This window comes from Chiloscyllium plagiosum, unplaced genomic scaffold (genome assembly GCF_037043375.1).
Source record: "Chiloscyllium plagiosum isolate Xiang-an unplaced genomic scaffold, Cpla_swu_hap1 HiC_scaffold_11, whole genome shotgun sequence".
NCBI classification, from domain to species: domain Eukaryota; kingdom Metazoa; phylum Chordata; class Chondrichthyes; order Orectolobiformes; family Hemiscylliidae; genus Chiloscyllium; species Chiloscyllium plagiosum.
The window spans coordinates 83601207-83889564 of NW_028270149.1; the positions used below are offsets into that span (position 1 = coordinate 83601207).

At 43.1% G+C, this 288358-nt stretch overlaps 6 protein-coding genes and 6 pseudogenes across 14 annotated transcripts; 8 read left to right on the forward strand and 4 right to left on the reverse strand.

Moving 5' to 3' along the window:
* Positions 1 to 34952: 34952 nt before the first annotated feature.
* Positions 34953 to 44218, reverse strand: LOC122547267 (T-cell-specific guanine nucleotide triphosphate-binding protein 2-like). The gene is made up of 3 exons (XM_087992254.1): positions 43655 to 44218; positions 37703 to 37866; positions 34953 to 35644 (listed from the first exon to the last, which is right to left on the reverse strand). The coding sequence occupies exons 2-3, from the start codon at positions 37720 to 37722 to the stop codon at positions 34966 to 34968; spliced, it is 699 nt and encodes a 232-aa protein (XP_087848380.1). The 5' UTR covers positions 37723 to 37866; positions 43655 to 44218; the 3' UTR covers positions 34953 to 34965.
* Positions 44219 to 44365: 147 nt separating this feature from the next.
* On the forward strand, positions 44366 to 70738 carry LOC122547505 (interferon-inducible GTPase 5-like). Of its 4 annotated transcripts, XR_015758700.1 has the most exons (5): positions 44366 to 44480; positions 48948 to 49111; positions 53128 to 54384; positions 65107 to 65224; positions 70607 to 70738. XR_015758700.1 is itself a non-coding variant. In XM_087992245.1 (4 exons), exons 2-4 carry the CDS (start codon positions 49092 to 49094, stop codon positions 56431 to 56433), a joined length of 1305 nt encoding a protein of 434 aa, XP_087848371.1. In that variant the 5' UTR covers positions 44366 to 44480; positions 48948 to 49091; the 3' UTR covers positions 56434 to 58016. The 4 variants fall into 4 exon arrangements, 3 of the variants coding, with proteins under 3 accessions (XP_087848371.1, XP_087848372.1, XP_087848373.1); XM_087992245.1 differs by lacking the exons at positions 65107 to 65224; positions 70607 to 70738 and adding an exon at positions 56406 to 58016; XM_087992246.1 differs by lacking the exons at positions 65107 to 65224; positions 70607 to 70738 and having other exon boundaries at positions 53128 to 56300.
* On the forward strand, positions 70628 to 80959 carry LOC122546209 (interferon-inducible GTPase 5-like). 2 transcript variants are annotated; one of them, XM_087992249.1, is made up of 3 exons: positions 70635 to 70770; positions 74474 to 74574; positions 77510 to 80959. In XM_087992249.1, the coding sequence occupies exon 3, from the start codon at positions 77619 to 77621 to the stop codon at positions 78771 to 78773; it is 1155 nt and encodes a 384-aa protein (XP_087848375.1). In that variant the 5' UTR covers positions 70635 to 70770; positions 74474 to 74574; positions 77510 to 77618; the 3' UTR covers positions 78774 to 80959. The 2 variants fall into 2 exon arrangements, with proteins under 2 accessions (XP_087848374.1, XP_087848375.1); XM_087992248.1 differs by lacking the exon at positions 74474 to 74574 and having other exon boundaries at positions 70628 to 70770.
* A 10426-nt stretch (positions 80960 to 91385) lies between these two features.
* On the forward strand, positions 91386 to 108390 carry LOC122557070 (interferon-inducible GTPase 5-like). Of its 3 annotated transcripts, none has more exons than XM_087992251.1 (3): positions 91386 to 91562; positions 98379 to 98562; positions 104590 to 108390. In XM_087992251.1, the coding sequence occupies exons 2-3, from the start codon at positions 98543 to 98545 to the stop codon at positions 105851 to 105853; spliced, it is 1284 nt and encodes a 427-aa protein (XP_087848377.1). In that variant the 5' UTR covers positions 91386 to 91562; positions 98379 to 98542; the 3' UTR covers positions 105854 to 108390. The 3 variants fall into 3 exon arrangements, with proteins under 3 accessions (XP_087848377.1, XP_087848376.1, XP_087848379.1); XM_087992250.1 differs by lacking the exon at positions 91386 to 91562 and adding an exon at positions 91763 to 92340; XM_087992253.1 differs by lacking the exon at positions 91386 to 91562 and adding an exon at positions 91763 to 92086.
* A 3860-nt stretch (positions 108391 to 112250) lies between these two features.
* Positions 112251 to 144885, reverse strand: LOC148148858 (T-cell-specific guanine nucleotide triphosphate-binding protein 2-like; annotated as a pseudogene).
* An 808-nt stretch (positions 144886 to 145693) lies between these two features.
* LOC122557536 (interferon-gamma-inducible GTPase 10-like) lies at positions 145694 to 159445 on the reverse strand (annotated as a pseudogene). Its single transcript, XR_015758701.1, has 3 exons — positions 159361 to 159445; positions 147435 to 147597; positions 145694 to 146711 (listed from the first exon to the last, which is right to left on the reverse strand). The product of XR_015758701.1 is annotated as an interferon-gamma-inducible GTPase 10-like (transcript).
* A 13573-nt stretch (positions 159446 to 173018) lies between these two features.
* LOC122557535 (interferon-inducible GTPase 5-like) lies at positions 173019 to 174220 on the forward strand (annotated as a pseudogene).
* Positions 174221 to 174803: 583 nt separating this feature from the next.
* On the forward strand, positions 174804 to 181470 carry LOC148148859 (interferon-inducible GTPase 5-like; annotated as a pseudogene).
* A 3190-nt stretch (positions 181471 to 184660) lies between these two features.
* On the forward strand, positions 184661 to 185845 carry LOC148148860 (interferon-inducible GTPase 5-like). The gene has a single exon (XM_087991811.1). It carries the CDS (start codon positions 184661 to 184663, stop codon positions 185843 to 185845), a length of 1185 nt encoding a protein of 394 aa, XP_087847937.1.
* A 5173-nt stretch (positions 185846 to 191018) lies between these two features.
* Positions 191019 to 208686, forward strand: LOC148148861 (interferon-inducible GTPase 5-like; annotated as a pseudogene).
* Positions 208687 to 215753: 7067 nt separating this feature from the next.
* On the forward strand, positions 215754 to 216436 carry LOC148148862 (interferon-inducible GTPase 5-like; annotated as a pseudogene).
* A 46148-nt stretch (positions 216437 to 262584) lies between these two features.
* LOC122557069 (regulator of cell cycle RGCC-like) lies at positions 262585 to 280177 on the reverse strand. Of its 2 annotated transcripts, none has more exons than XM_043704346.2 (5): positions 280100 to 280177; positions 275253 to 275417; positions 269349 to 269426; positions 265402 to 265464; positions 262585 to 263006 (listed from the first exon to the last, which is right to left on the reverse strand). In XM_043704346.2, exons 1-5 carry the CDS (start codon positions 280125 to 280127, stop codon positions 262996 to 262998), a joined length of 345 nt encoding a protein of 114 aa, XP_043560281.2. In that variant the 5' UTR covers positions 280128 to 280177; the 3' UTR covers positions 262585 to 262995. The 2 variants fall into 2 exon arrangements, with proteins under 2 accessions (XP_043560281.2, XP_087848381.1); XM_087992255.1 differs by having other exon boundaries at positions 280060 to 280118.
* Between the last annotated feature and the right edge of the window lie 8181 nt (positions 280178 to 288358).

Below are 288358 nucleotides of genomic sequence, written 5' to 3' on the forward strand. Positions count from 1 at the left end.
ACAAGACTTCTTGCCCGTATATTCCACGTCCCATTTAATGAAAGCAAGCATTGCATTTGCCTTCTTTACTAACCTGTCTACTTGTGTTGGCAACTTCAGGGATCTGTGTACTTGGATGGTAAGGTCCCTTTGTTTCTCAGTACTCCCTACGAGGTATTCACTGTGTATATCCTTCCCTTACTGGTCCTCCCAAAATGCATCACTTCATACTTATCAGGATTAAATTCCATTTGCCTAATTTGCTGATCGTTATCAAGATGTACCCTGAGACCGTTCTCCACACTATCAACAATACCACCAATTTTCATGTCATCTTCAAACTTATTAATTATACCTTCTACATTCACATCCAGATCGTTAAAAGAACATAACAAACAGCAAGGGTTCCAGCACAGAATTCTGTGATGTACCTCTGGTCACAGATTTCCAATCACAAAAACATCCCTCCATCATCACCCCTTGCCTTCTGTTTGCCTTGAATCCCATAGGCTCTTACCTTTTGGACCAGCCTTTCATGTGGGAACTGAGCAAAGCCCTTACCAAAGTCCATGAAAACCACATCAACTGCATTACCGTCATCAATATATTTTGTCAGCTTTTTCAAAACATAAACTCAAGTTAAATTGGTCAGACAGGAGCTCCCTCTATCAAATCTGTGCTGACTATCCCCAATCAATCCCTAACTTTCCAAGTGTTGATTATTCCTATCCTTCAGAAGTTTTTCCAATAATTTCCCTTTCACTGATGTCAGATTAACTGGTCTATAATTACCTGGTTCACTTCTTGAACAAAGGAGCCATATGAGTTTTCCTCCAGTCATCCAGCACTTCACCTGTGCTGGCGAGGTACTAAATATCTCAGTCAGGGGCGTCCCAGCAATCTCCTCTCTCATCTCCCATAGCAGCCTGAGGGATTTATGCACCTGACATAATTGTGGGTATGTTTGCCGAGCTGGGAAGTTGATTTGCAGATATTTCATCCCCTGTCAGGGTGACACCTTCAGTGCTTTGGAGCCTCTTGTAAATTGCTGCTGTACTTTATCTTCTGGAATTTATCTGGTTCCGTTCCTGCTGGTTTCAGTTGTTCATTGTAGTAGCCAGTATATTGGGTCTAGGTTTATGTGTTTGTTGATGGAGTCCAAGGATGAGTGCCATGCTTCTAGAAATTCTCTGGCTGTCCTCTGTTTAGATTGTCCTATGATCATTGTGTTGTTCCCAGTTAAATTTGTGGCCCTTTTCATCGGTGTATATGGCTACTACTGACAGCTGTTGTGGCATTTAGTGGCTCGTTGGTATTTGTGATGCGGATTGCTAGTTGTCTGCCTGTTTGTCCTTTGTAGTGTTTTATGCAGTCTTTACATGGAATCTTGTAAATTACATATGATGGTTATATGGTCTTTTCTTCTGGTGAGTGGTTATCTGAGGATGGTTGATGATATTACATAGTCATGGTGACAAAACATCTGAAAACAAACCTTGCAGCTCAGCGAGCTAACTTATATAAATATTTCCACTTTCCAAATGTAGAGCTACCTGCAAGTAGCTACTCCCAGTCTCTGCAGATCCTCTCTTTAATTTTGACACAACTTCTGCACGATCCTTATCCTTTCTAATAATGCTTTTCAAAGTTACAGGGTTTTAGTCACTATCCCCATAATGCTCACTCACTGAAACTTCAACCACTCAACCAGCTCACTCCCTAGGGTTAGGTCTAGCACTGCCCCACTTCTGTTGGAAATATCCATGTACTGGCACAAAAAGCTCTCCGAGGTGCACCTCAAATATCTCAACCCATCTAATCTAAGGCAATCCCAGTTGTTAGGAAAATTTGAAGTCCCTTGAAACTGTAACTCTCTCTCTCTCATACATCTTTTTGTTTTTTTGCCTATATATCTGCTCCTCTAGCTCTCTCTGACTGTTCAGAAGCCTATAGAATAATCCCGGCAAAGTAATCACCCCTTTGTTTTTATTTCTAAGCTCTCATTTGAGGACTCTTCTGTGACATCCTCCCGCATTGCTGTAGTGATGGTTTCCTTTATCGATAACGCCCAGCTCTCACTCCCCTCCGCTCTCTGACACCACCCTGCCATTGCACCCGAAACTTCAATACCCTGGAATGTTGAGCTGCCAGTCTTATCCTGCCTTCAACCATGTCTCAGTGATTTCAACATCATCATGTTCCCACGTGCTGACCAATACTCTGAATTCACCCATCTTATACAGAAACAAAGAAAATAGGTGCTGGACCAGGCCATTCAGCTCTTCAAGCCTGAACCACCATTCAATAGAATCGTGGCTGATCATGCAATTTCAGTATCCCTTTCCCATTTTCTCCCCATGTCCCTTGATCCCCTTTAGCTGCAAGGGCCACGCCAGCTCCCTGTTGAATATATCTAACAAACTGACCCCAACAGCTTCCTGTGAGAGAGAATTCCACAGGTTCACAACCCACTGAGTGAAGAAATCCTTCCTCATCTCAGCCCTGAATGGCTTTCCCCTTATTCTTAGACTGTGACCCCTGATTCTGGACTTCCCCAGCATCAGGAACATTCTTCCTGCATTTAGCCAGTCCAGTCCCATCAGAATTTTCTTTTTTTTTCCCCCTTTTGCCACCCCGGAGTCAGTCCCTAGGCTGAGGAGACCTTCTGACACTCCAGTATATGTTTTTTTCTCTCTCATTTTTGGTATCCCCATGTTACTGCTGCGCAACAGTAGTGCTTATTCCCATCAAGATTTTATACGTTTCCAGTCAAGCTTTCTGGACATCACATTCCCCTTACACTTGCCATGTTTTCCCCAACCACTGCACTGTCTCAGTATTCCTTCTTGATTTGATTGGATATTGCTCCTGACTTTACTAATCTGTGCTCCATCCCCCCTCAAATGTGTTTAAAAGTCGCCCGCAGCAGGAGGAAAGTGCGTGGCAAGGACTCATTCCAATTGTTCAATTCTACATGCCTGACACTGAAACCCAGCTCCAGTAGCTACGAGCTCGAAGCAGCAGGCCATCATGGACTTGTACTATCATCATTGGACATCATGCCAGCATTATGTTTGCACTGTGGGGCTGAACTGCAGCCTCTGCTCATTTTGTTTGTGTCCGCTTTTGCTGACTGCAAATAAAAGATCATCTTTGGTACTGTCCGATTGCTTACCTGTCTCTGATACTTTCTTAAGGGATTGGTGGGGGGAGGGGGGAGGAATAGCAGAGTGGACAGGATGGCTCGAGACAGGATCTAGGGTAGGGGCAGGTAAACTGTGTGTAAATTTGGAAAGTTAAACAGTGGATAAGATGAGAGAATGGTGTAAGCTGAGAGACTGTCAGAGTTGTCTTTCAGGGGATATCCGGTAAATGGTGAGTTATTCCAGGAAACACAGGTAGTAGGATATGGCTAGAAATGGGTAAGGGAGGTACTAGAGAGGTGGAGGTATGCTATTAATGAGGCGAGATTGGTCAGACAGGAGTGAGAAAACCCTGATGCCTCGACGAGAACAGCCTTTGGTGAAACTCGACAAAACCGACACTCTGCCAAAAATGGTAATATTCAGGCCTGTTTGTTTATTCATTCATAGAATGTGGGTATCCCTGACTATTCATTATTTAAGGAGCCGTAAGTGGAGATGAAAACCTTGAAACCTGACAAACAGTCCCTGACCTCCATTTGACAGAGGTGCAGTCAATAATAGAGTAAGTGAAGATGATGATTCTTCCCTGAGGAAGATCTGCAGTGGTGTCTTAGAATCAAAGTATCTAGAGTTCATTAACAAAGGTGTGGAGTATCGAGTAGAATAGTTATTTATTGACACCTTCACATTGACAAAAAAATACAGTGAAAACTGTTTAAGTCACTGTACTCTGGTATCTATATTCATAATAGAAATCATATATAATAAAATTAAGACAAGGTCCATCTTTGTTTAATTCATGGCTCGTGGGTTACCAAGATCAAGGAAAAGACAGAAGCCACATTCTCCACAGCTGCAGAAAGCCAACATCAAAGCCACTGAATTCCGGGCCATTGGAATCCCAGGCCAGATCCACCATGCCACCAAAGATGATGAAACAGATCACCGCCCCTCAGAGCCCATCAGGACGTGGCTGCAATGGCCACAAGGAACAGGCCATCCTACCTTCACCACTGTAGCAGCCTCCCGAAACGTTCATCGGTGAAAAGTAAACCGAAACAAATGCAGATGCTGTAAATCAGAAACAAAAACAGAAATTGCTGGAAAAGCTCATCAGGACTGGCAGCATCTGTGAAGAGAAATCCGAGTTAATGTTCCGGGTCCAGTGACGCTTCTTCAGAACTTCAGTACAAGAGCAGGGAGGTTAATTTGAACTTGTATAGGACACTGGTTAGACCTCAGCTGGAGTATTGTCTTCAGCTCTGGGTACCACACTTTCGGAAGCAGGCGAGTACAATAGAAAGAAGACATTTGAAGGAATAGATCCAGGAATGAGGCGCTTGACTAATGGGGATACATGAAAGAAGTTGGGACTGCTTTCCTTGAGGAGGAAATGGCTGAGGGATATTTAATTTAAGTTTTCAAAATCATGAGATGTTTGGATAGAGTAGATAGGGAGAAACTGTTTCCAGTCCTAAAAGGATTAAGAATCATAGGACACAGAAGAAAATGGGATTTCAGAAAAAAAATAATGTTTTCATCCAATGAAGAATTGACATCTAATAAGAACTACCTGGAAGTGTGGTGGAGGCAGGTTCAATTGACACATTCAGGAGGGCTTTAGATGCATATCTAAATATAATGATGTGGAGATGCCAGTGTAGGACTGGGGTGGACAGAGTTAAAAATCACACAACACCAGATTATAGTCCAACAGATTTATTTGGCAACACTAGCTTTTGGAGCGCTGCTTCTTCATCAGGTAGCTAGTGGGGCAGGATCATAGCACACAGAATTTATAGTAAAAAAATCAAAGTCTCACTGTAAATTCTGTGTCGTATGATCCTGCCCCAGAGCTTCCTGACAAAGGAGCAGCGCTCCAAAAGCTAGTGTTTCCAAATAAATCTGTTGGACTATAGTCTAACATTGCGTGATTTTTAACTTTGTTTATATTTTGACAATGTGAGGGATTACAGTGAAAAGACAGGAGGTTTGCACAAAGTGAAAATGCTCAGAGCCAGGGCAGATATGACCAGCGTCTGCAGATGTAATAATTCTGTGGTCGCTGACCACCACCATCAGTCTCTGGATTGAGAATAACTAACCATTGTGGTCTTTCCCTCTGATTTTGACTGCCTTCAGCTTGCAGCGGCCATTTGGGGTGACAATTGGGTTGAATGCTCCTTGATACCAAGAACAAATTTATTCAAGTCTCCAATGTGAGAGAGGAGAAAGTGAGGTCTGCAGATGCTGGAGATCAGAGCTGGAAATGTGTTGCTGGAAAAGCGCAGCAGATCAGGCAGCATCCAGGGAACAGGAGAATCGATGTTTCGGGCATTCCTGAAGAAGGGCTTATGCCCGAAACGTCGATTCTCCCGTTCCCTGGATGCTGCCTGACCTGCTGCGCTTTTCCAGCAACACATTTCCAGCTCCAATGTGAGAGATAAAGGAGGGTGTGAACGTTTTGGAAAGAAAAATAAATTTGTCCTTTGCAAATGAATACAATCAATAGTCTAACAGTCCCCAATGGGGTCATTTAAGATATAAATCATTTGCTGCATGTCACAACAATGCTAAAACTCAGCAATGTTCAGGCATTGTTTGTTTATATTTGCCATGGCAGTAATGGTGGAAATGATGATGTCTGACATCTCTTTGAATAGGTTCACCCACTTTCACATTTCTTCTCACTTCCTTTGAAAAAAAGAAACAACTGCTTGACTCATTCCAACAAGTACTTTATTCGGAGAAGTATTGGAATAAAAAAGAAACTATCCCAGAGGAGAAAAGGCTACTTTGACGGTTGCTTTACAAACCCCTGAGCACTTCAGGTTGGAAGGGTTTGGGTAGCAGATCGCCAACAAATTTATGCACACAACTGAGGAACACATCAACCTGACCCGGATAAACATACACATATCACCACTCTATTATCATTGCTAGGTCAAAATTCAGGAACTCCTTCCAAACAACACAGGGAGTACTTCACCATGCAGACAGCTGCAGAACACTGCCACGGGCAATAAATACTCCTCTTGCCTGACAGACAAGCTCTGAGGATACACAAAACAAATTTGGAGTTATTCCAGTTTTCTGATATCACCAGCAGACAATAAAGTTTCCAATAGTCTACTAAACAACTTGTTCCTGGAGGGTTTGGGGTCAAACTCTTATCTAACCTCTCAAAGAAAATTTGTCGGAGTTTATAGAAATTTCTGGAAGATCTCTTCAGTTACAGCTTGATGTTTACACACATTCTGTTAACACTGTTCCAATCTGCTCTATCTTTTTAATTGTATGACCCTGAAATACATTACCATTATTTCAATGTTAGTCCCATTACTCTAATGACCTTATCAGCATAATGAGTTCAAGAATATTTAAATTCAAAATCATTTTGTTTAGAGAACTATGACAGAAGAGTAAATTGTCATAAAGTATTACAAAAGGATATGACTTGCATTCTGACTGTCCCAGACCCAATATCCTGCTACTGAACTAATGGGACAAAATGTCTTTCTTGAACGCTACCTCTGGAGTTTTGACTTCACTGCCCCATTGCTAGGTCCATGGAGCATTGGATCAGGAGAGGTGAGCACACTTTGCTAATCCAGTGAGACGTTCAAAGAGGAGAGCAGCATCTCTGTATCATGGAGAAGGATGCTGCACTGTTTTGACTTCAGTCAACCATGTCAGCACCTAGTACGGAAGAAAGATAAATGTTCAAACTGGACAAGTGGGTATCCATTTAGAGCTGTTCCATGTCATCAAGGTGCCCTGAAAAGAATGCCTTCTTCCTATGCACCATACTCAGCTGGGGCAGAACGAGTCTGGTGGCTTTGACATTGTCAGTGGAGACTTTGACAGGCCTCCTCCCATGGTTTCGGACCTATGAGGCTTCAGTCTGCTGAGAGTGACCTGCACACATGCAGACATAGTCTCTTTGGCTTGACCTGCTGCAAGCAAGGAGGTCACTTGCAGGGTAGAGATGGAAGAGACAGGCACTGCTAGAGTGTCCTGCGATGTAGCTGACGGGGTGTCTAACTGATTCTCTTTCACCTCCCTGCTGGCACCACACTGACTTCAGGCAGCTTGAGTAAGGCTGAAGTGCCTCTTTCCCATCTCACCTTTCTACTGATGTTGAGCACACAGGGCTAGTGTAGTGAAGGGCAGCTCCAAGCGTATCTTTCACAGATACTGAATCTTCTGTTGCATTTTGGTCTTCCAAGGTGGCTGTCTATCTTAAAATGGAGACAGGTGAGCCCTCGCCTATAGGAGTCACTATTGCAGACAGAAGGCAAATGAACTCCTCCACCTTCTGCTCCAGTAAGTGCCTCCTGCATCCTCACCTGATGCTACTCTGCCTTTCCCTCTCTCTTAATGTTCCCTTCCAAAGTACTCACCATCCTGAATTGGAAATATATTGCCACTCCTTCACTGTCACCAGGTTAAACTCCTGGGATTCCCTCCCTACCTGCAGCACATAGACTGCAACGGTTCAAGAAGGCAGGCGAAAGTGAGGACTGCAGATGCTGGAGATCAGAGTCAAGATTAGATTGGCGCTGGAAAAGCACAGCAGGTCAGGCAGCATCCGAGGAGCAGGAAAATTGACGTTTCGGGCAAAAGTCCTTCATCGGTTCAAGAAGGCAGCTTATCACTACATCCTCAAGGGGCAACTAGGGACTGGCAATAAATGGTAGCTTAGCCAGCGATGCTTATGTCCCATGAATGAATAGAAATAACTTATAATAATGTTGAATTAACGCAGCGTGGCTGATATAGCAGCTCAACTGAATCATTGTTCACTTCTTCATATCTGCTTGGGAGCGCTTGATGTGCACAAATTGATTTCTTGTTTCATATATCACAAAGCTATCGACATGTCAAAGGTACTTCATTGTTGCAAAGTGCTTTGGAATGCCTTGTGGTTATGACAACAGCTGGAAAACATGTCATTCTTTCTGTTTTGTTTTGTCTATTTTTAATGGTCCACAACATTAGTTAAGCTACTAATCTTTGGTCAGGGGCCATACCAAACGTGAAACAGCAGAAACTTGATTTTGCACACTTATTCATCAGTTCCATTAGTCTTTCAGCACACGAATTCATTTGTGACTGGTTTTCTACTCTGGCTCCCTATGTAGCCAAACCTTACCTTTGACGTATACATGTTGTCCCAACCAATGAAGGGCTGATGTGTAGAACTTGAGCCTGAACGTCATAATCTGTTCAGAAACATACATGACAAAGATGCAATTTAAAACTAACACAGTTTCACTCTGCGGCTCCATCTTGGACTACACATATTTTCTAACCAACCTATTCAGAGATATGAAACAAATGGGACTTGAACTTGGGTTTCCTGACTGAGAGGCAGGGACATTACCACAAGGGCCCACATCTTCGAGTACAAGTGAGTTCCCACTCATTGGACCCAATGAAACAGATAGTACACTATTAAAAGGCACTGATGGATTTCTGGAAGTCTAAGAAATGCAATGAACATGTACTCGGCTGAAAACTGTATTCCTTTCCTGGAGGTGAGATAAATCAATGTAACCATCAATTTGTCTCTTCCAAAGGGTTCCTTAGTGAGCTAGAGTGACACTGCAAAGTCAGCGTATTTGAGATGGCTTCCTGTTAAATAAACATCCTCCCAGATTCACACATTCATGCGTGGTAAAACAACTGATTGAGTATTTTCCATTTACCCACCTCTTACCACGCACGTGTGTTCACATACACAGACATGTGCACACGTATACCTTCATACCCATCAGATCCTGAGGACTCTTTACAGGATAGATTTGGAAAGATGGTCCCTCTTGTGTGAGAACCTAGAACGAGAGGTCACTGCTTAAAAATAGGATTCACCCATTTCGGACAGAGATGAGGAGATTTTATTTTTCTCATACAGGGTCTTTGGAAATCTTTTCTTTAAAAGGTGGCGACAGCAGAGTCTGAATATTTTCGAAAGAAGAGCTAGATAGATTCTTGATAAGCAAGAGAGGTAGACTGGAGTGCGAAGTAATCAGATCCACCGTGATCTTATTGAAGCGCAGAATAGGTTTGAGGGGCCAAATGGCCTACTTTTGCTCCCAATTCTAAGATGCACCATGTTCTCACATGTCATTGTGTATATTTTCACCACATTCACATGTTCCTTTTCTGGCCACTGGCAGGCCCCTGGCCAATGGGTCTGTCTGTAATGAATTCTAATCATTGTATAGGTTCAAAATAGCGAACAGACAATTACCATGCTCCTGGACGTATGCCATTGCTGATACTTAGTACAGGCTTTAGCTCTGCCCTTATTGTCCCCTCCCTTATATCTCCACCTATTTCCCACAGAAAGCCAGCACAGAAAGGCTTGATATAACTCACTGCATAAGAACCTCAGGCAAAATTCACTCTGAAACTGACAATGTAGCTGCCATATCAGTTCCATAACAACATGCTCTATGCAGTTGCAGCTGCCAATGACTGAAAACATAGCATAAAACATAAGGCCCAATAAGCCATCCAGCACTTGCACTCGTCCACTTTCTAGCAACTGGTAGTGGTTTGAGTAGCTGTTCTTTTTTATTTCAGTCAGTGGTTACTGCACAGCGTGGGTGTGATGTCAAGAGGCAGCAACTAATAGCATGAAAAATATGGAGGGTTCAAAACAACTGAATTCAAGTTACAAGTGCACCCAAGATAAGTGAAAGAAAGGAAGTTGCACTTCCTATATTTATCTGTCTTTTTCTATATTAAGGACAAGCCACATCCTCTATTAGTACAGAGAAATAAAGCAAGTATGGCAGTTTCTGGAGCTCGAGCGTCAATATTAAACCACATGCCTGACAATAGAGCAGAAAACCACTGGACAGCCTACCAAAGTGGGTGGGATGAAACACTTGGAACAAAACACACACCCATAGGACAGGTACTGTACTGTAGTCCATCATAGTTTACTTACTTGGCAAGGTGAATGTTTGGGTTTCAGTCTATGAGTTAAATGGCCATCAAACGGAGTCAAATCTGCCTTAGTTAAAAATAAAATGCTGCAGTGCCAAAACTCACACAATGCGTTTTTAGCGGCGAAAGTGTTGAGAAGTTTATATCGAGTTGCTAGGGCTGGCCTGTTTACATCAGTTGTTCTGAACAGGCAGCAAGATAAAAATGCGTTCAAATGGTCCCTTTCACTATCGTGCAATTCTCAAAAGCACCTCATGAGCGTTGAAATGTTTTTGAGTGTGGGGTAACAAATAAGGCAGCCATGTAAGCTTGTAAAATGTATCATTCAGGCAATTTTCATGTACTATTGGATATTGTTTGTCATGAATCCTTTCACTCATCCCCTCGGGTTATCATTAGCTGCCATCCACATCCCACAGGTAAAGCTTTGAAATGTTTCCAAACACTTTCATTACAACTGAACTGGCCTATCTTGGAGTGGGATGCCTGCCCACAACTTGAATGACGATCAAATACCAAAGGGAAGATTTCTTCATGATGCCTGCATTGGATGTTCGTCAGCTCCAGAATTATTGCCATCTAGTTAGTCTCTCATACGGTTCTTTTAGCTCAGATAAAATATAATTTCCCCAACACTTATTTCTCCCATCACAGCCCTTTAATACCCCAACAACTAAAAATGTCTGTTTTATACCCTATCATTCACATGGACATCTGTCCCTTTAGCTCTCTCCTCAAAGACTTGAAGCCCATTTGTCTATGCAAGCACTCCCATCAAAGCACCTCCATTCAGCACCCTATCCTTTTCATTAAATCCCATCTCAACAATAATAATCTATACATATGTACAACCCTTAATGTTATGAAATGTCCCAAACCATTTCACAGAAGCATTATTAATGAAAATATGACTCCGGGCCATATTAGGATGCACAAAGCTTGGTCAAAGAGATAGCTTTGTAGGATTATCTGAAAGGTATGGTATAGAGACAGAGAGATTTAGTGAGGAAATTGCAGATGGATTTGGGCTAGATAGCAGGAGGTACAGATACATGAGTGGAGCAATTAAAATTGAGAATACTCAAAAGGTGAGACTTAGAGAAGTGCAGATATCTTGGAGGACTGCATTTGTCTGCAGGAGATAGGGATGGGTGAGACAATGAATGGATTGGAAGAATTTTTTAAAAAATTGAGTTGTTCCTTCGCTGTGGAGGACAGATGGGGCAGCAGGATTACATACAGATTATGACAGAGTTTTGGATGGCCTTAATCTCACAATGAGATAAACCTGGGCGTCTTCAGCATCAATATGGAAACAGATGCTTTGTTTACAGAAGATGACACTGTGGACAGCATTCAAATGAGAAATAGGAAGAAACTAGGGATAGATCCTTGGGGGAATCTCTGTGGTAACCATGTGGAAGGGTGTAGAGATGCATGTGATGTCATGTGTGACGCTGCTAAAAACTGCTTTGGTTCATTGACTCAAGCAAATTGATTGTTGAATTCAAACACGAAGTTCTGGAAAAGTTAGACTCTCATTTGTGAAGTGACACACATTCATAGACTTTGAAGAGGAAAGGCAGTAATTTTCAGCCATGCTGGTTCACCTTTTGAGAGAAGTGATAGTGGCAGATTTGGAGGGAACTGTTAACAATGTTAGTGAGCATCAGCAGCCACATGTGGAAGAATGGTAGCTTACAGGAGAGTGATGTTCCAGGAAAAGAACTTTTCAAACAGGAGGAAAGCTATAGGAAATCATCTCATAGGTTCATTTTCCCTGTCATATTGCTTGTTGCTGACACAGGCATAAGGACTAACAAAATTGGTATCATATTTGTAAATAAGACACTTCAGATTGTCAATGTGCAAAATCCTGTTGAAAAATTGGTGAGAGTTTCAAATGTGCAGAAAATGACGAGAAGTGGGAAACTGATAAAACTTCAGGAGCAAAAGAGGTAGATACAGCCTGAAGATTCTCAAACAGAGATAAGATGGAGAGCTTATGGCAATTTTGAAAGTGATCATTGTCATGGTCAGACAGCATGAAAAGAAACCCCAAATACATTCTATATTCTGCACTGTATTTTTGTTTTAAGTTCTGTATAGTTTTAAAATGGGCATTATAAAATAGCTGAGGCTCATCATATGGTCATTATTTTTTCAGAAGATTTTGAACTCATTGTATTATATAGACATTCCACCTAAATTTGTCATAAAAGTGGGTCAAATATTTTTGTGGCTAGTTGATGTCCATGTATCCTGGTGGCTAGCTTTCTGGCTGTTTGTCCAATGTAGTATTTGTTACAGTTTCTGGCCACATAAAGTCATGAGGATGAGGAAGGACACCACTTCGACTGGGACAACACATCCATCCTAGGATAAGCCAAACAGAGACACACACGAGAATTCCTAGAAGCATGGCATTCCAACTGGAACTCAATCAACAAACACATTGACTTGGATCCCATTTACCACCCCCTGAGAAAAAGAACAGGAAATGATATCACCAGAGAAAATGACATCACCAACCCAAGGAAACCCAAGCATATAAATAGAAAGCGGGCTATACCACCAGTGCTTTATCCGGAGGTTCACTGAAGATGTTACCTAGTATGGTGATGAAACATCCAAAAACACACCTTCCAGCTCAGTGAGCAAACCCTCATCCAGAATTTTGCCATTTATTGCAAAAGGAATAGAATGAAAAGGTAAGGAAATGTTGTTGCAATTGCACAAGACATTTGTGAGACTGCATCAGGGTCATTAGGTATCTTCAAGACTGAGTATTAGACAGATTATTAATCAGTAAAGGAATCAAGGATTATGGGGAGAAGGGAAGTTGAGGATTATCAGATCAGCTATCAGCTAAATAGTGGAGCAGTTCAATAGGCCAACAGTCTATTTCTGTCCATGGACTATTTCTGTCCATATGGTCTGATGAAAAGGCACACACAAGGGAAAGCATCCTTTTCAAATTGACCTTGTTACAGCCACCAAGAGAGGAAGTTAATACTAAAAGGGAGACAGTTCACTCCTCCTCACCCAGAAACTTGACAATTTTCAGTAAACTGGTGAACTTTGCCCAGCAACTAACCACAAGCATAACAGAGCAAATCTATTAATAGGAATCGTGGGGAGGCAGGAAACACTCCACTGGTTGGAGTTATACTTGGCACCTGGGAAGATAGTTGTGGTTTTTGGAGGTTATTTATTTCAGCTCCAGGACATTGTGCAGGAACTCCTGAGGGTAGTGTCCTAGGCCCAACCATCTTCAGCTGCTTCATCAGGGACCTTCCCTCCATCATAAGGTCAGAGGTGGGAATGCTCGTTGATGATTGCACAATGTTCAGCACCATTCATGATTCCTTAGATACGGAAGCCAAACATGTCCATATGCAGCATGGCCTGGACGACATCCAGGTTTGAGTTTATAAGTGCCAAGTAACTTTCATGCAACACAAGTGCTATGCAATCTCCAACAAGAGAGATTCAACCCCTGCCATTCAATGGTATCGCCATCACTGAATTTTCCCACTAAGACTGGTGGTATAGTAGACAGTGAAGCAAGTTACCTGGGTATGCAATGAGATCTTGATCAACTGGACCAGTGGGCTGAGGAATGGGCAAATGGAGTTTAATTTAGATAAATGCAAGGTCTTGCATTTTGGTAAATCAATCCAGGACAGGCTTACATATTGAAAGGCAGCGCCCTAGGGAGCATTATAGAACAAAGAGATCCAGGGGTACAGGTTTGAGCTCCTTGAAAAGGGAGTCACAGGTAGACAGAGCGGTGAAGAAGGCTTTTAGCATGCTAGCTTTCATCAGTTCTGCTGAGTAGAAGATTGGATGTCTTGTTGCAGTTGCACAAGACAATAGTGAGGGCACATTTTGCGTGCAATTCTGGCCACCCTACTACAGAAAGGATCTTATTAAACTAGAAAGAGTACAGAAAGGATTTACTGGGCTGCTACCTGGACTGGAAGGTTTGTGTTATAGGGAGAGGTTGGATAGGCTGGAACTCTTTTGCCTGGAGTGTAGAGCTCTGAGGGCTGACCTCATAGAGGTGTACAAAATCATTAGGGGCAGAGATAAGATAGATAGCAGACAGCTTTTCCCCATGGTAGGAGAGTCTAAACCGAAAGGGCAGAGGTTGAAGGTGATAGGGGAGAGATACTAAAGGTTGAAACTTTATTGCTGGAACAGCACAGCAGGTCAGGCAGCATCCAGGGAACAGGAGATTCGACGTTTCGGGCACAGGCCCTTCAGGGCACAGGGAGGACAGTTTTTTTTCACATAAAGAGTGGTGAGTGTCCAGAGCAAGCTGCCAGAGGTGCTAGTGGTGAAAAGCAAGTACAATGTTGTCATTTAAGAAACATTTAGTCAGAGACACGGATGGAATAGGTATGGAGGGATGTGGATCAACACAAGCAAATGGGACTAGTTTAAATTGTGAAAACTGGGCAGCTTGGACAAGTTGGGCTGAAGGGCCTGTTTTCTTGCTGTAGACCTGTATGACTCTACCACTGAGCAGAAACTGAACTGACTGGATTCGCCATATAATCACAGCGGCTTAAAGAGGCAGTCAGAGGCTGGGAATTCTTCAGTGAGTAACTTACCTCCTGCATCCCTAAAGCCTGTCCACCATCCAAAGTCAGGAGTGTGATGGAATACTCCCCACTTGCCTGGATGGGTGCTGCTCCAACAGCACTCAAGAAGCTTGACACCATCCAGGACAAAGCAGCCTGTTTAATTGGCACCACATCCACCCCCCTTCAACATTCACTCCCTTCACCACTGACAGGAGCAGTGTGCACCATCTACTAAATGCGCTTCAGTGACTCCTCAAGCCTAACGCATATTCATGTAAGAGAATTTCATAGTTCTCAAGAAAGGACTGGAAGGTATCAGTTGTGTCAAACTTAAAGATTTGACACAGAGGGGTACTTTCTCTGGATTTGAATCGCCGCACCGTGACAATGGGATCATAGATTCATAGAGTCCTACAGCACGGAGACAGGCCCTTTGATCCAAACTGGTCCATGCCAACAAAAATATCCAGCCACGCTCACCCCATTTCCCTGCACTTCACCCACACACTTCTAATCATTTTCTATCCATGTATTTGTCCAACTGCCTTTTAAATGTTGTTAATATACCCGCCTCAATCACTTCCTCTGGCAGTTCATTCCATATGCATACCACCCTCTATGTAAAAAAGTTGCCCCTCAGGTTATCTTTTCTTCTTTCCCCTCCAATTTTAAACTGATGCCCTCTAGCCCTCAATACCCCAATCCTAGCAAACAGACTGAGTGCATTCACTCTCACCAGGCCTTTCATGTTCTTATACACGTCTATAAGATCCCCCTTCAGTCTCCTACGCTCTAAAGAAAAAAGTCTTTGTTTTTCCAACCTCTCTCTATAACTCAGACCCTTGAATCCTGGCAACATCCTTGTAAATTTCTTCTGAACTCTTTCCAGTTTAATAACACACTTCCTATAGCAAAGTGACCAAAACTGAACACAATACATTAAGTACGGCCTCGCCAACATCCTGTATAACTGCAACATAATCTTGGGGTGTAGTTTCAAACTTTGTTTTTCTAACTGTGTTCCATATATGGGTTTTTCTTGTATAATGACTTTCTGTCCTGTTGTAAGAGGAACTCTGCTGCCTCATGTGACTGAATGTCAGTGAATAACCACCACTTTAGCTAACCTAAAATAAAAACTGGCCTATCAGGACAAATTTCACTCTGAGATCTTACATGTAGGGACATCAGATAGGAGTCTAAACCTGCTTAGGCCAATGTACTGAGGCCCCTTAGCAGTGCCCTTACCAGTGACATTGCTGAATATTAGGGTGGCATCGTGGCTCAGTGGTTAGCACTGCTGCCTCACAGCACCAGGGTCCCAGGTTCAATTCTGGCCTCCGGCGACTGTCTGTGTGGAGTTTGCACATTCTCCCTGTGTCTGCGTGGGTTTCCTCCGGGTGCTCCAGTTTTCTCCCACAGTCTAAAGATGTGCAGGTCAGGTGAATTGGCCATGCTAAATTGCCCATAGTGTTAGGTGCGTTAGTCAGAGGGAAGTGGAACTGGTTGGGTTACTCTTCGGAGGGTCGGTGTGGACTTGTTGGGCCGAAGGGCCTGTTTCCACACTGTAGGGAATCTAATCATCTTCAAACGTTGCACAAGAACAGTTAAGCTGCAAAGTTCCTGCTTCATCAAGTGAGGTTAGCCATGATCAAGTGATGGAACGTTGCAAACTCCAGACTGACATTTCAGTGGAGCGCTGAGGAAATGCTGCACTGTCAGAACTGCTATCTTCTGTGCATGTTAAACCTAATTCCTGTCTGCCCTTACAAATGGATCTAAAACTTCCCAAGGGACTACACCAGACAACCGTGGGCAGCCCTTCCCTAAAACTCATTATTGTTCTGCTGCTTGTGGGAGCCTTCTGTACACAAACTGGCTGCTTCATTTCTAAGAACGGTAACCCCAATCTTTTGGGTACAAAGCTCATTGGGATATACCATAGAGGCATAGAATCATAGACCCATACAGCATAGCTATAGGCCCTTCAGCCAATCGTGTCTATCCTGACCAACAAGCACTAATTATACTAATCCCATTTACCTGCACTTGGCCCATAGCCTACTGTGCCCTGATATTTTAATGCTCATTCTTAAATGTTGTGAGAGTACCAGCCTCCACCAGCCTCTCAGGCATCATGTTCCATATTTCTACCACTCTCTAGGTGAAAATAATTTTTCTCAGATCTCCTCTAAACCACTTACTCTTCACCTTAAATTTACTCCCTCTGGTCTTAGGCATGACTGCAATGAGGAAGTGATTCTCACAGTCCCCTCTGTCTCTGCCTCTCATAATTTTGCAGACAGGTAGTTCTTCTATAACACAATGGTTGCGTTATTGTGCAACCCCACATTATAGAAAAATCGCACTTTAGAAACAGTGCTTAAAGTGCTGGCTATGTGATTGTGTTCGGGCTTTAGAAACAGTGTCGCCAATAGGTCAATCGCGTTACAGTGAATTTGCACTAACGAATGCATGTTATAGCAAAACGGCCTGTACCTGCTGAGCCACTTCTGCTCCAAGGAAAACAAACCTAGCCTTTGCCAGTCTCTCCTCATAACTGAGATTTTTCATCCCAGGCAACACACTGGTAAATCTCCTCTGCATCCTCTCCAGCGCAATCACAGCCTTCTGAAAATATGGTGACCAGAACTGCACACAATATTCCATCTATGGTCTAACCAATGGTTTATAAAGTGGTAACAAGATTGTCTTGTTCCTATATCCTATGCCCCGGCTAATGAAGGCCAGCATCCCAGATGCTTTCTTCACACCTGCCTACCTGTGCTGACACCTTCAAGGATTTATGTAGTGGTACACCAAGGTCCCTTTGTTCCTCAGTACTCGCTAGGAAGCCATCATTCATTGAGTATATCCTTCCCTTATTGCTTCCTAAAATGCACCACCTCACACTCATCAGGATTAAACACCGTCTGTCATTGCTCTGTCCAATTTACCAGCTGATCATAATCAGACCATGGACTGAGACCGTCCTGCTCACTATCAACAGCACCAACAATTTTCGTGTCATCTGCGAACATGCGACTTATACCTTCCACATTTGCAACCAAATGAGTTGTTAAGGTGCATAACAACCAGGTGCACTGCTGGTCACAGGTTTCCAATCACAAAGCCGCGTCTCCACTATCATCGTTTGCCTTTATTTGTAAGACAACTTGGATCCAGTTTGCTCTAACCTTTTGGACCAGCCTTCCATGTGGGACTTTGTCAAAGGCCTTATTGAAGTCCATGTAACTGACATAAACTGCACTACCCTCATCAATATATTTAGTCAAAAATCTCAATTAAATTAGACAGAGTTGAGTTCATGGGACACACTATAAATTCATAGAGTCATAGAGTCATACTAGCCCTTTGCCCCAAACTGGTCCATGCTGACCAAAATGTCCGTCCACACTAATTCAAACTCCTTTTCTTTTCATAGATGTTAATTGCACAGATGGAGACTACTCAATCCATATTTCCATGCTGTTGGCCATAGTTCTGAAGGCTAAGGCATGACAAGTGAATCCTTAAATACAACACGGGCAACATGGTGGCTCAGTGGTTAGCACTGCTGCCTCACAGTGCCAGAGACCTGGGTTCAATTCCACCCTCAGGCAGCTGTCTGTGTGGAGTTTGTACATTCACCCTATGTCTGCGTGGGTTTCCTCCGGGTGCTCCGGTTTCCTCCCACAGTCCAAAGATGTGCAGGTTAGGTGAACTGGCCATGCTAAATTGTCCATAGTGATCAGGGATGTGTAGGTTAGGTGTGTTAGTCAGGGGCAATGTAAGTAGTAGGGGAATTGGTCTGGGTCGAGGGTTGTTGTGAACTTGCTGGGCCTAGTGCCCTGTTTTCACACTGTAGGGATTCTAGGTATTGTAATGGAAGTTTTTGTCTCAACCACTCAGTGAGTTCTGCACTCCCACCACCCTCTCTGTGACAAGAAATTCTCCTCAACTCTCATCCATCTATTACTTAAATCTGTGCCCCTTGTTACTGAGCATCTCTCACTGGAAAAGGTGCCTTCCCACCCCTTCTGTGCTCCTCCATAATCTTATACCCCTCTACCCTTCTCAATCTTCACTGCTGCAAGGAAAACATGCTGAATTTATCCAATCTTTTATTGCGTTTCAGACCCTCCAGTCCATGCAGTATTCCTGTAAACCTCCTCTATACCCTCTCGAGTGCAGTCACACCCGCTTATAATGTAGTGAGCAGAACTGTATGCAATACCTCTAACTGTTGCTGAACCAGTGTTCCATACAGATCGAGCATAACGTCCCTATTCCTGCACTCAATGCCTCAACTAATAAAGACAAGTGTCTTCTTAACCACCTTATCTGCCAGTCCTGCTATATTCAGGATCTGTAGATCTGCACACCGAGGTCTTCATTCAGAGTGTAATCCCTTTCCTGTTAGCCCGCCCTACATGCTTTACCAGGTAAATTCTTCATTTCTATTTGTCCCTATTCTGCACAGCTGACCAATCCATTGATATCCTCCTGTGCATGATGTTTTCCTCATCACTATTTAGCCCCGACCAAACCTTGGGTCATTCCTGAACTCTTGTCCCTTATAATTCTAATAACTTCCTGACTTGATTGACTGTCTGAGCAGTAATGTCCTGGCCTATCCCTGCTTCCCGTATTAAATAATGGAACAACGTTAACAGTCTTCCAGTTCTCTGGCACCTCATCTGTGTTTGGGAGAAGATTTGTAGCTCGGGTGCTCGTTGTTGTGGTTCTGTTCGCCGAGCTGGGAATTTGTGTTGCAGACGTTTCGTCCCCTGTCTAGATGACATCCTCAGTGCTTGGGAGCCTCCTGTGAAGCGCTTCTGTGATGTTTCCTCCGGCATCTATAGTGGTTTGTATCTGCCGCTTCCGGTTGTCAGTTCCAGCTGTCCGCTGCAGTGGCCGGTATATTGTGTCCAGAGCTGAAAATGTGTTGCTGGAAAAGCACAGCAGGTCAGGCAGCATCCAGGGAACAGGAGAATCGACGTTTCGGGCATAAGCCCTTCTTCAGGAATGCCCGAAACGTCGATTCTCCTGTTCCCTGGATGCTGCCTGACCTGCTGCGCTTTTCCAGCAACACATTTTCAGCTCTGATCTCCAGCATCTGCAGACCTCACTTTCTCCTCAGTATATTGGGTCCAGGTTGATGTGCTTATTAATAGAATCTGTAGATGAGTGCCATGCCTCTGGGAATTCCCTGGGTGTTCTCTGTTTGGCTTGTCCTATAATAGTAGTGTTGTCCCAGTCGAATTCATGTTGCTTGTCATCTGAGTGTGTGGCTACTAAGGATAGCTGGTCATGTCGTTTTGTGGCTAGTTGGTGTTTATGGATGTGGATCGTTAGCTGTCTTCCTGTTTGTCCTGTGTAGTGTTTTGTGCAGTCCTTGCATGGGATTTTGTACACTACATTGGTTGTGCTCATGCTGGGTATCGGTCCTCCGTTCTGGTGAGTTGTTGTCTGAGAGTGGCTGTTGGTTTGTGTGCTGTTATGAGTCCTAGTGGTCGCAGTAGTCTGGCTGTCAGTTCGGAAATGCTCTTTATGTATGTTAGTGTGGCTAGTCCTTTGGGTTGTGGCATGTCCTCGGTCCGTTGTCTTTCCCTCAGGCATCTGTTGATGAAATCGTGGGGGTATCCGTTTTTGGCGAATACATTGTTCATGTTCTTCTTCCTCTTTTTGCAGTTCTGGTGTACTGCAGTGTGTTGTGGCCCTTTTGAACAGTGTCTTGATGCAACTTCTTTTGTATGTATTGGGGTGGTTGCTTTTGTAGTTTAGGACTTGGTCTGTGTGTGTGGCTTTCCTGTATACCTTTGTGGTGAATTCTCCATTCGGTGTTCTCTGTCTAGGAATGGGAGTTGGTTGTCCTTTTCTTCCTCTCTAGTGAATCGGATTCCTGTGAATGTGGCGTTGATGACCCGGTGTGTGTTCTCTATTTCTGTGTCTTTAATGATTACAAAGGTGTCATCCACATATCTGACCCAGAGTTTGGGTTGAATTTGCAGTAAGACTGATTGTTCTAATCTTTGCATTACCGCTTCTGCTATGAGTCCAGAGATGGGTGAGCCCATGGGTGTGCCGTTGATTTGTTCATATATTTGGTTGTTTAATGTGAAGTGTGTTGTGAGGCACAAGTCCAGTAGTTTAAGTATGCCGTCTTTGATGATAGGTTCAACGTCCTGTTGTCTGTTCTGTATGTCCAGCAGATTGGCTATTGTTTCTCTGGCTAGGGTTTTGTCGATAGAGGTGAACAGTGCCGTTACATCGAATGAGACCATGGTTTCTTCCTTGTCTATGTGTATATTTCTGATGATGTCCAAGAATTCCTGTGTTGATTGTATACAGTGTCTGGATCCGCTGATCAGGTGTTTCAGTTTCTGCCGTAGCTCTTTAGCCAGTTTGTGTGATGGTGTCCCTGGTAGTGATACTATGGGTCTGAGTGGGATGTCTGGTTTGTGCACTTTAGGTAGTCCATAGAATCTGGGGGTGTTGTTGCTTTCAGGTTTCATTCTCTGTAGGTCAAACCTGGTTATCTGTCCGTATTTTTGTAGGTTCCTCAGTGTGTTGTTTATCCTATTGGTGAGCTGTGGGGTGGGGTCAAACTCCCTCTTTTGGTGTGTGTTGGTATCTGCAAGTAGTTGTTGCGCTTTTTGGATGTACTCTGCTTTGTCCAGGATGACCGTCATTCTGCCTTTGTCTGCTGGTAGTATGATTATGTTCTTATCGTTTCTTAGTGCTTTTAGTGCTTCCCTCTCCTTGGTGTTGAGGTTATGTGTTTGTCTTTTCCTTGTTATCAGAGGTACGACAGTTTGTCTCACTGTTTGTTGCGTCTCTTCTGTCAGTCCATTGTTCCTGAGTGTGCATTCTAGTGCTGCTAGGAAGTCTGCTGTCTTGGCATCCCTGTGGTTGTAGTTGAGTCCCTTGGCCAGTATTGTTCTTTCTGTGTCTGTGAGCTGTCTGTAGGAGAGGTTCCTAACCCACGAGTGTGTTGTGTTTGCATGAGCAAAACCAATGTAGTGTACAAAATCCCACGCAAGGACTGCACAAAACACTACATAGGACAAACAGGAAGACAGCTAATGATCCGCATGAATGAACACCAACTAGCCACGCAACAACATGACCAGCTATCCTTAGTAGCCACACACTCAGATGACAAGCAACATGAGTTCGACTGGGACAACACTACTAATATAGGACAAGCCAAACAGAGAACAGCCAGGGAATTCCTAGAGGCATGGCACTCATCCACTGATTCAATCAACAAGCACATCGACCAGGACCAGGACCTAATATACCGGCCACTGCAGCGGACAGCTGGAACTGACAACCGGAAGCGGCAGATACAAATCACTATAAATGCCGGAGGAAACATCACAGAAGTGCTTCACAGGAGGCTCCCAAGCACTGAGGATGTCACCTAGGAAGGGGACAAAACGTCTGCAACACAAATTCCCAGCTCGGCGAACAGAACCACAACAACCTCATCTATGGCCACACAGTATTTGAAAAATCCCTTGGTTTCTCCTTTCTCAGATCCCTCAACCGTCTGGAGTCTACAACTCATCCAGACCAGTGGATTTAAGGCTGTTAAACCCACTTGTGCCTCTTCTGTCTCTATATTCATTTCTTTTAATATTTCACAGTGCTGCATTGTGATGTCTATAACTGTGCCACCTTTTCCATTGTGAAAACATGTACAAAATATTCATTGAGGACTGTGCCCATGACTTCCAAGTTCACACGCAGATTACCTCTATAGTTACTCTCTTGTTCTTAGAATCAAAGAGGTAAAAACAATGATTGCAGATGCTGGAACCCAGATTCTGGATTAGAGCAGTGCTGGAAAAGCACAGCAGTTAAGGCAGCATCCGAGGAGCTTCTGAGTGAAAATTTTCTTCCTCATCTCCTTCTACCCCTTACTTGATTCCTCCCTGAAGTTTATTCCTGTCTACCGTATCTATGTCCCCCATAATTTTATATCTTTCACGCATGTTCCCTCTCAATTTCCTCTGCTCTAGTGAAAACAAACCCAATCTGTCCAATCTCGCTTTGTAACTGGCAACATCCTGGCAAATCTCCTCAGCACTCTCTCCACCCTTGTCATATCACTCTTACAATGTTGGTTCCAGAACTGCACTGAAAGCTGGAGCTGTGGCTCAGCCAACCTTTTATACAGTTATGTCTATACCTGCATTGTCCTTTTCCATCGTGAAGCCAGTCTTAATAAAGTTTTAAAAAGCCTGTTTACAATGAAGACTACAGGACAGGAACAGGCCCTTCGGCCCACCGGGATTGTGCCAACACATGATGCCTGTCTCGACTGAAAACCTTCATTCCACCCACCAATGATTTCTCATGTACTCTTTTGGCTTTCCCGATTTCCTTTTTAAGTTCCATCCTGCACATTATGCGCTGTCAAGTGTCCACCAAGACTCTCCAACTGGAGCTTTTGTTATCTGCCATGAGCTTGTCCTTTTCTCTTTACCCTAAACTTTATGGCCCTTGACATCCAAGGTTCATGTGGTCTTGGTCCAACCCTTAGACTTCACGGGAACACATTTGTCCTGCACTCTCATTATTTCCTCCCGCTGCTCTGATTATTTCCAAATATCTTCTCCCGGTTCATTTGGAACAAATCATATCTTCATAATATTAGCTTTTCCCCAGCTTAGAGCTTTTACTATCAAATAGAGACTTTACTTGCGACAACGCAATGTCATTGCTTCTGCTTTTGCCTACTCTGATCTGGAACAGCCAACAACTAACAGCAAAAACTAATATCACTACCTTCTATTCACAAGCTACACTCAGTGCAGACTCGATTTCATACTATGAGCGCCGCCTGCTGGTCTGACCGACATACAGCAATACAGCCCAGCTCCTCACGCAAAGCAACAGCAAATAAAAACAGATCTAAATTTCAGATTTAACAGCGCCAATGAAGAATCCCCACCTGAAATCTCTCCACTCAGATTATTCATCGTATTTTTTCAGTTTCGATATGTCGAGCGGGCACATCACCCCTTGCATTGTTCACAGTTTGTCTGGATCCAACGCACTGCAGCAATTGACCCAAGTGCTAATATCCCTCAGTTTGCAAACGATTCACACATTTAAATGACACATACACACACATCGCTTTGAAGAGCTCATTTGAACTCAAGCGAGGAAACATTTGTTTCACTCAGAGGCATGTGATTATTTGGAGTTCCCTTCCTCAAAGGACAATGGTTACAAAATCATCAAATATCTTTAAGGCAGAATTCGATAGGTTCTTGATTACCAGGTCAAAAAATCACACGACACCGGGTTGTAGGCCAACAAATAAACTCGTTATAGTCTCTGTCCTCCTGCTGCCCCCTCGACCACGACCTCATCTCCCATCACCAAACCATCATCTCCCAGACCGTACACAACCTCATCACCTCCGGGGTTCTCCCATCCACAACCTCCAACCTCATAACCCTGTAAACCGCACTGCCCAGTTCTACCTCTTATCCTAAATTCACAAAGCTGACTGGCCCGTTCCACCCATTGTAGTCCCCTGCTCCTGGCACACCGAACTTATCTCCTCATACCTTGACACCGTCCTGTCCCCCTTGGTTCAGGAAGTCCCCACCACCCACACCCTCCACCTCCTCCATGGACTTTTGGTTCCCTGGCCCCAATGCCTCATCTTCACCATGGACATCCAGTCCCTATACATGTCCATCCATCATGGTGAAGGCCTCCAAGCCTGTGTTTCTTCCTCTCCCACTGACCCAACCAGTACCCCTCCACCAAAACACTCATTCCATTGGTGGAAATGGTCCTTACACTCAACACCTTTTCCTTCGAATCCTCCCAGTTCCTTCAGACCAAAGGGGTAGCCATGAACACCTGCATTGGCTCCAGCTATGCCTGTCTCCTCATTGGGTATGTGAATCAATCCATCTTCCACAGTTACACCAGCACCACCTTTTCCTCTACTACATCGATGACTGCATCAGCGCCACCTCGTGCTCTCACAAGGAGGTTGAACAGTTCATTCACTTCACTAACACCTTCCACCCTGACCTCAAATTCACCCGGATCATCTCAGACACTGCCCTCCCCTTCCTGAACCTCTCCATCTCCAATTCCGGTGACCAACTCAACACGGACATCTACTTCAAACTCACCTACCCCCACAGCTACCTGGATTACACTTCCTCCCAACCCCTCCTGTAAAAACGTTATCCCTTACTCCCAATTCCTCCGCCTCCACTGCATCTGCTCCCATGAGGATCAATTCCATTCCTAAACATCCCAGATGGCCCCAAGGACCGCAATTTCCCCCCAAAAGTCGGCAACAATGCCATCCAGTGCATCTCCTCCACTGCCCACACTTCTGCCCTTAAAGCCCACCCCTCCAACAGCAACAAGGATAGAACCCACTATCTCTCCCCCCACCACCGCCACCCCCCCCCCACCCCACTCTTCACCTTCCATCCTACAAATCTCTGGATATGACGCATCATCCACCGCCATTTCTGCCACCTACAGTCAGACTCCACCACCAGAAATATATTTTGCTCCTAATCCCTTTCAACATTCCATAAATACCATTCCCCCTACACCACCCACTCCCGCCCCTTCCCCCCCACCAACCTCCTGGCACCTTCCCCTGCCACTGCAAAAGGGGTAAAACCTGCACCCACACCTCCCCCCCAGCTCTGTGCAAGGCCCCAAAGGATCCTTCCATATCTGGCAGAAGTCTTCCTGCATCTCCAAATAGCTCACCTACTGTGTCCGTTGTTCTCAATGTGGTCTCCTCTACATTGGGTAGACAGGACGCCAACTTGCAGAACATTTCAGGGAACATCTCTGGGACACCCACACTAAATAAGCCTACTGCCCTGTGGGCAATCACTTAAACTTCCCCTCCCACTCTGCCAAGGACATGCAAATCCTGGGACTCCAACACCATCAAATCCTAGCCACCTGATGACTGGAGGAAGAACACCTCATCTTCCACCTTGAGACCTTTCAACCACATGGGATCAATGTTGATTTCAACAGCTTCCTCATCTCCCCTCCCCCCCACCTTATCCCAGATCCACTCCTCCAACTCGGCACTGCTCTTTTGAACTGTCCTACTGTCATCTTCCTTCTCATCTATCTTCTCCACCCTCTACTCTGACCTATCACCATCACTCCCTATCTGTGTCCAACTATCGTCTTCCCAGCTACCTTCACCCACCCCCATCCCCCTCCCATTTATTAAATCTCACCCCCCTTAAGCCACCCCCACATTCCTGATGAAGAGTCTATGATCAAAACGTCAACTCTTTGGCTCCTCAGATGCTGCATGACTGGCTGTGCTTCTCTAGCACCACACGATTTGACTGTAACCTGATGATTTTTTACTTTGCCCAACACCGGTACCTCCAAATCTTGAGATCGGGAGAGAAAAGAAACGGACAGCATTAGACCAATACAGCAACCAACTCTGTCACTGGTTAATTCTTAAATTCAAGTATGTTTCCTCTTCAGAAAGATGTAAAACAACTTAAAATGATATCTAATTTAATATACAAAGTCAGCAGTTAAATGCTCCACTAAGAGATTAGCTGGACACATTGGAATTGGCACAATGTCAACAAACCATCCAGGCTAATTAAGGCTCATCTGGAGACAGATTAACCAACAGATGCTCAGCCTATTTTTCTAATCAGCCTGTTCAGTGATGTTATTACGCACTTAGAGTCATAGAGTTTGACAGCATGGAAACAGACCCATCATTCCAACTCATCCATACCAACAAGATATCCTAAATTATTTTAGCTTCATTTGCCAGCTTTTGGCCCATATCCCTCTAAACCCTTCGTATTCATATACACATCCAGATGCCCTTTAAATGCTGTAATTGTACCAGCCTCAACCACTTCCTATTCCACACACACACCACCCTCTGCATGAAAAGGTCACCCCTTAGGTCCCTTTTAAATCTTTCCCCTCTCACTTTACTGTCATGTAAACAATAGCTAATTTGTTCTGGTTGAGGTGAAACAAGTTTTCTCATCATGATGACACTCTCACCAGCTCTCCCAGATACAATCCGGCCAAAATGTTCTTCAGGATTTGGTCAGTTCAGTTATTAACGTACTACTGGGCTCTTCATTGGTGATAGGCATGGAAATCCTCCACCCAGAACTCAGTCTAACTCCTTACTGAGCCATTGCCTTTGGTGGGTCTCTCATATTGCTGGGAAGAAATCAAGCCAGGGATTCTGATAGAGGAACACTGTTGATACAACCCACTGGATGTTTCACCCAGTCACACAGCAGTGTGCCTTGTGTAGTTTGATAATGATAGTAGAGTGTGACTGTGGGCAGGTTTGTATACAGCAGACCTGGAGGGGCTGTTTGAGCTGTATATGGAGTGCGATCTGATATAACCTAGCTGTGCAGGTCTGTAATGTAGGAATGCCTGACAAACTGTTGGAATTGTGACTGTAAGAATATCTGAGGCATGCATACAATGAGATGACTGGAGCATTCTTGAGGAGTGTGGAGTGCGACTTTGGGAATGGTGTGAAATGGGACCCGGATGGGTGTGGGGTTAGGCTATAGGAGTAGCTGGGACATGAGTGGAGTAAGAGTGTTGCTTTTGCATTAGTGGACTGTGGTGCCCCCTGCTGCCATCATGTTATATTGGTTCGTTATGCCTACCACCAGATAATGGTGCCTCAGATGGATATGCTGCCACCATTCTTTCTTGCTGTTGTTAGCCTGAACTGCTAATACCGTGTGGGGAAGGTTACCCAGACAACATCTTAGACAGACGATGGGCTCAATTTTGATGAAGAGTAAATAGATTTGATATAAATTACTTCTAGAAAGTTGTACTAATCTGAGATTGCCTCAAGAGGCAATCAGGCTCAATTTCAGAGTCAGTTCACTTTACTCCATCAGCTATGTGCTGGCAACATTAAGAAAAATCACTGAACACAACTCTGGTGTGACCGTAGTGACTCAGAGAGTACATTGAGCAAACCTTGCACAGTCAAAGTCAAGATTCTGGTTAGCTCCTCCCAGGACCAGTCCTTCATATCGTGATCGACTGAGCTTGTGTGGTGATGCTAGTTCACCCTTACAGGTAGAAACTATCTTACACTTGAGCTATAGCTGCGAGAGTTAGGAGTGGATCTATAGGAATAGCCAGAGCTGCCTGCAGCAGGGGAGTGGAAGAGTTGCTGAGAGCTGTAGCACAGGAATATATGAGGACCAGAGGGAATGGAGTTGGAGGCAGAAGTATCTAAGGAGTACAAGAGAAGCACTTGGACTTGAATATAAAAGCAGGAATGTACTTCTGAGGCTCTATAAGGCTCTGGTCAGACCACATTTAGAGTATTGTGTGCAGTTTTGGGCCCCATGTCTCAGGAAGGATGTACTGGCCCTGGAGCAGATTCACAAGAATGGTCCCAGGAATGAAAAGCTTAACATATGAGGAACGTTTGAGGACTCTGAAACGATACTCTATTCAGTTTAGAAGGGCGAGGAGATAGCAAATTGAAACTTACAGTGTACTGAATGGCTTGGACAGAGTGGATGTTGGGAAGATGTTTCCATTGGTAAGAGAGACTGGGAACCAAGGGCACAGCCTTAGAATGAAGGGAAAGCTTTTTAGAATGGAGATAAGGAGAAAGGTCTTCAGCCAGAGACTGGTGAATCTATGGAATTCACTGCCACAGAAGGCTGTGGAGGTCAGCTGATTGAGGACTTTTAAGGTGGAGATAGGTTCTTGATTGTCAACAGAATCATGGGTTATGAGGAAAATGGTGTTGAGAAACTTATCAGACATCATTGAGTGGTGGAGCAGACTTGATGGGCTGAACGGCCTAATTTCTGCTCCTCCATCTTATGGTCTTATGGAAACTGCGTTGGGGTGAGGGGAGAGTTATGGTGCATGTGTGATCCACACAGAGACCACGGATATGAAGGAAACAAACTTCCCAAGCAATCCCCACAGAAAAACCCAACGAACAAGATTTTACTTTTTAAAACTTTAGTGGTAATCATGAAACCAAAATCAACAGAACTCAAACATAAATAATGAGCAAAGTAAGAGCAAAATACTGCAGATGCTGAAAATCTGAACCAAGCATGGAGAATGCTGGAGGAACTCAGCAGATCTGGCAGCATCTGAGCAGAGAGAGTAACAGAGGTAATATTGCAATTCCAGTTATGATTCTTCTTCATTAGTTTCTCCTGCATTTTCTGTGCTCGTTACAGGCAAAGGATATTCAGTGGAAATGAAAAACTGCACTTAAAATAACAGATATGACCAAGATAATTCTCACTGAACTATCATAGTCCCCTTCACTCTAAAGGGCATTAATCACAGCCAAAAATCCCACAAAACTGTCCTGACCAGATAGACTTTCAGTATCTTGATTCTCCCAAGATTCAGTTACTGTACTGAGTTGCATCTGACAGGCAGCTATACCACAGATACACTGTCCATCAAAAGGCACACCTTTCTGGATACTGTAAGCTCTGCTACCAGAATCAGTCTTTTGGTTTTTCTTTTCCACTGCTTGGCTTCTCTCCTTCACTGTGTCTCACTCACAGCATGACATGTGCTCCTCTCCTTCTCCTGACAGTCTGAACTATTCAAGAGCTCTTCCTATTCTGAATCCCATTGCCCCCTTCTGAAATGCAACTGCTCAACTTTGTTTATTCTGTCCCAATCATCTGTCTCCCCAGCAACCTGAACCGTGTTCATTTCGCAGATATGATGTTGCAGCCAGAAATTCCCTTGAACACCTCCACTTCTTGGAAAACAATTGCCTAGTTTTACTTTTGTGTGGAAAGTCTCAAATATCATGACTTCAAACTCCGATCAGGGCTGTTCGCTATCTGAGAACATCATCAGTGAGTTGACAGCCTGTGTCTCGGAAGTGGGGTCCTGTGCATATGCTTCACTGAGTCAGTGTGGTGTAAGACTGTAGCAGAACCTGAGTACAATGTCAAGTAAGACTGTAACAGTGACTGAGTGTGGTGTGTAGTCAACCGGTAGCAAGGACTCAGTGTAGTGTGGAGTAAGACTGTAGCAGAGACTGAGTGCAGTTTGAAGGAAAACTGTGGCAAGATCTAAATTGAATGTTGAGTAAGTCTGGCGATCTCTCGTGGGTACATGAGTTGGCTAGGTCTGATTGTTCCAATACACGTGTGGCCGGTCTGCCATATTCTTGGTAAACTTCAGGCTGTCTAAACTCTCTTGCCCATGTCCTAACATGCAGCAAATCCTTTCCATCTATCACTTCTCCACTCTCTGGCCAAAACACTGAATCCACGTCAAGCAATGTCCTACAGGAGAGACTCAGCAGAGATGGCATCCAGTTGAGTGTATTAGCTTCCAGTTGACTGAATGTTGTGCTTAACTTGAAGGGAGACCTGAGGAGGGTACTCAGAGTGAGGGACTCAATGTTGATCACTAAAAGTGGCTCAGCAGCATGTCAAATCCAAAAAGGCATAGAGAGGAACCTCGATTATCCGAATGAGATGGGCGGACACTATTTCGTTCGGCTAATCGATTACTTGGTTAATTGATTTCCTCTGGGGCTCGGAGTTTTCGGTGAAGTCTGTTCCCCATTCAAGGGACTAGGCAAAAGCACACTGTGCACAAGACTCTGCCCCACCCCCCGCCCACCCCCCAACCTCGTCTGCTCCCACACTGCCCCCGCCCACCCCCCAACCTCGTCTGCTCCCACACTGCCCCCGCCCACCCCCAACCTCGTCTGCTCCCACACTGCCCCCGCCCACCCCCAACCTCGTCTGCTCCCACACTGCCCCCGCCCACCCCCAACCTCGTCTGCTCCCACACTGCCCCCGCCCACCCCCAACCTCGTCTGCTCCCACACTGCCCCCGCCCACCCCCCAACCTCGTCTAGCACTTCCCTCCCGTCTGCTCCCCTCACCTGCCTCCAACCCTGCCCATGATCCGATCCCCGTCTGCAACCCCCTAGCCGACCCGCCCCTCCGTCCGCCCCCACTCCGGGGCAACTGGACTGTAAACCATTAGTAAGACCGCAACTGCCTTTGTGGGGTAAGTCTCTAAATACCACACACACAACTTGTGACAGGTTCCACCTTTGCCCTGTAGGACAATGTTGAAGAAATTATCTGGGGAGGGGGGTTTCGGTTACACCCCTGTGTAGAACTCCAGGGAAAATGTCGGACGAGAGAGAGAGGGCAGGAGGTCAGTCATTTGGAGGCGGTGCCTGGACTGTCCAGGACTGTTCTCGGCAGCATATCAGTGAGCCAAGTTCATTTTTAATCAATGTACCTGTAAACAAAAGAGGCAATCAGGGTTGAAACAGCTCTTTGACGTAACATTTCTATCAGGACCTTGACACCCCCTTCGGATAATCTGATATTCAGATAATCTAGGTTCCTCTGTAGCTGTTAGACTGGGTCTGTAGTAGTTGGTGAGGGAACCAACATGAGAGAAAAACACATACTTGACCTCATCCTCAATCTGTTGGTCGTAGATGCATCTGTCCATGATAGTATCGGTAAGACTGACTACTGCACAGTCCTTATGGAGACAAGTCCTACCTTCACATTGGAACAACTCTCCATTATGTTGTGTGGCACTACACAGGTGCTAAACAGGTAATGAGCAGATGTAGCATCCAAAACTGTGCATCCACGAGTCCCTGTAAACCATCAGTGGTTTAGTTGTGCAACAGTTCAATTGCAACCTCCGAAATGGGACCTCTGAAATGTCCACCTGCTTCCTCAACTGGAGATTCCCCAGCACAGGGTCCTCAGCCTGGTCTGACCCATCTCCCAGACTCCGCTTCGGACCTCACCCCTCTCTTCTCTCCCACAACGGCAATATGGTCCCCCTTGTCCTCATCTATCATCCCACCAGTATCCACATTAGCTGCCACTTCTGCCACCTCCAGCAGGTTGCCACCAACAGTCACATATTCCTCTCTCCACACTTTGTCAGCCTTCCCCAGGGACCGTTCCACCCGGGGCATCCAAGTCGATTCCTCCTTCATTCCCAACACCACCCCCCTCCCCCACCAACCCCCTCTCTCCCCCACCCCACAGCCCCATGGCATCTTCCCCTGCAACCGCTGAAGATGTAATACATGCCCATTTACCGCCTCCCTCCTCAGCATCCATGGGCCCAAACACACCTTCCAGGTGAATTAGCGCTTTACCTGTACTTCACTCAATCTAGTCTACTGCATCACAATGTGGTCTCCTCCACACTGCGGAGATAAAGCATAGAAAGGGTGACCACTTCGCAGAATACCTAGGTTCTGCTCACAAAAAAGCTGCTGGCCACTTTAACACATCACCGGGTTCCCTGGCCAACATCTCTGTCTCAGGTTTGCTGCAGTGTTCCAGTGAAGCTCAGCGCAAGCTGGATAAACAGCACCTCATTTTCCACTTGAGAGCTCTAAGGGCTTCTGGACTCAATCTCGAGTTCAACAACTTTAGGGCTTGAGCTTCTCCTGTGTCCTTACTAGAACCCCCACGCCTTGTTATCACATGGTCACCTATCACAGGGGCAGCACGGTAGCTCAGTGGTTAACACTACAGTCTCATAGCACCAGGGACCCGGGTTCAATTCCAACCTCGGGTGACTGTGTAGAGTTTGCACGTTCTTCCTGTGTCTGCGTGGGCTTCCTCAAGATCTCCGGGTTCCTGTGCAGATCAGATGGATTGGCCAGGCTAAATTCCCCATAGTGTCAGGTGCATTAGTCAGAGGGGAATGGGTCTGGGGGTGGGTTACTCTTTGGAGGGTCAGTGTGAACTGTTTGGGCCAAAGGGTCTAATTCCAAACTGTAGGGAATCTGATCTATTACGCACAACTCATTGTTAGCCACTAATTGTCCACATTAGTAGCTATTCACTCTCCCAGCCTAATCTCTATCCACTCCTTTGTCTGTCCAACTGCTCTTCTCTCTCTTTGGGCTCTGTCTCCACTTGTTGTTTACACCTTATCCCCTTCCTCCACCCTATCTTCTGTACAAAAATTAACATTTTCCTAGCTACTATCAGTTCTGAGGAAGGGTTACTGGACCCAAAGCGTTAACGCTGATTTCTTTCCACAGATGCTGACAGACCTGCTGAGCTTTTCCAGCAATTTCTGTTTGTGATATCCAGCATCCACAGTTCTTTCGGTTTTTGCAGTCTGCAATCTCATGGCCCAGCATATACCCCACTGAACCATGACCTTCAATCTGGGAGACCAACCCTGGTTAGATGGGGAGTGCTGGATGGTATGCCAGGAGCAACATCAAGCACAGATGGATCATGTATTACAGTCTTACTTTTCACCCGTCTGACTTTGGAAGGATGTGGCAGTAAAGAAGCATGGGAAATTGGGTTGAATAAATAACAGATGAAATTAGGAATGGTCAACAAAACCGGCACATGGAGTTCAACATGAGAATGTTTTGAGATTGAAGGATGATATCAGAATATTCTTTACATGGTGAGAGGTGAAGATACAATTGAATGGATAGCTTTTGGAGTTCAGTTACAAAATTCACTGAAAGTTAACGGACAGAGACAAAAACAAAATTGAATAGACAAATCGAATGTGTGACTTTATCTCAGCAGGGTTTTAGGTCAGACTTCAATTGTACAGATCAGACCGGAGCAGGATAACCTGCCGACAGTTCTATATCTTATACCTCAGGAGTCAGTTGGTGGTCAATGGAAAGATACCATGGTAGAAAAGCATTGAGTTCTGAGGACAATATAACACAGGCCCGTGTTTCCTCGAATATAACAAAAAACTGAGGGATGATCTAGTTGACATTGAATGGTTATGACACAGGAACAGGCCATTCAGCTGGTGAGTCTGTGATGGCCCTCTGCAAGAACAATGCATTCAGTACCATTCCCCTAGGTCAGTATCTAGGGCAGGACTTATACACTTAATGGTAAGGTCCTGGGGAGTGTTGCTGAACAAAGAGACCTTGGAGTGCAGGTTCATAGCACCTTGAAAGTGGAGTCACAGGTAGATAGGATAGTGAAGGTGGTGTTTGGTATGCTTTCCTTTATTGGTCAGAGTATTGAGTACAGGAGTTGGGAGGTCATGTTGCGGCTGTACAGGACATTGGTTAGGCCACTGTTGGAATATTGTGTACAATTCTGGTCTCCTTCCTATCGGAAAGACGTTGTGAAACTTGAAAGAGTTCAGAAAAGATTTACAAGGATGTTGCCAGGATTGGAGGATTTGAGCTACGGGGAGAGGTTGAATAGGTTGGGGCTGTTTTCCCTGGAGCGTCAGAGGCTGAGGAGTGACCTTATAGAGGTTTATAAAATCATGAGGGGCATGAATGGGGTAAGTAAACAAGATCTTTTCCCTGGGGTGGGGGTCCAGAACTAGAGAGCATAGATTTAGGGTGAAAAGGCACCAAAGGGGCAACTTCTTCACACAGAGTGTGTGATGCAATGCAATGAGCTGCCAGAGGAAGTGGTGAAGACTGGTACAATTACAGCATTTAAAAAGGATCCGGAAGGGTATATGAATAGGAAAGGATTAGAGGGCTATGGGTCAAGTGCTGGCAAATGGGACTAGATTAGGTTAGGATATCTGGTCAGCATGGACAAGTTGGACCGAAGGGTCTGTTTCCGTGTTGTACATCTCTATGACTCTATGACTTTATTTACCCATCTCTAACTTGCCTAGTGGGCAGTTTACTGCCAAGTTGCTGTGCATCCAGAGTCTCCTTTGGGCCAGATCAGGTAAGGATACTCGTGAGCCAGATGTGTTTTCCCAACAATCAACACAGTCACTGTTAGGCTACCTTTAAAATTCATTTTGCATTCAAAATTCGCCACCTGCCATCATGGATTTAGACCCAGGGCCCCAACAATTAACATGAGGCTTTGGATTATTCATCTAGTGTTATTACTACAAGACCCCCATCTCCCCATCTAGATGCAGGATGCATCAAGGACTTGCAAGGCTGGATTAAAGGAAATTACAGATCTGGTGCGAGAGTCTAATGAGAGGTGCATCAACATAAAATGAGTCTTTGTCCGACAGGGTTGAGATCAAGAAGCATTTAGTTAGACAAAAGATAGTAGAAATCTGTAACTCCAGCCACTCCCCCTTCCCCACCCCATGTTACCTCCACCCTGAACAATGAAAACTGAAATTAAGTTTTGTTTACTTAGAGGTGTGAAGGGTTACAGAACAAAGAGGAATGGATAAAAATAAATGCAGATCAGCCATGATCAAATTAAATGGGAAAACAGAATCCAAGGGATAAATTATGTTATAATGTTACTTTGTAACAGTTTAAAATCATACAGGTTCTGATCAAAGTTTGATATCAGGAAAACATTGGGTGATGGGATGCCTGCAAGTTGTAAATTTTTGATACAGTCATTCCTGATCTTTGCTAGTTCCTCCTTTTCATTAAATATCCTGCAATGATTTCCCATTGATTTGAGATCATTATCAATTTTAGATCGCACAAAGTAGAATTTCTTCCCAAGCCGTGTAATTTCTTTGGCAAGTTTTGCATCGTTTTCTTTGAACCGGCAGTGTGAGATAATGATGAAGAAATCATAGCTATTAAAGTTCATTTCCCTCAGGTATTTATCTGCTGGGAATTTCGTTGTTCCAATTCCTGGCAGATCCCAGAAACGGACATTTGGCATTTTGAGATCTTTGTACCCAGTAGGCTCCATTGTGGTTTCAATGTTCCCAGTTTCAGCTGCTCCCTCATCATCACTCTGCAGGCTCCTCATTGCATTGATGAAGGTGGATTTCCCAGAGCCTGTTTCTCCTGTCACTGCAATGTTCAGCTCTGTAGAATCCAGATCATCTAACTTTGTGTGTAATGGTGTAACCTTTACTACCCACGAAGTTTCACCATCAGACTTCAGTTTGTTGAGCTCTTCCCGAGTGAAGGAGAAGGTGTTTGGAGATGGAGCCATCTGATCACTGAAAACAAAAATGTTGCACATGATGTTTTGCATCAGACTATTTGAAATAATTTGCAGTAACACAATACAACAAATTGAATTTTGAAGACATTAGTGAACAAATGGCATTCGTCATTCATTACTATGGGTTTTTGTGACACGGTCAGAAATGCAAAATCACAGTAATCCTCAATGAGGGATCTGGGATCTGTATGACCCAGGGCAATCAGTTCTGAGCTGAATTTTCGCCATGGAGATGGAAGACAAGGGTTAGGTTTGACTGTAGGTCATGAACCTGCCTCTTTTGGGAAATTGATAAAAGCCACAATTTTCAATCTTTAATCTTTAACTGATATGGAGATTGGTGTCAAATTGCTATTCATCCACTTCTGAGGTAGTAGTCAGTCTGCTTCTCCAACTACAAATTTGCATTTAATAGTTCAATATAAACACCAGCCTGCTTTCATCACTTTCTAAACAACTCCCCTTACTGGTGCAAACCAAACCTTAAATACATGCCCAATGAATATCGGCTGTTTTCTATTATTTATTGAGCATGTCCGGCTTCAATGTAGAAGGTTTACATCATTTCCAACATTGTCAGCGATCTCGTAGACTATTTTGAAGGAGAGGAACCAGATGGCAAGAAGGGTGAGCACTAAACAAGGGAGATGAGCAGTGATTAAGTGGGTGATGGTGGGTTGGACATTGTTGGGGGATTTAAGGAGGGCTTGAGTAATGTTGGGGGGATGAGAGGGATGGACTTTGTCAGTATCGGAGCAGTGTTGCGATGGGAGGCTCTGCTGTATCAAGGGTAGACATGTCCATTGAAGAACTCTGTCAAAGAACAGGAGATAGACCCCCAAACGAGTGCACCGTCAGTTTCTGATGAAAAGGGGATGTGGCTTTATTTTCCCTGCAATCGGCTATCCCCTCCTCCTCCCCAACTCCTCCTCTTTACCCCCTCCCCCCACATCTCTGCCCAATTCTGCTCATCATTGGAGACAACCTGGAGCTGGGATTGGGAGCATAAAACCAAGTGGATGGTTTCAATTGCAGTCAGAGGGCTGTGCTCCCATTCCATTGCTAACTGGAAGATCTGGACCAGTGGTGCACTGAACAGTGAAAAGATTCATTTGCTTCTCTCTCTCTCTCTCACTCACCTTCTCTCTCTCTCACACACACACACACAATTACAGATAGAGATGAAGCTCCTGAGGGATTGGGCAGGCCAACAATAATAACAGGATGTGTGCAGGAACATTAAACAATAAAAAAAAACTGATTCTCCTTTGCTATACATGTTCACTTTCCATTTTCAAAAAGAGATTTATTGAATTACACTGACCACCACTCACTGAAACATTTGCAGTCTTTCTATTGAAAGATGAGGATATATAAGGCCCTGTGTGAAAGGCTGGGCTTCTGCAATGACCCCCTGGATTTGTAATGATTGTCTGGTCAGACATTGGTAAAAACTCACCTATTGTACTCCATGTTACTTTCTCCCCACCCCCACCCCCACCCCCACCCCCACCCTCCTCTACCTTATCTCTCCACGCTTCAGGCTCTCTGCCTTTATTCCTGATGAAGGGCTTTTGCCCGAAACATCGATTTTGCTGCTCCTTGGATGCTGCCTGAACTTGGTGCTCTTCCAGCACCACTAATCCAAAATCTGGTCAGACATTGGGCTGATCACTGGCATGGTCCGGAGACACCACTGTTCCACACTCGGATTGGGAACATTGTGTACAATCAGAGCGAGACCAGGTTACAAAGTTCCAATCGGATATTGGGGAATCCGTGGATTTGTTCTGCCCCCCTTTTGGCCAAGTTCCCCAGGCCACAACTGACCAATTGAGGAACTTTGACAGATGAATCCACAGTTCATAGTGTGACTGAACACAGCCAATGCGCTGTTGGGTGTGAAGAAGTTGGGAGGTTAACTGGAGGTAGTGGAGCTGGAGAATTGTCAGTACACACTCATTAAAAGTGATGCCACTGAGCAAGGGGCATGTGTTACAATGACAGGCTGTGCTGGAACAGGAGACACAATATGAGGAGTTCCTTGACTAACCTGGAGCTGGCTCCTCCCATCCTCCTTCTGTGCCTCTCACTGCTTTCCCCGTCTGACTGCCCAGTGATTCCAGAGAACCCTCCTCAGAAAGGGGGGAGGGGCCAGAGGATCGTAGCTCCTCCCACGATGTCACTTCCTTGTCTTTGGTTGTGTTCGGTTTTCTCCTGTTAGAGGGAGAGTAGAGAGAGAGAGAGTGAGTGGCAGCACTTTATTCACCATCAGATAAAGTACGAGACAGGTGTGAGGAACTACAGCCGAGACATGGCTAAGAGAGAGATGTTCACAGTTTTAGAATGCACACAACCTGAAACACTAAGTTTAAAGCCAGGGAGTGGGACAATGTGCACGGTAGCTCTCTCCATTGGGATGTGTGTCCGCCTCGAAGCTCAGCAAGTGGCCCGGACACCTGGAAAGCTACAGATCATTTTAAAAGATTTTGTTTTTACCCCTGCTACTCGCAGCCGGGGTTTCAGTCGAGAGTGGTCATTTCGCTGGCTTTCTGAAGACCTACCGTCACTAAACAACACCGCCATGTCCCACTTCATGTCCCCAAACATTTCAGGAACTGGCACTTCCTAATTTCAGCGCTCCTGAGTTTTCAGAGCTGGTGTTTTGAATAATCTCTTCTTGAAGAGATCGAAAAACAGTATAGGGAATCACTCGTTACAGTGTTTAAAGTTGAGCTGTAATTTGGTTTAAACCTATTGATTGTGATTCACCCTCATTATTTCACTGACTCCCCTCCCCTCCAGTCTGTTGTTTGATCCTTGATCCTTACCTGTGCTGCTTCCTTGAAGGAGGAGAGTCTAATCAGTGAAGTTCTCCCGCTGTCAGCACCTTAATGCAGAGCTGCTGTTATTCCCTCTCTCTAGCACTCACGCAATGTTGAATGAAACAGCCTGACAGTGTGGAACAGCCCCCTGTATAATCAGTGGGGCAGACTGCTGTGTGGTCCTCCAATCAGAATCACAGTTGGTGCTCATGTGTTGCTGGGAGTATTTTGTTTTAACAAACATGAATACTAGAAGATATTTCAGACATGTTTGAAAACATTGTGGATGGGTGAAAGTCTGTATTGTGGAGAAATGAGTCCAGGCACAAGCAGAGTTTTAAACTTTTCAGGAGAGGATTTGGATTTCTTTTCAACAAAGTCAGCTGCAGCTCAGTCAGGAGGACGTTTGCCTAAGTCACAGCTTTCTCAGTCTAAAGTCCCACTTCAGGACAGGAGCACAATAATCAAAGGTGAAATTCCGGTCCAGTACTGAGAGAACATGGATAAAAGATTGAACTGAGCTCCTATCTGCCTCATTCGGGTTGATGTAGGAGATCCTATATCGAAGTGGTAGATTTGTCCCTGGTTAATATATAATCCTTAATCAACATCAGAAAAACAGATTACCTCACTACTATAATTCTTTTTTTGGGTGTGGGAGCTTGTTGTGCACACATTGTCCGCTTTCTTTCCATGATGTGGAGGTGTCAGTGTTGGGGTGGGGTGGACGAAGTTGAAAATCGCAAAACACCAGGTTCAACCGGTGGACTATAATCTGTTGTCGTGTGCTTTATTTCCTACATTACAACCGTGGCAATAATTGCTTCATTGTCTATAAATCACTTTGAGTTGTAGCTGGCCATGAAAGGTGCTACATAAATGAAAGTCTCGCTTTAGTTTTCACCTTTTCAGCAACAGTTACATAACATTTTACACTATAGGAATAGGTCATTCAGTATGTGTATGTTCCACAAATGCTATCTCCAACCTCACTTAATTTAACACTCTCTCATCAAATCTTCTTTTTTCCTCATGCATTTTATTAGCTTCCCATTTATGTGTCTGTGCTATCTTCCTCAAGTTCTCTATCACAGGGAATTCCACATTTTCTGTTCTCAAGTATCAGTTCATGGGAATTACAGAAATGTTCCTGCGCAGATGGAGAGTCCATTTGTCCTACTGTGTCTGCATCAGCTGTCAGTGCATTCTAACTTGGTGAAAATTTCCAGCCTTTGCCCCATAACCCAACAATAATGACATTGGACACTCTCTGGAAAGATCTGCAGTTGATGTGCATAAGTTTTCACTTTTTAGTGCTAATCAAACACAAGATACAAAGAGTCAGCACCACACCAGGTCTGCCTGCAGAGTGATCCATGAATTGTGAATTTGTATAGCTCATTGAAAAACCTCTTACTTTTTCCAGTATTTTACTTAAAACAATACCAATAACAAAACTTTGATTTCAAACCAGTTAAAGATCAGCTTAGTCCCAACTATTGATGAAAGCTATTGATTGTTAAAAATAGTAATTGGCTAAAATAGAGATACAAAGATTGAAAGTAGGCACAGATAAGATACTTACAAATATGAGAACAGAGGCATTTGGATGGGTATATGAATAGGAAGGGTTTGGTGGGATATGGGCCAGGTGCTGGCAGGTGGGACTAGATTGGGTTGGGATATCTGGTCAGCATGGACAGGTTGGACCGAAGGATCTGTTTCCATGCTGTACATCTCTATGACTCTAAGATCTGGAGAAAGAGAGGATTGCAGATGCTGGAGATCAGTGTCAAAAAGCATGGTGCTGGAAAAGCACAACAGATTAGGAAGCATCCGAGGAGCATGATGTCCTGATGAAGAGCTTATTCTCAAAACATCAACTCTCTTGCTCCTCAGATGCTGCCTGACTGGCTGTGCTTTTCCAGTACCACACTTTTCGACTGATAACAGTTGGATATCATTGCAGATATGTTACTTGCTTGAAGGTCTCCCTTCAGACCTGACGAGATTGACAATTGAAGTGAGATTCAGCAGCCGCACTGGATTCTGTAGTTACCTGGAGGTTACTTGTACATTAGTTCTGCAATTATAGCACTTGCAGCTTGCCCAGAATTTTTCAGCAGAACTGTGGTTGATTTCTTCCTCCTATTAATTGTCCACTGCCAATCATGAGTTGATATAGTAGGACTCCAAAGCATAGAGGAGAAAGTGAGGACTGCAGATGATGGAGATCAGAGTCAAGTGTGTGTTGCTGGAAAAGCACAGCAGGTCAGGCAGAATCCGAGGAGCAGAAGAATCAACGTTTCGAGCATTAGCCCTTCATCAGGAATGATGTGGAGCTGGCAGAAGTGGCAGAGGACGATGCGATGCATGCGGAGGTTGGTGGGGTGGATGGTGATCTTCTCAGCACTGGCATCACTCCCACCTTTTCCTCCGCTACATTGATTACTGTACTGGCATTGCCTTATGCTCCCACGAGGAGGTTGAACAGTTCATCAACTTCAGTTACCTTCCACCCCAGCCTCAAATTTACCTGTACCATATCGGACACCTCCCTCCCCTTCCTGGACCACTCCATCACCATCTCTGGTGACTGACTAACCACCGACATCGACTACAAGCCCACCGACTCCCACAGCTACTTAGTCTACACCTCCTCCCACCCTACCTCCTGTAAAAACACCATTCCTTATTCCCAATTCCTCCGCCTCCGCCACATCTGTTCCCAGGATGACCCATTCCACCTCAGAAAGCCCCAGATGGCCTCCTTCTTCCACAATCGCAATTTCTCTTCCCATGTGGTTAACAACCCCCTCCAGCGCTTCTCCTCCTCTTCACGCATCATCGCGCTTGAACCCTACCCCTCCCAATGGAATGAGGGCAGAACCCCTGGTCCTCATCTTTCACTCCACCAACCTCCGCATACATCGCATCATCCTCCGCCACTTCCACCACCTACAAACAGACCCCACCACCAAAGATATATTTCCCTCTCTACCCCTATCAGCGTTCCGGAAAGACTATTCTCTCTGCCGCTCCCTCGTCAGGTGCACCCCTCCCACCAGCCCACACCCCACCCCTGTCACCTTTCCCTGCCACCATAGGAAATGAAAAACCTGCACCCACACCACTCCCCTCACCTCCGTCGATGGCCCCAAAGGATCCTTCCACATCCATCAGAAATTTCCCTGTACCTCTACCAATGTTGCACCCAGTGTGGTCTCCTCTACATCGGGGAGACAGGACGTCTCCTTGTGGATCATTTCAGAGAACATCTCTGGGACACCCGCACCCACCAACCCCATCGCCCCGTAGCTGAACACTAGAACTCCTTCTCCCACTCCGTCAATGACATGCAGGTCCTGGGCCTCCTCCATCACCAAACTGTTACCACCTGATGCCTGGAGGAAGAACACCTCATCTTCTGCCTTGGGACCCTGCAACCACACAGGATAAACTTGGATTTCAACAGCTTCTTCATTTCCTTTTCCCCTACATTATCCCAGTCCCAAGCCTCCAACTCAGAAGCACCCTCCAGACCCGTCCATCACTGCCCCCTCTGACCTATCACTTTCTCCCTCACCTTCATCCACCTATTGCTTTCCCAGCTACCTTCCCCCAAACCCCACCCCCTCCCATTTATCTCTCAAGCCCGAACCACAAGCCTCATTACTAATGAAGTGTTTATGCCCAAAACGTCGATTCTCCTGCTCCTCGGATGCTGCCTGACCTGCTGTGCTTTTCTAGCACCACACTCTCAACTCAAAATCATAGATCTGAGCTTTTGACTAGGGAATTAGTTAGCTGTATCACATACATGTGGCCCTGTGAAGGGTACCTCATTCTTATGTATCTCTGGTGCAACTCCAGATGCAGATCCTGCTCTCTTCATTGAATAGAGCCCATTGATTTTTCATTCTTGTTGGTTTCCTCACCAGCGACTGAAAGACCAAATCTTGCAATTTTATCCCTGAGGACTCTGTCAGCAACGGGACCACCAAGCTACTGTTGGTGATGAAAGTTGAATTCGCCCACCTGGAATATCTACTATCATCCTAAGTGCCTCTTCCAAGTGTGATCAACATGTTTGGTTAGCTGAGGAAAGGGTGAGGAAATAATCAGCAGATTTCCATGGCCAAGTTTAACCTGGTGTATACGGAAGTGAAGGCTGAGTGGTGGATAATGTAGATTCTCACCAATATCTTTGACAATCAGAAGTTACTTAATCTTTTTTCCACAGTCTGAGTAGTTCCTGGATTGGTGCAGATCACACTGTCTGCATGCATACCTCACCATCCTCTTCTGCAGGTTTCAGTTCTCAGTGATTGGCAGTCTGCGTTTATATCCGTGAACAAGCGGCGGAAATTCTAAAGATCCTTCTGACCTTATTGCTGCTGACCCTTACCCCTGCCGAATGGGAGTGAGCTTTCTGCATCCATCTCAGATTTTACTGCAGTTTTCTTTCCTGCTGTTCAGGAACTGATGCTGCTCATTAACTGCCTACAAAGATGAAGCACTATTTCTTGATGCTGTAGCAATCAGAAATACTGTTCCGTAGTCACTCTATAGATTCTAGCGTGGGTTAGGATGGTTGGTGACATTTCATATCTATTGTTAAGAGTGTGGAGAATATTCATTTATTTTATGAGCACAGTAAGGATTATTGACACTGTGTGGGGCTGGAGTCATAGGTCCAGCAGATCCAAGGATTAAGGATCATTTGAAGAGACAGCAATAAGGGATAGCTAGCCCAGACAGGTTGTCTCTCCCACATGCAAGACATCGAGGGTTATTTACAATTCATTCACAAGATGTACCTCACTGGCCAACCAGTATTTACTGCTATCCCTAATTGCCCAGAGGGCAGTTCAGAGACAACCACATTGCACAACCCCATGTTGGCCAGACTGGATAACATCTCCCCAACCATCCCTCTCCAGCTTCGCATCATCCCTTCCATTCCTCCTATTCACCCTTCCTTATATCTACCAAACAGATTCATTTCTCCCACAAACCAAACAGGTCGTGTCCACCACCTGTATTCCCCTATCACTACTTCACCATTCTGACCCTCTCCCCAGCTATAAACCACCACCACCACCACTCCCTGCCCCCCACCCCGCCATTTATCTGCTGTATCCACTACTCCCACCTCGATTCCTGAAGAAGGGTTATACCTGAAACATTGACTTCTCCACATCCTGATGTTGCCTGGCTTGCTGTGTTCCTCCAGCCTCCAGCTTGTCTACTCTCGACCGAATAAGGACAGTAGTTTCTTTTCCTCAAGGACATGAGTGAACTAGATGGGTTATTTTTCCCAACAATTTGCAATGGTTTCTAGGTCACCATTAGACTCTTCATTCCAGATTTCTTATTGAACCCACATTTCACCATCTATCCTGGCGCATTTCCTGGTGCATTACCTGGGCCCCGATCTTTATAATCAGAGATTGAGGGGTTTCCTTTGAGGAGCCGTTTGTTCTTTAACCGGTTCAGTGTTGGCTGGTGTTTGATCTTCTTTGTTTGTTGGTGAAACTGCTGACGTGTTCCTGAGCTGAGTGATGTTCAGATTCTTATCAGGAACTGAATTCCCGGAAAGTGAAACTTCATGGAGCTAAAGGGCTACTTTTAAACAGAGCAAAGCCATTTCGTCAAATAGGAATTGTTTGAACCCATCCATCTCCAACTATCCAGCCCAGTGACTGCATCTGAAATTCAAGCAGATCCCAGGTCCCAACTTCTTGTCTGGGTTGAGTTTTGTTTCGATTCTCATTTTTGTGTAAACTGTAAAAGCAAAATCTCCCCAGTAACAAGTGACATTGCTTGGCCTTTGATTTTCATTGGTCAGATTTGCTGCGCATTGACCCTCAAAGTTTGTATTTAAATCTCGAGCTTCCTTGTTCACTGACAAAGTGAGTGCGACACCGAGATCACAGATACCATCGGTGTGCATTCAGTGTGAACTACACGGAGAAATTCGCCCCCTCCACGGAAACAGGGCAGGTAAGGACCAGGAAATGAAAACAAAACAGTGCAGGTGTCACATTCAGAGAGAATTGCATTTAAATTTAAACAGGATTACAGCACAACTTGGGAGAGTCTGGCTCTGTCGATCTGCTTCACCCCTCCAACTCTGAAGTTGAGTGCGCATATCCCGTTGGCTTAAAATACTTTCAGTGGTTTAAAATGTGGTCATATATGTTTTTAAAAATCATTCATGATGTACACAGCCCTAGTTGTCCTTGAGAATGTGGTGGTGAGCAGCCTCCTTGAACCATGTTCAAACATGCTCAAAGAAATAAATCCCGGAAGGGAGGTGAGAGTGTTCGGCCTTGACATCAAGGCTGCATTTGACTGAACCTTCCATATGACCGTCAAGAAGGATAGGGACAGCAGATACATGGGAACACCACGCCTGCAAATTTCCCTCTAAGTCACACTCCATCCTGACTTGGAAATATATTACTATTCCTTCACATTCTCTGGAATTCCCTCCCTGAGGGCATTGTGGGTCTATTGACAGAACATGGACTGCAGCAGTTCAAAAAAGCAACTCCCTACCACCTTCACAAGGGTAGCGAGAGACTGGAAATAAATGCTGGCCAGCCACTGACACCATATCCCCATGATTCAATAAAAAAAATCCTTTGAGTTAGCCTTCAACACAGCTAATCCTGCTGATTCTTCATTACACAATGAATTCTCACTCCTTATTAGAGGTTTACTTGGTAGAATTACAGCAAAGGAGGTAAAACGTCGTGATGGCGATCAGGAGTCACTTGAAAATCATGGTCCTGTCAATGGATGAGCCCTTGACTGTGAAAAAGCTCCGGTACAGCAGTAGAAATTCCAGAACAGGAGCCCAAGAAAGAAATGAAATAAGACGTGTTGATTAGTGTGTGCCGGATTTTGCTGGTGTGAGGTATTTCTCAATATATCCCTCTCGTTATACTTGCTGATATATGTTTAGCTTTTGAACAATTTTCATCCAGTGTTGCTGAAATTAATTGTTAATACCAGCTGCAACCCAACCTTAGTGAATAACAGCACTGAGTAATCCTTAACCTGTCAGATTTAAAGATGGTAAATACATGAAGATGAATGAAGACTTGTGGTAAACTAATTAAGACCAAATCAGTTCCAGAAAGAAGAAAGTAGATCAAGTTAATTGGAGCTATGTACAGTTATAGAATAACATCCACTGCTATCAGTTTCAGACCTGAGGAAAGACCAACCTACTCTGCAGCAGCTCTATACACTTTTTGTAATATAGGGTCATAGATGTGTACATCACGGACCAACCCATCCATGCTGACCAGATATCCTAAATTAATCAAGTCCTATTTGCCAACATTTGGCCCATAACCCTCTAAACCCTTCCTCTTCATGTACCCATCCAGATGCCATTTAAATGCTGTAATTGTACCAGTATCCACCGCTTCCTCTGGCAGCTCATTCCATACACGCACCACCCTTCTGTGGGAAAAGACCACCCCATAGGTCCCTTTTAAATCTTTCCACTCTGGCCTTAAACTTCTGCCCTCTAGTTTTGGACACTCCTGCTTTGAGGAAAATACCCTATTCATGCCCCTCATGACTTTATAAACCTCTATTAGGTCACCCTTCAGCCTCTGACGCTCCAGGGCACGTAGCCCCAGCCTATTCAATCTCTATTATAGCTCAAACCCTCCAACTCTGGCTGCATTGTTGTAAACATTTTCTGAACACTTTCATGTTTGACAAATGGAGATCAAATTGACTGTTTTCTGACCAAACTTCGATAAGTTTAAGTTCTATAAGTCCTACAACTTCTGTAGTTCTACAAGTTTCTTTATTTTTTCATTGATACCCTAATGTTCCAAAAGCAGATTATCTGGGCATTGTCATGTTGTTCATGGGAGTTTCCTGAGTAAACTTGCTTTAGAACAGAGATTACATTTCAAATATCTTTGGTTGAAAAGCACTTTTATTTATCTGATCAAATTTTCTCTTACAAATGTATTCTAAAATGTCTCTTGAAAATGCAAATGCACTACATCCACTGATTTCCATTTACCTTCTCTGGCATTTACAGTCAACATTAGTAAATTTGCAGATGATACCAAAATTGATACCATGCAGACTACATCGATCCATCTGATCAAGAGCCCAATGGGCTGAGGAGTGGCAGAAGGAGTTTAATTTAGATAAACAATGAGATGCTGCATTTTTTGAAAGGCATGTCAGGGTTGGGCTTATACACTTAATGGTAAGGTCCTGAGGAGTGTTGATGAACAGAGACTTTGGAGTGCATGTTCATAGTTCGTGAAAGTGGAGTTGTATGTAGATAGGATAGTGAAGAAGGCATTTGGTATGCTTGCCTTTATTGGTCAGTCAATTGAGTATAGGAGTTGGGAGGTCATATTGCAGTTGTACAGGACATTGGTGAGGTCACTATTGGAATACTGTGTTCAATTCTGGTCTCCCTGCTATAGGAACTGTGTTGTGAAAGTTGACAGGGCTCAGAAAAGATGTCCAAGGATGTTGCCAGGGTTGGAGGGTTTGAGCTATAGGGAATAAACTGGAGCTTTTTTCCCTGGAATGTCAGAGGCTGAAGGGTGACCTTATAGAAGTTTATAAAATCATGAGGAGCATGGATAGGGTGAATAGACAAGGTCTTTTCCCTGGGGTGGGGAAGTCCAAAACTAGAGGTGTGGGGAAAGATTTAAAAGGGACCTAAGGGGCAACATTTTCACGCAAAGGGTGGTGTATGAATGGAATGTGTTACCAGAAGAAGTGGTGGAGGCTGGTACAATTACAACATTGAAAAGGCATCCGGATGGGTACATGAAAAGGAAAGGTTTAGAGAGGCATGGGCCAAATGCTGGTAATTGGGGCTAGATTAATTTAGAATCTTTGGTCGACATAGACGAATAGGACCGAAGGGTCTGTTTCCATGCTGTACAACTCTATGACTCTGTAATAACATTCTTCCCTGACTGGACATTGACTTGATCCCAAGTCAAGAAGGTTTAACTAAAAAAGAGTGAACAACTCAGTCATGTGACCCAGAAATCTGGCTGATGGGTATTGGCTGGTGTACTGGGGACAAGTTCCCAGCTCTTGCTTGAAGTAGTGCCTGGAGGTAGTGATTTGTCATCAGATATGCCAGGTGTAATTTCTGAGTTCAGGTACTAAAGGTGGAATTGAATGCATAGCCTTGTGAATCAGAGACAGTGTGAAACCTACTCAGTCAGAGCTGACCCCATTCCCAGTCCCTTGTATTCACAAGTTTGAAATTCAATCACTGATCATAGACTCTCTTCATCTGTTTAAAATTGCCATTCATTGACCTTTTAATTATATCCCAATGTAATCCCCATTGATGACGAACACGTTCCCTCAATTCATTTATTATCTAACATCAGATACAAATGCAAGGCAAGCATTATTGGCAAGGCAGAGATAAATGCAAAATACAATTGCCATTGCAATGGATATGTGAGATGTAAATGTTAATGGTTAAGTGTATAAAGTTGGCACTAACTTGTGCTCTCCTTGGTCACAGATTTTAGCTGGAAACTTTCTCTCCATAACTCTTTGCTGTAGTCTCATAATTTAGATAATCTGAGTGGGTAGGGGATCCCAGCTGACAGAACATAACCAGAACATAACCCTACAGCCCACCAGGTCTGCACCATGATGCCATTCTGAACTAATCCTGTCTGCCTGCTCATGGCCCATATCCTTCTCTTCCCTGCCTGTTTGTGTCTGCCCACACGACTGTTCACCATTGTTATTGTTTCTGAATCTACCACCTCCCCAGGCTGCGTTGCTATAACATTGTCCATTTTTAGATGCATTATATTGCCTTTACCATTTCAAACTTGGCTAAAGATCTTCCCTTGCCCTGCCTTTAATTTTCAGCCTAGCTCAGGTAATTCATTCTCTGTTATGAAGACAAGTAGTCATGTAACAAATCAGCCATTTTGTGATTTTCAGTAATAATTTGATTCATGGCCAGTTCATATGTAAATGGAGCAACATCATGAAAACCTTGGGTGAAATGAAGCATAAAATGCCATGTTCATGAGGCTAAAACTGGAATGGGGCAAATCATGAGGAACTTTGTAGCAATTTGCCACGCAGTGTCTGCACATCACCACCAGATACCAGCCAATTTACACATTAATCAAAGGGAGGGTCATTCAGACAACATTATTTGTACAGTAAAACCTGCACTCACAATATTTTTCTATTTTCCACTCAGCCTGCCCTCTCTGTTTCCCCAAAGAGAGCAATAACCTGAAAGTATTCGGGATGAAACACAACTCACTCCTTCCCTCACACATTGACTGGGTGAAGATGTAAAATGTTCTGGGATGAAGTTCATGTTCCTGATTAAGGACGGGGTTCCTCACACCTGTCTCGTACTTTATCTGATGGTGAATAAAGTGCTGCCACTCTCTCTCTCTACTCTCCCTCTAACAGGAGAAAACCGAACACAACCAAACACAAAGAAGTGACATCGTGGGAGGAGCTATGACCCTCTGGCCCCTCCCCCCTTTCTGAGGAGAGTTCTCTGGAATCACTGGGCAGTCAGACGGGGAAAGCAGTGAGACACACAGAAGGAGGATGGGAGGAGCCAGCTCCAGGTTGGTCAAAAAACTCCTCAGATTCTGTCATAGGCTCAAAGGAACATAGAAACAGGAAAAGGCCATTCAGCCCACGGAGCCTCCTCTCCCAGTAAATTAGATCAGAACTGCAGAACTCAATTGAGTCATGAATATGATCAATAGTTGAATTTCCACATTCCTCTGGGACAGCAAATTACAACAACCTAATACCATCTAAGTGAAGGAAGTCTCCAGTTAAGATTAGATTAATTACAGTGTGGAAACTTACAGTTTCGGCCCAACAAGTCCACATCAGCCAGACCCGTTCCCCTACATTTACCCCTGCCCCTAACACTACGGGCAATTTAGCGTGGTCAATTCACCTAACCTGCACATCTTTGGACTGTGGAAGGAAACTGGAGCATCCGAGGAAATCCATGCAGACATGGGGAGAATGTGCAAACTCCACACAGTCAGTCTGATTGTGGTGGGAATTGAACCCAGGTCTCTGGCGCTGTGAGGCAGCAGTGCTAACCACTGTGCCACCATGCCGCCCACAGGGCCATTTAAGATGAGCAGGAATATGTACCAGGTTTTCTACTCAAAATCCATCTTATATATACAAATATCTGTCATGCATGATCAGTTTTTTAAATGAGGTAAATGCAGTCAACCCTTCTGCAAAATGTAGTTTCTTCAATTGCTTCTCATATGACAACCCTACCATCGCAACATTAATCTGGTGAAGTTCTATTGCACTCCTCTACGATTGCAGATCCCTCCTTTAACGGGGACTAAAACTAGACACAATATGCCAATGGGCTCTCAGTAAGGCGTTATAGAAGTGCATCTTTATACCTGGTCTCAAATCCCTGTGCAATTCCAGTTTAACAACTGTCATTGGGTAAATATTGACTCTAAGTAATCAAGCAAAGACAGCAATGCTTTCGAAAAGGGAAATCCTGCCTGACGACACGTTTTATTAGAATTGTTTCAGGAGGCATTCAGCAGATGGATAAACAGGAAGAAGAAGATATAATGTATTTGAATTTTCAAAAAAGTGTTCAATAAGGAATTGCCCATAGGCCCATTTATTAAGACAAGTGCCCATGGCACTGGTGGTGGTATATGAGCGTGCATGGAGGATTGGCTAATGAGTAGAGAATATAGAAAGCTAGGATAATGAGGGAGTTCTCACTAATGAATGGACTGTCAGAGGGATCAATGCTGGGGCCATGATTATATACAATACAAACTAATGACTTTGGATGAAGGAGGAGTTGAAAATACCATAATGAAGTGTAAGGTAACACAATAGAATGGGGCAAGCAGGGAGCAGGATAGAAAGAATCCACCTTAGACAGATTATGTGAGCAGGCAACACATTTGGTAAGTGGACTATAATTTGTGAAAGTGTGAGATTATACACTTTAGTAGAAAGTACAGAAGAGCTGAATATCATCTAAATGGGGAAAGACTGCAGAATTTTGCATAACAGAAGAAATTTGCATCCCTGTACAGGAATCACAGGAAGCTAAAATACAAGGTCATTGGGTAACAGGGAAGGGAAGTAGACTTAGCTTTTATTTCAAAGGAAACAGTGTATAAAATATGGAGGTTTTGCTGAAATGATACAAAGCATGAGTCAGATCATAGCTGTAATACTGGGAAGGATTATATTCCCCTTGCCTTAAGGGAAGAGGTACTGACATTGAAGGCAGCTCAGGGAAGGTTCACCAAGTCGATTATGGGAATGGGGTGATTTTTTTTGAGAGGTTGAACAGGCTGTGCCTGTAATTGGAGTTTAGGAGAATGTAGGGAGACGTTACTGAAACATGGGATTCTGAAGGGGCTTAATAGGATGGATGTAGAGAACCTAGAACCTGAGAGCATAATGTCAAAATCAGAGCTCTTGTATGTCAAACTGAGATTGGAGGGAATTTCACTTTCTCGGAAGGTAGTATATTTGAGGAATTCTTCATGCAGAGGTCTGTTGAGGATGGACTATTAGGATGGATTGTTCAAGACTGAGATCAACAGCTTTTTGAGCATTAAAGGATTTCAGATTATTTGGATACGACAGGAAAGGAGTTGAAAATTATTAGATCAGCCGTGATGTCATTGCATAGTAGAGCAGACTCAATGGGCTGAATGGCCTAATCTGCTCCATATCCTCTGCTGTTATTGTCTGTCATACTTTAACCCATTCACTGAGCCTGTCCAAGACCTGTTGAGGCCTCCTTGTATCCTCTTCATAACTTATTTCAGTTTGGTATCTTCAGCAACTTTGGAAATCTGACATTTTATGCATCTTGTGAACAGCAGTGGATCAAGTGGTGATCCTTACCAAATCCCACTGGTAAACAGTCTGACTTTTGACAATAATCTATTTACAGAATAACTTTGGTTTATCCGAACGAGACGGGTGGGGAGTATTTTGTTTGGATAACTGTTCAGATAACTCACCTGATCGTAAATAAAGGACTGAACACAAAATGTTCATAGTTTGCAGAGTTTTTATTTCATTAAATCAATTTAAAATGTATATAAACACTGAATATTGCTTAAACATTTTCGATATTTTACAAAAAAAACACTTATTATGTAAATAATATTCATTGAGGTGGAGGCCAAATCCTCAAATATTCCTTCAGCACTCTATATATTTCACTCACTTTGTTTCACTCAAATCGGAGTTTCTCAGCTTCCCTTTCCCTTTCCAAACCACATTAAAGCCCCAGCAGCACGAGCGAACTTCCCTGCAAAGATGCTCGACTTCTCCATGCCCTCCCTCCCTCCACAAGATTCTCCAGCCACAAGCTCCATTTTCCTAATTCTGTGCTGACTCTCAGATGAGACGGAAGGAATTCTGAAGTTACTAATCAAGGGCCCCTGCTTTTCAATCTCGTTTCCAGCTCCCTGACATTTGCTGTTCCTACCCAAGTCACATGCATCACGACCTCCACCAGTTCAGCTTCTCCCAGAAGAATGTCCTGCAATCACTAGTGACATTGTTGGCCCTGGTACCAGGGAGTAACACTGAAATGCCAGTTCCCTTAACTAATGAATCCTCTATCATTCTCCCCTGTTGTCTAGCTGAACCATCCATAGTGCCATGAACTTGCCTCTGACTGCACCCATACAAGGAACCAATGCCTTCACCAATGTCCAAACTGGAAAATTGATCAGGGTTCTCTTCCTGGTTCTCTGGGACTGTTTGACAGTCGCCCATGTCCTTCTGTCTACAAGATCCTAGCCTGCAGTTTGACTACCTCTGTGAACATGCTATCCACCTTGATCTCAGTCCTGCAGATGCACACAGTGACTCTAGCTGCCAATCCAAACTGCAAAGCCCAGAGCTCAGGTTTCTGTGGCTGGTTACATTACCTGCATTTGTGGTTGGTCATGTCACTGGTAGCGTCCATGACTTCTCACATATAACAGGACACACATACCATGTGATCGCGCTGCCTTACCATCCCCAAACTAGACTGCTTCTCCGTCTTCCTCCTCTAGAATACAACCAATCAGTGCAACACATTACACTTGCTCAATGTTGCTTGTAAAGAAAGTATACTGGCAGGCATACAGCTCCTGTACCCTATTAAACTCTCCTCTTCTTCAGTCCTTCAACACAAAAGGAGTGTCTCCAACAGCAAAGCCCTGGGTTTGGGCTTTAACCAAGCCTCAGTTCACTTGATCCATCACGCCACTTGAGCCTCACAAACAGCAGTTTGGAACCACCCCTTTGGGAGAGCTTAGATGGAATGAAGGAAGGTGATTCACAGACTGGTGAAGAGGAACGTGGGGTGAGGAGGTAGACGTTTGGTTGCAACTGTGTCGAGAGAGAATGAGAGACTATGAACCTAAACATAAGGGATCCAACAGGAAGCAGGATGATGGTCATTCATCTCATGTTAAATCTTTTGTATAAATTGGGCATTGCAATCAGCTATATTTAAAACAGTGATTTTCTTTTAACAGTCAATGTAAAATTAGGTGTATTAAGAGGCTCTGAACATTTCTAAAGATTATTTAAACTTATTTTCTTTCAGACATCAACAAGATGCAACTTCAAACTGTTCAGAAAATGCAACAAATTCTTCAAATTCTTCATTGTTCAGTTCTGAAGAACTCACCAAACTCAAGGCTGATTATGACACGGGTGGAGTGGAAAAGGTTAAAACAGTGGTACAGCAGAAAGTAAGTGAACTAAGCTATACATATCTTAATGTTGCAGTAACAGGACAATCAGGTGCAGGGAAATCTTCCTTCATCAATGCGATGAGAGGACTTCAGTTCGATGATGAGGGAGCAGCTGAAGTTGATTGCAAGGAACCTACATTGGAGCTAACGGGATACAAACATCCCAACCTGCCAAATGTTTGTTTCTGGGACCTGCCAGGAATTGGAACCGTAAAGTTCCCAGCAAATAAATACCTGAAGGAAATGAATTTTAAAAGGTATGATTTTTTCATCGTCATCTCTGCTGGTCGATTTACAGAAAATGACACAAAACTTGCCGGAGAGATCAAACGGCTCGGGAAGAATTTCTATTTTGTTCGATCTAAAATTGATAGTGATCTTTATTCAAAGAGAAAGAGAGGGAGACAATTTAATGAAGAGGAAGAACTGAAGAAGATCAGGAATGACTGTGTCAGCAAGCTGCAAGAGGCAGGGATCCCATCACCCAAAGTGTTCCTGATATCAAATTTTGACCTGAATCTGTACGATTTTAGTCTGTTAAATAAAGCTCTGGAAGATGGCCTTCCGAATATAAAGAAAAGTGCGTACATAGTGGCCCTTCCAAATTTAAACTCACGGATAGTGGAGAAGAAAAGGAAAGAGCTAAGGAAACAAGTCTGGATGTTGGCGACACTTTCTGGGGGAATTGGGGCGGTGCCAGTTCCCGGAGTCTCCCTGGGCTGTGACATTGGGATAGTAATTGGAGGAATAGTACATTTCCGTCAATGTCTGGGTCTGAATGATTCGTCTCTTCAAAGTCTGGCCAAGAGGGCAGGGAAACCTGTGGAGGATCTGAAAGCAGTGGTGACAACTCCCCTGGTCGGGGGGGAGATAACCCCCGATGTCATAAACAGATTGGCATGGGGTGCTGCTGCTGTCACCATTTCAGCAATCGAGCTCGCCCTTGACACCATCCCAGTGATTGGTTCCATCTTCGGAGCAGGCTCTTCGTTCCTTATGACCTACAAACTACTGAGTGGTGCACTGGATGATCTTACAGAGAGTGCACAGAAAGTGGTGGCAGCTGCATTTGGGACCGAAAATGATCCAAACCAAACATCAGTGCGGTGAGTGAATACTGCAGCTGATGGATAACTGGGATCTAGCCCTAAATACTGATGAAGTTTTACTCAAATATTCCCTTGTGACTGAACTCATTTGTGAAAATATTCCTCCCTGATACCAGGGAAATGTTATTGCAGAACAGCATCTTTTTCGAGGTGTATTATAAGGAGAATTTTAAGTCTCCAATTAATTTCACATGTTCCCTGAACACATGAAATACAAATAAAATAAGTGTTCCCTGTTGCTGGAATTATCCAGCACAGGATGTATCCATTCAGCCCACCATTCCTCTGGTAAGAAATATCTGTGTGTCCACTTTGACAGTGATGGACAGCTCCTTCTAACGTTCAGCTCCTTCTCTGTAATGGTGTCTTCTAAAATATGACAACAGCATTACGACTGAAATGGACTCCTACAGAAAGAAAACTCACTGGGATTGTGTTTTATTTTTGATTATGGGTAATTACCACATTGGTCTCTTTTTGCACCCTCATGGCTATCATTCACATGACATTTTAAACCTGTGTTAAGGTTAACGGTATAGTCTTCCTCCCAGTATATAACAATCCCAACATAAAGCCTTATCAAGAGGAAGCTTATTTTCCAATACTGTTAAACCCATCAGCACATTCAGTGTACAGCCCACTCACCTGGTGTTAGAATGTCAGAAAAAGTTTAACTTCTCTGCAGATCTCAATTTACATGATGAAGGATGAAGGCTCAATCAGCTCCTGGCTTCATAGCACCTTAGATCCAAACACGGTCCAAAGAGATGGATTGCACAGGTGATGTGAGAGAGACTGCACTTGGCATCAAGGGCCCACCCCTCAGTACCAGTGAGACAGGACTTGGAACAACCCTGTTGCAGCAAGGACAGCGGGTTACACTTGGTTCCAGAACATGAACAGAAATGGAACACATTACACTCGAATGGACAAAGAATGCCTGGCCACTGTCTTTGCTTGTGAACATTTTCATCAATGCCTACTTCCAAGAGACAAAATCACATTTGGGGCTGACCACAAACCACTTCAAAGTAATTTTCCACAGCTGCCACTGTCTGCTCCAAAAGCTATGACTCACAATATAGAGGTAGCATTTGCAAATGCGAGGCAGGCGACTGAAGCAGATGTAAATTGCAGACATGCTGTTGACAGCAGCTTCCCAGTGAAGACAGTACAGGATACTGGAATCATAAAGCTGCTGCTATCCATAAACTGCAACATCTACAGAAACAGTTTCTTTGGTCCAAGTCATCCACACTGACCAGACATTCCAAACTGACCTCGTCCCATTTGCCAGCATTTGGCATATCCCTCTAAACCCTTCCTGCTCATATACCCACCCATATGCCTTTTAAATGTTGTAATTGTACCAGCCTCCACCACCTCCTTTGGCATCTCATTCCAGACACACTCCACCCTTAGCGTGAAAAAGTTACCCGTCAGGGCATTTTTAAGTCTTTTCCCCTCACCTTAAACCATATTGACATAAACTGTAATCTATTGTCACTGATGGACACAATTCTTAAAAGAAACCCTTCCACTTACAATTTTATATTTTCAAGGTTCATGTTGTGCTAAAGCTGACACACTCATCTCTACGACCATATTACTCACTCACCCTCTGCCAGTTCCCCCATGGGTCCCAGCTGCTGAGGTACTATAAAACAGGAAAACCAGTGATTGCAAGGATGACTATAACAACATATGCTCAAGGTCCAAGATTCCTTTGTTCTGAATCAAGCTGCGCTTTTTACAACACATTTTAAAAAAAGCAAGTTTATTTTCAGTCAAGCTCATGTTTTGAATCTCTTTTATGGCATTACCATATCATTGGAGTTCAGCTTGTGTTAACATCTGTATCTGAAATTATTCTGATTAAATGCTGTATTATCAATAAATAATTGATTACCATTTTGGAAACTGTTAACAAAGTTATTGTTTAAAGCATTCAAATCATTTTGGAAATCTCCCTTCCTTACCACATTTTAAAGTTTGGTTTCCTTCCATAATATGATCAGAACCTTCCGAAGGCAGGAGAGCGAGTGAGAGACGAACACTGCCTCTTCCAGGGAAGGCCCACTGCATCACAATTCAATGAGACAGTGGCAAGGCCACAAGTGGACATCCCCGGGAATCAAATGCACGAGGATGCAGCCCCATTTGGAGGGAGCTGCTGACTAAACACAGGCCAATGGGTCTTATGTTGGTATGTCATAGAGGAGGCCATGGCTCCTGCTGGAGATATACCCATTCAGAGTCCAAGGATTGCAGGGTGAACTAGGAGTAAGGGAAGTGATGGGGTGGCAGGGGAGTAGGTTTTGCGGTTGGGGCTCCATGCAACTACAAACAAGCACCCACCTGTGAGACGCCTAATCCCTTGATCAGATACTGATTGGCTTTGGATCAAGAGATCCTTGTCCATTTGTCCTGAAATGACAAGCTGTCAGCAGGAGAACATCTATAGTGCATGCTGCATAGTAACATGCCAGCTCATCACTGGGTTAACCCCAGCAGCGGTCAGCTAAGACCCTTGAATAGCCATTACTTGGTCATAAGGATCTCGATTGGCTGGACAGGATTGGCTGAATGGGAGAGTTGACCGTGGGCCTTCCTGCACTTAATTCTCCATCTAATGATGTGCCCTTCCTGCCTCCAAAATCGACGACATCAACAGCGGAGGATTTGCCCCACATGTTCGAAATGAAGAGAATCCTCCAATTGCCAGACACTTTTAACTTAGATCATTACCTGTTCAATCCCTAAAAACTAAAGAACTTACTTGCAAACAATCAAAGTCCCTTTTCTCTCCAAAGTCATTGAAAATGTTATCACCTCCCAAATCCATTCCCATTTATTCTGGAATTTTCTTAAAACACATAACAGTCAATAAATTACCAGGATCTGATCAAGTGTATCCCAAGAAATTGTGTGAATCTAACAAAGAAACTGTGGGGTCCCTCACTGACATATTTGTATCATTAGCAGAAATGGGGAAGGTACCAGAAGACTGGAGGGTGGCTAATGTTGTGCAATTATTTAAGAAGGGCTGTAAGCAAAGACCTGGGAAATACAGAGCGGTGTGCCTAACATCTGTGGTGCGTAGGTTGATTGAGGGGATTCTGCGAGACAGATCTACATGCATTTTGAAAGGCAAGGACAGATTAGGGATAGTCAGCAGGACATTGTCAGTGGGAAATCATGTCTCAGAAATTTTATTGAGTTTCTTTTGAATAGTATCCGAGAAGCTAGATGAAAGTAAAGTTGCAGACATTGAGAAAGGTGTTGAATCACTGTAATCCTCCTGGTATTTTTCCTTCTAAGTTACATTTGTGCCTAATCATCAATGGCTGACTGTAGAGAAATGCAGTGTATTCCATTGAAAAACAAAACCTCAGCAAAGAAGATCCATTGGGACTCACCTCAGGAAGGTAAGATAATGTAGAGACTGGAACGAGGTCAGCCGGGTGGACCTCATAGATTATGAGTTTTCTGATTGGGGGATCCAATCAGGGAGTCCTGGCTGACATATAAACAGAGGTGCTGTTCACTCAGAGAAGCTGGCTCTGAGGAAGCAGAACAAGTGTCAAGATCTATGCACATGTAAGTAAAGGGTGATTTTGGTGACAGGATACCGGCCTCTGTGGAGTTGCTTCATTGGCAATGAGTTTGGGATTAATGATGTAACCATGCAAAAGCACCTACTAGCTGAAGCCCAACTTCAAACAGGGAGTACAACTGGCTTTATCATTGGAAAATGCAGCCAGTGGAGCACAAGTCACAGGTATGCCGATGGATGTGGACTCCCTGACCAAGCTGACTGAGCTTGGGGGACACCACCTGAGTGAAGGCAATTGCATAGCCTCACTCGTGACATACTCTGAACAGAGGGACCCTTGGTCAGCCCACAGCAAAACCCCAAAACAAAGCCAGCATTGGTCAAACGGTTAAAGTTTTCTTCAGGAACTGGGCCGGCAAGCCATTGTACTTGCTACTGGTATGTGGATCCTAGAAGGAAAAGAGTCACACTCATCCTGAATTGAGTAAGAGAACTCATTGGGTAGTGTCCAGGAGAATGCACACCCTGGAAAGCCCTCCTAAATCTGCTTTGGAACAGTTAAATTGCTTGGCAACATTCAAATCAGAACCAATCAAAATAGGCATCTGGTTAAATGGTCTTCCGGTTCCAATGGAGGTTAGTAGCATTGTGGCTGTATCAGTGATTACAGAATCAGTCTTTAATAAGATTCATTCTAGACTCCAACCCTCGTGCTTGCATAAGACCTTGGTTAGACGGAGAACCTGTACCAGGGAAACTTGGCAGACTTTGGTTCTGAGGAGCAGCAGTTACCACTGATTGTAGTAAAAGGCTTGGGCCAAAGCCTGATGGGGTGAAATTGGTTGAGAAAGATCCAACTTGATTGGCTCCACATTTTTCAGTTTGAAAATTGCTGCCTGAGTGCAGCCTTAATTAAATAAGTTTGTCAGGAAAGTCTAGGGATTATCAAAGCAAGCAAGACCACCTCCCATGTTGACCAGCAAGCACTTCCAGGCATCTGCAATTCCCACCCAGTTTCAATTGCCTTATGGACAAAAGTAGAGGCAGAAACCATGAGGCTCGAAAGTGAGGGAATCATCAAACCAGTCCAGTTCGCAGAATGGGCAGCCCCTGATCGTACCAATTGTGAAGCCCCACAGGTTGGTTCATCTTTGTGGAGATTTCAAAAAAATGGTAAACCACTTGCTGCAGCCGGATAAATACCCAAACTCCCACATAGAGGATTTATATACAAAGCTGGCAGGGGGGCTTTGTCCTTCACAAAGCTGAACATGAGACATGTGTACTTGCAATTGTGGTTAAATGAGGATTTCCAAAAGTATGCTACAATTAATTCCCATAAGGGCTTGTACCAATATATGAGACTGCCATTTGAGATATCATCAGCCTGTACTATTTTTCAGTGGATGATGGAGAACATTTTATAATGTTCTACCCCGGTGGTCAACCCGAGGTCGCTATTTATTTAGATGACGTACTAATAACAGAGAAGGCCAATGGAGAGCACTTCGAGAACTTGGACATAGTCCTTAGCTGTTTCTTGCAGATGAACATATGCATTTGAAGTTAAAAATGTGTGTTCCAGGTACATTGGGCTACAGAATGGCCAAGAAACATTGGAAGATAACGTGAGGATGAACATAAGTGCTGGGCTTCCATGTCAATACTGGAGGTTAGGTCTTTCCTTGGATTGGTAAGTTATTATGGAAAGTTCATACATTACTCTGGCCTCAATCCTGGCACCTTTACATCTGCCATTGAAAAAGGGTCAGCCTTGGAAATGGTCTTGTAGCCAAGATATGGGCGTTAGGGAAATGAGGAAGTAGCTTTCATCATTAAAGGTGTAAGCACCCTATTGCTGCAAGTGAGATCTGGTGCTGACATGTGATGCCTCCACAGAGATTTGGGTCGTGGTGGCTACTAGTGGCTCAATGGAACGCAATGCCCAATGATGTCGGCTTCCTGGACTTTGGCTGAAGCCGATGCTATTGGTTAAGTTACACCAATACCTTTACAGACGTAAATTTGTAATAATAACAGACCACAACTCCTGCTAAGGCTATTCAAAGAGAACGAGCCTGTGCCACCCAGGCTAGCAGGGTGGCTCAGGGGTTACCATTGCTGGCTCACAGCACTAGGGACCTGTGTTTGATTCCAACCTCAGGTGACAGTCTGTGTGGAGTTTGCACATTCTCCCTGTGTCTGCATGAGTTTCTTCTGGGTGCTGTGGCTTCCTCCCACATCAAAAGGTTAGGTGAATTGGCCATGCTAAATTGCCTATAGTGTTCAGGGTGTGGAGGTTAGGTGCGTTAGTTCGGGGTAAAATGGTGAGTACAAGAGTGCATACAATTACATAGTCCAGGAGGCCAAGTAGCAAATGTAGATACATTGCAACATCATCTGGGAGGCCAAATAACAAAGGTAGATGCCCTGAACGGCCTCCCACTGGCAGATACACCCCCGGGGCTGCCACCACTGGAAGAATCCATTTTCAATTTTCTGGGCAGCCTTCTAATCACTGCTAACAATATCTCGTGGACGCAAGAAGATGTGCTCCGAGCAAAATTGAAACAACTGGTAGTGATGGAGTAAATAAAAGGATCATCACAACCAGAATTGCAATCTTTCTGAGACCAGACCACTGGAGAGGATGCCATTTTAATATGGGGAGCGAGAGTAATTGTCCCGAGCAAAGGCTGCCACCAGATACTGGCTGAACTGCATCAAAGTTATCCAGGGCTTGTCCAAATGAAGATTTTGACGAGAAGTTATATCTGGTGGTCAGGTCTGAATATAAATATGTCACATTGGTGGGGGATTACCCAGAGTTCCAACAAGGACAAAAACGTACTGCCAGCAACTCCCCAACATCCAACGGAATGGCCGGGTAAACCCAGGATTGGATTACAGTGGGAATATTCCGGCCCTCTTGTGGTCTCAATGTTCTTCGTTATTGTGGATGCCTACTCAAATTAGTTGGACATACATGAGGTTTATTCATCAACGACAGGGACGACCATAGAAAAGATTTGAGCAAATTTTCCAATACACGGACTCCTGGAAGTGTTGGTCACTGACAATAGATCATCCGTTACCAGCAGGGACATCAAGTGTTTCCTAAATTGAATAGCATTTGCCGTATAATGACAGCTCCATATCATCCCTCATCCAATGGTCGAGCAGAAAGAGCCATCCAAACTTTGAAGGCAGGCTTAAAGGTTGACTCGATACCAAACTGACCTGGTTCTTGTTTGATAATAGGACCACCCCACATGCAACTACTGGAATTGCTCCAGCAGAGTCGCATATGGGGAGAAGGCTTCACACTAGATTAAATCTGATCTTCCCAGACGTGTTGAGGGAGGGGATAGAGTGAAAAGGCATCAGGAATGCTAATGTCGAACACAAGACTCCTCTAAGCAAGAGAGACCATTTACTTCAGGGGATGGCGTTTGGTGCCAAAACCATGGAAATGGCCATGTGTGGGTTAGAGGCATGGTTGACGCAAGGTCAGGTTCCATGGCGTGCAAAGTCTGGGTCGGTGAGGCGGTCCTGAACAACCATGTGGACCACATGAAAGCTGCAAACTCGCAAACAGGGCAAGAGCAAATCATAGCTGGCCCCTCAGAACAGCTGGCAAGGCTGTGGAAAACTGGAATTTTTCCCTCCATCTATTGTCAAAGAAACCTTGGCGTCTGAGATGGACACGGCACATATTGCAGTCTTGATGTTTTTACCGCCTGAAGAAGAGTATGAATTTCTTCTGAGACACTCCCTGTGCAGGCGCTGACCTCCTGTCCGCTATATGTCACCTATATCCAATGCAGAGTCAGAGATACTGGCCCCATTTGTAAATATCCCAGGAGAGGCTACAAGATAAACAATAGGCCTATGTCACTGGGTGTAGTGATTATAATGGGGTCAGCCTGGGGACTTCATGGAATGAGTCCCCGATTGGACCAGCTTAACAGCCCCAATCAGGGAGCCCTGGCTGACAGATAAAAACTGGAGCAAGGAGCAATTCTTTTGTGGAATTGTTTGCGGAATTGTTGAGTTGGGGGAGCAACATTGTAGAATGCATAGAGGACTTGTTAGTAAACTAGAAGCAGCGAGTAGACATCAATGGAGCAGTTTACATTTAGGAACTCACTGAATAGGAGCATCCCACAAGGATCAATACTGGGCCACAGCTGTTACCAACCTAAACTCCTGATTGCCAATGAAGAGACATAGACTAATGTTTGTACATTTGCTGATGATATAACACATGGAGTGGAAAGGTAAGCTGTGAGGAGGACACACAGAATGTGAAGAGAGATAGACAGGTCAAGAGAGGTGGAAAACAAGATGGCAGTTGGAGTACAGTGTAGATACGTGGAAGATTATTCATATTGGTTGCAAGAATGTGGAACTACCAAATGTTGATGTTCAGAGAGATCGGGATGTGCTCAGACAAGGAGAACAGAATGTCAGCAGGCAGCTGCAGCAAGCAATTAGGAAAACAAATGGCAAAGTGTCAGTTATCGAGGGAGGGATTGAAGTTAGGAGTAAAGAAGTCTTTCTAAAATTGGACAGGTTTTGGTAAGGTTACAGCAGCAGCACTGTGTGTAGGCCCGGCCTCTGTATTTAAGGAATGAAATCATTGCATCAGTAAAGTTTCATTATATTGCTCCCTGGGATGTGGGGATTGTATTGTGCTGAGAGACTGAGTAAATCTGGCCAAATCCTCTGGAGTTCAGATGATGAGATTAAGATTAGATTAGATTAGATTAGATTAGAAAAGAAGATATTTCATTAAGACATATAACATTCTGAAGCATTTGACAGGATAATTGCTGAGAGATTGTTTCCATTGGTGAGAGATTCTAAAATCAGTCTTCGCATAAGGTGACAATCATTCTGGATTGAGAGGAGGAGAAATTACTTCATCAAAGGATTCTGGTTTGGTAGAGTCCTGTATACCTGGTGGATTATGTATATTCCATTATTCCAGACACTAATTCCTGTCATTACAGTGGGTGAAACTCAGTGTCAGAATGATGTCAGGTCCAGCTGCTCAGAACAGGAAAAGTGATTGGGAAGAAATCACAACAGCAAATCAGATATTGCAGAGGGAAAAGATGAGGGACTGAGTTAGGTCCACTCAATGCAAATCTTATGATGAGGAATTACTGATCTAAACAATGGATTAATGTTACTGCAGCAGGCTTTGAGAGGACTTGTAGCTCAGGCTGAGGTTCTGAATGTAGGTTTGCTCGCTGAGCTGGAAGGTTCATTTTCAGAGGTTTCGACACCATGCAAGGTAACATCATCAGTGAGCATCCACACAAAGCACTGCTGGTGATTCCTGCTTTCTATTTATATGTTTGGATTTCCTTAGGCTGGTAATTCATTTCCTGGAATCATCTCGGAAATGACTGCCAGACTACTCAGAGCCCACAAATCCACCAACACACTAAAACAGCAGCTAATGAACAGCTATACAGACAACAAGCAAAACTAATATCATTTACAAAATACCATGCAAGCACTGTAATAAACACTACATTGGACAAACAGGCAGAAAACTAGCCACCTGGATACATGAACATCAACTAGCCACAAAAAGACATGAGCCACTCTTACTATTATCCTTACATCCAGAAAAGGAAAGGACACCACTTCAATTGGGACAATGCATCCATTCTAGGACAAGCCAAACAGAGACACACACGCAAATTCCTAGAGGCATGGCATTCCAACCAGAATTCTATCAACAAACACGTTGGCTTGGACCCCATTTACCACTCCGTGAGAAAAAGAACAGAAAATGACATCACCATAAGAAATGAGGTTGCCAGAGGAAATGACATAATCGACCCAAGGAAACCTAAACACACAAATATAAAGCCGGAAACACCAACAGTGCTTCGTCGGGAGGATCACTTGAAGGTGTTACCTAGTAGGGTGACGAAACATCTGAAAATGAACCTTCCAGTTCAGTGAGCAAACCTACATCCAGAATGTTACTGCTGTAACATTATCAGTGCTGTATCTGTAACTGCTGTCAAATATCATACTGTTACTTTTTGCTTCACTGAAATTCTTTTAGATCAATTGAGCTTCAATAACATACATCCATACACATCAATTCTTGTTGACAATATTTCTCCTAACCAAAATCTCACTCTTATTGCAATGTTTGCAAACTTTTGTTCATCTTAAATTAACAAGACTGATGGTAATCTGACCAAGTGAAACTGATGAACAAAATAATTATCCCACCACATATTCTGAACTGGAATACAATGTGACCTGCTGAGGTGAAATGTATGATATGTCATTGCTTTGCAAACCAAGTGTCAGTTTCTCTAGCATGAGCTTTGCTGTCAAACAACACTGTACCTTCATGAGCAGGGAGTAACCACTCACAGCACAATGTCTCCTGTTCCTTGGATGCTGATTGACCTGCTGTACCTTTCCAGTGCCACACTTTTCAACTCTGACTCTCCAGCATATGCAGTCCTCACTTCCTCCCTGAATACATGACGAGCCCATCATCTTGAAGCCAGTGCCAACGATTTATGTGTTCGGAGTAACTGTCATGCTCACACAATCTGACCTTATGGGGGATAAGTATGAAATAGATAGTGGTTCCTTGGTTAGCACTAATGCCAGTATTTTCGAGTGTTTCAGCCTGCTGCCTGCAGAGAAATGCCTCATCTGCCCTGAGAGGTTCAGATGACCCCCAAAGCAACAGAACTGGGGAGAAGGCAGGGGAGTAGGTTTAAGCGACATTTCAGCCAAGATTGAAAGACAGAGCAGGCTCAATGGGCTGAATGGCCTAATTCTGCTCCTCTCTCTTATTCTCAGACAGAATTGATATCTTAGTGGATGTACAAAGCGATGGGAAACTGTACCTGTGCAATGAAAAGCTTCTGTTATTTTAAATGAAGTGTCCTTCAGAATAAACTCTTGTCCTTTGCTTGGCAAAGGGACTTCCCAGTGCAGTGAAGAATGAGCGTGATGCTCAGAACAAAGGAGAAATAAGTTCAGGAATCACAAACTATTAAAATATAATTACCCGGTAGCAAATAAGCATTCATTGTGTGTGATTCTCATTGGACAGTGCACAGTAGTCGGTATAATCTGACAGAATGTAACAGTCCCTGTTCTGTACCCAGCTGCTCAGTGTCCCTGGTGTGAGAGAGACAGTGAAGCAGCAGGAGCAGTCACTCTGCATTGAGGTGCTGACAGCGGGAGAACTTCACTGATAAACCCTCCTTCAAGGAAGCAGCACAGGTAAGGAGCAAGGATCAAACAACAAACTGGGGGAGTTAGTGAAATGACGAGGGAGGTTCATATTGAACAAGTTTAACCTAACTTACAGCTCAGTTTTGACAGCTGTTCCAAGTGCCTTCCCTTCTTTCAATCTTCACTGTACTTCACGTTCTGGATGGGTTCAAGGCATTAATTGCTCAATGTGATTAGTTAGCTTTAATAGGTGTGATTTAAAATGATACTTGTACAGGCAAAACTAACTGCAGGAAAGGTGTTTGGATGAAATGTTGAGAGCCATGTGTGTACTGGAACAGGGTTTACCACTGAACGAGAGGTAGGGGATACTGAATACTCTCTGCAGAGGGTGATCTGTGCCTTCAGTTCAGAGACAGCAGTATATGAGGATAGAATAGAGGCAGTTACACTGTCCAGGCTCCTTGGCTCCAGGTGGCTGCTTCCTCCTTTCTTTCCCAACCTTTTCTATCTTCTTTATTTCTCATTTTCATTTTCTTTATCCTCTCGCGGGAGGGTGTGACATTGCGGGGGGCAATGGTCCCTCATTCAAAATCCCTGAGTGAACGATCCAACATCAGGAAGGCAGTGGTGTCACATAGTAATACCCCATCCCTGTGGCTGACCCCTGTTACCCCGAGCACTGCTGGAGCACTAAAAAGAGATTTCCTAACCTAAGGACGCTTACCTGTAGGCACTGGTTGGTTGGCACTGCCATTATGTTTCCTTCATTGTCGAGCCAAAACCTTACTCTCTGCATGCTCTATCCAGTGAGTGAAACCTGCTTGAACAGTCCTTTTATTTCTTAAATACAGAGACTTAGACTCAGCAAAACATGCTCACACTATCAATGATTAAAAACAGAGTTAAATAGAAGCGAAGGAAGGAACATACAGAGACAAAACAGTGAAACAAGAAAGTAACAAATAAGTCACTATATATAAATTTTAGAATGCCAAGGACTATCAAAAAGAAAAAGAAGACAAGTATTTTCTTCTGGGATTCATTAGTGAGCTACACCCTCAATGAATTACAACTGGTTAAACAGCACAGGCAACTTTTCTTTAGATCAATAAATGATCCCAAGCGGAGATCCCTTGCTATCAGCATGTAGGATCTTTACCGAATAAACACATTCAGCTTTTCTGAGGATAAGAAAAAGCATCATATCACAATATATGAAGATCAAAGCAATGTAGTTATCTGCAATATTTCCCTAAAACTGGCAGTCTCTGCTGATCACAGTCTGATGGGTGAGGTACAGGGACCCCAATACAACCACCTCGTCAATGAACCTGTCTGTTAACATAATCACAGCCAATCACAGAGCTCCCCCACCTCTCAGGTCTCATATCCAGCCGTCAATGAATCACCAACTGCAGACTAATCCTGTTCCATTCTGAGGAAGTGTCACTGGATCTGAAACATTAACTCTAATTTCACTCGACAGTTGATGTCAGACCCACTGAGCTTTTCCAGCAATTTGTTTTTGTTCCAAACTTATTTATTTTATGAGCACAGTAAGAATCATTGACACTGTGTGGGGCTGGAGTCATAGGTCCAGCAGATCCAAGGTTGAAGGATCATTCGAAGAGACAGCAATAAGGGATAGCTAGCCCAGACAGGATGTCTCCCACACACAAGACATCGAGGGTTATTTACAATTCATTCACAAGATGTACCTCACTGGCCAACCAGTATTTATTGCTATCTCTAATTGCCCAGAGGGTAAACCACATTGCAGTACCACACGTTGGCCAGACTGGATAACAACCTTCCCAACCATCCTCCAACTCCCTCTCCAGCTTCGCTTCCATTCCATTCCATTCCTCCTATTCACCCTTCCTTGCATCTACCAACGAGATTCATTTCTCCAATCAACCAAATAAATCATATCCACTATCTGTATTCCCCTATCACTACTTCGCCACCCTTACCCTCTCCCCACCTATAACACCCCTCCCCCCCCCCATTTATCCGCAGTATCCACTACTCCCATCTTGATTCCTGAAGAAGGGTTATACCTGAAACATTGACTTCTTCACCTCCTGATGTTGCCTGGCTTGCTGTGTTCCTCCAGCCTCCTGCTTGTCTACTTTCGACCGAATAAGGACAGCAGTTTCCTTTCCTCAAGGACATGAGTGAACTAGATGGGTTATTTTTCCCAACAATTTGCAATGGTTTCTCGGTCACCATTAGACTCTTCATTCCAGATTTCTTATTGAACCCACATTTCACCATCTATCCTGGCAGTATTCGAAACCATTACCTGGTGCATTATCTGGGTCCCGATCTCGGAAAGCCATTGCCCCCACCCCAACTCAGTTACCAGACCCTGAAACCAATCTGCATCACAAAGGCTGTGCATTCATTAACTGCTGGCCCACCAGACTTCAGATGGATCATTCTCTGGCCCAGCTAAGGAACATTTCAGCTCCCTGTTCAAATCTCTGGGTTACACACTCCCCATACAATCCAGCAGTACATTCCACAGATCATCCTCTTGCCTGAAGGGCACTGGTCAATCACATTGGTGGCTTGCACCATTTTTGCTATTGAATTCCATTGGTCAACTGGACACGATGGATTTGGACACATGACCCCAATGTCACCGCCAACCAGAGCAATATGTCAACTCAGCACCCAATGTGCCAGGACATCAGTCCCACCATCTTGCTGCCCCATTCTGTTTTGCTGCATGAACCACAGGTCAGTCAGCAATATTTTTTGTTTCTGATGGGGATACCAGAGCAGACTCTGCTCATGTTTACAGTTATGCAACGGGTAAATATTTAATCAGAGTCTCAGAGTGCGGTGGTGGTGACCCCTACTGTGGGCAAGAAAGTCTCGCTTCGGCTCCCAGTTTTTGTAGAGATATGTTATATAATGTCTGAACAGATGGATTAAAATGTCTTTATAATCAGAGATTGAGGGGTTTCCTTTGAGGAGCCGTTTGTTCTTGAACCGGTTCAGTGTTGGCTGGTGTTTGATCTTCTTTGTTTGTTGGTGAAACTGCTGACGTGTTCCTGAGCTGAGTGATGTACAGATTCTTATCAGGAACTGAATTCCCGGAAAGTGAAACTTCATGGAGCTAAAGGGCTACTTTTAAACAGAGCAAAGCCATTTCGTCAAATAGGAACTGTTTGAACCCAACCATCTCCAACTATCCAGCCCAGTGACTGCATCTGAAATTCAAGCAGATCCCAGGTCCCAACTTCTTGTCTGATGTAAAGTTGAGTTTTGTTTCGATTCTCATTTTTGTGTAAACTGTAAAAGCAAAATCTCCCCAGTAACAAGTGACATTGCTTGGCCTTTGATTTTCATTGGTCAGATTTGCTGCGCCTTGACCATTAAAGTTTGTATTTAAAACTCGAGCTTCCTTGTTCACTGACAAAGTGAGTGCGACACCGAGATCACAGATACCATCGGTGTGCATTCAGTGTGAACTACACGGAGAAATTCGCCCCCTCCACGGAAACAGGGCAGGTAAGGACCAGGAAATGAAAACAAAACAGTGCAGGTGTCACATTCAGAGAGAATTGCATTTAAATTTAAACAGGATTACAGCACAACTTGGGAGAGTCTGGCTCTGTCGATCTGCTTCACCCCTCCAACTCTGAAGTTTTACATAAAGAATTCTGCAGGAGGCCAAGTCTAAGTGAAACTGTTCCAGGAGCAAACTGCAGGGAATGTCTACGAGGTAAAAACAATGACTGCAGATGCTGGAAACCAGATTCTGGATCAGTGGTGCTGGAAGAGCACAGCAGTTCATGCAGCATCCGTTGAGCAGTAAAATTGATTTTTCGGGCAAACGCCCTTCATCAGGAATAAAGGCAGTAACCCTACTGCAAATCCTCTTGCAAGGATGCCTGCCTTGAAGAAGTTTTCCTCCTCTCTCTACAAGAATCTCAGGGAGTCCCTCTCCCACTGCAACTTCCAGGTCATTTCCTCTGCCCTGAAGCACTTCCGGACTTGTCCTACCTGCCCATCTCCTTTTCCATCTATCCACTCCACCCTCTCCTCCCTGACCTATCACTTTCATCCCCTCCCCCACTCACCCATTGTACTCTATGCTACTTTCTCCCCACCCCCACCCTCCTCTAGCTTATCTCTCCACGCTCAGGCTCACTGCCTTTATTCCTGAAGGGCTTTTGCCCGAAACGTCGATTTCGAAGCTCCTTGGATGCTGCCTGAACTGCTGTGCTCTTCCAGCGCCACTAATCCATGCAGGGAATGTCGAGTGGTGCTTTTGAGAAGGGAGTGAGTTGTATTCAAGTGACAGGATGTAGAGACTGTACTCAGCAGAAAGTTAACATTGAGAAACTGCTTCGGTGTCTTTGGCAATATGGACAAACTATCTTGTTTCTCCTTATCCGCAGGGTTTAAAACAAATGCATGAAATTAATTTAAACTTTTTTGGGTGCAAATGCTGAGTGTGTATATCTCATTGGCTTAAAAATACTTTCATGTCATGAAACAGACTCGCAATGTGGATTTCACCAGTTTCCTCATTTCCCCTTCCCCTCCACCTGACCCCAGCTCCAACCTTCCAGCACAGCACCGTCTCCATGACCTGTACTACCTGCCTATCTTCCTTTCCACCTATCCATTCCACCCTCCTCTCTGACCTATCAGCTCCATCCCCTCCCCCATTCACCTATTGTACTCTATGCTACTTTCATCCCACCCCCATCCCCCTCTCATTTATCTCTCCAACTTGCAGGCACGCTGCCTCTATTACTGATGAAGGGCTCTTGCCCGAAATGTCGATTTTCCTGCTCCTGGGATGTTGCCTGACCTGCTGTGCTTTTCCAGCACCACTCTAATTTAGACTCTGGTTTCCAGCATCTGCAGTCCTTGTTTTTACCTATTTGACAAATCAGTCATTTTGTGATTTTCAGTAACAAATAGATTTGTGGCCAGTTCATATGTAAATGGAACAACATCATGAAAACCTTGGGTGAAATGAAGCATAAAATGCCATGTTCATGAGGCTAAAGCTGGAATGGGGCAAATCATGAGGAACTTTGTAGCAATTTGCCACGCAGTGTCTGCACATCACCACCAGATACCAGCCAATTTGCACATTAATCAAAGGGAGGGTCATTCAGACAACATTATTTGTACAGTAAAACCTGCACTCACAATATTTTTCTATTTTCCACTCAGCCTGCCCTCTCTGTTTCCCCAAGGAGAGCAATTTCCTGAAAGTATTCGGGATGAAACACAACTCACTCCTTCCCTCACACACTGACTGGGTGAAGATGTAAAATGTTCTGGGATGAAGTTCATGTTCCTGATTAAGGACGGGGGTTCCTCACACCTGTCTCGTACTTTATCTGATGGTGAATAAAGTGCTGCCACTCTCTCTCTCTACTCTCCCTCTAACAGGAGAAAACCGAACACAACCAAAGACAAAGAAGTGACATTGTGGGAGGAGCTACGACCCTCTGGCCCCTCCCCCCTTTCTGAGGAGGGTTCTCTGGAATCACTGGGCAGTCAGACGGGGAAAGCAGTGAGAGGCACAGAAGGAGGATGGGAGGAGCCCGCTCCAGGTTGGTCAAGAAACTCCTCGTATTCTGTCATAGGCTCAAAGAAACATAGAAATGGGAAAAGGCCTCCTCTTCCAGCAAATTTGATCATGGTTAGATCCTCATGATCTCCATGTGATGGTTCTGCAGAACTGAATTGATTTCTGTCATGAATATGCTCCATGATTGAGCTTCCACATCCCACTGGGACAGCAATTTACAACAACCTAACACCATCTAAGTGAAGGAATTCCTCCTCTTAAATGGCCTCCCTCTTAATTGGAGACTATGTTCCAGATTTTAGACTCAAAAGCCATCATATATATAAATACCTGTCATGTGTGATCAGATTTTATTATTAGAGACAATGCAGTCAACCCTTCTGCAAAATGTAGTTTCTTCAATTCCTCCTCATATGACAATCCTACCATTGCAAGATTAATGTGATGAACTTCCATTGCACTCCCTCCACGAATGTATATCCCTCCTTTAACGGAGACTAAAACTAGACGCAATACGCCAACTGAGCTCTCAGGAATTATAGAAGTGGATCTTTATACCTGGTCTCAAATCCCTGTGCAATTCCATTTTAACACCTGTCATGGGGAAAATGTTGACTCTAAGCAATCAAACAAAGACAGCAATGCTTTGCAAAAGAGAAATCCTGCCAGACACCTTTTTATTAGAATTGTTTCAGGAGACATTCAGCCATGTGGGTAAACAGGAAGCACAAGATGCTTTTTGAATTTTCAAAAAGGTGTTCTATAAGGTATTGCCCAGAGGTCCACTTATTAAGACAAGAACCCATGGCACTGGTGGTGTATATGAAGGTGCACAGAGGATTGGCTAGCAAATCAAGAATATAGAAAGATAGGATAATGAGGGAATTCTCACTGTAACCAGTGGAGTGCCAGAGCGATCAATGCTGGGGCCACGATTATATACATTATAAACTAATGACTGTGGATACAGGAGTTGAATACAGAGGAACCTCGATTATCCAAACGAGATGGGCGGGCACAATTTCGCTCGGCTAATCGATTTTAAATGCCTTTCCTCTGGGGCTCAGAGTTTTTAAAGTCTGCTCCCCATTCAGGAGACTGCAGCAGCTCACAGCACACGAGACCCCACCCCCAACCCCGCCTCCTTCCCATCCAACACCTCCCCCTCGCCCCTGACATCATGCAACTCCTCCCCCTGCCCCCCGACAATGCCTGCCTCCCCAACCCCATCCGCACCCCGCCTTCCAACACTGCCCCCACCCCCTTTCTGGGGCAGCTGGACTGGACACCAACATCAAGACGGCTGTTGCTGTCTGTGTGGGGTAAGTCTCGAAATAGGACACACACCACTTTTTACTGCACCTTTTTGACAGGTTCCACCTCTGCCCTATACAGGACAGCGTTGCTCAGATTATCTGGGGAAGAAGGGGGTGGGGTTTAGGGTACATCCCCCTGTAGAATCCCAGGGAAAGTGTGGGGAGAGAGGACAGGGGGTCAGTCATTTGGAGTTAGTGCCTGTTTAATCACTGTAAACAAAAGACGTCTTTGATGTAATGTTTCTATCGGGACCTCGAGACCACCTTCGAGTAATCCGATTTTTGGATAATTGGTATTCGGATAATCAAGGTTCCCCAATATACTATAGTGAAGTGTAAGGTAACACAATAGAATGGGGGCAAGCAATAAGCAGGATAGAAATAATCCGCAGAAGGATTTAGACAGATTATGTGAGCAGGCAAAACATTTGGTAGGTGGATTATAATCTGGGAAAATGTGAGATTATACATTTTAGAAGAAAGTACAGAAGAGCTGAATATCATGTAAATGGGGAAAGACTGCAGAATTTTGTATAACAGAAGGAATTTGCATCCTTGTACAGGAATCACAGGAAGCTAAAACACAAGGTTAGTGGGTAACAGGGAAGGGAAGTAGACTTAGCTTTTATTTCCAAGGAAACGGTGAATAAAAATATGAAGGCCTTGCTGAAACGATACAAAGCATGAGTTAGATCATAGCTGTAATACTGTGAAGGGTTTTATTCCCCTTGCCCTTAGGAAAGAGGTACTGACATTGAAGGCAGCTCAGGGGTGATTTTTTTTTGTGAAGTTGAACAGGCTGTGCCTGTAATTGGAGTTTGGGAGAATGTAGGGAAACGGTACTGAAACATGGGATTCTGAAGGGGCTTAATAGGATGGATGTAGAGAACCTAGAACCTGAGAGCATAATGTCAAAATCAGAGCTCTTGTATTTCAAACTGAGATTAGAGGGAATTTCACTTTCTCGGAAGGTAGTATATTTGTGGAATTCTTCATGCAGAGGTCTGTTGAAGATGGACTGTTAGGATGGATTGTTCAACACTGAGATTGACAGCTTTTTAAGCATTAAGGGGATTTCAGATTATTTGGATACGATAGGAAAGGAGTTGAAGTGTATTAGATCAGCCGTGATATCATTGCATAGTAGAGCAGACTCAATGGGCTGAATGGCCTAATCTGCTCCATATCCTCTGCTGTTATTGTCCATCATACTTTAACCCATTCACTGAGCCTGTCCAAGACCTGTTGAAGCCTCCTTGTATCCTCTTCATAACTTATTTCAGTTTGGTATCTTCAGCAACTTTGGAAATCTGACAATTGGTCTCCAAATCCGTATCATTCATACATCTTGTGAACAGCAGTGGATCAAGTGGTGATCCTTACCAAATCCCACTAGTAAACAGTCTGACTTTTGACAATAATCTATTTACAGAACAACCTTGGTTATCCAAACGAGACGGGTGGGGAGTATTTTGTTTGGATAACTGTTCAGATAACTCACCTGATCGTAAATAAAAGAAGCCATCCTGAACACAAAATGTAAAATAGCATGGTTTGCAGAGTTTTGATTTCATTAAATCGATTTAAAATGTATACAAACACTGGATATTTCTTAAATGGAGACCAAATCCTGAAATATTCCTTAAGCACTCTATGTATTTACGGAGGAGGGTAAAGAATGTAACGTTGTGCTCTACTGGAGAGTTCGTTTAAATCTATAATTTTGTTGAGTCTGTTATTTAAACTAACTAATGTTTGCATTCTGCAAATTGCAGAATTTTTAAAATGTTTTGTTCGGAAGTATCTTGTGATTATAGCGACAGGAAATAACACCAGAGCAAGATTCCAGGCTGTGAGGAGCATGTTGAATAAGTCTGGTTAAACTGAGAAGGATGAAACCCTGACCGTCACATAAATATGGAAATCCCAACATTAAACAAGGTCCTGAACAGCTTCTACAATCACAAGAGCATTTGTCAGTTTCCGCTGAACTCAGTGTCGTGATAGAAAGACAGAAGCAGCACTTCGCTCATGCATTTTCTTTCTTTATCTTTTTTTTCATGAGTGACCTGGTAAAGTGACAGGAATAAAACACTTACTTTTGCAAAGAGCTGTGTAACTAACCCCTGGTAAAAAAAAATCCAGTCGCTGGTGCTTGATGTTCTTGCGTTTCTTTGTTTTTGCCAGAGTTTCCACATGTTCTTCAGTCCAGATTATCCAAATTCACTTTTAATCATTGCAAACAAAAGATGCAATTGGCGCACCAGTGTCAGTAACTCCTCTTTAATGGAACTTTTTGAGACCATGAGATCTTGCACAGATAACTAAAGTTGTTCGGTATTCCTAATTTCTGCTTTCTCACTGTTAACCCAGTCTTAGCCATATTTGTATGTTTTGCCCCAACCTCAGGCCTTCTAATTTCATTCACAAACCCACCTGGGGCGTTATCAAAAGGGAGCTGAAAATCCAAATACACCACACCCACTGATTCCCCTGGATCAATGTTAAAAGTAAGTACCACAAAGAAACACCAATAAGTTTGTCAATAAGCCTTCCCCTTCACAAGTCTATGTTGACTCTGACCACTTGTATCATTCTTTTCCAAATAGCCACTTATTACATCTTCTGTAGATTTTAACAATGCATGATGTCAAGGTAACAGCTCTGCAGTTCTCCCCCTTCCTCCTTTTTGTGAATAGTGGTGTAACATTGCTCTTCTACGTCCATAGGAATGCTTTCAGAATCTACAGAAGTTTGAAAGATAATCACCAATTCATTCAGTATCCGTCTGGGCATCAGTTTTAGCGCTCTGGGATGAAGCTAACCTGGTCCAGGAAACTTACCAGCCTTCAATCAACTTAAACAGTTAATGCTGGAAAAGTTATGAATGCTTATTTCTTTCAGTTGCTCAGTTCCATACTCTCTTGGTCAGTTTGTATTTCTGGGAGATTTTTTTGTGTCTTCTACAAAGGCAGACACAGTCACTATTTAGTTTCTCTACCTTGTTCTCCAGACTCCAACTGCAATATGCCTACATTTGTTGGAGTAGGTTTTTTTTGGTGGATTTGTTTCACTCAAATCAGAGTTTCTCAGCTTCCCATTCACTTTAATGTGGTTTTGAAAGCCCCAGCAGCACGAGCAAACTTCCTTGCAAAGATGTTCGTCTTCTCCATGCTCTCCCTCTCTCCACAAGATTCTCCAGGCGCAAGCTCCATTTTCCTAATTCTGTGCTGACTCTCAGATGAGACGGAAGGAATTCTGAAGTTACTGCACGAGGGATCCAGCTTTTCAATCTCGTTTCCAGCTCCCTGAAATTTGCTGTTCCGACCCAAGTCACATGCACCACAACCTCCACCAGTTCAGCTTCTCCCACAAGAATGTCCTGCAATCACTAGTGACACTGTTGGCCCTGGTACTAGGGAGTAACACTGAAATGCCAGTCCCCTTAGCAAATGAATCCTCTCTCATTCTCTCCTCTTGTCCAGCAGAACCACCATAGTGCCATGAACTTGGCTCTGACTGCTCTCATAAAGGAAGCACTGCCCTCACCAATATCCAAACTAGAAAATTAATTACGGTTCTCTTCCTGGTTCTCTGGGACTGTTTGACAGTCGCCGATGTCCTTCTGTCTACAAAATCCTAGCCTGCAGTTTGACTACCTCTGTGAACATGCTATCCACCTTGATCTCAGTCCTGCAGATGCACATAGTGACTCTAGCTGCCAATCCAAACTGCAAAGCCCAGAGCTCCGGTTTCTGTGGCTGGTTACATTACCTGCATTTGTGGTTGGTCATGTCACTGGTAGCGTCCATGACTTCTCACATACAACAGGACACACATACCATGTGACCGAGCTGCCTTGCCATCCCAAACTAAACAGCTTCTGCATCTTCTTCCTCGAGAATACAACCAATCAGTGCAACACATTACACTTGCTCAATGTTGTTTGTAAAGAAAGTATACTGGCAGGCATACAGCTCCTGTACCCTATTAAACTCTCCTCTTCTTCAGTCCTTCAACACAAAAGGAGTATCTCCAACAGCGAGGCCCTGGGTTTGGGCTTTAACCAAGCCTCAGTTCACTTGATCCATCACGACACTTGAGCCTCACAAACAACAGTTTGGAACCACTCCTTTGGGAGGGCTTAGGAGAATGAAGGAAGGTGATTCATAGGCTGGTGAAGAGGAACTTGTCGTGTGGAAGTAGACATTTGGTTGCTACTTGCTAGAAAGAGAGAGAAAGGCTATGATTATCCTCAAGTGCGATAGCAATGAACCTATATGTAATGGGTCCATCAATAAGAGGGATGACTGACATTCATCTCGTTGCTCACGTAAGACCTTTTGTTGAAATTGGCCATTACAACCAGCTATATTTAAAACAATGATTTCATTTTAATAGTCAATGAAAAATTAAGTGTGTTAGGAGGCTCTGAACATTTCTAAGGATTATTTAAGATTCTGGAATTAAGTTTGCTCACTGAGCTGGAAGGTTTGTTTTCACATGTTTCATCACCTAACTAGGTAACATCATCAGTGAGCCTCCGGTGAAGCAGTGATGTTAGTGACCCACTATCTATTTATGTATTTAGGGTCCCTTGGGTTGGTAATGTCATTTGCTGTTCTATTTTTCAGAGGGTGGTAAATGGGGTCCAAGTCGATATGTTTGTTAATAGAGTTCAAAGTATTCAAAAAGATCGGGTACCCAATGAACACAGTCTACCCATTTTTCCCAAACAAACCCAAACAAGCAGAAGAACCGCGTCCAGAAGCCACAGCCACTCTCCCCACATCAAAGACATCTTGGAAATGACTGCCAGACTACTCCGACCTCTTGGCATCATGGTAGCCCACAAACCCACCAACACACTAAAACAGCAGCTAATGAACTTGAAAGGCCCTATACAGACAAGCAAAACTAATGTCATTTACAAAATACTTTGCAAGAACTGTATCAAACACTACACAGGACAAACAGGCCAAACACTAGCCACCAGGATGCATGAACATCAACTAGCCAGAAAAAGGCATGACCCACTGTAACTAGTATCCTTACATCCAGATGAGGAAGGACACCACTTTGACTGGGACAACACATCCATCCTAGGACAAGCCGAACAGAGACATGCACGAGAATTCCTAGAAGCCTGGCATTTCAACCGGAACTCTATCAACAAGCACATTGACTGAGATCCCATTTCCCACCCCCTGAGAAAAAGAACACCAAATGACATCACCAACCCAAGGAAACTAAACACATAAATAGAAAGAAGGTCACTAACACCAGTGCTTCACCTGGAGGTTCACTGAAGATGTTACCTGGTTTGGTGATGAAACATCTGAAAATGAACCTTCCAGCTCAGTGAGCAAACTTACACCCAGAGCCTCAACCCCCAGAAGCTACAAATATTCTCAAAACTCATTATTTAAGCTTATTTTCTTTCAGAGATCAACGAGCTGAAACTTCAAACTGTTTAGAAGATGAAACAGTGGAATCTTCAAACTCTACATTCTTCACTGATGAAGAACTCGCCAAACTCAAGTCGGATTATGACATGGGTGGAGTGGAAAAGGTTAAAACAGTGGTACAGCAGAAAGTAACTCAACTGGACAATACAGAGCTCAATGTTGCAGTAACAGGAGAAACAGGTGCAGGGAAATCTTCCTTCATCAATGCGATGAGAGGACTTGAGTTCGATGATGAGGGAGCAGCTGAAGTTGGTAACATAGAAACCACAATGGAGCCAACGGGATACAAACATCCCAGCCTGCCGAATGTTTGTTTCTGGGATTTGCCAGGAATTGGAACCAAAAAATTCCCTGCGAATAAATACCTGAAGGAAATGAAATTTAAAAGCTATGATTTTTTCATCATCATCTCACATTGTCGATTCACAGAAAATGACACAAAACTTGCCAGAGAGATCAAACGGCTCGGGAAGAATTTCTATTTTGTTCGATCTAAAATTGATAATGATCTTGATTCAAACAGAAAGGGAGGGAGACAATTTAATGAAGAGGAAGAACTGAACAAGATCAGGAATGACTGTGTCAGCAAGCTGCAAGAGGCAGGGATCCCATCACCCAGTGTGTTCCTGATATCAAACTTTGACCTGAATCTGTATGATTTTAGTCTGTTAAATAAAGCTCTGGAAGATGGCCTTCCGAATATAAAGAAAAGTGTATACATCCTCGCCCTCCCAAATGTCAGCTTGGAGATTGTGGAGAAGAAAAGGAAAGAGCTAAGGAAACGAGTCTGGATGTTGGCGACACTTTCTGGGGTAATTGGGGCAGTGCCAGTTCCCGGAGTCTCCCTGGGCTGTGACATTGGGATAGTAATTGGAGGAATAGTACATTTCCGTCAATGTCTGGGTCTGAATGATTCGTCTCTTCAAAGTCTGGCCAAGAGGGCAGGGAAACCTGTGGAGGATCTGAAAGCAGTGGTGACAACTCCCCTGGTCGGGGGGGAGATAACCCCCGATGTCATAAACAGATTGGCCTGGGGTGCTGCTGCTGTCACCATTTCAGCAATTGAGCTCGCCCTTGACATCATCCCAGTGATTGGTTCCATCTTCGGAGCAGGGTCTTCGTTCCTTATGACCTACAAACTACTGAGTGCTGCACTGGATGATCTTACAGAGAGTGCACAGAAAGTGGTGACAGCTGCATTTGGGACCGAAAATGATCCAAACCAAAGGTCAGTGCAGTGAGTGAATACTGCAGCTGATGGATAACTGGGATCTCGCCCTAAACACTGATGAAATTTTACTCAAACATTCCCTTGTGACTGAACTCATTTGTGAAAATATTCCTCCCTGATACCACGGAAATGTTATTGCACAACAGCATCTTTTTCGAGGTGTATTATAAGGAGAATTTTAAGACTCCAATTAACTTCACATGATCCTGGCACATTGGCTACCCCTTCACGAAATACAAATAAAATACGTGTTCCCTGTTGCTGGAATCATCCATCAGAGGATGTATCCAGTCAGCCCACTATTCCTCTGGTCAGAAATATCTGTGTGTCCACAATGACAGTGATGGACAGCTCCTTCTAACGTTCAGCTCCTTTTCTGTAATGGTGTGTTCTAAAATATGACAACAGCATTATGACTGAAATGGACTCCTACAGAAAGAAAACTCACTGGGACTGTGTTTCATTTTTGATTATAGGTAATTTCTACATTGGTCCCTTTTTCCACCTTCATGGCTATCATTCACGTGACATTTTAAACCTGTGTTAAGGTTAACAGTATAGTCTTCCTCCCAGCATATAACAATCCCAACATAAAGCCTTATCAAGAGGAAGCTTGTTTTCCAATGCTGTTAAACCCATCAGCACATTCAGTGTGCAGCCCATTACCTGGCGTTAGAACTGTTGTTGCACAAAGCAGAGAATGTCAGAAAAGATTTCAGTTCTCTGCAGATCTCAATATACATGATATCAGAATATGGATGAAGGCACTGGATAACGTAATGGCGAAGGGCCCTGACAACATGCAGCAATATGACTGAAGCCACTGGCTCCACGACCTGCCAAGGCCCTAAGCAATTTGTCCATTTGAATCTAACTGACAAATAGCACAGATCGAATGATGAGCCAATAACTGCCCTTGCAGTCTCCTCTCTATAATTAACAAAGTAATGTTGCTGTCAAGCAACAGTTGCTCAACAATAACCTGGTCTCTGATGCTCAGTTTGGTTCAACCAGGTCCGCTCAGCTCCTGGCTTCGTGGCAGCTTAGATCCAAACACGGTCCAAAGAGATGGATTGCACAGGTGATGTGAGAGAGACTGCACTTGGCATCAAGGGCCCACCCCTCAGTACCAGTGAGACAGGACTTGGAACAACCCTGGTGCAGCAAGGACAGCGGGTTACATTTAGTTCCAGGACATTAACAGAATGGAACACATTACACTTGTGAACATTTTCATCAATGCCTACTTCCAGGAGACAAAATCACATTCAGAACAGACCACAAACCACTTCAAAGTAATTTTCCACAACTGCCACTGTCTGCTCCAAAAGCTATGACTCACAAAACAGAGGTAGCATTTGCAAATGCGAGGCAGGCGACTGAAGCAGATGTAAATTGCAGACGTGCTGTTGACAGCAGCTTCCCAGTGAAGACAGTACAGGATACTGGAATCATAAAGCTGCTGCTATCCATAAACTGCAACATCCACAGAAACAGTTTCTTTGTGGTCCAAGTCATCCACACTGACCAGACATTTCAATCTGACCTAGTCCCATTTGCTCGCATTTGGCATATCCCTCTAAACCCTTCTGACTCATATACCCACCCATACGCCTTTTAAATGTTGTAATTGTACCAGCCTCCACCACTTCCTTTGGCATCTCATTCCAGACACACTCCACCCTCTGTGTGAAAAAGTTACCCCTCAGGGCCTTTTTTAAGTCTTTTCCCCTCACCTTAAACCACATTGACATAAACTGTAATCTATTGTCACTGATGGACACAATTCTTAAAAGAAACCCTTCCACTGACAATTTTGTATTTTCAAGGTTCATGTTGTGCTAAAGCTGACACACTCACCTCTACGACCATCTTACTGACTTAGCCTCTGCCAGTTCCCCCATAGGTCCCAGCTGCTGAGGTACTATAAGACAGGAGGACCAGTGATTGCAAAGACGACAGTAACAAAATACGCTCAAGGTCCAAGATTCCTTTGTTCTGAATCAAGCCACCCTTTTTAAACACATTAAACAAAAGGCAAGTTTATTTTCAGTCAAGCTCATGTTCTGCATCTGTTTTTATGGCATTACCATATCATTGGAGTTCAGCTTGTGTTGACATTTGTATCTGAAATTATTCTGATTAAATGCTGTATTATCAATAAATGATTCTCATTTTTGGGAACTGTTGACAAAGTTATTGTTCAAAGGTTTCAAATCATTTTGGAAGTCTCCCTTCCTTACCACATTTGTAAGTTTTGTTTCCTTCCATAATATGATCAGAACCTTCCGAAGGCAGGAGAGCGAGTGAGAGACGAACACTGCCTCTTCCAGGGAAGGCCCACTGCATCACAATTCAATGAGACAGTGGCAAGGCACAAGTGGACTTCCCCGGGAATCAGATGCACGGGGATGGAGCTCCCATTTGGAGGGAGCTGCTGACTAAACACAGGCCAAAGGGTCTTATGTTGGCATGTCATAGAGGAGGCCATGGCTCCTGCTGGAGATACACCCATTCAGAGTCCAAGGACTGCAGGGTGAACTAGGAATAAGGGAAGTGATGGGGTGGCAGGGGAGTAGGTTTTGTGGTTGGGGCTCCATGCAACTACAAACAAGCACCCACCTGTGAGATGTCTAATCCCTTGATCAGATACTGATTGGCTTTGGATCAAGAGATTCTTGCCCATTCCAACCTAAGATGACAAGCTGTCTGCATGATTTGGAGATGGTTGGACTCGAGTGTACAAAGTTAAAAATCACACAACACCAGGTTATAGTCCAACAGGTTTAATTGGAAGCATTAGCTTTCAGAAAGCAGCTCTTTCATTTGGTGGTTGTGCAGTAGGGGAACATCTATAGTGCTTGCTGCATAGTAACATGCCAGCTTGCCATGGGGTTAACCCCAGCAGCAGTCAGCTAAGACCCCTGAATGGCCATTACTTGGTCTTAAGGGTCTCGATTGGATGGACAGGATTTGCTGGATGGGAAAGTTGACCATGTGCCTTCCTAAACTTAATTCTCTGTCTAATGAGGTGCCCTTCCTGCCTCCAAAATCACCAATATCAAGGGCCAAAGATTTTGCCCACATCTTTGATATGAAGAGATTCCTCCAGTTGTCAGATACTTTTAGATCCTTATCTGTTCAATCCCTAAGAACTGTACATAATAGTATAAAAGTCAAATTTTTTGGACGGTTTGTTTAAGCTGAAATTAGGGGTTCGACTATGACACAAGTATTGTTTTCGAGGGGATGAAAGTCATGCTTAGTATGAGTCAAAAATGGACAAACAAGAACTAGATCTCTATATCAAATAATAAACAACAAAAGGAGAAAGAATTATGGCCATACTGAATACTTATCTACAAAATAAATGTCTCCATTCTGCCTGCTATGGTAGAATGGTATTGTCGTACCGTATTCCAGTTACCAGTCCAGTATACTCGAGAAATAGTTGAATTTTGTCACTACTTTTTAAGGTTGAATTTATGGGGTTGACTATTACAGGGATGCCTCAGTTCAAATTCGTGCCCGTTAAAATACATACCATATCGGTAACAGAAGCCCAGCTGATCTCGAAACGAATAAAGATGCAATACACAAGAATTACAGCAATTCTGAAAACCTGGAGCAGAACTTGACAGCTGGTGGACTGGAAAGCCGGAGTGGAGCGTAATGGGTATGCACACTGACTCATAAGTGTTGATTTGTTAACTGTGAATAACCAAGGTTGACTTTTACATGAGATCTATGGAAAAGTCCTAACAATTTTGACCAAAAACATGGGGTCAACTTTTACATGAGATCGCCTTCTACTCGAGTAAAACGGTACTTACAAAGAATCAATGTCCCTTTTCTCTCCAAAGTCATTGAAAATGGTGTCACCACCCAAATCCATTCCCATTTATTCTGGAATATTCTTAACTTGATCAAGTGTATCTCAAAAAATTGTGGGAATCGAACGAAGAAACTGCAGAATCTCTCTCAGACATATTTGTATCATCGACAGGCACAAGGGAGGTGCCAGAAGACAGGAGGGTGGCTAATGTTGTGCAATTATTTAAGAAGGGCTGTAAGGAAAGGGCTGGGAACTACAGAGCAGTCAGCCTAACTCTCACATACCCAAACTCCCACATAGAGCATTTATATACAAAGCTGGCACAGGGGTTATGTCCTTCACAAAGTTGAACATGAGACATGGGTACTTGCAATTGTGGTTAAATGAGGATTTCCAAAACTTTGTGACAATTAATTCCCATAAGGGCTTGTACCAATATATGAGACTGCCATTTGAGTTATCATCAGCCTGTACTATTGTTCAGTGGATGATGGAGAACATTTTACAATGTTCTACCCCGGTGGTCAACCCGAGGTCGCTATTTATTCAGATGACGTACTAATAACAGAGAAGGCCAATGGAGAGCACTTCGAGAACTTGGACATAGTCCTTCGCTGTTTCTTACAGACAGACATATGCATTTGAAGTTAAAAATGTGTGTTCCAGGTACATTGGGCTACAGAATGGCCAAGAAACATTGGAAGATAACGTGAGGATGAACATAAGTGCTGGGCTCCCATGTCAATACTGGAAGTTAGGTCTTTCCTTGGATTGGTAAATTATTATGGAAAGTTCACACTTTACCCTGGCCTGAATCCTGGCACCCTTACATTTGCCATTGGAAAAGGGTCAGCCTCGGAAATGGTCTTGTAGCCAAGATATGGTCGTTAGGGAAATGAGGAAGTAGCTTTCATCATTGAAGGTGTCAGCACCCTATTGCTGCAAGTGAGATCTGGTGCTGACATGTGATGCCTCCGCAGACAGATTTGGGTCGTGGTGGCTACTAGTGGCTCAATGGAACGCAATGCCCAATGATGTCGGCTTCCTGGACTTTGGCTGAAGCCGATGCTATTGGTTAAGTTACACCAATACCTTTACAGATGTAAATTTGTAATAATAACAGAGCACATACCACTGCTAGGGCAATTCAAAGAGAACAAGCCCGTGTCATCCAGTGTAGCACGGTGGCTCAGTGGTTCGCACTGCTGCCTCACAGCGCCAGGGACATTTGTTTGATTCCACCCTCGGGTGACTGTCTGTGTGGAGTTAGCACATTTTGCGTGAGTTTACTCTGGGTGTTCAGGTTTCTTCCCACGTTCCAAAGATGTGCAGGTTAGCTTATTTGGCCATGCTAAATTGCCTGTAGTGTTCAGGGATGTGTAGGTTAGGTGCATTAGTTAGGGGTAAAATGTAGAGTAAATGTCGGGGAATGGGTCTGGGTGAGATACTCTTTGGAGGGTCGCTGTGAGCTTGTAGAGCTAAATGGCCTATTTCCACAATGTCGGCATTCTATTAGATTACATTAGCTTCTGGACGAATTCAGGAGTGGTTCTCATTCCAAGTGTGCACAATTACATTGTCCAGGAGGCCAAGTAGCAATGGTGGATGCCCTGAACTGCCTCCCACTGGCAGATACGCCACTGGTGGTGCTGCCACTGGAAGAATCCATTTTCAACGTGTGAACGCAAGAAGATGCACTCCGAGCAAAACTGAAACAGCTGGTAGTGATGCAGCAAATATATGGGCCATCACAACCAGAAAAGCAATCTTTCCAGACCTGGCGAGTCCACACCACTGGAGAGGACGCCATGTTATTATGTCGGACATGAGTGATTGTCCCGAGGAAAGGTTGCTATCGATACTGGCTGAACTCCATCAAAGTTATCCAGGGCTTGTCCAAGTAAAGATGTTGGCGAGAAGTTATGTCTGGTGGCCAGGATTGAAATAGATATGTTCACATTGGTGGGGCATTACCCAGAGTTCCAACAAGGACAAAATGTACTGCCAGCATTTCTCCAACATTCACGGGAATATTCGGATAAACCCGGGATTTGGTTACACTTGGAATATTCCAGCCCTTTCGTGGTCTCAATATTCTTCGTTATTGTGACGTGCATAAAGTTCATTCATTAACCACAGGGACCATAGCAAAGATTTGAGCATCCTTTGCAATACATGGACTCCTGGAAGTGTTGGTCACCGACAATAGATCATCCGTTATCAGCAGGGACATCGAGTGGTTCCTAAAATTGAATAGCATTCGGCAAAAAATGAGAGCTCCTTATCATCCCTTGTCCAATGGTCGAGCAGAAAGAGCCATCCAAACATTGAAGGCAGGCTCAAAGAAACAGCCCATAGGTTTACTCGATACGAAACTGACCCGGTTCCTGTTTGATAACAGGACCACCCCACATGCAACCACTGGAATAGCTCCAGCAGAGTCGCAAATGGGGAGAAGGCTCCATGCCAGGTTAAATCTGATCTTCCCTGACCTGTTGGGGAGTGGGCGAGGAGGTAAAAAGCCATCATAAACACTAATATCTGACACAAGACTGCTTTAAGCAAGAGAGACCATTTACTTCAGAGGATGACGTTTGGTACCAAAACCATGGAAATGGCCATGTGTGGGTAAGAGGCATGGTTGATGCAAGGTCAGGTTCTGTGGCGTACAAAGTCTGGGTCGGTGAGGTGGTCCTGAACAACCATGTGGACCACATGAAAGCTGCAAACTCGCAAACAGGGCAAGAGCAAATCATAGCTGGCTCCTCAGGACAGCTGGCAAGGCTGTGGAAAACTGGGATTTTTCCCTCCATCTATTGTCAAAGAAACCTTGGCGTCTGAGATGGACACGGCAGATGTTGCAGCCTCGATGCTTTTACCGCCTGAAGAAGAGGACAAACTTATTGCAAGACACTCCCTGTACCGGCGCTGACCTACTGTCCGCTATATGTCACCTGTATCCAAGGCAGAGTCAGAGATACTGGCCCCATTTGTAAACATCCCTGGAGAGGCTACAAGATAAACAATAGGCCTATGTCCCTGGGTGTGGTGATTATAATGGGGTCAGCCTGGGCATTTCATAGAATGAGTCCCCGATTGAACCAGCTTAACAGCCCCAATCAGGGAGCCCTGGCTGACAGATAAAAACAGGAGCAATTCTTTTGTTGAATTGTTTGCGGAATTGTTGAGTTGGGGGAGCAATATTATAGAATGCATAGAGGATTTGTTAACAAGCTAGAAGCAGCGAGTAGACATCAATGGAGCAGTTTACATTTAGGAACTCACTGAATAGGAGCATCCCACAAGGATCAATACTGGGCCACAGCTGTTACCAATCTAAACTCCTGATTGCCAATGAAGAGACATAGACTAATGTTTGTACATTTGCTGATGATATAACGTGGGGTGGAAGTGTAAGCTGTGAGGAGGACACACAGAATGTGAAGAGAGATAGACAGGTCAAGAGAGTGGAAAACAAGATGGCAGTTGGAGTACAGTGTAGATACGTGGAAGATTATTCATGTTGGTTGCAAGAATGTGGAACTACCAAATGTTGATGTTCAGAGAGATCGGGATGTGCTCGGACAAGGAGAACAGAATGTCAGCAGGCAGCTGCAGCAAGCAATTATGAAAACAAATGGCAAAGTGTCTGTTATAGAGGGAGGGATTGAAGTTAGGAGTAAAGAAGTCTTTCTAAAATTGGACAGGTTTTGGTAAGGTTACAGCTGCAGCACTGTGTGTAGGCCTGGCCTCTGTATTTAAGGAATGAAATGATTGCATCAGTAAAGTTTCATTATATTGCTCCCTGGGATGTGGGGCTTGTATTATGCTGAGAGACTGAGTAAATCTGGCCAAATCATCTGGAGTTCAGATGAAAAGAAGATATTTCATTAAGACATATAACATTCTGAAGCATTTGACAGGATAATTGCTGAGAGATTGTTTCCATTGGTGAGAGATTCTAAAATCAGTCTTCGCATAAGGTGACAATCATTCTGGATTGAGAGGAGGAGAAATTACTTCATCAAAGGATTCTGGTTTGGTAGAGTTCTGTATACCCGGTCAATTATGTATATTCCATTATTCCAGACACCCATCACTAATTCCTGTCATTACAGTGGGTGAAACTCAGTGTCAGAATGATGTCAGGTCCAGCTGCTCAGAACAGGAAAAGTGATTGGGAAGAATTCACAACAGCAAATCAGATATTGCAGAGGGAAAAGATGAGGGACTGAGTTAGGTCCACTCAATGCAAATCTTATGATGAGGAATTACTGATCTAAACAATGGATTATTGTTACTGCAGCAGGTTTTGAGAGGACTTGTAGCTCAGGCTGAGGTTCTGAATGTAGGTTTGCTCGCTGAGCTGGAAGGTTCATTTTCAGACGTTTCGTCACCATGCTAGGTAACATCATCAGTGAGCATCCGGACAAAGCACTGCTGGTGATTCCTGCTTTCTATTTATATGTTTGGATTTCCTTAGGTTGGCGATTCATTTCGTGGAATCGTCTTGGAAATGACTGCCAGACTACTCAGAGCCCACAAACCCAGCAACACACTAAAACAGCAGCTAATGAACAGCTATACAGACAACAAGCAAAACTAATGTCATTTACAAAATACCATGCAAGGACTGTAACAAACACTGCATTGGACAAACAGGCAGAAAATGAGCCACCTGGATACATGAACATCAACTAGCCACAAAAAGACATGAACCACTCTCACTATTATCCTTACATCCAGAAAAGGAAAGGACACCACTTCAATTGAGACAATCCGTCCTAGGACAAGCCAAACAGAGACACACACGCAAATTCCTAGAGGCATGGCATTCCAACCAGAACTCTATCAACAAACACGTTGGCTTGGACCCCATTTACCACTCCGTGAGAAAAAGAACAGGAAATGACATCATCATAAGAAATGAGGTCGCCAAAGGAAATGACATAATCAACCCAAGGAAACCTAAACACACAAATAGGAAGCCGGAAACACCAACAGTGCTTCGTCGGGAGGATCACTTGAAGGCGTTACCTAGTAGGGTGACGAAACATCTGAAAATGAACCTTCCAGTTCAGTGAGCAAACCTACATCCAGAATGTTACTGCTGTAACATTATCAGTGCTGTATCTGTAACTGCTGTCAAATATCATACTGTTACTTTTTGCTTCACTGGAATTCTTTTAGATCAATTGAGTTTCAATAACATACGTCCATACACATCAATTCTTGTTGACAATATTTCTCCTAACCAAAATCTCACTCTTATTGCAATGTTTGCAAACTTTTGTTCATCTTAAATTAACAAGACTGATGGTAATCTGACCAAGTGAAACTGATGAACAAAATAATTATCCCACCACATATTCTGAACTGGAATGCAATGTTGCCTGCTGAGGTGAAATGTATGATATGTCATTGGTTTGCAAACCAAGTGTCAGTTTCTCTAGCATGAGCTTTGCTGTTCAAACAACACTGTACCTTCATGAGCAGGGAGTAACCACTCACAGCACAATGTCTCCTGCTCCTTGGATGCTGATTGACCTGCTGTACCTTTCCAGTGCCACACTTTTCAACTCTGACTCTCCAGCATATGCAGTCCTCACTTCCTCCCTGAATACATGACGAGCCCATCATCTTGAAGCCAGTGCCAACGATTTATGTGTTAGGAGTTACTGTCATGCTCACACAATCTGACCTTATGAGGGATAAGTATGAAATAGATAGTGGTTCCTTGGTTAGCACTAATGCCAGTATTTTCCAGTGTTTCAGCCTGCTGCCTGCAGAGAAATGCCTCATCTGCCCTGAGAGGTTCAGATGACCCCCAAAGCAACAGAACTGGGGAGAAGGCAGGGGAGTAGGTTTAAGCGGTATTTCAGCCAAGATTGAAAGACAGAGTAGGCTCGATGGGCTGAATGGCCTAATTCTGCTCCTCTCTCTTATTCTCAGACAGAATTGATATCTTAGTGGATGTACAAAGCGATGGGAAACTGTACCTGTGCAATGAAAAGCTTCTGTTATTTTAAATGAAGTGTCCTTCAGATGAACTATAGTCCTTTGCTTGGCAAAGGGACTTCCCAGTGCAGTGAAGAATGAGCGTGATGCTCAGAACAAAGGAGAAATAAGTTCAGGAATCACAAACTGTTAAAATATAATGACCCGGCAGCAAATAAGCATTCATTGTGTGTGATTCACATTGGACAGTGCACAGTGATCGGTATGATCTGACAGAATGTAACAGTCCCTGTTCTGTACCCAGCTGCTCAGTGTCCCTGGTGTGAGAGAGACAGTGAAGCAGCAGGAGCAGTCACTCTGCATTGAGGTGCTGACAGCGGGAGAACTTCACTGATAAACCCTCCTTCAAGGAAGCAGCACAGGTAAGGAGCAAGGATCAAACAACAAACTGGGGGAGTTAGTGAAATGACGAGGGAGGTTCATATTGAACAAGTTTAACCTAACTTACAGCTCAGTTTTGACAGCTGTTCCAAGCGCTTTCCCTTCTTTCAATCTTCACTGTACTTCACATTCTGGATGGGTTCAAGGCATTAATTGCTCAATGTGATTAGTTAGCTTTAATTGGTGTGATTTAAAATGATACTTGTACAGGCAAAACCAACTGCAGGAAAGGTGTTTGGATGAAATGTTGAGAGCCATGTATGTACTGGAACAGGGATTACCACCAAACGAGAGGTAGGGGATACTGATTCCTCCTTTCTTTCCCAACCATTTTTATCTTCTTTATTTCTCATTTTCATTTTCTTCATCTTCTCGCGGGAGGGTGTGACATTGCGAGGGGCAATGGTCCCTCATTCAAAATTTCTGAGTGAGCGATCCAACATTAGGAAGGCAGTGGTGTCACACAGTAATACCCCATCCCTGTGGCTGACCCCTGTTTCCCCGAGCACTGCTGGAGCACTAAAAAGAGATTTCCTAACCTAAGGACGGTCACCTGTAGGCACTGGTTGGTTGGCAGTGCCATTATGTTTCCTTCATTGTCGCGCCAAAACCTTACTCTCTTGCATGCTCTATCTAGTGAGTGAAACCTGCTTAAACAGTCCTTTTATTTCTTAAATACAGAGACTGAGACTCAGCAAAACATGATCGCACTATCAATGATTAAAAACAGAGTTAAATAGAAGCAAAGGAAGGAACATACAGAGACAAAACAGTGAACCAAGAAAGTAACAAATAAGTCACTATATTTAAATTTTAGAATGCCAAGGACTACCAAAAAGAAAAAGAAGGCAAGTATTTTCTTCTGGGATTCATTAGTGAGCTACACCCTCAATGAATTACAACTGGTTAAACACCACAGGCAACTTTACTTTAGATCAATAAATGATCCCAAGAGGAGATCCCTTGCTATCAGCATGTAGGATCTTTACCGAATAAACACATTCAGCTTTTCTGAGGATAAAAAAAAGCATCATATCACAATATATGAAGATCAAAGCAATGTAGTTATCTGCAATATTTCCCTAAAACAGGCAGTCTCTGCTGATCACAGTCTGATGGGTGAGGTACAGGGACCCCAATACAACCACCTCGTCAATGAACTTGTCTGTTAACATAATCACAGCCAATCACAGAGCTCCCCCACCTCTCAGGTCTCATATCCAGCCGTCAATGAATCACCAACTGCAGACTAGCCCTGTTCCATTCTGAGGAAGTGTCACTGGATCTGAAACATTAACTCTAATTTCACTCGACAGTTGATGTCAGACCCACTGAGCTTTTCCAGCAATTTGTTTTTGTTCCAAACTTATTTATTTTATGAGCACAGTAAGAATCATTGACACTGTGTGGGGCTGGAGTCATAGGTCCAGCAAATCCAAGGATGAAGGATCATTCGAAGAGACAGCAATAAGGGATAGCTAGCCCAGACAGGATGTCTCCCACACACAAGACATCGAGGGTTATTTACAATTCATTCACAAGATGTACCTCACTGGCCAACCAGTATTTATTGCTATCTCTAATTGCCCAGAGGGTAAACCACATTGCAGTACCACACGTTGGCCAGACTGGATAACAACCTTCCCAACCATCCTCCAACTCCCTCTCCAGCTTCGCTTCCATTCCATTCCTCCTATTCACCCTTCCTTGCATCTACCAACGAGATTCATTTCTCCCATCAACCAAATAAATCATATCCACTACCTGTATCCCCCTATCACTACTTCGCCATCCTTACCCTCTCCCCACCTATAACACCCCCCCCCCGCCTACCATTTATCCGCAGTATCCACTACTCCCATCTCGATTCCTGAAGAAGGATTATACCTGAAACATTGACTTCTTCACCTCCTGATGTTGCCTGGCTTGCTGTGTTCCTCCAGCCTCCTGCTTGTCTACTTTCGACCGAATAAGGACAGCAGTTTCCTTTCCTCAAGGACATGAGTGAACTAGATGGGTTATTTTTCCCAACAATTTGCAATGGTTTCTAGGTCACCATTAGACTCTTCATTCCAGATTTCTTATTGAACCCACATTTCGCCATCTATCCTGGCAGTATTCGAAACCATTACCTGGTGCATTATCTGGGTCCCGATCTCGGAAAGCCATTGCCCCCACCCCAACTCAGACCCTGAAACCAATCTGCATCACAAAGGCTGTGCATTCATTAACTGCTGGCCCACCAGACTTCAGATGGATCATTCTCTGGCCCAGCTAAGGACCAATTCAGCTCCCTGTTCAAATCTCTGGGTTACACACTCCCCATACAATCCAGCAGTACATTCCACAGATCATCCTCTTGCCTGAAGGGCACTGGTCAATCACATTGGTGGCTTGCACCATTTTTGCTATTGAATTCCATTGGTCAACTGGACACGATGGATTTGGACACATGACCCCAATGTCACCACCAACCAGAGCAATATGTCAACTCAGCACCCAATGTGCCAGGACATCAGTCCCACCACCTTGCTGCCCCATTCTGTTGTGCTGCATGAACCACAGGTCAGTCAGCAATATTTTTTGTTTCTGATGGGGATAACAGAGCAGACTCTGCTCATGTTTACAGTTATGCAACGGGTAAATATTTAATTAGGGTCTCAGAGTGCGGTGGTAGTGACCCCTACTGTGGGCAAGAAAGTCTCGCTTCGACTCCCAGTTTTTGTAGAGATATGTTATAATATGTCTGAACAGATGGATTAAAAATGTCTTTATAATCAGAGATTGAGGGGTTCGCTTTGAGGAGCCGTTTGTTCTTTAACCGGTTCAGTGTTGGCTGGTGTTTGATCTTCTTTGTTTGTTGGTGAAACTGCTGACGTGTTCCTGAGCTGAGTGATGTACAGATTCTTATCAGGAACTGAATTCCCGGAAAGTGAAACTTCATGGAGCTAAAGGTCTACTTTTAAACAGAGCAAAGCCATTTCGTCAAATAGGAATTGTTTGAACCCAACCATCTCCAACTATCCAGCCCAGTGACTGCATCTGAAATTCAAGCAGATCCCAGGTCCCAACTTCTTGTCTGGTGTAAAGTTGAGTTTTGTTTCGATTCTCATTTTTGTGTAAATTGTAAAAGCAAAATCTCCCCAGTAACAAGTGACATTGCTTGGCCTTTGATTTTCATTGGTCAGATTTGCTGCGCCTTGACCATTAAAGTTTGTATTTAAATCTCGAGCTTCCTTGTTCACTGACAAAGTGAGTGCGACACCGAGATCACAGATACCATCGGTGTGCATTCAGTGTGAACTACACGGAGAAATTCGCCCCCTCCACGGAAACAGGGCAGGTAAGGACCAGGAAATGAAAACAAAACAGTGCAGGTGTCACATTCAGAGAGAATTGCATTTAAATTTAAACAGGATTACAGCACAACTTGGGAGAGTCTGGCTCTGTCGATCTGCTTCACCCCTCCAACTCTGAAGTTTTACATAAAGAATTCTGCAGGAGGCCAAGTCTAAGTGAAACTGTTCCAGGAGCAAACTGCAGGGAATGTCTCGTCGTGCTTTTGAGAAGGGAGTGAGTTGTATTCAAGTGACAGGACTGTACTCAGCAGAAAGTTAACATTGAGAAACTGATTCGGAGTCTTTGGCAATATGGACAAACCATCTTGTTTCTCCTTATCCGCAGGGTTTAAAACAAACGCATGAAATTAATCTGAACTTTTAATATTGGGCGCGAATGCTGAGTGTGCATGTCTCGTTAGCTTAAAATTACTTTGTGGTTTAAATGTCATCATGTATGATTTTAAAAATAATCATGATGTGACTAGAGAGTGTATAGGGCCCCTCAAAGATCAGCAAGGCGGCCTTTGTGTGGAGCCGCAGAAAATGGGGGAGATACTAAATGAATATTTTGCATTAGTATTTATTGTGGAAAAGGATATGGAAGATATAGACTGTAGGGAAATAGATGGTGACATCTTGCAAAATGTCCAGGTTACAGAGGAGGAAGTGCTGAAATGGGTAAAGGTGGATAAATCCCCAGGACCTGATCAGGTGTACCTGAGAACTCTGTGGGAAGCCAGAGAAGTGATTGCTGGGCCTCTTGCTGAGATATTTGTATCATCGATAGTCACAGGGGAGGTGCCGGAAGACTGGAGGTTGGCAAATGTGGTGCCACTGTTTAAGAAGGACGGTAAAGACAAGCCAGGGAACTATAGACTGGTGAGCCTGACCTCGGTGGTGGGCAAGTTGTTGGAGGGAATCCTGAGGGTCAGGATGTATGTGTATTTGGAAAGGCAAGGAATGATTAGGGACAGTCAGCATGACTTTGTGTGTGAGAAATCATGTCTCACAAACGTGATTGAGTTTTTTGAAGATGTAACAAAGGATTGATGAGGGCAGAGCAGTAGATGTGATCTATATGGACTTCAGTAAGGCGTTTGACAAGGTTCCCCATGGGAGACTGATTAGCAAGGTCAGATCTCATGATTAGCAAGGTCAGATCTCATGCAATACAGGGAGAACTAGCCATTTGCATACAGAACTGGCTCAAAGGTAGAAGACAGAGGGTGGTGGTAGAGGGTTGTTTTTCAGACTGGAGGCCTGTGACCAGTGGAGTGCCACAAGGATCGGTGCTGGGCTGTCTACTTTTTGTCATTTACATAAATGATTTGGATGTGAGCATAAGAGGTACAGTTAGTAAGTTTGCAGATGACACCAAAATTGGAGGTGTAGTGGACAGTGAAGAGGGTTACCTCAGATTAAAACAGGATTTTGACCAGATGCGCCAATAGGCTGAGAAGTGGCAGATGGAGTTTAATTCAGATAAATCTGAGGTGCTGCATTTTGGAAAGCAAATCTTAGCAGGACTTATACACCTAACGGTAAGGTCCTAGGGAGTGTTGCTGAACAAAGAGACCTTGGAGTTCAGGTTCATAGCTGCTTTGAAAGTGAAGTTGCAGGTTGATAGGATAGTGAAGAAGGCGTTTGGTATGTTTTCCTTTATTGGTCAGAGTATTGAGTACAGGAGTTGGGAGGTCATGCACCAGCTGTACAGGACATTGCTGAGGCCACTGTTGGAATATTGCATGCAATTCTGCTCTCATTCCTGTCAGAAAGATGTTGTGAAATGTGAAAGGGTTCAGAAAAGGATGTTGCCAGGGTTAGAGGATTTGAGCTACAGGGAGAGGCTAAATAGGGTGGGGTTGCTTTGCCTGGAATGTTGGGGGCTGAGGTGTGACCTAATAGAGATTTACAAAATTGAGGAGTATGGATAGGGTAAATAGGCAAAGTCTTTTCCCTTTGGTCAGAGAGTCCAGATCTAGAGGGCATAGGTTTAGGGTGAGAGGGGAAAGATACAAGAGAGACCTAAGGGGCAACTTTTTTACACAGAGGGTGGTGCATGTATGGAATGAGCTGCCAGAGGAAGTGGTGGAGGCTGGTACAATTGCAACATTTAAAAGGCATTTGGATGGGTATATGAATAGGAAGGGTTTGGAGGGCTATGGGCCGGGTGCTGGCAGGTGGGACTAGATTGGGTTGAGATATCTGGTTGGCATGGACGGGTTGGACCGAAGGGTCTGTTTCCATGCTGTACATCTCTATGACTGTACACAGCCTAGTTGTCCTTGAGAATGTGGTGGTGAGCAGCCTCCTTGAACCATGTTCAAACATGCTCAAAGAGATAAATCCCAGAGGGGAGGTGAGAGTGCAAGTCCTTGACATCAAGGCTGCATTTGGCTAAAACTTCCAAGCCCCTGACCATGACCAATGAGAGGGATAGGGACAGCAGATACATGGGAACACCACCCCTACAAATTTCCCTCCAAGTAATACTCTATCCTGACTTGGAAATATATTACTATTCCTTCACATTCCCTGGAATTCTCTCCCTGAAGGCATTGTGGGTCTATTGACAGAACCTGGACTGCAGCAGTTCAAAAAAGCAACTCACTACCACCTTCACAAGGGTAGCAAGAGACTGGAAATAAATGCTGGCCAGCCACTGACACCATATCCCCATGATTCAATGAAAAAATCCTTTGAGTTGGCTGCAGCCTTCAACACAGCTAATCCTGCTGATTCTTCATTACACAATGAATTCTCACTCCTTACCAGAGGTAAGGAGTGGTAGAATTACTTGGTAGAATTATAGCAAAGGAGGCAAAACGTTGTGATGGCGATCAGGAGTCACTTGAAAATCATGGTCCTGTCAATGGATGAGCCTTTGACTGTGAAAAAGCTCCTGTACAGCAGTAGAAATTCCAGAACAGGAGCCCAAGAAAGAAATGAAATAAGACATGTCGATTAGTGTGTGCCGGATTTTGCTGGTGTGAGGTATTTCTCAATATGTCCCATTAGTTACACTTGCTGATATATTGAACACTTGCTTTTGAACAATTTTCATCCAGTGTTGCTGAAATTAATTGTTAATACCAGCTGCAACCCAACCTTAGTGAATAACAGCACTGAGTAATCCTTAACCTGTCAGATTTAAAGATGGTAAATACATGAAGATGAATGAAGACTTGTGGTAAACTAATTAAGACCAAATCAGTTCCAGAAAGAAGAAAGTAGTAGATCAAGTTAATTGGAGCTATGTACAGTTATAGAATAACATCCACTGCTATCAGTTTCAGACCTGAGGAAAGACCAACCTACTCTGCAGCAGCTCTATACACTTTTTGTAATATAGGGTCATAGATGTGTACATCACAGACCAACCTATCCATGCCAACCAGATATCCTAAATTAATCAAGTCCTATTTGCCAACATTTGGCCCATAACCCTCTAAACCCTTCCTATTCATGTACCCATCCAGATGCCATTTAAATGCTGTAATTGTACCAGTATCCACCACTTCCTCTGGCAGCTCATTCCATACACGCACCACCCTTCTGTGGGAAAAGACCACCCCATAGGTCCCTTTTAAATCTTTCCACTCTGACCTTAAACTTCTGCCCTCTAGTTTTGGACACTCCTGCTTTGAGGAAAATACCCTATTCATGCCCCTCATGACTTTATAAACCTCTATTTGGTCATCCTTCAGCCTCTGACACTCCAGAGAAAGTAGCCACTGGCTATTCAGTATCTGACAAATGGAGATCAAATCGACTGTTTTCTGACCAAACTTCGATAAGTTTAAGTTCTATAAGTCCTATAACTTCTATAGTTCTATAAGTTTCTTTATTTTTTTCATCTATACCCCAGTGTTCCAAAAGCAGATTATCTGGGCATTGTCATGTTGGTCGTGGGAGTTTTCTGAGTAAATTTGCTTTCGAACAGGGATTCCATTTCAATATCTTTGGTTGAGAAGCACTTTCAGTTATCTGATGGTAAAAATAAACTCAAATCTTCTCTTACAAATGTATTCTAAAACATCTCTTGAAAATGCAAATGCACTACATCCACTGATTTCCGTTTAACCTCTCTATTTACAGTCAACATTAGTAAGTTTGCAATGATACCAAAATTGAAGGTGTAGTGGACAGAAAGAAGGTTATCTCAGTCCATTGACCCATCTGATCAAGAGCCCAATGGGCTGAGCAGTGGCAGAGGGGGTTTAATTTAGATAAACAATGAGATGCTGCTTTTTTTTTTGAAAGGCATATCAGGGCTGGGCTTATTCACTTAATGATAAGATCCTGTGGTGTATTGATGAACAGACTTTGGAGTGCATGTTCATAGTTCCTTTAAATGGAGTTATAGGTAGAATAGTGAAGAAGGCATTTGGTAAGCTTGCCTTTATTGGTCAGTGAATTGAGGATAGGGGTTGGGAGGTCATGTTGCAGGACATTGGTGAGGCCTCTCTTGGAATACTGTGTTCATTTCTAGTCTCCCTGCTATAGGAAGGATGTTGTGTAAGTTGAAAATGTTCAGAAAAGACTTAAAAAGATGTTGCCAGGGTTGGACGGTTTGAGCTATATGGAGAGACAGAATAGACTGCAGCTATTTTCCCTAGAACATCAGAGGCTAAGGGATGACCTTATAGAGGTTTATAAAATCATGAGGAGCATGGATAGGGTGAATAGACAAGGCCTTTTACCTGGGCTGGGCAAGTCCAAAACTAGAGGGCATAGCTCTAAGGTGAGAGGGGAAAGATTTAAAAGGGACCTAAGGGGCAATATTTTCACGCAGAGGGTGGTGCATGAATTGAATAAGTTGGCAGAGGAAGTGGTGGAGGCTGGTACAATTACAATATTGAAAAGGCATCTGGTTGAGTACATGAATAGGAAAGGTTTAGAGAGTGACTTCCTGCTGCCACTGCCTCTCTAACACCTCATCCTGAGATTCATCAAATGTCACTGTACAGTGCAGCTCAGACTTAGGTAGTCTTGCTTTAGTCAACATCGTCAACACTTCTGCTTCCCACACCCCCCAAATGCTGGCAAATGGTGCTAGGTTAATTTAGAATATCTTGTCAGCAAGGAAGAATAGGACTGAAGGGTCTGTTTCCATGCTGTACAGCTCTGAATCTGTAATAACATTTCTGGGGTCTTTCCCGACTGGACATTGACTTGATCCCAAGTCAAGAAGACAGGTTTAACTAAAGAGTGAACAACTCAGTCATGTGACCCAGAAATCTGGCTGGTGTACTGGGGACAAGTTCCCAGCTCTTGCTTGAAGTAGTGCCTGGAGGTAGTGATTTGTCATCCGATATGCCAGGTGTAATTTCTGAGTTCAGGTACTAAAGGTGGAATTGAATGCATAGCCTTGTGAATCAGAGACTGTGTGAAACCTACTCAGTCAGAGCTGACCCCATTCCCAGTCCCTTGTATTCACAAGTTTGAAATTCAATCACTGATCATAGACTCTCTTCATCTGTTTAAAATTGCCATTCATTGACCTTTTAATTCTATCCCAATGTAATCCCCATCGATGATGAACATTTATTATCTAATATCAGATACAAATGTAGGACCAAGGCGAGCATTACTGGCAAGGCAGAGATAAATGCAAAGTACAAAACAATTGCCATTGCAATGGATATGTGATATGTAAATGTTAATGATTAAGTGTATAAAGTTGGCACTAACTTGTGCTCTCCTTGGTCACAGATTTTAGCTGGAAACTTTCTCTCCATAACTCTTTGCTGTAGTCTCATAATTTAGATAATCTGAGTGGGTAGGGGATCCCAGCTGACAGAACATAACCAGAACATAACCCTACAGCCCACCAGGTCTGCACCATGATGCCATTCTGAACTAATCCTATCTGCCTGCTCATGGCCCATATCCTTCTCTTCCCTGTCTGTTTGTGTCTGCCCACACGACTGTTCACCATTGTTATTGTTTCTGAATCTACTACCTTCCCAAATTGCGTTGCTACAACATTGTCCATTTTTAGATGCATTAACTCACTCTCTCTACTTCCCTCTAACAGGAGAAAACCGAACACAACCAAAGACAAAGAAGTGACATCGCGGGGGGAGCTACAGCCCTCTGGCCCCTCCACCACCGCCCCCCCCCCCCCCACCTTTCTGAGGCGGGTTCTCTGGAATCACTGGACAGTCAGACGGGGAAAGCAGTGAGAGACACAGAAGGAGGATGGAAGGAGCCAGCTCCAGGTTGGTCAAAAAACTCCTCGTATTCTGTCATAGGCTCAAAGGAACATAGAAACAGGAAAAGGCCATTCAGCCCACGGAGCCTCCTCTCCCAGTAAATTAGATCATTGTTGGTCTGCATGATCTCCATGTGATTGTTCTGCAGAACTCAGTTGACATCTGTCATGAATATGCTCCAGGATTGAGCTTCCACATCCCTCTGGGACATTAAATTGCAATGGCTTAACAACATCTAATTGAAAGAATTCCTCCTCCTCTTAAATGGAGACTATGTTCCAGGTTTTAGACACAAAAACCATCTTATATATAAATACTTGTCATGTGTTGTCTGACTTTTTTTTATTAGATACAATGCGGACAACCCTTTCTATAAAATGCAGTTTCTTCAATTGCTCCTCATATGACAATCCTACTGTCGCAAGATTAATCTACTGAAGCTCCATTGCACTCCCTCTATGAAAGTATATCCTTCCTTTAACAGGGACTAAACCTGGACACAGCATGTCAGCTGAGATCTCAACAAGAATTTATTGAAGTTGCATCTTTATACGTGGTCTCAAATCCCTGTGCAATTTCATTTTTAATACCTGTCATTGGGAAAATGTTGACTCTAAGCAATCAAACAAAGATAGCAATGCTTTCCAAAAGGGAAATCCCACCAGACACCTTTTTTATTAGAATTATTTCAGCAGGCATTCAGCCAGGTGGATAAACGGGAAGGAGCAGATGTAATATATTTGAATTTTCGAAAAGGTGTTCTATAAGGTATTGCCCATAGGTCCACTTGTTAAGAGATGGAAATGTGTTGCTGGAAAAGCGCAGCAGGTCAGGCAGCATCTAGGGAACAGGAGAATCGACGTTTCGGGCATTAGCCCTTCTTCAGGAATGAGGAAAGTTAAGACAAGAGCCCATGGCACTGGTGGTGGTATATGAGTCTGCATGGAGGATTGTCTAGTGAATCGAGAATATAGAAAGTTGGGATAATGAGTGAATTCTCATTGTTATGAGTAGAGTCCCACAGGGATCACTGCTGGGACCATGATGATATACAATATAAATTAATGACTTTGGATGAAGGAGTTTAATATACGATAGTGAAGTGTAAGGTAACACAATAGAATGGGGGCAAGCAGTGAGCAGGATAGAAAGAATCCACAGAAGAATTTGGACAGGTCACATGAGCAGACAAAACATTTGGTAAATGGACTATAATCTGGGAAATGTGCGATTATACACTTTAGAAGAAAGTACAGAAGAGCTGAATATCATGTAAATGGGGAAAGACTGCAGAATTTTGCATAACAGAAGGAATTTGCATCCTTGTACAGGAATCACAGGAAGCTAAAACACAAGGTCAGTGGGTAACAGGGAAGGGAAGTAGACTTAACTTTTACTTCAAAGGAAACGGTGTATAAAAATATGGAGATCTTGCTGAAACGATACAAAGCATGAGTCAGATCATAGCTGTAATACTGGGAAGGATTATATTCCCCTTGCCTAGAGGGAAGAGGTACTGACATTGAAGGCAGCTCAGGGAAGGTTCACCAAGTCGATTATGGGAATGGGGTGATTTTTTTTTGAGGTTGAACAGGCTGTGCCTGTAATTGGAGTTTAGGAGAATGTAGGGAGACGTTACTGAAACATGGGATTCTGAAGGGGCTTAATAGGATGGATGTAGAGAACCTAGAACCTGAGAGCATAATGTCAAAATCAGAGCTCTTGTATGTCAAACTGAGATTGGAGGGAATTTCACTTTCTCGGAAGGTAGTATATTTGAGGAATTCTTCATGCAGAGGTCTGTTGAGGATGGACTATTAGGATGGATTGTTCAACACTGAGATCGACAGCTTTTTGAGCATTAAAGGATTTCAGATTATTTGGATACGATAGGAAAGGAGTTGAAAATTATTAGATCAGCCGTGATGTCATTGCATAGTAGAGCAGACTCAATGGGCTGAATGGCCTAATCTGCTCCATATCCTCTGCTGTTATTGTCCATCATACTTTAACCCATTCACTGAGCCTGTCCAAGACCTGTTGAGGCCTCCTTGTATCCTCTTCATAACTTATTTCAGTTTGGTATCTTCAGCAACTTTGGAAATCTGACAATTGGTCTCCAAATCCGTATCATTCATACATCTTGTGAACAGCAGTGGATCAAGTGGTGATCCTTACCAAATCCCACTAGTAAACAGTCTGACTTTTGACAATAATCTATTTACAGAACAACCTTGGTTATCCAAACGAGACGGGTGGGGAGTATTTTGTTTGGATAACTGTTCAGATAACTCACCTGATCGTAAATAAAAGAAGCCATCCTGAACACAAAATGTAAAATAGCATGGTTTGCAGAGTTTTTATTTCATTAAGTCAATTTAAAATGTATACAAACACTGGATATTGCTTAAATTCAATGAGGTGGAGGCCAAATCCTCAAATATTCCTGAAGCACTCTTATGTATTTACAGAGGAGAGTAGAGGATCTAACGCTGTGCTCTACTGGAGAGTTAGTTTAAATAGCCGACTCAATTATAGATTTAAACAACTAATCTTTGCATTCTGCAAAATTGCAGAATTTTAACTGTTTTGTTCGGAAGTATCTTGTGATTATAGCGATAGGGAATAACACTAGAGCAACATTCCAGGCTGCGTGGAGCATGTTGCACAAGTCTGGTTAAACTGAGAAGGATGAAACCCTCACTGTCACATGAATATCGAAATCCCAGCATTAAACGAGGTCCTGAACAGCTTCTACAATCACAAGAGCATTTCAGTTCCCGCTGAAGTCAGTATCACGATAGAAAGACAGAAGCACCTTCTCGCTCTTGTGTTTACTTTCTTTGTCATTTTGTTTCACAAGCGGCCTGGTAAATTAATGGCAATAAAGCACTTACTTTTGCAAAGAGCTGTGTAGCTAACCCTTATGTTAAAAAAAATCCAGTCGCTGGTGCTTGTGCTTCTTTGTTTTTCCAGCGTTTCCACATGTTCTTCAGTACAGATTATCCAAATTCACTTTGCATCATTGCAAACAAAAGATGCAATTGGCGCACCTGTGTCAGTAACTCCTCTTTAATGGAACTTTTTTGAGACCATGAGATCTTGTTCGGACAACCAAGGTTGTTCTGTATTCCTAATTTCTGCTTTCTCATTGTTCACCAAATCTCATCCATACTTGTATGTTTTACCTCAACCCTATACCTTCTAATTTCATTCACAAACCCACATAGAGCCTTATCAAAAGGGAGTTGAAAATCCAAATACATCACACCCACTGATTCTCCTGGATCAATGCTGAAAGTAATCACCACAAAGAAACACCAATGAGTTTGTCAACAAGACTTCCCTTCACAAGCCTATGTAGACTCTGAACAATTCTGTCATTCTTTTCCAGATACCCACTTATTACATCTTTTACAGATTTTAACAATGAGTGATGTCAAGGTAACAGCTCTGTAGTTCTCTCTCTTTCTCCCTTTCTGAATAGTGGTGTTACATTGCTCTTCTCAGTCCATAAGAATGCTTTCAAACTCTACAAAATTTTGAAAGAAAATCACCAATTCATTCAGTATCCCTCTGTGATGAAGCTAACCTGGTCCAGAAAACTATCAGCCTTCAATCAAGTTAACTTTTCCAGCATTAACTGTTTATGAATGCTTAATTCTTTCAATTGTTCAGTTCCACACTTTCTTGGTCAGTTTGTATTTCTGGGAGATTTTCTGTATCTTCTGCAAAGGCAGACACAGTACCCATTTAGTTTCTCTGCCTTGTTCTGCAATCTCCAACTGCAATAGTCCTTCTTCACTCGGTTTGAAATTATGCCCAATCATCAGGATTACAACAGGGGCGGCACGGTGGCACAGTGGTTAGCACTGCTGCCTCACAGCACCAGAGACCCGGGTTCAATTCCCGCCTCAGGCGACTGACTGTGTGGAGTTTGCACATTCTCCCCGTGTCTGCGTGGGTTTCCTCCGGGTGCTCCGGTTTCCTCCCACAGTCCAAAGATGTGTAGGTTAGGTGAATTGGCCATGCTAAATTGCCCGTAGTGTTAGGTAAGGGGTAAATGTAGGGGTATGGGTGGGTTGCGCTTCGGCGGGGCGGTGTGGACTTGTTGGGCCGAAGGGCCTGTTTCCACACTGTAAGTAATCTCATCTAATACAACCTTTTCTAAGCTAATTCCTTTGAAAAAGGAGGGAAGGCAATGGGGATCAATGGTTACAGGAAGTTGGCAGGAAAATGAGGTTGAGAAATATATCAGCCATGATCAAATGGTGGAGCATTCCTGAATGTCCAAATGGCCTAATTCTGCTCCTATATCTTATAATCTTGTGTGTGATGGTGACAGATAAACAACTCCCACCGACGTTTGCTACCCTTTGCTGTTTCATGGCTCCACCCAAATTGATTTTGTTCCTTTGGCCTAAGATTCTGTCTTACTAATGTACTGGTTTCATCTCTTATCAGAAGTTTCTGCTACCTCCGTTTTGCCTGTCCTTCATAATTGCAAAATATCCTGAGATATTCACCTTCCAAATTTAGTACACATGGAACCACAACTCCATAATAGCAATTAACTCATTTACCTCAAATTGTCCTTTCACATTATTAACCTTTTGTGAATGCTGCACAGCATGCATTCAGATGCAGTGCCTTTAATTCTGATTTTTTTTTCACTCACTTTGTTTCACTCAAATCGGAGTTTCTCAGCTTCCCATTCCCTTTCCAAACTACATTTAACCCCCAGCAGCACGAGCGAACTTCCCTGCAAAGATGCTCATCTTCTCCATGCCCTCCCTCCCTCCACAAGATTCTCAGCCACAAGCTCCATTTTCCTAATTCTGTGCTGACTCTCAGATGAGACGGAAGGAATTCTGAAGTTACTGATCAAGGGCCCCTGCTTTTCAATCTCGTTTCCAGCTCCCTGACATTTGCTGTTCCTACCCAAGTCACATGCACCACAACCTCCACCAGTTCAGCTTCTCCCAGAAGAATGTCCTGCAATCACTAATGACACTATTGGCCCTGGTATCAGGGAGTAACACTGAAATGCCAGTTCCCTTAACTAATGAATCCTCTATCATTCTCCCCTGTTGTCCAGCAGAACCACCCATAGTGCCATGAATTTGCCTCTGACTGCACCCATACAAGGAACCACTGCCCTCACCAATATCCAAACTAGAAAACCAATCAGGGTTCTCTTCCTGGTTCTCTGGGACTGTTTGACAGTCGCCCATGTCCTTCTGTCTGTAAGATCCTAGCCTGCAGTTTGACTACCTCTGTGAACATGCTATCCATCTTGATCCCAGCCCTGCAGATGCATCATAGTGACTCTAGCTGCCAATCCAAACTGCAAAGCCCAGAGCTCAGGTTTCTGTGGCTGGTTCCATTACCTGTATTTGTAGTTGGTCATGTCACTGGTAGCGTCCACAACTTCTCACATACAACAGGACACACATACCATGTCACCGAGCTGCCTTACCATTCCCAAACTAGACTGCTTCTGCGATTTCCTCCTCTAGAATACAACCAATCAGTGCAACACTTCCACACCTCCTGTACCCTATTAAACTCTCCTCTGCTTCTGTCCTTCAACACAAGAGGAGTATCTCCAACAGCAAAGCCCTGGGTTTGGACTTTAACCAACCCTCAGTTCACTTGATCCATCACGCCACTTGAGCCTCACAAACAGCAGTTTGGAACCACCCCTTTGGGAGGGCTTAGATGGAATGAAGGAAGGTGATTCACAGACTGGTGAAGAGGAACTTGGGGTGAGGAGGTAGGCACTTGGTTGCTACTGTCAAGAGAGAGAGGATATGATTATCCTTCAATGTGGTATCTATGAAGCTAAACATAATGGGTCCATTACAAAGCGGGATGATGGTCATTCATCTCATGTAAGACCTTTTATATAAATTGGGCATCGCAATCAGCTATATTTAAAACAGTGATTTCATTTTACTAGTCAATATAAAATTAAGTGTGTTAGGAGGCTTTGAACATTTCTCAAGATTATTTGAACTTCTTTCCTTTTAGAGATCAACGAGCTGAAACTTCAAACCTTTTAAAAGATGAAACAGTGGAATCTTCAAACTCTACATTCTTCACTGATGAAGAACTCGCCAAACTCAAGTCGGATTATGACATGGGTGGAGTGGAAAAAGTTAAAACAGTGGTACAGCAGAAAGTAACTCAACTGGACAATACAGAGCTCAATGTTGCAGTAACAGGACAAACAGGTGCAGGGAAATCTTCCTTCATCAATGCGATGAGAGGACTTGAGTTCGATGATGAGGGAGCAGCTGAAGTTGATACCGTAGAAACCACAATGGAGCCAACGGGATACAAACATCCCAACCTGCCGAATGTTTGTTTCTGGGATTTGCCAGGAATTGGAACCAAAAAATTCCCTGCGAATAAATACCTGAAGGAAATGAAATTTAAAAGGTATGATTTTTTCATCATCATCTCTGCTAGTCGATTCACAGAAAATGACGCACAACTTGCCAAAGAGCTCAAACAGCTAAAGAAGAATTTCTATTTTGTTCGATCTAAAATTGATAGTGATCTTTATTCAAAGAGAAAGGGAGGGAGACAATGTAATGAAGAGGAAGAACTGAAGAAGATCAGGAATGACTGTGTCAGCAAGCTGCAAGAGGCTGGAATCCCATCACCCAGAGTGTTCCTGATATCAAATTTTGACCTGAATCTGTATGATTTTAGTCTGTTAAATAAAGCTCTGGAAGATGGCCTTCCGAACATAAAGAAAGGTGTATACATCCTCGCCCTCCCAAATGTCAGCTTGGAGATGGTGGAGAAGAAAAGGAAAGAGCTAAGGAAACGAGTCTGGATGTTGGCGACACTTTCTGGGGTAATTGGGGCGGTGCCAGTTCCTGGAGTCTCCCTGGGCTGTGACATTGGGATAGTAATTGGAGGAATAGTACATTTCCGTCAATGTCTGGGTCTGAATGATTCATCTCTTCAATGTCTGGCCAAGAGGGCAGGGAAACCTGTGGAGGATCTGAAAGCAGTGGTGACAACTCCCCTGGTCGGGGGGGAGATAACCCCCGATGTCATAAACAGATTGGCCTGGGGTGCTGCTGCTGTCGCTGCTTCAGCAATCGAGCTCGCCCTTGACACCATCCCAGTGATTGGTTCCATCTTCGGAGCAGGGTCATCCTTCTTTTTTACCTACAAACTGCTGAGTGCTGCATTGGATGATCTTACAGAGAGTGCACAGAAAGTGGTGGCGGCTGCATTTGGGACCGAAAATGATCCAAACCAAACATCAGTGCAGTGATTGAATGCTTTAGCTAAGCACTGATGAAAGTCTACTCTACAATATTCCCTTGTGACTGAACTCGTTTGTGAAAATATTCCTCCCTCACATCAGGGAAATGTTCTTGCAGAACAGTATCTTTTTGAGGTGTACTACAAAGGAGAATTTCAAGAGTTGAATTAATTTCACATGTTCCCTGAACAGAGGTTACCCCTTGAGTAAATACAAATTTAAATAAACGTTCCCTGCTGCAGGATGTATCCATTCAGCCCCCCATTCCTGTGGTCAGACATATCTGTGTGTCCACAGAAGAGGAGAAACTTTTTCACCCAGAGAGTGGTGGGTGTATGGAATGCTCTGCCCCAGAAGGCTGTGGAGGCCAAGTCTCTGGATACTTTCAAGAAAGAGTTGAATAGAGCTCTTAAGGATAGTGGAATCAAGGATTATGGGGACAAGGAATGAACAGGATACTGATGAGGATGATCAGCCATGATCATAATGAATGGTGGTGCTGGCTCGAAGGGCAGAATGGCCTACTCCTGCACCTATTGTCTATTGATGGATTCAGTTCCAACATTCAGCTCCTTCTCTGTAATGGTCTCTTTTTAAAATATGACAACAGCATTATGACAGAAAGGCAACCAGTGGAGCTGTGTTTCATTTTTGATTATGCGTAATTTCCACATTGGTCCCTTTTTCCATCCTCATAGCTATAATTCAAAGACATTTTAAACCTGTGTTAAGGTCTTCCTCCCAGTATACAACAATCCCAGTATAAAGTCTTATCAAGAGGAAGCTTATTTTCCAATACTGTTAAACCCATCAGCACATTTTGTGTACAGCCCACTCACCTGGTGTTCGAACAGTTGTTGCACAAAGCAGAGAGTGTCAGAAACGATTTCAATTCTCTGCAGATCTGGATGTACATTGCTTCAGAATATGGATGAAGGCACTGGATAAAGTAAGGGTGAAGGGCCCTGACAACATGCAGCAATACGACTGAAGGCACCGGCTCCACGACCTGCCAAGGCCCTAAGCAATTTGTCCATTGGAATCTAATTGACAAATGGCAGCACATCAGACGATAAGCCACTGACTGCCCTTTCAGTCTACTCTCAATCATTAACAAAGTGATGTTGCTGTCAAACAACACTTGCTTAACAAAAACCTGCTCTTCGATGCTCAGTCTGGGTTCTGCCAGAGTTGAGAGTGTGTTGCTGGAAAAGCACAGCAGGTCAGGCAGCATCCGAGGAACAGGAAAATCAACGTTTCGGGCCGGATCTCTTCATCAGGAATGAGGGGATAGACAGATAGACAGTGTCAGCTTTCCCAATGGGCAGATTGAGATACCTCTCCATTAATGTGATGCTGCCTGACTTGCTGTGCTCTTCCAGCAACACACTCTCAACTCTGATCTCCAGCATCTGCAGCCCTCACTGTCTCCTGGGCTCTGCCAGACCCACTCAGCTACTGGCTTCATGACAGCTTTGATCAAAACACAGACTAAAGAGGTGAACTGCACAGGCGATGTGAGAGAGACTGCACTTGGCATCAAGGTCCCACCCCTCAGTACCAGTGAGACAGGACATGCAGCAACCCTGATGCAGCAAGGACAGTGGGTTACATTTGATTCCAGGTCATTGGCAGAAATGGAACACATTATGCTCGAATGGACAAAGAATGCCTGGCCATTGTCTTTGCTTGTGAACATTTTCATCAATGCCTACTTCCAGGAGACAAAATCACATTTGGGACTGACCACAAACCACTTCAAAGCAATTTTCCACAAACTGCCACTGTCTGCTCCAAAGAATGTTGCTCACAAAACAGAGGTAGCATTTGCACATGCTAGGCAGGTGACTGAAACAGATGTAAATTGCAGACATGCTGTTGACAGTAGCTTCCCAGTAAAGACAGTACAGAATACTGGAATCATAAAGCTATCCATAAACTGCAATATCTACAGAAACCCTTCCTACTCATATACCCACCCAGATGCCTTTTAAATGTTGTAATTGTACCAGCCTCCACCACTTCCTTTGGCATCTCATTCCAGACACGCTCCACTCTGTGTGAAAAAGTTACCCTGAGGGCCTTTTTAAGTCTTTCCCCTCACCTTAAACCATATTGACATAAACTGTTATCTATTGTCACTGATGGACACAATTCTTAAAAGAAACCCTTCCACCGACAACTTTGTATTTTCAAGGTTAATTTTGTGCAAACGCTGAGCCACTCACTTCCACTACCGTATTACTGACTTAGCCTCTGCCAGTTCCCCCATGGGTCCCAGCTGCTGACGTACTATAAGACAGGAGGACCAGTGATTGCAAAGATGACTATAACAAAATACGCTCAAGGTCCAAGATTCCTTTGTTCTGAATCAAGCCACCCTTTTTAAACACATTAAACAAAAGGCAAGTTTATTTTCAGTCAAGTTCATGTTCTGCATCTGTTTTTATGGCATTACCATATCATTGGAGTTCAGCTTGTGTTGACATTTGTATCTGAAATTATTCTGATTAAATGCTGTATGATCAATAAATAATTGATTATCATTTTGGGAAATGTTAACAAAGTTATTGTTCAAAGGTTTCAAATCATTTTGGAAATCTCCCTTCCTTACCACATTTTTAAGTTTTGTTTCCTTCCATAATATGATCAGAAACTTCCGAAGGCAGGAGAGCGAGTGAGAGACGAACACAGCCTCTTCCAGGGAAGGCCCACTGCATCACAATTCAATGAGACAGTGGCAAGGCCACAAGTGGACATCCCCGGGAATCAAATGCACGGGGATGGAGCCCCATTTGGAGGGAGCTGCTGACTAAACACAGGCCAATGGGTCTTATGTTGGTATGTCATAGAGGAGGCCATGGCTCCTGCTGGAGATAGACCCATTCAGAGTCCAAGGACTGCAGGGTGAACTAGGAGAAAGGGAAGTAATGGGGTGGCAGGGGAGTAGGTTTTGTGGTTGGGGCTCTGTGCAACTACAAACAAGCACCCACCTGTGAGACGCCTAATCCCTTGATCAGATACTGATTGGCTTTGGATCAAGAGAACCTTGCCCATTCCTCCCGAGATGACAAGCTGTCAGCAGGAGAACATCTATAGTGCATGCTGCATAGTAACATGCCAGCTCATCACTGGGTTAACCCCAGCAGCAGTCAGCTAAAACTCCTGAACGGCCATTACTTGGTCTTAAGGCTCTCGATTGGCTGGCCGGGATTGGCTGGATGGGAAAGTTGACTGTGGGCCTTCCTACACTTAATTCTCTGTCTAATGAGGTGCCCTTCCTGCCTCCAAAATCACCAATATCAAGGGCCGAAGATTTGCCCCACTTCTTTGAAATGAAGAGAATCCTCCAATTGCCAGATACTCTTAACTTAGATCCTTAACTGTTCAATCCCTAAAAACTAGCGAATTTACCATACATACTCAGTAAATGCCAAATTTTTTAGACAGTTTGTTTAAGCTGAAATTAGGGGTTCAACTATTACTTGAGTATTGTTTTCGAGAGGATGAAAGTCATGCTTAGTATGAGTCAAAAATGGACAAATAAGAACTAGATCTCCATATCAAATAATAAACAACAAAAGAAAAAATAATTATGACCATATTGAATATTTATCAACAAAATAATTATCTCCATTCTGCCTGCTATGGTAGAATGGTATTGTCGTACCGTATTCCAGTTACATAGAACATTACAATGCAGCACAGGCCCTTTAGCCCTCGATGTTGCGCTGACCTGTCATACCAATCTGAAGCCCATCTAACCTACTCTATTCCATGTACGTCCATATGCTTGTCCAATGACGACTTAAATGTACTTAAGGTTGGCGAATCTACTACAGTTGCAGGCAAAGCATTCCATACCCTTACTACTCTCTGAGTAAAGAAACTACCTCTGACATCTGTCCTATATCTATCACCTCTCAATATAAAGTTATGCCCCCTCGTGCTCGCTGTCATCATACTTGGAAAAAAGCTCTCCCTGTCCACCCTATCTAACCCTCTGATTATCTTCTATGTCTCTATTAAGTCACCTCTCAACCTTCTTCTCTCTAACCAAAACAGCCTCAAGTCCCTCAGCCTTTCCTCATACGACCTTCCCTCCATACCAGGCAACATCCTAGTAAATCTCCTCTACACCCTTTCCAAAGCTTCCACATCCTTCTTATAATGCGGTGACCAGAACTGTACACAATACTCCAAGTGCAGCCTCACCAGAGTTTTGTACAGCTGTAGCATAACCTCATGGTTCCGGAACTCGATCCTCTATTAATAAAAGCTAAAACACTGTATGCCTTCTTAACAACCCTGTCAACCTGGGTGGCAACTTTCAAGGATCTGTGTACCTGGACACCGAGATCTCTCTGCTCATCTACACTACCAAGAATCTTACCATTAGCCCAGTACTTTGCATTCCGGTTACTCCAACCAAAGTGAATCACCTCACACTTGTCTGCATTAAACTCCATTTGCCACGTCTCAGCCCAGCTCTGCAGCTTATCTATGTCTCTCTGTAACCTACAACATCCTTCCTCACTATCCACAACTCCACCAACCTTAGTGTCGTCTGCAAATTTACTAACCCACTCTGCTACGCCCTCATCCAGGTCGTTTATGAAAATAACGAACAGCAGTGGACCCAACACCGACCCTTGCGGTACACCACTGGTAACTGGACTCCAGGATGAACATTTCTCACCAACCACCACCCTCTGTCTTCTTTCAGCAAGCCAATTACTGATCCAAACTGCTATATTTCCCCCAGTCCCATTCTTCCTCATTTTCTACAATAGGCTATTGTGGGGAATCTTATCGAACGCCTTACCTGTCCTGTAAAGTGTACTCGAGTATTAGTTGAATTTTTTTCACTACGTTTTAACAATAAATTTATAGGGTCGGCCATTACTGGGGTACTATATTTGAGGGGCTGAAATTCATGCCTGTTAAAATTCATACTGTATCATTAGCAAAAGCCCAACTGATCTCTAAACGGATAAACACAAGAATTACAGCAATTCAGAAAACCTGGAGCAGAATGTGATAGCTGGTGGACTGGAAAGCCGGAGCTGAGCACAATGACTCATAAATGTTGATCTGTTATTTGTGAAGAACTAAGGTTGAAGATTCCTAACTTTTTGACCAAAAAAAGTCAACTTTTACATGAGATTGACTTATACTTGAGTATATATGGTATTTGCAATGACTCAACGTCCCTTTTCTCTCCAAAGTCATTGAAAATGTCACTTCCCAAATCCATTCCCACTTATTCTGGAATTTTCTTAACACACGTAACAGTCGATAAATCACCAGGACCTGATCAAGTGTATCCCAAGAAATTATAGGAATCTAACGAAAAAACTGCAGGATCCTTAGTAGACACATTTGTATCATCGACAGACACAGGGGAGGTGCCAGAAGACTGGAGGGTGGCTAATGTTGTGCTATTATTTATGAAGGGCTGTGAGGAAAGGGCTGGGAACTACAGAGCAGTGAGACTAACATCTGTGGTGGGTGCATTGTCAGAGGCGATTCTGCGAGACAGGATTTACATGCATTTTGAAAGACAAGAACAGATTAGGGATAGTCAGCATGACATTATCAGTGGGAAATCGTACTTCAAATATTTTATTGAGTTTTTTTGTGAATAAGTGGCGAAAAGCTAGATGAAGTTAAGGTAATAGACATTGAGAAGGTGTTGAATCATCGTAATCCTCCTGGTATTTTTCCTTCTAAGCTACATTTGTGCCTAATCATCAATGGCTGACTGTAGAGAAGTGCAGTGTGTTCCATTGAAAAACAAAACCTCAGCAAGGAAGATCCATTGGGACTCACCTCAGGAAGGTAAGATCGTGTAGTGATTGGAATGAGGTCAGCCAGGTGAACCATATAGAATATGAGTTTTATGATTGGGGGATCTAATCAGGGAGTCCAGGCTGACAGACGTAAACAGAGGTGCTGTTCACTCTGAGAAGTGGCCCTGAGGAACGTGGACCAATGTCAACGGCTATGCACATGTACGTAAAGGATGACTTGGTGAAGGGATACCAGCCTTTATGGAGTTATTTCATTGGTGATGTTATTGGGATTAATGATGTAACCATGCAAAAGCACCTACTAACTGAAGCCCAACTTAACTTTAAACATGGACTACAACTGGCTTTATCATTGGAAAATGCAGCCAGTGGAGCACAAGTCACAGGTATGCCGATGGATGTGGACTCCCTGACCAAGCTGACTGAGCTTGGGGGACACCACCTGAGTGAAGGCAATTGCATAGCCTCACTCGTGACATACTCTGAACAGAGGGACCCTTGGTCAGCCCACAGCAAAACCCCAAAACAAAGCCAGCATTGGTCAAACGGTTAAAGTTTTCTTCAGGAACTGGGCCGGCAAGCCATTGTACTTGCTACTGGTATGTGGACCCTAGAAGGAAAAGAGTCCCAGTCATCCTGAATTGAGTAAGAGAACTCATTGGGTAGTGTCCAGGAGAATGCACACCCTGGAAAGCCCTCCTAAATCTGCTTTGGAACAGTTAAATTGCTTAGCAACATCCACATCAGAACCAATCAAAATAAACATCTGGTTAAATGGTCATCCAGTTCTAATAGAGGTTGACAGCATTGTGGCTGTATCAGTGATTGCAGAATCAGTCTTTAATAAGGGCTCCAACCCTCGTGCTTGCATAAGATCTTGGCTAGTCTGAGAACCTATTCCAGGGAACGTTTACAGATTAAGGGTACAACTTTGGTTTTGGTTTCTCATGAGAAGCAGCAGTTACCACTGATTGTAGTAAAAGCCTTGGGCCAAAGCCTGATGGGGTGAAATTGGTTGAGAAAGATTCAACTTGATTGGCTCCACGTTTTTCAGTTTGAAAATTGCTGCCTGAGTGCAGCCTTAATTAAATACATGGACGTTTTTCAGGAAAGTCTAGGGACTATCAAAGAAAGCAAGATCACCTCCCATGTTGACCAGGAAGTAATTCCACACTTCTGCAATGCCCATCCAGTGACAATTGCCTTATGCACAAAAGTAGAGGCAGAAATCATGAGGCTGGAAAGCGAGAGAATCATCAAACCAGTCTAATTTGCAGAATGGGCAGCTCTGGGTCATACCAGTTGTGAAGCCCAGCGGGTTGGTTCGCCTTTGCAGGGATTTTAAACAAATGGTAAACCATTTGTTGCAGCCGGATAAATACCCAAAATGATTTATCTACAAAACTGGCAGGGGGGAATGTTCTTCATGAAGGTGAACATGAGACATGTGTACTTGCAATTGCGGTTAGATGAGGATTCCCAGACATATGCTACAATTAATTCCCATAAGGATTTGTACCAATATATGAGACTGCCATTTGAACTATCATCAGCCTGTGCCATTTTTCTGTGGATGATTGAGAACATTTCACAATGTTCTACCCAAGTGGTCTACACCAGGCTGTTATTTATCCAAATGATGTGCTAATAACAGAGAAGACCAATAAAGACGACTTAGAGAACTCGAACATAGTCTTTAGCTGTTTCTTGCAGACGGGTATATGCCTTAGAAGTTAAAAATATGTGTTCCAGGCACTAAAGTAGCCTACTTGAGCTACAGAGTTGACAAAATGCATAGGGAGATAAAGTTACGGCCACCAAAGGTGCTGGGCTCCCATGTCTATACTGGAGATTAGGTCTTCCTGGGATTGGTGAATTATTATGTCGTAGTAACAGACCACATACTCCTGCTGAAGTCACTCAAAGACAACAAGTCCGTGCCATCCATAGCTTCTGGTCAAATTCAGCAGTGAGCTCTCAGTCCAATAGCATACAATCACATCGTCCAGGAGGCCAAATGGCAAATGCAGATGCCTAGAACTGCCTTCCGCTAACAGATACACCACTGGTGATGCTGCCACTGGTAGAATCCATTTTCAACTTCTTGTACACCCTTCCAATCACCGCTAACAGTGTCAGACTGTTGGGACTAGAAAATGTGCTCTGAGCAAAACTGAAACAGCTGGTAGTGATGGAGTAAATAAAAGGACCATCACAACCAGAATTGCAATCTTTCTGGACCTGGCGAGACCAGACCACTGGAGGGGACGCCATTTTATTATGAGGACAAGAGCGATTGTCCCGAGCAAAATTTGCCACCACATACTGGCTGAACTCCATCAAAGTTATCCAGGGCTTGTCCAAAATGAAGATGTTGGCGAGACGTTATGTCTGGTCGCTAGGATTGGATGCAGATGTGGTCACATTGGTGGGGCATTACCCAGAATGCTGCCAGCAACCCACCAACATTCATGGGAATGGCCAGGTAAGCCCTGGACTCAGTTACACTTGGACTATTATGACCCTTTCATGGCCTTAATGTTGTTAGTTATTGTGGATGCCCACTCAAATTGGTTGGACGTGCATAGTGTTCATTCATCAAATATGGGCAGCACAATACAAAAGCTTCAAGCATCATTTGCAATACAGAGTCTCCAAGAAGTGTTGTTCACAGACAACGGGCCATCAGTTACCAACAGGGAATTCAAGTATTTCCTAAAATTGAATAGCATTCGACATCATCCACTGTTGCAGCAGAAAGAGCAGTCCAAACTTTGAAGGCAGGCTTAAAGAAATAGCCGAGAGTGTGGTGCTGGAAAAGCACAGCAAGTCAGGCAGCATCCGAGCAGCAGGAAAATCGACATTTCAGGCAAAAGCCCTTTATAGAAAGAAATAGCCTACAGCCTCACGCGATACCAAACTGACCCAGTTCCTGTTTGATTATAGGACATGCAACTATAGGAATAGCTCCAGCAGAGTTGCAAATGAGGAGAAAGCTCCGCACCAGGTTAAATCTGATCTTCGAGACATGCAGGGGGAGGGATGGGAAGTGAAATGGCATCAGGAACACTAATCTCAGACACAAGACCCCACTGCATAAGAGAGATAGTTTACTTCAGGGGATGAAGTTTGGTGCTGAAACTATGGGAATGGCCTTGCATGGGTAAGAGGCATGGTCAGCGCAATGTCAGGTCCCAGGGCGTACAAAGTTCGGGGAGGTGAAACAGTACTGAACAAGCAGGTGGAGCACATGAAAACTGCAAAATTGCAAACGGGACTGCAGAAAAACATACCTGGCCCCTCAGAACAGTCAGCAAGGCTGTTGGAACCTATTGGTGCTTCCCTTTCATCCAGCGTCAAAGAAACCTCAGTGTCTGACCAGGACATGGCAGATGTTACAGCCTCGATGCCATTACTGCCTGAAGAACAGAATGAATTCCTTTCAAGACACTCTGGGTACAGGTGGCAAGCTATGGTCTAGTACATGCCGCTCCCTTTCTGAAGTTTAATTGAAAGTACTGGACCCATTGCGAAAACGCCCCAGGAGAGGCTACAAGAAAACTACATCCCTGGACATAGTGGGGAAAGGGTGTCGTTTTGTAGTGAGGTCAGCCAGGCGGACTCTACGGAATATGAGTTCACTGGTTGGACCAGGTTAACAGCCCCAATCAAAGACCCCTGCCTGACAGAAGTGTCTATTTATTTTGTGGGTCTTGGAGTCCTTTGACTATGTATATATTGGTTATGGATGTTTATACTCCCTTTATACTTATCTCAAAAACCTGTTATTATCTTTTTTAGTTGCCCTTCAGCACCAGGCTCCTGATGTTTGGGCAGCCGGTGTGGAAGGGTATGGGCAGATTGGAGGATCTCTTCATGGGTCTGCTCCTGGGCCTGGTCAGGCAGTCTATAAATAGGTCCAGGTAGCAGTTCATGGAGAGGGTCATCTTTGCCGACTGCTTGCCTGCCTTCTGCATTTACCTCCCAGCCCAGGTGTCATTGGAGAGGCAGTATGCAGTGTTCACCAACACTCTCGATGCCTTTAGAGAGAGAGATGGGCACTGAAGAGAGTAGAGTGCTTTATTTCCCCCAGAAATTCTATTTTGATTTAATCCCCATCCTCCCCCTTCACTTTCTTCACATAGCATCGGGCTTGTTTGTTACTACTTCACTAACCACATGGGTGTCATCCTGGTGGTGAAATATATAGAATAAAGTTTTTGCACAACTGCATCTTTTTACTGAGTCATTGCAGACACACAACATGGGTTTTGTGGGGAAATATAAGCACTACTGCTGTGAAGGGATAGCTAGGAAAAGGGATGAGTTTATGAAAAATGAATTTTGGGAGTTAGGATGGAAGCTAAAAAGAAGGGTCTCAAGGGCAGTAATCTCTGGGTTGCTGCCTGTGCCACATGCTATTGAGGGCAATGATAGGAGGATATGGCAGGCAAATGCGTGGCTGAAGAGTTGGTGCAGGGGGCTGGGTTTCAGATCTGTGGATCATTGGGTTCTCTTCTGGGGAAGGTATGACGTGTACAAAAGTGACGGGTTACACCTGAACATAAGGAGGATCAATATCCTTGTGGACAGGTTTGCTAGAGCTGTTGGGAAAGCTTTAAACTAGGTTAGCGGGGGTAGGAACCAGAGCGTCAGGTCAGAAGATGTAGCAGTTGGTGTAAAGGTAGATGCAACAAGCAGATAGACTGTGAGGAAGGGTAGACTAATACAGCAAGAGTCCAGACAGAAAGGCAGAAGGAAGCGATGCAAAGACCAGAGCAAGAGTTAGAAAATAAGTGAAATTGGGCGACAGAACCATATGCAAAAGATAGGCAGATTGTTAGATTCTAAAGGGACAATGAGTATAAGGACCCTTTATCTGAATGACCGTAGTATTCAAAACAAAGTCAATGAACTTGTTGTGCAAATCAGTCCAAAGCGATATGATTTAGTTGCTATTACAGAAATGTAACGGTGATGATTGGGAATCAAATATTCAAGGGTATCAGGTAATTAGGAAGGATAGGCAAGAAGCTAAGGGAGGTGTGGTCGCATTCTTAATTAAGGATAAGATTAGGGCGATAGGGAGAAGCGATAAAGGATCTAAGGAGCAAAATGTTGAATCTATTTGTGTGGAGATCAGGAATAGTGAGGGGAAGAAGTCACTGGTGGGAGTAGTGTATAGGCCACCCATTAATAATGCCACAGTGGCACAAACAATCAATCAAGAAATATCTGACGCATTTAGGAGTGGAACGGGGGACTTTAACATGCACTTTGATTGGCCAAATCAAGTCAGTAGAGGCAGTCTTCATGAGGAGTTCATGGAACTCATCTGTAATAACTTTCTTGAACAGCATGTTACCAAACCTACAAGGGAGGTTGCAATCTTAGATCTGGTCCTGTGTAATGAGACAGGTAAAATTAATGATCTCATAGTTAAGGATCCTCTCGGAAAGAGTGATCACAGTATGATCGAATTTCGGGTACAAATGGAGGGTGAAATACTATAATCTAAAATGAGGGTGTTATGCCTAAACAAGAGAGACTATAATAGGATAAGGAAGGAGTTGGCTAAATTAGACTGGGAACACAAGTTATATGGTGGAACAGTTGAGGAACAGTAGAGGGCTTTCAAAATGATTTTTCAAAGTGCTCAAGAGAAGTATAGTTTGGTCAAAAACAAGGATAGTAAGGATAGGAAAAAACAGCCTTGGATAAACAACGAAATAAGGGAAGGCATCCAATTTAAAACTTAGGCTTACAAAGTAGCCAAGGGTAGTGGGAAACAGGAAGTTTGGGAAAACTTTAAAAACCAACAAAAAAACCACAAAGCAAGCAATAAAGAAAGAAACGATAGATTATGAATGCAGACAAGCACAGAATATAAAAACAGGTTGGAAAAGTATTTTATAAATATATAAAACAGAATAAGGTGGCTAAAGTGAGTGTCGGTCGCTTGCGGAATGAGAAAAGGGAATTAATATTGGGTAATGCTGAAACAGCTGATGCCTTGAATAACCATTTTGTGTCAGTCTTCACAGTGGAAGATGTGTCTAATATGCCAGAGAGTGATGTCAAGGATATGATGGAAGATGAGGACCTCAATTCAATTGTTATCACTAAAGGGATAGTATTGAGCAAACGTGAGGGTCCAAAGGTAGATAAGTCCCCTGGTCTGGATGAAATGCATCCCAGAATTCTGAAAGAAATAGTGGAAGTTATAGTAAATGCATTAGTGGTAATTAACCAAAATTCACTGGACTCCGGATAGGTCCTGTTGGAGTGGAAGACTGTCATGCTGCTGTTTAAAAAGGGGTGTAGGCAAAAGGCAGGCAACTATAGGCCAGTTAGCTTATCATCTGTAGTCAGGAAAATGTTGGAGGCTATCATTAAAGAAGAAATTGTGAGACATCTGGATGGAAAGGGTTCCATCAAGCAGATGCAGCTTGGATTCAGGAAGGGCAGGTCGTTTTGATAAACTTACTGGAGTTCTCTGAGGATGTAACAAGCTCAGTGGAGGTAGGGGAACAGATGGATATTTCGACTTGGATTTCCAGAAGACATTTGATAAGGTGCTGCATAAAAGACTCATCCATAAGAAGAGAATGGATGGAGTTGTGGGGAATGTACTAGCATGGATAGAAGACTGGTTAACCAATAGAAAGCAGAGAGTTAGGATAAATGGGTGCTTCTCTGATTGGAGATCAGTGGTGAACGGATGCTGTAGGGGTCGGTGTTGGGCCTGCAACTGCTCATGATATATATATAAATGATCGAATGCAACGTATCCAAGTTTGCTGATGATACTAAATTGAGAGGAAAGGCAAACTCTGTGGAGGGTCTGCAGAGAGATTTAGATAGATTAAATGAGTGGGCAAGGGTCTGGCAGATGGAGTACAATTTTGCTAAGTGTGGGGCAATCCACTTTGGAAATAAAAATAGTAGGTCAGAATATTATTTGCATGGTGAAAGATTGTAGCATGCTGTTGTGCAGGTAGACTTAGGAGTGCTTGCACATGATTCACTGAAAGTTGACTAGCAGGGGCAAAAAGTAATCAGGAAGGCAAATGGAATATTGGTTTTCATTGCTAAAGGGATTGAATTTAAGAGCAGGGAGATTCTGCTGCAATTGTACAAGGCGTTGGTGAGGCCGCACCTGGAGTATTATGTGCAGTTCTGGTCTCCTTACATGAGGAAGGATATATTGGCTTTGGAGGCAGTGCAGAGGAGGCTCACCAGGTTGATTCTGGGGATGAGGGGGGTATCCTATGAGGAAGGGATGAACTGCATGAGACTGTACTCACTAGAACTTAGAAGAATGAGAGGGGACTTATGGAAACATATAAAATTAAGAAATGGATAGATAAGGTAGACGCAGGCAAAGTGTCTCTGCTGACGGGTGAGACTAGGACAAGGGCACATGGCCTCAAGATTGGTGGGAGTAGATTTAGGACAGAGCTGAGGAGGAAATACCTTTCCCAGAGAATAGTGAATCTATGGAATTCTCTGTCCAAGGAACCAGTAGAGGCAGCTTCATTAAATATACTCAAGCAATGGTTGGGTGGGTTTTTGCATGGTAAGAGAATTAAGAGTTATGGGGATAATGCAGGTAGGAGGAGCTGAGATAATGGATAGATCAGCCATGATCTTAATGAATGGCAGAGGTGGCTCGACAGGCAAAATGGCCCATTCTGCTTCTATTACTATGAAGTGATAGTGTAAGGGATTTAAAAAAAAATACATTGGAGATTCAGAAGGTCTCCTCATTCCACAGGGAAAAAATAAACAGGAGTGTCAGATGTCCTGTTCACTCTGGGGAAGATGGACCAGTGTCAAGTACTATGCATGTGAAAATAAACGGCGACTTGGTTATGGGATACTAGCCTCTGTGGAGTTGTTTCAGTTCGGTGTTGGATGAGAAGAGGATTACAATGTTGCAAACAAACAACAACCAAGTCTGAGCATTGGGAGTGCTTCAGAAACCACCAAAGACTAGTAAACGATTGATCAGAAGGGAAAAAAATAGAGTGTGAGAAAAAAGAACTCACCGTGATCCTAAATACAGATTATAAAACCTTTGATAAATAAGTGAGGGAGAAAATAGATAAGGTGAACTCTGTGATGCAGAATTACTGATATAAACAATGGATTAATGTTACTGCTATAACATTATCAGTACTGTATCAGTAACTGCTGTCAAATATGGTAGTTACTTTTTGCTTCATTGGAATCCCTTTCGATCAATTGAGCTTCACAAACATACATCCATACACATCAACTCTTGTTAACAATACTTTCTTCTAACCAAAACCTCACTCTTATTGCAATTTTTGCTGTATTATTTCTGAACTGTTGTTCACCTTTTATTAGCAAGACTGATTCAGCAAGAAGTTGGGAACCAAAATTGTAGCTCCATTGTCCAGTAGATTGAGAGCAGTGAGGTCAGAAATAAGGTTTCAAGTTCGCAAGAGTGCACTGGCAAGTAGGAAGTTGGTTTGAAGTGTGTCTATGTCAAAGCCAGGTGCATCCGGAATAAGGTGGGTGAACTTGCAGCATGGGTTGGTACCTAGGACTTTGATGTTGTGGCCATTTCATGGACATGGATAGAGCAGGAAGAAGAATGGCTGTTGCAGTTTCTGGGGTTTGGATGTTTCAGTAAGAACAGGGAAGGTGCAAAAGAGGGGGAGGTGTGGCATTGTTGGTCAGGGACAGTATTAAGCAGGCAGCAAGGACGTTTGAGGACACATATACAGGGGAACCTCGATTCTCCGAACGAAATGGGTGGGCACTATTTCGCTCAGATAATCAATTATTTGGTTAAATGATTAAATGCCTTTCCTTGAGGGCTTAAAGTCTGCTCCCCATTCAGGAGTCTTGTAGCAGCACACAGTGCGTGAGACCCTGCACCCAACACCGCCCACTGCCCCAGACCCCGCCCAACCCTGACCCCCAACCTCGTCTCCCAACCCCATCCAACCCCGCTCCCAACCCCAGCCAACACCGCCTGCCCCCGCCCCCCACCCCAACACTGTCCAATCCCGCCCCTGTCCCCAACCCCGCCTCCCGCCCACCCTTGCCCACCAACCCCAGCTAATGCCACCCCCAACCCTGTCCAACACCACCCCTCCTCCTGTCCTCCGCCCCCACCCTCTCTCCCTGTCAGCCAGACTGTACACCAACAAGACTGCTAGTGCTGCAACTGCCTTTGTGGGGTAAGTCTACAAGTGCGCGCATGCATAAACACAAACACACACACACATATACACACACCCAACCACAGCCCCACACACAACTTTTTATTGCAACTTTTTGACAGCTTCCACCTCTGCCCTGTACAGGACAATGTTGGAGAGATTATCTGGGGAAGTGGGGGGAGGGAGTTAGGGTACACCTCTGTGTAGAACTCCAGGAAAAGTGTGGGGAGAGAAGAGTGGGAGGTCAGTCATTTGGAGACAATGTCTGTTTAATCACTGTAAACAAAAGACAGGATCACTGTTGGAAACACGTCTTTGATGTAATGTTTCTATCAGGACCTCAAGACCTCCTTCGGATAATCGAATTTTCGGATAATTGGTATTCAGATAATCAAGGTTCCTCTGTTCTGAGGTAGTATGGGTTGAGGTTAGAAACAGGAAAGGAGAGTTCACCCTGTTGGGAGTTTTCTATAGGCCTCTGAATAGTTTCAGAGATGTAGTGGAAAGGATTGGAAAGATGATTCTGGATAGGAGTGATAGTAACAGGGTAGTTGTTATGGGGGACTTTAACTTTCCAAATATAGACTGGAAATATTATAGTTCAAGTACTTTAGATGGGTCAGTTTTTGTCCAATGTGTGCAGGAGGGTTTCCTGACACAGAATGTAGACAGGCCATCAAGGGGCGAGGTCACTTTGGATTTGGTACTGGGTAATGAACCTGGCTAGGTGTTAGATTTGGAGGTAGGTGAGTACTTTGGTGATAGTGACCACAATTTGGCTATGCCTACGTTAGCGATGGAAAGGGATAAGTATATACCTGCAGGACAAGAGTTATAGATGGGTGAAAGGCAATTATGATGCAATTAGGCAAGATTTAGAATGCATAGGATTGGGAAGGAAACTTCAGGGGACGGGCACAATTGAAATGTGGAGCTTATTCAAGATACAGTTACTATGTGTCCTTGATAATTATGTACCTACCAGGCTGGGAGGAAGTGGTCGAGCGAGAAAGCTGTTGTTTACTATAGAAGTTAAATCACACGTCAAGAAGAAGAAGGAAGCTTATGTAAAGATGAGAAGTGAAGGCTCAGTTTGGGCACTTGAGAGTTACAAGTTAGCCAGGAAAGACTTAAAAAAAGAGCTAAGAAGAGCCAGGAGGGGACATGAGAAGTCGTTTGCAGGTAGGATCAAGGAAAACCCAAAGGCTTTCTATAGGTATATCAGGAATAAAAAATGACTACAGTAAGCTGAGGGCCAATTAAGGACAGTAGTGGGAAGTTGTGTGTGGAGTCAGAGGAGCTAGGAGAAGCACTAAATGAATATTTTTCATCAGTATTCACACTGGAAAAAGACATTTTTGCCAAGGAGAATACTGAGATTCAGGGTTGAGGCTCACAAAGAGGAGGTGTTAACAATTCTGGAAAGTGTGAAAATAGATAAGTCCCCTGGGCTGGATGGGATTTACCATAGGATTCTCTGGGAAGCCAGAGAGGAATTTGCAGAGCCTTTGGCTTTATTCTTTATGTCATCATTGTTGACAGGAACAGTGCCAGAAGACTGGAGGAGAGCAAATGTTGCCCCATTGCCCAAGAAAGGGAGTAGAGACAACCCTTATTTCAGTGAGCCTTATTTCAGTTATGGGTAAAGTATTGGAAAAGGTTGTAAGAGATAGGATTTATAATCATCTAGAAAGGAATAAGTTGATTAGGGATAGGTAACATGGTTTTCTGAAGGGTAGGTTGTGCCTTGCAAACCTTATTGAGTTCTTTGAGAAGGTGACCAAACAGGTGGATGAGGGTAAAGCGGTTGATGTGGTGTATATGGATTTCAGTAAGGGGTTTGATAAGTTTCCCCATGGTAGGGTATTGCACAAATATGGAGGCATGGGATTGAGGGTGATTTTGCGGTTTGGATCAGAAATTGGCTAGCTGAAAGAAAACAAAGGGTGATGGTTGATGGGAAATGTTCATCCAGGAGTACAGTTATAAATGACCTGGATGAGGGCATAGCAGGATGGGTTAGTAAATTTGCGGATGACACGAAGGTCGGTAGAGTAGCAGTGCCGAAGGATGGTATATGATATGTCACTATTTTGCAAACCCAGTGTCCTGGGGAATGGTGTCATGAATTAGTTTCTACAACATGAGCATTGCTGTCAAGACAATACTGTACAAACATGAGCAGGGACTATTTACACACAACACAATGTCAGAATAAATGTCAAACCACCACCTTGAAGCTCTTGCAAAGGATTTAAGCATTAGGATTAGGGGTTACTGTCAACCTCACACAACTTATGAGGGGTAAAGATGAAATAGATGGTGGCTCAGTGATTAGCACTGATGCTCGACAGCACTAGGCACCTGCGTTTGATTCCACCCTCAGGCAACTGCCTGTGTGGAGTTTCCACATTCTCTGTGTCTATCTGTGTTTCCTCCAGATACTCTGGTTTCATCCCACAGTCCAAAGATGTGCAAGTTAGGTGGGTTGGCCATGCTAAGTTGCTCATGTTGTCGCCTACCGTCAAGCCAATATTGTATTCAGTTGACTAGTTGTTCCTGGATCCCATACAATCTAACCGTACTAAGCAGTATAATGCAGAACATTGCCAAAGGCTTTGCTAAAGTCCATGTAGACAACATCTACCACTCTGCCTTCAATTATCCTCTTTGGATACTTATTTTAAAAACTCAATCAAGTTTGTGAGACACAATTTCCCACACACAAAGCCATACTGGCTATCACTATTCAGTCTTTGACTTCTCAAATGCATGTAGATCCTGTCTCTTGAAATCACCTGCAAAAAACATTCCCACCGCTAACTTTAGGCTCACCAGTCTTTTGTTCCCTGACCTTTCCATGCTGCTTTTCTTAAATAATGGCACAATGTTAGCCACCCTCATCTGTGGCTATATCTCTGCTAGGGCCCTACCATTTCCTCTCCAGTTTTCCACAATTTTCTTGGGATATACTTGATCAGCTCCCAGAATTTATCTACATCTATACATTTTAAGATCTCCAGCACCTCCTTTTCTGTGGTATTGAATCTTTTTTAGGAATTACCATTTATTTGCCTGAGCTCTGTAGCTGCCTTGTCATTCTCCATGGCTCAATACTGAGACAAAATATTCATTTAGGCTCTCACCTGTCTCCTCTAATTCCACACATAGATGGCATCATTGATCTTTGATCTTACCTCCCTCATATCCATTCACTGACCCATGGAGAGATATATGATTATCTGAACATTTCACAGATGCTTGGACAGCAATGTCAATCACAAAAAAATAAGAGCACAGAGGCAACCTGATAATACTTGCCTATCCTTGGGGGGTTTTGGACACTAGTGTCAGTCATGTGACCAGAGCAACCCTTCACTCACCCACAGACGATCTTGATGAAATACAGTTTTACACTCCCATTATTTCTAGATTACCAGCTTTCATTCTCAGAGACTGCAACAGTATTTTGTACTGATTTTTAAAAAAATTCATTGAGAGAAATGCAGCTATTGTCACAGTAAGGCTCATTTTTATCTTAGTTTCACATGACAGGAATGGTCTACACTCACAGATTCCCTCCAATGGGAAAACAGGCCTTTAGGCCCATCGAGTCCACATGGATCCATCTACTCTATCCCTGTAGCTCTGTATTGCACGTGGCCAGTTCATCTAACCTGCATATCTTTGGACTGTGGGAGGAAACCAGAGCACCTGGAGGAAACCCATGCAGACATGAGGAGAATATGCAAACTCCATAAAGACAGTTGCCAAAGGCTGGAATCAAACCCAGGTCCCTGGAGTTGTGACTCAGCCACGCTAACCACTGAGCCATTGCGCTGCCCATCGTCAGATAAATATGGGGTGTTACATTTTGGAAAGACAAACAAGGGCAGGACTCTGGAAAGTGCTGTCAAACAGAGATCTGGAGTGCAGATATATAGTTCTTAAAAGTGGCATCACAACTCGACAGGATGGTGAAGAAGACATTTAGTATGCTTGCCTTCATTGGTCAGAGCATTGAGTACAGGAGTTGGGAGGTCATGTTATAGCTGTACAAGACATTGGTAATGCCATGTTTGGAGTACTGTGTACAATTCGAGTTTCCTCGCTGTAGGGCAGATGCAAAAACACTTTACAGGGATATTACCAGGACCAAAAGGTTTGAGTTATAAGGAGATGCGGCATGAGCTGGGAGGTTTGTCCCTGCAGTGTAGGAGCTGAGGGTAGACCTTGTAGAAATTTATAAAATCATAAGGGACATAGACAAGGTGAATAGCCAAGGTCTTTCCCCTCTGGTAGGGCATAGGTTGAAGGTGAGAGGGGAAAATTAACAAACAATCTGAGCAGCTATATTTTTCACACAGAGGGTAGTGCATTTATGGAATGAGCTGCCAGAGGATGTGATAGAAGCTGGTACAATGCCAATATTTAAAAGACATTTGGACAGGTACGTGGATAGGAATGATTTGGAGGGATGTGGGCCAAATGCAAACAAATGGGACTAGTTCTGTTTTGGAAAACTGGTTAGCGTGGAAGAATGGGGTGAAAGGTCTATTCCCATTCTATATGACTCTACAACTCTATAAGTGAGTCATCTATAGCAGAGTAGAAGGATGTGCAGGATGTTATGTGGTAAGGTCAGGGTCAGATTAGGTTGGAACAGAGGGCTTTTGGTGGGAGAGTCAAATGTTTGGAGGGGAGTTGGGGAAGGTCAGATTTTGGAAGTATAGTTGGACAGGCCAGATCTGAGTCACAACTTGGGAAGTCAGTGGGGCAGGGTAACAGCTGGAAGATGAGCTGTTCCAAAATAAACACATGTCGCAAATGGCTGTTAAATGGATGCCTGAGTTTTGGGTGCTATTTTGACAACCATTCGAAATTAACCAATAATGCCCAAAATAAGAAAACCCAATCGAGTTAGAATTTTTTGTTTTGACAACATCGGACCATTGAGGCGTACGATATTTGGATGTATAAAAAAGCGGGCATTTTGAAAATTGGTCAGAGAGTCAAAGCCATTGATCAGCCAAATAATGCCATAGAGCCAGACACCAAACTGCCCATCTAACATCTTGCTCTCAAAGAAATTAGAAACACTCTCTATCAATGGTACATTTTCCTGTAAAACATACTCACAGTAAAAAGAAAGAAGATGACCCAGGCAGATCAGCAGACAGAAGATTGAAGACTGCAGAGAAGATAAATACTGTGTGGGCTTAAGATTAAGTTATCATAATGTTTAATAAGTGTGTTATTGGAACTGCACTTTTTCAAAGAGTTGGGGTCAGGTAGTAAATAGTTAAGAACAAGGAGAGCTTAGATGGTGTTAATAATTATTGTTTAGTGTTCACTATTAAAGTTAGGAAAATAAATTGTCATTTCTCTTTAAATAGTGGAAATTAGGAGTTCTCTGTCACTCAGATTTTAACAGATTACAAGGCAAGATAAGTCGAGCTTTTCTAGGAGTTTGGTTTTAATTAACAGAAGAGTTTGACCTCTGTGTCATAATATGAGAGACTTGGTAAATCAGAGGATCAGGGAGAATAAAGGGTCAAGGCATGCAGAGAGCCTGCGGCATGTGAGGGTTAAATTGAGTGAGACCATTAAGGGCATGCATTGGAAGGTCAAGATGACAGTTGGAAGCTCTGAGGGGCTTCAGAGAACCAAGGGGGGAAGGGCTGGATAGCTATCAAACATTTTCTGGGTAACTACCCAGGTAAGTAAGTCGAGAGCTCCAGAAGTCTCTGACTCAATGTCAGGGTTGGAAACATTTCATGGAATTCTGGAGACAGGATAATAGCAATTACAGCATGATAAGTCTGCGAGGATTCCAAAGGACTCCCATTTGTTTCTACTGGTGTACGGCTGGTCGCTGGCTATCTGAAGACTGACAGCTCTGTGTCAACGTTTATGATCAGGGTCTGAATCAGGCATGATCTGGTCAGACAGGCAGAACCATCTCTCTCAACGACAGGTAAAGACCCTGCCTATGGACTTCCTCCACAACAGCCATGCAGCCAGAGACGTGAGTTGGGCTTGAGTTCTCAACGGAGGAACTGTATTACACCTTGACTGGGTGATGTTAAAAATCAGCTCCTGAGAATGTAAAATTAGAGAGAATCCACTCTCCTAAAGGACTGGCTTTCTCTCAGTGGATCAGAAGTTACAATACTGCTTCAATCCTTCACCCCAGGGGAATGTGCCGGAAAGAAAGCTTCAAATCATAGGGACATAAATAATCGTTACTTCTATCATTGCACTCTTGTCCAGAAGGTGTGTCCATTTGTGTGTGTGTGTGAGTGCGTGTGTGTGTGCGTGTTTAGGTGTTGAGCAATAAACATTTTAGTTTGAAACATATCTTCCCAGTCAGTTGAGGGTGAGGAAGGGGAGTGAGGTCTATGGTCTCCCATCCGCCAGTGTCAGTTATCATGAGAGCCACAATGTTGCTGCTGACCATAGTCCATGCTGGAATAATTGAACAGGGAAGTGGCGGAGAAGGTGACATGGACAGGGTTACGTTCCAGATGTGGTTCCAGATGAGCAGGTGGAGTTTACTGTGGAAAAGCGGATGCCAGCTGGGGGTGGGGAGGGGTCTGATCCTGGCAATGGGATCTCAGTCTGTTTCTCAATGTCATGTCTGAACAATATTTTACGGACAGAGCACAGTCAGCCAGAAGTGATTTCTTTCATTAAGAAAGCTCAATTAAAGCCAACGAAGGCTCTTCAAATTTTAACTGAAACTTATTTCATGTGCCCTGCCTCCATGAATGTTTCTTTGGCCTCTTAATAGTTTCCCTCATTGCCTTCCTCTCTTTTGCTTTATGTTCTGGCTGCGTTCAGAACACATTTTTGTAAAAGTGTGGAGTTTTATTTTGGGTTTGAAAAGTGGCTGAGTGAAAACAAACCTCTTACAGGAACAAGCTGCAGGGCAAGACAATGGAAAAATGTTGAGGGCTGTGAGTTTAACTGAAGAGGAAGTGGTGCTTATCAAAAGCAGGATGTGCAGATTGCCTGCAGGCAAGTGAGAATATCAACAATACGGAGACAGAAAACTTACTGGAAATGCCCCAAATTCAGAAAGATTAAGAACAAGTCTCATATTTGTTTCTCCTTCAGTTTTGGTTTAATTATCCAAAGTGAGAAATGTCCTTGAATAATATTTTTTAACAAATTCTATCAGGGAAGGTGATCATTATGGACAGATCTAGAGTTTGTTTGTGTCCCCAGTTGTGATGGTGAGCTGCCCTTACATGACTGTTTGATTTGCTGTAGAAATATGTAGCATTTCCATAATATACCTGTGCCTGTTATTTTCACGGACATATATTGCTTTCTTTTATACTTAAACATAGTCACTAAACTGGATGTTATGCTGCTTTATTGTTGTACATTTGATGGTGAGGAGGGCATTGAACTGGACAAGATGTTGAAACCACCAATCCCTGACCTTAATCCTGATCATGCCCATTCTGCGCATGTGTTAGAACACCTTCTCATCTTGCTTCTCTTTGAGATGTTTAAGCAGTCAGTACCAATCACAGCCGATCAAACAATGCCTTAAAAATAATGTCAATAAATCACATTCAAACAGCATCAGAATAATCTCCCTTGGACTGAAGCTAAATTCTAGATTTTCCTCAGGGTTGGATTGACACTGGAATTCTCCCAGGATTACACAATGTGACCCTACTGTGAACTGTTCTGTGAGAGGAGATAAACAAATCATTCAGGATACCATTTGGCGGCACGGTGGCTCAGTGGTTAGCACTGTTGTCTCGCAGCGCCAGGGACCCAGGTTCGATTCCAATCTGGGGCAACTGTCTGTGTGTGAGTTTGCACGTTCTCCCCCTGCTTGTGTGGGTTTCCTCCCACAGTCCAAAGTTGTGAAAGTTAGACAGATTGGCCACGCTAAATTGCCCACAGTGTTCTGGGATGTGTTGGTCAGATGCGTTAGCCATGGGAAATGGGTTACAGGGAAAAGGTAGAGGGATGGATCTGGATGGGATGCCCTTTGGAGGGTTCATATGGACCTTTGGGGCTGAATGGCTTGTTTCCACACTGAAGGGTTTCTATGGATATCCACATGACATGAGAGGTAATGAATGTTTTGAAATCTCCAGGCATTGATGACATAACAAAAGAACACTTAAACAATCTTAGAGAAAGAGAATTAGAAACGATAATAGAAATTTGTGATCAAAGTATACATTCCAATTGATTTGAGACAGCCAACATTCATTGTATACTTAGAAATCGATGCTAAATGAGTGCAATCATTTTAGAATGTAAACGTTAATGGTTAATCTTATTAAAGTGATCATGAAAATCATAATGGAAAGATCTAATACATTTGAAGCAGAGTTTGGTAAATGCACTCTCTGGATTTAGATTGGGAGTAGCAGTAAAAGAGGGAGTATTTAACCAAAGAAGAAATTTCAATAAAAATCGCCAACTGCAAAAGCATTTGATCATGTTTATCATCAAAGGTTAATCGATGTGTTTCTGAGGTGCGACAGAGACAGTAAAGATGTGAGGGTTATCCAGAGCCTGTACAGGGATCAAATGATTAGAATTGGTCTAGTTGAGGGGTGATCAAACACATTTCAAGGAAAGAGGGAATACAACAAGACTCTGTATTGTGATCAAAATTATTCAGTCTTAACACAGAACAGAACAAAGTCATAGAATTAGATGCACTTCCACATGTAAAGACTGGAGGCAAATACCTGTTATGATCACAAATGACACTATCACTGATCCAGTCAGATCCCAGAATGAAAGCTGACTTGACATAACTTTATTCACAAGAGTCTGCTGGTGTACTTTTAATATATACAATATATATTAGAAATTGAAGCAAACTGAACAATGTCACACTAGAAACAGATTGGAAAGGTTAAATTACAAGCATCCGAGAGATATCAAACTCACATTATTCCTTTTGTGTCTGCAGTATCTTTACAAGCACCAAAACCCCAGCAAAGAGCAACCAATCTCTCCACATAAAGCCTTTTACTCAGGCTGGTATGGTTGCAACTGATTTCAACACAATGAATGTTTGTGTATTCAATCTGTACAGTCGGTTCTGCTGTAGCATGATAGTTCCATTCTCATACAATCCCGTGTTATAAGAAAATCATCTAATAGCAGTACCATTTAAACTAATGGAGCAGAATTGCGTTATAACCAATGCATGCTTTAGAAGGTCACACTAATTAAGACAGTGCTCCCAACTCGTAAGCAAATTTGCATTAACGAAAAGCACATTATAGCAGAACGACCTGTATTTGGAACAAGCCACATGATGCTTTTTCTTCTATTTGTATCTCCCCTTCAAAAACCAAAAAAACAAACCACTATTTTATTAATTTCAGAGGAAGTACAAGTTTCCAGAACTGAGGTTCCAGCAGTATTGAAAGATTTCTCAGTAAAGAGCATAACATTCTCTCTGCCTCACCTACTGACCATCTTCTCTATTCTGGGAAATGTTTTGTCTTTCTGTATGCCCCTTGACTTCTGTCACCAGGAAACAGCACAATTTTATCTCTCTCATCTTTATCAATGTACTAAGTGATCAACTCCCTCCCTTCACTTCAGGGGTTATAAAAACTGATTAAAAGTGCATGTCTACAAATAGATCACCAGACTTATGGGTATAATGCTGATTTTTTAAAAAACTGCTGAAATGAAACTGAAACCATGTCTCCCCCTCTAAACTCAAAAACTTACAAAATCCACATCAAAGCTCGAGGTATATATTTCTGAAGAAGGGTCACTGGACACGAAACATTAACTCTGCTTCCTCTCCACAAATGTTGCCTGACCTATTGAGTTTTTCCAGTGAACTTCTGATTTTGTTAAAGTTATGTATTGTTCCTAATAAACACAAAAACTTTGGATATGGATGAAATTGTTTGCTCTACTTGCAGATTCAAAAGAGGCTGTAAAAACTATTGTAGATCAGTGAATTCTAGAAATGGAATAAGAGAAAAAAAGCAATGACAGTTAGATGGGACACATTAAAATAAACTAGAGCGAAGTGGTCGTACTGATACAAGCAGATCCATTTGTTCATTTAGGAGAAATATTTACAGTAGATTGCTGATACGATGCAGATGTTATAAGAACAGAGATGACTGGAACTAATTTTGTCAAAATGAAGGACGTGGACACAGAAAACTCAAGCTTGTCACCAGAAAACATTTGTAGAGGTATTACACTCCTAACCATGTGCCTGAGAACATTGACAATAGACAATGGCCATGTGGAAAAGAATGTGGATATGAAGATATATTGCTAAAAATTCCATATACAGACCTCATTAAAACAAAGAGATGCTTGAAAATGGAAGAACAAAAAGAAATTTAAGAACTGGCAACCAGAAAAGAAAATGTTATGATCAGCGCTGGTAAGCGAGAGAGATTTCTTCCAGGGGAAAAAGTGAATGGCAGTAGAGAAAGGAGTCAGGAATACAGCAAAGGAAAACTAAGGAGCTAACAAGGAAAGGAAGGATAGAATACAAATCCAATTTCGCAAAAACACACAAATGGACAGTATAAACTTCTACTGGTACGTAAAATGAAAATGTTTGTCTAAAATGAACATGCGACTATTAACATCAGAGTTAGTAGAGTTCATAAGTTGGAATGGAGGAATAGCATAGTAAAATTTGTGCTATGTGTCTGTTTTCACTGAGGCAGGCTTACCAAAACTCAAAGAATTAAAGCTTCAAGTGGCTAAGGATAATGAGTTGAGGGAAGTTTATATTAGTTGGATGTTTAACTTGAGAAATGATGGGCTAAAAGTCCCCGGGATCTAATATTCTATATCCCAGTTGAAGAAGGTGACGATAGAGATAATGGATAAATTGGTGAATGCCTTTCAAAATTCTATTGACTCTGGAATGATTCCTGCAGATTGGAAGATTGTAAATGTCACTGCAGTGTTTAAAAAAAGAGCAAAGGACAAAACAGGGAATTTAAGAATTGTCAGTCTAACATCAGTAACAGGGAAAATAGAGTCATAGAGACATACAGCATGGAAACAGACTTTTCGGTCCAATCTGTCCATGCCGACCACAATCCCAAACTAAACTAGCCCTACTTATCTGTGTTTGGCCAATATTCTTCCAACTATTTCTTATTTATATACTTATCTAAATGTCTTTCAAATGTTGTAATTGTAGCTGCATTTACCACTGTCTCAGGAAGTTCATTGCACACACAAACCACTCTGTAAAAGAATTGCCTCTCGTATCGATTTTAAAATTTTCGTCCACTCAGATTAAAAAAAGCCCTTGTCCTGAACAGCTACGTGCTTGATGTGGGAGGTCAATGACTCTGGTGTGTCTGGCTCGTATAAGTGTGGAAAGTGTGTGCACGTTCAGCTACTGACAGAGCATATTGCAGCACTGATGAAAGAACTCGAGGAACTTAGGCTCATCCGAGAGAACGAGATCTTTCTGGACAAGACCTTCAGCGAGGTTATTACACTGACCAAAGCAGAAGAGAGCAGAAGAGAGCAGACAATGAGGAAGGCAGAGAGGAGACAGGTGCAAGAGACCCTGGGGGAAGTACCTGTCAGAAACAAGTTGAATCTTTTGGAAACAGTAGAGACAGATGACGCTGCCAGCCCGCAAGGCGGCCAGGTCTGTCAATCAAAAGTTGGCGTGGGGGCAGAGCGGAAGAGTCGGACATCGCACAGAGCTGTGGTAATACGGGACTCCATAGTGAGAGGAACTGACCGGGGTTTTTGTGGCAGTAGGTGGGACTTAAGGATGGTGCATTGCTTTCCTGGTGCCAGGGTTAAAGACATCACAGACAGAGTGCAGGAAATCCTGAAGGATGAAGGTGAAGAGCCAGAGGTGGTGGTACATATCGGCACAAATGATGTCGGGAAGAAGAGGAGGAACATACTACAGCGGGACTTCGGAGAACTAGGAAGAAGGCTGAAAAGCAGGACGTCCAGGGTGGTTATCTCCGGTTTGCTTCCAGTTCCTTGGGCTGGTGAGGCCAGAAACAGGGAGATAATGGACCTGAACGTGTGGCTGGGGAACTGGTGCAGGAAGCAAGGATTTAAATTCTTGGATCACTGGGGTACGTTTTGTGGTAAGCATAAATTATACAAGAGAGACGGTTTGCACCTTAATAGGTTGGGGACCAGCATTCTGGCAGGCAGGTTTGCTACTGCAACACAGCTACGTTTAAACCAAGTAGCGGGGGGGAGGGGACAAACTGGATGTTTAAGAAGGAAATTGAAGGGAAAGTTAGAACAAGGGAAGTCAAGAAAGACAACTGTATCAATAAGGCAGAAAACTCAAAAAGGGATCGTGCTGTAAGGTTGAGTGAAATAGGAGTTGATGGGAAGGGTGAGGGCAGTAACAAATTAAAAATACTATATATGAGTGCACGAAGCATTAGAAATAAGATGGATGAGCTTGAGGCTCTTTTGGAAATTGGCAGATATGATATTGTGGGGATAACTGAGACGTGGCTTCAAGTGGACAGGGCCTGGGAAATGAATATTTGAGGCTACACGTGCTATCGTAAGGACAGACTGACGGGCAGAGGGGGTGGGGTGGCCATGTTGGTAAGGGATGATATTCAGTCCCTTGCGCAGGGGGACCTAGAATCAGGGGATGTAGAGTCAGTATGGATAGAGCTGAGAAATTCTAAGGGTAAAAAGACCCCCTTGGGAGTTATCTACAGGCCCCCAAACAGTAGTCTGGATGTCGGATGTAAGTTGAATCAGGAGCTGAAATTGGCCTGTTGCAAAGAAATTACTACAGTTGTTATGGGGGATTTCAACATGCAGGTAAACTGGGAGAATCAGGATGGTATTGGACCTTAAGAAAGGGACTTTGTGGAGTGCCTCCAAGATGGATTCTTAGAACACCTGGTACTGGAGCCTCCAGGGAGAAGGCAATTCTGGATCTGGTATTGTGCAATGAACCAGAATTGATCAGGGACCTCGAAGTGAAGGAGCCATTGAGAAGTAGCGACCATTATACAATAAGCTTCAATCTGCAATTTGAGAGGGAGAGGGTACAATCGAAAGTGACAATATTTCAGTTGAATAAAGGGAACTATGGAGCTATGAGGGAGGAGCTGGCCAAAGTTCAATGGTGCAATACCTTAGCAGGGATGACAGTGGAGGAACAATGGCAGATATTTCTGTGTATAATGCAAAGATGCAGGATCAGTTCATTCCAAAAAGGAAGAAAGATCCTAGGAGAAGGCATGGGTGGTCGTGACTGACTAGGGAAGTTAGGGAACATATAAAGTTAAAAGAGAAAAAGTATAACATAGCAAAGATAAGTGGGAAAACAGAGGACTGGGAAGCTCTTAAAGAACAACAGAGGATAACTAAAAAGGAAATACACAGAGAGAAAATGAGGTACGAAGGTAAACTGGTCAAAAATATAAAGGAGGATAGTAAAAGCTTTTTTAGGCATGTGAAAGGCAAAAAAATGGTTAAGACAAAAATTGGGCCCTTGAAGACAGAAACAGGGGAATATATTACGGGGAACAAAGAAATGGCAGAAGAATTGAATTGGTACTTCAGATCTGTGTTCACTGGGGAAGTCAGAAGCAATCTCCCTGAGGTAACAGTAGCTGAAGGACCTGAACTTAAGGGAATTTATATTTGCCAGGAATTGGTGTTGGAGAGACTGTTAGGTCTGAAGGTTGATAAGTTCCCGGGGCGTGATGGTCTACATCCCAGGGTATTGAAGGAGGTGGCTCGAGAAATCGTGGATGCGTTGGTGATTATTTTCCAGAGTTTGATAGATTCGGGATCAGTTTCTGCGAATTGGAGGGCGGTTAATGTTGTACCACTTTTTAAGAAAGGTGGGAGAGAGAAAGCAGGAACTTATAGACCAGTTAGTCTCTCCTCAGTGGTGGGAAAGATGCTGGAGTCTATTATAAAGGATGAAATTACGACACATCAGGATAGTAGTAACAGGATAGGTCAGAGTCAGCATGGATTTATGAAGGGGAAATCATGCTTGACTAATCTTCTGGAATTTTTTGAGGATGTAACTCTGAAGATGGACGAGGGAGATCCAGTAGATGTAGTGTACCTGGACTTTCAGAAAGCTTTTGATAAAGTCCCATATAGGAGTAAAATTAGGGCACATGGTATTGGGGGCAAAGTAATAACTTGGATTGAAAGTTGGTTGGCTGACAGGAAACAAAGAGTAGTGATAAACGGCTCCATTTCGGAATGGCAGGCAGTGACTAGTGGGGTACCGCAGGGATCAGTGCTGGAACCGCAGCTTCTTACAATATATATTAATGATATAGAAGATGGTATTAGTAATAACATTAGCAAATTTTCTGATGATACTAAGCTGGGTAGCAGGGTGAAATGTGAGGAGGATGTTAGGAGATTACAGGGTGACCTGGACAGGTTAGGTGAGTGGTCAGATGCATGGCAGATGCAGTTTAATGTGGATAAATGTATGGTTATCCACTTTGGTGGCAAGAGCAGGAAGGCAGATTACTACCTAAATGGAATCAATTTATGTAAAGAGGCAGTACAAAGAGATCTGGGTGTTCTTGTACACCAGTCAATGAAGGTAAGCATGCAGGTACAGCAGGTAGTGAAGAAGGCTAATAGCATGTTGGCCTTCATAACAAGAGGGATTGAGTATAGAAGCTAAGAGGTTCTTCTGCAGCTGTACAGGGCCCTGGTGAGACCACACCTGGAGTATTGTGTGCAGTTCTGGTCTCCAAATTTGAGGAAAGACATTCTGGCTATTGAGGGAGTGCAGCATAGGTTCACGAGGTCAATTCCTGGAATGGTGGGACTACCTTACGCTGAAAGACTGGAGCGACTGGGCTTGTGTACCCTTGAGTTTAGAAGACTGAGAGGGGATCTGATTGAGACATGTAAGATTATTAAAGGATTGGACACTCTGGAGGCAGGAATCATGTTTCTGCTGATGGGTGAATGCCAAACCAGAGGACACAGCTTAAAAATACGGGGTAGACCATTTAGGACAGAGATGAGGAGAAACTTCTTCACCCAGAGAGTGGTGGCTGTGTGGAATGCTCTGCCCTGGAGGGCAGTGGAGGCCCAGTCTCTGGATTCATTTAAAAAAGAGTTGGATAGAGCTTTCAAGGATAGTGGAATCAAGGGTTATGGAGATAAGGCAGGAACTGGATACTGATTAAGAATGATCAGCCATGATCATACTGAATGGTGGTGCAGGCTTGAAGGGCAGAATGGCCTACTCCTGCACCTATTGTCTATTGTCTATTATCCTTTCTTTGTCTTCCTGATCTCTCACTTAGGAATGTCTCTTTATACTGTTCAAGAGATTCATTTGATAGCTTAATTAGTTCATATCTAATATATAATTCTTTGTTATTCTTGACTAGAACCTCAATATCTTTATTCATCCATTTTTCTCTAATCCTACTCACCTCATCTTTTACTCTAACAGAAACATAATGACTCTGAACTCACCTTATCGTACTTTTGAAAGCCCCACACTTATCAGACATCTCTTTATTTGCAAACTGTTTACTCCAAACAACTTTTGAAAATTCTTATCTCATGCCATTAAAATTTGCATTATTCCAATTAAAAAGTTTACTTTTTATGGAAGGCTTATCCTTTTCCATAACTATTTTAAACAAATTGAATTATGATCACGAGACTCAGAATGTTCCCCGATTATCACTTCAGTCACTTGCCCTGTCTTATTACCCAAGAGAAGTTCAGGTTTTGCTCCTTGTCTGGTAGGAACATTTACATATTGAAAAAGAAAATTTTCTTGAACACATTTCACAAAATCTTCACTATCCAAACCTGAGATAGAACCAGTCTGACTCAAGATTGGAATGTATACGGACTCTAACCTCACACCTTTAAAGCATTGTCTGAGCTGAGATGTCACCTTTTTTTAAATAAAGCCTTAAGTTATCTTGGGAATGTGATTTGAAAGTAGTTCATATTAATGCATCAAAACCTGCAACCCATTCTAAAACACTCAACAGCCATCTGAGTTTGCTCAATATATCGCATCAGCTGTATGACACAATGATCTTTTGCTATAAACTCTGTGTCCTGTGATCCTGCTCCACTAATTACCTGATGAAGGAGCAGCGCTCCAAAAGTTTGTACTCCTAAATAAACCTGTTGGACCATGACCTGATGTTGTGAGATTTTTAACTTTATCTTACTGAAGTTCATGTAGATCACGCATATAAAATATACAACTTCAACACAGAAAAGGAAAATGAAATGCTCTTCACAACTATAAAAAACAAGAATTTGTTTGCATTATCTGTCACCAAAGTACTTTGATAAATAAAAAGTGAAATTTAGTACAACACCACATAATGATGCATATTAAATTAAGGGATAGCAAAATCGGTGGTGATGTAATTAAAGAAGCATTGACTGTGGTCGCTATCTCTTTACTCAAAGAATTTGAGAACAAAGAAGAAATGATAGCATCAATCCAGAACATGTCATGTGGTGCTTCCACTGTAGCAGGTAAGTGGAATCTTTGTCGAAAGACAAACCCAGAGCTAAAGACACTGATAGAAATGTGCAGTCACAGGTGTCACACTGAGAGTTGGTGCACAGGGAGCAAAAGAAGCAACACAACAACACAGTGGTTAACACTGCTGCTTCACAGTGACAGGGACCCAGTTCAATTCCAGCCTTGGGTGACTGGTGTATGGAGTTTGCTCATTCTCCATGCTTGTCTGGATTTCTGCCAGGTGCCCTGATTTCCTCCCACGGTCCAAAGATGTGCAGGATAGATGGATTGACTATGCTAAATTGCCTCGCAGTGTCCAGGGATGAGCAGGTTAGATGCATTGGGTGTGGTTAATACAGGGTTATGAGGTTTGGCGGAGATGCTATTCAGAGCATCAGTGCAGTCTTGATGGCTATATGGCCTACCTGCACTGTAGGCATTCTATAAAAAATGTGCAATTATGCATACTTAATTCTCCATTTAATAAATTTAAAATAGACTGGCTATTCAATATTTTCTTCAGAGTAAATTCCATGTAGTACAAATTCAGAAAGTGAGTTTGCGATAAAAAAGGTTGGAGAATACTGGGATGACTGGGTGAAGCTGATACATGTTGGATACCAAGGTCCATGAATAGGGCTTGTGTGCTGTCACCGTCCATGGAGGATGCCCTGAGATGTTGGTGCTTGGTGTCCAAGATAAAGATCCAGACGAGCAAATATTGAGCTTGAGTTGCTACGTACTTGTTCTGACTTTCATGTTGGGAATTATTGTTGCCCAGTTTCTATTCAGTGATGGGCGAATGGGAAACAGTTTACAACTGTGGTGAGATTAATTGAATTGAATTGAATTGAATTTATTATCACGTGTTCCAAGGCACAGTGCAAAGCTTTGTCTTGTGAGCAATACAGACAGATCACAAAGTTATGTAGCATAATAGTTAAACAGTGGCAAAAACAAAAACACAGGTACAGGCGAATGATAAGAGTTTGTGAGTCCATTCAGTATTCTAACAACAGTAGGGTAGAAACTGTTTTGAAACTAGCTGGTGTGTGTGTGTTGACACATGTCATTAACTAATAAGAGATTTTAATGCATACAAATGGGCTTCTCGCTACTCACAAGTGAGAATCTCATCTTACAGTTCAACACTTGGCTGAAAATTATATATTTTGGTCTCAAAGTTGAGAAGCCACTCACTTGCCATCTTATTCCCTTTTCCTAACTTTCTTGTCAATGCCCAGGTCATTTGTGCCTGGGAAGATTCGTCCCCGTGCCTCATTTCAGAAACACCTCATTCAATAATGTCCCACCTTTATCTGGTCTGGCCTACATACAATTTCAGACTCAAGAGTGACGTGCTTGACTTTTATCTGCTCTCTGAAATGGCCCAGCAAGCACTTGGTTGAAGAGAAACTTGGCCAAACGTAATAGTGTTGCCAGTGATGTGTGCATCATATAAGTAATGTTTTATTTAAATTACCAAAGTTTTCACCATCAAAACTCTCATTTGAAATGAATTAGAAATACTTCCAGAAGTTTAATTCAGCAAAAACGAAATGTTGTACAGAAGAATTTATATGAAGAGCTAGTTTAAACAGCTCATTTGTCAGCTGCAGTATCAACTCACTGAACTGCAGGTTGGTATGGATTACTAAGCGAAAGTGAGGACTGCAGATGCTGGAGATTAGTATCAAGATTAGAGTGGTGCTGGAAAAGCATAGCAGGTCAGGCAGCATTCAAGGGGCAGGAAAATCGATGTTTTGGGCAGGAGCCGTCATGATGAAGAGCTTCTGCCCGAAACATCGATTTTCCTGCTCCTTGGATGCTGCCTGACCTGCTGTGCTTTTCCAGCACCACTCTAATCTTACTTTTCCAGCACCACTCTAATCTTGATCTGGATTATTGCTATTCCTAAATGAAGCCATTGCCACTCACTGGGCATTCTCCCTGAAATCATTCAGGGTAGCATTCAGCCACATGTAGGAGATAAGGAATGATGATTCTGCTCTAAACTGCGAGCTAATAACTAGTGATGTATTGGGGATGATATTAACTCCTGAGCTGAGAAAGAAGCAAGATCTCACTCAAACATTGTAGTTAAATTTGGAGTTATTTCACTTAGCAGGAGAGCTTTCTGATATTTCACACATTTCTCTGACCTATTCACTGGTCTGTGAAGAGAGGTATAATTTTGTATCATCGATAGTCACAGGTGAGGTGCTGGAAGACTGGAGGTTGGCTAACATGGTGCCACTGTTTAAGAAGGGTGCTAAGGACAATCCAGGGAACTATCGACCAGTGAGCCTGACGTCAGTGGTGGGCAAGTTGTTGGAGGGAATTCTGAGGGACAGGATGTACATGTATTTGGGAAGGCAAGGACTGATTAGGGATAGTCAACATGGCTTTGTACGTGGGAAATCATGTCTCACAAATTTGATTGAGTTTTTTGAAGAAGTAACAAAGAGGATTGATGAGGGCAGAGCGGTAGATGTGATTTGAGCTATAAGGAGAGGCTAAACAGGCTGGAGCTGTTTTGGGGTTGTTTTCCCTGGAGCGTCAGAGGCTGAGGGGTGACCTTATAGAGGTTTACAAAATTATGAGGAGTATGGATATGTTAAACAGACAAAGTCTTTTCCTTGGTGTCGGGGAGTCCAGAACTGGAGGGCCTAGGTTTAGGGTGAGAGGGGAAAGATATAAAAGAGACCTAAGGGGCAACTTTTTCACACAGAGGGTGGTACGTGTATGGAATGAGCTGCCAGAGGAAGTGGTAGAGGCTGGTATAATTGCAACATTTAAGAGGCATTTGGATGGGGATATGAATAAGAAGGGTTTGGAGGGATATGGGCCGGGTGCTGGCAGGTGGGACTAGATTGGGTTGGGATATCTGGTCGGCATGGACGGGTTAGACCGAAGGGTCTGTTTCCATGCTGTACATCTCTATGACTCTATGTTTTTTGCCTCCGATCAGTATCTCAATGTCATAAGCTAGAATCCAGGGTCTGACATTGATCCCACTGCTCGAAACTTTTATTACCAACATTCAGACTTACTTCCTTGGCTTTTCCCCTTATTTCTTTATGCCCCCAAGCTTAGTTCTGGAAAGGTATATGCAGACTTTTCTCCAATTTCAGAAGGTTATCATTAAGAGCTTTTTAATTTCTGTGATGACTTTTGTTTTCTGTATTTGAAGGTGGTAGCTGTCTAGCTTTAATTCAGTGGAGATGGTAACTTTTAACATGCACAACTGTCCACGATTAGAAACAAGATTCAGTCTCGTAATAAAGGTGGAACCCTTTTAGGGTGTTCTAATTGTTCATTTAATACTGTTCAAAGGTCAAGGAATAGTAGTTTAAGGGACAAAGAGTTTAAGGGTTAAAGGGAGTCTGAGAGGGTAGGTCTATGTTCCTGAGATGCGGCTGTTAGCTCCGCAAAGTTAAGACTGAAAGAAGACCTTGGATCCATTGACAGTTCAGTTCAGACAAGAACAGGAGTGGAGGAATCCTCCAGCAGTAGATGCTTGTTGCAGCTGAGAAAGATTCTGTCGCTCCCAGGGAATTCAGGGGCAGCAACAGTTCAATGAAGCTAAAACACGCGGACATTGAACCAGTTCTGTGACAGTTGCAAGTAGGCTCAGGAATGCTGGGAATGCAGTCTTGAGAAGAGACTGAACTTCCAGAACACAAACAGGCATGCTGCAGTCTGAGCCAGAGCTGCTTTGAGGGATTTCTGAGGCTAGAACTTTTCACAGTGAACAACTGGAATTTTTAATGGGAGTTTTAATGAGAATTGTGATCCACAGTACCACAAAGTCTGGCGAAGAAATCCATAGGATCTGTCTTGACCACATCTGATATTTGATGTGCACTTTAGAGTTTCATCCACAGGTTATTGTTTGTTAAGCCATTTGTCTCTCATGTTAATTCTGATTATTACATTATAAATTATCTTTACATATATGGTAGATTATTTCATTTTTCTTTGTAAAGTTTTGTCTTTGTTTGTTTAAAACCATGGAATGGCATTGCTTTATTCTTTAAGATTTAGAATAGAATATCCTTTATTGTCATGTGTACTCAAGGACAGGAGTATAGAATACAGTGAAAAGTTTTACAATGGTGCCTCTTATGGTGCTATCTTAGGTATAAGTACCGAGATACACATCTTGGATGCAAAAGAGAAATACAAAGGAAAAAAGTAGTTGTATTACTTCATAAGGCATAGTTAAAAGGATAGACACTACAGTCAGCTAAACAAATTACAAATAAACATTACATTGCAGTAGCTCAGTGCAGGGGTCTCCACATGTGAGCTGACCTGTCTCACCATACACCAGTCCAGCTCCGCTCCAAGGTTCCAGTCTACTCCGCACTGTCTCTCAGCTGCTCCAAGGTAGGTTTTCTCCAGACCTGCTTCCCTTCACTGGCTAAAGCCAGGACTGCTTTCCTGCAGCTCCAGGATTTGCCTCCGGGGCCCACCAGCTCCTCCGAGGCCCACTAGCTCTTCCGAGGCCCACCAGCTCCTCCGATCCCTTGTGGGTAAGTCATAGGCATTAATGGATAAAAAAGAAGGAAGGAGGAAAAATGAGAAAAAAAAGAGTATCTGATATTTCTAAACAAAGAAAATTACTGGTCAATACCCAACTTTGGGATCTGTACTGACATCATAACATACATTTGGAAGCCTTACCTGGGACTCTAAAAATGTGCACATTTTACATACTCTGAAGATCATCTTCGAAAGTTCTATTAAAGAGTTTAAAATCATACAGATTCAGATCAAAGTTTGATACCAGGAACACTCTGGGTGATGGGACCCCTGCCTCCTGCAATTTGCTGACACTGTAATGCTTGATCTTTCTCAGTTCTTCGCCTTCATTGAATTTTCTCCGTTGCTTTCTCATTGAATAAAGATTATTATTGATTTTAGATCGAATGAAATAGAATTGTTTCCCCAGTTGTTTAATCACTTGGGCGAGTTTTAGATCATTTTCTGTGAATCGACAATCAAAGACAATATTGAAGAAATCATATTGTTGAAATTCCATTTCCATTACGTATTCATTGGCTGATAATTTTGTCATTTGAATTCCTGGCAGGTCCCACAAACAAATTTGAGATAAATAGGGATGTTTGTAACCAGTTATCTCTTTTGTAGTTTCTGTGTTACCGACGTCAGCTGCTCCCTCATCATCATCTTTAAGCCATCTCATCCCATTGATGAAGGTGGATTTCCCTGAGCCTGTTTCTCCCATCACTGCAATGTTCAGCTCTGAATTGTCCAGATCATGTAACTTCTTCTGTATCAATCTACCCATGTCATATGCATTATTCCATGTCATGATCTCTTGGACTGGAGCAAGTAGCGTTTGAAGTTTGAGTGACCTGACCTCTGAAAGAAAATATTTTACAGCAGATGAAAGACACAGACACGAAGACAGGACATGCAACAACCTCAAGATGTCTACAAATACTACAAAGCTAAGGAACTACTTGTGAAAGGGAAATATTAGCATTATGTAGCCAAATATGATACCTAATTTGTTCACCGTTAGTTCAAACAATAAACAATGAAGTAAATTATAAGCTTGCTGGAAAATAACATCCTTTCCCTTAATTAACAGGCCTCTTTGATCTGAATCCTGAAGTTCTACAGCGAAGGGCAATGATTTTCTGTCCCTCCAAACAATAGAGATTGCTTCCCGAGTCCAAATCTGAATTCTCCACTTCCTGTCTGTGTATCACCATATAGTTTCCTCCAAACTGACCATCCTAACTGAGTGGGTGCCAACTGGCTGCTGCTTGAATGGTGTCCTTGCAGTGGAGAGGTTGGTGAGGAAGGATTAGGGTGAAGGTCAACAAGAGGACACTGGTCTTTGAGGCTATTCCAGGGGTCTATGAATATACTGCTCTATGGTATATTGCTTTAGAGGTGACTTGCGACTGCACCCGTTCTTGTAAGGAGTGATCTATACTGAAGAACCCTGTATGACTGAGTTTGTATGGAGGTTCATTGTATAATGATGAACTGCATGTGCACTGGGCTGTAACAGTGTAATTGTAATAGAGTGAGGGGTTAGTTAGTTTAGGAGAAATTGAGAACTACAGATGCTGGAGATCAGAGTCAAAAAGTGTGGCACTGGAAAAGCACAGCTGGTCAGGCAGCATCTGAGAAGCAGGAGAGTCGATGTTTCAGGCATAAGTCCTTCATCAGGAATGAGACTTCTGGGCCATGGGCTGAGAGATAAATGGGAGGGCAGGTGAGGCTGGGGGGAAGGTAACTGAGAATGCGATAAACAGATGAAGGTGTGGTTGAAGTGATAGCTCAGAGAGGAGATTGGAGCAAAGAAGGAAGATGGACAGGTAGGACTGTTCAAGAGGGCGCTGCCAAGTTGGAAGGTTGAGACTGGTGTAAGTTTGGGGGCGGGGAAATGAGAAAACTGGTGAAATCCATATTGAACCCGTGTGGTTGGAGGGTCCCAAGGTAGAAGATGAGGTGTTCTTCATCCAGGCGGCGGGTGATTAGGGTTTGGCGATTGAAGAGGCCCAGCACCTGCATGCCCTTGGCGGAGGGGGAGTTAAAGTGTTTAGCCACAAGGTGGTGGGGTTGGTTAGTGTGTGTGTCCCAGAGGTGTTCTCTGAAACGGTCCACAATTTTGGCATCTTGTCTCCCCAACGTAAAGGATACCACATCGGGAACAGCGGACACAGTAGATGACACAGTTGGTTAGTATGTGTATTCACCTCTTTGAGGTATGATGATGCTGCTCCTTTAACAAGGTTATTCTGTCCTTGGTTCTTTTTTGAGAGCAGGTGTAAAGACATGGTGCCAAAATGACTCAATTGGCTACTTTAGTAATGGCTAACAGATGCTGTCTAATTCAACAATCAGAAAACACCTTCAGGTTTTTTTATAAATTCTTGTACAATGAAAGAGGAGTGGCTAATTCTCCCAGTTCAGGGTTTTTTCCAGTTTTGGGTTAGCTTTTAGCTGGGAACCCAAAGGAACAGTCCCATGCTGATCCCCTCTCCCTCTGACATCTCTCTCCTGTAAGAACCTGTGTTTGAATCGACCTTTTTGTAAAGGGGTGCATTTATGGGAGATTGTAGGATATTGGAACAGCTCTTTATTAAGTTGGGTTTTTGTGTCGGTTGGATTTCAAATAGTTATGTTATTCTAAATTCAGTTTTCTTTTGTTTGTATGTAAATAAATCCTGCCTTCTTTCAAACTGAGTGATTTGACTAGCTGCGTCACTCCTGGAACATCCACTTCACGTCTGCCTAAAACAATTAGAAAAGGTAGGGTCTGCGCTACCTTCTTAAAATGTTTTGAGGGGGTATGGGCTGGTCCATAACAGTGGACACTTGTGTGCAACTATGAAAGTGGTACAGATGTGTACTGCTCTGTGTTTTCATTGTTCTGGTATAACCTGATCCTGGCCCAATTCCTTTGTTCTTTCATTGTTAGCTTTGATTAGATTAGATTACTTACAGTGTGGAAACACACCCTTCAGCCAAACAAGTCCAAACCGACCAACCGAAGCGTAACCCACCCAGACCCGTTCTCCTACATTTACCCCTTCACCTAACACTATGGGCAATTTAGCATGGCCAATTCACCTAACCTGCACATTTTTGGACTGTGGGAGGAAACCGGAGCACCCGGAGGAAACCCACGCAGACACGGGGAGAACGTGCAAACTCCACACAGTCAGTCGCCTGAGGCGGGAATTGAACCCGGATCTCTGGCGCTGTGAGGCAACGGTGCTAACCACTGCACCACCATGCCGCCCACTAAGTGCTTCTCACACAGAACTGCAAAGAATTCATCCATTTTTGGACAATGTTTGCCATAGTTTGAGTACAGGATGAAGTTGGTGGATTGCTCCAATAGCACTGAGCACTTGCAGCGGTGCAAGTTCAGAGAATATTTTCCAGATTGTTTCCCAGAATGAAGGGGTTGTCTTGTGAGGAAATGTTGAACAGGCTGGACCTATCATCATAGGATGATACCCATGTGGGTCAAAACAAAGAACCAAACCAAAAATCACCAACACTGAATCAATTCTACAGCACCAGTGGGTTTGTTTACACTGTAAATCCATGTTTGTCCATTTTAGTAATGATGTTCTTGCTGTTAATGAAACAAGAACATTACAGAAAAGGGGCTGGACACGGGAATGCTATCATTGAGGAACACAGGCGTTTCAAACCACAGAAATGTTGAGCTGAATGTTCATATCCTATACTGGATGATTCAATGATTATAGGGACTGGAACATTTTCTTTTCCTGAATGAAGGGACTCAGCAAGTGTGTGTGAAAATGCGTGCTCTCCTTTAAAATTCACAGTCCTCAATCCCTCTTGTTATTACAACTAGACACACCCTGTCACTAAACACTGATCCATAGATCCTCTTCCCAGAAGAGGATGAGGAATATTTTGAGTATTATTCACTAAATTGGAATCTTTCAGAGTAGAATTCCTATAACATTCAGAATTAGAGCTCTTTACTATAGCAGCTATATCATTGACTTACCCATCCCACATTGATTCATCATTCAACAGTCTCTGTACATCCAAGGCTTGGCTCTCTAGCTCTTTCCTTTTCTTCTCTGCAATCTCTGACTTTAGGTTTGGGAGTGCCAATATGAACACACGTTTCTTTTTGTTTGGGAGACCATTTTCTAGAGCTTTGCTGAACAAATTAAAATCATACTAATTCAAACCAAAGCTTGATATCAGGTACACTCGGGGTGATGGGATCCCTGCATCTTGCAAGTGGCTGACACAGTCATGCCTCATCTTCTCCAGTTCTCCCTATTCATTAAAATTCCTCTCTCCTTTGCTCAACGAATCAAGATCATCGTCAATCTTAGATCGAATGAAGTAGAAATTCTTCTTCAGCTGTTTAATCTCTTTGGCAAGTTTTGTATCATTTTCAGAGAATCGACAGGCTGAGATAATAATGAAGAAATCAAATCTTTTAAATTTCATTTCCCTCACGTATTTGTTTCGCAGGAATTCATCTGTTACAATTCCTGGCAGATCCCAGAAAATAACATGAAGTAGTCTTGGATGTGTGTATCCGATTGGCTCCATTGTGGTTTCGATCGTCCCAGTTTTGGCTGCTCCCTCATCATCTATCTTAAGCCCTCTCATCGCATTGAGGAAGGTGGATTTCCCTGCGCCTGATTTTCCTGTCACTGCAATGTTCAGCTCTGTGTTGCTCAGATCATTTATCTTCTTCTGCAGCAGTGGAACTGACTCCAGCCCACCCATTTCATAATGTGACTTCAGTTTTGTTGAACTCATCTTGACTGCAGAATAAAGAGTCTGAAGACTGACTCAACCGATTTCTGAAAGTGAACATTTTACATGATATTTGACTAAAAGAAAATACATTTAACAGAAAACATTGTCACACTTCCTTGAAATTTCCGCACACACTTAACACCTAATGAATTATTTTTGGAGGTTTAGGGCTGTTGGTATGCTATTGCTAGTGACGATTAATTTATGCACAGAAAGTCTCATACCAAGCAATGAGAGGAATAATGAGTTAACATGTCTCTGACATTTCCTAATCAAACTGTTCAGTTATTACATACCTCTAGAGCAGGTGGGACTTAAACCCATGTCTCCTAGCTCCCAGGTAGGGACGCTACCACTGGACCATAAGAGCTCTTGTACTTTGTCTTCAGTTTTCACAGCTAAGGAAGAGCACCTGTTCTTCTTCAAGACTGTTACAGTTAGCTCACACTTACCAAGGCTAAGTTGCTTCTCATCACTCACCGTGTGTACGTCATCATGTTGTCTCATCTCAGACTAACTAAGCTCTACAAAGTGTGTATTCCTCCACAGTAATGGGCTTGATAATTTGCCAGGTGGGTACAGCTCAAACTGAGGCTGCTTCCATTGTGCTGTCGAGGTGAAGAAGAGGGGAGGTAAACAGAGGTACTGAAGCTGGAGAATTGCCAGTACATGCTCATTACAAGTGATGCCACTCAATAAGGGGCATGTGTTACAATGACAGGCTGTGCTGGAACAGGTGACACAATATGAGGAGTTTCTTGACTAACCTGGAGCTGGCTCCTCCCATCCTCTTTCTGTGTCTCTCACTGCTTTCCCCGTCTGACTGTCCAGTGATTCCAGAGAGCCCTCCTCAGAAAGGGGGAGGGGCTAGAAGGCCGTAACTCCTCCCACGATGTCACTTCTTTGTTTTTGGTTGTGTTTGGTTTTCTCCTGTTAGAGGGAGAGTAGAGAGTGTGAGTGGCAGCACTTTATTCACCATCAGATAAAGTACAAGACTGCAGATGACACCAAAATTAGAGGTGTAGTGGACAACAAAGAGGGTTACCTCAGATTACAACGGGATCTTGATCAAATGGGCCAGTGGACTGAGGACAGGCAGATGGAATTTAATTTAGATAAATGTGAGGTGCTGCATTTGGGAAAGCAAATCTTAGCAGGATTTATACACTTAATGGTAAGGTCCTAGGGAGTGTTGCTGAACAAAGAGATCTTGGAGTGCAGGTTCATTGTTCCTTGAAAGTAGAGTCACAGGTAGATAGGATAGTGAAGAAGGTGTTTGGTATGTTTTCCTTTATTGGTCAGAGTATTGAGTACAGGAGTTGGGAGGTCATGTTGTGGCTGTACAGGACATTGGTTAGGCCACTGTTGGAATATTGTGTGCAATTCTGGTCTCCTTCCTATCAAAAGGATTTTGTGAAATTTGAAAGGGTTCAGAAAAGATTTACAAGGATGTTGCCAGGGTTGGAGGATTTGAGCTATAGGGAGAGGTTGAACGAGCTGGGGCTGTTTTCCCTGGAGCATTGGAGGCTGAGGGGTGACCTCATGAAGGTTTATAAAATCATGAGGAGCATGGATAGGATAAATAGACAAAGTCTTTTCCCTGGGGTGGGTGAGTTCAGAACTAGACGACATAGGTTTAGGGAGAGAGGGGAAAGATTTAAAAGGGACCTAAGGGGCAATTGTTTCACACAGAGGATGGTACCTGTATGGAATGAGCTGCCAGAGGAAGTGGTGGAGGCTAGTACAATTGAAAAATTTAAAAGGTGTCTGGATGGGTATATGAATAGGAAGAGTTTGGAGGGATATGGGCCAGTGCTGGCAAATGGGATTCGATTAGATTAGGATATGTGGTCGGCAATGACGAGTTGGACTGAAGGGTCTGTTTCTGTCTGTATGTCTCTATGACTCTATGATTGGTGTAAGGAATCATTCTTAATCAGAGTGAGATCAAGGCTGAGAAACTAGAAAATACACCCTTTTTCCATTTTCACCCAGTCAGAGAATGAGGGAAGGAGTGGGATGTGAAGATTCTTATGTTTCTCCCTCAATACTTCACGAAAGTAGCTCCTGACGTGGAACGCAGAGAGAGAGAGAAAGTGGAGTGGATATGGCAAGTGTGAGGTTAAATTTTAATGTGAAAATAGTGTTGTCTGCATGGTAAATAATATTTTAAAAACATAAATCAGTCAACAACCTGAACAACGTTGGAGGTACCGCATAAATTGTGAATTATCACAAGTTGCTACAGATTATCATCACTCTGCTATTAGCTTCATGAATACTGTATCTTGCACTTTACCTTCCATTGAATGTCTCAAAGTTGCTACAATTAGACATTAATTGTCAATGAATAAAACTCAGGAAATGTCTGACTTAACCAGATACTAACTCTGTATTGATCATTCATGGTACTGGATAACCTAACTACGCATAAGAAGGAAAGCAAAACTAAATCAAGGAGAACCTTAATATAAAAACCAATGGAGAAATAATAAAACTCAAAATGGAGAAATTGTTGGATTTAAGTATAAAAAGGACAAAGCTTGAGGGACGATGGAAAGTAAGATGCAGGTTAACAAAGACACATCCCTTAAAATGATGTAATATTACGTGCCATGCACATGTCTAGCTAGAGAGGCCTGGCAAAAGAGCTCAAGTCTATTCTCATGCCTGGAGGTCTGTAATAGTCTCTGTCAATAAATGGTTCTGGTGAAAAAACTCAAAGATTCAAGCAGCTTGGCTTTTGGGTGGTTAGACGAATCACAGAGAACCTCACAACTCCAGCATGTAACAAAACATGGTGACAGTGAAACCGTTAACAAATTATAAAACAGTAATAACAGAAGTGATCCACAGGACTTACAAAAAACAAGAAGACTGACCAGAGTGTTAGCATGGACAAACTGGGCCGAAGGGTCTGTTTCTGACCTGTACCTATGCCTCTATGACAGTATGGGACCAGAAATTGAATACTGAGACATAGGTTCAGAATCTGGTCAGCAGTGAGCAAAGGCCTTCAGCAGGTAAGAAGCAGGAACCAATGAGCCATGGTTCCAGGGCTTAAGGCATGGAATCCTCCCTACCATTCTCGTAAATATTCCCAGTTCTGGAGGATTGGGGAAACTTGCAAGCTAGTTGTGATTTAACATGACAGAAAGCTATTCAGGTTGCTCAATAAATGGAGTTAAATAAGCAAAATTAGGTATTTGCATGCGATGAAGGCCTATATGAGAAACAGTGTCAGACTATTCAGTTAGTTGTTAATGTGCTAAAATGTAAACTCACTAGAACAGGGTAAAATAAGGATGGAATATCACTTTGTAAAGTCTCAAGTGCAACACAAATGAGCCACACAATGGGCAGAAAGTGCAGGAAGTGATGGCACATTGCCACAATGGTGAGAACAATTAGGTACAGTAATCTGCCCAGGTAAATGGAGGTTTGCTAGTTACATGAACCTGCCCAGCGCAGAGAGTGAGCCCTGAGGCAACACCAGCGAGGTAGACCCATTGGTGAAAGATGGCACCTGAGGATTGGCAACTTTGTCGTTGGTGTGCCCGGCGTGGATGGTGGCGAAGATGAATCAGTTCAATGATGAAAGGTGGTGTCTGAGTATTGATAACTTTGATGTTAGTTGGGTCTGATGAGGCGGTGATGGCTCTGTGCCTCCTCAGAATTTGTATGTAGATGGACTTCTCTTTAAACTATGTTTTTTTTCTTTTTCCTCTTATTCCTAAACTATCAGAATGGTGCCAAACTATGGTGACAAATAAAAGCTTTTCACTGTATTTTATTGTATTTTACTGTAAAACACACATGACAATAAATCATTCATTCATATTGTATTCAGGTTTGGTTGCAGTCCTCAAAGAAAATGTTTCTACCTGAATCTACTTGGATTTAATACAGTTAAATGGATCGACCCAATGGTATCAGTGGACAGGAGCCTAATAAAGCTAATGACGTGCTTATGTAATGGGATACCAACAGGAGATTAAGACAATTACCCCAAGTCAAAGAATAGAGACACCAACCACAATCAGAACTCCCTTCAGACATTGTTGTTCAAGTAGGTTATCTTTCAGAATTCTACTCACTCTGGAAATCTTTCAGTGACCAATGTCAAACAGATTGGAAGGTGAGGTAGAATTCCAGATTCATGAATCCATGAAAAAGGAACTGGTCAAACAGAGCGGATCAGAGTCTTACATGATGCAGGCCAAATACTCAACAAAATCAAAGAAAAAACATTTTCAGACATATTGCGCAAGTCAGCAGGATCATGGGTGAGCCACTAAAAACTAAAGTTATCAGAAAACTACCATTATATAGGAAGTCAAAAATCAAATGACACCATGTTATAGTCCAACAGGTTTATTTAAAACACAAGCTATCGGAGCCTTAATCCTTCTTCAAGGTTACAGTGCTTGCTGTAGAGTTGGTGTATGAGATGATTGAGGAGTTTGGGGAAAGTGTAATCTGTGTTTTTTGTCGACTTGAGTAGGTTTGTGATCTGTAGTCCTTTTGGGATCTTTTTTGCTTTCTTGCATTTCTGTAGAAACTTGATGTCTGTGTTGATATGCACAATCTTTTTGAGATCCTCTCCACTTTGAGCTGGCAGTTGATGGTCGCCATGATGTGGAGGTGGGGCCAGTGTTGGACTCAGGTGGACAAAGTCAAAAATCACATGACACCATGTTATAGTCCAACGGGTTTATTTGAAAACACAAGCTTTCAGAGTCTCGCTCTTTCTTCAGGTGTCAATGAGGAGGATATATTGGACACAGAATTTATAAGTAAAATATCAAAAGTTCATACAACTGATGCAAATGTAACGAACAAACCAAGATGGCGGTTAAGTCTTTAATCAGTTAGAATGGAGGCACATCTTTCAACTAATATGTAGATCACAGAATTTCTTTTAAGCCACTGCCCCAAGATAATTTAAGGTTTTATCAGTGTAAAAGAGGAGACATCTCATATCAGACAATGCATTTTAGGTGTAAGGTCTTGTTCAGAGTCTGTCTGTGTCCTCACATGGAGTCAGACTGGCTTTACTTGCAAAGTACAATTTTATAAAATGCCATATTGATTGACTGTCTACAGATTGTGTGCTTTTTGAACAAAACAGAATATATCTGCAAATACAAATTCACCCCACAGATTTGTGTGTGTGTGTTTGTGTGAGGGAGGGGGGAGGCGAGAAAGAGAGTGTGTGCGTGTGCACGTACGTCTGCGAGTGTGAGAAAGGGGTGCGTGTGTAAGTGTGTGTGTGTGTAGTGCCGTGGGCTCACCTGTAGTGTGACATTAACCCAAGGTCCCAGTTGAGGTCATCCTCATGGGCACCAAACTTGGCTATCAGTCTCTGCTCGGCCACTTTGCGTTGTTGCCTGTCCCGAAGTCTGCCTTGGAGGATGGTGACCTGAAGGTCCGAGGTCAAATGTTCCGGACCACTGAAATGTTTTCTGACTGGGGCATCCGTTCATGATGGGGACACCTTCCACTATGTATGTGGCAGGTACTCATGTGACTCAGCCAATGTTGTCTATCTCATGTGCTGCATGCAAGGATGCTGTGAGGCATGGTACACTGTTGAAACCAAGCAGAGGCTACTGCAATGAATGAATGGATACTGTAGAACAAATCAACGGACAGGAGTGTTCCCTCCCAGTTGGAGAATACTTCAGTGGTCCGGGACAATCGACCTTAGACCTTCGGGTGACTGTCCTCTAAGGTGGACTTCGGGATAGGCAACAACAAAAAGTGGCCAAGCAAAGGCTGATAGCCAACTCTAGTACCCATGAGGATGGCCTCAACCAGGACCATGGGTTCATGTCACAGTACAGGTGACCCCATTGCACTATACACACGCACAGACAGACGCACACACACAGACAGATGCATTCACACAGACAGACACACAGACATTCCCACACACACGCTCATACACACACACTCCTACAGATCCATACATTCACACAGACCCTCTCTCATATGCTCACACAAACACTTCCACACGCACGCTCTCACAGACTTATACCCCTTTGCACTCACACACATAACACACTCTCTCACAGACACCCATAACCTCCCCCAACGCTTCTCCACACCCCCTCCCCCCCAACACACACACACACTCACCAACATGCACACATACACATATAAGTTTGTGGGGTGAATCTGTACTTGCAGAATTGCATTTTACTTTGCTCAAAAACTGCATGAATCCATGTAAGATTTCGTAAATCTGTTTTTAAGATTAGAATCAGTTTGCCCACTATGGCACAGATAGTCTCACACAGGGCAGCTCACACCTTCAATACATTATCTAGGCCGACATGACACCAATTGTTAAAGTAATGTAACTTTTAAAAAACTTTTGCGATCTACATATGAAAGAACAGAAACCAACATGGTCATTCTAACAGATGAGAAACTTAACAAACAATCCAGGTCTTTTTGAATATATAATTTCATTTACATCACTCTGTAAACATTTGCTATAAATTCTGTGTATAACAATTTTACACTCCGCAACCACCTGATGAAGGAGCAGCGCTCCGAATGCTAGTGCTTCCAATTAAACCTGTTGGACTATAACCTGGTGTTGTTTGATTTTTAAATGTATGAAGAGAAGGAGAGTGTGTGTCAGACTAAGGACCTGTGTGAGTGTGAGATTGTGTTTGTGTGAGAGTGTGTGTGTATGTGTGTATGTATTTGTGAGAGCGTATAATTGATGGGGTCACTTGTAGTGTGACATGAACCCAAGATTCCGGTTGACGCTGTTCCCATGGGTATGGATCTTGGCTATCAGTCTCTGCTCAGCGACTCTGCGTTAGCGCATATTTCAAAGTCTGCTTTGGAGGACAGTCACCTGAAGATCCGGGTTGAATATCTTTGACTGCTGAAGTGTTCTGTTACCACTGTTCTGTTAACATCCCTGCCTGGTGATTGTAGCGTAGTGCCCATTTATTTAGGAATGCTGCAGAACTTTAACAATTCCTTGGAATGGTGAAGCAAGTTGGAAAATTCCTATTGCTTTGGAAGAAGTAAATGAACATTGAGACAGCTACTGAGACAAGATCAACAAAGGTGCTGGAAGCTTAAGTTCAAGAAAATTGAATAATTTATGATATCTTCATAAATCTTACCACATCAGGATCCACACTTCCCTGCAACGAAGGTAGCTGATGCAGTGAATACTTGTGGTATTGTGTGATTTGTGGTATTTCTATTTCAAATAAAGAAAGAGAGCAAGCATAGACTAGTCTATGATACTTCTGGGTCAGTAGCACAGACAGAAAAGCACTACATCATTATTTAAAGTTAACTTCTGATCATTTTAAAAAGTTTTAAGTTACCTTCACAGAGGTGAAATTAAAATCCATTTTTCTTTGCTTTCAAGTTTCCAAATATTAACAATATACTGCAAACCAACAGTACACTAATCCCATTCCAAAATATGAAAAAGTATCTTTCCAATATATTTTACTTCCCATCAAAATTTCCTCTTGAAGCTAATTGTATTGTAATTTGACAGAAATAAAATGCTTACATTAAAGACAGACTGATTTTCATTATAACCAATTCTACACAAGTCAATTTTGCTCACAGCATTAGCTTTCTTACTAAAACAAACTTTATTTCATGTTTGTTCTTGACAAACCATCTACTATAATGTTGTATTTTCCTGTAACTTGAATGATTTTACAGTTGTTTTGTTGGAGCATTAAAGACATAAATTTATTATCACAGAATCTTCAAAAGAACACACTCTGAGGAACTGTTGGATATATAAACAGCTGTACTTTCACCATTTCTTAACATTTATATTCCTGGAAAAATTAGGTTTGCCCAGGTCAAAATAAGAGACAAAAAATAACATGTGGGTACAAGGAAGTATACGGACACAAAGTACTCAGCGGGGACTCTATGACTGCTATAAGGCAGAATAGAAGACACATTTAAATTGCATCTGATAAAGCACAGGATAATCCAAGGTGATGACTAAGCCACTGAAAGCATTTTGTTAATGTCCTGTAACAGCACACCCAATAATAATGTAAGACAGGCCACATCTACATTGAGCAGTTCACTTCAATTTATACACAACATTATGAAACTGTGTAATCACAGCCTGACAACTGTATAAGAACTTAATCCAGCCATGTTATATATCCCATGAAATATTATCCCAAAGTGTAATTATAATGTGTCTTAATTAGATCTGTTACTTTTGATCTGTATCCTTGTACATGTTTCTCAGGGAGTAATCTGATTATTTAAAGGTAATAGGAAAGGTATTACAATATTGGCATGGGTTTTCTGATGACCAATCATACTTCCAGTGGAAGTTGTGCATGAGAACCTTGTGAGATGTTCAGTGATATGACATAAGACATGGGAGTGGAAGTAAGGCCACTTGGCCCAACGAGTCCACTCTGCCATTTAATCATGGCTGATCGGCATTTCAAATTCACAAGGTAGAGTTCAGACCTTCTTGATGTTTGTGATAAAGGTGAAGTATGTGTAGTTGTTTTATGAGTAAACTTTTGATATTTATTCTCAGACAGAACCTTTTCTCAATTTTTATGTCACTAACATTATACCCAGAGGAAACAACAGATGGGTGGGAAGGTGAATGAGGAGTCATTCGTTTAGTTACAGGGGGAGGTGCTCGGAGAGAGGGTCACGTTGCAAATGAGTGGCGACGGTCGTGGGCAATGTCAAGTCAGGTTGGGATGTTGTGGTAAGAGAGATAGTTGGGTCAGGTCATAATTGCGGGGGAGAGGGGGGGGAGTAGGTAAATGGGGGTGGTCACATAGAGTATAATTTAGATAAATGTGAGGGGCTGCATTTTGATCATGCAAACCAGGGCACGACTTAAACACTTAATGGTAAGATCCTGGGGAGTGTTGCCGAACAAAGAGACCTTGGAGTGCAGGTTTGTAGTTCCTAGAAAGTGGAGTCGCAGATAGACAGGGTACTGAAGATGGCTTTTAGTACACTTACCGTTATTGGTCGAGTAAAGGTGTTGGCAGGTCATCTGCAGCTGTACAGGACACAAAAAAGAAATCATACATAAGGTCTAGGACAATGGGAACTTGATATATATAAGGGAAGTAGGAAAGGTCTTAAACAAGGAATTAGAAGGGCCAGAAGGCGTCGTGAAAAGTTGTTGGCAAACAGGATTATGGAGAATCCCAAAGCTTTTTGTATATACATGAAAAGCAAGAGGGTAGCCAGGCAAACCGTTGGCCCACTCAAGGACAAAGGAGGGAAACTATGTCTTGAGCCAGAAGGGATAGATATGGTCCTAAATGAATATTTTGTGTTTGTATTCACCAAAGAAAAGGAATTGGTGGAGGATTTTCTCAGGGAAGCTAGTGTCAAATCGCTAAGCGAAATCGCTAATAAAAATGAAGAAGTGTTGTGCGTCCTAAAATGTATTAAAGTAGATAAACACCTAGTCCTGATGGGATCTATCCCAGTATATTGAGGGAGACAAGAGAACAAATTACTAGGGCATTGACAGACATCTTTGTATTCTCTTTGGCCACAGGTGAGGTCCCTGAAGATTGGAGAATAGCCAGAGTTGTCCTGTTGTTTAAGAAGGGTAACAAGGATAATTCAGGAAATTACAGGCCTGTGAGCCTCACGTCGATGGTAGGAAATTATTCAAAAATATTCTCAGGGACAAGATATACATACATTTAGAAGCAAATGGACTTATTTGTGATATAGATCATGGTTTTGCCAGTGGTGGTTGTGCCTCACTAACTTGATTTTTTTGAGGAGGTAACAAACATGATTGATGAGGGAAAAGCGGTTGATATTGTCTACATGGACTTTAGTAGAGCCTCTGACAAGGTCCCTCATGGCAGATTGGTTCAAAAGGTGAGGTCACATAGTTTCAGGGATGAGCTGGCAAGATGGATACAAAACTGGCTTAGTCATAGGAGACAGAGAGCAGCGGTGGATAGATGCTTTTTGGAATGGAGAACAGTGACTAGTGGTGTTCCACAGGGACAAGTGCTGGGACCCCTGCTGTTTGTAGTCTACATAAGTGATTTGGAGGAAACCATGGTTAATTAATAAGTTTGCGAATGATACAAAGATTAATAGCGTTGTGGAGAGTGAGGAGGATTGTCAGAGGATACAGAAGGATATAGACCAGTTAGAGGGATGGGCAGAAAAATGGCAGATGGAGTTTAATCTGGACAAATGTGATGTGATGCATTTTGGAAAATCAAGTACATGTGGAAAACATACAGTGAATGGCAGAACCCTTAGGAGCATTGATAGGCAGATATGCAGGTTCAAACATCACTGAAGGTGGCAGCGCAGATGGATAAGGTAGTAAAAAAGGCCCATGGCATGCCTGCCTTCATTGGAAAGGGTACTGAGTGTAAGGATAGGCAAGTTACACACCAGCTTTATTTAATTTTAGTTAGGCCATACTTGGAATATTGTGTACAGTTCTGGTCACCACACTACCAGATGGATGTGGATACTTAGGAGAAGGTCCAGAAAAAGTTTACCAGGATGTTGCCTGGTATGGGGGAATTTTATCTTTGAAGAAAGGTTGGATAGACTGGCCTTGTTTTCACTGGAATGCAGGAGGTTCAGGGGCAAGCTGATAGAAGTTTATAAGACTGTGAATGGCCTGGATAGAGTCCAAAATTATGAGGCCTTTTCCCAGGGTGGAGAGGTCAATTACTAGGGGACACAGGTTCAAGGTGTGGAAGGGCAAATTTTAAAAGAGATGTGCAAAACAAGTTTTTCACAAAAAGGATAGTGAGTGTTTGGAATGTGCTGCCAGAAGTGGTAGTGGAAGCAGACACAATAGCAGCATAGAGTTATATGGATCCTGTAAGAGAAGACAGTTTTATTACAGAAGGTCAAGATGTGTCAGCACAGGTTTGGAGAGCCAAAGGGCATGTTCTTGTGCTGTATTGTTCTTTGTTCTCTGACACTGGTTAGGCCTTTTTGGAATACTGTGTTCAGTTCTGGTTTCACTGCTATAGGAAATATGTTGTGAAATTTCAAAGGATTCAGAAAAAAATTACAAGGATGCTGCCAGTGTTGGAGGGTTTGAGCTATAGGGAGAGGCTGAATAAGCTGGGACTATTTACCCTGGAGCATCAAAAGCTGCAGGGTGACCTTATAGAAGGTAATGAAATCATGAAGGGCATGGATAGGGTAAACAGCCAATGTTATTCCCCAGGGTCAGGGAGTCCAAAACTAGAGGGCATAGATTTAAGGTGAGAGGGGATAGTTTTAAAAGGAACCTGACTGGTAACCTTTACACGCACAGCATGGTGCATGTTTGGAATGAGCTGCCAGAGGCAATGGTGGAGGCAGGTACAATTGCAACATTTAAAAGGCATCTGGATGGGTATATGAATAAGAAGAGTTTTGGAGGGATATGGGCCAAATGTGGAATGGGACTAGGTTAAGTTAGGATAATTGGTTGGCATGGACGATTTGGAATGAAGGATCTTTTTCCATGCTGTACATCTTTATGACTCTATGCTCAGTTCAACTGCAATTGGCTCACATTCTGAGTTAGTCCAGGTATTGACTACTATTATATTTTGCAGATAAGTATCTGGTCCCAAGTTTCATACCCAAACTCAATGTTTCGTAAAGTGTCTAAAGAAGTATGAATTAGCTCATTGAAAATTTAAATTTTCGGTTATTTCAGTGCTCGTGTGTCTGTATGTGTGTGCCTATGCAGGTTTATTTGTATATCTGTGTGTGTGTGTGCATGTGTGTGTTTGTCTTTTGCATGTCTGTGCATGTGACTGCGTGTACACGTGTATCTATTTGTGTGTGTGCGTATATGTGTCAGTATGTCTGTATGCCTGTCTGTGTGTCTGCTTGTGTATATATGTGTCTATGCATATGACTGTAGGCCTGTGTTTGTGTGTGGAGGGGATTGGTAGGGAGCAGGAACTGTGCAGGTTCTGATGCACAGCAACTTGTACAGATTTCACTACTTTGGTGACTGAAGATTCGGGCCATTATTATGTGCTCAGTAATGGTGCAGTGATAGCAAACATTAATAATAACGATACACCACCATCCCTTCAAGGACAACTACAGCTGGACAACCTTGCCATGAATCAAATTAAAGGCTAAAAAATCACATAGAAAGTGGATTAATTGTTTCGAATAATTAAAGACACGGAATAGAAAGGATCAAACATCAGGACATTGCTCTCTCCATTGCAGGTATTTCCAATGAGTTTCTTGTCTGCACTTGACAGGAGAGTAGTCTCTCCTGAGATCAATCTACACATCCTGTTTCATTGCTCGGCATCACTCCCCGCTCCCATAAACACAGCCTCAACCTAAACGTACTTCCTGCAGTTCGTTCTTCTTATAGCAGTTTCCTTTTCATTCCACTGCCTGTAAAACCCAGGATAAACTGGAAATTCCTGTTCTGAACACACTCAGAAGTTGACCAGAGAGAGAGACAGAGCATCATCGTCGCGGCACTGGCTTCCTCGAAGGGCCGAGCGGCCGCAATGGAAAATAGAGAGAACGATGAAAGAGAGATGGAGACAATGAAGAAAATCATTCACAACATTTTTAACTGAGTAGTTTAAACCTATTGAATGTGATTCTCCTTTATTATTTCACTGACTCCCCTCCCCTCCAGTTTATTGTTTGATCCTTGATCCTTACCTGTGCTGCTTCCTTGAAGGAGGAGAGTCTATCAGTGAAGTTCTCCCACTGTCAGCACCTTAATGCAGAGTGACTGCTCCTGCTGCTCTCCCTCACCAGGGACACTGAGCGCCGGGTACAGAACAGGGACTGTTATTAGTTAGCAGATTACTGCATACTGTCCAATGGGAATTATACACATGAATACTCACTTGTTGCTGGGTAGATTATAGTTTTCTACTTGGTGCTTCGCAAAAATCTATTACGCTTTATTTTCACAAGAAGTGGAATCAGTGAATCCTGAATATTCTGCATAATGAAGGATTAGTCTGAGAAACTTCACTCCAAGTACAAGGCAGCATGGTTACTCAGTGGTTAGCACTGTTGCCTCAGCGCCAGGGACCTGGGCTCAACTTGTTAGACCCAGGCCAAATCCCATCAAAACTTTTCAAGCAGGTAGCCCAGATCCTAACTTTCCTAGTTGTTTTAAGCAAGTGTAAGGTGGGCATTCCAGGAGTGAGGTGGAAGTGGGTACTGCAGATTCTGGAGGTTAGAGTCAAGATTAGAGTGGTGCTGGAAAAGCACAGCAGGTCAGACAGCATCTGAGAAGCAGGAAAATCAATGTTTCGGGCAGGGGCCCTTCATCAAGAGTGATGCAGCTGGTCAAACTACTGAGTTTTAAACAAAATAAAATTTATTTACAGACTACTAAATGAAACACAAGCAAAAGAAAACAAAATTTAGAATAACAACTATTTGAAAACTCGACCGACATGATATCGTCCACAACTCAACAAAGAGCTGTTCTGATTTAATGCAACATGCCATAAACACATCCCTTGGTAAAAAGGTAAATTAAAACACAAATTCTTACAGGAGAGATGTTAGCCAGAGAGGGTCAGGGGTCATTGGCTAAAACATGGAACTTTATTTTCCCAGTAGCTTCTTGGGCTCCCCAGCTAAAACTAAACCAAACTAGAAAGATCTAGTTCCAAATACAGAGGAACCTCAATTATCCAGCATTTGATTATCTGAATATTGGATTATCTGGCAAGATTGCAAGGTCCCAATGCTTGGCTAAACTATGTTATCTGACAGTCCAAAGATGTGCAGGTTAGGTGGCTTGATCATGCTAAATTGCCCATAGTGTCCAGGGACCTGTAGGTTAGGTGGATTAGCCATGGGAAATGCAGGGTTATGGGGTTGGGATGGGTCTGGGTGGGATGTTCTTCAAAGGTGTGGACTTGATGGGCTGAATGGCCTGCTTCCACACTGTAGAATACTATGATTCAAGGCATTTCACCTGAAATACCCCTCAAGGGCAAAATGCTGGCAAATGGGATTAGATCTGATTGGGATGTCTGGTTTGCACAGACAAGTTGGACCGAAGGGTCTGTTCCCATGCTATATGATTATAAGTGGTGTACAATGCATGTTTTCTTGATTTGAATCGCACTGGAGAGCTTTAGCCTACTAGAAATATAAATAGATCACCCTCATTGGCTTTCCTTTGTCTAATTTGTTTGTTACCTCATGAAAGAATCAGGCCCAATCTCCCTTTAACGAAGCCATGCTGACTTAGCCCTAACTTACCATGCAGCTTACTATGTACTACACACCCCCTTAACAATAGACTCTTAAGTCTTATTAATGACTGAGGTCAGGCTAACTGGTCTATAATTTGCTGTCTTCTGCCTTCGTCCATTCTTAACCAGGGGTGTTACATTATCCATTTAGAGTTCTCTCAGATCCTCCCTGACTTCAGCGATTCCTGAAAGATCACAACAATATGCTCTACAAGCTCCACAGCAATCTTACTCACTATTGTTTAGTCTATCTGCCCTAGGTGATTTATCAGCCTTCAGTTCTTTCAGCTTCCACAGCCCAATTCTTTTTAGTGATAGTCATTACACTCACTACTGCCCCCGACTTTCCTGAAGTTCTGGCATGTTCCTGGTGTCTTCCACTGAAAACCAATGCAAAGTATTGGTTCTATTCCTCTGCCATTTCTTTGCTCCCATTGACTACTCTCCAGCTCCAGATGTATTAATTGTGAGGAAACTCAATAAGAAATGAAACTGAGAGGAGCACCTGGCATCCACAACAGCACAGCAAAAAGGTCTTCCTTTCCTATATATCAGGACTTGTTCCAAAATTGGGATAGCTGTCTTGTAGACAAGTCAAGCAACAGCCTGACATAGTAATCCACACAGAAAACTCCCTGGATACAACCATCACCATCTTTGGATTTATCATGTCCTACCAGCAGGACAGATAGAGGTAGCATAATGGCATACAGCTGGGAGAATGTTGCCCTGGGAGTCCTCAACATTAATTCCAGACACCATGAAGTCTCATGGCATCAGGCCAAACATGGTCAAGGAAACCTTCTACTGATTACTAGATGCTAACCCCACACCACCTCAGCTTATGAATCCATATTGAAGTAATTACTGAGTGAGGCAAGGGTGCAGCTCATACTTGGATGTAGGTTTCAATGTCAATCACCAAGAGTGGCTTGGTAGCATCACTAATGACCAAACTGGTCAAGTCCTCAGGGACATAACTACCAGACTGGCTCTGTGGTAGGTGGTAAGGGAACATACAAGAGTGAAAGACATACTTGTTGCCTTACCAGGAAACAGTCAACCATGTGTTTAGTGATAAAGGATGTCACCAAGAATGTTATGAAGCCAGGGTTCCACTTGGACCACTCAGCTCCTGACTTCAATACAACCTTGGTTCAAACATGGACAAAACAGCTGAATCCCAGAGGTGAAGTGATAGTGACAGCATCAATTGTGGTATCAAGCCCGAGCAAAACTGGAGTCAATGGAAATTGGGGGAAGAACCTCCACTGGTTGGAGTCATCTTGGCACAGAGGAAGATGGTTGTGATTGTTGCAGGTTGGTCATCTGAACTGCAGGACACCTCTGCAGGAGTCCAAGGGCCAGCTACTTCATCAATGACCTCCCTCCATCATTAGGTCAAAAGTCGGGATGTTCATTGATGATTGTACAATGTTTAGCACCATTCAAGACTCCTCAGATACTTAAGCAGCCCATGTTCAAAAGCAACAAGATCTGGACAATATCCAGGCTTAGGCTGGAAAGTGGCAATGAACATTTGCGCCACACAAATTAATCTCACCAGGCAATAGCCATCACAAACAAGATACAAACCACCAGCACCCCTTGACATTCAATGGTGTTACATCACTGAATCCTCTATAAATCAAATTCTGGGGATTTATCATTGGCCAGAGACTGAACTGGTCTCATCACACACAATAACCATAACAGCACATCTGTGGCTGGGAATCCTGCAGCAAGGAACTGACTTCCTGACTCCCTAGAGCCTGACTGCCATCTGCAAGATACAAGTCAGGAGTTTGATGGAATACTTTGCACTGGTCTTACTCCAACAACACTCAAAAAGGTAGACACCATCCAAGATAAAACAGCCTGCTTGTTTGGCACCTCATCCACAAATATCTACTTCCTCCACCACCAATGTTCAGTGGCAGCAGTTTATACTGTCCATAAGATGCGCTACAGAAATTCACCAATGCTCCTTCGCACAGCACTTTCCAAATTTACTACCATCTAGAAAGACAAGGGCAACTGGTAAACGGGAGCACCGCCACCTGTATGCTCCCCTTCAAGCCACTCGTTGTCCTGACTTGGAAGTGTATTGCCATTCCTTCACTGTCGGGTCAAAATCCTGGTATTCCCTCCCTAACAGGATTGTGCGTCTAATATAGCACATGGACTGCAGCAGTTCAAGATGACAGCTTACCACCAACCTTTCCAGTCTTGGTCAACAAAACTAGCACAGCCAGTGATATCAACATCCAATAAATTAATGCTTTAAATGTTCAAGGGGCAAAGTGGAAACTAGCATCATCAGAATAGATGTGACAGAGTTGGAGAAATTTGGAATGGAGCCCTTACAGGGAGTGGGAGGGTGTGAGGAAGTTCAGTTGAGATTGCAGATGATTCCATGTTTAATAATAAACAATGTTATTACATCAAAATCAAACAGCATCAATGCTAATAATTGCATTCTGGCTTAAAGTGTCAGTTGTATTAAAGATTCCTGGATGTCTGAGTGGTAGAATCAAAAAGTGTAGTGCTATAACAGCACAGCCGGTCAGGCAGCATCCAAGGAGCAGGAGAGTAACATTTCGAGCATAAGTGTTTCGGCCGAAACATAATCCAATGTTTATGCTAGCACCACACTTTTTACTCTGATCTCCAGCATCTGCAGTTCTCACTTTCTCCCTGCCTGAGTGCTAGGTCCAGTATAGTCTTGCAGAGTAGAATGGCATCTTGCTGTGCATTGTGCTTCTAGGATTCTCTAATAGAAATAAAGTGCATCATTGAGTACAGCTTCTCAGTCCAGTCCTTCATATCACTGTACACAATGTTCCTGATCCACTGATTCTGTATCCAGTGATAATAATAAATCCTAAATACAGAGTTCAGAGAATCACAAACTATAAAACTATAATTTACCCGGTAGCGAGTGAGCATCCACTGTGTGTGATTCCCATTGGACAGTGTACAGTAATGTGCTGACTGAGTGTAACAGTTTCTGTCCAGTGCTCAGTTGCTCAGTGCCGCTGTTGAGAGAGAGCAGCAGGAGCAGTCACTCTGCATTAAGGTGCTGACAGTGGGAGAACTTCACTGATAGACTCTCCTCCTCCAAGGAAGCAGCACAGATAAGGACCAAGAATCAACCAACAAACTGGGACTACTATTGAAATTAAGGTGAAAAACTGTACTCAACAAGTTTAAAGTAAGTTATAGCCCAACTTTAAAGTTTGTTTGCAATGAGTTTTTGTATTTCTTCCAAATCCGTTCCTATTATCAAGTTCTGGATTTGTGCAAACATAAGGAATTTAATTTTAGATGCTACAGGTGGGTGAGTAAAAATAAAACCAATCTGCTAGAAATGTCTGTTGATAAAATGCTGAGGGCAATGTATTTACTGAAACAGGAATTGTTTAGCACGAAGCAGGGTGGCACAGATTGTTTTCAGAGTTAAAAATCACACACCAGGTTATATTCCATCAGGTTTATCTGGAAGCGCAAACTTCGTCAGGGAGATAGTGGGGCAGGATCGTAGGACACAGAATTTATAGTAAAAGATCAAAGTGTCATACGACTGACGTGGTATTGAACAAACCTAGATTGCTGTTAAGTCTTTAAACACTTAGAATGCAGTTTTGATTGATTAATATGTAAATCCAGAACTTCTTTCAAGTCACAGTCCAGAGATAACTTAAGGTTTTATAAAAAAAGAGGTGACACCTCAGCTCAGACAATGCATTAAAGGTGTGAGGTTAGAGTCTGTATTCCAACCTTGAGTCAGACCTCTTCTATCACCATCTGTCAAAGATGTTCCTCACCAAACCATCTCTGTGCAAACAGCAGCTGCATTTTCATTTCTTCTTCAATGGGACTCTAATGTATGCATTTCACAAGACCCCTTGTGTTGTTTTAACCTTGGGTATACTCCCTTTACGCAGGCTACAATTACTCCAACTTACAGTTTAACTTCAAGTATCAGACAATGGAAGCCTATTGTTTTCACTAAAACTCTTCCTCAGCCATTTTATATTAACTGAGAGCCACATTCAGACATTTCATGTTAACCTCAGTCCTGGGCAGCCCTAACAACTGGAAAAGTGAGTTATTGTCCTTCATACCTGATTACCGTTGAAGAAGTAGTTATGAGCTGCTTTTTACTGTTTGATATCGTGAATAATCACACTAATATGTCTTTGTATTAGTAGGGTATCTTCACCTGATGGAGTAATGCTTATTGTACATTCCATTACATGAAATCAGACATGGATAATGCAGTATTGAAAGTATCAACATATTTATTGCAGTTGGTTATTATGGACAAATATTCCATTCACAGGCACGTCTCTGTGTCTAACCTCATGTCAAGCTATTCAGTTACAGCAGAACACCATGCTTCTAGTAGAGTGTCATGCAATAAGATTTAGATTGAGATTTAGATTAGATTTAGACTTTATTGTCACATGTATTCAACTACAAAAATACAAGAGTACAGTATAAAGTTGTCAATGTCGCCAGACACGGCACCATCTTACATACAAGTACTGAGATACAAAACCTTAAGAACAAGGTAGAAAGAAATAAGGAGCAAAGTTAAAAGTCAAAAATGAAAATCTTCTTAGTATTAAGTCTAAAACTAAAGAAATAAAGCTAAACGTTCAAACACTGCAGTCTTTAAGTGCTTAACCATGCTGGCACTGCACTTCCTAGAAGGGATCGATATGCTTCGTTTTGACTCGCTTTCCCTGTGCAGGCTTGATCTCCCTGGCTCTCTTCAGGTCGCTGCAGATGTCAGGAGAACCCCCATCACCATGTTGGGCCCGTTCATGGGGATCTCAGACTCTCAAAGTCCTGATCCAGCACTTCAGTCGCTGTCACACTGCAGACTGCCAAAGCCCTGATTCTGATGCTGTCCATGCTGGGCCTCAGCCTCACCTTCGCTGCCAGAGCCAAGTGTCCTGGGTCAGGTCCCCAGCTACTGCATCACACTAGACACCTAGCCAACTGCCAAATTCAATAAGCTCAATATCACCACCACCACTGCCTTTCACTTGAAGCTAAGTTAGTAAAAGAAAAATCAAAAAAATCAAGGGAGAAGAGGTGCAGACAGAGTCCTCCACCATCTTGCAGAAATGCCAACCAATTCAAGTCCGTGCTGTGCCCACTATGCTGACCACCACATGTCCATGCTGGATCCACTCCTTGACCGTCACAAGTCTGCACTGGGCCCACGCACTGACTACCACAAGTCTGCACTGGGCCCACTCACTGACCGCCACAAGTCTGCACTGGGCCCACTCACTGACCACCACAAGTCTGCACTGGGCCCACCACAAGTCCACACTGGACCCACTCGCTGACCACCACAAGTCTATGCTAAGCCCACTCTCTGACAACCACAATTCCACTCTGGGTCCACTCGCTGACCACTATGTGTCTTTGTTGGACCCACTCACTGACCACCATGTGTCCACCCTAGGCCCATTCACTGACCACCATGTGTCTGTGTTGGTCTCACTCATTGGCCACCATGTGTCCACTCTGGCCCCCTCGCTGACCTCCATGTGTCCACTCTGGGCCCACTCACTGGCCACAATGTGTCTGTGTTGGTCTCATTCACCGGCCACCATGTGTCCACACTGGGCCCACTCACTGACCACCATGTGTCCACTCTGGGCCTAGTCGCTGACCACCATGTCTCCACTCTGGGCTCATTCGCTGACCACCATGGGTCTGTGTTGGAGCCACTCACTGACCACCATGACTCCATTCTGGGCCCACTTGCTGACCACTATGTGTCCGTGTTGGGCCCACAGCTGGCCACCATGTGTCCACTCTGAGCCCACTCGCTGACCATCATGTGTCTGTGTTGGGCTCACTCACTGACCACCAAGTGTCTGTGTTGGGCCCACTCGTTGACCACCATGTGTCCGCTCTAGGTCCATTCACTGACCATGTGTCTGTGTTGGACCCACTCACTGACCATCATGTATCCACTCTGGGCCCACTCGCTGACCATCATGTATCCCCTCTGGGCCCACACGCTGACCATCATGTGTCTGTGTTGGGCTTACTCGTTGATCACCATGCGTCCACTCTGGGCTCACTCACTGACCACCATGTATCCACTCTGGGCTCACCTGCTGACCACCATGAGTCCACTCTAGATCAATTCACTGACCACCATATGTCTCTGTTGGGCCTACTTACTGACCACCATGTGTCTGTGTGGGGCTCACTCGCAGACCACCATGTGCCTGTGTTAAGCTCATGCATTGACCACCATGTGTCCACTCTGGGTCCACTCGTTGACCGCCATGTGTCCACTCTGGGTGCACTCACTGACCACCATGTGTCCACTTTGGGCCCACGCACTGACCACCATGTGTCTATGTTGTGCCTACTCACTGACCACCATGTGTCCACTCTAGGTCCATTCGCTGACTGTCATGTGTCTGTGTTGTGCCCACTTGCTGACCACAATGTATTCACTCTGGGTCCACTCACTGACTGCCATGTGTCGACTCTGGGCCCACTCGCTGACCACCATGTGTCGGTGTTGGGCCCACTCACTGACCACGATGTGTCCACTCTGGGCTCACCCACTGACCACCATCAGTCCACTCTGGGCTCACCCACTGACCACCGTCGGTCCACTCTGGGTTCACTCGCTTACCACCATGTATCTCAATACGAGCCACTCGCTGACCACTATGTGCCTGTGTGGAGCTCACTCACTGACCACCATGAGTCTGTATTAGACTCATGCATTGACCATCATGTGTCCACTCTGGGTCCACTCGCTGACCACCATATGTCTGTGTTGGAGCCATTTGCTGACCACAATGTATTCACTCTGGGTCCACTCACTGACTGCCATGTGTCCATGCTGGACCCCCTCGCTGACCGCCATGTGTCCACTCTGGGTCCACTCGCTGACCATGTGTCTGTGTTGGGCCCACTCGCTGACCACCATGTGTCAGTGTTGGGTTCACTTGCTGACCACCATGTGACCACTCTGGGCTCACTCGCTGACCATGTGTCTGTGTTAGGCCCACTCGGTGACCACCATGTGACCACTCTGGGCTCACTTGCTGACCACCATGTGACTACCCTGGGCTCACTCGCTGACCATGTGTCTGTGTTGGGCCCACCCGCTGACCACCATGTCTCCACTCTAGTCCCACTCACTGACCACCAAGTGTCTATGTTGTGCCCACTCACTGACCACCACGTGTCCACTCTGGGCCCACTCACTGACCACCATGTGTCTGTGTTGGGCTCACTCATTGACCACCATGCATCCAATTTGGGCTCACTCACTGACCAGCATGTGTCCATTCTGGGCTCACTCGCTTACTACCATGTATCTGCATTGGGCTCATTCACTGACCACCAAAAGTCTGTGTTGGGCCCACACTTTGACCACCATGTGTCTACTCTGGACCCACTTGCTGACCACCATGTGTCTGTATTGGACCCACTCGCTAACCACTATGTGTCCGTGTTGGACCCACTCACTGACCACCATGGCTCCTCTCTGGGCCCACTCGCTGACCACCATGTGTCTGTATTGGACCCACTCGCTAACCACCATGTGTCTGTGTTGGGCCCACTCACTGACCACCATGGCTCCTCTCTGGGCCCACTCGCTCACCACCATGTGTCAGTGTTAGGCCCACTCGCTGACCATCATGTGTATGTGTTGGACCAACCCACTGACCACCATGGCTCCACTCTGGGCCCACTCGCTGACCACCATGTGTCCACTCTGGGTCCACTCGCTGACCCCCATGTGTCTGTATTGGGCCCACGCACTGACCACCATGTGTTCACTGTGGGCTCACTCACTGACCCCCATGTGTCCACTCTGGTCCCACTCACTGACCACCAAGTGTCTATGTTGTGCCCACTTGCTGACCACCTTGTCTCCACTCTGGGTCCACTCACTGACCACCATGTGTCTGTGTTGTTCCATTCACTGACCACCATGTGTCCAATCTGGGTCCACTCACTGACCACCATGTGTCCACTCTGGGCCCACACGCTGACCACCATGTGTCTGTGTTGGTCCATTCGCTGACCACCATGTGTCCAATCTGGGCTCACTCACTGACCACCATGTGTCCATTCTGGGCTCACTCACTGACCACCTTTTGTCTGTGTTGGTCTCACTCACTGACCACCATTTGTCCACTTTGGGCCCACTCACTGACCACCAAGTGTCTATGTTGTGCCCACTCGCTGACCACCATGTGTCTTTGCTGGGCCTACTCACCGACTGCCATGTGTCCATACTGGGCTATTTTGCTAACATTGATTCTGTCACCACAACCAAGCTCTTCAAAAAGAAATAAGTAAAATAAGATTGAAAAAGAAAAATAAATGGAGAAAAGAGAACTGTCAATGAAAATGTACCTAGTGGGGACACATAAATTCCAGCCCATAGTGTGCTACTTAAACAGCTTTACTTGTACAGCAAAATGGCCCACATTTTCCATTTTCACTTAGCTCACCATCACTGTGTCTCATATTAGAAGCTCCTTGCCCAAAATATTAGTGGAAACATGAGAGTCTTCAGATTCCATTCCCTCCCTCACACTCAAATGGGTGACAATGAAAAATTAGGTCAAATAAGGGTTAAAAAGCAGAAGTAAAAGCACTCTATCACCATTGTAATTGATGCACTAGAAACAAATACAAGCCTTCAATGTTGTGGCCATTTCAGAGACATGGATAGAGCCTGGACAGGAATGGTTTTTGTAGGTTTCAGGATTTAGACATTTCAGTAAGAACAAAGAAGATGGTAAAAGAGGATTAGGTGTGGCATTGTTGGTCAAAGAGAGTATTACAGTAGCAGAAAGAATGCTTGAGGACTCATCTACGGAGGTAGTATGGGCTGTGGTTAGAAACAGGAAAGGAGAGGTCACCCTGTTGGGAGTTTTCTATAAGCCTCCTATTAGTTCCAGAGACGTAGAGGAAAGGATAGGCAAGATGATTCTTGATAGGAGTGAGAGTAACAGGGTAATTGTTATGGGAGTCTTTAACTTTCCAAATATTGACTGGAAATACTATAGTTCGAGTACTTTAGACGAGTCAATTTTTTGTCCAATGTGTGCAGGAGGGTTTGCTGACACAGTATGTAGACAGGATTAGAGTGGTGCTGGAAAAGCACAGTAGGTCAGGCAGCATCCGAGGAGCAGGAAAATCGGGTGGGGCTGATGAAAGGCTCCTGCCCAAAATGTCAATTTTCCTGCACCTCGGATGCTGCCTGACCTGCTGTGCTTTTCCAGCACCACTCTAATCTTAACTCTGCTCTCCAGCATCTGCAGTCCTCCCTTTCGCCACAGTATGTAGACAGGCCAACAAGGGGCAAGGCCCCGTTGTATTTATTACTGGGTAATGAATCCAGCCAGGAGTTAGATTTGGAGGTTGGTGAGCACTTTGGTTATAGTGACCACAATTCAGTTATGTTTACTTTAGCAGTGGCAAGGGATAGGTATATACTGCAGGACAAGAGTTATAACTGGGGAAAAGATTGAGAGAAGAAGATTGAGAGGAGATTTAATTGATAAAAATAAGATAATCAGCAGGTTAAATAGGGTGGACAGTGAGAGCATTTTCCTTGGATGGTGATGGCTAGCACGAGGAGACATAGCTTTAAATTGAAGGGTGACATATATAGGACTGATGTCAGAGGTAGTTTCTTTACTCAGCGAGTAGTAGAGGCGTGGAACACCTTCCCTGCAACAGTAGTAAACTCACTAACTTTAAGGGCATTTAAATGACCATATGGATGAAAATGGAATAGTGTAGGATAGATAGGCTTCAGACTGGCTCCACAGGTTAACGCAACATCGATGGCCGAAAGGCCTGTACAGAACTGAATTGTTCTATGTTCTAAGTATTATTTGATTGTTATTATTGAAATGTGGCCGCAGGTGATGAAAACTGGGAACTGAATGTTAAAGGATGAATTGACAATAAAGCAAAGCAGGTAGTTTATTGCTTACAGTAACAGAGAGGATCAGTTTATTTGTGACAAATGGATTTCTAAACACAGAAACATTGAAAATATGTGCAGGACTAAGCCATTCAGCCCTTCAAGCCTCCACCACCATTCAATATAATCATGGCTGATCATGCAATTTCAGTATCCTACACTGCTTTCTCTCCATACCCCTGATCCCTTTAGCTGCAAGGGCCACATCTAGCTCCTTCTTGAATATATCGAAAGAATTGGCCCAACAGATTTCAGTGGTAGAGAATTCCACAGCTTCATAACTCTCTGAGTGAAAAAATTCTTCTTCATCGCAGTCCTGAAAGGCTTACCCCTTGTTCTTACTGTCTATTCTTATTCTCCATATTGGAAGAACCTGCTTGGGTGGCAGTTTACTGTAAACAGAAAGGAGCAGGAGACATTGGTAGGACTGGCTTACAGGCCATCAAATAGTGGTTGTAATGCAGAGCACAGTATAAGCCAGGAGGTTTGGGGGAGCCGGGGGGACAAATAGCAAAGATAATGCAGAAATCATGAACAACTTCAATTTATATATAATGAGAAATCTAGTGAGCACCAATGCTGTGGAGGAAGATTTCTTGGAATGTCTTTGAGACAGAATTCTGGAGCAACATGTAGAGGTACCATGTGGGGACTAATTATTTTAGATCCAGTATTATACAATGAGAAATAGTTATTTCATCATCTTGAGTAAATGGTGACCGCAGTAGAGGCCATGGAGCTGAATAGAATGAAAACAGATCATTCATTCAAACTCATCCATGCCAACCAGATAGCCTAGATTAATCTAGTCCTATTTGCCAGCACTTAGCATGATGGAATTTTCCATTCAATTTGAGAAAGATGTTGTTCATTCTGAAATTAGTGCTATAAAACTATACTGGTGCAGTTATGAAGGTAGAAGGAGGGAATTAGTTGTGATTGAATGGAAAAATATATTAAAATACATTAACTCCAGGAACAGAGTAAACAATGAACTATAGCCCTTTTAGCCTGATGGCAACAGTAGGAAAAATAATTGAATCATTTATTAAAAAAAAATGTGATTCCTGGATGTTTAGAAGCTAATTGTCTGACTGAATACTGTTAACGCAGAGAAAGTCATATTTGGCAAACTTCATGGAATCAGCAAGGAGGAAACCAATGGATGTGATATATTTAGAATTTCAGAAGCTTTTATGTAGAGTATTAAGTGGTGAGAGAACAAAAATGTTGATGTTCAAAGGGATCTCGGTGTCCTTGTTCCTAAGTCACTGAAACTTGATATGCAGGCAAGCAATTCTGGAGACAAATGGTACACGAGCCTTTATCTCAAGAGTATTTGAGTATGGAGTAATAATGTTTTGCTTTAATGGTTACAAGAAGAAGGCAGGAAAATGGGGTTGAGAAACATAACTGCCTTGATTAAATGGCAAAGCAGGTTTGATAGGATGAATGTCCTAATTCTTTTCCTATATCTTATGGTCTATTGGTGGAGTACTGATGATTCCGCACTTGGACTATTGTGTGCAGTTCTCGTCCCCTTGCCAATGCAACAATACAATTGCCGTAAGGGAGTGCAGCTGAGAATCACCAGACTGATTCCTGGGATAGTGGGACTATCCTATGAGGAGAGATTGAGGAGACTGGGTCTGTATTCTCTTCATTAAGAGAGTGAGAGGTAATCTCAAAGAAGCTTACAAAATTGTTTGGAGTAAAAGCAGAACGGATATTTCCCATAGCTGTGGGATCTAAACACGAGAGGACATAATCTCAGAACAAAAGGCAAGGCATTTGGCACAAAGGTGATGAGAAACATCTTCTTTCAGAGCCGGATGAATCTTTGGATTTGCCTCCTCCTAGGGGCTGCGATAGCTCAATCGACACAGTTCCAGACACAGCTTCGTAGAATTCTGGTCACATCGAGGAATGTCACTTACTCCTCCTCCTATGTTTGTAAATTTCAAACTTCACCATTAATTAATTTGATTTGAAAGGTTGTGTGGATGTTTTGAGGTTGTTACAATATGCTATATAAATGCATTTTTTAGTCTCACCCATGTAAAATATTTTCTTTCAGCGATCACATGGCGCGATATTTGAAGGATTTATACTTGAGCCGAGAAGAGCTCAAGAACTTGAGCTTTGTTTATAAAGGCTCATGGAGTGAAGGGAGTTCAATCCCTGTTACAAAGCAAATTAAATGAGCTGGACTCTGCAGAACGGAACATTGCCATAACAGGAGAGTCTGGGGCAGGGAAAACCACTTTTGCCAATTCTATCAGAGGGCTTCAGGATGTTGATGAGGGAGCCGCCATAACTGGCCTTGTAGAAACTATAATGAAACCAACAAAATAAAAGCATCCGACCCTACCAAATGTTTGTTTCTGGGACCTGCCAGGAATTGGAACTACAAGATTCCCTGCTGATAAATATCTGAAGGAAATGCAATTTGAAAGGTATGATTTCTTCATCATTATCTCAGCCTGTCGATTCACAGAAAACGACATAAAACTCACCAAAGAGATTTATCGGCTGAGGAAGAAATTCTTCTTTGTTCGATCCAAAATTGATAATGATCTTAATTCAATGGAAAAGGGAGGGAGGGAATTTAACGAAGAGGAAGAACTGGAAAAGATCAGGAATGACTGTGTCAGCAAGTTGGAAAAAGAAGGGCTTGAATCACCAAGTGTTTTCCTGATATCAAACTTTGATCTGAATCTATATGATTACGATTGATTAAATAAAGCTCTTCAAGAAAGTCTTCCAGAGATAAAGTGTCCTCATACTGTCCCTTCCAAATATAAATTTGGATATTATAAAGAAAAAAAGTGAAGAGCTAAAGAAGCGAGTCTGGATGTTGGCAATAGTTTCCGGAGCAGTGGGATTAGTACCAATTCCTGGACTCTCCTTTGCATGTGAGATTGCCATACTGATTGGGGCACTAGTACATTTCCGAATGTATCTGGGTCTGGATGATGCCTCACTTCAAAGACTGGCCAGCAGGATGCAGAAACCTGTGAAAAATCTGAAGGCAGTGGTGAAAACCCCCCGGGTGGGAGGTGAAATAACTGTCGATAAAGTGAGCAGAATATCCTTCCGTCTTGCTGTTGTCAGTTTATCAATACTGGAGATGATTTTTCACATTGTACCAGCCCTTGGATCCGTTTTTGGAGCAGGGTCATCATTTCTTATGACCTACAAGCTGCTGAGTGCTGCACTGGAAGATCTTACAGAGAGTGCGCAGAGAGTGGTGAAGACTGCTTTTGGGATTGAATCAATCCGGTGAGTCAAATCTGTAACTAATATATTAAGGTGATTTAACCATGAATGTTTCAGGAATTCTACTCCATGGTATTCCCTTTTTGTGAAATAATTCCTCAAAATGTTCCTCATCCATTTCAGGGAAGGGGTCTATGGATGAACATGCGCTGAGAGCTTGTCACTATGTAATATGAGACAAGAAATTGAATCAAATGAATGTTAAAGAGTTTACTCAATTTCATGCATTCACGGTACCCAGACCATTCCCTTTGTTGAAAACTAAATGAAAAAAACCTATCCTTTTCCAAGAATCATAGGATCATCCAGCACAGCATCTGACCATTCAGTCCATTGTGCCTGTACTCAGAAATGCCTGTATTCTTCAATGGCATTCATATTAATTTCCATTGTTTAGCCCTTTTTTATTTTGATTCATAATTGTTGTGAGCTCACAGGATAACAGTCTGACTTGTACTGTGTCATTAATGAACTAATCGTAAGCCTTCAGTGAGAATTTAATTGCTGAGGTCACATGACTAGTGCAAGTCGGGAAGCAAACTTGTGTTGCATTTCTATCCCAAACCTACAGCAAGAACATCATTACTGAAATGGAAAATCCAAGGTTTACAGTGGCGACAAATCCAATGGTAATGTAGGGGGTGGCATGGTGGCTCATAGTACCAAGAACCTGGGTTCAATTCCACCTTGGGCGATGGTCAGTGTGGAGTTTGCACAATCGCCCCATGTCTGTGTGGGTTTCGCCCAGGTGCTCCTGTTTCCTTCCATAGTCCAAAGAAGCGCATATTAGGTGGATTGGCCATGTTAAATTGCCCACAGTGTCCAGGTCTGTGCCAGCTAGTGGGATTAGCCATGGCAAATGCAGGGCTACAAGGATAAGGTACAGGTTGGGTCTGGGGTGGGACGCTCTTCACTGGGTCTGTGTGGACTTACAGAGTCATAGAGATGTATAGCAGGGCAACAGACCCTTCAGTCCAACTCATAGAGTCATAGAGATGCACAGCGCGGAAATAGACCCTTCTGTCCAAAACCCATCCATGCTGATCAGATATCCTAGTCTAATCTAGTCCTATTTGCCAGCACTTGGCCCATATCCCTCCAAACCCTTCCTATTCACGTACCCATCCAGATGCCTTTTAAATGCTGCAATTGTATTAGCCTCCATCACTTCCTCTGGCAGCTCACTCCATACACATACCACCTTCTGCATGACAAAATTGCTTCTTTGATCTCCTTTATATCTTTCCGCTCCCACCGTAAACCTATGCCCTCTAGTTCTAGATTCTCCACTCCAGAGAAAAGACCTTCTCTATTTGCCCTATCCTTGCCTCTCAGCTTCCGATGCTCCAGGGAAAACAGCCCCAGCCTATTCAGCCTCTCCCAATAGCTCAAATACTCCAACCCTGGCAACATCCTTGTAAATCTTTTCTGAACCCTTTCCAGTTTCACAATATCCTTCCGATTGGAGGGAGACCATATTTGCATGCAATATTGCAAACGTGGCCTAACCATAGAACATAGAACATAGAAGAATACAGCGCAGTACAGGCCCTTTGGCCCTCGATGTTGCGCCGATCCAAGCCCACCTAACCTACACTAGCCCACTATCCTCCATATGCCTATCCAATGCCCGCTTAAATGCCCATAATGAGGGAGAGTCCACCACTGCTCCTGGCAGGGCATTCCATGAACTCACGACTCGCTGAGTAAAGAACCTACCCCTAACATCTGTCCTATACCTACCCCCCCTTAATTTAAAGCTATGCCCCCTTGTAATAGCTGACTCCATACGTGGAAAAAGATTCTCACTGTCGACCCTATCTAAACCCCTAATCATCTTGTACACCTCTATCAAGTCACCCCTAAACCTTCTTTTCTCCAATGAAAACAACCCCAAGTGCCTCAGCCTTTCCTCATACGATCTTTCAACCATACCTGGTAAACCTCCTCTGCACCCGTTCCAGTGCCTCCACATCCTTCCTATAGTATGGCGACCAAAATTGCACACAATACTCCAGATGCGGCCGCACCAGAGTCTTATACAACTGCAAAATGACCTCAGTACTCCGGAACTCAATTCCTCTACCAATAAAAGCCAGTACGCCATATGCCTTCTTCACAGCACTATTTACCTGGGTGGCAACTTTCAAAGATCTGTGTACATGGACACCAAGATCCCTCTGCTCATCCACACTACCAAGTATCCGACCATTAGCCCAGTACCCCATCTTTTTGTTACTCTTACCAAAGTGAATCACCTCACACTTAGCTACATTGAACTCCATTTGCCACCTTTCTGCCCAGTTCTGCAGCTTATCTATATCCCGCTGTAACCTGCCACAACCTTCCTCACTGTCTACAACTCCTCCGACTTTCGTATCATCCGCAAACTTGCTCACCCAACCTTCTAACCCCTCCTCCAGGTCATTTATAAAAATGACAAACAGCAATGGTCCCAAAACAGATCCTTGCGGAACCTTTGCCATCAACTACTACCCTCTGTCTTCTTCCAGCCAGCCAACTCCTAATCCAAACCTTCAAATCACCCTCAATGCCATACCTCCGTATTTTTTGCAGTAGTCTACCATGGGAACCTTATCAAATGCCTTACTAAAATCCATATACACCACATCTACTGCTTTTCCCTCGTCCACCTCCTTAGTCCCTTCTCAAAGAATTTAATAAGGTTTGTGAGGCACAACCTGCCCTTCACAAAACCATGCTGACTATCCTTGATCACATTATTCCTATCCAGATGTTCATAAATCCTATCCCTTACAATTCTCTCTAAGATTTTGCCCACAACAGAAGTGAGACTCACCAGCCTATAGTTACTAGGGTTATCCCTACTCCCCTTCTTGAACAAGGGAACCACATTTGCTCGCCTCCAATCTTCTGGCACTACTCCTGTAGACAACGAGGACATAAAAATCAAGGCCAATGGCTCTGCAATCTCCTCCCTTGCTTCCCACAGAATCCTAGGATAAATGCCATCAGGCCCAGGGGACTTATCTATTTTCACCCTTTCCAGAATTTCCAACACATCTTCTCTACATACCTCAAAGCCATCCATTCTACTTAATTGTGACTCAGTATTCGCATTGACAACAATGTCCTGTTCCTGATTGAATACTGACGAAAAGTATTCATTCAGTGTCTCCCCAATCTCTTCAGCCTCCACACGCAACTTCCCACTACTATCCTTGACTGGACCTATTCCTACCCTAGTCATTCTTTTATTCCTGACATACCTATAGAAAGCCTTAGCGTTTTCCCTAATCCTACCAACTAAGGACCTTTCATGTCCCCTCCTTGCTGTTCTTAGCTCTCTCTTCAGGTCCTTCCTGGCTACCTTATAGCTCTCAATCGCCCCAATTGAACCTTCACGCCTCATCTTTACAATGTCCTGTATAGCTGTAACATGACCTCCCAACTCTTATACTCAATACTTTCACCAATACAGGAAAGCATACCAAATGCCTTCTTCACTATCCTATCTATGTGCGACTCTATTTTCAAGGAACTATGAAACTGCACTCCAAGGTCTCTTTGTTCAGCAGCACTCCCTAGGACTTTGCCATTTAGCATATGAGTCCTGGTAAGATTTGCATTTCCAAAATGCATCTATATCTAAGTTAAACTACGCAACCTATTAAGGAGAAAGTGAGGTCTGCAGATGCTGGAGATCAGAGCTGAAAATGTGTTGCTGGAAAAGCGCATCAGGTCAGGCAGCATCCAGGGAACAGGAGAATCGACGTTTCAGGCATAAGCCTGAAGAAGGGCTTATGCCCGGAACATCGATTCTCCTGTTCCCTGGATGCTGCCTGACCTGCTGCGCTTTTCCAGCAACACATTTTCAGTACACAACCTATTGGCCCATTTGACCAAGGTCCCATTGTACTCTGAATGGCCTGCTTCAGAAATGTACGAATTCTATTCTATGAGATTCATTCTCTGAGCATTGGTAATTTTCACATTTCCACCCACATAAATGTCATTCATATTATGTTATTGTCACAATAGGTAATTACATTAAAAGGGGAGTTTTACTGTAACAGACAACACACACAACACGAACAGTTATTGAGAAACAAGCCCATTTTCTAATAATGCCAGAACATTTTGCCAACTTCAACCACACACCCTGGCCTTAGAATCATTGCTGGATGTTTAAAATTCATTCATGGAATGTAGGTATTGTTAGCTGGACCAGCATTTATTGCCCATCCGCAATTGCCAGAGGGAATCAGTCCCATTGCTTTGGATCTGGAGGCACGTGTCGGTCAGACACAAAAACAGGTATTTCTGGTTAAAACCTTCTTCAGAAGGCTCACTGGACCTGAAACTTTAATTTTGTTTTTCTCTGCACAGATATTGCCAGACCTAATGTGTATTTCCAGCAATTTCTGTTTTTGCTTTTGATTTCCAGAATTTGAAGTTCTTCTGGTTTTGTTTAGACCTGATACCGGTTTCATTCCCTAAATGGGATTAATGAGCCAGTTGAGTTTTTACTTCAATCAACAATGTTTTCATGGTAATCCTCAGTTCCTGAATTCCAGATTTTTAATGGATTCACATTTCACCATCTGCAATGCAGAACTTGAACCAGAATTCCCAGACCATTTTATGGGTCCCTGGATTAATGTCCTGTGAAAATGCCACAAGGCTGTCACCTCCCCTATCAGTGTCTGTCAGAAGAAGGGTCAGTTCTCAGTCATTTCATTATGCTGACTGATGGGCTAAAGCTAGACACCAACCTTCCTATAGACCATCGTAATATGGATCAGGAATTCCCAAAGGGAGTTTGTGTTTCTCTGTCGGTGTGAAGATGCCTCTCGGGTGATTTTAATGGCAGATTTTCAGGGATGTAAAATCTTTTTCAATCTCCACCTCTCCTTTCTCTGTTGTCCTGGAAATTCGAGGAGAAAGTGAGGACTGCAGATGCTGGAGATCAGAGCTGAAAATGTGTTGCTGGAAAAGCGCAGCAGGTCAGGCAGCATCCAAGGAGCAGGAGAATCGACGTTTCGGGCATAAGCCCTTCTTCAGGAATGAGGAAAGTGTGCCAAGCAGGCTAAGATAAAAGTTAGGGAGGACGGACTTGGGGGAGGGGCGTTGGAAATGCGATAGGTGGAAGGAGGTCAAGGTGAGGGTGATAGGCCGGAGAAGGGGTGGGGGCAGAGAGGTCGGGAAGAAGATTGCAGGTCAAGAAGGCGGTGCTGAGTCCGAGGGTTGGGACTGAGATAAGGTGGGGGGAGGGGAAATGAGGAAGCTGGAGAAATCTGAGTTCATCCCCTGTGGTTGGAGGGATCCTAGGTGGAAGATGAGGAACCCTCCAACTACAGGGGAACCTGTAGTGGTATACAGGAAATTCCCCAATACAAGTGCCTCTGAGGGTCAGGACCTTCCCACTTCTCCTCCAACCATGGTTTGTTTCCTCCCTTGTGCTTGCAGCTAGTAGGTTCAATGGTGGTGTCATTGGGCCTATCAGCAGCAAGCGTCAGAGAGAAACAGACAATGATTGGAGGAGCATTGAATAGGGACAGAGTGAGCAACAGTGATCATTTTGAGATGTCTGTAGTGATACAAGAAATTGGAAAAAGTTAGGGTACCATTGACATAGACCACATATTATACTGATTACCCCTCAAATGGTTTACAGCCAAACTGATCATCTCTTTGCACTGGTCATCCCACACTGATATCACACATCCAATGTGATAGCTTAGAAGAGAAGACAAAAAGCCATAGTGGTAACTGTGAGAAGAACTTTGAGTGGTATATGAGGGCAAGTCTCTCCTTGTTGGCAGCATATAGGAGATATTCTTCCTCAGCTGTGATGCCTACGCATGAGTTCAAGAAAGAGTAGATACTTGCAAGCAGAGACCAATTAACTGCTCATTGTTCATTGTGGGACATCACAGTGCATAAATTGTCATATTTGGTTACATAACAATATTAATTGTAATTCACCAATAATTAAATTGATGTGCAACGTGAGAATGTGGCAATGTGCAAAATAAATGCAAGGTCTTTTACATGATTCAACACCGCATGCTAAATATTTCATTACAGAGATACATTCTTCAGTCCAGGAGAATTTAAAAAACTGCAATCAGCTTACAAATCAGGTGCACTTAAAGCAGTTAAACCAATAATATGGAAGAAGTTAGATGAGATGGACAATACAGAGCTGAACATCGCAGTGATGGGAGAAACAGAATCTGAGAAATTCAATTTCATCAATGCAGTGAGAGGACTTCAGGAGAATGGCGAAGAAGCAGTTATTGTTGGCTACACAGAAATCATAATGGAGCCAATCAGATATAAGCATCCCAACATGCCAAATGTTTATTTCTGGGATCTTTCTGGAATTAGAATGCCAAAATTCCAGGCTAAAAAATACCTGAAGGAAATGAATTTTAAAAGATTTGATTTCTTCATAATTATCTCTGCCAATCAATTCTCAGAAAATGATGCAAAACTTGCCAAAGAGATTGGAGGTCGGAAGAAGAATTTCTATTTCATTCGGGCTGAAGTTGATAATGATTTCAATTCATTGAGAAAGGGGGGGAAAGAGATTGATGAAGAGGAAGAACTGGAGAAGATTAAAAATGACTGTGTTAGCGAATTGTTGAAGGCAGGTATTTCAGTACACAATGCGTACCTGATGTCATACTTTAATCTGAATCTTTACGATTTTAATCTTTTCAATGAAACTATTGAGGATGATCTTCCAAATATAAAGAAAAGTCTATATAGACTGTCCGTTCCAAACTTAAACTCAGAGATTGTTGAGAAAAAAAGGAGAGAGCTAGAGAAAAGAATCTGGATGTTGGCAACACTTTCTGGGGAAATGGGAGCAGTGCCAGGTTCTGGAAGTGCCGTTAGCTGTAACATTGAGGTACTGATTGGAGAAATACATCATTTCCGTAAATCTCTGGATCTGGAGAATACCTCTCTTCAAAGACTGGCCAAGATGGCAGCTAAACCTGTGGAGGGTCTGAGGTAATGGTAACAACACCCCTGGCAAGGGAAATAACTCCCAATTTAATTACAGAATTACAACAAGGTCACACTGCTATCACCATATCAGAACTTAAATACAGCCTTGACTTTATACCAGTCATAAGTTCCCTCTTTGAAGAAGGAATGTCATTTCTTATGATCTACAAGATGTTGAATGCTGCACTGGATAATCTTACAGAGAATGCAGAGAGCGTGGTGAAGGCTGCATTCGGGACTGAGTCAATCCAGTGAGTCAATGTGGTTGCTGATATAATTAAAGGGCTCTAAGCTGGAACATTGCAGGGATTCTGCTTTATTTATACTCCAGTTTATTGCTGAAAATATTACTTATCCATTTCAGGGAAGGGGTCTGTGGATCAGTGTTTGGTGAATGAGTTGGGTTAAAATGTGACATGAAAATGTGAAGGATATGAAGTTTAAAAGACCTCAGCTAATTTCACAAACACATTGCAGTCAGGGAATTCTTTCCATTAAACAGAATAACAAGGAAGCCTGCCTGTGCCCAAATCACTGAAGCATCCAGCACTGAAAGTAACCATTCAGTCCATCATGTCCGTAGTCAGAAATGTCTGCATACCTCAATGACAGTGATGGATTCAGTTCCCATGTCCAGCTCCTTCTCTGTGATGTGTTATGGACCAGGCCTGATCCCCTCAAAACATTTCGAGGAAGTAGCCCCGATCCTAACTTTGTTTTAAGCAGGTGTAACGCCAATATTCCAGGAGGGATGCAGTTGGTCAAATCATGTAGTTTGAAACAAAATAGAATTTATTTACAAGTTTACTAAATGAAACATAAACAAAAGAGAGCAGAACACTGAATGACCTAATCTATTTGAAAACCCAAATAGCCCTTGATTCCCTTGTCTAATTCCAAACTGTCAATGACCCATCCTGCACTGCTCTTGGAGTTGAAAACTCCAAAGAATTCTGACCCTCTGAGAGAAGAAATTTCTCATTGTTTCAGTTTTAAACAGGAGATGTTTTGTTATGAAACTGTATCCCCAAGATCTAGATTCCCCGGAGGAGAAAGTGAGGTCTGCAGATGCTGGAGATCAAAGTTGAAACTTTATTGCTGGAACAGCACAGCAGGTCAGGCAGCATCCAGGGAACAGGAGATTCGACGTTTCGGGCACAGGCCCTTCTTCCTGAAGAAGGGCCTGTGCCCGAAACGTCGAATCTCCTGTTCCCTGGATGCTGCCTGACCTGCTGTGCTGTTCCAGCAATAAAGTTTCAACTAGATTCCCCGGAGAAAATTCTCTCAGAAACCACCCTAACAAGATCCCTCAGAATCTAATAAGTTCAATAAGATGATGCATCACTCCTTTAAATTCCAATGAATTTGATTCCAGCCTGCCCTACCCTCATGATCCAACCCCATTCTTAGAAACATTGATCGAGTGAACTTCCCTTAAACTGCCCCCAATGCAAGCTCTCCAATGTGAATAAAACTATTTGGATGGCACGGTGCCTCGGTGGTTAGTACTACTACCTATCAGCACCAGGGACCGGGGTTCAATTCCCACCTCGAGCAAATGTCTGTGTGGAGTTTGCACATTCTCCCCGTGTCTGCGTTTGCTCCGGTTTCCTCCCACAGTCCAAAGATGTGCAGGTTAGGTGAATTGGCCAAGTTAGATTGCCAATAGTGTTAGGTGCATTAGTCAGGGGTAAATGTAGGGGAATTGGTCTGGGTGGGTTCCTCTTCAGAGGGTCGGTGTGGACTTGTTGGGCCAAAGGGCCTGTTTTCACACTGTAGGAAATCTAATCTTATTTATCATCTTCATTATGTATCCATACAACTGCTACAAATAAACACGGTTTCTTGAAAAGATATGTTAACCTCTCCTCTTCAATAGCACTTCCACAGAAGAGGAGTAGCCTAAATATCCAGAGATCTCTGTTTGACTTTCACCTCAACCCTCTGTCTTCAACTCTATCACTGCATCAGCACTATGAAGCAGCAACCAGTAAACACCCATTCAGTCAGGATGAGTAAGTGTGAGGGGAGACTCAATGGTGGTACGTCAACACAAAGTGGAGAATAGAGATTTGAACTGGGACCAGAGAAACAATCTCTACTGTATGGAGAGATAGAAAATCATTGCCCTTTCCTGCAGTACATCAGAATACAGATCAGGGAAGGGGAGGGGGGGTTATGTTCTAGCAAAGATAAATTTGTGAGTTATTCATTTATTTACAGTACAGGAGGAGTCTATTCCATCGTTTCTGCACCAGCTCCCGGAACAGCTATCTAGCTAGTCTCACTTTCCCACTTTCTCAGTAGTCCTCTGAATTAATCACTTTCAAGTACATATCTGGTTCTCTTTTGAAACATCCTAAGGAATCCATCTCCAACATTCTCCCATGCAGTGCAATCCAAATCCTAACAACTCTGAGTAAAGAAGTTTCCCCTCATCTCACTCCTAGCTTTCTTGCTGACAATCTTGAAACTGTGACCCCTAGTCACTGCCATTCCAATGGAAACAGAATACTCTTCTTTAGCATGTCAAAATTGTTCATACTTTTTAACACTGCGAGAAGGACACTTTTAATCTTCTCTGCTTTAAGGAGAATAAGCCACATTTCTCTCGTCTTTCCTTACATCGAAAATCCATAATTCTTGGTTTTACTTTAGTAAATATACTTTGCATTCTCTCCAAGATTTTATCATCCATCCTTAAATAAAGAGCCCAGAACTGAACATAAAAACTCAATGTGGTCTGCCCACATACTTCTCTCATAGGTTTTGAATCTATGGAATTCACTATTCCAGAGTGTGCTGGGACATTTAACAAATTTAAAGAAGAAATTGGTTTTTAATCAGTATTGGTTCAAAGAATCACGAAGAGTGGGTAGGAAAGTGGAATTGAGGCCAAGATGAAATATCAGTTGGTGTATTAAATGGCAGAGCTGGCTCAAAGACTAAATTGCCTACTGGTGCTCCTAGTTTTATGGTCTTATTTTATCTAAGTTCCATTTTCGACAAGTTTCAAGAGGGATTTCTCTTCACAAGGTCCGGTGGGTATGTTTTAAGCAATCATCCCAAACTCACCTCATTAATTGCCTGTAATGCCCCTATAGTGCACCTCTTGTCTGATGCTAGCCCAATTCTCTGACCCACCTTCACTGGAAGAACTTGCTACTTCTGGGATACCCCGGTATCCTTGGTGCCAGTGCAATGATTAAGGGAGATTGTACACCAGATCAAATTCTGGCAGTCTGGTTGGAAAATGTGATTTGTCATTTCAATGTGAAGGAGGTCCTCATTTGGCATTCCACACAATTATCACAAATTCATCACATAGCACACATTGCTCAGGGCTGAGGAAGATTCTGCCTAAAGAGTTTCTGGATATCTTGAGGTTGTAGCATGTACTGCAAAAGTGCCCATTTCTTTCATCTGCTGTAAAACATCATGTTAAATGTTTTCTTTCAGAGATGAGATCACTCAATTTTCAAACTCGACTTGCTCCAGTCCAACAGAAACAGCTGGGCTAACACCAAAGAAGGTAAATGATCTGGACAGTTCAGAATGTAATGTTACAGTGACAGGAGAAACGGGCACAGGAAAATCCACCTTCATCAATACGATCAGGGGACTTCGGGACGATGATAAGGGAGCAGCTGAAGTCGGTAACACAGAAACCACAATGGAGCCAACCGGATATAAACATCCCGACCTGCCAAATGTTTATTTCTGGGACTTACCTGGAGTTGGAACGATGAAATTATCAGCCAATGAATATGCGAGAGTAATGAAATTTCAAAAATATGACTGCTTCATCATTATCTCAGACCGTCGATTCACAGAAAGTGAAGTGAAACTCGCTGAAGAGATTAAACGACTAGATAAACAATTCTATTTTATCCGATCAAAAATTGATAATAATCTTGATTCAATGAAAAAGCAACGGAGACAATTCAATGACAAAGACAAACTGGAGAAGATCAGGAATGATTGTGTCAGCAAGTTGCAAGAGGCAGGGATCCCATCACCCAGAATGTTCCTGATATCAAATCTCTGTCCTGATCTGTATGATTTTAACCTGTTAAATAAAGCTCTTGAAGATAATCTTCTAAATGTGAAGAAAGATGCCTCTTCTAACAGGCCACTTCTTCTAAACCAAAATCTTGAGCTTGTGGAGAAAGAAAGGGAAGTGCTAAAGAAACAAATCTGGATATTGGCAACTCTTTCTGGGGCAGTGGGGACAGTGCCAATTCCTGGAGTCTCCCTTGGTTGTGACATCGGGATACTGATTGGAGCAATAATACATTTACGTACGTGTATGGGTCTGGATGATGTCTCTCTTCAAAGATTGGCCAACATGACAGGAAAATCTGTGGAAGATCTAAAAGCCGTGGTGACAACTCCCCTGATGAGGGAAATAACTCCTGATGTCATATATAGAACGCGTTGGGGTCTCACTGCTGTCTCCACCTCAGCAGCTGAGCTTGCTGTATGTAATATTCCAATCATTGGTTCTCTCTTTGGAGCTGGATCATCATTCCTTATGACATACATGTTGCTTAAAGACGCACTAGACGATTTTACAGAGAATGCACAGAGAGTGATAAACACTGCATTTGGGACTGAATCAATCCAGTGAGTCTGTGCCGTAGCTGATCAGTTAAAGATGTCTTGTTATGAGCATCATCATGACTGACACATTATGTTAATATCTGATTGGGCACCATTAACAATTTTGCTTGCTTAATGTTGACAAAGTTTCAAATCCCAGATGCTTACTAACAGAATAAAATAACAAGATTCCAGAACTTTGGATAAATAAAGTAGACTTCATTACACAGAGTTAGAGAAGTAAAACAATCTATTATGCATGTAACTTATAAATAAAACCGAATGTCAGACCATCTCACATTGTTCTGGAAACAACATTGGCAAGTTCAGTCCTGCCAACCCTCCAAATCCTCCTTATTAACATTTGGAGTGTGTGCCAAGTTGGAGATCTGTCTCACAGAGCAGTCAATAATCAATAAAGTCATACTAATAAAATCATACCTTATAGACAATGTTCCAGATATCATCTTCACCATTCCTGAGGATGTCCAAAATCGTTAATCGTACAACTCCATTATAAAGTCAATAGGTATAGTCACACAGTGGTATACAGACAGGAATGATTTGCCCTTGAAGTTCTCATCATTGATTTTGGACACCATGAGGTCTCATGACATCAGGTCAAACACGGGCAAAGAAACCTGCTGTTTACTAGGTAGCAGCCTCCCTCAGATGATGAACCAGTCCTGCCTGTTTTAAGCATCACTTGGAGTAAGCACTGAGGGTGATAATGGCACAAAATGTACCTGGCTGAGGAACTTCAATGTCCACCACAAAGTGTGGCTCAGCAGCTTGATTGTTTGAGCCCGATAGGACATTGCTGTTAGACTGTGTGCAACAAAACGGAAAATATATTTGACCTCATCCTCACCAATCTACCTGCTGCAGATACATCTGTACACAGCAGTATCGATAAGAGTGGCCACTCCACAGTCCTTGTGGAGACAAGGTCCTGTCTTCACATTAATAAATTACATTGTGTGATACAATCACCAGGTTCAATGGGACAGATTTTAAACATATTTTGTAACTGAAGACTGGGCATCCATGAGACTCTGTGGGTAGTCAGTAGCAGCAAAGTTATAGCTAAGGTTCATTAGTATGACTTTGTTGGTTATTGACTGCCCTGTGAGACAGATCTCCAACTTGGCACAACCTGCAAACTCAGGGGCTGGAATATTTCCACTCAACCCTTACTATCAAGTTAGGGGATCAACCTTTTAAGAGTCAAGAATGTTCAAGAACATGCCAGGATCAGCACCACGCATAACTAAAATTGAGATATCAATCTGGTGAAGCTGCAACACAGCTGCAACAACTTATATGCGAACCACCCAGATGTCCCAGCATCAAAGATGTCAGTTTTCAGCTTACCCCATGGGCTATCAAAAAATGGTTGGAGGCATTGGATACTGCAAAGGCTATAAACCGTGTTAACATTTCAGCAATATTACTGCACACTTGTGCTCCAGAACATGCCACTCCCTGAACCAAGCTGTCCCAGTACAGTTTCAACACCAGCATCTACCCGACAATGTGGAAAACTGCCCAGGTTTGTCCTGCGCACAAAAAGCACAACAAATCCAACCCAGCCAAATACCTCTCCATCAGTCTACACGCGATCATGAGTAAAGTGGTGGAAAGTGTCATCAATAGTGCTTTCATGCAGCGCCTGCTCAGCAATAACCTAAGAAAATTATAACATAAATTGGACGATCACATTTGGGATAGAAAATTCCAGCTTCTGGGTGTTCCAATGGCCCGGTGTGGAAATCTCATCCAGTTCCTTCATGAAGGTTTCATGTTGGAGTGTGGCGTTGAGGTCTCATTCCAGTGAAGAGATCTTGTAATCCATCCTGAGGCAGTAGTCTTCCATTGTGATGGTCTTGGCTTGGCGTGGCGATTTCCAGAATTGGTGGTTTTGTCCCGGCATGTAGGTCTCATAGAAACCTTGAAGATAGGATCAGGAGGAGGCCATTTAATCCCACCATTGGGAACATCCTCCCTGCATCCACCATGTCTAGCCCTGTCAGAATTTTATAAGTCTCTATGAGATTTCCCCCTTCCACCTCATTCATTTGAACTCCAGTAAAAATAGTCCTAATCTAGTTGATCTTTCCTCAGAAGTCAGTTCCACCATCCCCAGAATCAGTCTGGTAAACTTTCGCTGCACCCCCTTTGACAGCAAGAGCATCCTCCCTCAGAAAACCAGACCAAAACTGCACACCCTATTCTAGGTGTGGCCTCACCAAGGCCGTGTATAACTGTACCAGCACATCCCTGCTCCTGTACTCGAAACCTCTCACAATGAAGGCCAACATAACATTTACTTTCTTTACCGCCTGCTGTACCTGCAGGCTTACCTTCAGCAACTGGTGCATAAGGACACTCAGGTCCCACTGCACACACCCCTCTCCCAATTTACAGCCATCCAGGTAGTAATCTGCCTTCTTGTTTTTGCTTCCAAAGTGAATAACCTCACATTTATCCAAATTTTGCTGCATCTCCCATCGATTTGCCCACACTCCCAAGCTGTCCAGATCATGCTGAAGGATCTCTGTTTCCCAGTCACAGTCCACCCTCCCACCCAACTTGGTACCATCTGCAAACTTTGAGATGTTATTGTTTCCTCATTTTGTTTCCTCATCCAAAATATTAACATACATTGTGAGCAGCTGGGGTCCCAGTACCGATCCCTGTGGCACCCCACTAGTTACTGCCTGCCAATTTAAACAAGACCCATTAATTCCTATCTTTGCTTCCTCTATGCCAACCAGTTTTCTATCCATCTCAATACACTTCCCCTAATCCCATGTGCTTTAACCTTGTGCAATAATCGCTTATGTGGTGGGACTTTGTCAAACATTTTCTTAAAGTTTAAATATACAACTCCACTAGTTGTATCTTCATAGAATTCCCACAGATTTGTTAAGCCTGATTTCCCCTTCATAAATCCATGCTGACTCTCTCTGATTCTGCCACTGCTTTCTAAATACTCTGCAATGAAGTCCTTGATAATGATTCATGAATTTTCCCCCAGATGTTAGGCTTACTGGTCTATAATTCCCTGGTTTCTCCTTCCCTCCCTTTTTGAATACTGAAAGACATTAGCTACTTTCCAATCTGCAGGGACTGTTCCAGAGTCGATAGAATCCTGAAAGATGACCACAAATGCATTTATTTTTTCTAGAGCCAGTTCCTTAAGTACTCTGGGATGTAGATTATCAGACCCTGGGGATTTATTCACCTTCAACCTCAATTTTCCCAGCACCATTTCTGTATTAATATTCATCTCCCTCAGTTCTGCTTTCTCACTAAATCTTGCAAACTCCAACATTTCTAGTATCTGTCTTTTGTGAAGACAGCACCAAAGCCTGTATTTAGTTGCTCACCAAATCTTTGTCCCCATTATACATTCCCAATCTCTTTCTCTTCACGTACCTACAAAACTTAGTGTCAGTCTTTACATTCCCTGCAAGCTTACTTTCATATTTTATTTTCCCCTTCTTAATCAATATCTTGGGCGGCACGGTGGCACAGTGGTGTGGGTGGCACAGTGGTGTGGGTGGCACGGTGGCACAGTGGTGTAGGCGGCACGGTGGCACAGTGGTGTGGGCGGCATGGTGGCACAGTGGTTAGCACTGATGCCTCACAGCGCTGGAGACCTGGGTTCAATTCCCGCTTCAAGCGACTGACTGTGTGGAGTTTGCACATTCTCCCTGTGTCTGCTTGGGTTTCCTCCGGGTGCTCCGGTTTCCTCCCACAGTCCAAAGATGTGCAGGGCAGGTGAATTGGCCATGCTAAATTGCCCGTAGTGTTAGGTAAGGGTTAAATGTAGGGGTATGGGTGGGTTGCGCTTCGGCGGGTCGGTGTGGACTTGTTGGGCCGAAGGGCCTGTTTCCACACTGTAATGTAATGTAATCTAATCTAATCTTGGTCCTTCTTTGCTGAATTCTAAACTGTTGTCAATCTTCAGATCTATTATTTTCCTTGTTCCCATTGGTGGGGAGGTCTCCTTTGGTGGCAGCTTCCAGGTATTCCAGTGATCATTATCTTAATTGGCTCTATCCTGGACTGAAATTGGTCTGAGATGAACTCAGTCTTACTTTTTTCTTATCTTTGACTTCTATCAATAATGGGGAGGCTTTGTGGTATGGCAACTTATAAAACACGTCATTGTCATTTTTTAAATAAAGATACATGTGACAATTCTATGTTATATCTAATATATACTATATGTTTGGAGGATTTCAGGACTGTGAAAATGGATTTATTTCAATTTTTGGCAACGCCTCAAATATTTCCTTTAAGCAACTCACTGAAAGTTCATTGTGAACAATGCAATTTTTTTAAAACAATGTTTCTGAGAAAATTACATGACTGATGATAACAGCATGTTTGGATTTTGACCTGGGTGGGAGCTGCTTTTGAACAATGACTGTGTATGTTAACCAGTCATTGCGTCCCTATTGAAGAGGTTCTCTTTTACAAATAAACCATTTGTTGTTGGGAATCCTGGTTGGTGGCATCTTGTTTAAGTTTTATATTGATGGGCATTTAATTGGTTATCCTGGTAACTGGAAAAACATTATTTTTATTTTATGATGTGAGCCATGGAGCACTGGGACCAGAGAGAACGCACCCTGCATTCAGTCGTAATAACACAATCAGCACATTCCAGGACACTTGGGCAGCAGAATAAGATGCTCCAGTCGGAGCTCCTCTGTTAGTTTCATTTCCTTTCTCTTTTTCTCCCCTTTTCCTCCAACCCCCCAACCTTTAACTACCCCTATCTCGAGGAGCGTGTCAGGGAAGATGGTCTGTCATGGGAAGTCAGGCAGGAGCTGGGCGTGCGGGCTTTGATCTGCAGCGGCAGCAGAACGAGCATGGGCCGAATCGCAGACCGAATCCCGGAGCGAAATAGACAATAGACAATAGGTGCAGGAATAGGCCATTCTGCCCTTCGAGCCTGCACCACCATTCAATATGATCATGGCTGATCATCCTTAATCAGTATCCTGTTCCTGCCTTATCTCCATAACCCTTGATTCCACTATCCTTGAGAGCTCTATCCAACTCTTTCTTAAATGAATCCAAAGATTGGGCCTCCACTACCCTCTGGGGCAGAGCATTCCACACAGCCACCACTCTCTGGGTGAAGAAGTAGCGGAGTGAGTTCAGGCTTGGCCGAAAATCCCGGCATGAGAGCGGCAGAGCAGGGCATGGGCTGGGTCCGCAGCGAGGTGTGGGCTAGTGTTGGAGCAACAGCAGCAGCAGCAGGGCAAGGACGGACTGGAGTTGGAGCTACAGCAGCAGGGCGAGCATGGGCTGGAGTCCCAGCTGGGAGTGGAGGTAGCATTGCCTCGTCTTCTGCAGCCGATGGGCACAAGCTTATGTTGGAATGGACGAGAACTTCAAGTAATTTAAGTAATTTATAGTCACTTCCTTTTATCATTCTGTACTTTTCAGCACCACCTTCCTGACCTGCAATCTTCTTCCCAACCTCTCCGCCCCTACCCCCGCTCCGGCCTATCACCCTCACCTTAACCTCCTTCCAGCTATCGTATTCCCAACGCCCCTCCCCCAAGTCCCTCCTCCCTACCTTTTATCTTAGCCTGCTTGGCATACCCTCCTCATTCCTGAAGAAGGGCTTACGCCCGAAACGTCGATTCTCCTGCTCCTTTGATGCTGCCTGACCTGCTGCGCTTTTCCAGCAATACATTTTTAAGCTCTGATCTGCAGTCCTCACTTTCTCTGAGGTAAACTGTACCTAAGATGGCACCAAGTAGCAATACTATACACTTTCCACTGCACTCATTGAATGTATGTGACAATAAAGGTGTTCAGTCCAATAAAAGCATTTATTCTATCCTTTGCTTGGTCTGTGCCCAAGTGGGTATAGTATTGTCTCAACAGCTACACCCACCCTGCAAAATTGAATTCAATAGTTTCCCACAGCACTTGGCATGCAAAGCAATGAGAGGCAAGATATCTCAAAATGCTGAATACACTAGATGCTGAAAACCTGAACTAAAAACAGAAAATGCTTAAAAAGTGTTGCTCTTCAGACAGCATATCTGAAATGTTATGGACCAGACCAAACCCCCTCAAAATATATTAAGGAGCTAGCCTGGAATTTACCTATTTCTTATTTAAAAGTCACACAACACCAGATTATAGTCTAACGGTTTATTTGGAAGCATTAAATTTCAAAGCGCTGCTTCTTTATCAGGTGGTTGTAGAGCAGAATCATAAGACACAATTTATAGCAACAGGATTGCAGTGTCATGGAATGTAATATTAAACAAATTTAGCTTGAGTTTTTTAGGATGACCATGTTACTTTCTGTTCCTTCATATGTAAATCCCAGAACTTTTTAAAAGTTACATTCTCAAGGTACCTTTTAACAATAGGTGTCATTCCAGCTCAGATAATGCATTGAAGTTGTGAAGTTAAAGTCTGTGTCCCAGTCTTACGTCAGACTGCTGCTATTTCTAAAGTGGAATTTACAGAAGCTTATATGGATTTATTGAACAAAATAAAATGTAATTCTGCAAGTACAAATACACCCCACAAACTTATGCGTGCGTGCAGTGGAGACAGAGTATGTATGTGTGTGGGTGTCTGTGAAAGAGTGTGTGTATGTATGTGAGTGGAATGGGGTATAAGTCTGTGAGAGGATGTGAGTGTGGAGGCACTATGTGTGAGCGTACGAGAGAGAGCTTGTGTATGAGAGAGGGTCTGTGAATATGTGGGACTGTAGGAGTGTGTGCGAGAGTGTGTAGTGCAGTGGGGTCACCTGTACTGTGACATGAACACAAGGTCCTGGTTGAGGCCATCCCCATGGAGCCAAACTTGGCTATCAGCCTCTGCTCAGCCACTTTTCATTATTACCTGTCCCAAAGTCCACCCTGGAAGATGGTCACCTAAAGGTCCAAGGTCAAATGTCCCGGATTGTTGAAGTGTTTTCAACTGGGGGGGAATACTCCTGTCTATTGATTTTTGTATGGGGTGTCCATTCATCCGTTGCCGCACCCTCTCATCGATCCCATCAACATACCAAGCTCAGGGCATCTGGGTGATGCCCCCACATGTAATGGTGGTAACCATGCCAACACTCTGAAGTGTCTTGCAGCATCTGCTGTGACAGGGTTGTATGGTGTTGTCTTGAAGGCCAGGCAGTTTGCTGCAAATGATGATCTGTTTGAGGTTTCGTGGTTATTTAAAAGCGAGAAGTGGAGGCATGGAGAAGGTCTTGGCGAGGTACCCATCCTCATCAATAATATGTTGCAGGTTGTGAAGAACACGGTGTAGTGTTTCGGCTCCTGGAAAGTACTGGACACCGAAGGGTACTCGGTCGGTTGCAGCTTATGCCTGTCTCCTAAGGAGGTCATTACGGTTTCTCACTGTGGCACGTTGGAACTGGCGGTTGATGAGTTGAGCATCATACCCTGTTCTTATGAGGGCATCCTTGAGTACTTCCAAGTGTCTGTCACGTTCTTCCTCATCTGAACATCAAAGGTAAATATAGGGTGTTACGTCCCAGATGCAATTCGATTGGTCAAACTATTCAATGTTAAGCATAACACAGTTTATTCATACACAATAGTTAAAATGCAACGAAAGAAGAAATAAAAGAAAAGAACTGGCTGAGCTGTAACTGCATTGAAATGCACAGCCAACAATAAAAACAGCAACTATCACTATTTTACTGTGCCGATATAGTAACATCCCAGAAACACACTTTTCTCAAAAGGAAAATTGAATAGAACAGATTGTTTCACACGCAACTCCTGCAGCCCACGAGAAGAACATCGAGAGAATTCTGTTTGCCAAAGCTATCTCATGATCCCCTATTGCCCTCCTGATTTCCCTCTTAAGTATACTTCTACTGCTTTAGACTCTTTCAGGGATTCATTTGATCCCGACTGTCTATACCTGACATTTGCTTCCTTCATTTTTTGGACGAAAACCTCAGTTTCACTAATCATCCAGCATTCCCTCCACCTGCTAGCCTTGCCCTTCACCCTAACAGGAACATGCTGTCTCTGGACTCTCGCTTTCTCATTCTTAAAGCCATTTTCCAGCCGTCCCTTACCTGTGAAAATCTGCCATCAATCAACTTTTGGAAGTTCTTGCCTGATTCCGTCAGAATTGGTCTTCCTCCAATTTAGAATTTTAAGTTTTAGATCAGGCCCATCCTTACCATCACTATTTTAAAACTAACAGAATCATGGTCGCTGGCCCCAAAGTGTTCCGCCACTGACACCTCAGTCATCCGCCTTGTCTTATTTCCCAAGAGGAGGTCAAGTTTTGCTCCTTCTCTAGCAGGTACTTCCACATACAGATCTTGTACACACTTAAATTCCTCTCCATCTAAGCCCAGTTTATGTTTGGAATATTAAAATCCCCTCTCGTAACCACTATTATTCTTGCAAATTTCTTACAAATCTCCTTACAAATTTGCTTCTCAATTTCCCGCTGACTATTGCGGGGTCGACAGTACAGACCCAATACAGTGATCATCCCTTTCCTTTTCTCCGTTCCACCCAAATAACCTCACTGGACATATTCAAATATCCTCCCTAAGTACAGCCGTAATGTTATCCCTAATCAAAAATGGCACTCCAATTCCTCTCTTGCCCCCCTTTCTACCCTTTCTGTGGTATCTATACCTTGGAACATGAAGCTGCCAGTCCTGTCCATCCCTGGGCCACATCTCTGTAATTGCTTTGATATCCCAATCCCATGTTCCTAAAAATAGCTTGAGCTCATCTGCCTTACCTGTCAAGTCTCTTACATTGAAATGAATGCAGTTTATCAATCCTCCCTCGTTCCCTGTTTGTTCCTGTCTGCCTTGACTGTTTGATTTGCTCCTATTCCCAACTCCACCAGTCTCAGACTGATCGGTTTCCTCACTATCTCCCTGATCCATCTGTCTTCCTCCCGCACACCCTTAACCCCTACACCCCTTCCCAAAACTACTTTAAATCCTCCTGAACAGCTTTATGCAATCTCCCTACCGGTACGTGAGCCCCATTCCAATTCAGGTGCTACCCATCCTTCTTATCCAGGTCACTTAACCCCCAGAAGAATTTCAATGATCCAAAAATGTGAAGGCTCCTCGCTTGCACCAGCTCCTCAGCCATGCATTCATGTGGTCTATCCTCCTATTCCTACTCTCACTGGCCCACAGCATCGGGAATAATCCAGATATAACTACCCTCGAGGACCTACTTTTTGACCTCTTGCCTAATTTCTTATTTTCTCTCCTCAAAATTGCGTCCTTTTCTCTTTTGGTATCATTAGTTCCGATGTGTAAAACGACCTCCTGCTGGTTCCTCTCCCCTTTGAGAATATTCCGCACCCTTTCCAAGACATCCTTGATCCTGGCACCAGGGAGGCAACAATCCATTCTGAAGTCTTGTTGCCAGCTGCAGAAACGTCTGTACATGCCTTGGACTAGACAGTCCTCTATCACAATTGATTGCTTGGAACCTGATGTCCTATTCCTGACAGTAGAACCAGTCTCGGTACAGAAACCTGGCTGTCAGTGTTATTTTCCCCTTAGAGTCCAACACTTGCTACATTTTCCAAAACAGTAAACATATTTAAGATGGGCATAGCCACAGGAGATTCCTGACTCACTATCCTACCTTTCCTCAAGGAAACCCATCTACCTGACGGTATCTGCCATCCATCATAACCCTGGTGCCTGTAAACTCTTCTTTGCCTCTAACTACCGCTCCAAGCTATCCTTGTGATCAGATAGGATTCATAACCAAACTCACTTCCTGTAGTTATAATCATCAGAAGCATTGAAATTCTCCCTAATCTCCCATGTCTGACAGGATATTAACTTCCTGTTTAGTATGCTTTCCTTTATTGGTCACAGTATTGAGTACAGGTGTTGGGAGGTCATGTTGTGGCTGTACAGGACATTGGTTAGGCCACTGTTGGAATATTGTGTGCAATTATGGTCTCATTACTATCGGAAGGATGTTGTGAAACTTGAAAGATTTCAGAAAAGATTTACAAGGATGCTGCCAGGGTTGGAGGGTTTGAGCAAAAGGTGAGGCTGAATAGGCTGGGGCTGTTTCCCCTGGAGCGTCAGAGGCTGAGGGGTGACCTTATAGACGTTTATAAAATCATGAGGGGCATGGATAGGATAAACTGACAAGATCTTTTCCATGGAGTGGAGGAGTCCAAAACTAGAGGTTTAGGGTGAGAGGGGAAAGATAATAAAAGTGACCTAAGGAGCAACTTTTTCATGCAGAGGGTGGTAGGAATTGGTGAAGGCTGGTACAATTACAACATTTAAGAGGCATCTGGATGAGTATATGAATAGGAAGAGTTTAGAGGGATATGAGCCAAATGCTGGCAAATGGGACTAGATTAGGTTAGGATATCTGGTCGACATGGACTAGTTGGACCGAAGGGTCTGTTTGCATGCTATACATCTCTATGACTCTAAGTCTATGTATTGGGCTTAGTGTGTGTTGGGAATGCCCTGTTAACAACGACACCTACTGGGGATAAAATTCAATGCAAATTGCACCACTGAAGGTAGAAAAAAAAGCACAACTTGAAAACGCCCCACAATCAGAGAATGAAACATATTATATCGTTCCTATTTTTAACCCCACAGAGAAGTGCTGTGAGGAACAGATGGGAATATTTCCAGGAAGGAATTCAGCAAAAAGAGAATCTTGTTGAGAATTCCATTGATTTTCAGCATTCGTTCCCTGTGAAGTATCAGCCACAGCTTGAACTCACTGGGTTGATTCATTTTCAAATGCGGCCTCCACTATTTTATGTGCATGTGATAAGATCCTCAAGCACAACACTTAGCAGCTTGTGGGTCATAAGGAATGATGCTGAAACTTTATTGCTGGAACAGCACAGCAGGTCAGGCAGCATCTAGGGAACAGATGCTAGATGCTGCCTAGATTCCCTAGATGCTGCCTGACCTGCTGTGCTGTTCCAGCAATAAAGTTTCAGCTTTGATCTCCAGCGTCTGCAGACCTCACTTTCTCCATAAGGAATGATGATCCTGTTTTACAGATGGAACAATGACTGGCGAAGTGCTGGGGCTAATACCAACCTCTGAAGAGGTAATTGCTGTGAGATCCCCCTGAAATTTTAAAAAATTAAATCAGGAGTTACTTTCCCGAGCAGGGGAGTTGTCACCACTACTTACACATCTCCCACAGATTTCCCTGCAATCTTGGCCAGTCTTTGGAGAAAGGTATCATCCAGACCAAGACATCTGTGGAAATATATTATTTCTCCAATCAGTATGGCAATGTCACAACCAAGGGAAACACCAGGAATTGGCACTGCCCCCATTGTGCCAGAAAGCATTGCCAACATCAAAACATTGTTTCTTCAGCTCTTTCCTTTTCTCAGCCACAGTCTCCAAATTTAGGTTTGAAAGAACCAGTAGGAACTCACTTTTCATATTCAGAAGATCATCTGCAATAGCTTATTCAACTGCTTACATTGGTACAGATTCAGATCAAAGTTTGATATCAGGATGATGAGATCCATTGTGGTTTCTGTATTACCAACTTCAGCTGCTCCTTCATCATTGCCCTGAAGTCTTGTTGTTTCCACACTATAGGGAAACTATGAATTTCTCTGAACACCTCATCTTCTGCCTGGGCAGCCTACAGCCCAGAGACCTCAACATTGAGCCCTTCCCAGCCCCTCCCCCTCCCTTCCATTCCTCTGATCGGCCCTTCCTTCCAGCTACCAACTGGATTCATTCCTCCCATTGACCAATCAAGTCGTACCCTCTACCTGTGTTCACCTATCCCCACCTCACCTGAAGAAGGGTTACACCTGAAACGTCAACTTGTCCACCTGCTGATGATGCCTGGCTTGCTGTGTTCTTCCAGCCTCCTGCTTGTCTGGCTTAGATTCCAGCATCTGCAGTTTTCTTGTCTCCTACAACAGACTAAGGTAGTAGACACTTACACAGTGCAGTGTCACTCCTTAGAACATTCCCATACACTGCAATTCCACATTGCTGGTGAGATATAAACATTGTTGTGAACTAGCCACGGTGACAGCTAACTCATACAAATAAAATCCCACAACACACTGTGAAATAAATGACCAGCTAGTTTATATATTACACACTGTCATGCTCTCAGAACATCTCAACATGCATCATACCTAATTAATTACTTATAAAGCTGAGAAACATAGTAGCATGAGTCTGCCATTCAGCCCCTTGAGCCTGCTCCACCATTTTAGTCCATGGCTGATCATCTACTTTAATGCCATTTTCCCTCACCAGCAAGAAATCTCACAATCGCTCGCTTGAACTTTCTCAATAACAGAATATCTCTCTAGCTATCTGGGTCTAAGAATTCCAAAGATTGACCAGCATCAGAATAAGCAACCTTTAAAACCATTTGGATAAGCACTTGAGATATCATAACATTTAGGGATATGGGACAAGTGCAGGAATTTGGAATTAGTGCACATTTTGTGGTAGCTCTTGCTGGTATAGAGTTGATGGGCCAAAAGGCCTTCTCTCTGCTGTATTATACTCTCAAATTGTGAAAAGGTTTATCCTCCTCTCAACCCCAAATGATCTGCCTTTTATTCTGAGGATGTGCCTCTTGATAATAGATAATAGGAAACATCCTTTATGCACTTAAAGAATTTTTAAAATCTCTATGAGAATACCTCTCTTTTTTTAAAACTCCAGAGAATACAGTCCCAGTCTCCTCTATCTCTCTTCATGGGGCAGTCCCACCATCCCAGGATTCACTCTGGTGAACCTGCTCTGGCAAGAATACTTCCCTTTAGGCAAGGGGACTAGAACACATGTCCCTAGTGCAGTCTCTCAAATGTTTTAAATAATGGAAGAAACATTTCTTTGCTCCTGTACTGAAATCATCTTGCCAATGAGACTGACATGTCATTTACCTTCTGAGTTGCTTGTTGCACATTCACTTTCAGTGGAGCATGAACAAAAACACCTTAGTTCCTTTGTGCACCTACACCTTTTAAAAATATTCTGCACATTCATTCCTCCTGACCAAGTGGGCAACCTCATGATTATCCATATTGATTGTGTCACACTTATACTCATTAATTCGGCCTCTCTAAATCGTCTTTGCATCTTCCTCACAGCTCATTCCCACAAATGTTTGTATTATCTGCAAACCTGGAAATACTACAAATAGCCCGTAGAACCACATCATTGATGTAGATTGTGAATCGCTGGAGCCCAAGCACTGACCTTTGTGATGCCTCACTTTTCACAGACTGCTAACCTGAGAATGACCCATTAATCCCTACATTCTGCTGTTTATCTGCTTTAATTTTGTTTACCAAGCTCCCATATGGAACTTCATTAAAGTTCAAATATCCAAATGTACCATAGCAAGTCTGTTCTTCCTTCGAGGACCAGAATTCACACAATACCCCAGGAGCATGTACGGATTCTGTTTGTAACATCCTCAAAAAGCTCTATTATGTTTATTAAACAATATTTTCCCACCATAAGTCAATGTTGATTCTGTCCAATCAGACAATTATTTTCTAGATAAGCAAATCCTTGAGAACAGATTGTAGTATTTTCCTTACTACTGGTATCAGACTAACACATCTATACATCCCTGTTTTCTCTCTCCCTTTTTTCTTAAGCTTTGGAGTTACATTTACAACCCTCAATCTGCAGGCACCATTACAAAACAAATAGAATGTTGAAAGATAGTCACCAATGCTCCATTTTCTCTGTCTCCATTTCTTTCGACAGTCTAGCGTGAATGTCATCAGGTCCTGGAAATTTGTCAACTTTCAGGCCTGTTAATTTCTCTTACACTTCAGGAAGTGTATGTCATCTCTTTCTTTAGAAATGCCTGATATCCCTCCCTTTAGGAGTTATCTGAAAAACCTCTTCCTCGAATCAGATATTCCACCTTTCTGGAAGTGACTGATATCCCTTCTTTCATGGTCTGTTTAATATATCTCTCACTTCAGAAGTGTCATCCAGTCATCCCTTCAGTCAGTATCCCATATTCCTCCTTTCAGGAACTGTCTGATATCCCTGGCTTCAGAAAGTGCCTGATACCCCTACTTTCAGAAAGTGCCTGATATTGCTCCCCTAAGGTAGTGGCTGATGGCTCTTTATCAAAAGCCACAATTTGATTGTGAATGGAACACCAAGCCTGATGTCCCAGAGCTGGATACTTTCCAAACAACCCATTCAATTCTGTTATTACACTCCTCAGATGTCGTCCCAGGAAGTGTCTGATATCTGCTTGTTCAAGATCTTCTGATAATCTGTCCTTCAGGAGGAGACTGATATCCCTCCCTTCAGGAAGTGTCTGATATCCCTCTTGTCAGTGAATGTCTGATATCCTTCATTTCAGGAGCTAATATCCAAATCTTTAGGAGTTTTTGTCCACCTCTACCAGGAATAAATCCTGTTCTCACAAAGTATTCAACAAATCAACATTATCATGTAAAGCTGAAGCAGGAATGCAGTTTCCAGTCTCACATTATCACTGCAGTCTTAGAGACTTTGTATAAAGGAGTAAGCTTAGCATTCTTCAAATATGCTTCAGATGCTTTCACTGCCCAAGTGAAGCCCCACAGTGTAAGATTCTCTCTAATGGCAGTGTTCTTATTTCAGATCTCCAGCATCCACAATATTTTGCTTTTTTTGTTGCTGTTACACTAGCCTGATTGAGCTTGTTCATTCAGGCCTCCTTGCAACAATAGAGATATGTATCAGGTCTTACTCCTTTTCTACAGCAAGCAGATAGGGACCAGCAGAGAGTCTGCTGTGTAATTCTGAAAAATAACTTAATTCATCAAATGAAATCTTTCCCAACCCTGTTCCATGACTATCAATGTTCACTTGCAATGCTAACCTCTGCTGTGATTGCAATCCATGTCCTCTTTGTGATTATCGAAGCTTTTGTGATGGTCCATAGGATATAAGACACCTCCTTGCCTCTGCATGTCTTCCAGAAATGTTTGCAGATCCAGGTCACTAAGCCAAGATGCAGGCCCTCCCACTCTGACGTTCTAACACAACAAATATAAAATGTAAAGGGTCATGTGGTGCAATGCTCCCAGACACATTTGTGTTTTCCATTCACAAAACATGTTTTACATCTCATCACTATGTCTTGCTGAAGAATAGGTGGGGGTAAATTTCTCTACAAGTAGCACAGGGTGCCATGGACTTCCAGATAGCCTTCCCTTCAGACCATGATTGATTGACTGGTCTAATCGCTTCTTCTTGTGCCATGCCAGTGTGGAGCTGAGAGGGACCTGGCCTTTGATAAATTAAGTGGGCGCATGCTGATGGATGACCGGTAAGAGGAAACGTGATTGGGGAAAGGCTATTACAATGTCATATTGGATCAGACATTATCAAATGCACAAAATACCCTGCATTGATGCAGAATATCACCAATGAATAGCACAAGTCAGTGGTGTGAAGATGTAAACTTCTCCATGGCTATGTCTGGTGAGCCTCTCCATACTTTGTTATTGAGTGTGTAGTGATTGAACAAGGTCAGCCAGATAGACCTAGTACAATATGAGATCTCTGATTGGTACTGTTAATCTGGTTCAATCGGGAGCCCTGGCTGACAGATAGAAACAGGATTGACAGACCTCCTGTTCACTCAGAGAGCTGTCTCTCAGGAAGCTGGATTGTGTCAAAGACTCTCCACATGCAAATAAAGGATGACTCAGTGACAGGATACCAGCCCTTGGAATTATTTCAGAGTGCACTCATTCAGTACTTAGGAATTGGCAAAAACAATTACTACTTTTTCTGTGGGTCACCTGTTACAGGGACAGCAAGCAGTTGATAACATTTCAGGACTTTGAACGTTTCTGACTGCTTAGTGATGTCTCCATGAAGGCAAAGGAACAAAAGCATACGCCTCCCACCTCACAAATACACCAGCTTATCAGCCTCTTACTAAAACCTGAATGAGTAGCTCAAATTTGCTGATCCCACCTCTACTTCTATACAACATCCAGTGGTGGCAATCCCAAAATCTACTGCCTTTCCCTCATCAATCATTCTTGTCACCTCCTCAAAAAACTCAATCACGTTGGTAAGACATGACCTTCTCCAGACAAACACATACTATCACTAACAAATCCATTTGCTTTCAAATGTGAATAAATCCTGTCTCTCAGTATCTTTTCCAATAGCTTCACCACTGATGTCAGGCTCACCGGCCTGTAATTATCTTGATTATCTCCCGGTCCCTTCTTAAACAAAGGAACAAGATCGCTATGCAATCTGAGATGGCCTTCTTCACTATACCACCAATTTTGGTGTCGTGTGCAAACTTCTATGCACACCTTCTGTGTTCTCATCTAAATAATTTATATATATGACAAACAAAAGAAGGCCCAGCATTGATCCCTGTGGAACACTGCTGGACACAGACCTGCAGTCCAAACGACAAACCTCCCACCATCAATCTGTCTCCTGCCATCGGGCCAATTTTGTATCTGACTGGCAAGCTCACCCTGAATCCCATGTGATGTAACTTTACTAATTAGTCTATAATGCAGAACCTTGTCAAAGGCCTTATTAAAATCCAAGTAAATAACATCCACCACTCTGCCCTCAATCTTCTTGGTTACTTCCACAAAAAGCTTAATCAAATTTTTGAGATACAATCATACGGGATTGATAAGGCCAGAAATGGAGTATTGTGTGCGGTTCTAGAATCTGTACTATAGGAAAGATGTGACAGCACTGGAGAGGAGATTTACCAGGATGTTGCCTGGACTGCAGAGTTTCAATTATGAAGAAAGATTAGACAGACTGGCATGGTTTTTCTTAGAGACAAAAAATCTGCAGAATTCAAAATAGACAGGTAGAAAACTGAAAGAACACAGCAGGCCAGGCAGCATCAAGAGGGAGAGGAACACAGCAAGCCAGGCAGCATCAGGAGGTGGAGAAGTCAGCATTTTGGGTGCAACCCTTCTTCAGGACTTATGCCCTAAACATCGATTCTCCTGCTCCCCGAATGCTGCCTGACCTGCTGTGCTTTCCCCGCAACACACAGTCATATCTAAAGTATTAGCACACTACGATCCCAAGGGAGATGTGGTACTAACATGCTGTATGGTATTGGGGTGGTGTTGGCTAACCAGTGGCCCACAGAGACAAACACCCAATAGCATAAGCTTCCTGGACTTTGGCTGATGCTGAAAGAAGATACACCCAGATAGAGAAGGAAGGTTTGGCAGTCATCTTTGGTGTGAGAAAGTTCCACCATTACATTATGGATGTTAATATGTAATAGTAACAGATTACAACCCCTTAAAAGGGTTACTTTAAGAAGATTATACAGTACCACCCACAGCTTCTGGTCAAATTCAGCGGTGCCATCTTTTTCTGAGTGCGTACAATTACAAGTTGGGACACTACCAAGGAGGCTAAGTAGCAAATGTGGATACCTTGAGCCACCTCTCACTGGCAGATACACCACAGGTGGTGCCACCACTACAGTCCTGGTTTTAAACTTTCTAGACTCCCTTCCAGTCACCACTGACAATAACAGACAGTGGACGGAAAAGTATTGCATCCTGGCCAAACTAAAACAGCTGGTGGCGGGAGAAACAAAAGGGTCATCACACAGTAAAACTGAAATCTTGCTGTACGCAGCAAGAGCATAACATTGTAGAGGATGGTATTTTATTATGGGGAGCATAATAATCTGGATTGTACATGACACTGTACTATTCAGTACTGCTATTTGCTCTGCTAACTTTGTACACCATTATGTCCTTAGACCTTGCCACAGGCGGTGGGTGTGCATGTGGTTAATTTGGGTCTCTAACTTAATCTGGTACCGTCTCTTAGCATCTCTAATGACCTTGCACAGGCCGTATCAGGATTTCCTGTAAAGTTCTGGGTCATCCCATTTGAATGCTGTATGCCTGATGATGAATTTCTTCCAAGACACTTGGGTCGCAAGAGGCAGGCTATAGTCTGGTACATACCACCAGTCTCCAAGGCAGAGTCGGCGGAACAGGACTTGGTGCGTCAACACCCAAGGAGAAGCACAGGAGAAAGAATGGGCCTACTTCCCAGGACTTGAAGGGGGAGGGACGTAATGATTGGAACGAGGTCAGCCAAGTGCATCTCAGAGTATGATTTCCCTAAGTGGACCAAGTTAACAGCCCCTGTCAGGGAGTCCTGACTGACAGATATAAACAGGAGTATCAGGAGTTCTGTTCACTCTCAAGGTGAGGTCTGTACTAGCTGAGTTAGTGTCATGTACAATGTATGTTTAAATAAAGGGTGACTTGGTGAGGCAACATTGGCCTTTGTGGAATTCTTTCAACTTAGTTTTGCATCATCAGAAATTTTAAATACATTATTTCTGATCTCTTTGTTCATGTCATTGACAGAGATTGCAAATCCCAACTCCCTATCACTGATCATTGTTGCTCAACACTACTCATTGCCTGCCTAGTTAAAAATGCCATATTTATGTCCATAATAGACAGACAGGAGGCTGTAAGAACACACTGCGCCAGGCAGCATCAAAAAGATGGAGAAATCATAGAATCATAGAGTCATAGAGATGTACAGCATGGAAACAGATCCTTCGGTCCAACCTGTCCATGCCGACCAGATATCCCAACCCAATCTAGTCCCACCTGCCAGCACCTGACCCATATCCCTCCAAACCCTTCCTATTCATATACCCATCCAAATGCCTTTTAAATGTCGCAATTGTACCAGCCTCCACCACTTCCTCTGACAGCTCATTCCATGCCTGTACCACCCTCTGTGAGAAAAGGTTGCCCCTTAGGTCTCTTTTATATCTTTCCTCACTCACCCTAAACCTATGCCCTCTAGTTCTTGACTCCCCCATCTCAGGGAAAAGACTTTGTTGTATTTATCCTATCTATGCCCCTCATAATTTTGTAAACCTCTATAAGGTCCAGGGAAAACAGCCCCAGCTTGTTCAGCCTCTCCCTATAGCTCAAATCCTCCAAACCTGGCAACATTCCTGTGAATCTTTCCTGAATCCTTTCAAGTATCACAACATCTTTCCAGTAGGAAGGAGACCAGAATTGCATGCAATATTCCAACAGTGGCCTAACCAATGTCCGGTACAGCTGCAACATGACCTCCAACTCCTATACTCAATATTCTGACCAATGAAGGAAAGCATACCAAACGCCTTCTTCACTATCCTATCCACCTGCAACTCCACTTTCAAGGTGCTATGAACCTGCACTCCAAGGTCTCTTTGTTCAGCAACACTCCCTAGGACCTTACCATTAAGTGTATAAGTCCTGCTAAGGTTTCATATCCCCACTTTTTAAATTGTGCCCTCCAGTTCGAAACTCCATAACGAGGGCACCCATCTGACCAGCATCTATTTTGTCTATCTCTTTAACCATTTGTATTTTTCAATGAGGTCATCTCACATTCTTTGATACTTGGAGATAAAAGACCCAATATGCTCAGTCTCTCTTCAGAAGACAGTCCTGTCTGGGTATAGTCCTGGGTATAGTGCAACCTTGGTTGCACGCCCTGTCTCACAATCATGTCGTTCATGAGATAAAGACACCAGAGCCTTGAAATCCTTATACACAAGTGGAATAATACAAACCTTAAGCAGTGTCCAATAAGTTAGATTGGTGACCTTTATCACAGATTAAATTTGAAATATTTCTTCACCATTTTTAAACACTTAATTGCTTAAAAACACTCTACTTATGTTTTATCTTTTCTAAATCATGTTATGCGGTTGACACTGTCGGTCGCACTCTCACCAATTTGGGGTGTGAGCATATACTCCAGGGTGCACACCAGGATAACATAGAGGGGAAATGCTTCAATGTCACATATGCCATTTTTTAAAGGAGGCCTTAAACTGGGGTCCCCTTGGTGCTCTCAAGTGGATGGAAGCAATTCCCAGATACTATTGGAAGAAGAGCAAGTTAGAACTCCCAGTTCCCAATCTATGATCCTCTTTCCATCAATAATGCTAAAAATAGATCAAATAGTTCTCCATTTCATTGCTACATATGGAACCTTCCTGGCATACATTAGCCATCACATTTGGCTACATCACAACAGTGATTACATTTCACTAATTAATTAATTAAGTACAATATATAGGTGGTTCCAAATATGTGACAATATGTTTCATAAATAAAAGCTTTTTATATTAAGGTGGAACTAAACATCATTTTTTTTTTCCGCAGAGATCAGATCGCCCAGTTTTTTGAATCCCTCATTTTTCAGTCTGGAAGAGGTTAATACAATGAATGCTGCTTATGAAACAGATGGAGTGCAGGTGGGAATACCACTGATACAGAACAAGTCAGATGATCTGGACAATACAGAGCTGAACATCGCAGTGGCAGGAGAAGCAGGTGTTGGGAAACCTACCTTCATCAAAGCAATGTGTCAACTTAAGAAAAAATGTTAACGGGGCAGGTCAAGTTGCCAATATAGACAATACAACAGAGTCAGTTGGATACAAACATCCCAAACTATGAATGCTTGCTTTTGGGATCTGCCAGAAATTGGATCAAAATTCCAAACAAATAGGTGCCTGAATGAACTGCATTTTGAAAGATATGATTTCTTTATCATTATCTCATGCCAAAGAGATTAAATGATTGGGGAAGAATTTCTACTTCATTTAATCTAAAATTGACAATTATCTCGAATCAATAAGAAAGGAAGGGGGGTTGCATTTAGTGACGAGCAAGAACTGGAGAAGATCAGGAATCACTGTGTCAGAAACTTGCAAGAAGCAGGGATCCCATCACCCATTGTACAATCCTGGAATCCCTACAGTGTGAAAAGGAGCCCTTCAGCCCAACCAGTCCACACCAACCCTCCAAAAAGTAACCCCAGACCAATTCACCATACCCTATATTTACCCCTGATTAATACACCTAACCTACACACCCCTAAACACTATGGGCAATTCACCAAACCTGCACATCTTTGGCTTGTGGGAGGAAACCGGAGCACCCAGAGGAAACCCACGCAGACACAGGGAGAATGTGCAAACTCCCCACACACAGTTTCCCGAGGTTGGAATTGAACCTGGGTACCTGGCACTGTGAGGCAGCAGTGCTAACCACTGGGCCACCATGCTGCTCCAATTGTCATCCTGATATCAAGTTATGAGTTGAATCTGTCTGACTTTAATCTGCTCACAAGCTCTTGAAAGTGTTCTTGTGAATATGCAGAAAAGTACTAACATACTGGACCTTCCAAATTTAAACACAGACTGTAGAGATGAAAAAGAAAACGTTAAAGATAAGAATATGGAAGTTGGCAATATATTCCGGAACAGCGGAGCAGTGCCAGGTGTTCACGTCAGGCTTGTTTCTCATAATGAGAGCATGATTAAAGAAATAGCAAATTTTCATCAATGTCCTGGGTCTGAATGATTCCTCTCTTCAAAAACTGGCCAAAAGGGCAGGGAAATTTGTGCAGGATCTGAAAGCAGTGGTGACAACTCCCCTGGTCGGGAAATAACTCAAGATTTAATTAAAAGGATGAAGTGGGGCTATGCTGAGGAAGACATTTCACTAAGTGGGCTTGCCTCCAACACCTCACGGAGCATTCAATGCATCATTGCAGCAGGATTGTCATTTTATATGGCCTGCCAGCTGCTGAATTGTGCACTTGATGATCTTACAGAGAACGTACAGAGAGTGGTGCATTTGGGACTAAATCTGGTGAGTCCACACTGTCTCTGATATTGGACAAGTTTTTATCCCTGAAAGTTACAGAAATTCTGCTCCAGAATATTCCCTTTTTGGTAATTAATTTCTGGCAATTTACTTAATCCATGTAAGGCATGCCTTTAGATCTTGTTGTCTGTGTTTTCAGGGTGTAGACCTACTCAAAGTTCTCTGTTCATATCACTCCTATTGTCTCTAATTTACATTGGCTCCCAGTCAACCAATATCTGGATTATAAAACTGTCATCCTGTCATATCCCTTCAGGTTATTGCACCTCCCCCCTATCTCTAATCAGCAACCGTCCCACAAGATACTTGAATTTCTCCAGTATGATTACATGACTGTCTATTCTTGTTTCGTGAGCATATCCAATATTATTTGCTCTATTGCTGGTGGCCACAATTTAGTTGCCTCGGCAGCAATCTCTGGAATGTTTTCCCAACAGTTCACCACCTCGTGACTTAATTTCCTCCTTAAAATACCCCTTAAAATCTCTCTTTTTCATCAAATCTTTGGTAATCTGACCACTCTCCTCACCACCAACACTCAGCAGTAGCAATTCATACCATCTACAAGATGTACTGCATAAATTCACCAAAGATCCTTAGAAAGCACCTTCCAGACCCAGATCCACTTCCAACTAGACGTTCAAGGGCAGAAAATACATGGGAATACCACCCACTGCAAGTTTTCGTCCATATATATCCTGACTTGGAAATATATCATCGTTCCTTCACTGTGGCTAAATCAAAATCCTGGAATTCCCTCTTTAGGGACATTGAGAGTTAACCTACAGTACATGGACTGCAGCAGTTCAAGAAGGCAGCTCAACATCACTTTTTCCAGGGCAACTAGAGATGCACAGTAAATGCTGGTCATGTCCCACAAACAATTATATTTTTTAAAATGTCAAAAACAAGGAAATCCACCTTGTTCCTACTTTGACAGAAGCAGCACATGATGTGGTTATTCAACCCATCCTGTTGTAGTCAAAATGTCTGTGTTCCTTAATGATCAGGACAGATTCAGGGTCTCAATGATATTCTTATTTGATTCACAACAAGAGCATCATGACTGAAATGGACATGGTTTTCAATGGAGACAAAGCCATTGATATCTGGCATTGATTTGCTGAGTGCTGGTAAATTTCAAATTGGCCCCTGTATCCAGCTACTTACACAATCATAGAACCACAATGAAAAGAAAGTTGGCCTCCAAATCAGACACAATATTTCTTCGCTGTCTGTGCCACTGGACATACAGGGCTGACTTGCTGGATCTTCCATGGTGATATAGGTGTAATCAATGACAATCTGAACCTTGGCAAACTTGCCCTGAACCTTGTGTTATGTTTCAGACTAAACCCTCTCAATATATATTAAAAAGATAGCCTGGGGAGATCCAAGATGGCGGCGACCCAGCAAGTCTGAGTCGACAGTGCTCCTCCCAAGACTTGGGCAAAGTGGGTCACCCACCCCCACCACACTCACCAAATCATTTATAATAGCTGTTTAATGTAATTAGTTGTTTAATATTATATTTAAACAATCTAATCTTTAGTAAAAATGACTAAAGGGAAGGGAGCCCACAGCTCTCAACGAGCAGGAACCCCTCCCCCACCCTCTCCAGCTGCAGCTGAGGCGTCCACAGCCGCCCCAGGGGACTTACCGACGGTGACAAGCCTTGTAGAAATGATCTCCAAACTGGACGCGAAGATCGACGCTTTCATCAAAGAATCCCGAAATCGATGGGACTCACTCTCGGCCGCGCTGCAGAAGCACGACTGAGACATCCAGGAAATCGAGCGCTGAGTCGGAGGGGCGGAGTTAAAGGTCGCGACCTCTGAAACTAAGCTCAATCAGCCGTGGAACAGGTCCGGACTCTCGAACAGCGAGTCCGGACCTTAGAGAATCACATTGACGACCTCGATAATAGAGGTCATCGAAAAAATATTCGTTTGCTGGGCCTTCCCGAACAGGAAGAGGAAGGGCAGCTTACAGTGTTTCTCGAGCAGTGGCTGCCACAGCTTTTAAATCTGGAAGCTGGATCAGGCCAGGTAAGGGTGGAATGGGCCTACCGGGTCGCAATTCGCGGGCCCGGCTCGAACCAGCGCCCACGCCCGGTCCTGTTCCGGCTGCAGAGCTACAAGGAGAGGCAGATACTCCTAGAAGCCTCTAGAAATCTCGGAAAAGACCCCCAAGCTATGATCTATAAAGGATCCAAGATCATGTTATCCCAGGATTTTTCCCCAGCTTTGGTCCGAAAGAGGAAGGCATTCGACGAGGCGAAGAAGCGTTTAAGGGACTTAAATATTCAGTACTCCTTACACTACCCAGCGACGTTACGCTTTAACCATGAAGGATCTGTGCATAACTTCGGATCGCCAGAAAAGGCTAAGGAATTCTTGGACTTTCTTAGATAAACTGTGGGACATAATGGATGTTGGTTTGCCTTTCCCCCCGCTTTGGTTTATATACCCCCCTTTTTTTTTCTTACCTTACTGTTTAATATTATCATGGGGGGTGGGGAGAGGGATTTGATTTTCTCCCCCCCCCCCCCCCCCGGGGTTGTTTTCTTTTATTATTTTATGTATATATATGAGGGATGTATGTATATGTGTGTGTGTATATGTATATATATGTATGTATGTATGTATATATATATATATATATAAATATATAAGCTGGGGGGTTTGGTTAATGTTGGTGGGGGGAGGTGGTTACCTTATTCAATTTTACCTCTGTTTTTAGGAGTGGGGTTGTTTCTCCCTTGTTATTTTATATTAGTATATTTAATTATTATTTGTTGAGGTTGTAATTTTATAGTTATATGTTTACATATGGTATTAACATTATCAAATATATCCAGGTGTTGGTATGGGTGGGGGTAGGGTGCTCACTGTTAACTCTAGCTTTGTATTATATCTGAATTCTCCTCATTTTATTGAGGAGCGCCTGGGTCAAGGGTGGGGCATTGGTTGGGAGAGGATATGATGGACTTTTGGAGAGGAAGTGACACCCCCTGGGAACAAGGGGGAAAATCTCCACTTAGATACGTTTTATATTTTTTTATTTAGAAATAGTTTTTTATTGTATTGTTGTGAGTGTATTAGAGAGGCTTTATTTTTGTAAATGTTATATGCTCTATGCTCGGGATGTTCTGGATAGGGTTCCCCCTCCCGAGGGGTCTCAGATTTGCCCAGACGATTATGGTTGATCAGTCGGTTAAGTGGTGCACCTGGAATGTCAAGGGGAGTAATTCGCCAGTCAAAAGGAAGAAAATATTATCAAATCTTAAGAAGGAAAGAGTTGATATAGCTCTCCTACAGGAGACACACCTGTCGGATAAAGAACACTTGAAATTACAACAGGGTGGATTTGATCAGGCCTTTTTTTCTTCTTTTAGCTCAAAAAGCAGGGGAGTTGTTATTCTTGTTCGGAAGAATTTCCATTTCAATATCCTAAAGCAGATAAAAGATGAATCTGGACAATATATTTTGATTAAAGCCCTCATAAATGGAGAGGAATATGGGATTTTAAATTTGTACTGCCCCCCGGCACACCCCTTTAAATTTATAACGGAAGCCTTTTCAAAATTGATGGCTTTTGGTGCCCGTCATACAATTATAGGGGGAGACTTTAATTGTATTATGGATCCGAAAATAGATAGGATTCCCAAGGGTACTGCAGGAGTATCTCCCAGATCTAGACAATTGATGGATCTGAACAAAGAATTAGGATTAGTAGATGTATGGAGATGTCTTCATCCACAGGGCAGAGATTTTTCTTTCTACTCCAATCCACATAAATGTCATACCAGAATTGATATGTGTTTTGCCCCCTCGATTTTTTTAAATTCCATATCATCCTGTAAAATAGGTAGTATAGCAATTTCCGACCACGCTGCTGTATATATGTAAACTAAGGCGAGGAACAATGGGACATCCCCTCGGCATTGGCGTATGGACCCCTTCCTAATGAAAGATAGTAAATTTGTAAAGTACTTCTCTCAAGAATTTAAAACTTTTTTAGAAATTAATTCAGGTACAGCTAGCAACCCATCAATGATGTGGGAGACCATCAAAGCTTACACACGAGGTTTGATAATCTCCTACTCAGCGACCCAGAAGAAATTGAAGGGAGAACAACAGCGTCTGCTTGAAGCTCGCTTAAAAGCAGCTGAAACAGCATACACTGATAGACCTTCTATTATTAAATTGCAAAGAATTACGGCTCTTAGGACAGCTCTAAACACTATGCTTACTCAAACGGCTAAGAGGGAAATATTATTTGCAAAACAAAGGTTATATGAATATGGTGACAAACTGGGTAGATACTTAGCATTTCTTGCAAAGAAAAGAAAGGCCCCTCAGACTATTACGTCTATCAAGGAAAGTACGGGTATTTTGACTCATGATTATAAAAAGATTAATGCGATCTTTAGAGAATTTTATTCTGATTTATATAAATCGCAGGATTGTGAAGATAGGACGAGGAGGATGCAGTCATTTTTAAAAAATTTGACCTTTCCAGGCCTAACTCCGGAACAGGTATCGGTCGTAAAAGCTCCTCTAACAGTCCAAGAAATACTTGATGCAATTAGACAACTTCAGAGCGGTAAGGCACCGGGCCAAGATGGTTTTCAAGCTGAATTCTATAAAGAATTTACAGAAATATTGGCTGGTCCACTTATGGACATGTATAACTATGCATATAGTCAGGGCTGTCTCCCGCCTTCGCTGAAAGAGGCAAATATCTCTCTCATCCTTAAAAAAGAAAAGGATCCAGAAGATTGTACATCATATAGACCAATATCCTTGCTAAATGTAGATTTTAAAATCCTTTCTAAAACGTTAGCACTGAGACTAGAATGGGTACTGCCACATATTATAAAGGAGGATCAGACGGGGTTTATTAAGGGCCGTAGATCATCCAATAATATTAGAAGGGCTTTCAATATGATTCAAGCCTGTCATCAGGGAAAGATACCAGGAGTAGTAGTTTCATTAGACGCGGAAAAGGCATTTGATAGGGTTGAATGGTCATTTTTGTTTTACACATTGGAACGGTTTGGCGTTGGACAGGTGTTTACCAAATGGGTCTCAACATTGTATAGTGATCCCAAAGCAGTTGTGGTTACCAATGGATTAGGTTCGGATAGCTTCAGTGTGGGGTAGGTGCTGCCATCAGGGATGTCCCCTCTCACCATTGTTATTTACGCTAATAATTGAACCACTAGCAGAAGCTATACGAGCTGATCCTAATATAACGGCCCCGAGGATTGGTACAGGTAAACATAAAATTACCCTTTATGCAGATGATGTTCTTCTATTCCTCAGTAATCCTCTGATGTCCGTACCTCGCCTAATCCAAGTTATTAATACATTTAGCCCATTCTCAGGCTATAAAATTAATTTTTCAAAATCGGAGGCTATGCCAATGGGTGGCCTTGCTATGACACCCCACTTAGTGGACGGATCCCTTTTTCCCTTTCGTTGGTCCCTGGAGGGCTTCTTATATTTAGGCATTTTTATTACTCCAGTATTTGGTCAGTTGTATAAGGCTAATTTTGTGCATTTACTGGAAAGGATAAGGCAGGACCTCCAGCGATGGGGAGACCTTCCAATTTCCTGGTTGGGTAGAATAGCACTAATCAAAATGAATGTCCTGCCCTGTCTCCTATACCCTATGAGAATGCTTCCGGTGATGCTGCCGAGGACGGCTCTACGTAAATTATATGGCTGGCTGGGTTCCTTTATTGGAATCATAGATGGCCCCTCATTAAGCTGAAGAAGATACAGCTTCCACAGACAAGGGGAGGATTGGATTTCCCAGATTTTAGGAAATATCAGTTAAGTTCCCTATTAAGTTACATAGCTGATTGGGCCTTGTCTGATCCACAATCAATCTGGTTGGACATCGAGTCCTCTCAAGTAAAATACCCACTTATTAACCTTTTATTTTCAGACAAGAGGAAAATCATTACAGATCACTGTAAAAACCCTATAATACTAAACACAATTAAGGCTTGGAATATAATGCGGCAAAATGAGGGCAACTCACATAAAACATCCCCTTATGCACCGATAGTGGGAGCATGGGGATTCCAACCAGGGTTTACAGATGCCACTTTTAAACTCTGGAGATCCAGGGGTATCTCATGTTTAGGGAATCTATTTAAAGAAGAGGTTCTGATGTCTTTTGAACAGCTGAGTCAGAAATTCGGATTACCTAATGGAGACCTCTTTTGATACTTCCAAATTCGAGATTATATACAGAAGAAGACTACGTTATTAGATAGTCTTTATAAATCAGATAGCGAATGTAGTGTCCTACAACCAGTGTGGGTATCTTCCCTCAGTACTATTTATCATTTTCTACATGATGAAGTATCGGGAGATATGGATAATCTGCTTAAAACATGGGATCAGGATTTGGGACTAGAAATCTCTATAGAAACGTGGAATGATATTTGGGAAAACGCTAGAAGAATTACTATCTGTAACAGAACCCAGGCTATCCAGCTGAAGATACTTCATAGGGCCCATATAGCACCGGATCGATTGGCAAAATTTAAGGCAGGAGCATCTCCAATGTGTCCCAAATGTAAAATAAAGGTGGGCACTCTTGTACATTGCCTATGGACCTGTCATAAGATCCATAGATATTGGACTAAAGTAGCAAGTACCCTGACAGAAATTTTAGGAACGGAAATTAAAGTGGACCCTGTATCTCTCCTTTTGGGCTTTTCGAACTTTCCCTCCCTGGACATGTACGGGAAGAGACTATTTTCTATTCTTTCTTTCTGTGCAAGGAAAAATATTTTGGTGAACTGGGTGGCTGAGGGCCCCCCTGGACTTTCAAATTGACACAGATTAATTATGGAATGTATTCCCCTTGACTTCCTTACAAATATGGTGCACCGAAAGACCGAATTATTTTATAAAATATGGCAGCCCTTCTTGAATTTCATAAATACAGATATTTCGGCTATCCTAACAAGGGCTTTTATTTAATTGAGATTACAAACCTGGCTGGTCCGGGGCCCCTCAGGAGAGGAATCCCGCACGAATACGGGTTTTATTACATCTGAGCATGTAAGAGACTTAAATATACACTCTGGTTAGTTGTAGGTTAGATTAGTAGATAGTTGAGTTTTTGTTTTTTTTTCTTTTTCGGTATTTTTCTTTCTCTCTTGTTAAATTTTGGCTATTGTATATTTGATTTAATTGTATATCAATGTTTATATTTGAGAGTTTTGTTTATTTTTGTAAACTTGTAAAAATGTTAAATTTCTAATAAAAATATCTATAAAAAAAAAAGATAGCCTGGACCCTAACTTTTTCTTATTTTAAAGACAAGTGCCAGACATGGCAATCCAGATGCAACTGACAGATTTGAAGCAAAACCAATTTTATTCTTACACTATAGTTAAAATACAACTAATGAAAGAAGAAATTTGAGTAACAATTCTATTGGAAAACTTAACAGAATAACAGATTGTTTAGCTATTGAACAGTAAACTGTTCCAATATAGTAACATCCCACAAACCCATCCTGGCCAAAGGCAAATTCAGGAAACTAGAAGTCTCATAGGCAAATCTCCAGTCCAGGAGGCAAAAATGTAAAGAGGATGTTGCCAGGGTTGGAGGATTTGAGCAACTGGGAGAGGCTGACTAATCTGGGGCTATTTTTCCTGGAACATCAGAGATTTTTGGGTGACCTTATAGAGGCTTCTAAAATCATGAGGGGCATGATTTAGCCAAGGTCTTTTCCCCAGAGTGGAGGAGTCCAAAACATGAGGGCATTAGTTTAAGGTGAGAGGGAAAGATATAAAAGGGGCAACTTTTCCACGCAGAGAATGGTGCATAAATGGAATGAGCTGTCAGAGGAAGTGGTGGAGGCAGGTACAATTACAGCATTTAAAAAGCATTTGGATGGGTATATGAATAGGAAGGGTTTAGAGGGATATGGGCCAAATGCTGTCAAATGGGACTAGATTAATTTAGAATACCTAGTCAGCATGGATGAGTTGGACCAAAAGGTTATGTTTCCGTGCTGTACATCTCTATGACTAATTAATTAATGGACATGAAATACATCAAAGGTTTTGAGAATGTGACAATGTGCTATATAAATACAAGCTCTAAATGTGGAGCCAAATATCATGTAAAATGTTTTCTTTCAGAGGTCAGATGGCTCAGTCTATGAAACCCTCAATCTTTTGTTTGGAAGATGACCTTTCAAGCCTAAACTTAGTGATTGTGGAGGTGCGAAAGAAACGGTTACAGAAAAGAATACAGCTGTTAGCGATACATTCCGGAGCAGAAGAAGCAGTTCCAGTCATACATGCTTCACTTATTTACAACAATCAAATTTTGGTTAAAGAAATAACAGGTTTCCGTCAATGTCTGGAGCTGGATGATGCCTCTCTTTAACGATTGGCCAAGAGGGCAAGGAAACCTGGGGAGGATCTGAAAGCAGCGGTAACCACTCCCCTGGTTAGGGGCAAAATAACTCAAGATATAATTATAAGTATGAAGTGGAGCAATGTTGAAGTCACTTCACTAAGTGGGCTTGCCCTCAACAAATCATGAAGCATTCAATGCATCTTTGCAGCAAGATAGTCATATTACTGAACTATAAGCTGCTGACGTCTGCACTGCATGATCTTACAGAGAATGCACAGAGAGCAGTGATGGCTGCACTTGAAACTGAAGCAATCCAACGAGTCAGTATTGTCTCTGATATTGTAAAGGTTTTCATCCCTAAAGGTTACAGCAATTATATGCTACAATTTTGGGCAAATTCCTTTCTGACAATAATCTTAATCTACATAAGGGATGCATTTTGGTGTTGTTTTCCAGACCTTAACTAACACCAAGTTCTTTTTCAATATCACCCCTTTTGTCGAGAGGGTTGTGCTGGAAAAGCATTGCAGGTCAGAGCATCCGAGGAGCAGGAGAATTAATGTTTCAGTCATTAGCCCTTCATCAGGAAACTGCTTGAAATGTCAATTCTCCTGCTCCTCAGATGCTGCCTGGCCTGCTGTGCTTTTCCAGCACCACACTCTTGACTCTAATTTCCAGCATCTACGGTCCTCACTTTCTCCTAATTGATTTCATCCTTGTTGTGTGTAGTTTATATTGGCTCCCAATCAACCAACATCTTCATTTTTGTTTTTGTCTTTGTTTTCATATCCCTTCGTGTTAATATCTTTCCCTAAATCTGACATCTGCAATGGCCCACAAGAGATCTGAGCTTTTCCAATTCTTGCTTCATGAATATCCCTAATTTTAATTACTCCACCATTTGTGGCTGCAAGTTCAGTTGTAGAGGAATCTCTGGAATGTTTTCAACAGTTCACCATCTCTTTCATTTCCAATTTATAATATTCCTTAAAATCTTTTGGAAAACATCTCCTGATGGGGCAGTAATAAACATAATAGTTTTGTCAGTAATCACCAGTACATGCTGCAGCTCAGTGATGTGAACATGAAATGATATAATTTGATAATATAGTCATAGGTATAAGTTGGAATACGATTGGACAATATAGTCATATGTACTCGCCCAGAATGTGAACTAAGAAATCATTGTTGGGTAGAGATATGGGAGACCAAACAAGAACAAAAATCATTGGATAATCTCAGCAGGAAAATCTCAGAAACCTGTCCTGAAGGTCATTGGACCTGAAAAGTTAACTCCAAGTTTTCTCCACAGATGCTGCCAGACCTAAGATTTTTCAGCAATTTCTGTTTTGTTTCTGATTTCCAGCACCCGTAGTTCTTTCGGTTTTTTTTAATTTTTGGGTGAGCAAATGTGCAACCTTTTGATTTTAAATATTATCTGTCGGAATAGCTGATCGGTGGAAGTATCTATAAAAATGATTTTAAAAAATCTTTGTTGTTGTAATAAAGATTTGAGCTGTACATAACGTCCGCGATCTGTGTACATTTCCCTGCATACATGAATAAGTGATTGAACAAAGAAACCGTAGTCCTGTCTAGTTGAAAAAGTAGGGGTTAAACACACCCTTTCAGAGAAGCTGTGACTCAGAGGAAGCTGGGCAATTGTGAAAGGTGGGCGATGATATGGTGAGCATTCATTTTGTCTGCGCTCTGGTCATTTCTCCCACTGGAACTGAGGCCCAAAAGTGCAGGTCCAATTTCAGAACGGGGACTCGAGTTTCTTTCAGAGGAACAATAGGGTGTTAGTTAAGGTCTGGGTGGCAGCCAGAAATAAAAACTGATGCATCGGACACATGTCACTGGAGCTGGCTGGGGCCAGGAGCATGTTATGGAGAGCCAGGTGGGAGCAGGAGCGGGAACATGTACGGGAGTGACAGGTGAGAATATAACAAGGGAACTGCAAGTCGGCAAATGGGTAACTTTGGAAGAACTCAGTCCCGTGCATGCGCACATAATATGCACAGGCCATGCGTAAACCGCGGGTAACTGATACCGTGGAAAATAATTCTGCAAATACAGCGGTTGCCCTGTATATACCCAAAGCATACAAAGGTCAGATATGTTTGTGTTGGGCCTTAGAGTAGACTGGAATGGGTCAGGATCTTCTCAAAGGAGAATATAGGGTATTATGTGGAATGTTTCCAGATAGGGTAAGTAGGCAAAGTCTTTTCCCTGGGGTCAGGGAGTCAAGAACTAGAGGGCATAAGTCTACGGTGAGAGGGGAAAGGTATAAAAGAGACCTACGGGGCAACATTTTCACACAGAGGGTGGTACAGGCATGGAATGAGCTGCCAGAGGAAGTGGTGGAGGCTGGTACAATTGCAACATTTAAAAGGCATTTGGATGGGTATATGAATAGGAAAGGTTTGGAGGGATATGGGATGGGTGCTGGCAGGTGGGACTAGATTGAGTTGGGACATCTGGTCAGCATGGACAGGTTGGACTGAAGGGTCTGTTTCCATGCTGTACATCTCTATGACTCTATGATATAGGACAAGGCATAAACAGGACTGTGGTGATATGCCAATAGAAACAATTAAGGTACCAGGGTACACACGCCCATTTTATATAAAAAAGGACCCAGTTAAAGCAAAAGCCTATGAAGATGGTAGTCGACATTATTGAAGATCAAAAAGAGCAGGGAATAGTGGTAGACATCACTTCAATGACTAGCTCCCTAATTTTACTGGTCAAAAAGCCAGATGGGTCACGTAGACTCAAGAAAGGAGATTTGGCCTTGACTGAAGCCATGCCCCAATTTCACCTGATTGTGGCAGCAGTGAGCAACAAGGTTACTGTCAACAGTGTTTTGAAAACCAACAACCTCTACCACTTAGAGGGCAAGGACAGCGGGTCCATTGGAAAAATACCATTTACAAGTTCCACGCCAAGCCAAACACCATCCTAGTTTGGAAATATTATCTCCATTTCCATTATTTCACTCAGTCAAAATCCTGGAAGTTCCTTTCTCACCACACTATGGGTATACCTAAACCCCATGGACTGCATCAATTGAAGAAGGCAGACTATTTAATCATGTTCAAGAGAAATTTGAGATTTGTCCATAACGTGTGAATGAACAAGGAAAATGATCAACCATGTCCCATTAGTAAAAATAAAAGTTGTAGAACATGTATTCAGGTAATATATATTCTAAGGACCTCTACAAAATGTAATGTGATATCCGATAAATGATCACGGCACGTTTAATTTTGTTGAGATGTTCTGCATGATAAATGAATGCAGCAGTAAGAGAGTGCAATAAAGTGCAGACTGAGTGTGGAACTGACTCTTGTATCTAAAAACAATCACCTACCAGAGGTCAAGTTTCCAGCAGTGCACAATGGAGATTACACTGTACCAAGGCTGAAAATAAGTGAGGAGATGGGTGAAGCTTTCCACTCAGAAAAAAACCACCCAGAGAAATTTAATCACAGAGTAACCAGCCAAAGAAATCCACAGCCGAAATTGAATGGACAGAGTCTCTTAGGTCTGTCTCCTCCAATCACAGGCAACTTCGATGCCATGTTTGCTGTTGATAGGCTCACTACTGATTAAATGTGAGAGATATCCAGCAGGTGATTGGAGGAGCAGCTGGGCAGGTGCTGGCATGGCAATTTTTTTTTGTTTTTGTATGCAGTATACCTTTAAGAGACATGCTCATGATATCATGACTGGAAGCATGACACTCTGATAGAGGTATAATACTGTTATTATAACCCATTTGGGAAAGTCTGCTTATTTTCAATAGACACCACTCTGGGACACCAGGAAAATTAATAATTTAATCAAAGTATGCAAAATCCTAGTTTACCTGTTTGATGAAATCAAGTTAATAGAAAACATGGACCAGGTTCCTGTACTTAACAAGAACTACTCTATGACAAATAAATAAGTTCTGACCACTGGTGAACAAATCCGTAAACTGTCAGCAATAACTACTAGTTCAAACTCTAATCCTCCCTTAAAAAACCCTCGCACACATACATATGGACAGATGCAGACAAAGAAAAGAAATATATGGGTGTTATGCATTAAGTGAAAAACACTGGGGAATCACAGTTGAATATCAGTGGTACACAGGCTTCAATGAGGTGATTTTTTTTGAGACCACTGTCATTCAATTTCCTCCTTTTCATGCATTTTCAGTTTTTGCTGAAGGCACAGGGATTTAAACATGAATTTTTCAGTTTCACAAGTCATTGATTAGAAACAACAGCGTATCGCAAATGTTGAGAGAAAATAATTGACTGTCCCCAGGTTTGAGTTATTTGGCTTTACAGTGTTAAAGACAGACCCAGCTTCTTCCAGTCTGGAGACCTTCTGCCTTTATATCTTTCACTCACACACCTGTTCAGCAGCCTCAGAGCCAGAGAGTTGTCAGCCTGATGACCACTGACATTCACAACATCCAACTGCATAAATCAAGCAGCTGACTGCATCCCACTCTGCACACAAGTGACAGGCTGTCTTATCTGTCTTCCTCCACTGGTTGCAGTGAAAACACAAGTCACAACAGTTCCAACGCATCAGTTCTTTTCTCAATCCTTGGTTTTAAAACAGTCCTCTTCCTCAAATATATAATTAAAGAAAGTAATAATGTGCAGTCTTACAATGTTTGTGACTGAATAACCTAATATTTGCCCAAATACTCAAGTGCCTTTGAGTGTAAGACACACACATATATATATATATGCTATAATCCATAACTATTGATCTACTCAAAACCAAGTCACCCACAGCTAGTTTTATGTTACAGGAGCTAACAAGCATCAACATGTCAGGTATAAATTCACTGCTGGAGACAAAGCTGACACCATGGTGGCAGTTCATGGTTAGCAGGGGGCAATTTATAAGAGTCAAAGATGTCTAGTAAATATTCAGAAACATCACTGAAGATCCACCAAATAATATCGATGGATAGGAACATTTTTTGGGCCATTAAGACCATTAATGATTTCCGCGAGTGGAGATCATTACATTGAAAAAGACAGAGACATTTCATTCCAGATTAAATTCCAAATTTGAAGACCTGCCTCTCTCTAAAAGAAAACGATCCAACAACAGCCTTTCCAGTTTAAAAAAATCAACAAAAATAAGTCAAAAGCTTCGCAAAATGTCGAACAAAACTCTCCTGAATGGAATACACCTTTCAACACACCAAAATAAAAGTGTTCTAAACTGAGGTTATTTACCTTCCCGCAGGGTGTCAGTTACATCCGCCATTTTGAGTCCAATTCGAAAAATAGCGGGAAGATGGCGTGACATCATAATTCCTTATTTGGAGTAAGTGACATCTAGTGGCAGGATCCTGCTACTCCAAGTCAGCAGATTGCGAAGGGACAGCTTCTCAGGTGACGGAAGTTGAGCAACAAGATGCAGTATATAAGGTGGAGCTGACATGAAAAATAATCAAAGGAGAGCAAAGCAAAAGCAGGCTGATAAATAAACGAACGCCACTCCTTAAAACAGAAGTGAAGAGCTCCAGTGAGACATGGCAAGCAAAGATTTGGGCAAATGGTTTGGGCAGCAATGAATGTCTAAGAAATGACAGTTCCTCAAGCAACCTTTGCAAGCCTGTTTTACAGATCAAGTGATAAAAGATCTCAAGAAAAGCTCCATTTTGCATGCCATCATTCACAGAGTTAGGCCATCCACGCTTTCCATGAAAGATCAACAAGATTCAGAAAAACATCTAGAAAGCACTCAAAACCAGATCAAGGTGACAGTGAATTTCAGACTCCAATCCAAGACCCTATTGACATATTTGTTTGAAGATGTTAGAGTTAGATGTTAGATGTTAGATGTTAGAGTTAGATGTTAGATGTTAGATGTTAGAGTTAAAAACTCTCAGAGAGGCTCAATGAATTAATAATCACTTTGACACCATTTAAAAACTTTGGGAAGGATTCCTGGGTACGATGAAAGGCCATAGCATTGATACCTTGCTGGACAATGGTATAAGCGCAGGGTTGACAAACAGGAAGCTGGAAAAAATGCAGCAAACCAGGCAGCATCAGAAGCTGGAGGAGTTGACGTTTCGGGTGTAACCCTTCTTCAGGACTGAAACATTGACTTCTCCACCTCCTGATGCTGCCTGGCTTGCAGCATTTTTTTTCCAGCCTCCTGTCTTTCTACTTTGGATTCCAGCATCTGCAGTTCTTTTTGTCTCCAACCAGTATAAGCACAAAGCCGCAATGGGAGGCCATCAACAACAATATATTTTAGGTGCATTCTAAGTTGTTCCTCTAGTCAGCCGGTGAATCAAATGAACAAAATTTCTCACAGATGTGGTTTGAGGAACATATCCAAGAGCTGTCCAACATTCTGTGACATCTGCAAATCATATGACACCAATGGACATGTGCAGGAAATCTAGTTCTAAATGGCCAGGCCAGACTCTGTAACAAAACACAGGTTATCAACGCAATTATCAACAACCCAGGTGCCAGGGTTTGTGATGTCTCGGATTGTGTTTTCGGGATCCTTGAGGAGGAGGGTGAGCAGCCCCAAGTCATGGTCCACATAGGTACCAACGACATAGGTAGGAACAGGGATGGGGATTTAAAGATAAAATTCAGGGAGCTGAGCGCTAGAACAAACAGAGTTGTTATCTCTGGTTTGTTGCCCATGCCACATGCTAGCGAGGTGAGGAATAAGGAGAGGAAGGAGTTGAACGCATGGCGACAGGGATGGTGCGGAGGGAGGGTTCCAGATAGCTGCATAATTGGGGTTCATTCTGGGTAGCTGGGACCTCTACAAACAAGATGGTCTACACCTGAACCAGAGGGATACCAATATCCTGGGGGTGGGTGGGGAATTTGCTAATGGTATTCAGGAGGGTTTAAACTAATTCAGCAGGGGGATGCAAATCTAAATTGTAGCTCCAGTATCTAGGAGGTTGAGAGTAGTAAGGTCAGAAATATGGTTTCAAGGTCACAAGTGTTCACCAGAAAGCAGGAAGGTGGTTTGAAGTATGTCTACTTCAACGCCAGGAGTATCCAGAATAAAGTGGGTGAACTTGAAGCATGGACTGGTATCTGGGATTTCAATGTTGTGGCCATTTTGGAGACATGGATAGAGCAGGGATAGGAATGGTTGTCGCAGGTTTCGGGATTTAGATTTTCAGTATGAACAGAGAAGCTGGTAAAAGAGAGGGAGGTGTGGCATTGTTAGTCAAAGACAGTATTACGGTAGCAGGAAGGATGTTTGAGGACTTGCCTACTGAGGTAGTAGGGACTGAGGTTAGAAACAGGAAAGGAGAGGTCACCCTGTTGGGAGTTTTCTATAGGCCTCTGATTAGTTCCAGAGATGTATAGGAAAAGCTAACAAAGATAATTCTGGATAGGAGTGAGAGTAACAGAGTAGTTGTTATGGGGGATTTTAATTTTCCAAATATTGACTAGAAACACAATAGTTCAAGTACATTAGATGGGTCAGTTTTTGTCCAATGTGTGTAGGATGGTTTCCTGACACAGTATGTAGAAAAGCCAACAAGGGGCAAGGCCACATTGGACTTAGTACTGGGTAATGAACCAGGCCAGATGTTAGCTTTGGAGGTAGGTGAGGACTTTGGTGATAGTGACCACAATTCAGTTATGTTTACTTTAGCGATGCAAAGGGAAAGGTATATAATGCAGGGCAAGAGTTATTGCTGGGTGAAAGGCAATTGCAATGTGATTGGGGAAGATTTAGAATGCATAGGATGTGGAAGGAAACTGCAGGGGATGGGCGCAATTGAAATGTGGAGTTTATTCAAAGAACAGCTACTGCGTGTCCTTCATAAGTATGTCCTGTGAAGCAGGGAGGAAGTGGTCGAGTGAGGGAGCCATGGTTTACTATAGAAGTTAAATCTCTTGTCAAGAGGAAGAAAAAGGATTATGTTTGGATGAGACGTGAAGACTCAGTTAGGGTGCTTGAGAGTTACAAGTTAGCCAGGATGGACCTAAACAGAGAGCTAAGAAGAGCCAGGAGGGGACATGAGAAGTCGTTGGCAGGTAGGATCAAGGAAAGCCCTAAAGCTTTGTAAAGGTATATCAGGAATAAAAGAATAACTGTAGAAAGATTAGCGCCAATCAAGGATAGTAGCAGGAAGTTGTGCATGGAGTCCAAGAAATCGGGGAAGTGCTAAATGAATATTTTTCATCAGTATTCACACTGGAAAAAGATAACGTTGTCGAGGAGAATACTGAGGTACAGACTACTAGACTAGACGGGATTGAGGTTCACGAGAAGGAGGTGTTAGTAATTCTGCAAAGTGTGAAAATAGATAAGTCCCCTGAGCCAGATGGGATTTATCCTAGGATTCTCTGGGAAGCCAGAGAGGAGATTGCAGAGCCTTTGGCTTTGATCTTTATGTCATCATTGTCTACAGGAATAGTGCCAGAACACTGGAGGAAAGCAAATGTTGTTCCCTTGTTCAACAAAGGGAGTAGAGACAACCCTGGTAATTACAGACCAAATGAGCCTTACTTCAGTTGAGGGTAACGTGTTGGAAACGTTTATAAGAGGTAGGATTAATAATCATCTAGAGAGGAATAAGTTGATTAGAGATAGTGAACATGGTTTTGTGAAGGGTAGGTTGTGCCTCACAAACCTTATTGATTACTTTGAGAAGGTGACTAAACAGATGGATAAGGATAAAGTGCTTGATGTGCATATGGATTTCAGTAAGGCTTTTGATAAGGCTGTTGTTCAAAATATGGAGGCATGGGGTTGAGAGTGATTTAACGGTTTACATCAGAAATTGGCTAGCTGAAAGAGGACAAAAGGTGGTGATCGATGGTAAATGTTCATCCAGGGGTTTAGTTACAAGTGGTGTATCGCGAGGATCTGTTTTGGGACCACTGCTGTTTGTCATTTTTATAAATGACCTAGATGAGGACATCGAAAGATGGTTTAGTAAATTTGTGGATGACACTAAGGTCGGTGGAGTTGTGGATAGTGCTGAAGGATGTTGCAGGCTACAGAGAGACATAGATAAGCTGCAGAGCTGGGCTGAGAGGTGGCAAATGGAGTTTAATGCCTAAACGTGTGAGGTGATTCACTTTGGAAGGAGCAACAAGAATAAAAAGTACTGGGCTAATGGTAGGATTCTTGGTAGTGCAGATGAGCAGAGAGATCTTGGTGTCCATGTCCATAGTTCACTGAAGGGTGCCAGCCAGATTGGTAGGGTTGTTAAGAAGGCGTACTTTGTGTTAAGTTTTATTGGTAGAGGGATTGAGTTTCGGAGCCATGAGGTCATGCTGCAGCTGGATAAAACTCAGGTACAGACGCACTTGGAGTATAGCGTATAGTTCTGGTCACCGCATTATTGGAAGGATGTGGAAGCTTTGGGAAGGGTTCAGAGGAGATTTACTGGGATGTTGCCTGGTATGGAGGGAAGGTCTTATAAGGAAAAGCTGAAGGACTAGAAGCTGTTTTCTTTCGAGAGAAGAAGGTTGAGAGGTGACTTAATTGAGACATCTAAGATAATCAGCGGGTTAGATAGAGTGAACAGTGAGAGCCTTTTTCCTCAGAGCATGATGGCTAGCACAAGGAGACATAGCTTTAAATTGAGGGGTGATAGATATACGACAGATGTCAGAGGCAGTTTCTTTCTACAGAGAGCAGGGGGGACATAGAAAGCACTGCCTGCAACTATGTTCAACCCACCAATTTTAAGGGCATTTAAATGGTCATTGGATAAAAATATGGATGAAAATTGATTAGAGTATGATCGATCGGCCTCAGGTTGGTTCCAAAGATCGGTGCAACATCGAGGGCCGAAGGCTCTATACTGTACTGTAATGATCTATGTTCTTTGTTCTATGATTGTGCAACAGTACAATGCTGGTAGCAAGCAAACTGTCAAGAAGATACACAGACACAAATACGTTGATAAATTGCCCATTCAACAATATGAAAGGCAAATTTCAGAACATGACCATGCTTTCCATATTGTTAACCTCACACAACAGGTCAGAGATATAAGGCCATAAGAAGCTTTTACAGCCATTGATAGCACACGTTCTGAAAAAACAGAATGACGCACTCTAAAAGCAAAATTTGACAAATGGGACGAGTGCTAACATATTATCACTATGCTTCCTGCAAGTGATGTTCGGGTACAGCCTCCCACTGCATAATCATTAATTCCAGGTATTGGTATAATCATAGTGCTGCGCCAATACATTAGTTCATTTTGGCTTTCCCAAAATCTTCTACCTGGTGCATATGAATGATCCAGCAGTGTCAGGACTATCAGTGTGCACACTGAAGTCAAAGTACATGAAATTTAAACCACACCAACTGGGGTAGAATGGACCACACATATTGCAATCAAGTCAGGAAGTGAAGACATTATTATTGGCCAGAGCCAGAATAAACAATTGGAATTAGCAACTGCCAAAGGTAAACAACCAGAAGAATTGCGAAAGGGTTGGCCTGACACTATTTTTAAAGGCACCCCTGAGAACTTTCACTCATTTTGGCCATGCAGAGATGAACATGGCATATTACAACAAGTTATTGTACCAGTCGAACAAGCCCTAATACCACAAACATCACATCAGGAGATCATGTCCCAGCTTACACCAGGGATGCACGGTATTGAACAGACATGAAGGCTATGTGCTGGCCAGGAATGAAGCAGAATATCCAACAACCCGTGAATCGATGTGAGGCGCGCCAAATGTAACAACCCCCACAGTGGAGGGAGACTGTACATCCACATGATGTTTCATCCATTCCCAGGACGAAAACAGCAACAGATGCATTCACATTGCAAGGGAACAGTTATATGCTCGTAACAAGCAAATTCTCCAAACTTCCCATTGTTCAACAACTTGGCCGCATAACAACTTCACTGGCATCATAATCCCTATTTTTAATTTAGTCCATGTCCTGAATGGTTGGTGCCGGATAATAGACTGCAGTTCATTGATAAACCATTACTGGACATGTGTGCCATGTGGGGAGTGACTCATAATACATCTTCATCCAACTATCCTCACTCAAACCAACTCACAGAATGGTGCGTACTATCAAATCTATGATTTTTATTTGTGAGCAGCACCACAAGATTTGTACACTACATTGCCACATTTCCACACAAAATCGATGGAGAAGGGATTACCATCCCCATCATAATTTCCGTATGGAAGGCAGATGTGAATGACCTTACCCATCAACTAATTGTTTGACTGTTCTGAGACATGGGTTGTTCCTCTTCAAGGCACAGAAGAAAATGGAAGAGAAATGAGAAAGGAGGTAGAGCTACTAAAACTGCACATTGGTGAGACAGTGCAAGTTAGAAATCCAAACACAAGCACTTAGATACTAGCAAGGTTTTCTGGAATATATAACCAGCCCACATCATTCAAAGCCATCCCTGATCCTGGTATGACATGGCAAAAAAAAAACAGAAGCTAGCTCAGAGTAATGAATGACACACAAATTATCACAAAGAGAGTGAGGAAGATAATGTGGTGATATTGAGTGACATCAGAACAGTAAGACAAACAAGTGGTTGACCTAGAGCAGTCACGATCAATACAGACCTCTACAGATCGTATCTCATCATCAGCTCAGGGCAGATTGTCAAATTTCCGGAGCATTATATTGAAGTTTGAATTGTTAGCCTTGCAAACTCTGTTTTACCTGTTTGTATAATAATCCAATTAACAACATATGCCGATGTCAAATAAATTTATTTGAGATAATTTGTTTTCTCTTTGGGAAAGGGGAATGTTGTGTTGTGTCTCACAATTAATATGCAATATCTTTATTTTAAAAAAAGTATGCTTATGATAGCACGACTGTTTCAGAGCATATGACCTGAGGGTATAAAGGTCTCAAAATCTCCCTTAACGGAGAGCAACTTGAACCATGATACACAGAATTACAGGGTTGTTATGGTGCAGCAGGAGGCCATTTAGTTCACCGTGTCAGAACTGACTGAGCATTTTACCGTATTGCTAATCTCCTGTCTTTTTCCTGTAAAGTTATCTCTTGTTTCCATGTAAATAGCCATCCAGTACTCTCCTGAATTTCTGAACTCGTACCTGCCTCCACCACGCTTCCAGTCCCAAACTACTCACTGAGTGAACAAAGTTTTTCTCATTTGCTTCTTTTGCAAAATACTTTAAAATCATTTCCTCTGGTTCTCATTTCTTTACAAATGATGTGCCTTTTCTATCTATTTTACCCAGAACTCCCATGATTTTGAAATCTGTCCGATCTTCTCTTAGCATTGTCCTGTTTGAGGAAAACAGTCCCAACTTTTCCAATCTTGCATCATAACTGAAGTGTCTCATCTCTGCAACCATTCTCATAAACCTCCTCTGCACTCTCTCTGCTGCATTCATTTTGTTGGCACCTAGAAATGTACACAATAGTGCAACTAATTAGTGTCATATATAAGTTCATCATAACTTCCCGGCTTTTTCACTCTGAAGTCCCTGCTAATGAAGCCTAGAGTATCACATGCTTTGTTAATTTAATTATGGATGGAAATGTGTTGCTGGAAAAGCGCAGCAGGTCAGGCAGCATCTAGGGAACAGGAGAATCGACGTTTCGGGCATTAGCCCTTCTTCAGGAATGTTTAATTGCCTTCTTGACCTAATACCTCTAATAACTGATGTAAATATTCACTCATCTCTCTGCTATTTTAGACACTTCAGAATCATGCCTTATATTTTACACTGTCTTGTCATGTTCTTTGTGTGAAAGTGTATCATCTCACACTTCTCTATGTTGAACTTCATCTACCAAATATCTGCACACACCACCAATTTGTCAATGTCTTTTTACAGTTCCAAATGGTTCTCTTCATAGCTTACAGGTCTCTAAAGTCTCAAATCATCTGAAAACTTTGAAATTGTTGTTGCACACCAAGATCTGGAATATTTACATAGAAATCAGGAAAAGCAAGTGCCCAAATAATGACCTCTGGGGAATTCTATTGTGAATGTTTCTCCATCTGCAAAAGATCCATTGACCCTTATTGTCTGTTTCCTATCCCTCAGCCAGTTTTATATCCATATTGCTACTGTCCTTTTTACTCCATGATCTATCACTTTCCTTTCAAGTCTGTTGTGTGACAATGTAGCAAGTGCTTTTTGGAAGCCCAAAAGCTTTGCCCTCATAAATTCTTCCTGTTACCTCTTCAAAAGTCTCCAGCGAGTTAGTTTTAACACATCCAAATTTACCCTTCTGAAGTATCATAGAATCCCTATAATGTGAAAGCAAGCCATTTAACCCATCACATCCAAACCAACCCTCCAAACAGCATCCGCCCAGACTCACCATATCCCTGTTATCCTGCATTTCCCATGACTAATCCACCAGGCTTGCACATTCCTGGACACTATGGGACAATTGCAGCATGGCCAATTCACCTAACCTGCACGTGTTTGGTCTGTGGAAGGAAATCAGAGCACCCAGAGAAAGCCTGTGCAGACCGCGGGGTGGGGGGGTCGGAGTGGGTGGGATGTGCAAACTCCACACAAACATTAGCTTGAGGCTGGGATCGAACCTAAGTCCCTGGCAGCACATCAATCCATTTTTTTTCCATGTGACCATTAATTCAATCCTGAGTAGCTCTTTTGAAAATCCCTCCAAAACAGCTGACTGGTCTGTCATAAATTTAACACCTCAGCCATATCTCCGTATGTCAATCTACATTTTGGTCTACTCAGCATTTACTATTACCCTTTTACTATTGATATGCTTGAAAAATATTTTGGGATTTTCTTCTATGTTAGCCACTCTATTATCATAATCCTGCTTTGCTTCTCGTATTTGATTTCTTACCTCTGTTCTGAACTATCAGTACTCCTCATGGCTCTTGGTTGTATTTATTACCTGACATCTGCCATAAGCACATTTCCGCTTCCTTCAACTTAATTTTGATCTCCTTCATCATTCAGGATTGTTTGCTTTTATCTTTTGAAGGAACACTGTACCCAAACTCCCTCCTCTTCAGAGGTAATCCACTGTTTGGCTTCTATTGCTCCTGCCTACCTTTGTTCCAGTCTATTCAGCCCTGAGTTGTTCTTGCTCTATTAAAGTCAATGCTCCATCAATATATTATTCATCCTCCACCAACATCCTAAACTTTTTGATGCTCTGATCAGTGTTGCCTGAATGCTGCCCCAGTGTCACTTGATCTACTTGGCCCACCTCATTACCAAGAACCAAGTCTAGCAATATCTCTTTATTGTTGGAGTGGACACATACTGCTGCAGGAAATTCCCCTGAACACAATCTGACGGAAGCATGTGGCTATTTGTACCTAAATGGTGTAATGTTAACCCAGACACTGATGTGTCAGTGACTGTAATATTTGTATGTACCAGGAGTTATAATAAATATGTTGAGTCTTTCAGTACCAAGTTACCCACATCTAGTTTAGATTAGATTAGATTCCCTACAGTGTGGAAACAGGCCCTTTGGCCCATCTAGTCCACACCGACCCTCCGAAGAATAACCCACCCAGACCCATTCCCCCTAACTAATGCACCTAACTCTACCAGCAATTTAGCATGAGCAATTCACCTTACCTGCACATCTTTGGACTGTGGGAGGAAACCGGACCACCCAGAAGAAACTCGCGCAGACACGGGGAGAATGGGCAAACTCCACACAGACAGTCGCACGAGAATTGTTCTTATGTTACAGGAGCTAACATCAGCACCAGTGCATCAAAGATAAATATTCAACTGGAGCCAAAGCCCACATCCCAGTGACAGATCAGCAGAGGTGAGCATGTTCCTGTGGTTGCCATTGGCTGACACTGGACCCCGGGGATATTGCACTTGGCTGTGTTCAGTTGTTGCAATGGGCAGAATCCTAGGGAGGGATTGCTGTAACAATGTGAGTAAAGAAGGGGCTATTGGGGTGAAAGAGGCTGCAATGTCCTCTTTAATACTGTTGCGTGTGCACTTACATCAGACGGATTGCAGTAGATCAGCGAGGTGACTCACTTCTCATCGCATACCATTGATTGATAGTCAAATAAATGCTGGCCTTGCAAGAATGAACTAAGAGAAAGATCAATCAACCTTGAGCTGTCATAACATCTAAAACCAGAAGATGTCAGCACAGACCTTCCATCAGTCAGTGCAGGAAGCTGAGCAATGTTTTCCTGCCTTTATTGAAATCATAGAGGTTGCATCACGTAGATGTTCTTGAAAAAGGAAAAGAAAAGCATGTCATTGTACAAGGCCGTGTCTGTGGGTTTCTTACACAATGTTAGATTTGTAATTTTCTGTTTCATATTTGGACCTCATAATCACATTCTTCCAGTCATGGGTCACACGTTCCCTGGACTTCAGCCCCTAAAAACTGCCCTACAGACACCTCATCATACTGGTTAAAGTATCTGCAGTTTATTACTGTTTCTAATAGATCCCCTCACTAACACTGAGAGTGAAACATACTGCCATTGAATTACAAGGTTAGGCTTTTGATTATAACTGTTTTATTGTCTTGTTTGTGGGCTGAGTGTGGAATGGTCAGCATTGGTGGATCAGGGAAGGAGAAGGTGCTGGTACATAATGCGATAACACAAAAGCGGAAGAGAGTATGTAATTGTCTTTTACCCTGTGAGGGTTGGTCAGAGTGAGAGTGAAAGCAAACTCACTCATGGAAAACTGACTCATACTTCTCCGCAAAAATCACAGATCCACACATCCACTACAGCCAATCTGTTGCAATATGGCACATATGTGAACATTACAACACATGCAACATACACAAATATTTCTAAGTTGATGACAGATATAGAAATCTCACAATGTTTTATTCTCCCTCTCTCCCACCCACCATTGCCACCATCTCTCACTAACAATATTTCCCATGTTCCCCCTCCTCTAGTTGTCTAAATATTTTGTCTGGACCATTGGTCTGCACACTGTGAGTTATAGAGTCATGCAGTATGGAAACAGACGCTTAGGTCCAACCAGTCCACACCGACCATGTTCCCAAACTAAACTAGTTCAACCTGCCTGCACTTGGCCCATATCCCACCAAGCATTTATTATTCATGAACTTATCCAAATATCTCTTAAACTCTGTAACTGTGCCTGCATCTATCACTTTCCCTGGCAGTTCATTTCCCACACGAACTATTCTCTGTTTAAAAAGGTTACCCCCCCCCCCATGTCTTTTTTAAATCTTTCACCTCTCAACTTAAATATATGCCTCATAATTTTGAACTCGCCCTATCCTCGAGAAAAGACCCTTGCCATCCACCTTGAACCTCATCATTCTATAAATCTCTGTCAAGTCACCCCAAAACTCCTACAGTCGAGTGAAATAAATCCCAGACTATCCAGCCTATTTTTATAACTCAAACCCTCCATCCCTGGCATCATCCTGGTAAATCTTTTCTGAACCCTCTCCAGCTTAATAGTATTGGCTAAATGTTTACTGCGAGGTGCTCTGATGTGTAACAGACTGTGCAGCCACTTGGTGCTGTTACTGTCCCCTCACTGGGTGTCATTGACAGAGTGGACCCTACCTCAGGAAGGGAAGTGATTTCAGCACCAATTAGGAAAGTCCCATTGATTTAGGAATGCTGCATCAGATCCAGTTAGTAAATGATTCAGCGGAATACTTCCCATATTCTCAACAAGAAACCATCAGAATGATAGCTACGAGATTGGCTTCCCTTTTCAAATAAAACGTTTCTCTTTTACACAAGAAGAACTGTGGTTCATTGCTGAATGCAAATTCATCTTTAAAGAATCAGTTAAATCTCTCAGGCTCAGTTCTATGAACATAGAGAGAAATGCTGGCATTTATGTAGTGACTTTGAATCTATCAGAACTTCAGGAAGTGTCTCAGACAGACGGAAAGACAGAAACAATTAGCCATTAATTGTACATGAATTATGTTTAAACATAAACATAAATTATGTTTAAACATAAACATAAACATAAACCCTAAAGCTTTCAATAGGTATGCCAGGAATAAAACAATGACGAGAGTAAGATTAGGGCCAACCAAGGACAGTAGTGGGATGTTGTGTGTGGAGTCCGAGCAGATAGGGGAAGAGCAAAATGAATATTTTTTGTCAGTATTCACACTGGAAAAAGACAATGTTGTTGAGGAGAATACTGAGATACAGGCTACTAGACTAGATGGGATTGAGGTTCACAAGGAGGAGGTATCAGCAATTCTGGAAAGTATGAAAATAGGTAAGTCTCCTGGGCTGTATGGGATTTATCCTAGGATTTTCTGGGAAGTCAGGCAGGAGATTGAAGAGCCTTTGGCTTTGAACTTCATGTCATCATTGTCTACAGGAATAGTGCCAGAAGGTTTGGAGGATAGCAAATGTTGTCCCCTTATTCAAGAAGGGGAGTAGAGACAACCCTGGTAATTATCGACCAGTGAACCTTACTTCGGTTGTGGGTAAAGTGTTGGAAAAGGTTATAAGAGATTGGGTTTATAATCATCTAGAAAGGAATAAGTTGATTAGGGATAGTCAACACGGTTTTGTGAAGGGTAGGTTGTGCCTCACAAGCCTTATTGAGTTATTTGAGAAGGTGACCAAATTGGTGGATGAGGGTAAAGCGGTTGATGAGGTGTATATGGATTTCAGTAAGGTGTTTGATAAGGTTCCCCATGGTTGGTTATTGCACAAAGTACGGAGTTATGGGATTGAGGATGATTTAGCTGTTTGGATCAGAAATTGGCTAGCTGAAAGAAGACAGAGTGGGGTGGTTGATGGGAAATGCTCATCCTGGAGTTCAGCTACTCGTGGCATATCGCAAGGATCTGTTTTGGGGCCACTGCTGTTTGTCATTTTTATAAATGAGCTGGATGAGTGCATAGAAGGATGGATTAGTAAATTTGCGGATGACACTAAGGTCGTTGGAGTTATGGATAGTGCCGAAGTACATTCCAGATTTCAGTGGGACATAGATAAGCTGCAGAGCTGGGCTGAGGAATGGCAAATGGAGTTTAATGTGGAAAAGTGTGAGGTGATTCACTGTTGAAGGAGCAACAGGAATAAAGAGTACTGGGCTAATGGAAAGATTCTTGGTAGTGCAGATGAGCAGAGAGATCTTGGTGTCCATGTATATAGATCCTTGAAAGTTGCCACCCAGGGTTGTTAAGAAGGCATAAGGTGTGTTAGCTTTTATTGGTAGAGTGATTGAGTTTCAGAGCAATGAGGTCATGTTGCAGCTGTACAAAACTCTGGTGTGGCCGTACTTGGAGTATTGTGTACAGTTGTGGTCACCGCATTATAGGAAGGATGTGGAAACTTTGGAAAGGGTGCAGAGGAGGTTTACTTGGATGTTGTCTGGTATGGAGGAAAGGTCTAATGAGGAAAGGCCGAGGGACTTAAGGCTGTTTTCATTAGAGAGAAGAAGGTTGAGAGGTGACTTAATTGAGACATGTAAGATAAAGGTTAGATTGGGTGGACAGTCAGAGCCTTTTTCTTCGGATGGTCATGGATAGCACGGGTGGACATAGCTTTAAACTGAGGGGTGATAGATATAGGACAGATGTCAGAGATGGTTGCTTTACTCAGACAGTAGTAGTGGCATGAAACGTCCTGCCTGCTACAGTTGTAGACTTGTCAACTTTAAGGGCATTTAAATGGTCAAGTATCAAAGACGTATACTACTTGTGGGTGCTCAAGAATGTGGGCATCATAAAGAGCCTCCTGGATAATGCCTGGGGGATTTCACTGATGTAATTGAGTCATAGCTAATCATTCATTTCTGATGATGAATACAGCAAGCTGTATCCCAGGAAGCTCAAATTGCAACGTGGGTGCACTCTATAGCCTCTTGCACATGCAGGATCCTACTTTTGCAGCAAATCCCATTGACCTGGCTGCCTCATTCTCTGGATCCAATGAGAATCTCACAAACTCATGGATTCACCAGCAGAGAGCACCTGTGATCTCTTAGACATAATGGTGAGTTGCAGACAGGGGCATCCTGCACAGATTCCCAGTGCAACCCAAGACTGAGTCACTGACATAGACTTTTAGGGTGTGTGGTTACTTTCATAGAGTCATAGAGTCACAGAGACATACAACACGGAAATAGATCCTTCAGTCCAACTCGTCCATGCCGACCAGATATCTTAAATTAAACTTGTCCCATTTGTCAGCACTTGGTCCATATCCTTCTAAACCCTTCCTATTCATATACCCATCCAGGTGCCTTTTAAATGTTGTAATCGTACCAGCCTCCACCACGTCCTCTGGCAGCTCATTCTGTGCACATACCACCCTCTGCGTGAAAAGGTTTCCCCTTAGGCCCCTTTTATATCTTGCCCCTCTCACCCTAAACCTGTGCACTCTAGATCTGGACTCTCCTAACCCAGGGAAAAGACCTTGTCTGTTTAACTTATCCATGCCCCTCATGATTTTATAAACCTCGATTTTTTAAGGTCACCCCTCAGCCTCTGACGGCTCCAGTGAAAAGAGCCCCAGCCTATTCAGCCTCTCCTTACAGGTCAAATCCTCCAAACCTGGCAACATCCTTGTAAATCTTTTCTGAACGTTTTCAAGTTTCACAACATTCTTCCGATAGGAAGGAGACCAGAATTGCACACAATATTCCAAAAGTGGCCTAACCAACATCCTGTACAGCCTCACAACTCCTGTACTCAATGCACTGACCAGTAAAGGAAAGCACACCAAACCCTTGAGGGCATATGTCCTCATTCCACAGCTGGTATACAGGAAATACTCACAGGATATCTGAAGATCCCTCCTGCATTACCATTTGAAGATGAACTGGGAAGTGATGGAGGCTGATACAGTTACAACATTTAAAAACATTTGGTCTGTTACGTGAATAGGAACGGTTTAGATGGATATGGGCAAAATGTAGGCAAGTGCACCACAGCCATATTACATTCCTCAGTGATTGCCTCCGGCTCTGTCTCATCCCATGTGGATTCCAACTGATGTTTCATCCCTCGCGCTTTGAATCCATCCAGGATCACGGATATCTCTGTGATGTTCAATGTTCCACAGGCAGCTGCCCTCGCCGTATCCTGGGATCCATACTCAGTGCCATGCAGCGACACATGCACACTGTCGACCTCTCTCTCCAAGAGCACTGCAACATGCTGGCTCAAGGCTGCAGCAGTCTGCGGTTCCAATTCATCAAAGCCCACAAGATGCAACAACTCAGGGATACCTATGGCCTTCTGGAATCTTCCCCTACTCCCCTTTATTCTGACTCCATCCTCTCCCCAACCCCACATCCTGTTGTATATTCACCAACCTCCCTGACCTTTTGCTCTCTGACACTGAATGCTCTGTACTCAGTAAAGTTCTCAGCTTTATCTCTCTGCGTCCCTGCCTGAATGAATTTTGGGCACGACATGACGTTGAACTCTCCTTCCCTCGTCTTTGCCTCCATGCCATTTCTTTGGAAAAGAGTTTTCTCCCCATCTCACAGACCCTCTTCGCCCAACTCCAGTACTGTCCCTCAACCTGGACCCTTCCCTCTGACCTTTTACCTGCATTTAATCTGTTTATTGTCAACTGTTGATGTGACATTAGTCACCTTGATTTCCCTCCCACCCCCTGCCTTCACCCATTCAACCCTATCTCCTTCTGAACTGACTGCACTCTGTGCACTCAGATCCAACCCTGACTTTGTTATTAAGCCTGCTGATCAGGGTGGTGCTGTTATAGTCGGGGATACCGATCTCTACATTGCAGAGGCTGAGTGGCAGCTCTCAGATACCTCCTCCTACCTCCCCCGGACTAATGACCCCACCATGGAACATCAGGCCATTGTATCAACTAGTCAGTAACCTCATTTCATTTGGTGAAATCCCCCCAACCGCTGCCTCCAAGCTGATAGACCCTCAGCCCCACACAGCTCCCTTCTACCTCCTTCCCAAAACCCATTGTCCCGATGGAACCCATCTCTTCCTACCTTGTCTCAGTCTTATCCTGGTCCAGTCCCTGCCCACGGATATCTTGTGATTCCTCTGACGCTTTATGCCAGTTCCGGAATTTCCAGTTTGCAGGCTCCAGCTGCCTTCTCTTCACCATGGATATGCAATCCCTATACACGCCTGTCCCCCACCAGGATGGTCTCAGAGCTCTCCGCTTCTTCCTGGGACAAAGACCTGAACTGACCCCACCCCCCACCAGCTTCCTCCGCCTGGCCGAGCTCGTCCTCACCCTCAATAACTTCTCTTTTAACTCCTCACATTTACTTCAGGTCAGAGGGGTGGTCATGGGTACCCACATGGGCCCCAGTTATGCCTGTCTCTCTGTGGAGTAAGTGGAACAATCAATGTTCCAGTCCTATTCCGGTACCTACCCAACCTTTATCCAATATATCGATGATGTCATCGGTGCTGTTTCCCTCTCTTGTCTAGAATTGGAAAAGTTAATTGATTTTGCTCCCAGTTTCCATCCTGCCCTCACTTTTAGCTGGTCTATCTCTGAATCCTCCCTTCCCTTCCTTGACATCTCTGTTTCCATTTCTGGGGATAGATTGCCCACTAAAATCCCACATACTCCCACAGCTACCTGGACTATACATCCTCGCACCTTGTTTCTTGCAAAGACTCTATTCCATTCTCCCAATTCCTCCATCTCTATCACATATGTGCCAATGAGGCCAACTTTGACAAGGGAGCCTCCAAACTGTCCATCTTCTTCCTCAACCAAGTTGGACCCATCTCCCACACTTCTGCCCTCATCCCCTCTTTTCCCTCCTACTACAGCAATGGGGTTCCCTTGTCCTTAACTACCATCCCACCAATATCCACATCGAGAAGATCATCAGCCGCCATTTTTGCCACCTTCAGGGAGAAGCCACCACCAGACAAATTTTCCCTCCCCTCCCTTGTCTGCTTTCCACAGGGACAGTTCTCTCCGGGACACCCTGGTCCACTCTGGCTTCAATCCCAACATCCCCCACAACCCCGTGGCACCTTCCCCTACAACTGCCGAAGATGGAACACCTGCCCAACTCCCTCTTCCCTCCTCAGTATCCAAGGGCCAAACATATCTTCCAGGTGAAGCAGCACTTTACCTGTACTTCATACAATCTAGTCCACTGCATTAGCTACTCACAATGTGTCTCCTCTACATGGAGGAAACAAAGCGTAGACTGGGTGACTGCTTCACAGAACACCTTCTGCCCACAAAAATAACCCTGAGCTTCCTGTTGCCTGCCACTTTAACACACCACCCTCTTCCTTGGCCAATATCCTTGTCTCAGTTTTATTGCAATGCTCCAGTGCAAGCTGGAAGAACACCACCTAATTTTCTGCTTGGGGACCCTGCAGCCCTCCAGACTCAATAACAAGCTCAATAATTTTAGGGCCTGAACACTCCCATGTTCTCGCCCCCTACTGCACACACCAGCCCTTGTCATCACATAGTCTTGAAAAATGTGTTGCTGGAAAAGCGCAGCAGATCAGGCAGCATCCAAGGAACAGGAGAATCGACGTTTCGGCCATAAGCCCTTCTTCAGGAATGAGGAGGGTGTGCCAAGTGGGCTAAGATAAAAGGTAGGGAGGAGGGACTTGGGGGAGGGGCGTTGGGAATGCGATAGGTGGAAGGAGGTTAAGGTGAGGGTGATAAGCTGGAGAGGGGGTGGGGGCGGAGGGGTCGGGAAGAAGATTGCAGGTCAAGAAGGCGGTGCTGAGTCCAAGGGTTGGCACTGAGATAAGGTGGGGAGAGGGGAAATGAGAAAGCTGGAGAAATCTGAGTTCATCCCTTGTGGTTGGATGGTTCCTAGGCAGAAGATGAGGCGCTCTTCCTCCAGGTGTTGCCATGGTCTGGCGATGGAGGAGGCCAAGGACCTGCATGTCCTTGGTGGAGTGGGAGGGGGAGTTAAAAAGTGTTCAGCCACAGGGCGGTTGGGTTGGTTGGTGCGGGTGTCCCAGAGGTGTTCTGCAAGAAGGCAGCCTGCCTTCCCAATATAGAGGAGGTCACATCGGGTGCAGCGGATGCAGTAAATGATGTGTGTGGAGGTGAGGTGAATTTGTGATGGATATGGAAGGATCCCTTGGGGCCTTGGAGGGAGGTGAGGGGGGAGATGTGGGCGCAAGTTTTGCATTTCTTGCAGTTGCAGGGGAAGGTGCCGGGAGTGGAGGTTGGGTTGGTGGGGGGTGTGGACCTGACGAGGGAGTCACGGAGGGAGTGGTCTTTCCGGAACGCTGATAGGGGAGGGGAGGGAAACATATCCTTGGTGGTGGGGTCTGTTTGGAGGTGGCAAAAATGACGAAGGATGATACGATGTTTCTAGAGGTTGGTGGGATGGTAGGTGAGGACCAGTGGGGTTCTGTCCTGGTGGCGATTGGAGGGGTGGGATTCAAGGGCGGAGGAGCAGGAAGTGGAGGAGATGCGGTGGAGAGCATTGTCAACCACGTCTGAAGGGAAATTGCAGTCTTTGAAGAAGGAGGCCATCTGGGTTGTTCGGTATTGGAATTGGTCCTCCTGGGAGCAGATGCGGCGGAGGCGAAGGAATTGGGAATATGGGATGGCGTTTTTACGGGGGCAGGGTGGGAGGAGGTGTAGTCCAGGTAGCTGTGAGAGTCGGTCAATTTATAGTAAATGTCCGTGTTGAGTCGGTCGCCCAAGATAGAAATGGAGAGGTCTAGGAAGGGGAGGGAGGAGTCTGAGATGGTCCAGGTAAATTTGAGGTCAGGGTGGAAGGTGTTAGTAAAGTGGATGAACTGTTCAACCACCCCACCAACCTTCAGATACGTCGTATCATCCTTCGTCATTTCCGCCACCTCCAAACAGACCCCACCACAAGGATATATTTCCCTCCCCTCCCCTATCAGCGTTCCGGACAGACCGCAACTCCCTTGTCAGGTCCACACCCCCCACCAACCCAACCTCCACCCCGCCACCTTTCCCTGCAACCGCAAGAAATGGAAAACTTGCGCCCACACCTCCCCCCTCACTTCCCTCCAAGGCCCCAAAGGATCCTTCCATATCTGCCATAAATTCACCTGCACCTCCACACACATCATTTACTTCATCTGCTGCACCCGATGTGGCCTCCTCTATATTGGGGAGACAGGCCGCCTACTTGCAGAACGTTTCAGAGAACACCTCTGGGACACCTGGACCAACCAACCCAACCACCCCGTGGCTCAACACTTCAACTCCCCCTCCCACTCCACCGAGGACATGCAGGTCCTTGGCCTCCTCCATCGCCAGACCATGGCAACACGATGCCTGGAGGAAGAGCGCCTCATCTTCCGCCTAGGAACCCTCCAACCACAAGGGATGAATGCAGATTTCTCCAGCTTCCTCATTTCTCCTCCCCCCACCTTATCTCAGTCCCAACCCTTGGACTCAGCACCACCTTCTTGACCTGCAATCTTCTTCCCGATCTCTCCGCCCCCACCCCTTCTCCGGCCTATCACCTTCATCTTAACCTCCTTCCACCTCTCGCATTCCCAACGCCCCTCCCCCAAGTCCATCCTCCCTACCTTTTATCTTAGCCTACTTGGCACACCTTCCTCATTCCTGAAGAAGGGCTTATGCCCGAAATGTCGATTCTCCTGCTCCTTGGATGCTGCCTGACTAGCTGCGCTTTTCCAGCAACACATTTTTCAGCTCTGATCTCCAGCATCTGCAGTCCTTACTTTCTCCTTATCACATAGTCTGCCATTATACACTACATATTGCTAGCCACTAACAGTCTCTATTTAAAAAAAAGGTGGGTGGCACAGTGGCTCACAGCACCAGGCTCACAGGTTCAATTCCAGCCTGGGGTGACTGTGTGGAGTTTGCACATTCTCCCTGTGTCTGCATCGGTTTCCTCCCACAGTCCAAGGATTTGGAGATGCCGGTGTTGGACTGGGGTGTACAAAGTTAAAAATCACACAACACCAGGTTATAGTCCAACAGGTTTAATTGGAAGCACTAGCTTTCGGAGCGACGCTCCTTCATCAGGTGATTGTCTCCGAAAGCCCAGTTGGGCTATAACCTGATGTTGTGTGATTTTTAACTTTGTACAGTCTAAAGATGTGCTGTAAAAGTCGATTGACTAAGCTAAATTGTCCACAATGTTTGGGGATGTGTAGGTTAGGTGCAATAATCAGAGATAAATGTAGGGTAAGGAGAAGTGTCTGGGTGGGTTACTCTTTGGAGGTTCAGTGTGGACTTGATGGGCTGAAGGGCCTGTTTCCACACTGTAGGGATTCTATGATACATTCCATTAACAGCTATTCACCCTCCCAGCCAGGTCATTATTGACTTCGTTGTCTGTCATACTGTTCTTCACTCTCTCAGGGCGCTACCTATCATTTGCTCCTTATTCCCTATCTTCTGTATGTAAGCTGACATTTTCCAAGCTACCATCTGATCTGGGGAAGTAGTCAACGGACCCAAAATGTTAGCTTTGATTTCTCTTCACAGGTGCTGCCAGGCCTGCTGAGCTTTTCCAGCAACTTCTGTTTTTGTTTACATGCAAGTGGGATTAGTTGAGTTTGGAAAACCTGGTCAGCATGGATGAGTTGGACTGAAGGGTTTGTTTCTGTGCTGTATAACTCTGTGACAATTGATTCTGTGACTGGCTGTGATGCAACGGCTGGACAGACTTGGCAAGATATCCATGACTGAACACAGTCCAGACCCCAGACTGACGTCCCCACAGTCTTGACTAACCTACCTGTAATACTAAGATTTGTATCACTTGGTTAGCAGGTCTAGCTCTGGCCCAATACCTTGACTGGAATTGGACACGTACCTTGACTGACTGTGGTGGCATCCCCTGACTGTCCATAATTCCCCTTGAACCCTGTTCTGAGCTTGACCATTTGGTTAAAGCACACACAGTGTGTTTGCCGCACATATTGCTGACACATATTGTAGGCATGTTAATGTGGCATAGTGCCACGCAGCAGCATATTCACCTCTTGACTGTTCAGTCCTCTGAACCATGACAAGCTGCCTGTCACTCCTGTGCTGAAAAGCAATGCAAGCTGTAGAATCTGGCAGTCCGTAGGTCAGTGCTAAAGTCAGTGATCATGCACTAAGAAAGTAATGTGAAGTGGACAAGAGCTGGCAGCCTGCAAGTATAGAGTGAGTGAGTGCTCAGAACCATAAGTGCATCCTGTGCAGCGTCATGAGATATATGTGTTTGTCTCTGTATGCAAAGCAATCCTGACAGAAATATGCAAGACATAGTCATCCCTAAATGTGAAAGTAGAGTGTTGGAGGCTTGAAGTGTGAGTTCATCAGAAACTGGGGATTTCTACCTGTCCACCCCTCTAGGTGATATAATTTCCTCAACACCTTTCATCAATTATGTTAAATATAAAGGCCCTGGCCATTGACCTCTCTGCTTAAAGGAATAGCTCCTTCCTGTCTGTGCTGAGCAATCCATGAGGAGCTGTTGGTAGCTGCTACCTGAACCAAAACCTATTTGTTTGACTAAGCTTTCAGTTACTTCAAATACATAGAAACCTAGAAAATAGGTGCCAGGTGTAGGCCATTTGGCCATTCGATTTGATCATGACTGATCAGCCAACTCAGTACCCTGATCTTCTTTTCTCCCCATACGTTTGATCTCTTTAACCATAAGAACTTCTAAAAAGCCTTCAATGTTTTGGCCTCAACTGCTTTTTGTGGCAGAGAATTCTACAGACTCACCACTCTCTGAGTGAAGTCATTTCTCCTCATGCTACCTCCCAATCTTAGACTGTGACCCACATTCTGGAGTCTCCGGTCATCAGGAACATCCTTCTCTTATTTACCCTGCCTAGTCTTGTTAGAATTTTACAGATTTCAATGAAATCTCCCTCATTCTTCTAAACCCCACTATATATATAAACCTAACTGAGCCAGTCTCTCTTCATATGTTAGTCCTGCCGTCCCAGGAATCAGTCTGGAAAACTTTTGTTGTACTTCCTTCATAGCCAGAACATCCTTCCTCAGAAAAGGAGACCAAAATTGCGGACAATACTCCAACTGTAGGCTCTGCAGCAAGACATCCCTGCTCCAAACTCGAATCCTCTCATTATAAAAGCTAACATACCATTTGCCTTCTTCACTGCCTGACACACCTGCATGCTTACTTTCAGAGACTGGTGTACAGGAACTAGGTCACATTGCACCTCTCTTTTTCCTATTTTCAGGTAACACATACCCATTTGTGTGTCTCAGTACTAATTTTGCCTGTTCCTCAATTGTGGAGGATATTGCTTCACTGTATTGGAAGTGCTATCTGTCGAAGCTGTAGAGTTGAACGTGGCTCAGTGAAATCAGGTGTATCCATAATGATCTTTATAAAAAACACCTGGTTAAAAAACAATAGCTCTCTGGGAGGGTCACCAACCCTAAGTTGGCCAACTAACATATGCCATAGGACATTTTGTCAGTAAGTTTGAAGAGTGGACAGAAGTTTGCTCTGTTGAGAGTGTGGTGCTGGAAAAGCACAGCAGGTCAGGCAGCATCCGAGGAGCAAGAAAATCGACGTTTCGGGCAAAAGCCCTTCATCATCAGGAATTCCCGATGAAGGGCTTTTGCCCGAAACGTCGATTCTCCTCCTCCTCGGATGCTGCTGTGCTTTACCAGCAACACACTCTCAACTCTGATCTCCAGCATCTGTAAACCTCACTGTCTCCTTGAAGTTTGCTCTGTATCTAACCCCGTGCCATTCCTGTCCTAGGAGTGTTTGATGGAGATGGCGATGGCGTTGAGGGAACTTTATTTTCCATTTCCTTTATATTTTAAAAGAGTAGAGGCAGCTTTACTGTCATTGTCCTGGGAGTGTTTGATGAAGACAGTATCGCGGGACATTCACTTCCTGTTTAAAAGAGTTGAGAGAGCTTTGTCTAACTCCATGTTCCAGAAGTATTTGATGGGACTGTGTCTAGGTAACTTTATTTGTTGTTTACCTCTGGTTTAAAATAGTAGAGAAAGCTTTACTTTCAGTGGAATCATGAGAGAGAGAGATTTACTTTAAGCTTAAAAGAGTAGAGGAGGTTTTACCCTGCATCGAACCCTGTGGTGTACCTGTCCTTGGAGTGTTTGATGAGGACAGTGTAAAGGGGTTTTACTAACAGTTGAAAAGAGTAGAAGGAATCCATAATATTGCTGGTGCCCTTTTTAAGCCCTCAAGTCCATTAAATAACTTGCTTTGTGGATGTTAGTTATAGAGAGAGGCTGAACAGGCTGGGGTAGTTTTCCCTGGAGCGTCGGAGGCTGAGGGGTGACCTTATAGAAGGGCATGGATAGGGTAAATAGGAAAAGTCTTTTCCCTGGGGTGGGGGAGTCCAGAACTAGAGGGCATAGGTTTAGGGTGAGAGGGGAAAGATATAAAAGAGACCTATGGGACAACTTTTTCACACAGAGGGTGGTACATGTATGGAATGAGCTGCCAGAGGAAGTGGTGGGGGCTGGTACAATTGCAACATTTAAAAGGCATCTGGATGGGTATATGAATAGGAAGGGTTTGGAGGGATATGGGCCGGGTGCTGGCAGGTGTGACTAGATTGGGTTGGGATATCTGGTCGGCAGGGACGGGTTGGACCGAAGGGTCTGTTTCCGTGCTGTACATCTCCATGACTGTATAAGTAGTTGCTCAATGTTACGTAAATATTGCTTAAATTTTTTGTCAAATCCTGTTCTCGCTGTTATAGCAACATTTCTGACTCAGATCATGATTGTGCCAGTGTACAAGTTTCCACCAGAACAGTAGTAATCCCATCCATAGCACTCAGTAAATCTTTCCAGGCCACTTAGAGTCGGAGACGATTCCTCTATTAACTAGAAAGCTCTGCCATATTTACCAAAAGTCCATCTTTAACAGAAGTACTGCATGGAGTAATTGGCGCTTACGCTGAACAACAGATGTTACGACATTCCTTATCCTGGGCATTTTGCCAATCAGTAAAAATAACTCTGGGCTCAGAATGCTTTCATGGCCAATGGGTACGTTTGAAATGTGACTGTTGTTTTAGTGTAAGAAAACTGGCAGCAATATGTACACAGGAAACTTCCACAGGAATGCTTTCATTTCAGGTACATTGCTGCTGGTGATAGTTCACCATTTGCATTGCCCCCGTTCAGATTTTTATCATGAGGCGGATCAGTTCAAACATTTCTGGTCTCCTCTTAAAGTGCTCCTGTCTGCTTGTCTGGCTCCAGCATCCTCTCTTTGGGGTTAAATTTGCAGTTTGATCTGAAGAAATTGGTGAGGATGTCCTCCTGACTCTGACTATTTGGTAATGCAAAACTTTTCTGGGTAGAATTGTTTTACATGATTTACACTTACTGTAAATTCCTCAGATAGTCTATGTACTGTCATTGCTGCATGACACCTTCAGCCTTTTCTGATTATCCTAAAAGGTATTCATTGAGCTCCTATAGGTGTCAGCTGTGGTCAAGACAGCGGCACTCTTAAGTCGGAAGGTTCTGGGTTTAATTCCTCCTCCAGACACTTGAACTCATAATAAATGCTAATGCTTTAGTACTGCATTGTCGGAATGCCTCATCACCAAGAATCGAATGCCTGTTTGCTTCCCACACGTTCTCAGTCAGATCCACCATCGTCAAGCCAGTGTTCTTCCATGACTACTGCCTCCTGCTGGCTGACAGTCACTTTCAAGATGACCGTCAGGTCGGCAAGGGAACTGTGGAAGCTGAACGTGAAACTGCTAACTCCAGAAAATGTTGAGGAGCTCAAAAGAGATTACACAGGTTTGGAGAACAATGAAGCCCTACTTTGAGACTCCATCGGACTGATGGGAAATGGTCAAGGGGAACATCAAGAGGTTCTTTATTCTCAAACATGTTCAGAAAACGAGAGAGAGAGAGAGAGATGGTGAAAACTGTCCAAACTTCAGAACAGCACCCACTCCAGGTGCGATGTTGGGGGGTCAATTTCGTGGAGGATCTCCAGGAGACAAAGACCCAACAAGCCTCACTCTTTACCTCAGAGGCCTCTGAAATAATCATACAGTCCAGAGTCCGCACCATGGAGCATGTTGAGATGTGTTTGCGTTTCTTCGTCCAGAAGGCGCACAAGGAGAACTCTATGCTCAGCAACCTGAAGGAAGAAGGTGGCTCAATACCGACATCTTAGTCTGATATCCTGAGGATCAGCAAGTCCTTTTATCAGTCTGTATAGCACGAAGCCACCAACAGTGTGGCCTCCCAGTCACTCCTATCCTCATCATGGAGGTCTTAGACAACAGCATGCAGGAGAGGCTGGACCAGTCATTATCTTGGGATGAGCTGTCTAAGGCCCTCGAGTCCTTAGAAAAGAATAATACAGAGCTGAAAATGTTTTGCTGGAAAAGCGCAGCAGGTCAGGCAGCATCCAAGGAACAGGAGAATCGACGTTTCGGGCATAAGCCCTTTTTCAGGACTTATTCAGGCTTATGCCTGAAACATCGATTCTCCTGTTCCTTGGGTGCTGCCTGACCTGCTGCGCTTTTCCAGCAACACATTTTCAGCTCTGATCTCCAGCATCTGCAGTCCTCACTTTCTCCTAAAAGAATAATACACCCAAAATCAACAGTTTACTGGCCGAATTGCATTCAGCTCAGTGGGACCTGATTAGTCGGGACCTGCTGGAGGTGTACAACAGTTTGGTTCTGGCAGGTACCATGAGCGAATCCAAGAGGAAAGGTATCATCACCATCGTCTACAAACGGAAGGGAGAGGGGGGAGGAAATTAGAAATTGGAGGCCAATATCATTGCTGAATGCAGACTACAAAATCCTGTCTAATGTCATCACCAAGTGGGTCAGGTCTGCTGTGGGATTGGTGATCCAACCCGACCAAACCTGTGCTGTACCGGACAGGACGATCTCTGAGAGCCTCGTGTTCCTCAGGGATATGATCGCCAATGTGCAGGCAGTAGGGTGGATGGATGCCTGCCATATCAGCCTGAACCAGGAGAGGGCCTTTGATCAGACAGTGCACACCCATCCTGGGCATGTCCCAAATGGGCTTTGGGGAGGGAATCTTTAATTAGATCGGATTGCTCTACACCAACATCGTTAGTGCAGTCTCAATCAGTGAGTGGGGATCAGAAAGCTTCCCGATCAGATCAGGAGTTAGGCAGGGCTGCCCCCTCTCTCTCCTGCCTTGTTAGTGTGTTGTACAGAGCCCTTTGCTGAGTCCATCAGGAAAGATACAAGCCTGAGAGGGGGGACTATTCCAGGCAGCAGGGGACTACAGGCCAAAGCCTCCCTGTACATGGACAACATTGCTGTTTTCTGCTCGGGTCCGCTGTCAGTACACAGACTCATGAACATCTGTGACCAGTTTGAACTGCCCTCAGGAGCCAAGGTAAATCAAAGCAAGAATGAGGCCATGATTTTTGGGAAGTGAACCAACTGATCCTTTATCCACGTCACCATCAGGACAGGTTCAGAGGGACTGGGGCATGCACAAAATCTCTGGAGGATCACATCACTGACATGAAGCAGAAGCTGGTCATTTGAGAGCACGATTCCTGTTCCATTACTGAGAAAAACCTGGTCACCAGGTGTGAGGCACTTCTTCTGTCGCTGTAGGTGGTGCAGGTCGGGCCCATTCCCCAAAACCGAGCTATTGCTGTCACTTGTGCCATTTTCCATTTCAACTGAGAGCCTTAAAGTGGACCATTTCCATAGGGACTCCATGTACAGAACTCTGGATAAGGAGGGGGGGGAGTAAAGAATGCACCCAACACTGCCCTTATCCTGATGACCATCTTTGTGTGTGGCTGCATCAGGGAGCAGTGTATAGACCCTTGGTATGCAAGCACCAAGTGTCACTACGTGCTGAGGTTCTATGTACTCGTGTTGCGAAGGATGGGTCTGGCCCCTTTGCCTTGGAATGCTCCAAGCAGTTGGACCATTCTGTATCGCCTATCCTTCATGGAGAAATCCACAAAAAAAAAGCACTTTGACCACAAGTCCATCAGGGGGTGGTCAGCACGTAGCATCCTGAGGCCTGTGGGAAAAGGAGAGGGTGAATCCCATCGGATGGTTCCCGGAGCAGACTGTCAAAGTCATTTGGCAGAATGTCTCTTCACCAGAACTTTCTAACAAGCACCAAGGCATGGCTTGGCTGGCGGTGAGAATGGTACTACCTATGAGGTCTTTCATGTACACCCACACTTTCTGCACTACTACATGCTGCGCATGAAGTGGCTGCAGGGGGCAGAGGATTGTAGAAACTGTCACACATCTTCTGCTGGAATGGGCCTTTGCAAACGGGTTCTGCAGAGAGATGCAGTGGTTTTTGTCGAGGTTCATCCTGAGCGGCTCTGTGATACAGGACTCTATGCTCTACAGGCTGTTTCCCTGGGATGCAAGCTGAGACAAAGATCGGCCATGCCTGGAGGACCATGAACACAAGTGAAAGGCGTTCTTTGGCCTATCTGAAATTAGTTTGCTTTCCAGTGTAAAACGTTGACCTCAACTACATATCGCATACTGACACCTTCCAAGGTCTAGGATTTATGTGCTGAGGGACGCATTGAAGTCTGGGGCAGCTGCCGCCAAGGTGAAGTGGGGAAAGACCACTGTCTAACGTCTTTCTGCCGAAGTATAAGGAGGATCCATCCAGTCATCAGACTCTCTCATTTCCTGGATGTATGTAAATACTGTCCTCCATGAGTAAGAAATAGCTTTAATTTTTGCTTAGTTAAAAATCACACAATACCAGGTTATAGTCCAACAGGTTTATTTGGAAGCACTAGCTTTCGGAGCACTGCTCCTTCATCAGGGCTCCTTCATCAAGGACAACCACCCAGTCCAACACTGGCACCTTCAAATGGTGACTTTAATTTTTGCAATTGCTTGGAATGTCAAATTCCAATGTTTTATTTTTCTTGACTTGCAAAGGCTATACAGAACTGCCATAGTACCTGGGAATGTAGAGGAAGATTTTTCATGAATAATGTATATTTTTGTAATAGAGAAAGGTGTTGGCTTTTGGATAAAATGTTAAATTAAAGCCCATACAACCACTCGTATAAGAGTTTGCAATGGGATTTGAAAAAGAACAAGGGGTTTATCTATTCATGGGGTAATAACATGTCCAACAAGGCCACTTAATGTTGAGTGCAATTAGCCCTTGTGAAGGGAGTGGTGAGCTGCCTTCTTAAGTCCAATTCAGATGCTTGCCAGACAATTCAATAGGCAGCTAAGATTCAGATACATTATAGGCCAGGCTGGAATTTCTTCCTGAACAGACATTGCTGATTTTAAGATTTGAGCCCATCTTTTCAGATCAGTAATCCAAGCCTGTTCTCTCAGATTGCTGTTCATCTTTAGGATTCACTGCGCAGGGAACAGTGGAAGTTAAGTACTTGAAGAAATTCAATCTATATTTGACAGGCTTTTGATTGACAAGGGGAACAATTACAGTTGTGAGGATGTATGAATATGTTGGATGTATCATCAAACAGTCTCGTATGAATTGAGCTAAAGAACAAAAATGGGACAGCCCCAATGCTGGGAGTGTGCTATATACTCACAAACAATGAGAGGTAAAATAACTCCATACAGACAGGTATCCTGTCATCAAGTCACCCTTTGTTTTCATGTGGAGAGTCCTTGACACTGATCCAGCTGCATCAGAACCAGCTCCCAGAGTGAACAAGATGTCTGTCACTCCTGTTTTTATATATGTCAGCTAGGGCTCCCTGATTGGACCCGGTTATCAGCCCCATTCAAGGATCTCATATTCTATGAGGTCCAGCTGGTTGGCTTTGTTACAATCAACACAAGAGGGAGGGAGAAGTCTCTGTTCAATAACAGCAGGGCAGTTATTGTAGATAACCATAATTCTCCCAAAATTAACCAGCAGTTTTATTGTTAAAAGAATGGTGGTAATAGAATATTTGAGGTGTATTCTGAGGAATATTTTCAGCCAGTGTGCAGAAATGCCAACAAGATGGAGCACTAATTTGGACTCAGTTTTAGGAACTGAAGCTGGGCAGATGGGAGGGGCTAGTGGTGATGTGACTAGGCTAGTGGTCATGGATGTGGATTCAAATCACACCAGGGCAGCTGGTAGAATTCAAATTAAATTAATAAAAAAACATCTGGAACATAAAGCTGGCCTTTACACAGGTGACCGTGAAGCCAACACCAATTGTTGCAAATTGGTTCCTCGCTTCCCTGATGACTTTTAGGGAATGGAATCCCACCTGGTCTGGACTACATGGGACCCTACACTCTTAACTGCCCTCTGAAATGAATTGCCACTTAGTTCAAGGGCAATTACAGGTGGGCAAAACAAATGTTCCCATCCTGTGAAAGCTTTAACAAATTTGAGAGTGCATTTTGGTAATAGTGATAACAGTTCAGTTAGTTTTAACATAATTATGGGAAAGGACAAGGTAATGCAGGAGCTAAAGTGTTAAACTGGAGAAAGGCCAATTATACTGAACTAAGGAGTGACCAATGGCAGTGAACTGAAAAGAGCCACTTTAAGGTACATCAGTACCATAACAGTGGGAGGAATTCAATGGAGATACTCAAGGGGTTCAGAATAAACAGAAGGAAAGGTCTAACTAACTTGACTGAATTTTCAGTGGAGGTTGAGGAGGATTAATGAGAATAGTAAAGTTGTAAAGAGGCAATATTTTGTTGAGATTCAGTGACCCACAATGTTGCTAATTTCTAAGAAATAGCTGAGAAATTCAGAAAACCTGTCCTTGTTACATCTGCCATTTTAAATGAAGTCTGTGAGGGTATTTAACCACAGTTTGTCTGTTACTAAACATTTATCTCATGTTAATTCTGAATGCTAGAGTACAATTTATAGAGACGGTAGATCACTTTAGTAACCTTGTGTGGTAAATCTCATTTTAGTACATTCAAGATCATTGAATCTTGTAGTTTTATTAAGCATTTGTGCTGTTTTGGACTGGTTTATGGGAAATGCATTAGAGAAGAGGTTTACTAGATTAATACCTGAATTGAATGGGATTTTTTATGAGGAAGGTTTGAACAGACTGGACTTGTTTTGCCTAAGTCTAGAAAAGTGATAGGTGATAAAATAAACATAGCAGTTGTGAAAAAGTTGATGTCGAAATTATGTTTCCTCTTGTGAGTGAGTCCAAAACTAGGAGCACTATTTAAAACGTATTGGCTGTGCTCTAAAGACAATGAAGAGGAGAATTACTTTTCTTCCATTCAGTGGACTTTTTGACTTTAGAAGATGGCGCAGGCAGGGTCATCGAAGGTTTTTAAGGTGGAGGGGAGGGGAGGGGATCAATAGGTAGATGGGAACGTGGAATTCAAAACACAACCCGATCAGCCATGAACTTATTGAATATCAGACCAACGTCAAGAGGTCTAATGGCCTACTTGTGTCACTGTTGTGCATATTTGTCTGTGTCAGCAAGGAAACAGACGATTCAGTCAAACCAGTCCATTCTGAACATAATCCCAAAGTAAACTAGTCCCACCTGCCTGCTCCTCACCTATTTCCTTCTAAACCTTTCCTCTTTGTTTACTTACCTAAGTATCTTTTAAATATTGGAACTGTGCCTTCATGTGCCACTTCCTCAGCAGGTTCATTCCACATGCGAACCACCCTCTGTGTAAAATATTTGCTGGTGTTGGAGACGGTCCAGAGGAAGTTTATAAGAATGATCCAGGAATGAAGGGTTTGTCACACGAGGAGTGATTGAGGACTCTGGGTTTGTACTCGATGGAATTTAGAAGGATGAAGGGGGTATCTCATTGAAACTTATAGAATGCTGAGAGGCCTGGATAAAGTGGACATGGAAAAGATGTTTCCACCAGTGGGAGATACTAAAAACACAGCTCAGAGTGTAGCGAAGACCCTTTCAAATTGAGATGAGAAGGAATTTCTTCAGCCGGGAGGCTGTTGAAACTATGGAACCCGTTGCCACAGAAGGCTATAAAAGCCAAGTCTTTGAGTGTTATTGAGGCAGAGATAGATAGGTTCCTAACTAGTGAGGAAATCAAGAGTTGTGAGGAGAAGATGGGGAATGAGGTTAAGAAACATATCAGCCACGACTGAATAGCCGAGCAGCTTGATGGGCCAAATGGTCTAATTCTGCTCCTATATCTTATGGTCTTATAAGCAAATCATTTGGGATCGTAACATAAACTTTGTGGTCTCATAATACTGTACTGACTTGTTACTACAGACTTCAGTACAGACTTCATGCTGCTATTTCTTCAGAAAATATAAGTGAATTGTAAAAAGACTGGTATTAGGAAGGTTTACAGCACAATTTGTGCTGGTTTCTGACTCAATGCCCCATTTAGACTAAAATATTAACAATGCCCCTTGGGAAAGATATTGGAGAGACCACTAGAGTTGCTCTTCAGCAGGGAGTTGGCAGCATGAGTAGAGCCGGTGAGAACAGCAGAGAGCGCGACTCCAACAGCTCAAAGGATGAAATATTTCTGTTCATCTTAATGATCTACCATTTGAACCCCAGGATATTCTCAATATATCTGAGGAAATAGTTCAAAAACAATCTGCACATGACATTCTGGGAGCATAGAAATGCAATGAGTCAATAACCTTTAGCCTTTAACATTAAAACCTGTGCTTAAAAAGAAAGGTGTTTGTTATTTCATTCTTTCCTGTTTAAACAGATTTTTTTCTCTAACGTAATTGTAGTTGTTGGAATCTGAGATTAAGTTTGAGATGTCAGGAAGTGTAACCAGGAAATTAATGTCAGAGCAGAGTCTATGCTCAGAGTTCATATGGCTAAGTTGAACCGCTAAACTGTGCAGTTCGCAAATAGCTGAACTGAGTCTATATATGATTTAAGATACAGATTTTGTGTTCATCCGACTGTGCAGTATGATGTGATGGAAACCAAACTGTCTCTCAGATGTTGACAGAGGATAGACTGAGCAGTGGATTACCCATTACACAAACACAGCAGGCAGGGTGTGGGTCGGAAGGAGAGCTGAGAAACTCGTGTTTTAGCATAACACCCCACACCTGCTGCTCTTGCAAAGAAAGGTGTTTGATCTTTGGGAGAAAAACATAGCTAAGCACAAAGACTTCCTGTGAGAGCTTCAACATTTACAATGTGTCTCTCACAAGATCCGACATCACCTACTACACTGCTCCAACAACTGTCTGAACAAAGGGTACAACAAACAAGCAGTTTGTGAACCTCCTGCATATTCTTGTTAAATTTCATATGTGCCTTCCATAACTCTTCAGAGATAGTGGGATGAATCTTATTTTCCAAGATCGGATAAGTTGGGGTCAGGTTAAAGATTAAAATCAAAATAACAGAAACAGAAACTCAACCCACGTTGAACCTGCCCACATGAGTTTGAATAGGGACAGAATGAAAGATGAGTAGCCAATCTGCTTGTGTACATCATGGTTAAAAATGATAATAAGGCTTCACTTTAATGTTAATTTAATTTTAACTCACGTTGTCCACGCTTTCTGGGCCTCAGGAAATGTAGCAACTGAAAGAAGTCAAGAATGGCTGAAATCAAAAGTTAAGTACCTTTATCACGGAATCCCTACAGTGTGGAAACAGCCCTTCGGCCCAACCAGTCCACACCGACCCTCTAAAGATTCACCCACCCAGATCCATTCCCTCTACCCTATATTTACCCCTGATTAATGCACCTAATCTACACATCCCTGAACACTGTAGGCAATTTAGCATTGCCAATCCACATAACCTGCACATCTTTGGATTGTAGGTGGAAACCGGAGCACCCGGAGGAAATCCATGCAGACATGGTGTGAATGTGCAAACTCCACACAGACAGTCACCTGAGGCTGGAATCAAACCCAGGTCCCTGGTGTTGTAAGGCAGCAGTGCCAACCACTGTACCATCCTAATAGTAATAATCCAATAAACCCTTTATGGCACTCCTTGTGGGCCAGGGAGAGCAGGATTGATTTCCTCAGGACAACAAACTATGTAATAACTGCCCATCACCAGTCCACCAGTCCCCCTAAACCTCCAGCACTGCCCTGGTGCTATATTCTGTCCTCTCTGCTGTCCACCAACATTGGCTTCTTCTGTTTACCATCTTCCCTCTGACCACCGGCTTCTCAACCACTGACGAGTGCCATCTCCCCACCCATCATCAGAGCCATTGGCTTCCCAACCCTGAATGGGCCTTCTTCACAGACCCTTCCCCTGCAAACAGTTTTGGATAACAGTCAACAACAACATCTGAAACAATGTTCAAGTGAAACGGTTCACATCTAACAACCACCCAATCAATTTAAGCCAACACTCCATTAGTTATTGTTCAGAGACATACAAATTAATGGCTGTCAGTGCTCCTGCAAAGAACTGGTCCTCCTATTATTGGTTAATTTCACCAGTGACTGCCCAGGTAGTGAATAAAAAGGCAGGATCTAACGGAGTTGCTATTTTGGAGAAGCAATTTGTAAAGGGGCTGCTTTGCAGTCGACCTGGCAGGCCTAAGAGTGGTTTGAGATGAATCTCAGGCTTTGTTGAGGAGGGTGAGCAGCAACAATGTAAGGACAAGGTAAGACTTTATTTCACCAAGTCTGGTAGTTGTTAAAGGGGCAGAGATAAGCATCAGTGGAATGGTATGTTCCTCCTCCCAGATGTGGGAGAACTGGGAGTTGTCAACTGTCCCTGGTGACGATGTCTTTGGGAAGTGTGTCTGGCTGTAGCTCCTCTCAGACTGCATGGATCAGTTGGACTCACTGAGGACCATACAGGAGGCAGACAGTGTGATAGATAGTAGCTTCAGGGAAGTGGTCACATCATAGATTCGGCCAGGTAAATGGGTGACTGGCAGTAGAGGTAGGCAGGTAATACAGGATTCTCCTGTGGCTATCCCCCGCTTAAGCAAGTACACCATTTTGGCATACTGTTTTGAGCTTTGATGAAAAGATTAGCTTGCTCTTTTTCCACGCATGCTGCCTAACCTGCTGTGATTTATAATCATCGAGTCAGAGTCCAACAGCACAGCAACAGGACCTTCTGCCCAAACTGGCCCATGCCAACCAAAATGTCCATCGACACTAATCCAATATCCCTGTACTTGGTTCATAGCCTTCTAAACCTTTCCTATCCATGTATTTGTCCAAATGCCTTTTAAGTGTTATTAATGTACCCGCCTCAACCACTTCCGCTGGCAGCTCATTCTATATGTGTGTCACGCTCCGTGTAAAAAAGTTGCCCCTCAGGTTCCCTTTTATTCTTTCCCCTCTAACCTTAAACAAATGTCCTCTGATTTCCAGATTTTTTTGTTTTCAGTACAGATTCCTGCACCTACAATATTTTTCTATAATATTTTTGATATCGTTGTGGGGAGGAGGGGGGAGGAAACAGCCACTCAGGGGAAACTAACAGCAGCAGTCAGGTCTTTGGCACCACACCAGCTCTGCTGTAAAGCACGATATGCCAAGCGGGTAATTGTGATCGGGGATTCTCTAGTGAGGGACTCAGACAGACATTCCTGCAGCTGAGAGTGAGACTTCAGGATAGTGTGGTGCCTACCTGGTGTCAGGGTCAAGGATGTCTCAGAGTAGTTGCAACAATTTCTTAAAAAAAGAGTGTGAGCAGCCAGAGTTCATTGTACGCATTGGTACCAACGATTTAGGTAGGAAAAGGCAAGAGTCCTGCAGAGTGAATATAGGAAGTTAGGCAGGTGGTTAAAAAGCAGAACTTGTAATGTAGTAATCTCTAGATTGTTCATGGTGCCATGTATTCGTGAGAATAAGAATAGGAGGATAGAGCAGATGAGTGAATGACTGAGGAGCTGGTACAGGAAGCATGGATTCAGACTTTTGCCTCAATAGGATCTCTTCTGCAGCAGAGGTGACCTTTACAAGAGGGACGGGTTGCAGCTGAGTTGGAGGTGACCAACATGCTCGTGTGGAGATTTCTTAGAGTTTTTGGGAGGGTATAAACTCATCTGGTGGGGTCCGAGGTCAGGGAGGGGGAGCCTGTGAGGGCATAGGGCCCCCGTGAGACAAGAGAGAAGGTTGAGACTAGTACAGAAGTTAAAGAGAGCAAGCTAAATAGACAAGAAGGCAAAAGCATGGCAGAGAATGAGGGAAGACTAATAATTAAACCACATCTATTTCAAAGCAAGAGACCTGACAGGTAAGGGACTGGGATATCATAGCTATTACAGAAATTTGGCTGAGGGTGGGACAGGACTAACAACTCAATATTCTGGGGTACAGATGCTATAGAAACGATAGAAGGGGAAGCAAAAGAGGAAGGAGAGAGCATTTTTGATTAGTGAAAACATCACGGCAGTACTTAGAGAGGATATTTCTGAGGGATTGTCCAGTCAGACTATATGGGTGGAACTAAGAAATAAGAAGTGGGAAACCACTTTGATATGATTGTACTGTAGGATCCCGATAGTCATTGGGAAATTGAGGAGCAAATACACAGGGGGACACAGATAGCTGTAAGAATAATAGGGTTATAATAGCAGGGGATTTTCACTTTGCATATAGCGGGACTGCCATTGTGTTAAGGGCTTGGATGGGGAGGAATTTATTTAGTATGTTCATGAAAACTTTCTTAATCGATATATTGATGGCCCTAGTGGGAAAGGAGCAAAACTCGACCTTGTCTTGAGAAATAAGGCAGGGGCAAGTGACTGAGGTGTTAGTGGGGGAGCACTTTGGGACAAGTGACCATAATTTTATTAGGTGTAAAGTTATTATGGAAAAGGATAGGTCTGGTACACAAGTTAATGTTCGAAAATGGGGCAAGGCCAATTTTGATGGAATTAGACCGAAACTTTGAAAAGTTCGTTGGGGGAGGCTATTTGTAGTTAAAGAGACATCTGGCAACTAGGAGGCTTTCAAAAGTGGGATAATGAGAGTTCAGGGACAGCGCGCTCCTGTTAGTGTGAAGGACAAGGCTGGAAGGAATAGGGAACATGGATGATCAGAGCTATTGAGGCTCTGATCAAGAAAAGAAGGAGACCTGCTTGTCAGGTATAGGCAGCTGGATCAAATGAATCTTGTGAGGAGTATAGGAATTAGAGGGATACACTTAAGAGGGGAATCAGGAGGGCAAAAAGGGGAAAGATAGTTTTGGCAGACAAGGAAAATGAGAATTCAAAGAGATTCTACAAGTATATTAAGGGCAAAAGAGTAACTAGGGAGAAAATAGGACCCCCAACTCAAAAAAAAGGCAATCTATGCATGTGGCCACAGGTGGTGGCCAGTAAAAGAACATAATGCATCAGTATTTACAGTGGAGAAAGACATGGAAGCTAGGGAACTCGTGGAAGTAAACAGTGATGTCTTGAAAAGCAGAAATATTTGTATCATCAACAGCTATGGTAAGGTGCCAGAAGACTGGAGGGTGGCTAATATGGTGCCATTATTTAAGAAGAGCTGTAAGCAAAAGCCAGGGAACTATATGCTGGTGAGCATGATGTCAGTGGTAGGTAAGTTGGTGGGTGGGATTCTGAGAGAGAGGATGTACATGCATTTAGAAGGGCAAAGAATGATTAGGGGTAGTCAACTTGGCTTTATGTGCAGGAAATTCTGTCTCACAAACTTGATTGAGTTTTTTGAAGAGGTGACGAAGAAGATAGATGAGGGCAATGCCGCAGACATTGTTATTATGGACTTTAGCAAGGTCTTTGACAGTTCCGCAGGACAGAATGATGTGTAAGGTTAGATCACATGGAATCCAGGGACAGCGAGCCAATTGGATGTGAAATTGCCTTGACGGAGACAGAGGGTGGTGGTAGAGGGATGTATTTTAAATTGGAAGCCTGTGACCTGTGGTGTGCCGCAAGGATTGGTGCTGGGTTCACTTTTGTTCTTCATTTATATAAATAATTTGGATGAGAATATAGAAGACATGGTTAGTAAGTTTGCAAAGGACACCAAAATTGGTGGTATAGTGGACTGTGAAGAAGGTTATCTAAGAGTACAATGGGATCTTGATCAACTGGGCCAATGGGCTGAGGAATGGTAGGTAAAGTGTACTCTAGGTAAATGCAAGGTGTTGCATTTTGGTAAGACTTACACAGTTAATGGCCAGTTTATGGAAAGTGTTGTCAAACAGATAGACCCAGAGGTGCAGGTATATACTTCATAGGATGGCGAAGAAGATATTTGGCAGACCTGCCTTCATCTGTCAGATCATTGAGTAGAGGACATCATGTTACAGTTGTACAAGACATGAGTAAGACCACATTTGGAGTATTGTGTACAATTCTGGTCACTCTGCTGTAAGAACATTGTTATTAAACTGGAAAGGGTACAAAAACGATTTACAAGAACGTTACCGAAACTGAAAGGTTTGAGTTATAAGGATCGGCTGGATAAACTGGGGCTTTTTCCCCAGGAGTGTAAGAGGCTGAGGGGTGACCTTAAAATCATGAGGCACATAGATAAGGTGAATAGTCAAGATCTTTTTCCTGAAATCTCAAACTAGAGGGCATAGATTTAAGGTGAGTGGGGAATGATTTAAAAGGAACCTCACTCCAACCTCTGCAGCATTCAGTCAATCACCTCTAGATGATTTAATGTATTTCTAACTCCAGGTTCCTTTTCACAAATCAGGACCCCAGAGTAACTAAGGAATGTCAGCAATCTTGTGGCTGTCTGCCTGTTTAGACAAACTGTCTCCACCTAATCTTTAGTGGCCCTGCCTCTTGCAATCCTACGACCTCGCCTCCCTTCATGCCTTTAATGACATCTTTGACAAGGTGTGAAGCGAACATTCACAATGGGAGGCAAGAATGGTCATGTGATGTGCATGCCATTGTTTCTGAACACAGACTTGGCAAATTGAAAACAAATTATGAAAGGAATCTTAATTTGTATTCCAGCCAAGAATGTTCTGGTGCAATATTTTCAGAAGCAACAGGAACACTGTGCTGATTTACACTTGAAAAATGATTCATCCTCACAGTTCAATTGCATAAATGCCTGATTCCAACGAGTATTACAAAGGCATTTAGTTTAAAAGCCGTGATTTTTTTATCGACAGAGCGGCAAGTCATTTAGTATGGAGAAGTGAGTCCCTTTGTCAGAACTCTGCTTCCCCACGGGCTATGAACAAGCTCATGCTGCAGACACTGATCGAGAGTGAAGAGAGAATGTTTTCTAAGCTTATTCCATTCACTATGAGCCTCAGCAAGCAGCAACACAGACCTCAGGACAGCCGTTGTCAATATCAAGATTGTGTTCATAAACATATGGACATATGCAGAGAGCTGACAAGGTTCCCTGCTGTCAGAACGAACTTCAAAAATTAAACAAGCGTTATTCTGTCATCAAAATAGAATAAAATCAAAGATACTTTGAGACATTTATGAAGACTTGGCAGGGCAGCAGCATTTTGGTATGGTCACTGGATTAATTAAACAAAAAGCCCAACAAATTGATAAGAATGACAATTGTATGGTCCTTGTGGAGATAAAGTCCTATCCACACATTGAAGATATCCTTCATCAGGTTATGTGGCAATACCACTGTGTGAAATGAGAAAGATATTCAACAGACCTAGCAACCTCAAGACTGTACAGTGGGTACAGTGGGCCATCAGCAGGAACAGGACTATATTCAACCATAATCTGCAACCTTATGCCATTTTCCCAACTCTATCATTACCCCAAACCATTACCTCCTGCATTCTTATTCTGGCTCAAATAAGAATGCAGGAGGGCATGCCAGGAGCAGCACCACAGGACTACCTATGTGCTAAACAACATAAACAGTGTGCAGTAGATAGATCTGAGTGATCACACTATCAATGGATCAGAGTTAAACTCTGCAATCCTGCCATAAATGGTGATGGTCGATTCCACAAATAACAATGGTGGGGTGGTGCCGACGACATCAGGACAAAATTCAAGTCTGAAGTACTTCTGTCCACCTTCAGCCGGAATTGCCAAGTGATTGATCCCTCTCGATCTGCTCCTGAAGTCAGATTATTAAACAGATGCTAAACTTCAGTCAATTCAATTTAGTTTACCCTATACCAAGAAACAGCTGATGGCACTGGATGTTGCAAAGGGTATATGCCCAATAATATTCCAGCAATAGTACTGAAGACTTGTGCTTCACAAGTGCCTGTGCCCTTAACCCAAACAGCACTTACTCAACAATACCCTGCTCACTGATACTTAGTTTGAATTTGGCTAAGGGCCACTGAGCTTCTGACCTCTGCCTTGTTCCAAACACAGGTAAAAGAGCAAAATTCAAAATGGGAAGAGTGTGACTCCTTTGACATCACAGCAGCATTTGACAGACTGTAGTGTCAAGCAACTCCATAAAACTGGAGTCAACAGGTTCAGAGGGAAAACTCTCTGCCAATTGGAGTCATATTATCATTGAGGTTTACAACGCCTTGGCCCAACTTGTCCATACTGCCCAGCTTTCACAATTAAACTTTCTCCCATTTGCATCTGTTGGGTCCATATCACTCCATATCTATTCCATCCAAGTACTTGTCTAAACGTTTCTTAAATGAAGAAATTGTACTCGCTTCTACCATCACCTCTGGCAGCCCATTCCAGACACTCACCAGCTTCTATGTGAAAAAATTGCCACGATGGATCCTTTTGTATCTCTCCCCTCTCACCTCAAACCTATGCCCTCTAGTTTTAGACTCCCCTACCATGTGGAAAAGCTATTGGCTATTAATTTAGCTATGCCTCTCATGATTTTATAGGTTTCTATAAGGCCACCCCTCAGAGCCCTATGCACAAGGGAAAACTTTCCAGCCTATTCAACCCCGCCTTACAATGTAAACCTTCAGGACAGGTAACATCTCAGTAAATCTTTTCTGAATGCTTTATAATTTAAAAAAAAACTTTCTATAGTAAGGTAACCAGAACTGTATACAGTACCTCAAATATGGCCCAAGTCCTGGCACAAAGGAAAATGGTTATGGTCAACCATTTCAGATCTCTGCAGGAATCCTTCAGCAGGTCCTGGGCTTAACCACCTATAGTTGCTTCATCAGTGACACATTGTACATCGGATTCATAGAATCATAGAATCCCTACAGTGTGGAAAAGGCCATTTGACCCAACACTCACACTCTGAAGAGTATCCCTCCCACACCCATTACCGCTACTTATTGCTCTACATGTCCACTGACTAATGCACCTAGTCTATACATCCCTGAACACTATGGGCAATTTAGCATGGGCAATGCATGTAACCTGCATATCTTTGGATTGTACTATGTTTATCACCATTTGTGATGCTTCAGATATTGAGCAGTCCATCGTTAAGTGTAATAGGTCCCGTACAACATTTCAGCTTGGGTTGATATGTATGAAATAATATTTCAAGAGCAGATCAGAGGCAAGGAATCCTGCAGTGCATCATCTCCAGACTCCTCAAAGTCTGTCCAATATATAAAAGTCATGGTTTTGGAATGTGATGGAATACTCTCTGCATGCCTCGATGAATGCAGCTCCAAAATTTAAGAGCATGATATCATCAGACCAAAGCAACCTGATTGATTGGCACACCATCCTTCATCTTCAATAATCACTCCCTTCACCACCAATGCAATGCTGTGTGTACCATTCACAAGAGGCACTGCAACAACTCACAAAGGCTCTGCACGCTGCACTCTAAGCTCACAATCCCTACTATCTAGAACCATACAGAATCCCTACAGGTTGAAAAGCAGTCATTCAGCCCATTCAAAAGGGCATTCTATCCAGACCCACACTTCACCCTATCCCCATAACCCTGTATTTCCCATGACTAACCCACCTAGCCTGCACATCCTTGGACACTATGAAACAATTTAGCAAGTCCAATCCACCTAACCTGCACATCTTTGGAGTGTGGAGGAAACCAGGGCACCCAAAGGAAACCCATACAGACATGGGGAGAATGTGCAAACTCCACAGAAATGATCACCTGAGGATGAAATCAAACCTGGGTCCCTGGTGCTGTGAGGCAATAGTGCTAACCACTGAGACACCATGCTACCCCTAAAAAGACAAGGGCAGCAGATACATGGGAACACCACCAAGTGGCATTTCCCCTCCAAGCCACATAGCCTGTTCCTTCATAGTAGCTGTGTCAACATCCTGGAACTCCCTTCCTAACACCATGGTGGGTCTACCTAAAGTACATGGACTGCAACAGTTTAAGAAAGCAGCTTACCACCATCTTCCTTCAGTATGGGCAATGAATGCTGGTCTAGCCAGTGATGCCCATAGCAAAGCTAACTGCAGTCATGGTTATTTCATTAAAAAAATGCAACATCTAGCTCAAGCATATCAAGATCCCACATATGCAACTGACTTATTGATCGGGTACAATGTTTGCATTGTTGTTGAGGGATAGGTGTTGGTTAACAAAGTGAGAGAATCCCTCTTCAATTAATACTTAGGATAGTGTCCAATCTCTGCCTGCGTACAAACAGAGTCTCGTTTTAACACTTCATGTGAAAGATGCTACCTCAGAATGGTGGTGCAATCTCTCATACCATGTTGTTAGCCTAGATTGTGCTGAGGCCCCAAAATATCGAGTCCCCCACTTATGCAGGACATCTTTTGCTCCCACAATTCCCATTCAGGGGGTCACAATAACTTTGAAACCTCAAAATGAGGTCACAGTGGGGAACAAAGTTTTGGAAACACTGACAGCGTTTAGGGAAGAATTCAATCAGAAGACAAAATATAGAGAGTTAAAATATTTTATTTGTTCCAAATAGATAAATATTTAAAATTTACAAAATATACAAGTAGACAGGTCTCCAGATTTGAAGCAGGAATCAGATGATGTTAAGATTGCTGGTTGCTTCCAGTGTGCTATAGAACTTATGTTGCTTTCAAGATGACTGACAGGAAATTTGCAACGACATAAACAATTGAATCGATTTGCAATGCAACCTCCTTCCTGTACAGCTCGGTTGCCTGCAAAAGGCAGTGACGTCCTATAAATAGTTCCGCTAGCTCGATTTCTGTCAACTTTGCAAGCGAGTGTTGAAGCATGTGAGGCCAAGCATGTCCAAGGCAGCATCTGGTCAGCAAGACCTCTTCACGCATTGTGATTCCTTGTGAAGCAGGAGCTGGTTGGTTCATCTCTTACTTACATCATCTCTGTAACAAGGAAAAAAAACTTTGCACGTTGCAGCAGAACAAGCAAAAACTCAGAGGTGAAGGCAGCTCATTGCAGGCTATATTGGTTAATTGCAATGTGAAAATGTAATTGATATCAAAAATGACAGTAGCGTTTGAAAACATGTACACAGCCCTTGCAAGGCTACATTACAATTCCAGTCTAAAAGGCTGTTTGTGTCTTCAGAATGATGTTGTAAGGCAGGATTTCATCATATCAGGTTAAATAAGTCAAAATAGTTGCAACCCCACCTAATACTTTCATGCATGCATATGATGAGACTGTGAGATAATGAGCAGTTGTGCAGCATCTTCAAACCCCCACAGGTAATTAAGGTGATCGCCTAAACTCATGATTTTTAATAGCAAATTAGTGAAAGTATTCAAAGCCACAGCTTGAGGGTTTTGTTATCTTGATCAGCATTTGCAGTTGAATGCCTTAGAATCTGAGGGAGGGGAAGGAGGGAGTGCTAGTGAGAATAGAACCCAGATCGTCCATTATTGTGCCTGCAAACTAGAGTTCATGTCCGAAACAAGGACTTACATTTTTGTAGCACCTTTCACAACCATAGGTGCCAGAGTGTTTTCAGGCCATTGAATATTTGAAGTGTAATCAGATTTATAATACCGAAAACAGGGCTATCAGCTGTCCACAAACCGTGATAAGATTGGTTGATTGACCTGCACACCAGAAAGAACTCCTGAGTTCAGAGCTCTTCACTCCAGTGCCATGGCAGAGAAAAGGAGGAGATTTCTCCCCAGGGTCCTGATCAACATTTATCTCTTAGTCCAGGTCAGAGTGGTGCTGGAAAAGGTCAGCAGGTCAGGCAGCATCCGAGGAGCAGGAAAATAGACGTTTACGGCAAAAGCCCTTCATCACGAATGAGGCTTTATCTCTTAAATCAACATCACTAAAACAGATTATCTCATTATTAATCACAGTGCTGTTTATAGCAGCTTGCTGTGTGCAAATTGGTCGCGGAGGTTTCCTGAATTGCAAACTGACCTCACTTTTAAAAAAGACTTAGTTGGCCAGAGGTTTTAACTAAAATGTTTTAAGTGCCCTTTGGTTGCTTAGAAATGTTCATTTCTTTTTATTCCAAGAAAACAAATAGGATTATTTACCTGTTGAAAAGTATTTTAATTTGTAGCTGAGATAAAGATGCTATGGGATGTAAGGTTAACTAAACTTGCAGTGGCGGTTCTGAAGGGCTGAGTCCAGTTTGTTAAAGTCCAGAACAATTTGTGGGAAGCTTGATAAAGTTAAATATTGGTGATCAGCAAAAAAAGAGTTGTTTTTCATTTTTCAGGAGGGTAATGCAACACATTGGTTTCCTGTGGATTGCCTGCCTAGCCTGAAATGTTGCTTAAATCTTTCTGTGAATTGGTTATTTGAGACTGCCTGGTGAATTACAATCTGCAATTGTCAGAGGATTGTCGCAATCTGAATATTGTGATCAAGGAGACATCATTGGTGGCTGGATAGTCACTTTGTTGCTCTTTTCCTGGGGATGTGAAAATTGGCTTCTGACAACTATGAACATCATGGCTCCATGGATGGGTCTTAATTTGGAAATCAGCTACTTTGTTCTCCATTACCATGCAATTCTTACAATTGTTCGTATATGAATGGCATAATGTTCAAGGCTGTGGCCAAGTGCTGGAAAGTAGGATTATTGTAGGTCAGTACAGACTCAATGGGCTGAAGGGTCTCTTCTATGCTTTGAATCTATGACTCTATGATACAATGAGTCAGGAGTCACTGCTTTTGATTGGAGCTGAACTGCATTGAATCATAGAATCCCTATGGTGTGCAAGCAGGCCATTTGGCCGATCGAATCCACACTGATCCTCTGAAAAGCATCCAACGCAGACCGATCCTCTATCCTTGCATTCCCTAGCCTGCACATCTCTGGATATTATGGGCAATTTAGCGTGGTCAATCCACCTAACCTGCACATCTTTGGGCTGTGGGAGGAAACCAGAACACCCGGAGGAAACCCACACAGACACAGGAGGGGAGCATGCAAACTCCACACAGACAGTTGGCTGAGTCTGGAATCAAATTGGGTCCCTGATACTGTGAGGCACCAGTGCCAATCACTGAACCATGCTGTTGACAAGCAAAACTTGTGACATAGTCCCAAATACAAGGCTGGTTTGCTAACTTAAAAATCAGTCATGTGTTGCAACAAGATAACGTGTCCAAATTGGAGAGTAACTGAATAATCAGTTGGGCAGCTGAAAATACGAATGGGAGGCGACAGCATCTCAGTCTGAAAATGATTGCCTATTGCTTACTTAGAAAATGCTTCTTTACCTGCAGTGCGGATTTGAAAGACAACTCTCTAGAGATCTCCTGACAAACATTATGTACCTGCCAAAGTTTGGTCAAGGTCCGCGATAAAATCCTCCAGATCCCTCGTGTCTCCAAGTTTGGCTTAAGGGAGAGAACAAAATCAAAGTATTTAATGTACATGGTGAAAATAGTCAAAAATAGCAACAGCAGTAAGAGGCTATTCAGCCCAATTCCCAGGACCATACTAACCCACCAGCATCATTAGGCATATTGTCTTTACGAATATATATATGGAGCAGGAGAAGACCATTGGCTCTCATACCTTTCTACAGTTTAATAAGATTGTGACTAATCTGACCGTAACCTTCAATCCTTCTCCAGAGCAATGAGAGGTGAGCAATAAATGCTGGTCAGCCAGTTCCCCAAGTGAATAAAAAAAGTCCACATTTCCATGTATCTCTGATAACCTTTCCCCCACTTGCTTGACAAGGATCTATTCACCTCTGCCTGAAAATATATTCAAATATTCTGCCTCCTTTTCATCAAGAGTGTTCCAACAAAGTGACCCTCTGTTGGAAAAAAAGAAATTGACTCAGCATTAAATAGTGACCCCCTAGTTCTGGATTTTCCCACAAAAAGTAATATTCTTCCCATATCTACTCTGTCAAGACCCCTCAGGATCTTATGCATTTCAATCAAGTCACTTTTTATTCTTCTAACTGCAGTGGCTAGAAACAGATTCTGTCCAATCTTGCATCATTAACCAACCTGCTCATTCCAGACATTAGTCTGGTAAACCTTCTCTGAACTACTTTGAATGTATTTGCAACTTTCCCTGACCAATACTGTACACAGTATTCTTGATGCAGTCTCATCAGTGCCCTATATAATTGAAACCTTACTTCCCTACTCCTGTATTTAATTCTTCTCCCGATTAATAATATTCTACTTACTTTGGTAACCACTTGCTGTGGCTGCATAGTAGCCACTTGCAGCTCACAAATGAGGACACCCAGATCCTTCTGCATCTCAGTTCTACTATATCTCACCAGATAAATAAAATGCTTCTTTTCTCTTCTCTGAGAAAATGGACAATTTCATATTTTCCCACATGTTACTCTATTTGCCTCATCCATTAGTAGAAAGTTGCAATTTCAATGGCTATTTCAGAATTATATATACCTTAGGGTCCTGCCTTTGGACCAGTATATAAATAAAGCCCAGCCTGTAACTGTCATTTTGAACTCACTATGTGGCAAGTATTTCCACCCACGCACAGTGACCACTCTGATTTGACCTTGTCTGAGAGGTTCCAAGACCTCGGAGAGCCCCAGAGGGTGTGTGGATAATGTCCTCAGGCATAACATGCAAACTCTACTTCCTTGTCCTCTTAGTCCCCAGGGAGATCAGTCCCAGTTAAATAAATCCCAAATGTACAGAGTTTTATTCAAATGTCTATAAGTGTCTTACTCATGGACTCACTGGCCTTTCATAAATTCAAAAGGTATACATTTGGATTATCCGCCCTTTCCTGCAAAGTTGCAGCAGCTCCAAGGAATTTCCAAGGAAATAGCAAATTCGAAGGCTAAAAGCCTCCAATTTACAGTGATTCCTCATTTGAAATATGTCCATGGATACTAGCAATCATTTTTGCAAATGAATAGTAATTGCGAATGATCAAAGACATTAAATATCATGTGTGTGCAGCAACATCACAGCTAAGTTTGATCCCAGCCTCATTCTATACTTTTGAGAGAGAGCACTGTGATTAGCAGCAGTTTCATTCACAAACTACAAAAGTGTATTTTCTGCTCAATGATAAATCTCTTGTATCTAATTGAATAGTTTGGTCACTTATTCATTACCCCCATTGGAAATAGTCAGTTTCTACATACTCCATTTGATCACCCATAAATTTTTAAACAGCTTTATGAAATCATCCGCTAATCCCTGCTTTTCACAAAACCAGTCCTTTGGATCAGTCTTGATGCTGGTCTTCACACTCCTTAAGGGATGTTAATGAGTAAAGTTGATGGCATTATTAAAGCACACAGTGTCCTTTAACTGTTAAAGACTTGCCATCAACTGAGTACTCTCTCCTGCCTGTATATTTGTTTTGCTATACTATATTGACAAACTTACTTTGAAGGAATTTTTTCTACATCCTTTTCCATGTCTCCATTACTTGTTTGTATACCAATACCCAACATTTTATTTTACTCATTATTGGAATTTTACATTTCTCAGATTATAATTTGCCATGTTTGGGCTCAATTGAATAATTTATCTGAATCCTTAACAGCCACATTCTATTTCCTTGCCTTTTCTATAGGAGGCCTCAGTTCATTATCTGTAGATATTTTCAAATTAACCTGCCCAGAAATATTGTAATACAAATTCTTAATAATAAATGTGACAACATTAAACTAGACAGACTGTATTGAGAAGAATTGCACTGAGGGAATGATCTCAGCCAAGGTTGTGGTATGATTTAACACAGTTGGCACATCCCCTGTAGTGAATGAGCATTGTCAGGATTTCAGTTCTGATTAGCTACAGTGACAAGCAATCCATGGCCAAGGTCAAATTCAGCTTTGATACCTGTAACACTAAAAGCCTAACTCACTGTTAAAGCTCTGGCATGAATGAGATACTGGAAATTACTTACAGCCAACTGTTGGCAGGAGCTGGTCTCTGCAGGAGGGATGAGGAGGAAACTGGAACAGGACTGAGGTGGAGTTCATTGATTCAGTAACTAGTAAAATTTGTATCTGGATGAATGTGTGAACATAATGCTATAATATCCCTGGCATCCCTTTGAAAGGTCTGTTTCCAGTACTGGAATATCCCATAACCTGGAACTGAACTAATAAGATCCCTAAGATTGCTACCCAGTAAGCCAATCAGACCAAGTAGATCTCCGAACCAATTGGTCTCAAATCTAAAGTTGATCACTCATTTGCTATTTTCAAACTTAATCATTGTACTTAAAGTTTAATCCTGTTTTATTAATCTCTCATTCTGTACCAAGATATCTCACAATCATACTTGTAAAATAATGGTCAAAATTGATTTGACAATTCAGAAAGGGAATGACAAATGTAACCAACTTACTCCTTCACACCACCCCACCACTATCACTAAGCAGTACAAAACATGCATGTAGACCTTCAAACACTTTGGACTCAATCATTTCTCTCGTCAATGCTTGGCAATCTCAAGCTGACTAGCGACTCTTAATAGCCTAGCCCTATTTTACGAAGCCCACTGTAAAGGTCCAATATAGGCATGCTTCTGATGTAATGATCAGTACTAACAGGACACATCCAAGATGCAAAGCGGATGGACAAGAATAAGGGTAATAGATAATAGGGCTGGTATTTTATAAAGGGGTATGATAGATTGAGTTACTCTCCATTGCTACCTCCACAATGAAGGTAAAAGGAAATGAAAACAGGAACAAGTGAGATCCTGTTTCATCTTCGAATAATAAGAAATGAGGAAGAGGTGGGAACTTTGAAGATGAAAAATATGGACATGAGAAGAGAGAGAAGCTCTTTTGTGAAGCAGGTAGGGAAAATAAGAAAAAAAAAATCAGCTGAGATGGAAAATAGGGATATACATCATAGATATGTAAATCCACTGCTGAATGAAAAAGACTGGTTGGTGGTGGTGGGTGTGCGGGCGGCAGTGAAGGAGAGAAATATTGTTACAAAGATATGGATCTTGAACCCAAGGAACTGCAAAGGCATGAATTTCATATTACTTTATACACTAAATCTGCTCAACCCATATCCCGAGGCTGGGGAATTCCCTCCACAACTGTAAGTAACATCACAATGACTGAAAGAGCGTGCCAGCAAATGTACAATTGTAGTTTGGAGTGACTCGGGGGATGAAACACAGTATCAGTCATGAGCCTGGACTGAAAGTTCCTGATCTTCACAGGTATCTGGACATTGCTGCTACCCTGGCAGAAATGCCAAGAGCAAAAAAATTAGAAATACAAATTATTTACTTCTTACCTTTGGATGAAGTTGTGTCCACAGAGTTCAGTTTTTCAATACTACAGTTCAAACTGCTCGCAGAAGATGAGCCTGTACCTGTCAGTAATAAAATTAGACATCTGAGAGCATTGCTTTGATCTGCTGTTTGCCTGAAATCATTTTAGACAAATTACAGACATCAGAGGCCAGCTTTCACTTCACACATCAGACCTAGTGGAATCTGTTCTGTGAAAGATCCAGAGTGAGAGGTTTGTCTTTACTCTGCGTGTTCTGAAACTTTCAACTCAAGATATTGGCTCCCAATCCTACTCAGAAAACATTAAGCAGTGATACACTGTATTGGTAGTAATGGATCTTGCTGTGTGCACCATTAATTAATTTGGATCCCCAAATTACAAACAGTATTGGCTGTGAAGTGCTTTGAGATATCTTGAGGTCTTATAAGCAGTATCTTGCATGACTAGAATTAAAGTGTAAATGACTCATTCTTGACTAATGAACTGTGACCATTTACATGAAGTGATACTGCAAAGAAGCACTCTGAAGTCAGCCAAAAATTACATGTGGCTTTCCCCCTTTTCCAGGAGAGGAAGAGAAACTAAACACCGTGCTTCGGAATTGCTTTGTCATGGCGGTTTAGTTCAGGCAGATGACACCAAGGATCTGGCATTCATCCCTGACAAATCAAAGTGTACATTTTCCAATCCGATTTCCGATCAAGTTGGCAAATTGTCTTTAGAAATGCAGAAGATTGTTAAACATTAGGCAGGTTGCACATCGCAAGTAGAGTCCAAAGATAATCAGATGGGTTCATATAGACTGGTGCAGTGGAAGGGTAGGGCAATAAACAAAATTTGGGTGAAGATTTGTAGCTCGGGTGCTCGTTGTTGTGGTTCTGTTCGCCAAGCTGGAAATTTTTGTTGCAAACGTTTCATCCCCTGTCTAGGTGACATCCTCAGTGCTTGGGAGCCTCCTGTGAAGCGCTTCTGTGGTGTTTCCTCCGGCATTTTATAGTGGCCTGTCCCTGCCGCTTCCGGTTGTCAGTTTCAGCTGTCCGCTGTAGTGGCCGGTATATTGGGTCCAGGTCGATGTGTTTGTTGATGGAGTTTGTGGATGAGTGCCATGCTTCTAGGAATTCCCTGGCTGTTCTTTGTTTGGCTTGCCCTATAATGGTAGTGTTGTCCCAGTCGAATTCATGTTGCTTGTCGTCTGCGTGTGTGGCTACTAAGGATAGCTGGTCATGTCGTTTCGTGGCTATCCTACCATTATAGGGCAAGCCAAACAAAGAACAGCCAGGGAATTCCTAGAAGCATGGCATTCATCCACAAACTCCATCAACAAACACATCGACCTGGACCCAATATACCGGCCACTACAGCGGACAGCTGAAACTGACAACCAGAAGCGGCAGGGACAGACCACTATAAATGCCGGAGGAAACACCACAGAAGCGCTTCACAGGAGGCTCCCAAGTACTGAGGATGTCACCTAGACAGGGGACGAAACGTTTGCAACAAAAATTTCCAGCTCGGCGAACAGAACCACAGCAATAAACAAAAGCTTCCATATTCAAAGGGTAATTTTATTGTCGACTTATTGAAGAAAAACCCTTGAGTTTAGATGGGTTTTTGTTTAATACAGCAAGTTCAATGAGGAGTGAAATATAAAACCAAAGTTGCACCCAATTCTGTCAATTCTTTCATGATTGGGAAAATCACAGTTGCACCCACATGATTGGAACAGTGAGTACATTCTTCATCCAGCTAGTTCAATTGGAGGTTTATCAGCAAACGACACTCCCATGCATGGAAGGAAAATTTCTGGGCTTCTCTCAACTGAGAGAGACAGTGACATGGGATGGGTTACTTCAACACCCTAAGTCATGTTATCACTATCAAAATGAATCCCAAGAAAAATGACTTGTTTTATCTTAGCAACGTTCACTACCTCAGGATACTCAAAAACACTTTGCACTAATGAAATACTCATGGTAGTCCTTGTTGTAGGTTGAGACATGCAGACGCCAATTTACACAGAGCAAGCTCTCATAGGGACCTACATGATAATGAGCAGAGACTCTGTTTTGGAGAAAGCAAAACACTGTGGATGCTGAAAACATGAAACAAACAGAATGCTGATAAAACTCAGCAGGTCTGGCAGCATTAGCGGAAAGATAAACAGAGTTAACATGTTGAATCTTGTCTGGCTGTTATAGAGTCATACAGCTGCATGGAAACTGTCCAGTTCTTGAGAACTATTCTGAAGAAGTCGTATGACAAAACATTAACTCTGTTTCTCTCTCCTCACTGATGCTGGTAGACCTGCTGACTTTCTCCAGCATTTTCAGTGTTTATTTTGTTTTTAGAGAAAGTGGTTGAAGGATAAGCATTGGCCAGAAGGCCAGGGAAAACCATTCTGTTATTCTTTGAAAACTGCTGTGAAATCTTTTATATCCACTGGAGTACGCAGATGAGGCATTGCTTTATGCAACACGGCAATCACATTTGTGAAGCTTCAAAAGGTATGGGTGCTATTGTATAAAACCCATTGTGATAAAAATATTATTTTCTGTCATAAGAGATTAAGGTTTCAATGGACAGAAAATATTGAGACAGATTGGAGCTCATAACAGGGTTAGTGTAAATGTCTATCTCAACCCAATGGCAGGATGTAAATTTTAACACAAATAGAAACCTAATCCTATCTGAATGAATAAACACCATTAATGTACATTTTAGGAACTATTACCTCAGTAATATCTTCAAAGTGCTTAGTTGCGTTGGACTGCGATAAATAAAAGGCAATATTTCCCAGAATAAAAACCACAAACAAAAAAGATTTAAGCTAATTTAAATTCCTGCAGCCACGTCAAGTGCCGTGGTCTAGATCATAGGGCTGATCTCTCATTAGAGAGACAACTTCTGGTGATTTAACCTGGGGGTCACCATACTTCCGAAAGAGGAAGGACCATTCTCCGAAGCCGCTCTGATGCAGTGACCTGAGCCACCTTCCACTTCATCTGGAGGCCTAAGATGGACCATTTCCACAGGGACAGCATGTGCAAAACTCTGGATAAAGAGGGGGTGAAAACACACCCAATGTAAACACACCCACACTCATTCTGCTGGCCATCTTTGTGTGTGGCTGGATCAAGCTGTGCATAGACCCGCAAACACAAGTGTCTCTACATATAAGGGTTCTACCCGTCCCTGGTGTTACAAAGGATGGGACTGTCCTTGTTGCTGCAGAGTGCAACAAGTAGTTGGACCGTTCCATATTGCCTCCACTTTATCGAGACATTTACAAAGAAAAACACCATTGACTATAGGTCCATCAGGAAGTGATCAGCACATAGACTTTTCGAAATCCTGAACAAAAAGGTGAGGGTGGATCCTGCCAGGTTGTTCCCTGAGCAGACTATCAAAGTCATTTGGCAGAATGCCTCGTTGCCAGAACTTTTCAACAAGCACCAAGACATTGCTTGGCTGGGGGTGAGAAAAACTACCTGGGAGATACTTTACACTCATTCTCTCTGTGCCACCGCATGCTACCCTCGAAGCAACTGTAGGAGGGTTGAGATGTCACACACCTACTGCTGGAATGGGCCTTTGCAAAGGCAGTCTGGAGGAAGATTGATTGGGTTTTGTTGAGGTTCAGCCCAAGCCGCTCCACGATGCAGAACTCTGCTCTCCAGTCGGTTCACTGGGATTCACACAGAGACAAACATCAACTGCACCTGGACGACTATCATCCCGGTGAAAGACACTCGTTAATGTGCCCAAAACATCTTGGTCTTCCAGAACATAGAGATGACCTTGACCGACTGGCACACTCCAAGGTCCAGGACTACATGCTGAGGTATGTACTAAGCTTGGAGCACTCCTGCCAAGAAACAGTGGGGAAAGACCACTGTCTGAAGAGTTTTTGCTGAAGATAAATGGGGGCTCCTTCAGTTATCGGACTCACCTGGTGCCTCAAATGCATGTAAATATAATCTTGTATATGTAAGAGATGTCTTTGGTATTTATTTAGATCGAGTCAAACTCCAATGTTTGTTCGTTGCCTTGATATGCTACTGTACAGAACTGAACTGCATTTGTGACTAAGTATATTTGCAAAACTATTTATGAATAAAGTGTGTTTTGGAAATGAAAAATAAGAGGGGTTGAGAAGGAAAGTCCTTGATGCAGAGACCTCAGCCAGTGGGGGGATTGAATCTTGGTCGAGGACATAGGATCATTGAATCCCTACATGGGCCAAACGGCCCATTTGCACAAACAAGTCCACACTGATCCTATGAATAGTATCCCACCCAGACCCACTCCCCTATCCCTATTACTCTACAATTCCCCTGACTAATAAACCCAACCTACACATTCCCAAACACCATGGACAATTTAGCGTGGCCAATTCATCTAACTTGCACAACTTTGGACTGTGGGAGGAAACTGGAGCACCCGGAGGAAACCCACACAGACACGGGGAGAATGTGCAAGCTCCACACAGAATTGCCCGAGGCTGGAATCGAACCCAAGTCCCTGGTGCTGTGAGGCAGCAGTGCTACCCACTGAGCCATATAGAAAAGGGACATTTTTGGTTTAGTAAAGTAATAAATTAGTGAAAGGCATCTGAACTCCCTTTATAAAAATGGAAAGATTAAGACACCCATTTTGTAATGTAACAGTGGAAAACATTTGCCTCAGGGTGAGTGAACTGTAGTGCAGTGATGCACAGAGTAACCTAAGCAGCTAGCACTGGTTCAAGCAAATCCCTAGCAGGCAATCATAATCAGTTTGTACTTTGTTACAGTGAGTGTAATGTTCTTGGACTAGTGGACCAGGGAAAAAGTGAGGACTGCAGATGCTGGAGATCAGAGCTGAAAATGTGTTGCTGGAAAAGCGCAGCAGGTCAGGCAGCATCCAAGGAGCAGGAGAATCGACATTTCAGGCATGAGCCCTTCTTCAGGAGCCCTGAAGGGCTCATGCCCGAAATGTCAATTCTCCTGCTCCTTGGATGCTGCCTGACCTGCTGCGCTTTTCCAGCAACACATTTTCAGCTAGTGGACCAGGGGACTGGATTAAAAATTCCAACGTTAGCATAATCCCATCATGGCAATTTAAATCTGGACAAGCAAATCTGATATTAATAAAAGTGATCAAGAAACAGTAGGATTGTTAAAAAATAAATCTCATTCACTAGCTTCTTAAAACCTGCTGTCATTATCCTGCCTGGCCTCTACATGATTCCAGTCCAATATCAATCTGGTTGACTCTTGCCAATCTTCCATAAGAATCTAGAATTCCTGCAGTTATTAAAAAAAAAATCAGTCAATAACCACTCAGTGCAACTAGGGATAGGCAATAAATGTTGGCTTTGCCAGCAACATCTACATTCCCTCAAATGGCATGTGTATCCAAAACTGCTAACATTGAATTATATGGAGTGCACAGTAAAGAAAAAGGACACTTGGCACAGCAATGTGATGCTCCACACATGTCTCCTCCCATGCTTTTTCATCCAACCCCACCAGCAAATCCTTCTAATCCTTACTCCCCAATGAGCTTCAAACATCTTTTTACAGATGCTTAGCTCCAAAGAATATGTTTCCAAACTGACAGTGACAGTTATGTGGCTACTTCAATCTTCTTTTCGATCCCCTCAAACAAGCATCTCCTGTGACCTATGACTCTTCCATACAAAGTAAAGATTGCCTCGGTGTTGATATTTAGTCAGCTGGAATCCACAGCACACTAGAAGCATGTCCTAGACCAGAATGCTTTTCAACATCAAGCTCAAGCTATTTTGCCCCTTCTGGTTTTAAAACAAAAAAACAACTGAATTGTGGCCACAGAATATAATTGTTACCCCGCCCCACTGACTCTCATGTGTGTTGAATATTCAGATAAGCTCGGCATTACTCACTCTCCGAGTCATCGATTCCACTGTCAGCAGCATTAGTAGCACCCAACTTCTTCATTTGATTCAAGTGTTCCTTGTACTGAACACCAGTGTTTGCAGAGTAGGAGAGGTCCTCCACGACTGAATTGAATTCATTCAGGACAGCATCAAAGTCATCTTCATCCCACACTAAAGGTTTTGTTAAAAAAAACATCGCATTTCATTAAGATTCTTTGTGGAAAAACACCTTATAGCCGTAACATGTTCACACTGGCATTAAGAAAGGCAGTGCCTTCTAACAACAAAACAATCCAAATGTGCTTTGTAGGTTCTGTATTTACATATATACCATCATTGCCTATCACAATTCATTACAGTTATATATCAAATGCTGCCTTTTCAACAATTCCCCTGTCTAACTTTTAAAAAAAACACAAAAGTTAGTATTTGTGGTACAGTATCACTCTTGCCTCATTGGTTCAAGTCCTGCTCCAGATACATGAGCAAATTGTCTCACTGACAGTCACTGCATTACAAGGGGATGCTCTATTCTCAAAGGCATTGTCTTTGAGATGCTCTGTCTTGCCCTCTCGGGTGGGGGTTAAAGATTACAAAGCTCTATTTCAAAGAAGGTCTTCTAAATATCCCAGGAAAGACATAGGCTTCAACCAACATTAGATTAGATTAGATTCCCTACGGTGTGTAAACAGGCCCTTCGGCCCAACAAGCCCACACCGACCTTCCAAAGAGTAACCCACCCAGACCCACTTCCCTCTGACTAATGCACGTAACACTATGGGCAATTTAGCATGGCCAATTCACCTGACCTGCACATCTTTGGATTGTGGGAGGAAACTGGAGCACCCGGAGGAAACCCATGCAGACACGGGGAATGTGCAAACTACACACTGACAGTCGGGACCCTGGTGCTGTGAGGCAGTAATGCTAACCACTGAACCACCGTGCTTAAAATGTGATTCCTCATTACCTCACAGCTGTCCATAAGACAGAGCAGAAGTAGGCCATTCAGCCCACCAGGGTGAAAGTGAGGACTACAGATGCTAGAGATCAGAGTCTAGATTAGAGTGGTGCTGGAAAAGCACAGCAGGTCAGGCAGCATCCAAGGAGCCCTCCTGATGAAGGGCTTTTGCCCGAAACATTGATTTTCCTGCTCCTTGGATGCTGCCTGACCTGCTGTGCTTTTCCAGCACCACTAATCTATTCAGCCCACCAAATCTACTCTCCCGATGATATGATGGATAATTTGATAATCCTCAATTCCACTTTCCTACCTTTTCCCCATAACCTGTGATACCCCAATAATTAAAAATCTGTCTATCTCAGCCTTGCACATACTTAATAACCCAGCCTTCATAGCCCTTTGCAGGAATGGTTCACTACGCTCTGAGAGAAGAAATTCTTCATCATATCTTAAATATCTAACTCCTTCCTCTGAGATAATGCCCTCTGGCCCTAGACTCTCCCACAAGCAAAAACAACTCTTCACATCTACCCTGTCAAGCCCCTTAAGCTCCTCGGGATTTTGGTCATTGTCACTGTAAAGCAGTTGGATATGCCCTGAGATCCTAGAAAATGATACTGCCAGAACCAAACTCCTGTTGTAGTCTCTGGTGGGAGATAATGTTGGACAGATATGATATTCAGTATTCATAAAATACACCAACAGAAACCCATGATGTCCTTTTTTCCCAGGCACAGTGCATGACACAAAGCCCTGAATGTTACTAATACCAATCCAAAACTCTGCAGGTTAGCTAGATTAGCTATGCTAAATTGCCCAGGGTTCTATAGATTAGTTGGATTAGTCATTAGAAATTGCAGGATAACAGGGAATATAGTTGGGAGATGGGGGGGGGGGGGGGAATGGATCTGGGTGGGATACTCTTCAAATTCAAGGGCTGAATGCCCTGCTTCTGCACTGTAGGGATTTTATGATTAAAATCCCAGGAAGTGGCCAAGATTACCCCATTGAGGTAGGAATTGTAAATCCTTCCAGCCTTACTTTATTTGCCTAGGCCAACCTCGTCCAATCAGATTATTGTTGGTAAATTCCACACAGATTATATAAGGTTTTTAAGTGGCTTTTCTCCTCACGTCATGAATGAGTACTCAGTACAAGACCTTATTAATACCCTCCAGATCTTCACACACAGTCTTTAACTTTCAATCAAAAAGTGTGTTCAAGCCACCTGTAGCAGGCAGCTCAGGAACTAAATGTTTAGAAGAAATGCAGGTTATATACAGCTAGTTTTATTATAGTGTTTGAATAATTCTCTCTCAGTAAAAGGAGTTACTGGTGTGGCTAGCATTTATAATTACCCATGTTAAGGAGCTGCCTTCATCTGGTGTAGGTATACCTGTTAGAAAGGAGAAAGTGAGGTCTGCAGATGCTGGAGATCAGAGCTGAAAATGTGTTGCTGGAAAAGCGCAGCAGGTCAGGCAGCATCCAAGGAACAGGAGAATCGACGTTTCGGGCATGAGCCCTTCTTCAGGAATGAGGAAAATATGTCCAGCAGGCTAAGATAAAAGGTAGGGAGGAGGGACTTGGGGGAGGGGCGTTGGAAATGCGATAGGTGGAAGGAGGTCAAGGTGAGGGTGATAGGCCGGAGTGGGGGTGGGGGCGGAGAGGTCAGGAAGAAGATTGCAGGTTAGGAAGGCGGTGCTGAGTTCGAGGGTTGGGACTGAGACAAGGTGGGGGGAGGGGAAATGAGGAAACTGGAGAAATCTGAGTTCATCCCTTGTGGTTGGAGGGTTCCTAGCCGGAAGATGAGGCGCTCTTCCTCCAGCCGTCGTGTTGCTATGGTCTGGCAATGGAGGAGTCCAAGGACCTGCATGTCCTTGGTGGAGTGGGAGAGGGAGTTGAAGTATTGAGCCAGGGGGTGGTTGGGTTGGTTGGTCCGGGTATCCCAGAGGTGTTCTCTGAAACGTTCTGCAAGTAGGCGGCCTGTCTCCCCAATATAGAGGAGGCCACATCGGGTGCCTGTTAGAAAGGGAGTGTGAGGATTTTGATACAGTCACAGTGAAGGAAAGGTGATATATTTCCAACTCAGCTTGGAGACTGGCTTGGAGGGACATTTGCAGGTGGTGTTGTAACCATGCGACTGTCCTTCTTCCCCCTCGCAGGTATGGGCAGAGGTTTTGATGGAACCTTAGTTAACTGCTGCTTTGTATCATGTACATGGTATACACTGCTGTCACTGGGCAAGTGATGAATGTTTAACGTTGTAGTTGAATCAAGTGGGCTGCTTTCACCAAGACAATGTTGATCTCAATAGGGACCCTGCTCCAAAGTTTGGGGACTCTAAACTGGATCCAGTCAGGGCCATCACATTGTAAGAAAACCTCTTGTGATCAGGGGCTGCATGTTCGAAAGGCAGCGTTCCCGATAATCCTCCTCAGTAACCAGATTGCCAAAATGAGGGTCATGAATCTGGTAATTGGTGGACTGACATCAGAAAAATGAGCAGGAAAGCTGTGGGATGATCCAAAAATAAAACCCCACTGGTTTCTGTGAGGGATTTTTACCCAGTCTGCGCTACACGTGATTCCAGTCCTATACTAGTGCTTTCATGGTTACAAGAATTCAGTGGCTTTGCAGCCAACCACGCCCCAGAACGCATTTGAACAACTCAAGTTTAACTGGGAGTGAACGATTAGAGGTTCTCCTTGCGGTATCTGGGCAGAAACAGTCAACTAATCTGGATAGTTAAGCCCTCACAGACAAGGGCTGGTCCCGAGGCTAATAAAACGATAAAAGTTAACATTATTCGCAGTCTGTGGACAGGCTGCATGTTTCGAGGCTGTCACCTTTCATCAGTAATGCCTTGCAGTTCTCACCAAGGCTTCTGTCCAACTCTTCTGTTTCGCTCTCCACATTACCCGCCGAGAGATGTCAGGTTAGAGTCCCGGGCTGGTCGCAACGCGTTTCTCACTTTCAGCAGCTGAGCTCCGCACCTGCCTCAGCGTCTGAAAGTGTCCATCCCTCCCCGCACTGACACATCAAACAGCTTCCAGCCAGAGCTGCCTCCGAGCAAGTTTCAGCGTCAGAGCTGCTGGTAATCTCAATGCCAATGTGTCAATGCCAATCTCAGACCTAGTCTGTGTCAGAATCAGTCCCTAACTCAGTGGAAGAGGCAGAGCCAGCCTCCATACCGATGTCAGTTCCAGTCTCAGCGTGTCTCAGTCCCAGCCTGATCTTCACAGCTCAGCCCAGTTCCAGCCCTAGTGCCAGACTCACTCCCAGACAACTTTATGCCAAACCCATCCCAATCTCAGTTCCAGTTTTAGTACTGGACCTAGTCTAGTTAAGTCTCTGTCTCACTTTCAGTGTCAGACTAGTCTCCGTCCCTGTTCCAGTCTCAGTGCGAGCCTCCCTCTCAGTCCCAATGCCAGTCGAGTCTCAGTCCCAGTAACAGTCTCAGTCCCAGTTTAGTCCCAGTACCAACTTATCTCAGAGCCAGTCACAGTATCAATCTAGTCTCAGTGCCAGCATAGTCCCAGTGCCAGCATAGTCCCAGTGCCAGCATAGTCCCAGTGCCAGCATAGTCCCAGAGCCAATCACAGTATCAAGCTATTCCCAGTACCAGCATAGTCCCAGTACCAGCATAGTCCCAGTACCAGCATAGTCCCAGTACCAGCATAGTCCCAGTACCAGCATAGTCCCAGTACCAGCATAGTCCCAGTACCAGCATAGTCCCAGTACCAGCATAGTCTCAGAGCCAGCCACAGTAACAACCACAGAGTCAACATAGATTCAGTGCCAGCATAGTCTCAGTACCAGCATAATCTCAAGTGACAGTCTCTGACTTACTCTCAGTGCTAGTGCCAACGCGCTCAGTCTGATCTCTTACCGGATTTCACTGTCTCAGACGAGCTCATGGTGATACACGCTGCTTCTCTTCTGAGAGTCTTTGAGGGACTTGTACCTTTATCTCCTCCATCCCCGCCCACCTTAACCACCCGGGCCAATCAGAATTCCAGAATAGGTTTGACGGATGGACGCTGTAGCCAATCAGAGAGCGTCAGGGGCGCGGTGGAACGGGTCTGACGTCAGAGAAATTTTAATTCAGAGGGTTTCCCCGGACATCACGGAATCTCCAGTTGTCACCCAGCAGCCTTCTATATCAATCCAACTTATAGTCGCAACGGAGGCTTTAGATTTCCAGGGGCTGAAGGTCTTCTTTCCTTAAGCTTCTATATCTGTCATTGAACGATAACAGCAGAGGCCGAGGCTATTCGACATCATCGTGTGGGTGCAGGGTGTCTGCAAGAGCAGCTCACCCAGTTCAGCACTCCCCACCAATTTCAAAGTGACCCTCCATTTTATTTCATCTTCAGGTGCTTACCCAATTCTATTTCAGAAACTGCTATTAAAGCTGCCTCCGTCGTATTCTTTAGCAACTGCGTTCCAGATCCTGACCACTGAGTCTTCTGATTCCACAGTCTCTTCTGGTTCTTAGCTCTTATGCCAGTGGGAACAGTTTCACCCTACCTACTCTGCTCAAGCACAAATCGCCTCTCAAAATTCTGTTCTGGATAGAAAACTGTCCCCCATTTTCTCCAATCCCTCCACACAAGTGCAGCCTCATCTCCAGATCAGTTCTTGTAAACATTTTCTGCACTCTCTCAAAACCATTCCTCCTATATATCCAGAATCAGATACAAAATTTCAGTTAAGTCTGAACTAGTGGCTTACATAATAAGTCACTAGTTCAGATACATAATAACCTACTTACTTTTGTATTCTATGCCTCTCTTAAAAAAAGCAAAGATCTTTTGTGCTTTAGTTAGCATTCTCTCAACCTGCCCTGTCACCTTCAATGATTTGCTAAGATTCCCACAGGTTCTCTGTGCCTGCGCAATGGTTGGAATTGTTTCCTTTATTATAGTGCTTTTTCTTCCTCTTTGAACTGTGTATATTCACATTGCTCTGCATTAAATTTCATCTGCAGTATACCCATACATTCCACCAGACTCTATATCATCTTGATGCTTATCAATATTCCTCACAGTCCACAATACTTCAAACCCTTGGGATTTGTAAATTTAAGAACTGTGGACTACATACTCCAATATATTAATATTTATCAGACATTGGTCCTAATCCAAATCCCTTGGGAACGTCTTGCAGTCTGAAAAGCAGCCATTTACCATTACCCCTCTGTACTTATCACTCATCCAATTTGGTATTCATCTTCCGTTTATTCCATAACCTTCAATGTGGTTAGATAATCTATTATCTAGTACATTGTGAATGCCATTTAGAATACCACCTATACTACCTCAATCACATTATCTTGACAATTTCATCATCATAAATTGAATCAAATTAATTGAACACAACTTCCCTTGTTAGATCCCTGCTTGCTTTTCTTAATTAACATGCATTTTGCAAGTGACAGCTAATTTAATCCCAGATTATCATTCCCAAGAGTTTTCCCATCATTAACAGAGTGGCCTGTTGTTGTGTTTATAATTACCTGTTCAATCTCTTTGAAACAAAGAGTGCAAGTTTCACAACTCTCTAGGGAGAAAGTGAGGACTGCTGATGCTGGAGATCAGACCTGAAAAATGTGTTGCTGGAAAAGCGCAGCAGGTCAGGCAGCATCCAAGGAGCAGGAGAATCGATGTTTCAGGCATAAGCCCTTCTTCAGGAATTCCTGAAATGTCGATTCTCCTGCTCCTTGGATGCTGCCTGACCTGCTGTGCTTTTCCAGCAACACATTTTTCAGCTCACAACTCTCCAACCATACGCATGTCCCCCTCCTATCCAAACTCGTCAAAGTAGGATTGGAATATTATGGCCAAGGGCTCCACAATTTCCATACCGACTTCCCTGAATATCACCAAATGTATGTGATCTAATTTTAGTCACTTATCAATGTGTGTGGGGGAGGGGGGGGCAGGGCACGGTGGCTCAGTGGTTAGTGCCAGGAATCCAGGTTCAATTCCAGTCCCGGGCAACTCTCTGCGTGGAGTTTGCACATTCTCCCTGTGTCTGTGTGGGTTTCCTCCGGGTGCTCCGGTTTCCACCCACAATCCAAAGATGTGCAGGTTAGATGGATTTGGCCATGCTAAATTGCCTATAGTGTTTAGGGATGTGTAGGTGAGGTGTATTGTTCAGGGGTAAATGTAGAGTAATAGGGTAGGGGAATGTGTTTGGGTGGGATATTCTTCGGAGGGTCGGTGTGGACTTGCCTGGTCAAATGGCTTTATTCCACACTGTAGAGATTCTATGATTCTTACTTTCAGCTAGCCTTTCCAATAAAACCTCTGTGTCATTCTTATAGCTCATACAATAGCTCAATAACCTCCTGCTTCATTGTGATTTTGAAGTATTTTCTTCCTTGGCAAAGACTGATTTTAAATTCTCATCTCGTCCCTAAGCTGTACCAGCTTCCTCCATACATAATCTCCTTTTTGGTCCTTAATCAATGTTAACGCTGTTTCTCTCACCTTAGATGCTACCAGACCTGCTGGAGTTTCTCCAACATTTTGTTTCAGGTTTTCAGCATGGGCAATATTTTGGCTCCACTGCTCATTTTACTGTCCCTTTATTATCTATTTATCTGTAGAATATTCTTGTATTTTATTTTATTTTAACTGCCACCCTCTTCTCATGCTTTCTCTTTGTTTTGCAATTTGTATTTTTACTTCCTTCTTCAATACTGCAGTCTCACAGGCAGTTAAGTACCGGCCTCACTAGCAAACATCATATCCCATAAATGAATAAAAGAACTCAGCCTTATCATAAAATCCCTATGTTGTGAAAACAAGCCATTAGGTCCATCAAGTCTATACCAGCTCTCTGAAGAGCTTCCACCCACTTGCCCTATCTCTGCATTCCCCATCACTGATCCACCAAGCCTGCACGCTGTGGGAAATTTAGCATGGGCATTCCACCTAACCTGCACATCTTTGGACTGTGGTAGGAAATTGGAGCATCTGGAGGAAATCCACACAGTCACCCGAAGCTGGAATTGAACTCAAGTCCCTAGCAGTATGAGACAGAAGTGCTAACCACTGAGCTCCCGTGCTGCCCTCATCAAAAGACCATAAGATGTAGGAGTCTGTTAGCACATCAAGTCTGTTCCACTAACAGTGAGATCATGGCTTATCTGGTAACCCTCAACCTCACTTTCCTGGCTTTTCCGCATATCCCTGATCCCCCTTGTTGTTTAAAAGTATTGCATTATTAATATCACGAGAGCACTTTCTCAAATTCATCTACTTTCTATCATTTCATTCATCATTTAAGAGCTCTGGTTTTGTTTGTCCTGCTGCCCCTCTTTGATGTACACCTTAACAGTACAGTTCAGCCTTCTGACTGATGATATTAATTTACGTGGGCCAGATTAAATTTTACAGCCATTGATACTGTTCCTTCAATTATATTCTTTTACACTGGATTTTTCCTTGTCCTTGCTTATATCTCATTTAAATCTTGTAACACTATAATAACTGTGTGCTTTTCTTTGTAACTTTCATACATCTTCGTTTGCAGTAAATGCCAACATTCTACTTTCCTTCTTAGTTACTTACGGTACCTGCATGCTAATGTTTTGTGTTTTATGTTCAAATATATTCAGATCCCTCTCTGCCATTCCATTCTGTGACCTCTCTCTGTTTAAATATTATTTTGCCATTCTGCATTCCTACTGAATTGGAGAACCTCACATTCTCCCACATTATACTTTGACAATGCAGCGTATCTTGCTACTAGACAAGTCAGATCGTGGAATGAATTCTATCTTGATAAAACATTTTTTTTTAACATCTTCATGCAGCCATCATTCACTGGAGCATAGGCACACAAGGTGTAGATTTGCATTAATAAACCAGATGGTTATTAGACAATAATTTAAACAAACCAAGTGATCTAAATATAGATCACCGTTTGAAATATGCTAAAACACTCAGCAAAACAAAGCCTTATCTATACCTAAATGACATCATTTTACAATGAGTCAGATCCAAAGAAATGATCCTTTGATATCAAATCCACACCAGTCTTTAGGTTTGACTTAAATGTTTCTTCCCCACAGTTCAATCATGTGAACTGTGTGATGTTCTTAAATAAATAAATGAAACAGAAAGCTTCGACTTTCTCAGTCTTTTAATAATCTGCGATTTCTAATCAACTATTCTTGGTCTGAAAGTTCCACAAGCTGAAACTTTGCACCAAGATAACAGAGCTTTCTCTGTATTGTTCCTTCTGAACTTCACAACTCATGAACATAGAATTAACATTTCCATTACCACATTAAAAAAAAATTGATGCATATGCTATTGTTACAATGAGGAACAAATGGCAGCTTTTCACATCATCTTGGGCTAAAGTGATATCCTTTACACCCATCTCTGTGGCATTTCAAGTTTGTAGAAACTGAGTCTGGGGTGACCATCATATCTTAATACTAGTATATTCAGGTTCTACAAGTGATTTGGTATATCCTAATGTTTCTTCTATGGAAGACTACTAGAGAGATCATTTACATTTGAATGACATTCCCAGAGACATGTCCAAACACAAGTTAGCCCTGTCCATCCAGAAAATATTAATGATCTCCATGCCCCACGGAAATCACTTTGTCAAGGGAAATTGTACATATTCTAAATTTCTTTTATAAAAGATAAAATGTATCTTTATATGTTCATAAGCATATGATGCAATTGTGAACAGTTCATATTTATCACTGTGCTTAGTATACTGTCAAAGAACTCTAACAAATCTGTCAAAAACAATTTCCTGTTCGTAAAGCCATGTTGACTCTGTTTTATTCTATCATGATTTTCCAAATGTCCTGCTACCACTTCTTTCACAAGTGATTCCACTATTTCTTCAGGGCTGTAGATTCCTATTTTCTGTCTCCATCCTTTCTTGGCAGTATTGTACTGGCAGTTTTCTGATCAGCTGAGACCTTTGCAAAATCTATAGAATTCTGAAAGATACTCTTTCCACATCCACTTTCTCTGCAGCCATTTCTATTCTGACCGGAGCATGCAGGCCATCAGATCTGGAGATGCCTCAACCTTGGGTTCAATTGGTTAGTTCGGTGCATTGTCATTTCTGGCTATTATTGTATCAAGCTCCTTCCTTTTACTATCTGATCTATTAGTGGGCTGACTTTAGTGAATTTTACTGTGCGACCAGATGCAAAATATCCATTCAAAGTCTCTACCATTTTCATGCTTCCAATTTTTAATTTCCTATTTTACCTGTGAAGGGAGCACATTCACTTCAGTTACTCTCTTCCTTTTCTACACTTGTAGAGACCCTCATTTGGTTTATATTTCCTGCAGTTTAATCTTATACAATTTTAGTCAACCTTTATTACTTTCTAAGATTGTTCTCACCTTCTAGTCTACCATTAATCATTACTGTATTGTATGACTTTTCTTTCAATTTCATGGCTAATCCTCAGTTAGTCACAGGTGTTGCATTTTTCTTGCAGAGATTCTCTTTTACAATGGAGTATATCTTGGTGGTGAATTACAAAATACCTCCTTGCATATCTGTCACTGTTTATTTACCATCTTAGATTTCAATTTATTTTTCCCTTCCTTTATGTTACATTATGTTGCAGTTATACAGGACATTGGTGAGGCTGTACTTGGAGTATGGCGTTCAGTTTTGGTCACCCTGCTATAGGAAGTATGTTATTAAACTGGAAAGATAAATGTGAGATAATGCATTTTGGGAAAGCAAATCTTAGCAGGACTTATACACTTTATGGTAAGGTCCTAGGGAGTGTTGCTGAACAAAGAGACCTTGGAGTGCAGATTCATAACTCCTTGAAAGTGGAGTCACAGGTAGACAGGATAGTGAAGAAGGCGTTTGGTATGCTTTCCTTTATTGGTCAGAGTATTGAGTACAGGAGTTGGGAGGTCATGTTGCAGCTGTACAGGGCATTGGTTAGGCCACTGTTGGAATATTGCATGCAATTCTGGTCTCCTTCCTATCAGAAAGATGTTGTGAAACTTTACAAGGATGGTTTACAAGGATGTTTCCAGGGTTGGAGGATTTGAGCTCTTGGGAGAGGTTGAATAAGTTAGGGCTGTTTTCCCTGGAGTGTCGGAGGCTGAGGGGTGACCTTATAGAAGTTTATAAAATCATGAGGGGCATGGATAGGCTAAATAGTCAAAATCTTTTCCCTGGGTTGAAGGAGTCCAGAACTAGAGGGCATAGATTTAGGGTGAGAGGGGAAAGATATAAAAAAGACCTAAGAGGCAACTTTTTCACTCAGAGGGTGGTGGGTGTATGGAATGAGCTGCCAGAGGAAGTGGTGGAGGCTGGTACAATTGCAAGATTTAAAAGACATTTGGATGGGTATATGAATAGGAAGGGATTGGAGGGATAGGTGCTAGCAGGTGGGGCTAGATTGGGTTGGGATATCTGGCCGGCATGGATGAGTTGGACCAATGAGTCTACTTCTGTGCTGTAAATCTCTCTGAACATATGACTCTATGAGTGCAGAAGAAATTTACAAAGATGTTACATAGACTCCATTGTTTGAGTTATAGGGAGAGTTTGGTTAAGCTAAGACCTTTTTCTTTAGAGCTTAGGAGACTGATGGAGGACCTCAGAGCGGTGTATAAGATCATGAGAGGCATTGAATGCATGAATGCACTCTGTGTTTTTCCCAGGGTTGGAGAATCAAGTGCAAGAGGGCATCGGTTTCAGGGGGGAGGGGAAAGATTAAAAGGGAGCCTGAGGGACAACTTTTTTTTACACAGGTGGTGGTATGCATATGGGATGAGCTGCCAGTGAAATTAATTGAGGTGGGTACATTAATAACATTTGAATAAATTCATGGATAGGAAAGGATAAGAAGGATAGGGACCAAGTGCAGAGAAATGGGGTTAGCATAAATCAGTTTGAGCTAAATGGCCTGTCTCTGTGCTGTAAGACTCTGTGACTCTATGACTCTTTGTAGTCAACCTTTGTAATTGTCTTTGTGTAATTGAAATACATCAGTTTCAGGTCAAGGTTCTCATCATTAAATTGTATTTGAAATTATATCACACTATGTCACTTATCCTTAGAGGGTCCTTTCCGGTGAGATCATTATTTATGAGGACAATATTTAATTCTATTGTTATGAAGGTGTAAGGGGTACTGTACCTTTAAGAGAGTTGAAGGACTTAGCAAACACACAGCGTGCTGGAGAAATCACAAATTAACATTTGGTCCAGCAGCTAGCAGTACCTGGGTTGTTCTGAAACAAAAACAAATTCAAATTCAGCCAATCAGTTTAAATTATGTCCCATGATTCTAAACTCCAATCAAGTTTGAATTTGGTATTTTGACAGTATGAAAACCAATTAAATGATCCAATGCTTTGGGGTATAAATATTAAACAAATTGAACAGTTGGGTGAGAACTGGCAAGCCACCAACACATGCAGACTACCCACAGAATAGCTCTTGTAAAGGTACCTTTATCCATCAATGACCTGTAAACAGAAACCCAAAGAAGAAGAAAAAAAGACAGAGGCAGATACAAAGAGAACATTTGACAGCTGGCTGGTTTTGATATTTGAACTTGTTGGTAAATCTTAATCGGGGGTTTTATTGGACCAGTCTTATAGAACAAAAAGTAAAAGATAGGTTAGAGAAAGGAGTTATAAATATTTGTTAGTTAATTATTCTCTGTTTTTTGAAACAAAAAGTTGTTCATTTTTTACTTTAAATAGGGATAGTTCTTGGCCTCTCGAATTTTCAAAGATTACTGCATAGGATAACTCTTCTCTGTGTTATTGGTTTAAATTAGCATGGGGGGGTTTCCCCATGTCGTAACATTATCTTATTAAATGTTACCAGAACTACAATAACCTTTTTTTTATTGGTTCCACTAGGATTGTTCTCAGAAACTGTGCTGAATATATTCTATGAACTAAACTTCAAGGCTATTTTTGCCAATTTGATTTGTCCAATCTTTGTGAAAGTTACAGTCACTCAAGTTTATTTCAGTTCTTTTATTCCATGCTCCCATTGTTCCTTGATTTAGACTTGGTCCCGTAGTGTAGCTGTAGATAAAGACTACTCTACCACAGAGGTAAAAACAATGACTGCAGATGCTGGAAACCAGATTCTGTATTAGTGGTGCT

Bases quoted from the DNA above. Each gene is read 5' to 3' on its own strand.
- LOC122547267 (XM_087992254.1), bottom strand. From the start codon at position 37,722: ATGGGAGGAGCCAGCTCCAG. The intron at 35,645-37,702 runs GTTAGTCAAGGA...TTTTGTTTTCAG, and splicing joins ATGGGAGGAGCCAGCTCCAG to TGATCAGATGGCTCCATCTC.
- LOC122547505 (XM_087992245.1), top strand. From the start codon at position 49,092: ATGGGAGGAGCCAGCTCCAG. The intron at 49,112-53,127 runs GTTGGTCAAAAA...ATTTTCTTTCAG, and splicing joins ATGGGAGGAGCCAGCTCCAG to ACATCAACAAGATGCAACTT. The intron at 54,385-56,405 runs GTGAGTGAATAC...TAATATGATCAG, and splicing joins CCAAACCAAACATCAGTGCG to AACCTTCCGAAGGCAGGAGA.
- LOC122546209 (XM_087992248.1), top strand. From the start codon at position 70,751: ATGGGAGGAGCCCGCTCCAG. The intron at 70,771-77,509 runs GTTGGTCAAGAA...ATTTTCTTTCAG, and splicing joins ATGGGAGGAGCCCGCTCCAG to AGATCAACGAGCTGAAACTT.
- LOC122557070 (XM_087992251.1), top strand. From the start codon at position 98,543: ATGGAAGGAGCCAGCTCCAG. The intron at 98,563-104,589 runs GTTGGTCAAAAA...CTTTCCTTTTAG, and splicing joins ATGGAAGGAGCCAGCTCCAG to AGATCAACGAGCTGAAACTT.
- LOC148148860 (XM_087991811.1), top strand. From the start codon at position 184,661: ATGTTTTCTTTCAGAGATGAGATCACTCAATTTTCAAACTCGACTTGC.
- LOC122557069 (XM_043704346.2), bottom strand. From the start codon at position 280,127: ATGAGCTCGTCTGAGACAGTGAAATCCG. The intron at 275,418-280,099 runs GTAAGAGATCAG...CAAAACCTTTAG, and splicing joins GTCTGAGACAGTGAAATCCG to TGTGGGATGAAGATGACTTT. The intron at 265,465-269,348 runs GTAAGAAGTAAA...CTCTCCCTTAAG, and splicing joins GGACACAACTTCATCCAAAG to CCAAACTTGGAGACACGAGG.